Genomic DNA, 288,358 nt, shown 5'->3' on the forward strand with positions numbered 1-288,358 from the left:
GGGACCTAAAGAAAAATCCGCACAGCGCTTACCTGAATCCCCGCGCTCCGGTGACTTCTTACTTACCGGCTGAAGATGGCCGCCGGGATCTTCTCCCTCGGTGGACCGCAGGGCTTCTGTGCGGTCCATTGCCGATTCCAGCCTCCTGATTGGCTGGAATCGGCACATGATGGGGCGGAGCTACACGGAGCCGGCATCCTGCACGAGCGGCCCCATTGAGAAAAGAAGAAGACCCGGACTGCGCAAGCACGTCTAATTTGGCCATTAGACGCCGAAAATTAGGCGGGCTCCATGGAAACGAGGACGCTAGCAACGGAGCAGGTAAGTGAATAACTTCTTATAACTTCTGTATGGCTCATAATTAATGCACAATGTACATTACAAAGTGCATTAATATGGCCATACAGAAGTGTATAGACCCACTTGCTGCTGCGGGACAACCCCTTTAAATGTTAACATAAGAGAAGAAAAGTAGGAGCGCTGCTTGATGAAGGAACCAAGACACCAGCAGATGGTTGACACTTTTAATTAGACAGGCAATGCATTTCGGTACAGGACTTCCACCTTCTTTGGACCATTAAAGACTGAACAACTTGTCGGTAATGTAATGGCCCGAAGAAGGTGCAAGTCCTGTTCCAAAATGCGTTGTCTATGCAATTAATAGTGATAACCATCTGCCGGTGTCTTGGTGACTCTCTCAAGCAGTGCCATGAATATGCTGCTTTTCTCGTCTTGTGTTGGATCTACTACGGAGGCTTTCTGCTCGCCCCCCTGGGAAGGTTGCAGGATCTGATAGGACCTTATATGTGTTGTGCCCTTTGCACCATGATCCAGGTCCTAATATTCTTATTTTCTATAGCCGCCTGCAGACAGCCAAGTCGGATCCTGCTGTGAGAATGCGGCTCACCTGCTACCGGTTTCCCCCCTCCCTGCTATGTGCCGGCTGTCGGCCAGCCGGCGCATGCGCAGAGCGGAGCCGGCGCGTCACTAGTGACATTTCTGTGCGGGCCTCTGCGACCCAGCACAGAAATAGCACATACCGTGATTTGTTTTCCGCGCGTGTTTTCACTCGGACAAATCGAGGCTGTGTGCATAGGATTGCATTATCTAATGCAATCCTATAGCAATGGGCACGGGCGGAAATTCTGCTGGAAATCCCGCCGCGGAATTTCCGCCCAGCTGCAGGAGGCCTATCGCTGAATTTAACTATCCCTCTATACCATGGAGCGCAGTGATTTGCTTTTTTTATAGTGTTAAAAATTAAAATGGTACAAGTGGTCCCACAAGAAGCAAGAACTCATACAGATGCTTCAAATTCAATAATTTAACTTAGGGCTTAATTGCACTAGTGCAAATATGCAGCATATTATGCATGTAATATGAGGTGAATAGAGCCCATTGAAATTCGTTTACAGCTGGATATTTTTCATGTGACTTTCAGTCACGTGATAAAAAAACGCGGCATGTCTGATCTTGGTGCATATTACACACCACAGAAGCCCAATGAAAACAATGTGTATACGTGAATACACAGGAAACCTGCATATGCGCTGCGTATTTATGCACAGAATCAGTGGAATGTTGTTCGTTTTTTTTACATGTGTAAATATGCTGTGTATTTACATGAATAAGGGCTCTTTCACATGAGCGTATGCATATATGCGCTTGCCCGTATGCAGCATATATTCGCATGAAATGATTTTTAACAAGTGCGACTCCCGATTGTGATTGTCATTTTTAGGCCTCCTTCACACGATTCATATGCGCTTTTACATTTGCCCGTATGCAGCATATATACGCATGGATGATTTTTTGACAAGATCAGGTCCCAATCTTAATTTGCGTATTTAAAGCCATTCACACGGGGCCGCTGCTGCGTGAATGTTAAAAAACGATGGCAACCAACGATCGGCAGAAATCCTCAGAATGGCATTAACATGCCTAATAAGGGCAAGCTGTCTTCTTTTTCCAGCATTGTACGCAGGGTAACTTCCCCCCTCCCTTTTTCCAGCTGCCATAGAAGTCTATGGGAGCTTGCTGCATATCACATCGTAAGATAGGTCAAGATCTAACCTTTCATCTTCCATATAAAATATACAGTCAAAAATGATCACGTATGTCTTATTTTTCACGCATATATATTTATTGCGGAAAGAAAACGTTTGTGTGAATGAAGCCATTGAAATCTAATGCTACTCATGGTTGCATTTTAGATGCATTTTTTTTAACGCACCGAAATACCTTGTGTGAATACGGTTGTGTGAATAAGCCCTTAAAGTCATTCAAACCGGGAGCTGCAGCGCAAATGTAAAAAGACACGCTGAAGCGCCGGCAAGCAACGATCGGAATTAGGGCTAGCTATCTTCTTTTCCCATCGTTGTACGCAGGGTAACTCCCTCCCCCTCATTTTTTTCCACTGCCACAGAAGTCTATGCGAGCTCTCTGCGTAACATGGCGAAAGATAGGTCAAAACTAGAGATGAGCGAGCATACTCGCTAAGGGCAATTACTCGAGCGAGCATAGCCCTTAGCGAGTACCTGCCCGCTTGGAAGAAAAGATTCAGCTGCCGACGCGGGGGAGCGGTGAGTTGCGGGAGTGAGCAGGAGGGAGCGGGAGGGGGGTTTGAGATAGGGAGACAGAGATCCCTTCCGTTCCCTCCTGCTCTCCCCCGCCGCTCCCCGCCCCCCGCCGGCAGCCAAATCTTTTCTTCCGAGCGGGCAGATACTCCCTAAGGGCAATGCTTGCTCGAGTAATTGCCCTTAGCGAATATGCTCGCTCATCTCTAGTCAAGACCTATCTTTTCACATGCCGTATAAAAGATACGATCGAGAAAGATAGAGCAGGTCCTCTTTTTTTTCTCACGCAAATATTTTGCACAGAAAAAATGCGTTCGTCTGAATAATCCAACTGATACAATTCAATGCATCACATGGTCACATTATATATGCGACTTTAACGTGTACAAATTACGGTCATCCGAATAAGCCCTAAGGGTGACTTCACACAAGCCTCAGTGCAAAAATGCACGTGAAAGCACAGATTTTTGCGCAGTGAAAGCCGCGCTACGGAGTGTGTATCTAAGCATTTTACTGTACTTTCTGCACTGCTGGGGACCATTTACATCGACGCGGGACACACCTGCGCCATAATTTCAAAGGCTGTGCAGTGTAGTGTGCAAGTGAGTGGGTAACGGATACACACTATTCCTATACTCCTGTAGTGCTTTGGTGCGCAAATGCGCGCTAAAATAGAGCATGACGCTTTTTTTTTTCTTTGCATGCAAATACGATTGTGTGAAACTGCCCTAAAAAAATGCTGATAGGCAGAAAAACACAGGGTAACAGAGTATTAGAGCATGTGAATACACTGCGTATTCATGGACCGAAATATACATACCCCTCTGTGAATGCACGCTTACATTCATTTTCAGGATGGCAAGATGAAAAAAATCGTCAAAAAATGGCTTAGTCCTTTAGAAGGGAGCATCCATACAGTTGTGCATATTTCGGTCTGTGAATGCGCAGTGTATTCATGAACCGAAATACCCCATCGCCTTGCGGTTTTCTGCCTATTGGCAGTCTTTTTTACACGCATTAGTATTAAACGTATTTGTACACGTAAAAAAACGCAAGAAATTCCATTGATTTTGTGTGTAAATACGCAGCAAATATGCAAGCTCCTTGTGTATTTACGCTTGTTGATAGATTTCAATGGGCTATTACGCCCCCTTCACATGAGCTTATGCGTATTTGTGCGTGCATTGTTGTATTTTACTGTACTTTTTGCGCCTGCAAGGCATGTCCATTTGCATACAGCAAGAAAATATGCACTGACTGAAATGGCTAATTAGTCTAATGAGTTCCAGATTTCTTCTTTTTCCTGTGCAATTACGCAGTATTTCTCACATCTCCTACCATATTTTGTGTGCAGTTGCACATCTCCATTAACTTCTATGGGTACTTTTGGTGTGCAAATGCGCAGGAAAGAAACCATGCTGCGCTCTTTTTTTTTTTGCACAACCGAAATACGCAGGAAAAATCAATGGCTTCTATACTCTGCGTATTGTGCGCACAAATACGCTTAAGTGATGACGGCCTAACGGTGCATAATACACACCAAGAGAGGAAATGTTGCGTTTTCTTTTTTTCATGCAACCGGAAATCACGTGAAAATTATGCAGCTGTGAATGAATCCATTGAAATCAATGGTTTCTATTCACTGCATATTTTACGCCCGTAAAAAAAATACATGCGCAATAGTCTGCGTATTTCCTCTAGTGTGAATGAGCCTGAAGATATCATAGTGATAAAAATATCATTGCTTTGTGTTTTGGGCCGACAACAATTTTATCATTATTAATCCTGCTTCAATATATCAGCCCCCTATGTGGTGGGTGAGACAATGTAGGGGAGCACACAGATGTGGGGTGTCAGGTGCTCCAGTAGAGATGAGCGGCGGCTTTAGGACCGCAGCGCTGCAGAGCTGTCAGGGTGGATGCAGAAGAAAGGAGGAGGAGAGCCTGTGACCCGGGAGGAGGATAGGGCGAGGAGAGAGCAATGCTAAATCAAGGGTACAGTTAGAGGCACACAGACACCTAAGGAAGGGGATTGGGAGGAGGAGGTGTGTGCCTATAAGACTCTCAGGAAGGCTCAGGCTCCCTCTCCTCCAGGTGGCATCCAGCAATGAACATGTCAGTGTTGATTTTGCAGGAATATGAATTCGAGAAGCAGTTTAACGAGAATGAGGCGATCCAGTGGATGCAGGAGAACTGGTAGGTGCCCCCTCATGTGGGCATTATGGGGGCGATCACCCACGCACGTTCATGTACAGGAGTGAGATGCTATTGTGTCCCTGGCCGCACTTTGCCCACTGTTGTCACATGCCCGATGTGGGTGCATATAGTGGGGTACTGGCAGGCCTGCCTGGCATCTCAGGGGTGCAGGGTGCATGCTGATGTGCCAGGGCCCTGCTGCATATATACAATGAATGGGGAGCGCTGTAGGGCTTCTATGGCTGCAGCTGCTGCCGGTGCCTGTTGGATGCACAGCCGGGCTTTATACTGTGGGAGAGGGCCTAAGCTGTAATAGGATAGTGGTCATTAACCCCTCCATTGCCACCGCAGCATCACTACACATCGGATGCACATTAATATGGTGTAGTGCAAGGGGTTAAATGGTCCTGGAGTGTGTGTTTCCCACATAGATTGTCAGCCTTGTGGGACTAATGTGAGTGCATTCTGTGAATATGTTGCTGTTCTCCGCACTTTCAACCTTTCCTCGTTGAATAGAATTGGGATGGATACATTTGTGTCATGTAACCTCATGCCGGCTACTTTGTATTTAGATTTGTAAGTATTTGTATCATTTTGTTTGGTTACAAACAATGTTTTTCATTCCACTTGTGATAGTAAAGAAGAGCTCTTGATTGTGAGCTCCTGCTCATTTGCAGGCTGTGATGCACTCTAGTCATTGACCCGTCCTTCCTCTTGCTGTGCTCAGACATATGTAGCACGTGTTACTGCTCATCTAATGGCTCTTGGATGGAAGAATAAGATGCTCAGATTTGAACAGTGGCTGAGGGTAAAACACTCATCATAGCAGGATGTTTTGGCTGTTTGTGGACACATTAATTCACTGTCTTTTTTTTTTTTTTAAACAAGCTTGTCCTGAACTTTTGATAGAGTAGGTGAGAATTTAGCAAAAAGGAAAGTTTGGGATGTCTTAAATGCTGATTAACAAAAAGAATGAGTCATGCATAGGGCAAGTATGTAGACATAGTATGCTGCATGGGCAGAACGTGGGCTGGGGTACTGAGAGTTGGTCCTTTGTGTAAAGTACCAGTTCATCAATTTGCAAAAGTTGGGCAAGCAACATAGATGGATGGATGGATGGAGTTAATATCTATCTATCTATCTATCTATCTATCTATGTCATATCTATCTATCTATCTCATATCTATCTATCTATCTATCTCATATCTATCTATCTCATATCTATCTCATATCTATCTATCTCATATCTATCTATCTCATATCTATCTATCTATCTCATATCTATCTATCTCATATCTATCTCATATCTATCTATCTATCTCATATCTATCTATCTTTCTATCTATCTCATATCTATCTATCTCATATCTATCTATCTATCTATCTATCTATCTATCTATCTATCTATCTCATATCTATCTATCTATCTATCTATCTATCTCATATCTATCTATCTATCTATCTATCTATCTATCTATCTATCTATCTATCTCATATCTATCTATCTCATATCTATCTATCTATCTATCTATCTATCTATCTATCTATCTATCTATCTATCTATCTCATATCTAGCTATCTATCTCATATCTATCTATCTATCTATCTATCTCATATCTATCTATCTATCTCATATCTATCTATCTCATATCTATCTATCTATCTCATACCTATCTATCTATCTATCTATCTATCTATCTATCTCATATCTATCTATCTCATATCTATCTATCTATCTATCTATCTATCTATCTATCTATCTATCTATCTATCTATCTATCTATCTATCTATCTATCTCATATCTATCTCATATCTATCTATCTATCTATCTATCTATCTATCTATCTCATATCTATCTATCTATCTCATATCTATCTATCTTTTGCGTAAAAGTTTTAGGCAGTTGTGGAAAAAATGCTGAAAAGTAAGAATGCATTTAAAACTAGAAGTGTTAATAGTTTATTATTGTCAATTGGCGTAGTGAATTAACAAAAGAGAAATCTACATCAAATCAATATTTGGTGTGGCCACCCTTTGCCTTCAAAAATGTATCAATACTTCTAGTACACTTACAAACAGTATTTAGGAACGCAACAGGGTGGTTGTTTCAAACAACTTGGAGAACTAACTACATATCTGCTGTGCTCAAGTCTCTTCATGCAATAAAATCCCAGACAGACTCCATGATGATGAGATCAGGGCTCTGTGGGGACCATAGCATCACTTTCATGACTCTTTGTTCTTCTTCACACTTGTTATAGTTCTTAATGACATTGGCTGTAGGTTTGGGGTCGAGGTCCTGCTGCAGAATAAATTTGGAGTCAAACACCTATTTTTAAAGAAAAAAAAACTCCACAGTATTTTTTCACACCAGACTAAAACTTTTACACAGTGCTGGATGTATGCGTATATATATATATTTGCGTATGGGCTGCAGGTATCCGCATCATTGCTAATAGATGGCACGGGAAATATATATATGTGTACTGTGCATGACCGCCTCCGTGAGTATGTAGTCATGCGCAGTATAATTTAGCCGCCATACATGTCCGTATGCAGGTTCATATCATAGCTCACAGCTGGAATCTGCTGCTGGTCTCTGCAAGCGGATTCCGCTTACAGCCATGTGAGCCTGGCCTTAAGAGTTCGTGCACATTGCAAAGCTACGTGCATGGACCTGGTATAGCAGCATACAAAGTAGCTACAGATTCAGATTTTGTGCGGTCATATAGTTTGTCTGTTAATCAGTGAGTAAAATATCTCAGTGTACAATATGGATCTGAAATAGAGCAGTGAATTCCCATAAGGATGCACTCACATGGGCGATTTGCGGGCGAGTGTGATGTATTATGCGAGAAAACTACATCGCATTTGTATTTCATGTTGTTCCAATAGTAAAATAATCAAAATTGCATCACACTCATATGGCATGTGACTGTGATGCAATTTTTTTTTTTTTAGAGGTCCATAGGGAATAATGGATGATAACGCCCAAAAATAGGACATACTGTATTTTTTTTCTCTCGCAGCATGTTAATGGACCCATTGAAAATAATAGGTTCTTTCCCCGTGCGATTTCAGTGCATCTCACAATGCACAGAAATCATGCGGGGAAAATCGTGTCTGTAAATGTACCCCAATGGTTATCTGATAGACCCATATAATTTTATTACCATGATGTCTGTAGCTTCATCTTCTGACAAACTGAGCGTCCGTGTCAGAAGGGGCAGTCAAGACGTGAAGCTCTTGTATATAAGTCTCTTTAAGAATTCATATGAGCGACATGGCATCAGTTGCTAGTGAATACTTCTGCTGTGATGGTTCAGTTTTTAAGAGTAATTTTGGTAGAGCGACTTATTCTTGTCCTCAAAAATAACGAAAAGAGCAACTGAAACCCTGAACAATTCTGAATGACATCAGAGCCTTAGAAATAACAGGTAATTGGTTTAAAGGAAATCTTTCAGCTACTTTTAGTCCCGTAAGTTTAGCTTATGGGCTGAAAGTAGGTGACCCATGGAGTCCAGGGATGTAAACTTTATGCTTACCTTCCCTGCCATTCCCCTGATGTCAGCGCTGGAAGCCGCTGCTGAATGCATTGAGCGTCACTGCTAAGTAGTCCTCCTGTTCTAAAAGTAGAACAGGTGGACTACTTAGCAGCAATACCCAATTCATTCAGTGGCGGCTTCCAGCGCTGACAACTGGGGAACCATGGGAAAGGTAAGTATAAAGTTCACATACCCAGACTCCATGGGTCACCTACTTTCAGCTTGTAAGCTTAGCTTATAAGGATAAAGTAGGTGACAGATTCCCTTTAATGACACATTGACTTTACATCATGGATGCTGTCTGTGTACCTGCAGCATTCACCTATAATTTTAGAGGGGTTGTCTCATGAAATCACCCTATTATAATATATGAGTATCATAGAGGGAGGGCTCTACACTCTGGACACTCTCTAAGAACCACAACAAAGGGCCACTCTGTACGAACAGTTCCTATTGTGCTGAACTCTAACCATCCTGGTATTACATAGATGACCATTCATTCGAATGCCCACCCTATAATACTACATTTCCCCTGGCTAAGCACAACCTCCAGAATCAGCTGTTTGCCAGGACCAGGACTCAAAGGTGATTAGCTGATTGTCCCAGTGGACACATTTTGAAACACTTGTCTCTGAGAGAAACTCTTTAAAGTTTATGACTAATGATCAAATGACAAACCATCTTTGTCTCTCGCAATGCGTATTGAGACAAGCATGTCCAATTTTGGTCTGTGAATACCAGGCTGATTCTGATCCATGTGTATGTTGATGTTGCATCCATATGTGTTTCGTGTGTCCATTTTTTATGTCCATGTGTCATCCATTTTTTCTTGCACACACCAAAAAATGTAAGGTCGGCCATTTATTTTTTTTAACATTGTCTAGCAATGATCAATTAAAAATTGAGTACAAACAGATGTCCCCCGTGTGCACTCCGTTTTTTTTTTCTTTCTTGCATACCCATTGGCTTGAATGCATGACTGTCGTCTGAGAAGTTGTTCCAGAATAGGACATGGTGCTTGTCTGTATAGCCCCATTTACTATGCTGGGTCAGTGTACTGCCCATGCGAAGTCAATGGAAATACATAGACGTGAAAATCATTAGTGTAAATAAGCCCTTAAAGGTTTTTGTGAACTTTGGACAAGGAATTAAAGTGGTTCTCCAGGACTGAACTTTTGATGACCTATTTTTAGGATAGGTCATTAATACTTGATCGGCAAGGTCTCCTACCCCAGGACCCAATATGATCGCTGGGCCACTGAGCTAATGTACAGAGACGATGTGCTGCCAAAATAGCTTAAGTTGTGTTTTCTTTCCATCAACACATCGGCAGATTTTCCTCAACGGCAAATTTCTCTGCGCGTTGCAGAACAATTCTATTCTGGTGAAAGTCCCATAAGGGACCCAAAGGGTTCTTTCATGCAGGCGCTGTTTTCTGCATTCTGCTGTGCAAGTTGCAGTAAATTCCACACTGGTCCATGCAGATATTGATGCGAAATGACAATGGCTTACATCAGTCTGCAATTCTGCATCAAAATCCGCAGTTAAGGGCAGATCCAGATGAACATACTTTCATCCCTTCATACAATATATCCCCTTATGTATAATCACAGTCGTATAACGGGACAAAACAAAACTACTGATCTCTGGGATTTTGGTGGTTTCGTTTTCACTAGCTCTTTTCCCGGCTGCGATTTGTTCGGACAGGAAAAGATAGGAGCTGCCCTATCTTCCCCGCACGTTCCAAACACCACATGCTGGAGAGATTGGGCAGCACCTGTCTTCCTGACTCTTTTTTCAGTCTCCTGCGCTCTGGCGCGGAGTTTGAACTGCCATCGAGGGAGAATAAATCCCTCTAATCCAGGCACAGCTACGCTCCATGTTCCCGAACGTAGTTGCGCCTACAGCACTGTGAATAAGCCCTTACCCTGAGGACTTTTATGCAAATTCCTCAGCTGCAAATGTCACTGCATCCTGGTGGAAATATTCCACCTGTGTGAACGAGCCTTTGGGGACCATTTACACAGATGCGAGTTTTTCAGCAGGATGCAGAGGAATTTGTCGCCAAAAAATTTGCACCAAAAATTTTTCCTGCACAATTACGCTGTGTTCCACGCATCTGCTAGCATGTATTTGTGTATCCCCGACTTTAAAATACGCACATGAGAACAAACCCATTGAAACCAGTGTGAGGCAGGCCTTATAGCTTTAACAGACTAATGTGTTTGCGGAGGTTTTTTGCCAGCGGGAAAATCTCGCCTGCAAAACGCTATGAAGCAAAGCCATTGGTTTTAGTGATGAGCGAGCATACTTGCTAAGGGCAGTTGCTCGATCAAGCATTGTCCTTAACGAGTACCTGCCCGCTCGGGAGCAAAGATTCGGCTGCCGGCGGCGGGCGGGGGAGAGCGGGGAGGAACGGAGGGGAGATCTCTCTCTCCCTCTCTCCCCCCTGCTCACTGCCACAACTCACCTGTCACCCGCGCCGGCAGCCGAACCTTCTCTGCCGAGCGGGGAGATACTCGCTAAGGACAATGCTCGATCGAGTAATTGGCCTTAGCGAGTATGCTCGCTCATCTCTAATTGGTTTCAATAGGTTTGTTCTCACGAGCATGTTTCTTATGCACAATTCCTGCGCACGATAAAAGATAGGACTTGCCATATGTTGCACGTATTTTTTTTATAAGTGTGTGATAATATAGGTACTGACCTATCCTTCTACTGGGTTTGAATAGTAAAAAATACAAAAACTCATAACTTGTTCATGCACCAATGCACTCCGCTGTGGTTAGCGTATTTGCGCATACATTCAGCAGTTTAAGCCCTACAGGTAATTCCACACTGCATTGGTCTTGCAGCGGAAAAAATACAGCAGCAAAAATGACACCAAAAGGTGCGGGGTTTATTGTGGATTTCATTGGGTAAGGCTTACTACACACGGCTGAGCGCGCTTGTGAATGAGCAATATCTTCATGGATACAAAGCATTTTTTTGTCAGAAACACTTCCCAGCACTTCTGTGGGGTTGTTGTGATCCTTCTTAGCACGTGACCCATGTGATGATCACTTTTCTCACTGTTAGGGCTTATTCACACGAGCGTATATCGGCTGCCATTTTCACGTCCGGCCGATATATGCTACCATCTGAGCTGTCTTCCACCTCCCCTCCAAGTGTTTGCAATGGGAGGGGGTGGGATGAGGGCGGAGCTAACCTCCTGCCCCCTCCCCGCCCCCTCCCATTGCAAACAGCCGAAGGGGATGAGAGAGGCAGAGAGCCGGGGAGGGAAAAGGGAAGACAGTTCAGATGGTAGCGTATATCGACAGGCCAACTATTGGAAGGCAAAGCTGTAACGATTCTATTAGAACTGAGGAAGTGGCGATTCGTTGGCAGTGATGCCCTCGAAAATGCTGTTGGTGATAGGGTCGGAAGATATTTGCTTTCTTCTGTAATGCATTGCTTTACTTTTTGTGTCTTAAGCTTCTGTGAAACTCGGCCCGACATCGCGCTCATGAACGTGTGGCGTCCCCGTGGACACAGGATGTTTTTCTGTCAAAAACACCTCCAATTACCTCTGTGATGTTACAATCCTCCAGTGCAGCTTTCAGCCACTTTAGAGGATTGACAAGTGTTTCCCATTGTTTTAATGAGAAACCTCGCATCACAATTGCATGAATCTTGCACCTTTCCGTGTGATGTGTTTTCCTGTCCCATTGAGAACAATGGGTGATGTGATGGGGCGGAGCTAAGTTTCAGGATGTAGCTCCGCCCCCGCCCCCCCAGTACAAATAGTGGCGAGGGGCGGAGAGGGGGCGGGAGCTCAGTGCACTGCTCCCAGCTCTTCCAGCCTCCTCCCCCTGCAGAGAGGGACGCTGTATATCCTGGGCATGAAAACCCAGCCGATATACGGTCGTCTGAATGCACCCTTAGGGCGCCCACCCACTGGCGATTTTTTTCCCTGCGAAATTCGCAGCATTTTTTTCTCTGCAGGGGTCTATGGGACTTGTAATGTTAAAATCGCGATTGCACAAAATCGCGATTAGACGGTAAATTGCGATTTTGCGCGATCGCGATTTTAACATTACAAGCCCCATAGACCCCTGCAGAGAAAAAAATGCTGTGAATTTCGCAGGGAAAAAAATCGCCAGTGGGTGGGCGCCCTTAAACTGAACAATTATCATTCTGTTTTGCTTGTTTGAATGATTTTCTGACCAAATCGTTCTGTTTAAGAACAGCATAAGGCTCCGTTCACACGGCCGTAGGCGTTTTTATGTGCGCCCATCGTCGCTGTAAAAGCACGTGAGCGAGCGCACAAATCTAACATTTGCGCGCCCGTTTAGACAGCATGGGCCTGGCGCATATACGCCGAGGCCGCCATGCCGTTGCCCGTCCCTCCCCTCCCCCTTGCCGGCTCACCTCCTCTTTCCTCCCCTTCGTCTGTTTGCTATAGGAGGGGGCAAAAAGTAAACGTGCTACAAGCTGCATTTTTTGTGGCATTTTTTGGTGTTCTTTTGCAATCACAGGAATTTGACTATTTTCTTGGGGGGTTTACAATGCATAATAAGGGCTTATTTAGATGACCGTATATCGGCTCGGTTTTCACGCCGAGCCGATATACGGCATCCTTGTCTGCAGGGGGGGTGGAGGATGGAAGAGCCAGGAGCAGGAACTGAGCTCCCACCCCTTCCCCGACCCTTGCCACTATTTGCAATGGGAGGAGCGGGACGGGGGCAGAGCTAAGCGCCGGTACTTAGTTCCTGCTCCTGGCTCTTCCATCCTCCTCCCCCTGCACACAAGGACACCATATATCGGCTCGGCGTGAAAACCAAGCCCATATACGATCGTCTGAAATAGCCCTAAAAGTGTGATTTAAAGAAACAAAATGCTTTCAAAAACTGTATGTATGTATTTAAAAAGGAAACTGCAAGAAGTAATAGGCTAGTTTCACACTGACAATCGTGATATCGCTGCGAGAAAATTGCAGCAAAATCACATCTTTTTTCCCGTGATTTTTGAGCATCAGCGCTGCTTTTTCTCACAAAAACATCACTGCCACTTGCGATTTTTCTCACGCTTTTTTTGTGTGAAGGTCAATAGGACTTTCTAATGTTAAAACGCATCACATAACACGAAAATCGCAAGTTCGTGCTTTGCGATAAAAATGAGGCTCCATAGGGAAACATGGGAGCTAAAAAATGCAAAATGCAGAAATATAGGACATGCCGCAATTTTTTTTTTGTCGCAGCATCACATGACTGAAAACATTGCAAATGTGAGGCAAACCATTGAAAATCATTGGTTTCATAATTCTGCAATTTTACTCACTCTGGCATCGTGCAATTTCATCGCCCGAGTGAAACTAGCCTAACTTGATAATCCATCTTTATTTCTGTCCAGTTGAATTCAGATTTTATCTGTGAGGTGCTCTTCACATCAAATTAACGGCCTCTGTTTAATGTATATACCCGGACACCTATGCTGAACAGGTACCTATAGTGGAGGAATTTTAGAAGCCTATGAATAGGGAAGGAGGAGGGAGTATCTGGAAATGGGCAGAGATTGATCAATCCAGCACAGATGTGAATATGGTCTAAGTCTTTTACGTTTAGAGGAAAGCAGGTTTCATCACCAACTTAGAAAGGGGTTCTTTACTGTAAGAGCAGTTAAACTGTGGAACTCTGCCTGAGGAAGTGGGGATGGCAAAATCCATAGAGGAGTTTAAAGGGGGACTTGATGTCTTTCTGGAGAGGAAGGATATTACAGGATATAAATCTTAGGTTAATTGTTAATCCAGGTATACAGGCAGGTAGGAACTATTAGGGGTTGATCCAGGGAACAGTCTGATTGCCATCAGGGAGTCGGGAAGGAATTTTTTCACCAAAAGGGCTAATTGGCTTCTGCTCTTGTTTTTTTTTTGCCTTCCTCTGGTTCAACGACACAGGAGGATAGACAGGCTGGACTAGATGGACATTGTCTTCATTCGGCCTTACGAACTATGTATGGTACTATGTTTTACTACCTCAGTGCTGGATTCAGTTACAGTGCTCAGCATTGCTGTACAATGTCCTCCGTGCTGCTGCTGCTGCTTCTGACTTTGTGGGATATGGAGATAAAGCAGCAGAATCTCCTCTTCTTTTGTGTGTGTTGTGTATGAGAGAGCATGGCAGATAGCCTCAGTCCACTTAGGAGCTGAGTTCAGGGAAAACTGACAATCTTAGCAGGAGCCTGCAAAGGGAGAAAAGCTGCTGATAAATGGATAAGGCTGGGCTCATGCAGGGCAGAAATCCCACTGAAATCTTGCGGAATGTCCGCAGTGTGACCGCACGAAAATCCCGCACGTTTTCTGCAGCTTGAAGTCCCACGGGATTTTCACAGGCTTTCAAGGGGCTTATTTCACTGTGGCTAGCTCTTCCCCATTGAGAGGGGAGATGGCCGCAGCGGAAACGGCGATAAAATTGACATGTCACGGCTTTGAATTCCGCAAAGCATGTCAATTTCACCAGCGTGTAAATGAGATATTCGCAAATCTCGTCCACTTTGCTGCTTTAGCCCAGGATAAAAATTGCAGGCGGAATTTCCGTGCAGAGAGCCCGCACAGAATTTCCGCTGCAATTCCGCCCTGTGTGAACCCAGCCTAATACATGCCATATACTGGTCAAAACAGTATTACTTCTTGTGTACACACAGGACAGCTTATTCTGAAAAGCCATCTAAAATGACATTCACTATCAAAATCAGTATTTTAATAGATCGGACTTTTGCAGACATGGCAATACCAATTATGTCTCATCTTGTTTTGATTTTTTTCCCCTTACATGAAAGTTGAGAAAGAGGGAGTTTAAGCTTCTATGTTTTTTTTTTTTAAATAATAATTAAACAACCTGTCGTACACTTATTTTTCTTCCTTATTGGGATTTGAACTTACAATCATGTGATTGCTTGTATAATGTACTGCAATATCTCAGTATTGCATTATATTGTACATTTAACAGCACGCTATTAAGTCATGCCACAGGCAGAACTTAATAGGCTGAAGTCCATGGCAGCTTGGAAGCCTTAACTAGCCCAGGCTGGCATGGCAACTAAATAGCATACTGCAATCTTGTTGTGGGGGCCATAAGAAGACAGAGGGAATGAATGATGTAAGTTGCTTTATTTTTCATATCAGATGCATTAGAAAAATTAAGGAAATTGGTTGTGGACCTCCCCTTTGAATTGAAGTCCATTATTAACAATAATACAAACATTTTGCTGCAACTGGTTATGCAGAATGAAAGGTTACTTTCTCATTATAGGACATGCTGCGATTTTTTTTCCCATGGTCTATCGGTCGATGTGAAAAACGCTCATCTAAATAACCTGATTGGCTATATTGGATCTTCGAGCTGCCTGTGAAATACATAGGCAGCACACAGACAGGATATACTCCCATGTGGATGGGCCCTTAGGGATGTATTGCATGCAAATAAGCAATGCAAATATTTCGCTTAGGTCTGCCAAATCTTTTCTGTACACCTTCATGAGGCATGAACATGTGCACGACCCAAAAAATAATAATTAAGTAAATTAAACTTCCAATTAGATTTTTATCTAGTATTGCACAATTGTCTAGAATTTTTCTGTTAGGCCTCCTGCACACGAACGGATTTGCATTGCGAAATCCAAGGTGGGATTCCTCTTCCGGATTTCACAGCAAATCCAGCCCATAGCATGCTAAAACGCGCTTTCCTGCCCACGAGCAGAAATCGATTGCTGCGATTTGCAGCGGGCTACGCACCGCCGGCTTGCATGGAAGTTAATGGAAGCCGTTCGTGCCGTGGCCATTGCACAATCATTATTACGGAATAACCACAGGAGGCTATAGCGATGATGCGGCGTCCACTTAACATGCGCCGAGTGGCACATTCGCAGCAGAGGAGGCCATGTCATCACTATAACAACAGCGCGGCGTCCCCTGTGCTGTGCATGTGCCGCCCCGCACATAGGCAGCACAAGAGAAGATGCCAGACAGGTAAGCAGGCCTGGCACCGGGTCGAACTCTGCTGCGGGAATCCCACAGAAAATGCATAGCATTTAGGGTGGTTTCACACGGGTGAGAAAATCGCGCGATTTTCGCTTGCTGAGATAATCAGTAAAAAAGCTGAATATAAAACCAATGATTTACAATGGCTTCATTCTCATCTGCGATGTTTTCACTGATGAGATGTTGAGAGGATAAAAAATCATGGCGTGCTCTATCTTTCTGCGATGTTCGATTTTTTTTTTTTTTTTTTTATCTTCCATGTATTCCTATAGAGGCTTCTCTTTATCGCATGGCAGCGCTATAAATGCACCTTGTGATGCGATTTTAGCATTACAAGGTCTCATTGACTTTTGCAATAAAAAGCACGTGATTTTATTGTGGGCGGCAGCGTTGCAAATTATTCTCCAAAAAAGCATTGCTGACGCTCACAAAGTGCAGTGAATAAAGCTGCTATTTTGCTGCAATTTTCTCACGGCAAAATCGCGACCGCCTGTGTGGAATTAGCCTTAGGCTGCCTGTCCATGGGCGCTTTTGCATTGCGTTCCCCGCGGCGATATTCCAGCCGCGGGGACCGCAATGCACACTTTCCATAGCGCTGCTATCGAAAGCACAGCATCCCCTGTCCACAAGCGGAAAATCATACGATTCTCCACTCGCGGCCGGCAAATCGCAGCATGCTGCGAATTGCCGCAATTTTCCACGGTCAGCCTATCCGTCAGATAGGCTGACAACGAAGATCCGTCTGCAGGCTCCTGCTCCTGGGCGGCGGCTCTTGCGGCGGAGATCCACCGCAGGATACCGCATCGCCCATGGACAGGCACACTTACAGTACAAACCATCTGGTTGAAATTTTTACAAATCCCATCCACATGGTGAGGAATCTGCAATGGACATGTTGGGGCAGATATCAGATCACAGTATGTCAATTTAGGTTGCAGACTTTGAGAGTATATATATATATACCCTGAGCAGTCTGGGCATGTACATATGATGAATATGCGTTATCTGGACTATAAACTCGAGATATATCTGGTTTATTGCTTGTCAATCAGGCACAGCAGAATTATGAGGAATATGCATTCATTCTATTATAACCTACACATATATTCTGTTCTTTCCCTGTTTACGGTCTTAAGCACATGGGCGTGTTTTTCCCCCATTATTATCACTGCCACATAACGAAACAAAACCATTGATTTCAATGGTTCCATTTTCATATTGAATGGCTGTGAATGGTAAACCCAGCGCCGGCTTTCATTGGCTGACGCGGCTCTGGATTAACCAATCAGAGCATTAGCTTGCTGGAGGCGGGGTATTCAAGCCCCGCTTCCAGGAAGAAATGCTCTGTCGGCGTGGAGGAGGACGCGGCAGCCTTCAGCAGCGCCGAAGACCATCGTGAGGACTGGAACGCTGGCGGTAGGTGAGTATTAGACCCCCTGAGCCTCAGCTTTGTGAGCTTCTTGACTTGCGATCAGGCTCGTAACCTGCGTTTTTGCTCTTAAATCAGAGCAAAAATTCGGGAGAGACTCTGCTCGCAAGTCAAGAAGCTCACAAGCGGAGGCACTCGTAAGCCAAGCTACCACTGTGTATATATATATATACACACACGTACATACAGGGTTAAAAAAAGAGCAGATTTGGGAATTTAGATACAAATTACAAAAGACAGGTACAAAATCCGCATATCACTGAAAAGAGGCAGGTTCACAGATTTTTAGTAAGTTGTATTTTATGCCACATTGCAGCGCTGTTTACGGTTTTATGGTCCCTGAGGCGCGTATGCATATGCAACCAGGTTCAACAAATTTACAGTGCCACTCCTAAATTTGGTTGTGATGAGGTGGATCTTTCTTGAATAAACGCCGGAATTCACATTTATCAAACTCAAGCACACAAAACGATTTGTCCCGTGGTGTCGCCATTTTACCATAAATTGTAAACAACAAAAAACAGCGCTGCAGCATGGGGGAAAATGAAACTTACTGATATGTCCTAAAAACTTTGACCCTACCTCTCTTCAGTGATGGGCAGATTGTGTGCCTGTCCTTTGTGGTTTGCTTGTAATTAAATTCCCAAATCTACTCCTTGAATAACCCCGTACACTTTTTTATTGGCTTGTACAGAACAAACGTTTATTCCACTTGTATCACTATTTTGTGCAAACAGTCCATCGGTTTAATACCATACATTATGTCTTATTCTGTGTATGTTCACTCTGATTTGTAAAGCGCTGTGGAATATGTTGGCCCTGTATAAAGATGTTTAGATTAATATCATCCACTTAGATAGAAAATGTTTTCATTCCACTCTAAACTATACATCTGTGCTGTTCATTCCGTGTATCAGGCACAGGAAACTTATTGGGCATCTATTCAAATTACCTGTAACTTACACTACTGAATCTACATGTATCCTAATCATTCCACATGTATCAGGAACAAGAAAAGTATAATACACGCAGTATATATGTGTGTGTGTAAAACATTCATTCCACATGAGCAGGGCACTGGAAAAGTAATAGGTATCTACATATGTGGAATATGCATATTCCACATATAATATCGCCTATTCATTCCTCGAATCTATCCAACATACGTTCATTCCATTATAAGGTATATCTTGCACAGCAAAATTATTGGGCCTCTACCTACAAGGAGTTCATTGCACTGCAAACATGCGGTGTGTATATATATATATATATATATATATATATATATATATATGCATTAATTCCACTGTAAACTATGCATATATCCTACTCATTCCATATATATTTTACACAGGACATTTTTTAGACCTTTCTGTAGATTTTTTGTGTGGCATATATGCCACATCAGGGTATTTACTGTAGGTCTATAGGAAAGTATATAAAAAGTCCTGCAGCCATTACATTTTGTTTTACAGCTTTTTTTGCCTCCTTTGCTGTTTTTTTGGATCCATGGTATTTTCCCAAAATCGCATCATGCTCCGAGTCTGGCATTTTTTCTGGAGCTTTCCCATAAGCTCCTCTGTATGACCGAAAAATTGCAGTTTGACCAAAAAGTGGCTTTATAAAACACAGACATCATTTGTTTATTAACACAAAAAAAGACAGAAAAAACACACCAGGCACATTTATTACACGTTAGAGTTCTGATGTATATGTGGCACGTTTTGATGCACAAAGACTTGTGTGTGAAAACGTGACTTTGTTATTTTTCAACAGTTCCAACACTTTAGTCGGAGGGGCTTAGAGTTAGGGAATGGGGCCACTTGCCACACATCAGATTTGCTATAATTCATGCCAGAAGCTGATGTAAATGATAGCTGAAATCTATGCCTGGTCTTATCTGACGTGGATTTCATATTTGTCGCACACATCTCCTATAGAGAAGTCTATAGGAAAAAGCCTGAAGGACAACCACTCCAAGAGCATGCTGGGATTTGAAAAAAAGCATCATCAACCCAAAAAATGTCAAAAAATCTGCACTTCGTATTGATCTCCATATTAATCAGCTAATGGCTGCCTGCGGAGTTTTAGGCTTTCTCTTTTGTTTGTAAAAGAACAGATTCCCTGGTTAAAAAGAAACAAAAATGTACATTTTACCGGTTCTTATTTTTGAACATAAAGCCAGTTTTCGACAAACGTATTACGGCTGCATTTACGTCTACATAATATGGACAAGTGGCCTGACCGCGGGTCTGCTGATCTGAACACCAACGGTCAAGCTTGGACGCTTTTCCACATTATGGCCGCATAAGGGCTTATGTCCACCACCGTGCTTTCGACGTGCGTTATGCGTGCGTCGCACAGATGCGTGAATGTCAATGCACTCATAAATGGTAGAAAAGTCTGCCATAAAATCTGCCGCAGATCTGCACCGAAGGTGACTTCAGGCGTGGCAGAATTGTCACATTCTACGTGCGAAGTTTGCACCGTAAATTTGCCACAATTTTACGGTACGGAAGATGTGAGTGGGGTTCTTACAGAGCAGCGTTCATTGCATGTGGATTACTGGCGGATGTTGCTGCGGATTTCACTCTATGCAATGATGAAACTTGCAATATATGGATTTACTGCCGACTTAAAATCTGCAAATTTCCACTTGGATTTTTTTCCGCAGCATGTCGATGAGATTTGCTAAACTCTCATTCACATTGCTGCTACTGTTACACGCTGCAGAGGCCTCTAAGACGAGCCAATATTGGTTGTATGAGTGACGTCGCCGCTAGCTGGTTCGCTCCCATGCAGCCTTTTTAGACAGGCAGATACATCATTGGCCCGTTCGAAAGAGAAATTGTTCGGAACCGTTCAGTCTCTCGCGTTCGCTGTATAAGCGAATGAGAAAGACTGAACAAGCGCTGTTTCAATCGAGCATTAAGTGAACGAGCCAACGATGATCTCTAGTCCTGCATGAAATGAACGATGAACGAAAAGTGAATGAATATCATTCGACGCTAGCTGCGTTTAGGGCTCATTCATACGACCGTCCTTTTGGCGTGTAGTACGGCCGCGATGCACAGCCGCTTGACGTGGTGAACAGAGTCAACAAAAGTAAATGGATACAGAGTGTATTCCCTGAAGTGTGCGGTCAGCGCCAGCTCACACGGGTCGGTAAAACGCAGCGTTTTATGGATACGGTCGTGCGAATGAGGCCTTAAGGCTCCAGTCCATGGGTTTTCCTGCAGCGGTTTACCGATCTGTGAGCACCAGGTCTACCGGCAGAAACCGTGTATGACTGCGAGTGCACTGCATATGGCCGCCTATCATACGCACACAGATATGTGCAGTGTGACTCTTTTTTTAAAAAATTCCCCGCTCTATTTCAAAGCGAGTTGCGTATGAAAACGGCGCTCATATGCAATTGTGTATGGACAGTGTTTAATATGCAGCCTATACAAATGTATAGTGCTCACGCTGCGTGGTACACAGAGAAATAGAGCATGCTGCGATCTATTTCTTGTGTGTATCTACATGAAGTATCTACATGTGCATGGATCAATAAAAGTCCATTGACTTTCATTGACTCCAGTCACCACGTATCACATGGCCGTGCTACGTACGCGGTGAAAACATGGTCGTGGACAGGAGCCCTCAGACTGAACTGTTATAATCTGAACTGTACACTCGTCTCAAGGCTCCTTTACTTGCAGGAGCGCTCTGGCGCTGATGGCGCTCAATGCCAGGTGACGCTGCTCAAAGTCTTGTTGGGATGAGGAGAAGGTGAATGAATGTCTGATCTAACCTAACTGGAAGCTCCCGGCCCCCCTGACTTATTCACATGGTGTGGTGTCACCACCTTCCGAGGGTCACCCTCTAGCTAAGCACTCCTTCACACGAGCGTATTTGTGCGCGCAAAATTTTTTAAAAACTTTTAACTCATATTTCTTAGCAACATGCGTAAAACACGCTGTAGTATTACGCTTACGTGAGCCTGGCCTTAGGCGTATCGCAAGCTTTTTTCATCTTTTTGCATCTTCTGACTTGGAGTGACTGTAATAGGCAATGACATACATGCTCACCATAGACTGCACTCTCCTCACATGAACCTACAAATGGCAGACAACCTGCTGCCTTCTTCCTGTCACTGCAGGAGACCCCTGAGCTGTCGTCTGTCAGAAACTCCTCCCTGTATAATGTGCTATACCTGCTCCAGCCCTCCCTGTATAATGTGCTATATGCCTGCTCCAGCACTCCCTGCATAATGTGCTATATACCTGCTCCAGTCCTCCCTGTATAATGTACCCCTTCAGGGCTCAGTGGCCATTTACACTGAATAACCCACTGCCCTTTGAGGAGCAGAGCTTTCCAGCAGTGTAAGGGTTACAGTCTGTCATGAGAGGAGTTCTCTCAGAGGGGAGCTCTCCAGCAGTGTAAGGGTTACAGCCTGTCATGACAGAGGTCCTCTCAGAGGGGAGCTCTCCAGCAGTGTAAGGGTTACAGCCTGTCATGACAGAGGTCCTCTCAGCGGGGAGCTCTCCAGCAGTGTAAGGGTTACAGCCTGTCATGACAGAGGTCCTCTCAGAGGGGAGCTCTCCAGCAGTGTAAGGGTTACAGCCTGTCATGACAGAGGTCCTCTCAGAGGGGAGCTCTCCAGCAGTGTAAGGGTTACAGCCTGTCATGACAGAGGTCCTCTCAGAGGTGAGCTCTCCAGCAGTGTAAGGGTTACAGCCTGTCATGACAGAGGTTCTCTCAGAGGGGAGCTCTCCAGCAGTGTAAGGGTTACAGCCTGTCATGACAGAGGTCCTCTCAGAGGTGAGCTCTCCAGCAGTGTAAGGGTTACAGCCTGTCATGACAGGATTCCTCTCAGCGGGGAGCTCTCCAGCAGGGTTACAGCCTGTCATGACAGGAGTCCTCCCAGAGGTGAGCTCTCCAGCAGTGTAAGGGTTACAGCCTGTCATGGCAGGAGTCCTCTCAGAGGTGAGCTCTCCAGCAGTGTAAGGGTTACAGCCTGTCATGACAGGAGTCCTCTCAGAGGTGAGCTCTCCAGCAGTGTAAGGGTTACAGCCTGTCATGACAGAGGTCCTCTCAGAGGTGAGCTCTCCAGCAGTGTAAGGGTTACAGCCTGTCATGACAGGATTCCTCTCAGAGGGGAGCTCTCCAGCAGGGTTACAGCCTGTCATGACAGGAGTCCTCCCAGAGGGGAGCTCTCTAGCAGTGTAAGGGTTACAGCCTGTCATGACAGGATTCCTCCCAGAGGTGAGCTCTCCAGCAGTAAGGGTTGCAGCCTGTCATGACAGGATTCCTCTCAGAGGTGAGCTCTCCAGCAGTGTAAGGGTTACAGCCTGTCATGACAGAGGTCCTCTCAGAGGTGAGCTCTCCAGCAGTGTAAGGGTTACAGCCTGTCATGACAGGAGTCCTCCCAGAGGTGAGCTCTCTAGCAGTGTAAGGGTTACAGCCTGTCATGACAGGATTCCTCCCAGAGGTGAGCTCTCCAGCAGTAAGGGTTGCAGCCTGTCATGACAGGATTCCTCTCAGAGGTGAGCTCTCCAGCAGGGTTACAGCCTGCCATGGCAGGATTCCTCCCAGAGGTGAGCTCTCCAGCAGTGTAAGGGTTACAGCCTGTCATGACAGGAGTCCTCTCAGAGGGGAGCTCTCCAGCAGTGTAAGGGTTACAGCCTGTCATGACAGAGGTCCTCTCAGAGGTGAGCTCTCCAGCAGTGTAAGGGTTACAGCCTGTCATGACAGGATTCCTCTCAGAGGGGAGCTCTCCAGCAGGGTTACAGCCTGTCATGACAGGAGTCCTCTCAGAGGTGAGCTCTCCAGCAGTGTAAGGGTTACAGCCTGTCATGACAGGAGTCCTCCCAGAGGTGAGCTCTCTAGCAGTGTAAGGGTTACAGCCTGTCATGACAGGATTCCTCCCAGAGGTGAGCTCTCCAGCAGTAAGGGTTGCAGCCTGTCATGACAGGATTCCTCTCAGAGGTGAGCTCTCCAGCAGGGTTACAGCCTGTCATGGCAGGATTCCTCCCAGAGGTGAGCTCTCCAGCAGTGTAAGGGTTACAGCCTGTCATGACAGAGGTCCTCTCAGCGGGGAGCTCTCCAGCAGTGTAAGGGTTACAGCCTGTCATGACAGAGGTCCTCTCAGAGGGGAGCTCTCCAGCAGTGTAAGGGTTACAGCCTGTCATGACAGAGGTTCTCTCAGCGGGGAGCTCTCCAGCAGTGTAAGGGTTACAGCCTGTCATGACAGAGGTCCTCTCAGAGGTGAGCTCTCCAGCAGTGTAAGGGTTACAGCCTGTCATGACAGAGGTTCTCTCAGAGGGGAGCTCTCCAGCAGTGTAAGGGTTACAGCCTGTCATGACAGAGGTCCTCTCAGAGGTGAGCTCTCCAGCAGTGTAATGGTTACAGCCTGTCATGACAGGATTCCTCTCAGAGGGGAGCTCTCCAGCAGGGTTACAGCCTGTCATGACAGGAGTCCTCCCAGAGGTGAGCTCTCCAGCAGTGTAAGGGTTACAGCCTGTCATGGCAGGAGTCCTCTCAGACGTGAGCTCTCCAGCAGTGTAAGGGTTACAGCCTGTCATGACAGGAGTCCTCTCAGAGGTGAGCTCTCCAGCAGTGTAAGGGTTACAGCCTGTCATGACAGAGGTCCTCTCAGAGGTGAGCTCTCCAGCAGTGTAAGGGTTACAGCCTGTCATGACAGGATTCCTCTCAGAGGGGAGCTCTCCAGCAGGGTTACAGCCTGTCATGACAGGAGTCCTCCCAGAGGTGAGCTCTCTAGCAGTGTAAGGGTTACAGCCTGTCATGACAGGATTCCTCCCAGAGGTGAGCTCTCCAGCAGTAAGGGTTGCAGCCTGTCATGACAGGATTCCTCTCAGAGGTGAGCTGTCCAGCAGGGTTACAGCCTGTCATGGCAGGATTCCTCCCAGAGGTGAGCTCTCCAGCAGTGTAAGGATTACAGCCTGTCATGGCAGGAGTCCTCTCAGAGGTGAGCTCTCCAGCAGTGTAAGGGTTACAGCCTGTCATGACAGGAGTCCTCTCAGAGGTGAGCTCTCCAGCAGTGTAAGGGTTACAGCCTGTCATGACAGAGGTCCTCTCAGAGGTGAGCTCTCCAGCAGTGTAAGGGTTACAGCCTGTCATGACAGGAGTCCTCCCAGAGGTGAGCTCTCTAGCAGTGTAAGGGTTACAGCCTGTCATGACAGGATTCCTCCCAGAGGTGAGCTCTCCAGCAGTAAGGGTTACAGCCTGTCATGACAGGAGTCCTCTCAGAGGGGAGCTCTCCAGCAGTGTAAGGGTTACAGCCTGTCATGACAGGAGTTCTCCCAGAGGTGAGCTCTCTAGCAGTGTAAGGGTTACAGCCTGTCATGACAGGATTCCTCCCAGAGGTGAGCTCTCCAGCAGTAAGGGTTACAGCCTGTCATGACAGGAGTCCTCTCAGAGGTGAGCTCTCCAGCAGTGTAAGGGTTACAGCCTGTCATGACAGGAGTCCTCCCAGAGGTGAGCTCTCTAGCAGTGTAAGGGTTACAGCCTGTCATGACAGGATTCCTCCCAGAGGTGAGCTCTCCAGCAGTAAGGGTTGCAGCCTGTCATGACAGGATTCCTCTCAGAGGTGAGCTCTCCAGCAGGGTTACAGCCTGTCATGGCAGGATTCCTCCCAGAGGTGAGCTCTCCAGCAGTGTAAGGGTTACAGCCTGTCATGACAGGAGTCCTCTCAGAGGTGAGCTCTCCAGCAGTGTAAGGGTTACAGCCTGTCATGACAGAGGTCCTCTCAGAGGTGAGCTCTCCAGCAGTGTAAGGGTTACAGCCTGTCATGACAGGATTCCTCTCAGAGGGGAGCTCTCCAGCAGGGTTACAGCCTGTCATGGCAGGATTCCTCCCAGAGGTGAGCTCTCCAGCAGTGTAAGGGTTACAGCCTGTCATGACAGGAGTCCTCTCAGAGGTGAGCTCTCCAGCAGTGTAAGGGTTACAGCCTGTCATGACAGAGGTCCTCTCAGAGGTGAGCTCTCCAGCAGTGTAAGGGTTACAGCCTGTCATGACAGGAGTCCTCTCAGAGGTGAGCTCTCCAGCAGTGAAAGGGTTGCAGCCTGTCATGACAGGAGTCCTCTCAGAGGTGAGCTCTCCAGCAGTGTAAGGGTTACAGCCTGTCATGACAGGAGTCCTCTCAGAGGTGAGCTCTCCAGCAGTGTAAGGGTTACAGCCTGTCATGACAGGAGTCCTCCCAGAGGTGAGCTCTCCAGCAGTGTAAGGGTTACAGCCTGTCATGACAGGAGTCCTCCCAGAGGTGAGCTCTCCAGCAGTGTAAGGGTTACAGCCTGTCATGACAGGAGTCCTCCCAGAGGTGAGCTCTCCAGCAGTGTAAGGGTTACAGCCTGTCATGACAGGAGTCCTCTCAGCGGGCAGCTGACCCTTCCCCACCAGGTGTGTGGAGCTGTGTGGTACCCGCTGACATGGGGCTGGGTGACATTACTCTGGTGCTGACTAGATTGCTGCCTGTCACTGTCTCCACTCCTTGCTGGGCTGCGGACAGACGCATTATTAACCGCGTAGAGGGAACACAGGAATTTGAATGGGAGTTTTCACCTCACAGCACAGCGGCCGCTCACAGCCCTGGAGGGCCGACCAATCAGCATCATCTTGTGATGTCTGCTGACAGCCGGCGCACCAATTGTAAGGCGAGCTGTCTGTGCTGACCGCAGGAGTAGAGCCGTGCACAATGACGCCATGGGGCGGGGCGGCCGGGGAGGCTCAGGTGCAGGGGCTGAATGAATAGGGGCTGAGCGCCGTGTATACTGGACGGAGAGTACAAGCCTGTAGTGTGCAGAGTATATACTGTGAAGGGAGAGCTGTGTACGCTGTATATAGTGTGAGGGGAGAGCTGTGTACGCTGTATATAGTGTGAGGGGAGAGCTGTGTACGCTGTATATAGTGTGAGGGGAGAGCTGTGTACGCTGTATATAGTGAGGGGAGAGCTGTGTACACTGTATATAGTGTGAGGGGAGGGCTGTGTACGCTGTATATAGTGTGTGGGGAGGGCTGTGTACGCTGTATATAGTGTGAGGGGGCAGCTGTGTACGCTGTATATAGTGTGAGGGGAGAGCTGTGTACGCTGTATATAGTGTGAGGGGAGGGCTGTGTACACTGTATATAGTGTGAGGGGAGGGCTGTGTACGCTGTATATAGTGTGAGGGGAGAGCTGTGTACACTGTATATAGTGTGAGGGGAGAGCTGTGTACTCTGTATATACTGTGAGGGGAGAGCTGTGTACGCCGTATATAGTGTGAGGAGAGCTGTGTACGCTGTATATAGTGTGAGGGGAGAGCTGTGTACGCTGTATATAGTGTGAGGGGAGAGCTGTGTACGCTGTATATAGTGTGAGGGGAGAGCTGCGTACGCTGTATATAGTGTGAGGGGAGAGCCGCGCGCGCCGCATACAGTGTGAGGGGAGAGCCGCGCGCGCCGCATACAGTGTGAGGGGAGAGCCGCGCGCGCCGCATACAGTGTGAGGGGAGAGCCGCGCGCGCCGCATACAGTGTGAGGGGAGAGCCGCGCGCGCCGCATACAGTGTGAGGGGAGAGCCGCGCGCGCCGCATACAGTGTGAGGGGAGAGCCGCGCGCGCCGCATACAGTGTGAGGGGAGAGCCGCGCGCGCCGCATACAGTGTGAGGGGAGAGCCGCGCGCGCCGCATACAGTGTGAGGGGAGGGCCGCGCGCGCCGCATACAGTGTGAGGGGAGGGCCGCGCGCGCCGTATCTAGAGTGAGGGCCGCGCGCGCCGTATCTAGAGTGAGGGGAGGGCCGCGCGCGCGCCGTATCTAGAGTGAGGGGAGGGCCGCGCGCGCGCCGTATCTAGAGTGAGGGGAGGGCCGCGCTGCGCGCCGTATCTAGAGTGAGGGGAGGGCCGCGCGCGCGCCGTATCTAGAGTGAGGGGAGGGCCGCGCGCGCGCCGTATCTAGAGTGAGGGGAGGGCCGCGCGCGCGCCGTATCTAGAGTGAGGGGAGGGCCGCGCGCGCGCCGTATCTAGAGTGAGGGGAGGGCCGCGCGCAGCGCGCGCCGTATCTAGAGTGAGGGGAGGGCCGCGCGCGCGCCGTATCTAGAGTGAGGGGAGGGCCGCGCGCGCGCGCGCCGTATCTAGAGTGAGGGGAGGGCCGCGCGCGCGCGCCGTATCTAGAGTGAGGGGAGGGGCGCGCGCGCCGTATCTAGAGTGAGGGGAGGGCCGCGCGCGCGCCGTATCTAGAGTGAGGGGAGGGCCGCGCGCGCGCCGTATCTAGAGTGAGGGGAGGGCCGCGCGCGCCGTATCTAGAGTGAGGGGAGGGCCGCGCGCGCGCCGTATCTAGAGTGAGGGGAGGGCCGCGCGCGCGCGCCGTATCTAGAGTGAGGGGAGGGCCGCGCGCGGCGCGCCGTATCTAGAGTGAGGGGAGGGCCGCGCGCGCGCGCCGTATCTAGAGTGAGGGGAGGGCCGCGCGCGCGCGCGCGCCGTATCTAGAGTGAGGGGAGGGCCGCGCGCGCGCGCGCCGTATCTAGAGTGAGGGGAGGGCCGCGCGCTGCGCGCCGTATCTAGAGTGAGGGGAGGGCCGCGCGCTGCGCGCCGTATCTAGAGTGAGGGGAGGGCCGCGCGCGCGCGCCGTATCTAGAGTGAGGGAGGGCCGCGCGCGCGCGCGCCGTATCTAGAGTGAGGGGAGGGCCGCGCGCGCGCGCCGTATCTAGAGTGAGGGGAGGGCCGCGCGCCGTATCTAGAGTGAGGGGGAGGGCCGCGCGCGCGCGCCGTATCTAGAGTGAGGGGAGGGCCCGCGCGCGCGCCGTATCTAGAGTGAGGGGAGGGCCGCGCGCGCGCGCCGTATCTAGAGTGAGGGGAGGGCCCGCGCAGCGCGCGCCGTATCTAGAGTGAGGGGAGGGCCGCGCGCTCGCGCCGTATCTAGAGTGAGGGGAGGGCCGCGCGCGCGCGCGCCGTATCTAGAGTGAGGGGAGGGCCGCGCGCCGCGCGCCGTATCTAGAGTGAGGGGAGGGCCGCGCGCGCGCGCCGTATCTAGAGTGAGGGGAGGGGCCGCGCGCGCGCGCCGTATCTAGAGTGAGGGGAGGGCCGCGCGCGCGCGCCGTATCTAGAGTGAGGGGAGGGCCGCGCGCGCCGTATCTAGAGTGAGGGGAGGGCCGCTGCGCGCGCGCCGTATCTAGAGTGAGGGGAGGGCCCGCGCGCTCGCGCCGTATCTAGAGTGAGGGGAGGGCCGCGCGCTCGCGTCGTATCTAGAGTGAGGGGAGGGCCGCGCGCTCGCGCCGTATCTAGAGTGAGGGGAGGGCCGCGCGCGCGCGCGCGCCGTATCTAGAGTGAGGGGAGGGCCGCGCGCGCGCGCCGTATCTAGAGTGAGGGGAGGGGCGCGCGCGCGCGCGCCGTATCTAGAGTGAGGGGAGGGCCGCGCGCAGCGCGCCGTATCTAGAGTGAGGGGAGGGCCGCGCTGCGCGCGCCGTATCTAGAGTGAGGGGAGGGCCGCGCGCTGCGCGCCGTATCTAGAGTGAGGGGAGGGCCCGCGCTGCGCGCCGTATCTAGAGTGAGGGGAGGGCCGCGCGCGCGCGCGCGCCGTATCTAGAGTGAGGGGAGGGCCGCGCGCTGCGCGCATGCGCCGTATCTAGAGTGAGGGGAGGGCCGCGCGCGCCGTATCTAGAGTGAGGGGAGGGCCGCGCGCCGTATCTAGAGTGAGGGGAGGGCCGCGCGCGCCGTATCTAGAGTGAGGGGAGGGCCGCGCGCGCGCCGTATCTAGAGTGAGGGGAGGGCCGCAGCGCTCGCGCCGTATCTAGAGTGAGGGGAGGGCCCGCGCGCTCGCGCCGTATCTAGAGTGAGGGGAGGGCCGCGCGCGCCGTATCTAGAGTGAGGGGAGGGGCCGCGCGCGCCGTATCTAGAGTGAGGGGAGGGCCGCGCCGCGCGCGCCGTATCTAGAGTGAGGGGAGGGGCCCGCGCGCCGTATCTAGAGTGAGGGGAGGGCCCGCGCGCGCGCTGCGCCGTATCTAGAGTGAGGGGAGGGCCGCGCGCGCGCGCGCCGTATCTAGAGTGAGGGGAGGGCCGCGCGCGCCGTATCTAGAGTGAGGGGAGGGCCGCGCGCGCAGCGCGCCGTATCTAGAGTGAGGGGAGGGCCGCGCGCGCGCGCCGTATCTAGAGTGAGGGGAGGGCCGCGCGCGCGCGCCGTATCTAGAGTGAGGGGAGGGCCCGCGCTGCGCGCGCCGTATCTAGAGTGAGGGGAGGGCCGCGCGCGCGCGCCGTATCTAGAGTGAGGGGAGGGCCCGCGCGCGCGCGCGCCGTATCTAGAGTGAGGGGAGGGCCGCGCGCTGCGCGCCGTATCTAGAGTGAGGGGAGGGCCGCGCGCCGCGCGCCGTATCTAGAGTGAGGGAGGGCCGCGCGCGCGCGCCGTATCTAGAGTGAGGGGAGGGCCGCGCGCGCGCCGTATCTAGAGTGAGGGGAGGGCCGCGCGCGCCGTATCTAGAGCGAGGGGAGGGCCGCGCGCGCGCGCCGTATCTAGAGCGAGGGGAGGGCCGCCGCGCGCGCGCCGTATCTAGAGCGAGGGGAGGGCCGCGCGCAGCGCCGTATCTAGAGCGAGGGGAGGGCCGCGCGCGCGCGCCGTATCTAGAGCGAGGGGAGGGCCGCGCGCGCCGTATCTAGAGCGAGGGGAGGGCCGCCGCGCGCGCCGTATCTAGAGCGAGGGAAGGGCCCGCGCGCGCGCCGTATCTAGGGCGAGGGGAGGGCCGCGCGCGCGCCGTATCTAGGGCGAGGGGAGGGCCGCGCGCGCCGTATCTAGGGCGAGGGAGGGCCGCGCGCGCAGCGCGCCGTATCTAGGGCGAGGGGAGGGCCGCGCGCGCGCGCGCGCCGTATCTAGGGCGAGGGGAGGGCCCGCGCGCGCCGTATCTAGAGCGAGGGGAGGGCCGCGCGCGCCGTATCTAGAGCGAGGGGAGGGCCGCGCGCGCCGAATCTAGAGCGAGGGGAGGGCGGCGCGCCGCCGAATCTAGAGCGAGGGGAGGGCACGCCGCGCGCGCGCCGTATCTAGAGCGAGGGGAGGGCCCGCGCGCTGCGCGCCGTATCTAGAGCGAGGGGAGGGCCGCGCGCCGTATCTAGTGTGAGGGGAGGGCCGCGCGCGCGCCGTATCTAGTGTGAGGGGAGGGCCGCCGCGCGCGCGCCGTATCTAGTGTGAGGGGAGGGCCGCGCGCGCCGTATCTAGTGTGAGGGGAGGGCCGCGCGCGCCGTATCTAGTGTGAGGGGAGGGCCGCGCGCATGCAGCGCGCCGTATCTAGTGTGAGGGGAGGGCCGCGCGCGCGCGCCGTATCTAGTGTGAGAGGAGGGCCGCTAGCGCGCGCGCCGTATATAGTGTGAGGGGAGAACCTGCGCGCGCCGTATATAGTGTGAGGGGAGAGCCGCGCGCGCCGTATATAGTGTGAGGGGAGAACCGGCGCGCGCCGTATATAGTGTGAGGGGACACACTGCGCGCGCCGTATATAGTGTGAGGGGACACCTGCGCGCGCGCCGTATATAGTGTGAGGGGACACCTGCGCGCGCCGTATATAGTGTGAGGGGACACCTGCGCGCGCGCCGTATCTAGTGTGAGGGGACGGCCGCGCAGCGCGCGGCGTATATAGTGTGAGGGGACACCTGCGCGCGCCGTATATAGTGTGAGGGGACACCTGCGCGCGCCGTATATAGTGTGAGGGGACACCTGCGCGCTCCGTATCTAGTGTGAGGGGACGGCCGCTGCGCGCGCGCCGTATCTAGTGTGAGGGGAGAGCCGCGCGCGCGCGCGCCGTATCTAGTGTGAGGGGAGGGCCGCGCGCGCCGTATCTAGTGTGAGGGGGAGGGCCGCGCGCGCCGTATCTAGTGTGAGGGGAGGGCCGCGCGCGCCGTATCTAGTGTGAGGGGATGGCCGCGCGCGCGCCGTATCTAGTGTGAGGGGAGGGCCGCGGCGCGTGCCGTATCTAGTGTGAGGGGAGGGCCGCCGCTGCGCGCGCGCCGAATCTAGAGCGAGGGGAGGGCCGCGCGCGCGCGCGCCGAATCTAGAGCGAGGGGAGGGCCGCGCGCGCCGAATCTAGAGCGAGGGGAGGGCCGCGCGCGCCGTATCTAGAGCGAGGGGAGGGCCGCGCGCGCACGCCGTATCTAGAGCGAGGGGAGGGCCGCGCGCGCATCTAGTGTGAGGGGAGGGCCGCGCGCGCGCCGTATCTAGTGTGAGGGGAGGGCCGCGCGCGCGGCCGTATCTAGTGTGAGGGGAGGGCCGCGCGCGCCGTATCTAGTGTGAGGGGAGGGCCGCGCGCGCCGTATCTAGTGTGAGGGGAGGGCCGCGCGCGCCGTATCTAGTGTGAGGGGAGGGCCGCGCGCGCGCCGTATCTAGTGTGAGGGGAGGGTCCCGCGCGCGCGCCGTATCTAGTGTGAGGGGAGGGCCGCGCGCGCGCGCCGTATATAGTGTGAGGGGAGAACCGCGCGCGCCGTATATAGTGTGAGGGGAGAGCCGCGCGCGCCGTATATAGTGTGAGGGGAGAGCCGCGCGCGCCCGTATATAGTGTGAGGGGGACACCTGCGCGCGCCGTATATAGTGTGAGGGGACACCTGCGCGCGCCGTATATAGTGTGAGAGGACACCTGCGCGCGCCGTATATAGTGTGAGGGGACACCTGCGCGCGCCGTATCTAGTGTGAGGGGACGGCCGCGCGCGCGGCGTATATAGTGTGAGGGGAGAGCCCTGCGCCGCGCGCCGTATATAGTGTGAGGGGAGAGCCGCGCGCGCCGTATATAGTGTGAGGGGAGAGCCGCGCGCGCCGTATATAGTGTGAGGGGAGAGCCGCGCGCGCCGTATATAGTGTGAGGGGAGAGCCGCGCGCGCCGTATATAGTGTGAGGGGACACCTGCGCGCGCCGTATATAGTGTGAGGGGACACCTGCGCGCGCCGTATATAGTGTGAGGGGACACCTGCGCGCTCCGTATCTAGTGTGAGGGGACGGCCGCTGCGCGCGCCGTACATAGTGTGAGGGGAGAGCCGCGCGCTGCGCGCCGTATGTAGTGTGAGGGGAGAGCCGCGCGCGCCGTATATAGTGTGAGGGGACACCTGCGCGCGCCGTATCTAGTGTGAGGGGACACCTGCGCGCGCCGTATCTAGTGTGAGGGGAGGGCCGCGCGCGCGCCGTATATAGTGTGAGGGGAGAACCGCGCGCGCCGTATATAGTGTGAGGGGAGAGCCGCGCGCGCCGTATATAGTGTGAGGGGAGAGCCGCGCGCGCGCCGTATATAGTGTGAGGGGACACCTGCGCGCGCCGTATATAGTGTGAGGGGACACCTGCGCGCGCCGTATATAGTGTGAGAAGACACCTGCGCGCGCCGTATATAGTGTGAGGGGACACCTGCGCGCGCCGTATCTAGTGTGAGGGGACGGCCGCAGCGCGCGGCGTATATAGTGTGAGGGGAGAGCCCTGCGCGCGCGCGCCGTATATAGTGTGAGGGGAGAGCCGCGCGCGCGCCGTATATAGTGTGAGGGGGAGAGCCGCGCGCGCCGTATATAGTGTGAGGGGAGAGCCGCGCGCGCCGTATATAGTGTGAGGGGAGAGCCGCGCGCGCCGTATATAGTGTGAGGGGACACCTCTGCGCGCGCCGTATATAGTGTGAGGGACACCTGCGCGCGCCGTATATAGTGTGAGAGGACACCTGCGCGCGCCGTATATAGTGTGAGGGGACACCTGCGCGCGCCGTATCTAGTGTGAGGGGACGGCCGCCTGCGCGCGGCGTATATAGTGTGAGGGGAGAGCCCTGCGCGCGCGCCGTATATAGTGTGAGGGGAGAGCCGCGCGCGCCGTATATAGTGTGAGGGGAGAGCCGCGCGCGCCGTATATAGTGTGAGGGGAGAGCCGCGCGCGCAGCCGTATATAGTGTGAGGGGAGAGCCGCGCGCGCCGTATATAGTGTGAGGGGACACCTGCGCGCGCCGTATATAGTGTGAGGGGACACCTGCGCGCGCCGTATATAGTGTGAGGGGACACCTGCGCGCTCCGTATCTAGTGTGAGGGGACGGCCGCCTGCGCGCGCCGTACATAGTGTGAGGGGAGAGCCGCGCGCGCGCGCGCCGTATGTAGTGTGAGGGGAGAGCCGCGCGCGCCGTATATAGTGTGAGGGGACACCTGCGCGCGCCGTATCTAGTGTGAGGGGACACCTGCGCGCGCCGTATCTAGTGTGAGGGGAGGGCCGCGCGCGCGCCGTATATAGTGTGAGGGGAGAACCGCGCGCGCCGTATATAGTGTGAGGGGAGAGCCGCGCGCGCCGTATATAGTGTGAGGGGAGAGCCGCGCGCGCCGTATATAGTGTGAGGGGACACCTGCGCGCGCCGTATATAGTGTGAGGGGACACCTGCGCGCGCCGTATATAGTGTGAGAGGACACCTGCGCGCGCCGTATATAGTGTGAGGGGACACCTGCGCGCGCCGTATCTAGTGTGAGGGGACGGCCGCGCGCGCGGCGTATATAGTGTGAGGGGAGAGCCCTGCGCGCGCGCCGTATATAGTGTGAGGGGAGAGCCGCGCGCGCCGTATATAGTGTGAGGGGAGAGCCGCGCGCGCCGTATATAGTGTGAGGGGAGAGCCGCGCGCGCCGTATATAGTGTGAGGGGAGAGCCGCGCGCGCCGTATATAGTGTGAGGGGACACCTGCGCGCGCCGTATATAGTGTGAGGGGACACCTGCGCGCGCCGTATATAGTGTGAGGGGACACCTGCGCGCTCCGTATCTAGTGTGAGGGGACGGCCGCGCGCGCGCCGTACATAGTGTGAGGGGAGAGCCGCGCGCGCGCGCCGTATGTAGTGTGAGGGGAGAGCCGCGCGCGCCGTATATAGTGTGAGGGGACACCTGCGCGCGCCGTATCTAGTGTGAGGGGACACCTGCGCGCGCCGTATCTAGTGTGAGGGGACGGCCGCGCGCGCCGTATCTAGTGTGAGGGGACGGCCGCGCGCGCCGTATCTAGTGTGAGGGGACGGCCGCGCGCGACGTATCTAGTGTGAGGGGACGGCCGCGCGCGCCGTATCTAGTGTGAGGGGACGGCCGCGCGCGCCGTATCTAGTGTGAGGGGACGGCCGCGCGCGCCGTATCTAGTGTGAGGGGACGGCCGCGCGCGCGCCGTATATAGTGTGAGGGGAGAGCCGCGCGCGCCGTATATAGTGTGAGGGGACACCTGCGCGCGCCGTATATAGTGTGAGGGGACACCTGCGCGCGCCGTATATAGTGTGAGGGGACACCTGCGCGCGCCGTATCTAGTGTGAGGGGACGGCCGCGCTCGCCGTATCTAGTGTGAGGGGACGGCCGCGCTCGCCGTATCTAGTGTGAGGGGACGGCCGCGCGCGCCGTATCTAGTGTGAGGGGACGGCCGCGCGCGCCGTATCTCGTGTGAGGGGACGGCCGCGCGCGCCGTGTATGGCGTGGAGGGGGACGGCTTCATTGTTCTCTATGTGTATACCACCCTCTCTTGTCCTCTGACTGGCGTCGTTGTCTCTTCCCCTCTGCAGACTTCCGATTGTTCCTGCAGTCTCGGTTCAGCCTCCATGATTATTCTGCACTCTCTCCTTATTACTTACAGTTTGGGGTTGGACCATCTCCACATTCACATGTTCACGCACCGTAGTGACAGACTGCAGGGTAGGCGCTTAGCTTCTCCATTCACTGACGGCAAGCAGACATACTACATTTTCAGTCCCTGCACATTTACAATAATGTTTTAATCACATTGTAGATAGACAGACCTTCATTTTGGGCTTCAACAGACCAGTGTATACCGCAATACGCTTCTTCTTGTGCAACTTTTTTGCGCAGTGAACACGTGTTTTGGTTGAGTGAGCTGTGCAGATACTGAGCATATTTGCACAGGCACCACTCATACACAGGGGCGGGGGATTAACCCAATCCTAATCTCATTGGCTACTTAGCCTAACGCAATGCCGGTGATCGCAGGTATGTGCAGCGTTCAGTGCACACCCATGTGGGCAGATGTGCGTGAACTTGTATGGGGCTCTTTGATGTGAATACATGCACAATATAATATAGAGCCGCTCCTATTATCTGTGCCTGCAAAAACAACGGGTGCAAAAATAAAAGTGAGAATGAACCCATTAAAATCAATAAGTTCTTTTCTCCGTGTTTTGTGGATGGGATTATCCTGCGTGCAAAATCTCAGTAAAACACACTCGCCCTGTTTCAGCCCTTACACCTATTTCCTTCCTGTAGATGTAGATCTCTTGTAATCTTTATCATTCATTGTGGTAAAAGATATTGGTTGTCCAGAAAAAAGAAAAATTCAGGTTAGCGATACTAGATGAAGCAGCAGTGTATGACAGGTGGGAATTGGTGCACGACAGGTGGGGTCTGCACGACAGGTGAGGTCTGCACGACAGGTTGGGTCTGTATGACAGGTGGGGTCTGTATGACAGGTGGGGTCTGCATGACAGGTGGGGTCTGTATGACAGGTGGGGTCTGTATGACGGGTGGGGTCTGTATGACGGGTGGGGGTCAGCGTATGATTGCTGGATCACTGTGGCCTCTTCCTTGCCACACAGCAATGCCCACATAAGTGTAGTTGTGCCCAGTACCGGTGCTCAGCCTATTCAAGTGAACTAGGCACAGCCACACACCAGTGAGCATTGCTGATCCATTGGAATTGAAGGGACCCCAACAGTGAGACATTGCTTGCAGTTAATGTAACAACCTGGAAGACCATGGTGAAGGTGCCTGTACACATTGTAACTGAGCAGCTAATTGCTGTTCTTTACCGGACCTGCTGTGATGTGCTAGGTCCATACGTTATTGGTAACCCAGATACTGTGCCTTGGCTGCAGTGTGTATGAAGGCAGCCTTACTGTACCGCTTCACAGTGGGCCCTGAAAGCAGATTTTCATGCGTTTCTATTCTGTTATATATATGAAAGATTTCTTATTACATGAGTATGATATGAGCGGTAACGGTAGTTTCACACTTGCGCAGGGTGTTCCACTTTTCACGGTGCAGGAAAGGGAAATCCCTGTGGCTCAACAGCTTTGTCTCAGGACAGAACCGAACAGCACTGAACGGACTTCGTGAACTATAATGGGGTCCGTTCGGTTTCTGCTCAGCTGTTTGGCTTTTTCTTCTGGTAGTTTGAACTGGATCTGCAGTTGAGCCTCCAACCGGAGGTCCCAACACAGATGTGAAACCGGCCTAAGGCAATATCTGTTCACCCATGCAGCGTCAGCCAGATTCATCAACAAGAACACATGCCTTCTAAATGACAGGGTGAAAAATACCAGGTCCACCAGTCGAAAAGTGGCAGAAAATGTTAATAAAGAAGTTGTGCTTGACATGACTCTAAATAAAGGGGGTCTCACAAGAACTGATTCCATTTGCGGCATTGGCGTTTGCACAGAGCAACCGCTGTAAAATGCGGGCATTGAAAGGCACGAACTTTCGCTTTTTCCTTCACATTCGCCGATACGAATATATTTTATATTTTTTTTTTCTTCACGAGCAGAAGAAAAATCACAGCATGCTCTATCTTGCCACGGACTTCACGCAAACAGCAATGGAGGCGTCCGTCCCGCAGCCCATACAGCATTGTGTATGGGGCTAAGGGTACAAGCAATGAAAAAAAAAAAGTAATGTGCATGACTCCCGGCAAGTTGCCGCAGTCATCCACAATACATAGAAATGTAAGGGGTGGAAAGGATACACAGTGTGACCGGCCAGGTTCACAGCGAGAATCTGCTGCAGGCCACCCACATGCCGAATGCTACCCGGTCGTGTGAGCCCGGCCTAAGGCATTGAGCTTGAACATAAATTTTCCATGTGTTTGTTGCAAAATCAGTTGAAAGGGGTTTTCTGTAAGGGCTCCCACCCACTTGCCTTTTTTTCAAGCGATTGTCAATGGGACTTTCTAATGTTAAAAATGCTTTGCAAGTTGGTGCGTTTTTAACATTAGAAAGTCCCATTGACAATCGCGTGAAAAAAAAGCAGCGATATAGCTTGAAAAAAAGGCAAGCTATAAGGCGTGAAAAAAACGCAAGTGTGCAGGAGCCCTAAAAGAGAGAAAAAGTCATGGCTCAACAAAAAAGACACAAATGTGCCGCTGCTCCAGTCACTGAAGCTCCTGCCATTCATTGTTCATGTGACCTCTGCACCAGTCGCTGACCTAAGTGGACATGTGTGGAAGTGGTTTTAGGTAGTAGTGCGACACAGGATGACAAACGGAGACCGCGCTTTCTTTTTCTATAAAAATACGAGTTTGGATGGCACATAATTATGCAGAGGGGAGGGGGGACACCCCTCTTGATCTAGGTACCAAACGTTTTTTTCATAGAGGCCTTAGTGTAACAGTACTTCTCATCTCGCCGACATAGACATCTGATTGTGTTCCTCTATAGTGCTTCCTGGCAGCAGCAAGGCACATGGTGTTCCTCATATTTTACAAACATAATTTGACATTTCATTACTGCATGTAACCATCGTCGCATTATCACCATTCTAGCTGTTTCTCTCCCATGTTACATTACTCAATTCTGTATACACTCTCTTGTATATCAGTCTGCTTGAGGCCAGGCTCACATGACCGTACCGTAATGGTGTGTAAAAATTGCAGCGGTTTACCAGCGCAGGAAACTGCGTATCCTTGCGTATTGTCATGTTTCTGCCTTCGGATGAACAGCGTACTGTCATGCACTGGCTTCCTGCTTTCTTTTTTTTCTGCCTGCCGCAGATTTCGCTGCAATAGCCGTTCATAGACATGGTGTACTTAAAGGGGTTGTCCCGCGGCAGCAAGTGGGTCTATACACTTCTGTATGGCCATATTAATGCACTTTGTAATGTACATTGTGCATTAATTATGAGCCATACAGAAGTTATCAGAAGTTTTTCACTTACCTGTTCCGTTGCTAGCGTCCTCGTTTCCATGGTGCCATCTAATTTTCAGCGTCTAATCGCCGGATTAGCCGCGCTTGCGCAGTCCGGTCTTCTTGTTTTCTGAATGGGGCCGCTCGTGCCGGAGACCGGCTCCTGGTAGCTCCGCCCCGTCACGTGCCAATTCCAGCCAATCAGGAGGCTGGAATCGGCAATGGACCGCACAGAAGCCCTGCGGTCCACCGAGGGAGAAGATCCCGGCGGCCATCTTCAGCAGGTAAGTAAGAAGTCACCGGAGCGCGGGGATTCAGGTAAGCGCTGTGCTGTGTTCTTTTTTAACCCCTGCATCGGGGTTGTCTCGCGCCGAACGGGGGGGTGGGTGGGGGGGTTGATATTAAAAAAAAGCCCGTTTCGGCGCGGGACAACCCCTTTAATGATTCTCCTGTGTCCACAAGCGGAAATCAGCTGCGATTTTCTGCTCACGGGGAGAATCGCAGCATGTTCTATTTTGCGCAAAAAAACATGCAGAGAGCTTCTATTGCAGTCAATGGAAGCTGTCTGTCTGCTGATACTTAGCGGAAGTATCGCGGGAATACTCGTCACCACCCTGCGCCGGCGCGTCATACACTGCACTGCGCATGCTTGCCTGGTCGCTGAACTGGACTCTTGCGCTGGATCCGGAGAGGTGAGTATGGGGTCTCTGTGGGGCTTCAGTGTCGGATTCCGCTGCGATATTCCACTGGCGAAATCTGACGCGGCCGTGGGCAGCAAATATTTGTAGGCCTCTTTCAGTGAAGCGAATTTATCCTCCATGTTGGGACGTGTTTTGTGAACCTAATGTAAAGCTATGTATCTACAGTATTTACAGGGCTGTATTTTTCATGGATGCGTTTTAAAAACACAGGATGCGCTACGTTTGTCCGTTTTTGCCTCCTTATTTGCATATGGATTCCTATTTGCGGAGTAGAAAATGAAATGAATGCAAATACTTAGGACAATGCAAATGAAATCCAGGTCCATATGACATACCCGTATAACAGTACACTCGTGTGCAGCTCGTCTTCGAGATCTGAATGAGTTCTTTCTGGTGCTTGGTGGTGCCGTAGCTTGTGGGCCCAAATATCTGCTGACGTGCTGGCACTTTATAAAGTGTGCATAATGAGAAATGCTGCTTCCTACTGTTCTTGCGGAAGTATTTTAGTCCCATACTTTCTGAGATTATATTCTTCACAGTTCAGTGTCCCAGCAATTAATTTCTCACCGTTCATTACACTTTTCTGTCACCACCGAACCTGTGTGAAATGACACCTTTCTCTCTTTCTAAATGCCTTTTTCTTACTGGGGAAGAATGTGATGCTCGCTCATTAAAAGTTGGCCTTTAGTCTAAAATGTAAATTTCACTATATATTGCTACATTGGTTTCGTTCTGCTCCCTCATTGCCTTTATCACAAAGTGGCCACTGCTGTTCCCTATATAGAGCGTTGTTAGAAACTCCTGAGACAGCTTCCCGCCAATCCCAGTTGGACCAGCAGCGGTGTCATAGGTACGACATTCTACTGGACTTCGACTGATGTCCTTAGGGACTTTTCACATGGGACACGAAATAGGCCATATAGCGAGCCGCGGTAAGTTACGCACCAAAATCCGCAGTGAGTATGGATTATGGTGCGTCATTTTGAGACTGCATATTTTGCAAGGCTGTTGAGGGATATTTCTGCAAGACACGTCTAAGGACACAGATTTTTCACCAAAATCTGCATGTACAGATGTGTGTTACTGAGAATAAATCTGCAGTAATCGATTTAAGGTGCGTCTTGCAGATAAGCGCATGCGTAGATATGTTAGCAATAGCATGATAAGAGCGCCATCACACGTGAATCTGCACGTTCTACTGTACCAGGACATCCCCGCGCCATGATTGAACCAGCTGCGCAGCCTAATTAATCCCCCGTGCTATTAAGACCACTTTCACACAGGTGTTTGTACAGAGTTTAACGCTGCGCTAAACACTGTAAAATGCCTTAATTGATTTCAATGGGGCTTCTCTGACGATGCCACAATTTTGGAACACTGTTTGCTTTATTTTAGTGTGTTTTAGCAATTTGTAGCACACCTCATAACCCATTACACTGATGGGGTGCATCTAAAAACACTGTCAAATGTGTTTGATAACGCACATGTGAATGAAACCTTTGAAATCAATGTATTCTATTTTCTGCATATTGCACTTGCAAAATTTTCATGAACAAACACTTCCCTGTGACACGGGCCTTAGGCTGATCACAAATGATTGATTGTACGACCACTTATTCCTAATTATTGCCCTGTGTATGTTTTGCAGCATACATTACAAAGTGGGCAAAGTGAAGAATCCCCCCACCCCCATGATGTGAGAGCTTTGTATAGTGTCCCGGATTACCAGGACGACACAAAGTAACCAGGCAGTTGCTGATCATAGTACAGTGGATACAAAGTGTCATTTTGATGCTAGTTTGTCCAATCTCTTCATACAACCCTAGTGCCTCACATGTATGCTGCATCCAAACTTTTAGGAATATTTCTCCCAGCTCTTCCAAAAACCAAAATAACTAAAGCGTGTCTGTATAGTGTTGACAGAATGGGACAATTGAAGTATAATATATTTACTGGTGCTTTTATTTTGGGGCAAAGTTATGTTTGTCATGAAGAAATATTCAAGGATACAAACGATTTCTTGGTCCGTTTCTTTCCTTGGTGAAGCCTCCTGTAAGTTTGACACTGCGCTTCTCAACTTATAAAGACTCCCATTTTTTCCAGTTTAGCAGTAAATGCGAATGATTAATCAAAGGCGTAGATGCTACATATTGTACTATCCGGCCTGCAGTGGACAGAATCTATCTACGGCAGCAGAATTCCAGCATGGTGTTAATCACCAGCTCTTGCCACAGCGTCTCTACCATCTGTTTGCCTTTCTAGACTGCAGACGTTATTTTCTTGGTAAGTAGATATCCGCTGCATGCCTTTCCAGGGAGATCAGTGATGGACTAAAGAAATATTACTGGACTTTACATATCACAGTTATTCTGCTTGACCTTTCATCATAATGAAAAGTTCCCATACAGTACGCTGTGGTTCTAGTCTTAAAAGCCACACCGAAATCTGCAGTGAAATGTGTTAGCCTCGAATTGCACACTTTGGATTACATAGGCTATATTCACATGCCGTATTTTGGCGTATATCCTGCTTATACATGTCACATTAATTTGTAATGGGAAACCCGTGTCACTGTCTTGACGATGCGGTTTTCCCTGAGGCATATTTCAAATATATGTCAGGAAATAAAAAGATGACCTGTCACTTCTCTTTTCATTTTTCCACATCGGACTTCAGCTTCAGAATACATTTCACCAACTTTGGACGTGAATTTCGATGTATATCCACTCCTAAAAACCAAGAGTTTATAGGGGACTATTTTGACATGGATTTTTTCCGTCTCGTCAGTTACGCTGTGTGAACATAGCCATAGGGTGAAATAGGTGGCGGAAAACAATAAGTAGAATCTATGTAGGCAAAACTAGCGTTTAAAAGGAGAAAAATTTGGCTCACGTGCTTGCGTGCTTACAAATTTCGTGACTTTTTTCACTCTGTATCAACCCATGCCACTTCTTTAAAAAAGTGCCATCAGGCCTTGCTGAGAGAGATGCAAATTTCCCAGAGGAGCATGAAGCGATGCGAGAGGGAGTGATAACGCATGATTATGAAACCAATGATTTTCAATGGTTTCATTCTGATTTACGATGTTTTCACTTTTGCGATGCTGCGGGGGGAAAAAAAATCGCAGCACGTCCTTCCGTTTTGCGATATCGCCCAATGTTTTCAATGGGGCTGGCAATAGCCCACTAGGGCTGTGGGAGATAAATAGTTTTACCCCTCCAAATATAAACTGACATTCATGGCTAGAGGTTGCCCTGCCGAATTTCATAAGATACGGGACCGGTGGATTCAATGCTGCATCAAAGCATGTATCAAATATATCTGAGTCCTCTAAGGAAAGTTAAGGTTTTATGTTTTTTTTTTTTTCCTTTTCTTCGTGACTTTTTAAGGTGATTCTTGTAAAAACGCAGTGTTTTTTAATGCAGCATGTACTGCGTTTTCAGCTGTGTTGACATTCTTTTTTGACTGCGTTTTCAGCATAGTTATAAACACAGCCAAGCAAGCTGATAATGCCAGAACTGAAAAAACGCAGTCAAGCGCTGACAATGCACCCCATTCATTTCAATGGGCAAAATATTGTGTGTAAAAGTGCAGAAACGCATGAATATAGAACAGACAGCACTTGAAAAATGCAGTGTTGAAAACTCTGTTTTAGCGCATGTCTGAGAAGCCCCATTGAAAGCAATGGTACGTTTGACAGTGCTCCAGGATGTGCAGCTGCGCCTGTAATTACAAGTGCCAGCCACTACACAGCTCTGCTCCGACCCCGGCGTATTCCGGCGGGTTGCTGTCTGGAAAACTCATTTAATGTCAGCTGAGTGATTCCCAGCCTGGGAGCCGTAGTACCTCTGGTGGGTTCACGTGGCACACCGGTTCGGAATCACGGTCTTAGACTAATGATGCACACTAATACACAGTGTACATCCGGTAGAGAAATAGCGGGGTCTTATATGGATATGACACGGCTGTGGAGTAAGTGGCTAACTCTGGTTGCCATCACTATTACACCATACACTAGATACATAAAATCCAATATACATGGAACCCAGCTGCAACAATTTTAATATCATAAATAACTGGACTGCTTTTCTGTGCTGATTGCTTGCGGTCCATAGTGAAAGCACGGAGTGCTGCGGGTGAGACTTGTACTGGATTCAATATATCTGGTTACAGCAGATGTACACGAAGGAAACGCTGCAAATTTGTTCATCAAGATGCTCCTTTACATTATTGATTGGACATTTTCATTTTCAACTGAGCAAAAACAAAGTACAACAACATGAATACGACTTGGCAGGGCTGATCCTGTATCTTATTACCCTGCTGTAGTCTTTTTCAAAAGGAATATCTAATTAAAGTTTTGGGAACCTTTGTAATGTGTACTAAAATGGAATTTTAATTGCTGTAGTGATATAAAAGAGATTACTCTACCCTCCTAAATCTAACAGACAGACGGAAGTGCATTTATGCGTTATGCTGCAAGTATACCACACTCTGATCTCATGTAATCTGTGTCTCATAGTCATTGGCCACCAGACACTACAATGTGGCTTTTTTCAGGGGTTGGCCTAGCTATCTTTACCTGTTTCCATTAGACTATGTGAAGGAGAACTGTCAGCATGGGCAATGCTATCAACAAGTAACATAGTATGTAAGGCTGAAAAAATACATATTTCCATCCAGTTCAGACTGGAATTCCCCCTCCCCCCCCCCCCCCCCCCGCAATGTTGATTGAGAGGAAAGCAAAAAAAAAAAGAATGAAGTAGAAGAAGTAGAAGCCAATTTTCTCCAATCTGGCAATCAATCAGAATAATCCCCAGATCACCAACCCTTCTGAAGTCCTAAGTGATTTTAACATATGCAACATGCCAGACCGTGGAGGGTTAGATGGAGGTGGTAGCATTGGTGGTGGTCACGGTGGCTCTGCTACTGTCCCTTTACGACCGGATGGCAGTATGCAGTTGTAAAAATAACAATTTAGTTCTTGGCTCTTTAAACTATCTGTGAAGTCAGAGTACGATGGTAAATTTGACAAGTTTGTGATGCCAGTATGTATACAGGCTGAGACCTGTGCCGGGAAAATAATAATAAAAATGGGAAAAATAAAATACAATAGAATTTGTCCTTTCCCTTTGAGTGTAGTGTGGTACCTCAGTGCAGATGTTGCAGTGGCGAGAAGGGACTCCAGTAGGCAAGACCTAAACTATTGAACAGTTTATTTTCAATACACGACATACATTTAGCATAAAATTCTCCTCTTTCGTCAATTACTGTTACTTTAGCTGATCCTTTCTTCTTCCAGCCTTACATAAACTGGTTGCTGTCTTTCATAATACAATACTTTGTACTCACACTTTCCTCCTTCTCACCGCACTGTCTCTCCTGGAAACTCCTCTAACACTCCTTCACTCTTCAGTTAGCCTCCAACTCTCCTTAAGACTCCTTCTGCCACTCCCCTCTCTCCCTTTATGTAATTTCTTCTAAACAACCCATGTGCGAGACTTATTCCCCCAATCCAGGACAGCTCTCTCCTAGCTATGTAAACCACCAATAAGGCCAGAATGGGGTTTCTAGCATGAAATGAATGATAAAACAACCAAACTTTAACTTCTTAAAGTTAAACATACATTTAAGGCCTCGGTTAGACAACCGTTTTTTGCAGCGATTAGCGGATCGCATGACGGATGCGCATCCGCAAATCGCGTGACCGGGCTGACGATTTGCCGAAAAATCTGCAGCTAGCAGCTTTTTCGGCGAAACGGGCCTGATCAAAGGAGCGCTGTCCAACCCATTGAAATTCAATGGAGCCGGCAATACAGCTGGCTCCATTGAAAGCGATGGGCTGCCGGCGAGCGCGGCATGAATTTTCGGGAAGGGCTTAAAAATATAAGCGCTTCCCTGAAAATCATCCTAAAATGTTTAAAAATAAAAAAAAAATGTATACTCACCTTTTCCCAGCAGCCGGAGTTCAGCCGCGGCCGGCAGTTCTCCTGAACTGCTGGCTGTCCGCGGCTGAACTCCGGCTGCTGGGTAGTATTCAGCAGCCGCGGATTTAAAATCCCCGCCTGCTGAATGAGCTGCCTCTGATTGGTCACAGCCCTCACCAATCAGAGGCAGCTCTCACTCACCCATTCATGAATTCATGAATGGGTGAGTGAGTGCTGCCTCTGATTGGCTGAGCGCAGGGACCAATCAGAGGCAGCTCTCAGCTGTCATTCAATAGCTGAGAGCTGCCTCTGATTGGTCCCTGCACTCATCCAATCAGAGGAAGCACTCACTCACCCATTCATGAATTCATGAATGGGTAAGTGAGAGCTGCCTCTGATTGGTGAGGGCTGTGACCAATCAGAGGCAGCCCATTCAGCAGGCGGGGATTTTAAATCCCCGGCTGCTGAATACTACACAGAGCAGTTCAGGAGAACTGCCGGCCGGCCGCAGCTGAACTCCGGCCGCAGGGACAAGGTGAGTATATATATTTTTTTAATTTTTACACATTTTAGGATGATTTTCAGGGAAGGGCTTATATTTTTAAGCCCTTCCCGAAAATTCATGCCGCGCTCGCCGGCAGCCCATTGCTTTCAATGGAGCCGGCTGTATTGCCGGCTCCATTGAATTCAATGGGCGAACATCGTTCTTCTCTGCCACAGCTGTGGCAGAGGAGAACAATCTTTATAGTATATGTTCTCAATGGGGTTGGCGCTGCTGCCGCCGGCCCCATTGAGCACATGTATAGAACACAAGGAATCGCAGAACGCAGATAGGCGCGATCTGCGATTCCTCGTGTCCTATAATTTATCAGACATCCGCATAAAAAGCGGCCATGTGACCGATGGTTCTATATATGCGCAGAACGCATGCGCATCCGCAAATCGCGGCAAAAAACGGTTGTCTGACTGAGGCCTAAGGCAGTAACAACGCTGTTTTATGGCGTGTACAAGTCTGCTCCACTACACATATAAAATTGAATTGCTCAAGGAAGGTGTCCAGGTCCCTCTTGAACTCTTTTAAAGAATTCGTCATCACCACATCCTCAGGCAGAGAGTCCCATAGTCTCACTGCTCTTACAGTAAAGAACCCCCTTCTATGTTGGTGTAGAAACCTTCTTTCCTCTAGAAGTAGAGGACGCCTCCTTGTTACAGTCAGTCCTCGGTATAAACAGATCATGGGAGAGACCTCTGTATTGCCCCCTGATATATTTACACGTAGTCATTAAGTCGCCCCTCAGCCAAACTAAATAACCCAAATTTTGTTAAATTCTATGGGTATTATAGTTTACTCATTCCATGTATTACTTTAGTTGCCCATCTTTGTACCCACTCAAGTTCTGCTATATCCTTCTTGAATACCGGTGCTAAAAACTATACAATATTCCATGTGTGGTCTGACCAGTGACTTGTAAAGAGGATGAACTATGTTCTCATCATCTGCCCCTATACCTCTTTTGATGCATCCCGTGATCCTATTTGTCTTGGCAGCAGCTGCCTGACACTGGTTAACTAAAATCCCCAAGACCTTATCTAGGAGTTGACTAGCTCAAGGGTCTTGGCTCTCCTAAAAGGGGTAGGAGGCATGTAGCACTAAGGGGAATTCCTTATTTGGAATTCTTCTCTAGTCACTGTATTTGGGCTAAAAGTGTATAGAAATGATAGTTTCTGAGTGGGCCGTTGCTTACTATGCAATTGTTTGAGTGGGCTGTGAAATGTAGTGTTGCCTATAAAAGTGTAAGTAAAAAGCCTCCTCTTCACACTTATGGCAACACTAGCAAAACAATAGCAGCAGAAGAAAAAACTTGTGCTGTGCTTGCATGAACAGGAATGCAGGGGCATTGTATTCTTCAACTGGTTTGTTTAAGCTGGCTGAATATACAGCCACAAGAATTGTCTCATTACAGTGCTGAGATCTCTATGCCTACCAGTAGGTGACCCAGAGGCTGCCTCTGACATTATTAGAGCATGATGTACTTTTCAAAAGATGGAAAGTCAGCATTTATTTTTGTCATTTCTGGCGCACAAGGGCACATAACGTTATTTGCTAAAAGTAATGCTAATTGTAGCGCCCCTCACTCAAAGGGCACATATGTACTAGTTATTAAAACTGAAATATAAGAACACCTTAGAAAAAAAGCTACCACTAGATAGTAAAACGAGCTTCTTAAGGCCCATTTAGACACAACGATTATCGCTCAGAAGCCGTCTTTTGAGCGATAATCGTGTCTAAATGTGCCCATCTTTCACTGTTCAGCCGAAAGACGGTTTTCAATTCTGCTTGAAAACCGTTGTTGAGCAGAACAGCTGATGAGCAGGACAGCATGCTGGGTCTGCTTTCCATGGTGCTGAATTCTTCATGGGGAGCCTGTGGCTGAACAATAGTGCTAATTACAGAGCTCAGACCTCCTGCTGAATTCTGTAACAGCTCCAAGATGCATGCAAATGAAGCTAATAAAGTACTAATAGTAATTAGTGCCTATTAGTACTTTATGAAAAACGATTGCTGATATTTCAATCTTTTGAAAGGTATCTGTGTGTGTAAATGGGCCTTTGAGTCCATTTACATGGGACGACTGTCGAGCAAATGATGCTCCCTGTGTGTCCGCACTCCTGTGCTGTCACACGGTAGCTAGTAGTGCTGGCTCACTCATGGAGTGGCCAGCAGGGGGGCGGGGCAGTGCAGGAGAATTTTCTCATCTCGCTCACCCGCCCCTCTCCATTGAGATAACACAGCGGACATTCATTACTGAACGGCGCTATTTAAACTGAACTATAAGCGATGAGCTCATCACTGATCTTTTAAGCTGCATGCAGCTAGCTCCCATACAGGAGCGAGTAAACACAGGGACAAGTGTCGGGTATCATTTGCCTGACATTCGTCCCGCGTAAATGGACCTTTACCCTACGTTTTATTTTTTTGAAAGAATAGTTTCTAATGATACTCTAAGACAGTTGTATGCAGCCATGATGCTATGGGCACATAATGTTCTTTCATACAGAGGCTCATCACCCCCCTGTCAATATTTGGCGGCCACAGGACTTCCTAGTGGCGTCAAGATACACTAATACCTGTATGATCATTGGGGGTCTCACTGCTGGAACCTCAGCAATAACGAGAATGGCACAGTCTGGAATGGAGCAATAATGTGCTTGCATGCCCAGAGCTCCTTTCATTTCGTGGTACTATGTGAGATAACCAAGCATGTAACCCAGCTATGTCCACAGACGGGGAACAGATTTATGGTCATGCATGCGCACAGCTACTCTGTCCACTACAATAATTGGGGTGCAATGCTTTTGTAATCACTGGGTCCCAGTGGTTGGATTCCCAGCAGTCACATATTTATGAGCTATGATGTGGATAGATACTAAATGTTTTTGGTGGTAGAATACCTCTAAATGGATACAAGCAAAGCCATCTTCCCTGAGATGCTGCAACAGCAATTCCAGAGATTTGCATTAAAGCAGGCATCTGGACATAATGCTCTGAAAATGGGAGAGGCGAGCCGTGACCATCAAATGTTGTCAATGATTAATCCTATGTATCTGCATCCAGCTCTATAGTAAAGGCGTTAACCTACTTTGTAATTGATCTCTACAGAACAGAAAGAGTCGGCCTACAGAGATATGGATTTAAATAATAATAATCACCTTTATTTATATCACACAGTGCTTTACATCACTTGGTATTATGGGTCCTGTCCCCATTGGGGCTTACAATTTTAAATCTACCTAGTAGTTATTATGTTTGTATAGGGTACAACTAAGATACTTCTAGGGAAATCATCAAAACGTCAGACAAAGATATGGTAATGTCTGCAATAGACCAACATCTAGCCTGTTCGTGAATTTTACACAGGCCAAAAATAAAATAAAATCTTGTTATCTGTATAGCGCCAACTTATTCTGCAGCGCTTTCAAGTAATTTATTTATTACCCCCCTGCAAGCTGGGGACTCATTTCACTGACCACGGAAGGATGGAAGGCTGAGTCAACTTTGAGCCGGCTACCTGAACCATGCAGAGATTGAACTCGCAACCTTCATGAGCGAGAGCTTAGGACTGCATTTCTGCTGCCTTAGCACTCTACGTCGCACAAGGCTCTAAATCTTACGATTATCACTTGCCCAAGTGAATGAGCTGCTGACATCACCGACTCATCCGCGCTCAGGCAGCCAGTATTAGGGCTCATGCCCACAGCTGGGTCGGATTCCGCCTGTGAAATATCGCAGCGGAATCAGACACGGCGCCCCCCAAAGACCCAATACGCACATCTCTGGATTCACCATGAGTATCTCGTCTGGCACGCATGCACAGTGCAGCACGTGATGCGCCGGAGCTGGGCGGTGACGCGGATTCACACGATACTTCTGCTGTGCCCACAGTGGAAGTATTGGGGAACGGACAGCTTTCATTGACTGCAATGGAAGCCGTCCGTGCGTTTTCTGCACAGAATAGAACATGCTACAATTCTTCCCTGCGAGCGGAAAATCTCTGTTGATTTCCGCTCGTGGGTAGGTGATCGTTTAACACAGCATGTCTATGGACGGACATTGCTGCGGGATTCACGGCGGGTGTCTGGCTACGATTTCCGCAGCGATAACATCCGTGGGCATTAGCCCTTACACTGCAGATTCTCATTGAGAATCATGCCATTCTGTGTTTCCCATTCCTGTGTGAACTATGGAACGATCAGTATTTAAGGTGCACAATGAGCTAGTGCTTACTTTTATGATTGACCTTCGTTCGTCGTTCAGTCATTCACTGCATTTAATCTGTGCCACTCACAGGATGTGCACGAAATACGCATCCAAAAAAAATTGCGGTATGCTCTAGCTTGGCGCATATTACATGGTCATACATGCCAAGATAGTGTGTGTGGGGATTGCTGGATATTGCATGCTATCTGCATGCACACATGAGAGAGATATACCTGTGGCCTGCTGGCAAACACGGTCGTGTAATCTTAGCCTAAAACAGTTGGGGTGCTAGTGTAGTATGTCTCCCTCGGAAGACATGGGTTGGCCTGGCTGAACTACAGATAATGCCCAGGTCATGCCCACAGCTGCCAATTGGCTCCTGCACACACACCTTTGCCGATTTCCTACGCCCACATCTAAGTGAGCTCCAAGCTGAGCATCTTCCCCCAGAACCTGTGTGATCTGCAGAGCATCCCCCATTGACAGAACATCTGTGGGAAGAGGAGACTACAGCCCGGCGAGGGGGAAAGCGCGGCATGGACAGTGAGAGCGGGGCTGATGGGGGACGGGAGCAAAGATGTGTGAGCTGTCAGGGAATGACCGGTCCATGTGTGTATGGGGAGACGTATATGAGATGTACGGACGTGGGCATCTGTGAAGGTGTACTTGCGAGAGCCAATCGGTAGCTGGTGGCGTGACCTGGGCGTTACCTGTAGCTCAGCCCAGCCAACCCATGTCTTCCGGTGGAGACATACTACACTAGTACCAACAATTGGAGCTATTACAGTAATGTTGTCCGGTAACAAAAACACCCTTTAAACGTTACATTACTATTCATTGATATTATAGAGATTTTCTACTATGTGTAATGTAGCATTTGACAAGAGGTATATTCCACCATAAACAAGTGCTTACAAACAGATATCTGACATTTATTTTCCGGATAGCTGTGCCCTTTTTAAAACTCTGCAAGTAAAACTTTTTTTATTCCCCTTTTGATTCACTAATTAGTCCCTATGGACACTGCTGTAATTCAAGCCCAGGTATGATGAATAGGTGTTCTTGTTGTATGCTGCTGTGCTGAGGATGTGAACCACTATAAGAATGGACATGCTGTTAGAGGATGCCGGTGCCCGAGCAATTTAAAAACTGCAGTGCAGCTGAAAAGAGAACAAGTAAATTGCTGCCTCACACGGCGCTGCTGATCTGTTCCTTTTTCTTTTCTAACTTTTAATATTTTGATGACCCTACATGCCGATTTCTTTGGATCTGTAGCTTTGTATGCCGAACTGGCATACCCTTACAAAAAGTATATTTTAATGTAACTTTCCAAAAGACTTATTAGTAATGACAATGTCTAATGTGGGAATGGCACTTATAGAGATGTAGCATCCCCTGGCTCGGAGCACTGTCCCACACAACATTAGTTTACCATCAAGTGGGCAGTCTCTGCTGCCGGTGTCTATGGATGACGTGCCGTTTGTTAGATTGCCCACAGTAGACTAGTGTCTGGCTCGGAAAGTTTACCAGAGCAATTGCGGAGGGAGGGAGTGGAATAAAAGAAAAAACACCAGAGAAATCAGCAGGCACACGGCTGTAGAGGTATGCAGCTGGTTACGCTGGCCAAAGGACATGATGGGTCCTCTATAAGGTGGATTTTTATGCAAAAACTTTAGTTGGTCATATATTAGTAAATCAGAAGTTAGAGTAGTAGTTAAAGTTTTGTAATAGGGTTTTATTTTTTTTTTTCGTCTTCTTGCAGAAAGTTTGGCTGCTATAATCAGAATGAAAAGTGACAACAGGCAATGCAATCATATTGGTTGTCACTTTTTTAAATGATGAGTCAATATCCAACCTTTTGACAGTCCTTTTTTAACCTCTTCATGCCATGTAAGTTTACGTCCCGGCAGGCTGGTAGTTAACAGGAAGTAAACTTACGTTCAATGGATGGTATTGGCTCAGAAATGGGAGTCGGCTGTGACTGACAGTCGGCCTCCCGCTGCAACAGAGGTGCAAAATGGTAGTCGGATACCAGACATTGGTGTGCTGGCCTGCCCTAGCCTGCAAGCACTATTGCGAGTGATAATCGATTATAACAGCTTTTCTGGTTCAAATCCCCCACAGGGACATAAAAAGTGTAACTAAAAAATTAAATAGTGTTAAAAACAATAACAAAAAAAACCCCTTTTTTGCACACATTCCCCTCTTTGTATAAAAAAGGAAAATTAAATACCCACATACTTGGTATCATATCCATAACGACCTGTACAATAAATTGACACACTATTTTTATTCTGCGCAGAAAAAAAACATTAAAAAGGAGGCAAAATATTGATTTTGTTTATTTTGTCACCCCAAAAAATGCAATAAAAGTGATCAAAAAAGCTGAATGTACCCCAAAATGGTACAAATGAAAGCTACAGCTTGTCACACAAAGACAAGCCGTCACATGTCCAAATGAAAATGGAGTTTTATTGTTCAAAAGTGGAAAAACCTTAAAAAAAATAATTTGGCTATTGTAATCATACCAACCCACAGAAAAAATGTATGATGTGATTAAGGGTGCATGCAGACGACCGTATATAGGTTGGGTTTTTAAGCCCGGCCGATATATGGCGTCCCTCTCTGCCGGGGAAGGAGGATGGAAGAGTCAGGAGCAGTGCACTGAGCTCCCGCCCCCTCTCCACTATTTGCAATGGGAGGGGCGGGATGGGGCGGAGCTAAGTTTTTGGGGTGTAGCTCCTCCCCATCCCGCCCCTCCCATTGCAAATGGTGGCAAGGGGCAGAGAGGGGGCAGGAGCTCAGTGCACTGCTCCCGGCTCTTCCAGCCTCTCCCCCTGGAGAGAGGGACGCCGTATATCGGCCGGGTGTGAAAACCCTACCAATGTACGGTCGTCTGAATGTGCCCTTATGCTGTATGATTAAGCCCACTCTCACACAGGTGTTCTTCACAGTGTTTAGAAGGGCGCTTCAATTGCCGTGCTTAATGCTGTAAAAAACCTGCAGTGATTTTACCCCTCAGTGACGAAGCTTTTTTGTTTTTTTCTATTTTCGTTTTTTCCTCCTGCCTTTTAAAAAAATCGTAACTCCTGTAGCCCTAGCTGTCTGAGGGCTTGTTTTTTGCAGGATGAGTTGTATTTTTCAATGATACTATTTAATGTACCATATAATGTACTGAAAAACTTTAAAAAAATTCTAAATGGAGGTAAATGGGGAAAAAACGACATTCCTCCATCTTTCGGTGCATCCTGTTTCTACGGTGCACAAACTGCAACAAAAATGACATGATAACTTTATTCTATGGGTCAGTGCGATTATTGCGATACCAAAATTGTATAGTTTTTATTTTGTTGTACTACTTGTATTTTTTTCTTTTAAAGATATTTAATTTTTTTAAATTATTTTCTGTCTCCATTTTTTGCACACAATACCTTTTTTATCTTTCTGTTAATGTAAATATTTGAGGGCTCATTTTGTGCGGTACGTCCTGTCATTTCTGTTGGTACTATTTTGGAATACATACCACTTTTTGATCGCTTTTTATTACATTTTTTCTTGGAGGTAGGGTGACCAAAAAAACGCATTTCTGGCATTCTTTTTTTTTTTTCGGCCGCTGTTTACCGTGTGCAGTAAATATTGCACCGGACCTTTACAAATGTAGTGATATCAAATACGTATTTTTGCTTTATTATTTAGATTTTTTATTGTAAATATGGCAAAAGGTTTTTTTTATAAATTAGTAAAACTTTATTGTTTTTATTTTTACATTTTCTTTTAGTCCCCAGAGGGGACCACAACTTGCAATGCTGATAGTTGCCCAAGCAATCGCTCAAATAAGCGATTATGGGTGATGGTCGTCCTGTCTACTCAGCCCCTGACAGGGCACAGAGCAAGAAGTCACTCAGTAATCGCTGATCGTTCCGTGGTCAGCTCACTGAGTGACTGCTTGTTTGTAGTGAATGGAGGTGGGCGGCCGGAAGAGATCTTTGGCCCGCTCCGCCTCCATTATCGGACAGGTTATCGCTGTGAGGAGCAATAGCTATCGGGCGTACATTTATGGTATAATTTCTGCCAGCTTCTCTAACAGTTTGTCCACATGGGTGGTATTTTCCACTGCCTATAATGCACAGCAAAATTGACAACTTATATGTGGATTTTGCAGCATTTTCGGTGGATTCAGCCCACTCACTCGAAGGACTAGGCTGTATTTACATGTCTGATGCGATATGGACGGAACTTGTAGGAGGAGTAAAGAAGGCATTCACTTGGATGAGTTCATGGGCACAAGCGAGTTTGATAAATAAATCACAGGATGTCCTGTTTTGTGCATAGCGCTCACACGGGATGTTTGCGTGCTGTAAGGTGCGAGTTTTGCCCTAGGATCTCGGCGCAACCCGCATTACCCATATAAATACAGCCTTAAAGGGAAACTATCATCAGATTTTACTAATGCAAGCCAAGACCAGTGCTGCAGTACTGATACTTTCTACACTTATTTTAATTTGCCAGTAGATAAAAGCATACCTTAATAATCTCAATTCAAAATTTTCCCACGCCGTATGTAAATGAGGCCGGCTGCCCACAAATGATGACCCCGCATAACTGGCCGGTGACCCCGCATAACTGGCATTTTCTTCTTTCCTCTGTACTACGGATTGTCCGGCGAGCCGTTGGACATACGCAGTACATATTTTCCTGCGCCATCGCTAGGCAATGACGTGGATGTTACTTGTGGAAGGGCCACGGGTCGGATAGCTTCAATTGACTTCAATTAAAGTCGTCCGAGCGGAATCCACTCAAAAATAGAGCATGCTGCGATTTTTTTTTTTCCCCCGCAAGCGGAAAATCGCAATTGATTTCCGCTCATGTGCAGGGGAAAAAAAATCGCATTTCCCATTGCATGCAATGGGCGGTATTTGCTGAAGAACCCGGAAGCGAACACCTGCCTCGGATTTTACAATGCAAATTTGCCCATGTGAAGGCAGCTTAAAGGGGTTGTCTCGCGGCGAAAGCGCTTTTTTTTAAAAAATGGAACCCTGCATTCTGCCCTGTGAAAAAGAAAGCATGTGTTAGTTTTTAAAAAGCACATTGCACTTACCTGCATCAGCGTTCTGCAGCTTCTTCATTTCTTCTTTTAAAGATGGCGCCGCTGGTCTTCTCCCACGGTGCACTGCGGGTCTTCCCATGGTGCACTGTGGAGTTTCTTCTTCTGTCTTCCACGTTCCACTGCCGATACAGCCACCTCATTGGCTGATCGGCACCACGTGACGGAGGCCGAGCTACGATGACGACGCGGTGACCAGCTCTCCGGCACGAGCGGCCCCATTCACCAGGCAGAAGACCGCACAGCGCAAGCGCATCTAAAAACGCCAGAAGACAGCGAATTTAGACGGATCCATGGCGACGGGGACGCTAGTAACGGAGCAGGTAAGTGAATAACTTCTGTATGGCTCATATTTAATGCACGATGTATATTACAAAGTGCATTAATATGGCCATACAGAAGTGTATAACCCCACTTGCTGCCGCGAGACAACCCCTTTAAGGCAGATCTGTTAGATGAGCGTGCCAGAATGTCTCTCCTAGCAGCCTGTTCGGCCCAAAAGTCCAGCCCTATCACCTCCTCTGACTTGGATGACACAGTAACAATCATCCACATAGCACTTCCTAGTTTTGTGAGGTCTTCAGCCAGCGGATGTGCAAATCAGCAATGCAATTCTATGAAAAAACGGAATAGATCATCTGCGCATGTACCAGTTGACTACCGTAGCGGTGCAGACATGAGACTCAGCAGTGTCATCCATGTCAGATAAGGCGAGGGGAATGGACTTTGGAGCCGAACAGACTGCTAGCAGAGACGGTCCAGCAACCCACCGGACCCCTCTACCTCATTTGTATAAGATACAGGAGACTTATAAAGGGGTTTTCTGAGAACCCCAACATTGGAGGCAGTGGGGAGATGGAGTATGTAATAAAATAAAAAAACTTACATACTCAGCTTCAACTGTGCGTTGCTCCCCCATCAACGCTGGTCGCTGTTTCTACCTACATTGGCTGCAGTGGTGATATGAGTTGTTACTAGAGATGAGCGAACGTGCTCGTATAGAGCAATTACTTGATTGAGCATCGCTTTTTTCGAGTAACAGCCTAATCGGGCGAAAAGATTCGGGGGACGCCGGGGGTGATCGGGGGGAAGAGAGAGCTTCCCCCTGTTCCCCCCTGCTCCACCCCGCCCCCCCCCCCCGAATCTTTTCGCCCCAATAGGCGATGCTCATTTGAGCAATTGCCCTAAACAAGTACGTTTGCTCATCTCTAGTTGTTACCCATGTGACTGCTGCAGCCAATAGGAGGCCAGAAGAGATGTCCTCAGTGACGTCCCATAAACCTGCCATGGGGCCTCTACATTAGAAGCCCATGTGATAGGTTTATGATACGTCTTCTGGCCAGATGAAGTCACTTGTCAGATGCTGGTCCAGTGCCACGATGAGTATATTACATTTATATACTTTTGGGTGGAAAGACCCCAAAACTATATTAAAGTAATGATTCAGAAAACCCGTTTAAGATATGTTTTTCTCAACTGGCAAACTAAAAAAAAGTGTGAAAAACAGAGGACTATCTATATTATAACACTGGACTCAGCTTGCATTAGTAAAATCTGATAGCAGGTTCCCTTTAAGAATTTACTGAATAAATTGACATGCTGCAGATGCAAAATCCTCACTGCTGATCACTTTGCGCTGCAGATTTTTTTCCGCAGCCTGTGGATGAGATTTCTTTAAATCTCACCCCAATTTGTGGCAGAATACATACATTGTATACACTACATGTGAACATGCCCTCCCTAGTATTTCCCTACTTCAGACACATTGTATGGATAACACTTTCTGTGGATGCTAATATTTTGCAGCGTCTTGACATTTCAACTGACAAGGCTAATTTGCTGTGCATGACTGCGTGGAAGTGAAATCTTCTTTCATGTGTTTACAAGCAAGACAGACTATAAAATCACACATTTGTAATGCAACTCTATTATGAGCATTTGGATACAGCAAAGCCATAGCCATGTGCTCTTTGTTTTCCCAGACCCACTTTTTCTTTTGATTTTGCAAGTTTAGGATAAACGTAAACCATTGTGAAGAATACAATGTTGCAGGACAGACAACTATGACTTACATGACTGTGCTGCAAATGTAAGTACTGGCTCTCATCACTGCAATCTAGACTAGATGAGAGATTTGCCAGCTTTCCAGTTCTTAATGTCAAAGGAAACTTGTAATGTCTCTAGAGACATGGTTATACAAACCTTCTAAGGCCTCCCTCACACGGGTAGATATTTGCTGCAGAATCCACAGTCAGTGTCCGCACCACGAATCCGCAGCACATACCACCCGTTACTTCCTATGAAGATCACATGCTTCCTACACATGAGCGGAAATCAATGGTGAGTTATGTTCGCGGAGAAAAATCGCAGCGTGATCGTTTTTCATGCAGGGTCTGCATGGACGGCTTCCATTGAAGTCAATGGCAGCCACCCGACCCGTGGCCTATCTGCAATGAACATTGCGGACATGTAGTGGATTCTGCGTCATCGCCTAGGGACAGCGCAGGGAAAAAAATTTTGAAAAAAAATCTGTGCTGCGCATGGGCAATGGGCGAACCACCGGGTCCGTCCGCAGCACAGAAAAGGCAGTGACAGAGCAGGTACGCATGGACGCCGCTGCAGCCAGTGCTGGATTCCGCATGTGAAATCCGGCTCTGCCATGTGCAGGGGGCCTAAATGGCATATGACCGATACCATTATAGATAGACTTTACAGATTTTAGGGTATGTGTACATGTAGCAGAAAATGTTGCAGATTGTCCGCAGCAGACATTCAGCACCAGATTGTGCTTTAAAACTGTGGCAGAAAACACAACACAATCCAGGCCATTGGTGCAGAATTTGACGAGATTTTAATGCGAATCCGTGGCAGATTTCACCCTTTCAATGTAATCTGTTTTGGATCCACATAAAAGGCATCAAAATCCACACCAATGGCGCAGATTTAATGTGTTTTCGGTAGTAGTTTTGATGCAGAATTTGGTGTAGTTTGTCTGCTGCGGACAACCGGCATCACTTTACGATACACTTACCGGAATAGAATAGACACTTACTGTTGTGTACATGCTGTGAAAGCTCCGGACACGTATCCATACAGGAGTGTAGCTAAAGGCTCATGGGCCCGGGTGCAAAAGGTTATCTTGGGGCCCCCAACTTCTCTTGACGCAGGATGTAACTTGAAGCTTCTGGGCCCCAATGCAAAACCTGTAACAAGACCCCCAACTATAATGCTTTATTCATGGTACTGGGCACCGTATACGGAGAAGAGAGGCCTTATGGGCCCCCTAAGGCTCCTGGGCCCGGGTGCAACTGCATCCCCTATAGGTACGACAGTGTATCCATAGACTCCTACGAATTTGAGGCACACCAGAGCAGTGTCTGTTAGTCATCCATCAGGCTTGTGTACTTTTGTTTGCTTTAATGTCAGTCATAACATCCCTTGGCTGTTGATCCTCAAGGCTTAACCCCTTAGTGACCAAGCTTTTTTCAATTTTTCCATTTTCGTTTTTCCTCCCCCCCCCCTTTTAAAAAATCTTAACTCCTTTATTTATCCATCGCCGTTGCTGTATGAGGGCTTGTTTTTTGCGTGACGAGTTGTATTTCAAAATCGTGCTATTTAATGTACCATATAATGTACTAAAAAAATTTTAAAAAATTCTAAGTGGAGAGAAGTGGAAAAAACATGAAATCCCGCCATCTTTCCGCGCACAAACTGCAACAACAATGACATGATAACTTTATTCTATGGGTCAGTATGAATACTACGATACCAAATGTATATCATTTTTTATTTTATTTTTTTGCTGTACTACTCGTATTTTTTTATAAGATATTTAATAGAGATGAGTGAACGTACTCCGAGCTTGATACTCGTTCGAGTATTAGCGTGTTCGAGATGCTCGTTATTCGTAACGAGTACCACGCGATGTTCGAGTTACTTTCACTTTCATCTCTGAGACGTTAGCGCGCTTTTCTGGCCAATAGAAAGACAGGGAAGGCATTACAACTTCCCCCTGCGACGTTCAAGCCCTATACCACCCCCCTGCAGTGAGTGGCTGGCGAGATCAGGTGTCACCCGAGTATATAAATCGGCCCCTCCCGCGGCTCGCCACAGATGCGTTCTGACAGAGATCAGGGAAAGTGCTGTCTTGCTGGAGTTGCTATAGGGAGAGTGTTAGGAGTATTTTAGGCTTCAAGAACCCCAACGGTCCTTCTTAGGGCCACATCTAACCGTGTGCAGTAGTGTGGAGTCTGCTTTTTGCAGTGTTGCACTTTTTTTTTTTTTTGTATATCGGCCGTGCAGAGCATTGCGCCCTGCAGTAATTATACATAGTCCAGGGCCAGTAGTGGTGAGGCAGGGACAGAAGACATATTTATTGAATATAGGCAGTGGGCCTTTCCAAAAACATTTGGGGAAAAAAATCTATTTGGGCTGCCTGTGACCGTCCTCAGTGTACTGGGTCTGTGCTGGGGGTAGTTGTCCTAATTCATACGCAGCCAGCTAAGTGTTACAGCAGGCTTGCGCAAAATTATTTCCTGGCTCTGCTGTGCGTTCCGTAAGCGAAGTCAGCCTCCAACCACAGGCCAATAAGCGGCACATTTAATTACAGCGTTCTGTTTCTGCACTACTGGTAATACACCATGCTGAGGGGTACGGGTAGGCCTAGAGGACGTGGGCGAGGACGCGGAGGCCCAAGTCAGGGTGTGGGCACAGGCCGAGCTCCTGATCCAGGTGCATCGCAGCCGACTGCTGCGGGATTAGGAGAGAGGCACGTTTCTAGCGTCCCCACATTCATCTCACAATTAATAGGTCCACGCGGTAGACCTTTATTAGAAAATGAGCAGTGTGAGCAGATCCTGTCGTGGATGGCAGAAAGTGCATCCAGCAATCTATCGAACACCCAGAGTTCTGCGCCGTCCACTACTGCAACTCTGAATCCTCTGGCTGCTGCTCCTCCTTCCTCCCAGCCTCCTCACTCCATTACAATGACACATTCTGAGGAGCAGGCAGACTCCCAGGAACTGTTCCCAGGCCCCTGCCCATAATGGGCAGCAAGGGTTCTGAATCCTCTCCCACTGGAGGAGTTTGTCGTGACCGATGCCCAACCTTTTGAAAGTTCCCGGGGTCCAGGGGATGAGGCTGGGGACTTCCGGCAACTGTCTCAAGACCTTTCAGTGGGTGAGGAGGACGATGAGACACAGTTGTCTTGCAGTGAGGTAGTAGTAAGGGCAGTAAGTCCGAGGGAGGAGCGCACAGAGGATTCGGAGAAAGAGCAGCAGGACGATGAGGTGACTGACCCCACCTGGTTTGCTACGCCTACTGAGGACAGGTCTTCAGAGGGGGAGGCAAGGGCAGCAGCAGGGCAGGTTGCAAGAGGCAGTGCGGTGTCCAGGGGTAGAAGCAGGGCCAGACCGAATAATCCACCAACTGTTTCCCAAAGCGCCCCCTCGCGCCATGCCACCCTGCAGAGGCCGAGGTGCTCAAAGGTCTGGCAGTTTTTCACTGAGAGTGCCGACGACCGATGAACAGTGGTGTGCAACCTGTGTCACGCCAAGATCAGCCGGGGAGCCACCACCACCAGCCTCACCACCACCAGCATGCGCAGATATATGATGGCCAAGCACCCCACAAGGTGGGACGAAGGCCGTTCACCGCCTCCGGTTTGCACCGCTGCCTCTCCCCCTGTGCCCCAACCTGCCACTGAGATCCAACCCCCCTCTCAGGACACAGGCACTACCGTCTCCTGGCCTGCACCCACACCCTCACCTCCGCTGTCCTCGGCCCCATCCACCAATGTCTGTCAGCACAGCGTCCAGCCGTCGCTAGCGCAAGTATTGGAGCGCAAGCGCAAGTACGCCGCCACGCACCTGCACGCTCAAGCATTAAACGTGCACATAGCCAAATTTATCAGCCTGGAGATGCTGCCGTATAGGGTTGTGGAAACGGAGGCTTTCAAAAGTATGATGGCGGCGGCGGCCCCGCGCTACTCAGTTCCCAGTCGCCACCATTTTTCCCGATGTGCCGTCCCAGCCCTGCACGACCACGTCTCCCGCAACATTGTACGCGCCCTCACCAACACGGTTACTGCCAAGGTCCACTTAACAACAGACACGTGGACAAGCACAGGCGGGCAGGGCCACTATATCTCCCTGACGGCACATTGGGTGAATTTAGTGGAGGCTGGGACAGAGTCAGAGCCTGGGACCGCTCACGTCCTACCCACCCCTAGAATTGCGGGCCCCAGCTCGGTGGTGGTATCTGCGGCGGTGTATGCTTCCTCCTCCTCCTCCGCAACCTCTGTCTCGCAATCAAGATGTGTCAGCAGCAGCACGTTGGCAGCAGTCGGTGTCGCGCGGCGTGGCAGCACAGCGGTGGGCAAGCGTCAGCAGGCCGTGCTGAAACTACTCAGCTTAGGAGATAAGAGGCACACGGCCCATGAACTGCTGCAGGGTCTGACAGAGCAGACCGACCGCTGGCTTGCGCCGCTGAGCCTCCAACCGGGCATGGTCGTGTGTGACAACGGCCGTAACCTGGTGGTGGCTCTGCAGCTCGGCAGCCTCACGCACGTGCCATGCCTGGCCCACGTCTTTAATTTGGTGGTTCAGCGCTTTCTGAAAAGCTACCCACGCTTGTCAGACCTGCTCGGAAAGGTGCGCCGGCTCTGCGCACATTTCCGCAAGTCCCACACGGACGCTGCCACCCTGCGCACCCTGCAACATCGGTTTCATCTGCCAGTGCACCGACTGCTGTGCGACGTGCCCACACGGTGGAACTCTACGCTCCACATGTTGGCCAGGCTCTATGAGCAGCGTAGAGCTATAGTGGAATACCAACTCCAACATGGGCGGCGCAGTGGGAGTCAGCCTCCTCAATTCTTTACAGAAGAGTGGGCCTGGTTGGCAGACATCTGCCAGGTCCTTGGAAACTTTGAGCAGTCTACCCAGATGGTGAGCGGCGATGCTGCAATCATTAGCGTCACCATTCCTCTGCTATGCCTCTTGAGAAGTTCCCTGCAAAGCATAAAGGCAGACGCTTTACGCTCGGAAACAGAGCCGGGGGAAGACAGTATGTCGCTGGATAGTCAGAGCACCCTCCTGTCTATATCTCAGCGCGTTGAGGAGGAGGAGGAGCATGAGGAGGATGAGGAGGAGGGGGAAGAGACAGCTTGGCCCACTGCTGAGGGTACCCATGCTGCTTGCCTGTCATCCTTTCAGCGTGTATGGCCTGAGGAGGAGGAGGAGGATCCTGAAAGTGATCTTCCTAGTGAGGACAGCCATGTGTTGCGTACAGGTACTCTGGCACACATGGCGGACTTCATGTTAGGATGCCTTTCTCGTGACCCTCGCGTTACACGCATTCTGGCCACTACGGATTACTGGGTGTACACATTTCTCGACCCACGCTATAAGGAGAACTTTTCCACTCTGATACCCGAAGAGGAAAGGGGTTCGAGACTGATACTATACCACAGGACCCTGGCGGACAAGTTGATGGTAAAATTCCCATCCGACAGCGCTAGTGGCAGAAGGCGCAGTTCCGAGGGCCAGGTAGCAGGGGAGGCGCGGAGATCAGGCAGCATGTACAGCACAGGCAGGGGAACACTCTCTAAGGCCTTTGACAGCTTTCTGGCTCACCAACAAGACTGTGTCACCACTCCCCAGTCAAGGCTGAGTCGGCGGGAGCACTGTAAAAGGATGGTGAGGGAGTACGTAGCCGATCGCACGACCGTCCTCCGTGACGCCTCTGCCCCCTACAACTACTGGGTGTCGAAGCTGGACACGTGGCCTGAACTCGCGCTGTATGCCCTGGAGGTGCTTGCTTGTCCTGCGGCTAGCGTCTTGTCAGAGAGGGTGTTTAGTGCGGCTGGGGGAATCATCACAGATAAGCGTACGCGCCTGTCAGCCGACAGACTTACACTCATCAAGATGAACAAAGCCTGGATTTCCCCAGACTTCTCTTCTCCACCAGCGGACAGCAGCGATGCCTAAGCAATACGTAGGCTGCACCCGCGGATGGAAGCATCGTTCTCTATCACCATCAAAAACGGGGACATTTTTGCTTCATCAATCTGTGTATAATATTCCTCCTCCTCCTCCTGCTCCTCCTCCTGAAACCTCACGTAATCACGCCGAACGGGCTATTTTTCTTAGGCCCACAAGGCTCAGTCATATAATTTTTCTAAACAATTTTTATACGTTTCAATGCTCATTAAAGCGTTGAAACTTGCACCTGAACCAATTTTTATTTTAACTGGGCTGCCTCCAGGCCTAGTTACCAATTAAGCCACATTAACCAAAGCGATTAATGGGTTTCACCTGCCCTCTTGGTTGGGCATGGGCAATTTTTCTGAGGTACATTAGTACTGTTGGTACACCAATTTTTTGGGGCCCTCGCCTACAGTGTAATCCAATTAATTTTTTGCCCACCTGCATTACAGCTGACGTTACATCAGCTGTGCTGGGCACTGCAATGGGATATATTTATGTACCGCCGGTGGGTTCCAGGGAGCCACCCATGCTGTCGGTCCACACGGAGTTGTAACTATATGTGTCCACTTCTAAAGAACCCCAATCTGACTGGGGCATGCAGTGTGGGCCGAAGCCCACCTGCATTAAACATGACATTACCTCAGCTGTGATGGGCAATGCTATGGGATATATTTATGTGCCGCCGGTGGCTTCCTGGCACCCACCCATGCTGTCGGTCCACAGGGACTTCACAATAGGGAGTTGTACCTGCCTGTGTCTATGAATTAAAAAGCCCGGTCAGGTTGGGGCATGCAGTGTGGGCCGAAGCCCACCTGCATTTAATCTGACGTTAGCTCTGCTGTCCAGGGCACTGCAATGGGATACATTTATGTACAGCCGGTGGGTTCCAGTGTGTGCCTGCGGTTCCTCCTCATGGCAGACGCACTTATAAATAGACATGAGGGTAGTGTGGCATGAGGCCAGCGTGTGGCATGAGGGCAGCTGAAGGCTGCGCAGGGACAATTTGGTGTGCGCTGTGGACACTGGGTCGTGCGGGGGGGGGGGGGGCAGTATGTAACCCAGGAGAAGTGGCAGCGGAGTGTCATGCAGGCAGTGATTGTGCTTTGTTGGAGGTAGTGTGGTGCTTAGCTAAGGTATGCATTGATAATGAGGGCTTTTCAGAAGTAAAAATTGTTGGGAGGGGGGGAGGCCCACTCTTGCCGCTATTGTGGCTTAATAGTGGGACCTGGGAACTTGAGATGCAGCCCAACATGTAGCCCCTCGCCTGCCCTATCACTTTCTTGAATTGCCCAGATTTTCACAAATGGAAACCTTAGCGAGCATTGGCGATATACAAAAATGCTCGGGTCGCCCATTGACTTCAATGGGGTTCGTTATTCGAAACGAACCCTCGAGCATCGCGAAATTTTCGTCCCGAGTAACGAGCACCCGAGCATTTTGGTGCTCGCTCATCTCTAATATTTAATTTTTTTTAAATTATTTTCTGCCACCATCTTCTGCGCGCAATGGCTTCTTTGTAAACTTTGAATGGCCTAGTATGCGGGTCAGCTAATGGACAAGAGCCATACTGGATATTGTGTCACCCATTGACATAGCTGCAAACCATTTAATTTACGAAACAGAAAAGCAGATCTTTTTGGATGTCTGCGGAGGTGAAGGGAAACGGAGGAAGTTTCAGGTGTAGGGTTTCATCATTCAGAATGCATCAGAGCAGCCAAATCTTTATACTGGTCTTCTGTGGGAAAGTAAATGAATCGGAGCAGCGGGCACACTAGCTTATTATAATGTACTTTGGACCACATATCAAAAATACTGGGTGAAATTGTGCCCTTCTTGTCCATACTTACCTTGGCTAGCCTTCCTTTTCTGCAGTACACTAATGTGGACTCTTTCCAGGGGCACTTTTTTCCCGAAACTTTAGTACGAGATCCTCTGTGCTTCTAATATAGCTGCCAAAATCTGAACTTGGAAACATGACTACATGGGCCCTGACTTAGATAAGCCGTACTTCTTAGTATGTTGGGATGGTATACAGTGCATTAAAACTATATATTTATCTTGTCTCATGATTGAGAATCATCACATATTAAAACTCCACCCAGAATTAAAATTTATATTATATATATATATTTAGATATCTATATAGATATATGTATATATAATGTAGAGTGTTATTACGTACCTCAACTCTGACATGAGTTTTACTTGTTAACGTCTTGTTAACTACCACAGTGGACAAAGCTACTGCTGTTGCTTTATCGGATTTTACAGGAACTTAATGTTTTAGGAAGTGTTCTTCCTTGAAATCTATTATTAATGATTGGAAAGGATATCTGTTGGAGATGCTCATTGAGAATTGCTGGTGAAGTTACAGTGCATGCTCTCAGCATCATTCTGTTATTTATATCAGTACATTGTAACTGACTTTACTTCAGCCGTAACATTTATTGGAGACTTTTACAATAAATTGGAGACTTTTACAATAAATAGACTTTTAAGGGTCATGAAGAAGAATAGGATGTGTGTAGTTCCATATAACTTTTTGATATTGCAATAGAGATGTATAAAATAACCATTCATGTCCAAATGACATGGACAGCTGATTACGAGCTGCGGCAGTGATGCACAAGCTATAATACAAGAGGTGGCGGGGGAGTGTGGGACTAGCAGCACAGGATTGGTATCACATTATCCCTATTCATAAACTGTCTTAAGGTGCCCATACACTTTCAACAACTGTTGGATGAATGGTCTGTCATCTGATGGCTGTTTCTAACAGCTCCCAAATACACATGAACTTTCAGCTTGGTCAAATGTTTGTGTGTTTAGGGAGGTAAGCCGCAACCAAACAGCTATGGTGTCAGCTTATCTCTCAGGGAACAAAAGAAAGAGGTATTAAAATTCTTTGCCCAAACTTCTGTCAGGGAAAAGTTGAGCCACCCCTATACACATAACAGTTATCTGGTTCTGCCGTCGGTGGCAAGCTCGGCCAACTCAAGTCTAATGTGTATGGGGGGCTTTAGGCTCTGCTCACATGTCTGAGATATACTTTTGGTGGATACAACAATGTGGCCATCAACATAAATATGCAGAGAGTGTACTTTTGGCATATATTTGTCCAGTATACATCATCTTACTTTTTTTCTGTAAAGCTGTATTGAAAAGCATAGTAGACTACACTTTTAAAAATTAGGTGATCTAGCATGAAAAACATGCACATTTTTTTTTGTTTTGTTTTTAACAATGGACGTTAGGCCATAACCATAGCAAGTACAAGTTTCTGTTCCCACTGTTGTGCATGCAGTTACAAGTATTGAAATGTTGGTCATCCAGATAGAGAGTAATGGAAGTAATTGAACGAATCTGTTAAATAGATTTTATAGGAATACACATTTCTGGCCAGGGGCATGCATAGAACTCATAGGTGCCCAGTAGCACAAATTCAGAATTGCCCCTCTGCCCAAACAAATAAAAATAAAAAAATATTGTTACGAAGGCTGGGTTCACACGGGACGGATTTCCAGCGGTAGTCTTGTGGATTGGCCGAACCAAAAATCCGTGAGAAATACGCTGGAAAACCGCAGCTTCACCGCCTGCATTTCCGCTGCGGCCATCTCTCCCCATAGAGAGGCCGCTGTGGGAAAAAAAAAGAATTGACATGCTGCGTCTTAAATATCTGTGCCGTATAGCTGTTCCCACAGGGTTTGTCATTTGCTGGCTAATCCCGGGTTTAGGAGCCGCGTGCGGAATTTCTGTGTGGACAATCCGCACGGAAATTCCGCAGCAAATCCATCCCGTGTGAACCCAGCCTAAGTGATGTGGTCACCATATAATAGTCTGACACTGACTCTACACAGTAATTATGGCACAATTAGCTCTAGTGATCAGAGGTGGCACCTTTTTGGATTGGTGACATCTGTTTTCGATCTTTATCTGGGCCTAGACCACCGTGAAGATTTGTTCCAGCCATGACTTGTTTCTGCACACTCTTCCCATCCTGCTGCTAGAGCCAATGACCCTTTCAGTACCTACTTATAATCCTGGTGTCCTCTCTCTGGCCTTACAAAGTGCTAGTGTGCCCTCTCTGTGGCCCTCAAAGTGCTGGTTTTCCGTCTCTGTGTTTCTCCTTTCCCTGAGTGTGCGTCAAGCAGCGCAAGTCTCACTTAAAGGAGATGTCCCGCGCCGAAACGGGTTTTTTTTTTTTTAACCCCCCCCCCCGTTCGGCGCGAGACAACCCCGATGCAGGGGTTAAAAAAACCACCCGCACAGCGCTTACCTGAATCCCGGCGGTCCGGTGACTTCAATACTTACCGCTGAAGATGGCCGCCGGGATCTTCTACCTTCGTGGACCGCAGCTCTTCTGTGCGGTCCACTGCCGATTCCAGCCTCCTGATTGGCTGGAATCGGCACGTGACGGGGCGGAGCTACACGGAGCCCCTCTCTGGCACGAGCGGCTCCATAGAAGAAAGCTGAAGACCCGGACTGCGCAAGCGCGGCTAATTTGGCCATCGGAGGCCAAAAATTAGTCGGCTCCATGGAGACGAGGACGCCAGCAACGGAGCAGGTAAGTAAAAAACTTTTTATAACTTCTGTATGGCTCATAATTAATGCACAATGTACATTACAAAGTGCATTATTATGGCCATACAGAAGTGTATAGACCCACTTGCTGCCTCGGGACATCTCCTTTAAAGTGTTGCTGGTCCAGACGCTGCTGTCTCAGTCAGTGCAGATTGCCTCTCCCTCTCTCTCCGGCAGTACCTACAGTGAGGCCAAGAAGGAGGCAGTCTGCACTTACTGAGGCAGCAGCATCCAGATCAGTTGGAATGTGAGACTTGTGCTGCTGGCTTGGAATTCAGGGAAATGGGAAAGCGAGTCAGCAGGAGGATAGGGGGCGGAGCCTTTCCACAGGCCTGGTACCAATCTGGTGGTCTACATTGGTAGCGCGCCACTCTTTCTGATTTATCCTTAGAATGGGACATGAATGTGAAAACTGTGTGGATTCGCAGATCAACAAAATGATCACCTCAGAAAAACTAAAGGGACTGCAGCACTGCAGCTCCTTTACTGCTCATCCGTTATCTATTGTTAAAAGAAAAAGTAGGCCCATCTTGACCGTGGAAGGTGCAGAAATGCAAATGTAAATTCACTATTGAAGAATAGTATTCTAACAGTATAATGTGAGGAGAGGAAGTTCCCATTGATAAGAATGGGTGAAAAATATCCCTGACATGAAATGCTGAACAGGTAGATTGAGTCAAGCATGGGAGACACCCAAAAAAGATCAGATCAGTAAATTAAAAGCGTTGGTAGATGTGGACTATGATATAAACAAGGCCTAGGAACATGCAGCTGTAATATAACAGATAAGGCACTCATGAATTATGTAACAATGGATGGGAAATAAAGTACCGAGATTTAATAATATCAAGATTGCCATATAGAAACGGCTTCAGCTTGCAGCATTAAAATTCATAAGTCACATTTGAAGTTAAAGTTTGAATGGAAAGTTAATAATGTTACAAAACACATTGAGAACTTTGTTTTCTTGTTACCAACGTGCTAAAGACAGACTGTAAAGCGATGAAAGCTGTGAAATAACGCCAATATAACAATTCTTGACACCTCGATAAGCAGGCTCCCGTATGTTTAATAATTCTTCAAACTGCAGCCTAATTTATCAACCCAGGGATAGAGTTTAACCCTCTCACCGCTAACCACATTATGTCCTGCAATGGCTGGACTACAGTTCTGGTAATTTACCGCCCTATGCTGTGTATTGGGTGATGCTACCATCTGGCGAGTTGAAAACTGAGTTTCTTTCTGCACTTTAATTTAGATCTCTACTACAGTTTTTCTCCCTTTGTTTTCCTTTCCCCATTACTTCTTCCCACTAATCCCATATTAAAGTTTTATTGTGCATGTATATACTCCGATCAGCTATAATGTTAGAAGTCACCTGCCTTATATCATGTAGGTCTCCCTTCTGCTACCAAAACTGCTCCGACCCATTAAGGCATAGACTCCACAAGACCCCTGATTGTATATATCCTGTTGCATCTAGCACCAGTACATTAGCAGCCGATCTTTTAAGCCCTGTAAGTTGTGAGATGGAGCCTCCATGAATTGGGCTTGTTTTTCACTGAGATCTAGACAATTTGGAGGCTATCAATGAAGCTGTGAGTCCAGCTTTACTGACGGATCTAGTTTAGTCTGCAGCTACTGTATACAGTGATATATAGAAGCTGCAGAAGCCAAACAGTGTAAAAGTTTTTCAAACCCTATTGCAAAAATTTTTAAATATGCCCAACGGTTCCTTTATCAAGCTGCTTTATGTGTCCAATAAAATGAAGTTCAAGTCCAGACGTTGTAAGCGTGGACTCTGTCTACAACATCTGTGATAATTTCAAGGCACATCCGGAATTTCTGGGGGGTTCTTGGACATTGAACCACCCCCTCCCTCCCCCAAAACATATGTGACAGTCCCTTTTTTTTTGGGGGGGGGGGGGTCACTGTACATAAATTGATTGCTTTACACTATACCCTTGGAGCACAGGAACTTTTTTACCTTCTGATCGACTTTTTCTCTTTGTTTGTCCAGAGTTTATTTCCACCTGCGGAAATTCCATAGATGCTCTCCACCTCGTGGATATCCAGTAAGGACGGGGGACCTATGGCAATAGCTTAAAACTTGAGTCTTAAACTAAACCTGGATGATAGGTGTGACAGCTGACCCTGTTGGGACGTGGCTGCTCACACCAGGTAAAATCTTTCTTGTGTTTTAAAATACCATTTGGAGCGCTGCCCTTGTTTTAATTGCCTGTTTCCATGGGCCAACTGTCATCAGGTTTTTAGGTCTGCATAAAATGAATGATGATGAACAATAAGCAAATGAATTATCGCTTCATCATTGCATGTTTACAATGAGCAATTATCCTTCAGGTTTGCACAATCCAACAATTAACTGAATGATAATTGCTTTGTGTATGCTTTATGCAGACCTGTAGTAGCCCCTAAAAACAAACTAATCTCATCCTGCAGGCATATTTTAATTCACTCCATAAGCATCGGGTAGAAGAGGAAGTGGAGTTACACAAGTGCGGAAGTACTCCGCAGAGCGTGTTAGTAGCTTGTAAACAAGAAGCCACCTATATGGCTGCACAGGAGCAGAAGACCAAAAGTAGGATATTTTCAACACATTAACTTTCATGTGAGTTGCATTTAGCTCACGCTAGTTTTGATCTTGGGGCTTCATGAAGCATATATAACTCGCCTGTCTCTTTAGGTTGCAAGCCGCGTGGTAAGTGACATTGCTGCACCTACTTAGGGGGTATGATTCAGAGGTCGTCATACAGGAACAGCTAAGGTCCACTTCAGACACAACTTGTGGAATGAAAATAGACTCGGTTCTCCAAAACAAATTCAATAGGTACAGTATGTCGTGAGTCACAGACAGCTCACATGGCGTGCAGTCTAACAATTGATTCTAGCGCCACGTCAGTTACATTTAACAGAAAAAAAAGACATTTTTTTAATTAAATTAGAAACTATTTTATTGTTTACAAAATTTTTCTTTACATTTTTGCAATTAAATACCATGGCCCCAACGAGTTTTTATTCCCTACTAGTGTGGCAGTTAATGTGTTAATCAGGAATAGATGCAAAGTTACAACAAAGTAAAAAATGATTTAAAAAAAGTACCAATGTTTAGTATAAGCTTTCTATTCCTTTTAAATACTGCTCTCTACCGGCCGGAGTTACGGCATATTATGTATGAAGATTGTCACCTTAATCAATTGTTGTGAATAATTAAAGCCTGTAATAGACACAAAGGTTAGTTTTCTAAGAATACGTCAGAGAGGTAATCTTTTTTTTTTTGCTTTTAATTCCTAGTCTGCGGTTCTTGAATTCATTCCATTACTCAGATCAGCATGTCAATGACATCGATCATCCAAATGCTGTGGGGATTTTTGCAGTTGTCCTGTTTTTGAATACTAACTTTGATAAAATGCTTAGAGACACTAATTTTAATCAGATAATCAAATTTGGTATCTTCTCACCCAAGTAAGGGCTCCCTCAGATGAGCGTTTTTTTCTGGGCGCCATGGGTGTATCTCCCACGTGGGGAGCACACTTGCTGCGTGCCACAATCCTCCATACACTATGTTCTGTATGCGTATGCATGAGTAACATATGTAGGATAGTGCATGGTGCGATCTTTTTTGCACGTTCACTTCGCGAGTGGTGAGGCACTGTTGAGAGTAATGTTAAGTTTGCTACCGTGTATTACGCACGGTAAAAAACACTTGTGTGAGAGAGCCCTAAACTAACCTAATGCAGATGCAGGTTCTGGGTATTAATTTACAGCAACTTTATCTTTTGAAACGTTTGTTAATGTTGTGGTTAGATGATCAAATAAGTTTAATATTGCGTCATTTTTTTAAGGACCAAATTAGGAAAGGCAAAATTGACGCAAAATATGATGGTGGTATCTTCTGCCAGCTATGGCAATTGGGACAACCCCATATGCACAAGATAGTTGGACAAGCCTACTAAAATGTGTATGGGTAATGGTTAATATTGCTTCACACAGAGTGGTTAATGACATTTACTGCTAACTGTAGCTCTCTGTTCGGTGGTGATGAGGCTCCACCGCGTAAAAGCCAGGATCTTTTTAGGGCAAGTGCTAAATTGTTTCTAAACCTTTTAAATTTGTGTTTTTACTGAATAAGGGTGTTTTCTTGAAAATACTGTTGACTCTGGAAAAGATGCCTTATTATGTTCTTTGTAGTTATACAGTAATATAGAACTGTTGTATGCATGTAAAAGACTTTTATAACCCTTCAATCTGATTCCAGTGATGTTTTAAAAGTAAGCGAAGTGAAGTCCAACTTGTAGGATCACCACCAGAACTTCCTGTTAAGATAAATGGTAGCGTTAGAAATGGTCAAATGTTTCAATTAAGCTGTTTCTGACCCCCTTTTCATCTTTATGGAGAGGGACTTGTTTGGCCTGTTGTCCAGCCAAGAATGAGGGATCGGGACTTCTTGATTTCCCACATGTTTGTGTTTAAAAAAAGTTTGCCAGACTTGCACCAAGGATTACGTTAACCAGGACTGTGGAGCCGGTACGCCAAACCTCTGACTCCTTAATTTTCCTAGACTCAACCCGGACTCTCGACTTCAACTCCTTCATATATGACTTATGTGTTTAAAGTGATAAATTTAAATGGCATGGTTTATTAATGGGTTTTGATCAATAGAGGCTTAGATAAATAGAACATATATTAGGACATTTCAAAAAACTTTCCAGAATTCATATTGGATTCTGCATTGAATTAACTATAGAATATTTAGAAAATATGTTTTTTTTATAAGGCAGAGCTGGATTCGGTACATTTCTATCAAATCCGACTCCACAGTCCTGACCTGAACCTGATACAAAAAAACTGCAATACTACATGAAGGTTTAAAAGTACAATTGTATTCTACCTGATTACGTATTAACTCTGTGCCAGTATTGCTCACACATCCTGTGGTCTTGCATAGCATTGGGGCTCTTTCACATGGGCGCAGTGATTTTCGTCCGTCCAAAATGGTGAAATCAGCTGCATCTCCCATTTTTTCACTCAATCAGATGGCCGGGTGCGGCATGTATACGCCACAGAATACCATCGGCTGTGGGAGAGAGTTTAGCTCTGCTACGGTACCTCCCCCTTCCCTCCTCTTCCCCGCCCCTTGCCGGTTGCCGGCAAAGGGAGCGGGAGGGAGCTTAGCAGAGCTAGTGTGCTAAACTACCTTCCCCTCTTCACCCCTTGCCGGCAAGGAGAGGGGGCAGACGAGGCGGAAGCAAGTCATGCTAAACTCTCTCCCCAGTCAATGGGAGCTGCTGGCAAGGGAAGGAACTTTAGCAGTGCAAGCCACTGCTAAACTCCCTCCCCTTTTTCTTTTTTTAATGGTTCTCATAGGTTCCCATAGGGGTGTGTGGGAACGACTGGCATATTCTGGCAAAAGATAGGACAAGACCTATCTTTTCCGGACTCCATATGTGCTATCTTTTCCAGCCGGACGATTTTAGGTACCGGAAAGTCGCCCATCTGAACAAATGCATTGGAATCCATTGTTTCAGTAGGTCACGTTTTTGGCCCGGCGTTCTATTGTAACTAAATCGCTGTGATAAAACGCCCGTGTGAATAAAGTCTGCAGTTGTGTATTGTCCAACTTGAAAGAGCTAGCATCCAGTTGAATGGAAAGTTCATATAGTTCACTATTTCAATGGGATAGTTCCCATGATGGTGTGCAGGAGAGAGATGTGGAACTACTAGGTACAGCAGATCACTACTGGAAAATATACGCAGGGTATTTATATAATTGCTTATTGATCTTCACTTAACATTGATATTTTGTTTCGCACTGGGAAATGTTGCCCTATTACCAAGCCAGACAACACATAATGCCCTCCTCTTGCATTATGTGTTGCCTGGCTTAGTAGCTCTATTTCCACTTTTATTAATGAACCAAGAGCACAGCTGTTATCAGTTCAACAAACACCATTATTGGCACTGTACTTGGCTCACTGTTATTGCCAAGTGTCTAATCGGCTGCATAAGGAGAACTGCCAAGAAACTGACACTGCGAATATTTAGTAAGGAGGCTTAAACTTCACATCTTGACATGTGGGTCATTTCGGCTTCCTTCCAATGGCCTATGCTGCATCTCAGAGTTTTCCTTGCTCATATTATTCTTCAAAATCTATAGGCTAGCTATACGATTATTTTGTTTTGTCTTTATATGTCGGATCCCTGTTATCTACTTATGTTTACTTATTGTATGAGATTACTATTTCAGATTGTGTCAGCCAGTCATGGGTAGAAACAATTTTCACCCAACTACATAACAATTACACTCTGTGTTTCTTTTATGACTTCATTAACTAATTTACATTACTAATTACATATGAAACCCTCAAATATTTTTAGGTGCTAGTATATAACACTATCTGTTATGTGCATAAGAGAAGTGCTCATACAGTTGGTCTAATTAATTATTGTCAGTTTCTTCATAGAAAATCTATATAAAATGATACATAATGATGTACTTTGTGTGTGAATGCTACTTGACAAATTGATGTTGAATTAATTGGGAGATTTTTCAAAAACATTTTATGATGAATTATTGCTTATAGGAAACATCACACGGGATAATATAGCTGGTGCAATCTGCTAGGGATGTTTTTTCTATCCGAATGCCATATATTTGCAAAAATCTTTTGTGGCAAAACATTATATATTTTTGTGGATTTTGGTGCAACGTTTTTTACGCCCCCTTTGCACCACCATATATTCATGGCAATTGCTGGGATTACAGACAGCTCTAATCCCAGCCATTTAACCCTTGTGATAGCAGTTGTGGGCATCATAAGGGAGGAGGGTCATGTCTCCTTATTAGCTGATTGTCACACCCTGCAATAGAGATTGCCATGGCTGATTGTCTAAGGAACTATCTGAGTCTACAATAGGTCCTCAGGGCTGTTCTGTGGGATCCCCTGTTTGGGATCGTCCAAGTTAAGGCCCATTTACATGCAAAGCTAATCTTTCAAACGACTGAAAGATTTTGCGATCAATTTGCATAAAGTGTTAATGGCCATTAATGGCCATTAACACTTTATCATCTTTATTTGCATGTACAAGGGCCTCCAATGTAACGGTTATCGCTCATTTTTGAACGTTTGAGTGAATTTTGAGCGATAATCGTTACGTGTAAATGGGCCTTTACTCTATAAACTTTTTTTACATGTTTATATATGTGAATTTATTTGTTTGTTGATTTATTTTTCAACTTTGGTATCCGGTGATATGTGACTAATGAGATAAACACAACCACATTTTATGCTTTTGTTTTCTGTTTCAGGAAGAAGTCCTTTTTATTTTCAGCATTGTATGCTGCCTTTATATTTGGTGGCCGGCACCTCATGAAACAACGAGAAAAGTTTGAGCTAAGGAAACCCCTTGTATTGTGGTCCCTCAGCCTTGCAGTTTTTAGGTAGGACACTTACATTAAATATTGGCTCCAGTTTCTAAAAATTGAGGAGTAGTAAAATGTGCTGACAATGTATAAAGTTATTCCATCTGTTGTTATTAAAGTGGCTGTCCAGGAATGCCACAAAATAGCTGCTGTTCATGCAGCCCGTAGTCTGTTAGGAGAATGCATATGCAGAACGGAATGAGAATAGGCATGGTTAGAGCCTAACACTACACAGTTCTGAGCAGTGTAGCCTTAGGCTCCACCCACTACCCCGCTCCTTTTCTCCTGTGCTCTGCACATGTATTCTCCCAGGCATTGGCGTAACACTATTACTAGCACTATTGCAGGGGACCCAATTGCCGCAGGCTGTATCAGGATGACGTTCAGGGATGGGAGGGACTGTTACCTGGGGCAGCCTGCGGCCATTTCCATGCTGAAGACTCCTCTGGCGGGGTCCTCCTACTACTCAGAGACTGCAGTTATGATTCATCATGCCTGCAGTCCATCAGTGCACTGCTGGCCGTTTGATTGGTCAGGCCGGTGGTAGCTGATAGTGAGGAGGTGAGCGGACCATGTGGTGTAACCAGGTATGTACTGCATATAATAATATATGTATAACTAATGCCAGCTGTACAGATATAATTATATACAGGAGATATCCAGGTTACAGCAGCATGCTCCATATCACTATATACAGGGAAATATACATCGCCCTGTAAATAATGATATGGAGCATGCTGCTGTAACCTGGATATCTCCTGCATATAATTATATGCACAGCTGGTATATGTTATATATCTCCTGTATATAGTGATATGGAGTATGCTGGTATAACCTGGGTACCTCCTGTATATAATTATATATGTACAGCTGGTATAAGTTATACTTCTCCCTGTATATAGTGATATGGACCATGCTGGTATAACCTGGGTATCTCCGGTATATGATTATATATGTACAGCTGGTACAAGTTATACATCTCCTGTATATAGTGATATGGACAATTGTGGTATAACCTGGGCATCTTCTGTATATGATTATATATGTGCAGCTAGTATAAGTTATACATCCTGTTTATAGTAATATAGACTATGCAGGCATAACTTGGATATCTCCTGTATATAATTATCTATGTACAGCTGGTATAAGTTATACATCTCCCTGTATATAGTGATACGGACCATGCTGGTATAACCTGTGCATCTTCTGTATATGATTATATATGTACAGCTAGTATAAGTTATACATCCTGTTTATAGTGATATAGACTATGCAGGTATAACTTGGGTATCTCCTGTATATAATTAAATATGTACAGCTGGTATAAGTTATACATCTCTTGTGGACCATGCTGATATAACCTGTGTATTTCCTGTATATGATTGCACACTTTATACACAATTAAAAAAACACATCAAAAACCTACAATTGGTTTTAAAAAATGCATGTATGATTAAAATCCACGTGTGGTTTTTAATAGTGTATGCATTTTCTTAGAAACGCGCATAGTTTTTGAATACCTCATGCAGATTTTTTTTTTTTTTTTTTAATTATTTGTGGCTAAAACTACAACAAAAAACATGAACACAGCCTAAGGGGCTACAAACAGATTTTCACGTACTCCAGGAAATGAGTCAAGTTTGGAAAGCTTGTGCCATGGGGCTAGATCATGTATGTAAATTCATTTTGCAGCTGTATGCTGCACGGTTTAGGTATGGTGATGTTCCCAAGCTAAACTCTTGCACCCTGGCCCCTAAGTCTTTAGCTACATCCCTAATCCCAGGATTGCAACAGGCCGCACGGATGGCAGCCATTTTGTAGCATTCTTGGACAACCCTTTAAAAAGGGTTTTCCCAACATGTAAAACCTTGCCACAGGATAAGTGATAAATGTGTGTTCTCTGGAATCCCAATATTCCTCCTTATGTGTACCACCTTGGTTAGGAAAAGTTTGAATGTAGCGATGGTGGAGCAGGTTTGCTTCTTGTCCGTTTAAACTAAGGGACCCGACAGTGAGGCTTCCAGCAGTTGCACATTTACCACCTATGTTGCGCAGAGTCCAGAAAAATCACAGAACTCCCAATGCAGTTCAAAAAGTGGTTCTTTATTCACCCATGCATGTAACAATGCGACATTTCAACTCACTCTATGGAGTTTTACTCAAACAATCTGGTGCATACACAATGCACTATGCACATAGGGACTATTACCTCATTACACATAGCTAAGGCCTTATTAAAGTGTTAATAACACAAGTCTATTTTCAATATGTCCAAAATGCAATATAATGACTACAAGGTGCTGTGCATAAACTAGAAATATTACAAATAGGAATAGTTCATCAATTGGATAAGAGGAATATTTTGTGCATACATAATACATGACTATGGTGGTATTATTGTACCTTGACGCCACCGGAAGCTAGGAGTTTGACAGGAGGAACGACCCTCTCACACCCCTAGCTTCTGATAGGCGTAAGGCAGGAAGGTCCTACTACCGTGTTGATACATTTCTGCCGGCCATGGAGGGGTAGCCTGAGGGTTACAGTTCTTCTTAGGCTTACATTATTACCAGTAAAGGCTGCCATATTACTGCTGTAACGTGGCAGCATTTACATGTAATAATTTAAGCCTAAGAAGAACTGTAACCCTCAGGCTATCCTTCCATATCCGGCAGAAATGTATGTAGACAGTGCAGAGTCTCTGCTCAGTGCTGGCCGGCATTTCAGCCATGCGTTCCATCCAGCTGCCTCAGCCGTCCATCCCGGCCACAGCCTCAGCCCTCCGTCCAGCCTGCCGGCTGTCAGCTCTGTGCCAGTGGCCGCGTGTGTGCTCCGTGACGCCCACTCCCCCACTCACAACTGGCAATCACCTACACTGTGGCCTCCCTGATCCCGAGTCCGCGCAGCGCTTCTACACTGAGCGGGATTCGGCTTCCTGGTCCACCGCAGGGAAAGGTCCTTGCAGCTGTGGGTGTGCGGCAGCAGCCCCTTGGCCACTGTATCCCTCTTCAATAAATCTTTAGAGCCCTTCCCAGACCTGCTGCCGAAGAAGCTGTGCAGCCAATCGGGTACAGTGGGTGTCACCCCCCTGTCAATCTTGGCTCCAGCAGGAATTCCTGGTGGCATCAAGATACAGTAATACTGACTATGGTGAGGAAACATCTTTTAGGGCTCAATCAGATGGGCGTTTTTTTGTGCAAATTGTTTTGCGCAAAATGAATGTGTAAACCAAAGCGTGCGTCCCACTGAAAAAAACACACAGTGCGGCATGTTCTAAAGAACATAATACCAAGCAATGACAAGTCCTGCATTTTTAAGAAAATTCTTTGTGAACGCAGAACGCAGATAGCCGCGTTTTAAAATATGGTGTCCCATAATTTGTGAAATTTTTTGCGCATGTAAAAGTCGGACATGTGACCGTTGCCATTGAAAAGCATTGGGACTAAATAGATGTGAATCGCAAAAGCAGAAAACATGCGCAGCAAACAAATACCCGTCTGACTGAGCCCTTAAAGGGAATGTGTCATCAGAAAATGACCTACTGTTTAAATCAAGTTTTTAAATTAAACATTTTCCTTTAATTTTCCATGTCACTATCTATATTTAAAAATATCCTAATATCTTGCAGTTTTCACACCGACTACTAAGTTTAATAATGGTCTGACACTTCCTGTTCTCTAGGGATTACATCTCAGCAGTCATCTCATTATCATCACAGGCAGGACTACAATGAAAGATAACACATATATGTAGGTAATACAGGATTCACTATTCACAATAGGTGATGGTAGCAGCTCAGCTTCTGCCCTCTCCCTACACACTGATCTCTGCTCAGGTCACAGAGCATGCCTACATGTCCCATAGAAGTCACCTCCAATCTGTTGTTTCGTATGGTTCATGTGGCTGCTGTATGGAACATGAAGTGTCTGATTATTGCATCAGGTTTAGTAACAATAATAAAAACTGAAGGATACTAGTATTTTTAAAATATGCATAGTGAAATGGAAAATGTAACTTTTTTTTTTTTTTTTTTAGAAAATAAGCTTAACCTTGTGATGTGGGTACGACTGCAAGGGGTTAACTCAATCTTGCACTTACCTTCTGCTCAGGTTGCAAAAAAGCAGAGATAACACTCCAACACAGTCCATACATCCCCTGATTTTTACTGCCATTACTCCTGGACTATGGAGCCAGAAGTCCCACAAATACACTCACACACTATTCTCCAGCAGTCATAGAGTTAACACTATTGAAGGCTGAAAGATTCAGAGCAACAAGGGACCGGGCTTATTAAAGTTTTAAGCTTTAAAGAAAATGCAGTGCTTACATCTTTTGTACTTCCTTCCCCAAAGCTGATGATGGGTGCAGCATCCGAGAAGCGGGCCATGGTCTAGGAGACAGCGGGATACAGTTTGGCCTTGTCACGGTGGCTCTATCGTCTCCCACCTGGAGGGTAACTGGTGACATGTCCAAGGGCCGAGGGCAGGTTAATAAATGGGAACCCACTTGGGGATTACCTGAGCCTTTTTAGTCACTCGTGACGCCACCGCTTCTTTTGCCGATGGGTGACTGGTCGTTTTACTCAACTTTAGCAGCAAATACAGTTCAGCAGTTTCCTGGACAGGCGGTGTGACAGGGAGAAGTCACGGGACGTCAGGAGAAACCACAGCCATAGTTTTCTGTAGTTCCTGGCCTAGTACCACACTTTCTTCTCTCTTCTAATCTTTACCAGTCCACACTTATGGTCAGGTTCACGCTGCCGAATTCCTGTGGGTAGTAGTCCACGACAGTCATTGGGCCATTCTCTCTGCCTATTCCATTCTGAACCACATGGGTTGAAGATACCTGTGTGGAACTCCTGAAGACCTCTCTGCTGCAGGTCCAGAACACACTCAGAACTCAGAACAGAAGCTCCTTGCACATGCCTTGCAAGCACATATATCCTACAAGGTCACATGAAAAACAAACGGATACATTTTCCAGACAGTTAACTCTTTCAGTGCTGCAGCTAGGCAAAACACACCATCCTTGCAAGACAGAAGACACTGACTAGAAAAATGCATGCATACAGTTATAGAGGGGCCCCGTTGTACTGGGCCACTACAAGGGGACTGCTTTATTTAAATGGTCCAGTTTGCATTTAGCTTATTTTTGAAAGTATCCAGTTGGCCAGACTGAAGTGACAAAAGGCACACTGCTCCTCGAGGATAGGAGAAGGAGCCTCAGCTGAGTTCCTTCCTGCAATGAAAGACTCCTCCAATTCAAAGAGCAAACCTAATTGACTCTGGGTACACCAAATATATACACATATACTGTATACAGTCATGTTATTTTTTAATCACGCACTCCCCTTTTTAGATTGCATAAATATGAAATTGGCAAACGCCATTTTAAATGTTCGCAATTCTGTAGCCGTTACCAGATGATAAACTAAAAGTCAGTACCATGGAATCCATTTATACATAACTTAATTAAGCAATGTCATCATCTGATGACACATTCCCTTTAATGCAAACCATAAGGGTGTGTGATCTCCTCATCTATGCAACATTACAGTTCTATCAGTCAGCTAATCCCATCTACACACACATCAGGAGCTTATGGTGCCTGTAAATGCATCAGATGTGTTGATTGTGTATTACGTGTTAGCAATGTACAGGCTGAGGGCATTGATAACACGTAGAGGTACTTTCTGGTTTGTTTTATTTCACAGCAGCAAGTGGATTGTAAATGTTATTCAATAAGTAAAAGGGGTTCTCTGGGCTTTAAAAATGATGTGTAAACAGTTTATATGCAATAAGATTTGTCACTTACTAATATAGTGTTTGTATAAGGTGACCATATGTCCCGATTTAGGCAGAAGAGTCCCGCTTTGGGACCCTGTCTGCCACTTTCCCCAGGGTCCCAGACAGGACAGTCATTTGTCCCGCTTTTGTTGCACTTTCGGGACGCAGGGTCACCATTAAATTAATTAACAGCCGGGGTACTATGTAATTCCAGTTGGTAATCACTCACTTCTGCTGTGGCTGGAAACACACACTGATGGCAGTATGTGCATTCGGGATCTTCCTCCCCTTCCTCCCTGACCTCTCCTCCTTGGTTCTGCAGGAGGAGATGACAAGGGAGGAGGTGCTGCTGCGGGCGCTCACACTTCTGTCCTTAGCAGCGCTGAGAAGACAAGGAAATAAGTAAATCAGTCTCAGAGGGGCTACTGTGGGGGTCACTATTAATACTGGGGCCAATATAGGGGACACTATTAATATTGGGGCCAATATAGGGGCCACTATTACCACTGGGGCCACTTTGGGGGTCCCTTTTACTATTGAGGTTGATATAGGGGTCACTATTACCACTGGGGCTGATATAGGGCACAGTATTACTACTGGGGGCAATATAGGGGTCATTGTTACTACTGAGACCACTGTGGGGTCACTATTACTACCGAGGCCAACATAGGGTACACTATTACAACTGAGGCCGATATAAGGGCACTCTGTATGCGGCAGCGTACCTCAAGCTAACTTAGGGTATGTTTTCATGTCGCGGAAATGCTGTGGAATGACTGCAGCGGAAATTTCTGTGGCAAATTCCATATTATTTCCACATCCAAAAGCCATTTTGACTGGAAATCAAGTCATACATCACATGCCTCACCTCTCCATTTCTCCCGGGCTCCCCTGTTCCTTCCATGTCCCTGGAGAGATTGTGTTTCCCATGCTGGGCAGCAGAGACTGTAAGCAACAGAATAGTACAGAGCAGACAGGAAGTAGTTACAGTACCATCTTTCAAATTGTAATAGAGGGCCATGCAAACAGCTGTAAATAGAGAAGAATCTTGGGAATGGTTGTCTTTCACATGGGTAATCCCACTCACAACAAACTCTGGTAGCATCATAACGATGTTGCAGCACAGAGCTGTTCAAGATTCTGAATTCGAGAAGTGACTACTTTTGAGCTATAGTATCGTCTGGTGAACACTCAAGACACATAGGTATTTTTTCTAAAGCTCAGAAACCCCCTTTAAATTTCTTGAAACTTTAGGCACAGTTTACTGTTAAGTGGCCAACTTGTAAAAGTAGTCTTCATCCCACCAGGCTTGCCTAAGAAATGTTATGATGCCTTAGGGATCTTCTACGAAGTCTTCCATTTTACATTGCCTTACAGTTGCCTAGACAACCAGATTATGTTTTGAGTAGTCTAAATAATAACTAAATGTAAATAATCCACAAAAACCTTGCTGACTTGATTTTATGCTGTACTCGGGAGTCACATGTCTAATTTGCATACAGGAAAGCACCAATCATGAAAGAGCAAGCATCCCTAGTAAAGTGACCATTCTACATCCGCATTCTAGTAGCAGCTATACTGCTGTAAGCATAGTTTGACGGAAAGGCGTTCAACTTTAAAGGAAACCAATCAGAAGAAAATTATAAATGACTCTTAAAACTGTTTTGAGATTGTGAAAACTTTTTCTACTTCAATGCTGACACATAATTTATTACATTTATAGATCCGTACTTTGAAATGCTGATATCTCAGCAAAAACATAAGATCTTGATAAAGGGAAAAAAATCAACTTTTTAATTTTCTGGTTTGGTAAACTTCTTTTAGATATCTAAAAATCTTCATCTAGATTTACTAAATCATTACTTTAACAGAGTAGAGTGACTAAGTTTTACCCCCAGGTATCATGTAGTTTCACATAATAAAGCTACATATCATTTCATGACTATTTGTCAACTGTGTGCTGAACATGTTGAAAGACAACATCTTTTCTTATGAGCAGGCTGTATTGCAAGTCTTGGTATGAATGTGGATGTTAACCAAAGTAAAGTGGTAAGTAAAATGTGTTTTATATAAGGGTCGCCAACCACAGGTCCACGGACCAGGACCGGGCCGTTGAGGTTTTTTCCAGTCCGCGGCGCCGTCGGACGCTCACCACATTAGTAGGAAATACCGCAGCCCCCCTGCTGATATTCACTAAGCAGGGCTACTACCGTAGCAGCGCTGATCCCAGCGCACACTGTGATGTCAGTGTGCAGCCGGGATCGTCCTCCCCCCTCCTCTGACGTCTCCTGCTTGGTTCCGCGAGAGCAGGGGGAGGAGGCGTCCAGCAGCACACTGACGTCACAGTGTGAACTGGGATCAGCGCCGCTAGCAGTGCCGAGCAGAGGAGCAGAGGCGCTTCCACGTGGAGGAGGGGGTAACTATATGGGTCTCAGGGGGGGCGCTATTACTACTAGGGCTGATATAGGGGATACTATTAGTAATAATGTACCCTATATTGGCCCCAGCAGTAATAGCATTACTACTTAAGCCACTGAAACCCCACCCCCATACGACCAAAGCCCCGCCCATGCCCCACTCCGCCCTGCCGGGCCATGGAAAAGTGCTGGTCCCTGGTGCAAAAAAAGTTGGGGACCACTGTTTTAGATCATGCACTGATTGGAAGGCTGAAAATATGACTTATGCTACTGTTACATATTTTAAAATATTCCATTGACAAAAGTCAGAACCCAACGGAATACGTGCGAGGTATTTCACATTTGTTTGCTTTTCTTCTTGTTATGTAGTCGCCTCCTAATTCCACATCCTGTAAGTTCTTAAAGATTTCCGATTCCAAGGCGTTCATGCTCCAGAAGTGTTGTAGGATGGCTTTTGTGTATTTGCATTGTTGAATTAATACAAAGTAGTACATATATTCACTGTAATCTAACCTACGCATCCCTTCTTTCTCCTCAGTATATTTGGTGCTGTCCGGACAGGTGCTTACATGGTATACATTTTGATGACCAAAGGACTTAAGCAGTCAGTTTGTGACCAGAGTTTCTATTATGGGCCAGTCAGCAAATTCTGGGCCTATGCATTTGTACTCAGCAAAGCTCCAGAGTTGGGTAAGAAACTCTTCTCCTTTTCGTCTTGACATAAGACCATGAAATATCAGTTGGTTCGCTCCCGAGGGAGGCTTCCATGGAACATTTTTAGGGTCCCCTTGTTCGTTATTGCTTGCTTTCTGAGAAAAAGTTAGGCTAATTTATTCACGTCTGTGGGCAGAACCTCTGTAGGGGTTTCCGCTACTTTTCACAGCTGGAATACTGCAACATTTAGTATTGTTCTTGCTGGCAAAATATTCAAACCTTATTAGGGCGCCTACCCACTTGCGTTGCCGATTTTCGCGCATTTTTTGCGCGTTTTCCGCGGCGTTTTTTGCAGCCCTCCATTGACAATCATGGGTGCATTAAGAGAAAAATAAGGAGACATATGCAACTGACAGTTCCCATGTGAAAAAAACCCACGAAACGGAAAAAAAACCCAGATGGACAAGAACACATTCTATACTAATTGCTCTTGAGAAAAAACGCAAAACATCACAGGAAAAAAAATCGCAAGTGGGTAGGCACCCTTAGACTGCGTTCCCATGTGGTGTTTTTTGTTGTGGTTTTCAACTGCAATTAAAAAGTGCTAAAAAATAACCCGATATGCGCATGGTTTTTAAAACCATGTGTTTTTTTTTGTTTTTTTTTTAAAACTGCATGTTTTGGTAACCCCTTTCCAATTCAACTTGTATCCTGGTTTTCCTAGGGGGCTTACTCTTTTTCTGCCATTATACAACGGCGCTAACTGCATGAGGTGACAAGTTGGATAGGGTCCGACAGCAGAGAGGCTGGCAATATACAGTAAGAGAACCCTGACGGATGTCTTCCAACATCGGAGCTGTGCAGCCTTAAATCATAATGTCTTCAGAGGTCAGACAGTGGATTGGAAAGGGTTAAAAACCACATACATTTTTAGACAAAACTTGTGGTTTAAAAAAAAAAAATGCGGTTTTTGAATCAGTTTTGAAAACATCAACCAAAAACGTCAAATGTGAACTCTGCAAATAATAAGTCAATGGGGCCCATTGTTCATGGGTTAGAATTGTTAATATGTCGGATCCATGACAGCTTCATAGCTTCCATCATTATAAATCTTTTTAACAAAAATGTAAAATAAGATGAATAAACTTCCACAATTCATGGAAAGCAGCAGGTTTTAAGGCTACATTACATATAAGTATAATGTTGGGTATATAACAGGGCGGATTAGTGAGGTGCTCATCTACCTTATTGCTCAGGGATTTGCTTCCCCAAGCTTGGCGTCCATTGGTTTAGTAAACAAGTCTTTAGTGCAATAAATTTTTAATCTGCAGCATGTCAATTTCTGCTATGGGTTTTCACCGCAAATTTCACCCCCTAGGCCTTTTTCAGACGAGCATATGTTTTTGCGCACCTATGTGTACGAAAAAACCTGCTGCTCACATGAGTGGAAAACGCATGAACTGGTAAAGTTTGCCCATGAAACTTTGTCCGTTCACTGGAGCAGCTGCTCCACAAAGGTCCCCTCATCACTGAACACTGTGATAGTGCTGTCACAGTGTTCAGTGATGATGGGACTCCCCGTGGGGATGAAAGAATCCCCTGCCACAGTTGTGGCAGAGGACTGCAAAGCTATCCTATTGCTTTCGATGGGGCTAGAACTACTGCCGCCCCATTGAAAGCTATGGGGTGAAGGCAAACTCTGCAGGGATTTTTAGGGAAGGGCTTGAAATATACGCCCTATCCTGAAAATAAACCCTAGTTGCTGAAAATGTAAAAAAAAAATCTTAACACACCTAGTAGCACTGTCGGGGCTCCGGTGCATCTTCTTCCCAGCATTGTTCCACATCATTTTCTTCTGGCCTGGGATTTAAAAATCCCTGCCTTCTGGAAGCACTGCCTCTGATTGGCTGAGCGCAGGGACCAATCACAGCCATTCAACTATTGAATGGCTGTGATTGGTCTCTTCGCTCAGCCAATCAGAGGCAGCCCTCAGCTGTCATTCAATGACTGGCTGAGTGCTGCCTCTGATTGGTCACAGCGCTCAGCCAATCAGAGCCACCGCTTTCAGGAGGCAGGGATTTTTCAAACCCCGGCCACCAGGAAGAAGAATACTTACAGGGACTGGGGAAAAGAGCTGAACAGCGCTTGTAGGTGAGTTACGTTTTTTTTTCACAGCTAGGGATGATTTTTGGGGTAGGGCTTATATATTTCAAGCCTCACCCCCACCCCCAAAATCATTGCTCCACGGGTTGCATATATATCCCACTGCTTTCAATGGGGCAGAAGCAGAGCTGTCCCCATTGAAAGCAATGAGTTAGAACTGCGCTCCTCTGCCACAGCTGATTCTTTCATCTCTGTGGGGAGTTCCATCATCACTGAACACTGTGACAGTGCTGTCACAGTGTTCAGCGATGAGGGGGATTCCCCGCGGGGAGTAACAGAGTTGCCATTAACTCCTGCTCCCATAGGAATCAATGAAAACTCTGGCAAACTGCGCACTTAAGATAGGCGATGTCCTATCTTTTTTAGGTGCGCGCTGTTTTGTGCTTCAGATTTTGCACATAGGAACGCTTCTATAGGAACCCAATGGTTCTTTTAGAAGTGCGCATTATGCGCACGCAAAACACACGCTCGTCGGACTGAGGCCTTGCAATGTAAAAAGGTGAAATTTACTGCAAATTTGCATGTGTCATGTGCATTTGCATAACATTTTTCCACCCCAGCGAAAATATCCTTGTGTGAGATGTATATCCGCCTCACAGCTAGGTCACAATTTCTTTAGCGTCCAGTTAAGTCAGTGAAATGCTGAACGTATTGCTTGCACTATATGTCTTGTCAGTAAATTGGAATACATAAGCCCTTTAGTAATTGGCAGCCTAATCTGCTGACTGTATTGCTGCATGATCAGGTCCACTAGGTCCAATATCCCGTGGCTATGAGTAATATCTATATACGTCCAAGCACCTTTCAGGAAATGTAATTAGCAGTACACGCATGTCCTGTAACGGTGTCTCATCTTCCAGTAACCAGACTATTAGGTGTATAATACAATTGGACATGAAAAGTCCTCCTGATCTTTAAAAATGCGCTCCTGCATTTAAGTGCCGCAGCTTATGTACAATGTAACGCAATGCTCTTCCTAATGTACTTTCTGCTGATTAATTCCCTTTTGATTCTTTCTGACGTTCTATAAATACATTTCATACGCCATTTAGGTTGTGCCAGGCACAAGAGCTGCCATAGACCGCCGCAAGAACACTTAGAGGTTGTATTATGGCCGTCATAATGCTGACAAATCATAGTATTAACTTAATCACTGCTTAAACCTTCAACTCACTTGTTTCTACCTTGGATTAGTTCATAGAGAACAATGTCATATGTAAACGTGCTGCCGCAGATTGAGTGTGTTCTGGTTTTTATAGCTTTGCCATTTGATGCAGCAGAGTTGGATTTGTCACTTTGTACACCGCCTCCCTACAAGAGTCACGGAATCATGGCTAGCAACAGTTGTAGCTTGTCAGACCGACGCATTTACTTTTAGCACATGTATTTCAGTATGTAGCCACTGTGGATAGAAGTTGTATGTTAGAAAAAACAAACATATTTACTTACTTATTATTATCTCTATTTTGTTTTTATGCAAGTTTTGAGATAATAGAAAAAAAGTGTTTAAAAGGCAAAAGCAGAAAGAAGTCCAATGCCATAGTGAAAGGCCGGCTGCACACGACCGGGTCTGATTCCGGATGCGGGGTCCCGCAGCAGAATCCTATCCTGTGCCCAGCCGGGGACCTCCTGTGGATTTCTTCTTTATCTGTGCTGCCTATGGTCCAGACAGCTCGCCGTCGGACATGCACAGTACAGATTTTCCTGCGCCGTCGTTAGGCAATGACGCAGAATCCGTGACCTGTCCAAAATGTTAACAATGGATTGGCTGTGGCTCAGACGGCTTCCATTGACTTCAATGGAAGGCGACCGTGCGGACACCTCACTAAAATAGGGCATGCTGCGATTTTTTTCCTCCGCGAGCGGAAAATCGCAATTGTTTTCTGCTCGCGTGCAGGAAAAAGCGCTTTTCCATAGCAATGCACATCTGGTTGTGTGCAGCCGGCCTAAAGCTGCGCACCCAAGGGTGCCTCCTGACTGGTTATGTTGTCTTAGGGTCAGTTTCACGTGAATGTAAGTGTATTTGCGCACAAGTGAGAACTGCATTTTTGCGGAGTTAACACTTTTCTTTGCGTTCACATAGGCGTATTTTACTGTACCTTTTGCCCTCGCAAGATGTGTTCCTTTGCACACGACAAGTAAACCCACCCATTGAAATGGCTATTTGTTCCAGATGTGTTCTTTTTCCAGCGCAATTACGCAGCTTTTTATGCATCTCCTTGGGTATTGCGCTCGCATTTTCGCACCCACCATTGGCTGCTATGGGGATCTATAAACAATCACAGAAAAATGGCCGTACTTACTGAGTGAGGAGTGCATATAGATGCATCCTCCTCTCACCATGCTGGTAGCTGACTACCAAATGGAGGAGCCAATAACACCTGTGAGGGCACCGATAACACACCCACTCACACTGCCTCCTGATAATGAGGGGGTGGCTGCTTGGCGTACAGTCCCACACATAGTGGATACAGGGTGCCAGACCATTCTGATATATGTAGTTCACCATGCAGACCAGCAACCTATTAATGACGCCATGATAATTCGGCACGTTGCCCTGCATATCCATTAGTGAACCACATTGGTACTGCCACCCTGGGCTCCCCCTGGAGTCTTAATGCCACAGTGCATGTGAATGATAGATAATAAATGCAAGGCATTGGTTGGATGTTGGCCAAGATACATCAGCCCACTAACCACTTCACGGTTCCTTGTGTTGTAGTGGGTCCCTACACTAATATAAATGCATCACAGAAGGGGAAATCAAGAATTAAAAACAATCACAGAAAATGGCCGTTACTTACTGACTGAGGAGGGGATCTATTGTGCGAAGATATGTGGAAAAATAGAACATGTTTTTTTTTTTTACAAGACTGAAAAAGATACGGAAATGTTAACAAACCCATTGAAATCAATGGCTTCTGCTCTCTGCGTATTGTGCGCGCAAATACACCAGTGTGAAGCCGGCCTTCGAGTTGTCGTTTTCTGACACATATGGCACTGCACCTTAAGCACTAGTTACCACATCCTTGTGTTTGACTACCAACTAAAAATGTAGCAAAGCATTGCGATATGGGTAAAATAAATATATTGAAATAGAGATGATACCCAAAGCAAGTTAGCCTAAGGCCGCCTTCACACGGGCACTAAAATCATGCGGGATTTGTGCTCTGTGAGACACACAACTTTCCCACAACTATGAACCCCAGTCTTTTGAATGATGTCACACCGTGAGTATCGCTTTACTGCATGGCACCACAATGCGAGAAACAAATCACAGCATGTTCTATCTGGCTGCGAACTCTTGCATTGCACTGCCCATAGTTTTCAGCTGGACTGGCGGCAGCATCACACCACGTGCCACGTGTACATTATGCGAGGTCTCCCATTGAAAACAATGGGAGAAACTCTGCAAACCTGCTGTCAGCCACAGCAGAGGTCCTCTGCATCCCCGAAGTGACGCGAGGCCGTGTGAAGTTAGCCTTAGGCCGGATTCACACAAGTGTATGCATATTTGAGCAATTTTTGCGCTGCGTTTTTGCGGTATAAAGGTTGTGTGTTTACACATACAACTGCGTTCTTTTACTGTATTTTCTTGTACGCGCAAGTCATAAAAAATACGTACCAATGCTCCCAGCCATTGAAATTGCCAAATTCTTTAACCCCTAAGGCTGCTCTCACATGAGTGTTTTTTACAGTGTTGAGCACGGCATTTGATACATCCACTAAAAACGCTGTAAAACACCTCCGTTGATTTCAATGGGGCCCCTCAGACAAGTGTTTGATGCTGCCTTCCAAGCGGTGGCGCTGCAGAGGTATTATTCCATCTTCCTTATTTGCATGTTTCCTAGAGGACCATGGATGGCCTTATAAGTCTCCTCACACACCTTCTAGGTGCTCTCCTTAAGGAGAAACAATATGCTTCCCGTCTAATGTGAATGGATCCTTAGACATCTAGAGTTCATTTACAGGAACTATAAAAGGGTATGTTTATATTGCAACATAATCCTCAATGAACTATTCTCATGAATACATATGTCAATAATTATATTTAACACGATTGATGTTACAGCTATTTAAATGAAATCTATATGACTGGTGCTCCATGATATGGGAACACGTCACTAATAAAGAACATGTTCTACATGGATACAAGAACTACAATGTGGAAGAAGTTACTCTACACTGCAGTATCTGGCAGAACACCAGTTATTATTTACTGTCCTTTATGATAACCAAATGAATCTCTTCTAGTAAGGATTTTGTACCCTTAGGGCAGGTGTGTCAAACTAATTTTCCCCAAGGGCCACATCAGCCTTATGGTTGCCTTCAAAGGGCCAATTGTAATTGTAAGACTGTATAGTAATAGCAAACCCCATAGTGGCCTGAGTGGTAATAGGGTCTCCATAGTAGCCCAGTAGTTATAAGGTCCCCATAGTGACCCCAGTGGTAACGGGGACACCCATAGTGGCCCCAGTGGTAAAAGGGTCACCCATAGTGTCCCCAGTAGTAAGTAACCCCCATAGGGACCCATAATGGCCCCAGTAGTCATAGTGCTTCTATAGTGGTCCCAGTAGTAACAGTGGCCCCCATAATGGCCTCTCTAGTCATAGTGTAACTATAGTGGCCCCAGTAGTAATAGTAACCCTCATAATGGCCCTAGAAGTCATAGTTGTACCATAGTGGCCCCAGTAGTAATAGGGTCCCCCATTGTGGCCCCAGTAGTAATAGGGTCCCCATTTTGGCCCCAGTAGTAATAGTGCCCCCTTGTGGCACCAGCAGTAATAGGATCCCCCATGGTGGCCAATATATTGGCCATAGTAGTAAAAAGCGACCCCCCCCCACACACACACACACATATATATATATATATATATATATATATACACACTATTATACATATATAAATACACGCACAGGTGCACACGATTATACATATATATATAAATGCACAGGTGCACACTTATACATAAATATATATGCATGCACAGATGAGCATGATTTTATTTATATATATATATATATGTATGTATGTATGTGTATATATATATATATATATATATATATATATACACACACACACATGATTGTATACACGCACACATACATATATACACACACACACTTTTATACATTATACCGTGTTTCCCCAGAAATAGGATGTACCCTGATAGTGAGACCTATCGAGTTTTCGGGAGAGGCTTGAAATATAAGGCCTCCCCTGAAAATAGGACCTAGCTCAGATGCCCCACAGAAAAAAACAAAACACAATACTCACTTGCCCCATGGCGTCCCGATGGCCTTCAGCGGCACTGCGGTAAGCTGCATCCTCCGCATCTCACAGTGTCTTATTTTCAGGGAAACACGGTATATATTTACATACATACACACACAGACACTTTAGCATTTTTCTACACAATGCAAATGCATATGTTTATATAACAGACAGAACAATCTGTATACTTACCTGCATCCAATGTGGTCCAAACCCAATGGCAGGTATACTGGCTGCTATCCTTCTGCATACCTGGGCCCCTGATGTCTCCCCAGATTTGCTGCCATGAACCAAGGGAGGGCCGGTGAGAGCTCTCATCCTGCAGCTGCTCCTCCTCCTTCTCAGTCCTGCTTTCCTTGCCCCAGGGATTATGTAATCTTCAGGCTTCTTCCCTCCTCTGTGGCCGTTGTCAGTGTGCTATCGGCACTCATCTGTTTTTGTCTGCTCTACTAGACAGAACAAGCCGATAGATGATCTGATACTGACAGCAGCAGGGAGGGTGAGGGAACTTGCTGCACAGCCGGCAGGCCACAGAAAATGAGGCGGCGGTCCGGATTCAGCCCGCGGGCCTTGTGTTTGCCATGTATGCCTTAGGGTTTACTGCAGATTTCCTTATAGTACTTGAATTGTTCTTCGAGGTGTTTTATTATCTATGGTTGGGAAAGGGGTGTAAAATGGTGACTTACAATCCTAATGTTTATACGCTAACACTCCACTTCTTGCATTTCTATTTTTTTTTTTCCAGGAGATACAATTTTCATTATTCTTAGAAAACAGAAGCTCATCTTTCTTCACTGGTATCACCATATAACAGTATTACTCTATTCATGGTACTCGTACAAGGACATGGTAGCCGGTGGAGGTTGGTTTATGACCATGAACTACGGAGTGCACGCAGTAATGTATTCCTACTATGCCTTGCGTGCAGCTGGCTTTAGGGTATCCCGAAAATTCGCCATGTTGATCACGTTATCCCAGATCACTCAAATGCTCGTCGGCTGTGTGGTGAATTATCTGGTCTTCTCATGGATGCAGCAAGGACAGTGTCCATCCCACGTACAAAACATTGTGTGGTCCTCCATCATGTACCTCAGCTACTTTGTGCTCTTCTGTCACTTCTTCTTTGAAGCATATATCACCAAAACCAGGAAAGCTGCCAAGGCTGACTAAACGTGGAACCTAAATGCCAAGTCATACCTCAGGGTCATCAAAAATTAAAGGAAAAAAACAAACAAACAAACAAAAACAGAATTGGGAGTAAGCAAATAACATAAAAGGCACAAAGAAAACCACGTCTCAAGCACTTAGATCCTAGAGACAAAAAATGTGTTCAACATATATTTAATAATTGTCTTAAAATGAAGCTGATCTGTGCATTCTGCACTCCAGGTATTCCAAGGAACCATGGGAAATAAACTGGTCTGCGTTATTCAGGCCAGTCATAGGAGAGAAATACTATTGTTTTTCCTTTAGAACCTCTGTTTTTACTACTGCCCAAAACAAGTTTATCCACATAAAGTGTTATTTATTCTTGCAAGGATATGTGAGGGTGAGCAAAAAAAAGGCTGCGTAAAAGTAGAATAGAACATGTATTTTCGGTTAAGGATAATCTATTGGTTTTAAATGTTATAAAGTGGACGAGTTAGAAGAAAACGGACGTAAGAGAGTTTAAACGGAACATGCTTGCCCAATGTTGTGTATCATGTGCAGCCGCAGTTCTTATTAATATGCAAAAAAAACCACTTGGTTGCTCCAGTATTAATACTAGACTTTTCTTGTTGTACATATCCGCTAGATCTTGTATCTAGCACAATTGCCATCAGACTTGTACAGCTGCTTTGTATTGACAGCTGGCATGGAGAGTACACATATCAAAAGCCTCATCCGTCTCCCCGGAACTACCTGTGGACTAAGTAACAAAAGTCTGCAAAAGAAGGGGGGGAAGAGAAAATCTACTTATTAAAGTTAATGGAATGTTTCACACTGCGTGACATGGTCAAAGCCTGTTTATATAGAAGTATATCTAAAGCCTAAAATCAGTGATGTTTCTATTTTTCTGAACCGTCAGACGACTACTGCAGGGCTGTGTGCGTGAGTTCGGTAACACTGTGCTTTTGTATTTGCTTAGGAAGCAGTACAGAAATGATTAAAGTGCCCTCTTCTGGTACACATCGAGAATACAACACACAATATCTTTGCTACAATTAATTACAATGTTTCTTTTTTTTTTTTTTTAATTCAACCTTCAAAGGGAAATAGCAGTTCCTCTAACAATCTCAAATCAATCCAAGGGACTTGTCTTACCTTCTAGTCTCCTGTATTTTTCTATGTCCGAGTGTGTTGAAAGCAGGCCAACCTGTCACAAGAGGGTACCATATACCTAGGTAAGAAATGGAGAGCTCGTGTCGTTGTAAAGCCATATTCTTCAGATCATAAAGTGTTCTGTCTGTTCTAACGAAGTCCAGAGAAGCCAAATATGTGTACAATTTCCTAGTATTTCAAGGAAGCACTTAACGTAACTCGATGTTAAATGTTTTAATGTAGTCTTAATTGTATTAGATAGTTTAATATATTAGCAAATTTAGAAGAGAAGGGTTTAGAGGCTGCAGTCATGCATCACAGTACAGTACGTTATACTGTCATTGCAAACCCGTAGGAAACATGCAGTCATCATTGTACTACCCTGTGGTATATAGAAGCACATTTCCTAGCTACTTCAAAAGAGGTTTTAAGTTCCAAAAAAAAAAAAAAAAAAAAAGTGCAACACAAGGGATTTTTCTTTTTTCTATTTTTTAAATTTTTTTTTTATTTAGCTTTAATGGTGCTGCCATCCATGCTGCTTTTTTTTCCCTTTTTTTTAATAGTTTCCTGGTAGAAATGGCAGGGGCAATATAGTGTCTCATTTAGGAGAGATAAATGAAAAAAAAAAAGATGTAATGTTTTGATGCATTTTTGTCCGAATGGTTTTTCAGAATGAAGAGAACTTGCATTTCACTATTGTAAGAAACAATAAAGTTTACATTTATGTTAAAGCATTTGGAAGTGTTTTCTTTTTCTCTAAGGACTCCTAAATGATTCTTCTTAGTTTACTCTTTCATTTATCTAATATATATGTGTACACATTTGAAACCATTTTATTACTCAAGTACATTAAAAAGGAAAGAAGTAACTTTGCCAAGTTTTTAATAAAAAAAATCTTTTACTGTGCCACGTGTTTCTATGGTTACAGAATATAAGCAAAATCCCTATGAAGTCTTATCCTGCAGTTTTACTTTGTTAAAAACACATGCAGTATTGAAATATTACAAATGCAAACGGGGTTGTTGATCCGGGTCTTGGAGTCAGGTAGGAAATTTCAAACGTTGAATGGAAGCCATGCGGCCCGTGGACCTTCCACAATCATCATTGCGGAAAGGTTGCGGGATCCGTGTCATCGCCTAGTGACAGCGCAGCATAATCTGTGCTGCGCATGTGCAACGGCCGGCACATCCGCAGTACAGGATAAGAAGAATCCGGACAGGTACGCGGGGTCAGCAGCCGGGCACAGGGTCAGATACCGCTGCAGAATCTCACATGCGGAATCTAACCCAGTTGTGTGTAGGCGACCTTACTCTAGCAAGCAACGAGCTGCATTAGGCCTGCGGCCTGCTAGAGCTTTGGGCACACCGAAGACACCAGGCAGCGGGATAATACAATTGTGCCATTTGTGCTGGGTCTTGGACTGCCTGAAGAAATAAACCTGGCGCTTATCATGGGAGTGAGAGAGTTGGGGTCTGCGTCATTATAAAGAGAGCCTGGAGTAGCACAAAGGGTGCATTATTATTATAAAGGTCTAGGTCAGTACAGAGGGGGCACTATAAGTACCGTATTAAAGTGGCCTAGGGTGGCATAAAGGGGGCATCATTATTATAAAGGACTAGCTTAGCACAGAGCGGGCACTATTAGTATTATAGGGGCCTGCCGCAGCATAAAGAGTGTCATTATTCTTTATGGGACCTTGGGGTCAGCACAAAGGGAACAATACAATGTAAGGAGTCCAGCACAAGAAGGTCATTACTATAGTGAGGGGGCACTTTTACTGTGGAGGATACCCTGCGGAGACGTGAGTCATTATTACTATTTGGGGCAGGAAACAGTGTTTGACTAGAGGTGGAAGCAGCTAGAGAAGTGCTGGAAGAGTGAGGAGCCACAGATATCTGTGCATTAAAGGGGTTGTCCCGCAAAATAAAGTAAAGTTAAACACTTCTGTATGACCTGTGCGGCGCAAGCACGCTGGAGTGGCCCCTTCAACGGGACAGAAGAGGCAGACTGCGCAAGCGCGTCTAATTGAGCCAGGAGAAGGATTCGGTCGGCGCCAGGGAGACGAGGACGCCAACACAAGGGGGGGCACCCCCTGTAGGTAAGTAATATAACTTCTGTATGGCCAATATTTAATGCACGATGTATATTACAAAGTGCATTAATATGGCCATACAGAAGTGTTTAAAGGAGATGACTCGAGGAAGCAGTTAATTTTTTTTTTGCCCAGTCCCCCCCATTAAACATACATTACAAAGCCCCCCTGTAAATGACATTTCTAGCTGGTTCGTACTTACCGTTCCAGCGTTTCAGCAACTTATAAAAGTTTCCTCAAGATGGCCGCCGGCTCTTTCCCCGTCGCTCGCTGCAGCCCGACGTGCGCGCTCCCGAGACGCCGCCAGCTGTGTCTCCATGGCAACCGGACGCATCGCAGCCGCCGACCAGACGCCCCGCAGCCGCCGACCAGACAGCAGGTAACCGGCGCTAGCCCCCGGCTCCCCAGCCCCCCCCCATCGCAGCGACAGCCCCCCCGGCCTAGCGCTAGCTCCCCCGGCCTAGCGCTAGCTCCCCCGGCCTAGCGACAGCCCCCCCGGCCTAGCGACAGCCCCCCCGGCCCACCGCTAGCTCCCCCATCGCAGCGACAGCCCCCCCCATCGCAGCGACAGCCCCCCCGGCCTAGCGCTAGCTCCCCCGGCGCAGCGACAGCCCCCCCGGCCTAGCGCTAGCTCCCCCGGCCTAGCGACAGCCCCCCCGGCCCACCGCTAGCTCCCCCATCGCAGCGACAGCCCCCCCCATCGCAGCGACAGCCCCCCCGGCCTAGCGCTAGCTCCCCCGGCGCAGCGGCAGCCCCCCCGCCCGGCGCAGCCCGGCGCAGCGGCAGCCCCCCCCCCCCCGACCCATCACTTACCTGGGAGGCTTCTCGGGGCGGCTGGGCTGGGCTGGGCTTCTCCGCTGGGCAGCTCCAGTTTCTGCACCTTCCTCTAACAGAGGATGGTGCAGAATGGCCGCTCCAGCGCGCTCCCGAGCAGTGACAGCTCGTCTGCGCATGCGCAGAAGAGCTGTAGCGGGGAGCACACTGAAGCGGCTCGTGCTGAATGGAGAAGACCGGACTGCGCAAGCGCGTCTAAAAAAGCAAGCTGCCAGCGAATTTAGACGGAACCATGGAGACGAGGACGCTAGCAACGGAGCAGGTAAGTGGAATAACTTCTGTATGGCTCATATTTAATGCACAATGTACATTACAAAGTGCATTAATATGGCCATACGGAAGTGTATACCCCCACTTGGTTTCGCGAGACCACCCCTTTAACTTTACTTTATTTTGCGGGACAACCCCTTTAAATTCTGCAGAGGCTGGAAGAAATCAGCACGGCAGTCTGGACAAATGGAGAATACTGAATGTAAGTGACTCCAATCAGAGAGGACGTCACCTGTGATCACTGGAGGTAAGTGCACGGTCATCACTACCATTGTGTGAAAGTAGTATCTACTCCTCTTTAGTCACTGTATGGCAGTAATATTGGTCTTAGTATAGGCTTCCTTTTTCTTCAGTAATAGGGAAGTAATTACTTAGTGATTATGTAATGATGATGTTAGTAGTCATGGTGCGATGGTATTAATTGTTATTCATATAGTTGTATTTTGTGTAGGGTTTTTACTTAGTATGATATTATTTAGACACTTTGTGGCTGTAATGGTAGTTATGGTGCGACAGTATTAGTTGTAGGTATATTATGATATATAGAAAATTGCCATATATCTTTGATATCGTATATATATAATGTGTATTATTTACTTAATGGAAGGGCATATAATTCTATAAATCCTAGCAACGCCACAGGGTCCTGCACAAATCTAAGCAACATACTGGTGGTGGGAGGATGGGAGAGCTCAAGTCCAAAGTGCTCACTGTGTTGCAGAAATAATAGTGACATACATAACTCATAGTAACATGTATAACATAGTAACATAGTATGTTAGGCTGAAGGGAGACAACGTCCATCCAGTTCATCCTGTTTTCACCCCATCCCCCCTTGTTCATCCAGAGGAAGGCAAAAACAAACAAACAATGAAACAGAAGTCAATTAGCCCTTTTGGGGGAAAAAATTCCTTCCTGACACTCCTGGCCTAGCTTCCTGGTGTACGGTGGGGCCATGATGCAAGGAGTTTGGGACAGTGATGCTGCATTCTCTGATCAGCCGCAGCAGTCACCTGACTTCTGCCGGGCTGTACACCAAGACGCCAGGGTCATAGGAGCCACTGAGCTGTATCCATGGGGGCTGAGGAGCTGGGTATGCTTTTTTTAAATTTATTTTTTCCCACTGGGCTCAGCTGCTGGCAGAATCTTTATTGTAGTGATAAGTAGACATGTCATCTATCGGAAACTGAATCTTTCAAAAATCAAACTTCTTGTGTTTCTACCATCTAACCTACTTAATTCTAATATTTCCATCTCAGTGTGTTGCTACCATAACTCTTATGCCGCATGCCTGCTGTCTTGGGGTCATATTTGACTCTGATCTTTCTTTCACTTCTCATATTCAATCACTTGGACACTCATGTCACCTGGATCTCAAAAATACCTCCAGAATCTGTACTTTTCTTACTGTTGAAAAATTGAAAACTTATTGTTGCTTTGATCCATTTTTGGTTTGATTACTGCAACTCACTAAACTCTCCTCTCTCTAATCCAACCTGAATGCAGCAGCCAGGCTTTTCTTTTTGTCCAACCTCTAGACTGATGTCTCTATTCTCTGCCGGTCACTACACTGGTTGCCCGTTCCACTATAGAACACAATTTAAATATCACTCTCATCCATAAAACTCTCCACGGTGCTGCAGTACTCTATATCCCTGTCCATCATCATACCTGCACTCTCTGATCAGCTAATGATCTCAGACGTAGGCCCAATGTCCATTGGCGGGTTCCATTTGTGGACGGGCCGCAGATTCCGCAGGAAAGCAGGAGTTAAAGAAAAAAAGTACTGCGCATTCTCGCACGCTTCCGCAAACCAGGAATTATAACACCAGGAAAGCATGCAGAAAACCCGGACAGGTAGCGCAGTGTTCTTTGCTACGGACAGGGTCGGATTCTGCTTCAGGCTCCTGCAAGCGGAATCAGATCTGCCTGTGGACATGAGACCCAAGTTCCACCGCACTCCGAACCTCACATATCCATCTCCGAGACTTTTCCCAAGCTGCATCAGTTTTCTGGAATGTGTTACTCCACGCAATCAGGTTATTCCCCAACACCCACAGCTTCAAGTGTGCTCTAAAAACACAATTCAAAGGAAGTGTAGTGTCCTGAGAAAGGGCACTACATAGCGCTGTTTAGCTGTGGGGACCGGTAATATAATAAGCGGCCCCAGGAGTTTAATCTCAGTCAATTTTGCACAAGAGATGCAGGTAACCTAGCAACCAGTCAGGACGTTTTTATTCAGCTGCACAAGATAGAAAAACACGTCTAGAGACTCAGATGATGCAGGTAGCCTAGCAACCAAATAGGTTGTGATTGGCTGCAGACAGACTGGTCAGGTGACAGAGGCGATAAATAGCCGGGAACATGTCAGTCGCATCAGAGCGAGAGAAGCCAGTGAGAAGCTAGGGAGAAGGAGGAGAAGGAAAGAGAGAGGCTGAAGAGCGCAAGAGAAGTAAAGACAGAAGCAGGAGAGAAAGAGAAAAATAGGAGAAGAATCAGAGAAACCGTGAGAAGAAGAAGGAGAGTCAGCTGTGACAGTGAGTAGAGGAGAGATAAGAGAGAGAGCTGAGAGGAAGAGAGGGGGACAAAGAGATGTAAATATGAAGAGGGATGGAGAAAAGAAATTCAGAGTAAGTTCCCAATATATAAATGTGTTAGACACAAGTACCTTCATTGTTGCAAATTGTAAATCATTTGTTACTCACTGTGAGTGTTGAAGGGAATGACCTCATCTCCCTGCTTTATTTAATAACACCGTGTTTACAACAAGTTAAGCAAAATATCTGACTCCGTGTGTTATTCAGCTCCTCACTACTACAAATCGTGCCCAAGGACCCTGGCATCCGAACTAAAAAAGAAAACAAATCATAATTACTCACTAATAAGCCCACCATAGAAGCATATCATATCCCCTAATCTAACTCTCCTCCATTTATCCCATTTCTACATTCTCCATCCGAACCTGATCACAGTATCCCCCACACCCTATAAATCCTAATGCACATATGTACATATGTAGATATTGGCTGGTGACTAGCTCACACAGCTTCATGTATAGTACCCAATTTATATAAGATGGCTGGACCATAGTACAAAACAAACACTTGTACCTCCTGTGTCACCCCATATTCCTTACAGATTGTGAAGGCCTATTTACACGTAACGATTATCACTAAATGAGCGATAATTGTTACATGTAAACATAGGCATCATGCACTTTCGTTTGAAGAATGATTTTAAGGTGAACTTAAAATCCATTGTTCAGACACTGAGAGATAAAGTGTCTCTCAGTAGACTGTATGCTGTGTTCTCCACGGGAGCCAGCAGATAACATTGTAATTTGCCTGCAACCTCGAGCAGAACAATGCAGCTGTTTGCACAGCTGGGTTTGTGATTAACCACTCGCTGGGCTCTGTAAATAGCTCCTGAAGGCCCCTTTACTTGCAAATGAAGATGATAACGTGTTAATGACCATTGATGGCCATTAACACATTATGCAAATAGATCGCAAAATCTTTCAATCTTTCAGTCGTTTGAAAGATTATCTTTGCATGCAAATGTGCCTTAGCTCTTACACGCAGGACCCTCACCCCTATTGTTAATTGGGCTATTAGTTTTGTACTGTAAGTGATGCCTGATTTTTTTCCCTTCATGCACCATCTGATTTGTAAAGTGTTGCGGAATATGTTGGCGCTATATAAACACTTATGATTAGTCTTTAGTCAGCTTGTCTTGCCACTTCACTTGACATGGGCCACCTGCTGCTGCTTCCTCAACATGCGTAGAATTAATTGACAGGTATGACCTCACACTGCAGAAGGGTATGCAAGAGGCTGCATTGTGGGGCACAAAGTCTACAGAGCTGCACAGGCAGCAAATGGTGCTCCATGTGCTGTCACTTGTCAAATATATTGTCCTCTACAACCAGCGCTTTTGTAGCTCAGTAGTACAACAAGTGAAGGACACACCATGATTTTTTTCTTGATTTATATATATGATAGAAAAAACACTGCATAAAATGTGAGGCATGTAGTAAGGCCCCATTGAAGTCTATGACTGCCCTTGTTGAGTTCAAAGTACTGTAAGCAGGCAATTATAATGCAGGCAAATTAATAAGAATATAGCAACTATGCTATTATATAGTCAACAAGCAATAGCTAAGGTATTGTTTCATTGTAGAACATACCTGTAGGTGTAAACCTAGCTTAAAACTCATGGAAAAGCGAAGAAACTAAGGCAAATCAATAAAAATCACATGTAACCACTGTATAAGAAACAGCCTGTATGCTATCAAGGTATCATTTACTAAGTGTAAAAGTAATATTCCAGAACATATTTCTCTATCCTGAGGTAGGGAGGATTAATTTCTGTTAAACAGTGCGGTCTACTGCATATGAGCCTTTACCAACACTGCCCTCTACTGTCTGACCAGGAACTGAGCCGCTATTGCACATCACTTACAGTACAGGCTTTTCTATACAGGAACAATCATATACTGTTTGAATAGTCGTAGCTTATTTTTCTTTTCAATCAGATGATCATCTTATTTTTCTGCTCGCTTTTTGTCACATTTTTTCTTGCAGACAGGGTGACCAAAAAAACATAAATCTGTTGTTTAGTTTTTTCGGACGATGTTCATCATGCGGAGTAAATAATGCCTTACTTTGATAGATCGTTCTTTTATGGATGCGGCGATACCAAATATGTTTTGAGATTTTTTTAATTATAAATATGGAAAAAAAGGGCAGGAGGTGTTAAAACTTTTATTACCTTTTATTATTTTTTAATGATTCATAAAACATTTAAAACTGATTTTTAAATGTGCTTTTAGTCCCTATAGGGAACAAGAACTTGGGATAGTTTGAACGCTCCTGCAGTATGATGTAATGCCATAGTATTGCATTATACCGCAATCTAACAGGCAGTCTATCCAGCCACACCACAGCCATGGCTTGATAGGCAATCTGCAATGGCAGCTTTGTGGGCTTTCAGAAGGCAGGGGGAATGTTCAGGACCCGAGAATATCCATCGGGGCATTTACAGCTGCGACCAGTGGACCAGTGCAGATCAGAGCTGTTTCAGGCGGAGGTGGCTCTAAGAAACAGCCGATACCCACATTTTATGCAGCAGGATCAGCTCCTAATCCCCTTCCATACATACTCCGAACCTCCATTACATAAATGTACGTCCTGGAGCGTTAGGGGGATACATTTCTACTCTAATAAATTTTGCTTTTAGCACTCATCTATAAAATTAATTGTGCAGGTATATAAGAGGAAGAGAAGTTACAGTAAAAACCTGAGAATTCCATAAACAGGGAAACAAATTGCTAATTGTTACTTCTAGGCAAACATTTAGGCCCAATGTCCAGGGAAATAATAGATTTATGAAATCCGCTTGGGTCTCCCGAACACGTGATCCGCACCCATAGGGAATCATTGGGCACCCGCATGTAATTAAATACCTGTGGATGTCATTATTCCCCGGTGTGTGGACCACACGCACGGGAAAACAACTGCAGCATGCTCCATTTTTGTGTGGTTCTCCCACATGGACGGGTCCCGCGGTTTCTATTAAAGTCAATGGAAGCCGTCCGGATCTGCGGCACAGACACAGCTGTCACTGCATCTGCGCTACGGACCACGGGAAAGCAGGAGTTTTTTTTAAAAAAAAGACAGCACGGTGAATGCGTGCAACACGCCACCAGTGTCCCGAGAGCATCCACCATGCAGAAGGAAGAAGATCCGGCCTGCACGGAGGAGGGCCCATGCCTTATCCAGACATTGAATATCCTCTGGAAGGATGACGACAATTAACAAGATTAACATTCAACTCAGCAACCAAGAACAATTTAGCGTAAACTCTTAGCATACTATGAGAGTTGCTCCTGGAGTGAGAGGACCTAAAGCCACATTTACACACAATGATCGTCGTTTGAACGAACAAAGTCCCAACTTTTTTGCATGCAAATGCTGAGCATTTACACTTAAAGATGATCCTTTGAAATCCTCTCCATTTCTCTCATTAGCTATGTAAACACTGTGTATGCTGTTTGCTCAGGTAGCCATCTGTTTATGTGAGAAATCTCTGGCCTGCAGGGTTTTAATTAGTATGAAGAAAAGCCATTGCCTTCTCCCTGCATGAGTAAACAAGTAGTCATTGTGTTTAGCTGGACAAACAATCACTCCTCCCCTCAAGTTGTTTGAAAGACTAAACAACTGAACAAATGTCATTTAAACCAAACGAAAAGCGAACAAACAAACAACCATTTTTATGCAGGCTGAAACTCAGAGATAAACGACAAGTGAGCAAATAATGCACGATGGCCGTGCGCTTACACATAACGATTATCATGCAAATTCATTTTTTGAGCATAAAAGTTGTATGAACCCGTAAACAAAGGCTATAAAGTCCAATCTTTAATTATAATGTCTGTAATATATGCCTTTTAATCACTTATAAGTATATACAGAACTCCAAATTCTCTGCATAGACATAGGCTTAACACTAGGATTACTGATGTTGTCAATTTTACCCAACACACTATTTACACTTTTTCTATTGCTCTTACAAGTTTGAGAATTTTATGTTTTTTATTGATTCCTTCTTATAATGGAAAAATTAAAGGTGTTTTGTATGACTAAACTATTGATAACCTACCCTTGTAATAGGTCAACGATAGTTAATCCAAGAGGGTCTGCTGCTCACGACCCCCGCTAATTAGCTGTCTGAGAAGCCGCAGCGCTCACATGAGTTCCATAGCCTCTTCTCCGGCATGTGACATTAGATTCATCAGTCACATGGCCTGAGAGGAGCTCGGTCCTATTCAAGTGGTTAAGCTCCTAGGATAGGTCATCAATAGTTATGTCCCAGAAAATCCCTTTAAATTATTTAACTGTAAAGCAAAAGGGGCTGAAAACCAAAGGGGTCAAAGTAGTAGGCTGTAACCAGTAATTCTAGAGTTAAAAGGTAGCATGCTGACCACCTGCACCTGACATTAAAGACAGCATATTAGCATACTACATACTGAAATAGACCGATCTCTTTGGGGCACATATATAAGACTGGTGCATGTGTCGTAAGAAATTAGGCACATCTCTGGCCACCGTATGCCTGAAATCAATGCCAGCTATGATCTGGTCTAGATTCCCGTTATAATTTACACCAATTTCTGGTGTAACATAGTAAATCTGATAGACTGTGATAGACCACACCCCTCAAGTAACCCTGCCTCTTTTCTTACCACATTTGCAAATTGACAAGAAAAGGTAGAAGTTGCAAATTTTGGTTCAAATATTTTATGCAGCAAAATTTGTAACTTTTATACTCCGGTAAACTGGGGTAAATGCTTTGTTTTACCCCCCCCCCCCACGCCCCCCATCCTTGAGTTTAAATGAAAACAGTGTGCATTTAACTCCTGAATACCCTGTAGTTGTGAATGTGGCTAGTCAGTATGTTATCTCTTAAATCTATGTATTTGTCAGGGATTTTGAATTCAGTATCAGAAAAATGCAACAACTGTCACAAACATATATTGAGAAATGTATCAGCACTAGAGATGAGCAAGCGTACTCGCCAAGGACAAATACTCGAGCGATCATGACTTTCAGACATCAGGGAACAGATTCCACAAGGAAGCAGACATCCTCCATAGTGAACTCAACCCTTGCTCATTGCAGCGGCTCCATCAGTTGGTGAACATTTTGTGGATAAGTGGAAACAGATCTCACAACCCTTTCCAGCATATCCCAAACATGTTCAAAGGGTTTACAGTCCCGTGGGTTTGGGGGCCAAGGCAGTGTGGAGAATCCATTGTCGTGTTCCTCCAACCATGATCAGAATTTGATGACACGAAGCATCATCCTGTTGAAAGATGCCACTGTGCTCAAGGAAGATCTTCTGTTAGATGTCTGTACATGGATGAAGCAGTCTTGGTACACTCTGCTCTTGATACCGTGGTTAGGGAAGATTCAACAAGTGCATCTGTTTCAGAAATGTTAGCACCACACCACTGAGCACCAACAATTTGCCTGCGGTCCAAGTCACTTAAGACACCATGTTTACCCATGACTGTTAGACACTTCACCATCTGTTCTCCAATATATGCTATCATGTGGTACTGAGTTGCTGATCATAAGAAGTCAAGTGCCAGCTGTTCCTAATGCGGTGATCATTCAATATGTAAAATAAGTATAGGATAGTGGAGATATTGACAACTAACTAAAGTCATAGTGTTCAGACGTTCTGCACTGTTTGCTTCTCTTTTGAAGTCACTCTTCTTTACCATACAAGTCTTCTCCCTGTACAGCCCAACTTCTTTGATCCTGCAGATTGACCTGTGATAGGGTGTACACATTATTGAATCCCATCCATTAGCATTTTCATCCATTGGTTCCCTCAAACGACATGAGTCTTATTAACTAGAATTCATTTGTCATACAGTTGGGTACCAGTATGGAATCCATATCTCTTCACGCTCAATATAATATTGGATGACCATATAGTACCTCTAGAGCTTTGTTGATCCCCTTTATTTCTGCATTAAATCAAACCAAAGATCTTCCTGCCCCATCAACCTAGTACCTCTCATCGAGCCTTTGCACCATATTGGATAAATAATTTGTAATTGTATACAGAACTGTAGAATATATTGGCACTATACGCAGCCGGTAATAAAATGCATAGAAGCTCAGCAGATGTGCAGTCTTTCTAAACATTAGTGGTTTCAGTCTGTTGAATATGATGGTACCCTAAAATATTAGAGATAATTAAGCTAGACAATACACATTCCAAGCAATTGGGGTCACACATATAGGACTACGAAGAAAATTAACTAATAGGGTTTCTAAATGTAGTAAGTGTGGCTGGGCCTGCAGAGCTGAGGCAGACCGGGTATGCCCGGTGTCCAGTAGGAAATGTGGATGTGATATATTATATAGAATTATGACTTCTGCTGTCTTATTAACAGACAACAGCAAATCTATGCTCTGCTGAAATTCTATACTGTGCGTTGAGTAGATATTTTAATTTGATGATTAAATCCTAGTTTATGTGGGGATCTGTAGGGGATTCTTTCATGTCCCAGACTGCAGAAGAGAAGGCATGACATGGATGCTGGGGATATTATACATCAATATTGGCCTGTGTGTTATTTTAACTCGGACTCATATGTCAAGGAGGGAAATCTAAACCTACTATAGAGCTGTGAGTCCAAGGTGTGATCAGCAGATTACCTACATCTCAGGAGGGGAAGACAATGGGAATCATTTACATTGTACAGTCCTGATTACTGGCCAGATTTTGCTCTTGTCAGATATAAACTTTAATCTGGTTGGGAGTAAACATTGTCATGTAAACTCCGAGATAAATCACTCCAATGTCGGCTCTTATTAAACACAATGAGTTCTTAGAATCCCAGTTGTACTATGAACTGTGTACAGTAAAATTTGGTATTTGCAAATGAATGGTGTGAAGTAATATAATACCATACCATTGGTCACAATTAGGCCTTAGTCAGACGGGCGTTTTTTCGCGCGATTTGCGCATGCGCATGCGATTCGCGCATATATAGAACCAATAGTTCGCTATGGTATCAGTCACATGTCCGCTTTTTATGCGGATATGCGATAAATTATAGGACACGACGATTCGCAGATCGCGCCTATCTGCGTTCGGCGTTTTATGTGCGCACCAAAATAATTTACTGCAGCTAGCTGCGTTTTTTTCGCCGGCCAGTCTAAGTTTCATGTGCATTTTGATGCGCACGGCGATTTTTCTCCGGTCAGACGGGCGTTTTGCTGCGACGATTAACGTGGCTAGGTGCAGATTTTTCCCGCGATTTTTCGCCCCCGGTCACGCGATTTGCGCATGCGCATCCGTCATGCGATCCGCAAATCGCGCGAAAAAATGCCCGTCTGACTAAGGCCTTAGGCTGAATGATACAATGCTCTATACCTAAACCTTAATTATTTGATCATTTCTAAAAACGAGAGAATATATATAATACTTAAAGGGGTTTTCCGGGGAAATACTATTAATGACCTATTAATCTGGATAGGTCATCAATAGTTGATTGGCCGGGTCCGTTGCTCAGGATCCCGACCGATCAGCTAAGCGGGCGCATACTGTCAGCACCGCAAATACACAGAGGTTGGAGCGGAAGCCTCCGCACCGACCTCTGTGTAGTCTCCGATGCTTGTAACTGCAGGCACAGCTCCCATTGATTTCAGTGAGAGCTGTGCCTGCAGTTGCAAGAACCGGCCACTATTCAGAGATCGGTGCTGAGGCTTCTGCTCCAACCTCTATGTATTTGGAGCGGATGTCTCGGAGCCGACCTCCCATGCAGTAGCTGGCATCAATGGGAGTTGTGCCTGTAGTTACAAGTGCCGGCCACTTCATAGAGGTCAGCACAGAGGCTTCCGCTCTGACCCCTGTGTATTTGCAGAGCTAACAGCATGCCCCCGCTCAGCTGATCGGTCGGGGTCCCGAGCTACAGACCCCAGCCAATCAACTATTGACGAGCTATCCTAAATATAGGTCATCTATAGTAATTCTCCAGAAAACCCCTTTAAGTATTCTATATTGTCTCTGTTTTTAGAAATTATCAAAAAAATGTTAAAGGGGTTGTCCCGCGCCGAAACGGGTTTTTTTTTTTTTTTCAAAATCCCCCCCGTTCGGAGCGAGACAAACCCGATGCAGGGGTTTAAAAAAAAAAACGGATAGTACTTACCTGAATCCCCGCGCTTCGGTGACTTCTTACTTACCTTGCGAAGATGGCCGCCGGGATCTTCACCCTCGGTGGACCGCAGGTCTTCTGTGCAGTCCATTGCCGATTCCAGCCTCCTGATTGGCTGGAATCGGCACACGTGACGGGGCGGAGCTACGAGGAGCAGCTCTCTGGCACGAGCGGCCCCATTTAGAAGGGAGAAGACCGGACTGCGCAAGTGCGTCTAATCGGGCGATTAGACGCTGAAAATTAGACGGCACCATGGAGACGAGGACGCTAGCAACGGAACAGGTAAGTGAATAACTTCTGTATGGCTCATAATTAATGCACAATGTACATTACAAAGTGCATTAATATGGCCATACAGAAGTGCTTACCCCAACTTTGTTTCGCAGGACAACCCCTTTAAGTTTAGCTATATTATTTCCATGGAAAACCCCTACGGAAGTGACTGTCCCCCACCACCTCTATCCTAAAACCAGAACAATTGAACTTCACAGGAAGGGGTGAGCAGTTTGGAGGGCAAGTACTATCACTGCCTTAAATAATTAGGGGTCCCTGGGTTAAGGTATAGAGGCAATGGTATTAATTTGATTGATTCTACATCAATCAAAAATCATTTAGAAAGGATTTGTACCTCAGAGGATCTCATGTATGGCTGCCTGCAGACGGCCGGGTCGGATCCGGCTGCGAGAATTCTCGCAGCGGGACCCGACCCGAGTGTATGCAGAGAGCAGCGCGGGCACTCACCTGCTCCCGGGGCCCCGGCTCTTTCATGTGCGAGCTTTTTTCTATTTTCGGTTTTTCCTCCCCCCTTTTAAAAAATCGTAACTCCTTTATTTATCCATCGACGTACCTATGTGAGGGCTTGTTTTTTGCAGGACGAGTTGTATTTTTTAATGGTGCTATTTATCATACCATATAATGTACTGAAAAACTTTTAAAAAATTACAAGTGGAGAGAAATTGAAAAAAAAATGACATTCCGCCATCTTTCGGTGCATCCTGTTTCTACGGCGCACAAACTGCAACAAAAATGACCTGATAACTTTATTCTATGGGCCAGTATGATTACTACGATACCAAACATGTATAGGGGTTTTTTTTTTGCTGTACTACTTGTATTTTTTTTTAAGATATTTAATTTTTTTCAATTATTTTTTGTCTCTATATTCTGCGCACAATAGCTTTTTTATTTTTTTGGCCACATAGTTGTGTGTGGGCTCATTTAGTGCGGTATGTCCTGATGTTTCCGTTGGTACCATTTTTGTATACAAATGACTTTTTGTTCGCTTTCTATTTAACTTTTCGTGGAGACAGGGTGACCAAAAAAAGCGCATTTCTGGCGTTCTTTATTTTTTTTTCGGACAACGTTCACCATGCAGGGTAAATAATGCATTATTTTACTAGATCAGACTTTTACGGATGCTGCAATACCAAAAACATATTTTTGCTTTATTATTTAGATTCTTTTATTGCTTTTTTTTTCTTTAATAATTAGTATAGCTGTAGCATTACGTCATACTGCTTTTTGACAGGCAGTCACGGGGATGGCTGGATAGGCAGTCTCCTAGGGCAGCCCTGGGGCCTTTCAGAAGGCCCCTGGCTGCCATGACACCTGACAGCGTCGCTATCTGCCTCCATACACGTCCTGCAATGGCAGGACGTAAAAACACTATTGAGCCGTCACTGCTGCGAATTGAGCCGTCACTATTGAGCAGCATGCTGCGAATTGACGGCCGTGAGCCGAGAATCACTATGATTCTCTGCTCGTGGACAGGGGGGGCGCTTTCTATTGCAATGCTATGGAAAGCATTCGCTGCATTCCCCGGGCCTGATTATCGTCGCGGTGAGCGCAATGCAAAAACGCCTTAACCAAAAACAAATATCAGATGACAATGACTATATAGTCAGTAGATACATCATTACACCATTATTTTATTTCGTTCTGTGTGAATTCCGTAAAATTTTACATGAATTATGACAACCTTTGTCAAGGCATCAATATAAACATCTAATGCTTAAAGCGGTTTTCCAGCCAGCACCCACCATCATAGCCAGGATACACCGGGGTCAAAGCAGAAGCCACTGCTCCGACCCGTGTGTAGTGGCCAGTGCTCGTAATTGCCGGCGCAGTTCTCACTGAAATCAATGGGAGCTGCACTTGTGATTGCAGGCTGGGGCCCCATTGATTTCAATGACAGCTGCATCTGCAATTACAGGCATCAGCTGCAACACACGGGTCGGAGCAGTGGCTTCTTCTCAGACCCTGTTATATCCCAGCTGTGACAGCGGACGCTACCTGGAAAACCCCTTTAAACCTTTCATAATATTGAAATGAAGGTGCGAAAACTGCACCAAAGTCTGATTTGGTGCAAATGTCCTGCTGGGGCATTTTCATTGCCGAAAATCCACCACAAATCTGCAACGTGTGAACATACCCTAAATAGGCAAACCAAAACACTCTTTACCTCTCATGGATTCAGCGGGCCTCTTCCTTACATTTCAATTCTTTTGTATCCAGGAATAGAGAAGATTCAATATCGGGTCTGAGACTACATACGGGCACACATCATCATCAAAGACAGAAGTGCAGAGAAATATCATTAGTAACAATTGTATGTGTAAGCAACATGTTTCAATACTAATAACTGCTTTAATGCAGACACACTATAGAGTTTAATACAATGATAATTATAAGAATGGGGTTTAATTCTCATGTTATAGATCTTATCAGAGCTTCAAATCAAGACCAATCTAAAACATTAGGGCCGTGTTCACACATGAGCTTTTGTCTATATTCCTTTCCAACACAGATTCCTGGATGGAGATCCTTAATGATTAACCTTGCAGTAATTAGTAAAGCACACAGTAACCCTCGTAACATGATGTGTATATACATTAACAGTAAGGCCTCAAGCCCACGGCCTTGACGGACTCCGCCAGCGCAATATCACAGCGGAGTCCATCAGGGCACCCCCAAAGACTCCATACTCACCTCTCCAGATCCGCTGTGCGCATCCCACCTACAAACCCGCGCACATGTGCATTATAGCGCGTGACGTGCCGGCAGTGCGGGATGATGCATCCGGGGTTGGGTGGGGATGCGTAATCACGCGATACTTCCACTGTGCTACAGCGGAAGTATAGCATGACGGCCAGCTTCCATTGACTACAATGAAATCCAGCCGCGCATATTCCCGTAGCAATTAGAGCATGCCGCGATTTCTTGAACACAGCATCCTTTCATACGATTGACTTCTGCATGAATCCATCACAGCAGAGGTTCTAGAAAGAGGAAAACTATAATTGGTAGTATTAATAATATTTTGCTCCCAAAACCATTTTTTTTCTACCCGGAAGCCTAACTTCATTTTTGGGGTAGAAACTTGTATATAACTTTGACTGCAATTTTGAAGTATTTCCCAACCATAAGCACTGTGTATCTGCATGTCAAATTTTTGTCAAATGAGGCAAATTGGTTCCTGAAATTAAAAATTGAATCATGTTATACAAGATAAACAATTTCTATGTGCCTCGTGATAAGGGCAATGCATTCAGAATTAAAAGATAATATATAAGAAACTATGTTATAATAAGTTGCTCTACACTATGCTACTTTCCTGTTCATAGATGAACACCATATTGATAAACCCAGAACCTTGAATTAGTAAATGGAATGGAAATGCCTCCTCCTCTTAGTGGCCCCGGGTCTTTGTCTCTTCTCTGTTTTGTCACCTCTGGCAATAAAGAACATATACTTTAGTTAGTAAAAGCTTGACCGGCCTTAATTTCCTTACAGGAGTCTGGTGTAGCCTAGTGTTTCCATGTAACAGGGATTAGGTTTGCCATATGTGTTAATACCTCTAAACTACATTATAGTCTTTTAGTCCATTTTGGCAGCTTGGACATACATAATGTCCTCTTGGGTCAAAAGGCAGAAAGATTGTGGTATGACCTTAAGGATAATCACAAAGCCTTTGAGTGGCCAGCTAATACCTTCTCTAGACCTTCATCTGTGAGGTTTGTGCAGAGGGAACTCTTACTTAAGACCAAATGCTGCTGTCTGAAAGCAATGAGGGGAAGACTCCGCACTCCTCACCAATCCCATTGCTCTGCTTTTCTCTTTCGACGGATTAACCTTTATCCCTATATCTTTATTTTAATTCCCAGCACCTGAACCAGAATGAGACCGCGTTCCCTTGTATCTAATAGTGTTACATTTGGTTGGGATGAACTACCACAAATTGTAAGTCTGTCCCATACATATGGAAGAACTTTAACCTTTTCTAATCACCTAGACGAACTCCCTAGTGAGCTTCGCTTTAGTTTTTATTGGTACACATTTCCTTTTTGACTTAACCCCTTCCCAGTCACCAGCTTAATAACTGTTATGGTTGGGGTCAGGATTAACCAATAACCATGGCAAACTTTAGCTTGTTAAATGTATTATATCTGAGATTAATGTCTTATTACCTTTTTTCAGCATGGCATGTGAGTGATGATATTTTACATGTGGTCATTTGTTCTAAGCTGCTAATGCTGATAAGATGCTTAAGCTTCTTTAACTTAATTAAGGATTATGTTCAGCATCTCTCAGAGACTTCAAAAAATGGTTGAATTTTCTACATTCTCTTTATTTACACAATTTTAACATATCTTTAATTTTTTTATTTCACAGTCCAGACCATTGAATATAATCTATTTACATATATTCGGGGCAACAGGTAAAAATCAAGAATAAGTGATCTGCATCTGTTTTGCTCAAAATATATTAGTGAAGAACCAGGAAATCAGACTAAATCTATGGAAAGTAGTATGGTTATATGTGGAGTGCTGTACATCACATAGTACTGCATAGTGTAGGTCAGGGGGAGCCAGACATTTGTAGCATGTTAGGCTTCAGTTAATGCAGTTAAGGCTTTGTACATCCCATATATAGCCTACTGGAGATATACAGTAGGAGTCTGTTTGCGCCTAACGATTTATCGTTTGAAGGAGCAAACAAGCAAACCATGTCAGAGTTCACTAATTCATTCGTGCGGTCTAATTAGACAGATACATTGTTGGCTCATTCAAACAAGAAATCGCTCAGCTGTATCAATTGGTATTTAAACCGGGCGATTAGTGAACGATCCAACGATGATTTTTATGCCTGCATAAAATGAACGATGAACAAAAAGTGAACGACTTATCATATGTAGTTCGATTATTGGCTGTGTTTACACTGAGCAATTATCATTCATTGTGTTCATTTGAACAATCTTTTGAACGATAATCATTTCGTGTAAAAGGGCCAGAAGAAGACTACTACATATCCTTATGTGTAGGTATATAGTGGGATACATCACTAATAGTTGTAAACATATACCAAAAGCACTCTTGGTGTATACGTCAGGAGTTTTCTTCTTACCCATATAAACGTAAGATTTAGTTAGCTTACCTCCGCCCTCATCCCGCCCTCTCCCATTGCAAACAGCCGTAGGGGAGGAGAGGGGATGAGCGAAGAGGGAGGGAGATTAGCAGTCACGCTGCTAAACTCCCTCCCACCTCCCTTCTCCCGCCACTGTCATTGGCTCCCATAGGAGCCCATGCAGCGGCCGACATATTCCGACCGGAAAGATAGTTCCAGGACTATCTTTTCAGCCCGGCGTGAAAGTGCCCATCGCTAGATTGGCCTGGCTGGGCGCTTTTATGCCGCGGGAATATGGCCATGTGATCTGATGCATTGGAATCCAATGCATCAGATCGTAGTGTATATCAGCCGGCCGTGAAAACGGTGGCCGATATACACTTGTGTGAAAGAGCCCTAAGCCAGTGATGAGCAAGGAGTTAGTGGACCCAGTTTACAGAGTATGGGCCCATTTACATCAAACTATATATCATGTGAACAAGCAAATGATGTCATCGATCGCTCGTGCATCCCGTTTATACAGGCAGATACATCGTTGGCTCATTCAAACAAAAAAATCGTTCAGTCTTTCACATTTGCTGTACAAGTGACTGAGAAGGACTGAATGACCAATATTTAAGCCGAACGATTAGTGAACGAGCCAACGATGATTTTTAATGCTTGCATAAAATGAGCAGTGAACGATTTATCGTGCGTCATTCGGTCGTTGGCTGCGTTTACACTGAAGATTATCGTTGAATCTGCGTATTTGTTCTGTGTTGTTTTAAAACAATCCATAATCTAAACAACAATTATTATATTGCATAATTGTAATTAATCACTTAGGAAATTATAGCCTTTTGTGAGTTTCATGTTTTTTTTGACCCAATGTAATATTTATGGCCGGTAACGATAGGTGTTGTGATTGATGAAAGCCCTTCATCCCCTTCTGAGTTTTTCAGCAGAGCATTAGCACAACAGTAATTCAGCTACAAATGTAAGGAATTGACCTAGGGATCAGGAAGGTCATGAAGCACATGGCAAAGAGAGAAGTAGTCTGGTGGAGGCCGAAACCCCCATCATGTGCACGTGTCTTAGGTCTTGCAGGGCTTGTTCTCTAAAGACCCAAATAAAGTGTATGAGAAATCCCCATTGCATAGAACTTTCACTTCTGAGTTACCGTAAAGATTATATTAGGTAATTGTGTTTCCAGCAATTCCTCAGTATAATAATATTAACCCTTTCCAATCCACTGTCTGACGTCTGAAGACATTCTGATTGAAGGCTGCACAGTTCCCATGTCGGAAGACATCCGGCAGGGTATTCTTACTGTATATTACTGGACGCTCTGTTGTCGGAGGGCCTCTCTGGCATGTCCCGTACTGCAGTACTGGCTCTAGCCAGCAGGTGGCACCATTGTATAATGGCAGAAAGAGAAAGCCTCCTAGGAACCCCTGGATCCAAAATTGGATTGCAAAGGGTTAATTCCTTTACAGGAATATGGAGGGACTCAGGACCCAATTCTTTCATACCTGTCTGTATTAAGATTGTCCATTTCCTTTGATAGCTCTGTCGTTGGTTGTAAGTTACCAGCATACAGGCGCTGCCTCCTTTCTATATTGACAATAAGCTTAGGGCTCACATTAGAAATAGATTTGTACTTTTTCATATTGCCTAGAAGGTCTGCATGGAAAACCACCATGTTTGTTGTGATGCAATGGCAAAGGGTCAGTCCTTTTTAAATTAAAATTCAAATATATCTGGGAGACTGCTGTGTTCTACCCCATGATACGTCTTCTGTGCTATATTTTGTGCATCACTCTCAAATAACAAAGTTCATGACCCAGGTATTAGAGAAAACATATCATAGTAGAATACCAGATGTCTAGGAGCTCTGCTCAGGAAATGATCATATGCAATGAATGTACATACTACAACTCAGCAATACTGTCTATTGCATTGTAGTGAAACACTGGTTGTTCTCAGCATTAACCAAATCGTTATTCTTTATTATTAAAGGGCCACTCTGGTGAAAAAACATTTTTCCATCCCTGCGCTTTTTACCTGATTGCCTGTCACACTGTGGACGCCTCCTGTGTATATTGCAGTCATTTCCCTGCAGTGCAGTCTCCTGTCTGGTGCTTATCGGGCACCATCTTCATGTTGCTTTAACTTAAACTATTTTTACTATCAATCCCATGGTGCATCAGAACAGCATTACCTAGCAGCTGTACCATCTCTTCCTGCTGGATGACAATTTAATTATCATTACCTTATCGGAACATAAGTATATGGTAGGGAGGATGAACTTTAATCTCCTCTATTATAACTGTGTGACAGGAGCCTCTAATAATCAGCAGTAACTGTGGTAGGAGTGTCTTCATCCCCCTTTGAGCAGCATGTATAGTGCACTCCATATAATAGCATCACACAGGAGTTATGCTGAATGAGAAACTGATTAGTTCGCAAACACATGAACCCAAGTATATCTGAGTGGGTCAGAATTGAGATCACATGATCATCTGAGGAGAAAGAGGCCAGAAGTTTCAGATAGAAAGGAAGAACTAGCTGACTGATTTACACATTCTGGGGGAATAGTTACATAATGAATGAGATTTTTTTTTTGTATTGATCTTTAACCTTATAATATTGCATTTTAATTGACACATATATAAAAATGTTTTTCCACAAATTTGTGATAAAATTTGTAACAAAAATTTGAAACTGCTGTCATAAAGGTTTCCACACATTAACTCCTAATCAGCAGATGCAGTATATAAGTATAGAGTATATAATATTTTTTATTTTTTACACATTTTATGGATGATTTTCAGGGAAGGGCTTATATTTAAAGTCCTTCCCCGAAAATCACTGCAGGGCTTGCCAGCAGCCCATTGCTTTCAATGGAGCTGGCTGTGAATTCAATGGGAGAACATCGCTCTCCTCTGCCACAGCTGTGACAGCTGTGGCAGAGGATTTCTTCATCTCTGCGGGGAGTCCCTTTGTCACTGAACACTGTGACATGCTGTCACAGTGTTCAGTGACAAGGGGACTCCCCGCTCAAATGAAGAAATCCTCTGCCAAAGCTATAGCAGAGGATCGCGATCTTCTCTTTATGTCAATGGGGCCGCCGCTGCTGTCGTCGGCCCCATTGACAAAAGATGAAACCCCTGGATGTGACAACATCCAGGGGTTTCACATCCAAGGAATCTCTTGCTGCAGCAGTCACAGCCGCAGCAGAGAATAGCGGGCACCACATTTTATGTCCGGAAAAACGCAGCCAAGTGCGTTTTTTTCTGCATGATAACCACTTTGGCGCTTGCGTTTTGCGCACAAAAGTTCGCACTTAAAATGTCTGTGTGACTGAGCCCTTAAGGGTATAAATGTATTATAATGAATGCTCGAAATAGGTTAATCTTATTTCAGTTTAGGATCCATTGCTTCGCTTTACATTATTAACAGTTTCATTACCTACTGGTAAGAATTTTACAAAAAACAAACAAACCACACTTCTTTGTATCTTTTTAATTAACAAAATTTTGAGAATTTTAGGTATCTGATAGAGACATCACCCAAAATTTTCTATTAGCCATGTACAATGTCCTTTACCGCATGAAGCATGTGTGGAAGACTGTAACAGTAGATTACGCTGAGTTTAGATCACAGCTGCTTGAAGTTTGGGTATTTACCTTGCAACTCAATCCGCGACATCCACTTCAGCTAGACCTACCACGTTTGCATGCTTTGCGTTCCATTTTAAAACAGCTGTAATCTAAATAAACAAGTAGAATTCAATAAGAGCGGAGAGGAAGGGGCCGCATATAACTCGCTGTACATCTGCCTGCATGCCGTTCATGACTCCATTGAACCAAAGCTGCTTAGCTGAGAACACAATATTGTGTCAACCGCTTCATATGTTATCATCTCCTACATTTCTTAGCATTATTAGTACTCCACTACAAGAGATGTTGTAGCATTGCATACAATGCAGCTTCACTCCCTCATATGTTCCTAAAGAGTTTAAAACTAAAACTCAGGTCTCATAAGAAGCCAGATTAGTTCTTAAAGTTACCTCACCAGTGTACCGAAACGTAACGAAATAACATGTAGCATTCCAAATAATCGGTCAAATGTTGGTACCTAAAAAGACATTTAGATACTGTATTTCTAACATTAGTTAAGGTGGTTTCACATCTGCACTCGGGGTTCTAATTCCTGCTCCATTCGGCGAACAGCTCAGTCTCAGGATGGAACCAAACAGTGCCAAATGGACCTCATTGACCCCCAATTCCACTCAGCGCTCTTACTTCCGGTATTTTGACCTGGATCTGCAATGGTACCTTTGATTGTAGGTTCCAAAGCAGATGTGAGGCCACCCTTAGCCTAAAGCAAGTCTGACTGTTGAACCCCATTCAGATGTATGGACCGGATTTTTAAGTTGCATTGAATCTACTATTTTTGAATATACCCATAGATAGGTATCTGCCTCCACCAATACACCCATTGGACATGTTAGGGACCCCAGCCACATTAGACTGTTTATGGATTCTGCCTAAGGGCTCAGTCACACGGGCGTTTTTTTGCGCGATTTTTTGTACGCAAAACTGATGCGCACAAAAAATCGTGTGACCGAAGCCAGCGTCACTGTCATTCAATAGCTGAGAGCTGCCTCTTATTGGTCACAGTGCTTAGCCAATCCGAGGCAGCACTCACTCACCCATTCATGAATTCATGAATGGGTGAGTAAGAGCTGCCTCTGATTGGCTGAGGGCTGGGACCAATCAGAGCAGCCCATTCAGCAGGTGGGGATTTTAAATCCCCGTCTGCTGAATACTACAGAAAGCAGTTCAGGAAAAGAGCCGGCTGGACGCGGCTGATCTCTGGCAGCTGCAAAAAGGTGGGTATATATATATTTTTTATTTTTACACTTTTTTTGGATGCTTTTCAGGGAAGGGTTTACATTTGAAGCCCTTTACCGAAAATTAATACAGCGCTTGCCGGCAGCCCATTGCTTTTAATGGAGCCGACTGTATTGCTGGCTCCACTGAATTCAATGGGAGAACATCGTTGTGACAGCTGTGGCAGAGGAGAACGATCTTTAGTATATGTTCTCAATGGGGCCAGCGCTGCTGCCGCCGGCCCCATTGGGCACATATACAAGAACAACGATTTGCGCAGAATGCAGCTACATGTGTTCTGCGAATCGCTGTGACATATAATTTTCGGTCCATCCGCATAAAAACGGACATCTGACCGCTCCCATTGCAAAGCATTGGGTATATATAGATGCGGATCGCAAGCGCACCTGCAAATCGGGCTTACAAACGCCCGTGTGACTAATCAGTGGGATCCATAATCAATTACCTAAAGTGTTGTCAATACCTTGGTGCATTACTATACCTTGTGTCCTAGGGGTGTGATTTAGCATAACCAAAATAGGTTAAAAAAACTGAACTATGAAACAGACATCTCAGAAATTCAACCACACATGTAACTTGAAATATTTTTATTTAATCGGAAAATAAGTGATATGCTGAAGGATACTTCTCTTCATTGAAGGAGCACTGAACCTGCAGCCTATCTATACATGTGCTGTGCAGTACTGTTAGGGCCCTCTCACATGGGATGATTGTACAGAAGCCCCTGGCAGTGGTCTCAACAATAATCACAGCGGTGCTTTTACACAGGAGGATCGTCGCTCAGTGAACGAAGGTGGAACGGGCTGGAGATCTCTTCCAGCCGCCCGCCTCCATTTACAGTAATCAGGCAGTCCTTCATAGGTGTTCACACAGGCCGATTTTCGTTCAGTTTTTATGCCTACTGAAACTGAGCGACAAACGATAAGCGAATAAATTATCATTCGTCGTTCAGTGGCTACGAGTGAAGATTCCTGCGATCCAGTGAGAATCTGAACGATTAATGTTCTGTGTATAAATTAGATCAAGGCCGGACTATGAACGACGGCATGTTTACTGTGAATGGAGGCCGGAACAATCTTGGGCGTACTCTCCCTCCATTCAAAGAACAACAATCACTTCTATGTAAGGCCTCGTTCACATGAGTGCTGTTTTGGCGCAGTATAGGCACATGAAAAGATCGTGGCTATACTGCAAGAAAAATAACGTGAATTCCAGCTATTTGAATTAGCCCGTTCACACGATCAGTGGTGCGTGTGATCCAGATCCCATAGGAGTCTATGGAAACTCCCGCGCAGATGCTATATCTTCTCGCAGCACGAACCTTAGATGTGGGCATTGTATTCACATGTCCTGTCTTTGATTGATGCGAAGATTTAGCACATCTAAAATTCCTTCATGTGAACGTTTCTATAGGAAACCATTGGTTCTTATAGAAGCTTTCTTTTCACGCGTCTCTAATGCGCTAAAACAGCGTTCGTGTGATCGAGGCCTAAAGCACAGGGGTGATACTCGGTGGGACGGTCATCCTGTGTAAAGTTACCTTTACTTTTTAGCTTGACTCTGATGTGATATTACGGTGTGCCGTGTTATCAGGGTAGTTTATTTACACGTTCAATTGCTTTAGAATGGGTTTTGTTGTGTTAATATAAGAGAAAAATAGATTTTCAATAGGATAAGATAAGATAACTTTCTGCCCCATGCTTTCACAAGCTAAGGTTTCTTTCACGTGAGCGCACATCAACCATCCATTTTCACAGCCGTCTGACATACGCTACGTTGGAACTGAAAAATCTGTTGAACAGGCGCACAAATCAAATGTTCGAGCGCCCGTTCATATGGCCTGGTGAGGCCAACGCAAATGTGCCGAGCTCACCAGGCCATCGCCCATTTCCCCTCCCTCCCCATCGCAGGCTCACCTCTCGTTCCTCCCTGCTCATTCTGTGCAATGGGAGGGAAGCGGGGAGCGGAACTAAGCTCCGGTCTGCCCTGCCTCTTCCCATTGTTAGCTATGGACAAGGGGCGGGGAGAGGGTGGGTGATTAGCTCCACCCACGTCCCTGCCCCTTGTCTATAGCCATCAATGAGAGGAGATGGGCGCAGGCCGGAGCTTAGCTCCCCCCGTCCCACCCCCTCCCATTGCACAGAACGAGCAGGGAGGAACAGGAGGTGATCCTGCATGGGGGGGGGGGGGGGGAGGAGAACAGACCTACGGCTACTGCAGTGGGCTCCCATGGAAGCCCATGAAGCGGCCAACATATTCCGGCCCAAAAGATAGCTCCAGATCTATCTTTTGGGCCCGACATAAAAACGCCCGGCAGTATATTGGCTTGGCTGGGCGTTTTTACCTCTAAGAAATATGCCCATGTGATCTGATGCATTGTAATCCAATGTATCAGATCACAGCACATATCAGCTGGCCGATATGCGCTCATGTGAAAGAAGCCTAAGGGTGCTTTTAGATGGAATGATTATTGTTCAAAAAATCATTCAAACGAGAGAAAGTGAACGATAATCTTCAGTCTAAACGCGAGCCAATGACGTTTTCGGTCAACGTTCAGTTGATGCAGGCAAAAAAAATCATCGCCTACCCGTTCAGTTTAAGCACTGATCGTTCAGTGTTTCACATTCGCTAATGTGAAACATTGAAGGATTCCCATTGACCAAGTCAACGATGTATCTACCTGTCTAAACAGGCTGCACGAGAGCGAACCAATTAGCGATGACGTCACCAGCTCATTCGCTCATGCAAATGAGAAACGTTTAGTCTAAGAGGAGCTTTAAATTTGGCCCATCTGTATATTGTGATTGATATATTCTAACTTTGGCATTTAGGTTTAGTGCTCCTCCGCTCGGTGTAATACATCTGTATGGGTTGTTCATCTTATGACCAATGTCCTTTACAGATGTTCTTATATCTGTGATAGGGGACTATATTAACAGCAGCTCTAGACACAGTAGAGAGAGTTTAATGATTTCACAGTGGACATGTGCAGCACATTTGTTCCTGTGTCCATTTCAGTAGTAATAGACAATATGTACATTAATGGAAACATGAACATCTAGCTTCATTACGAGTACATCATACATTGGTACTAGTTATGTTTCAGGGGGTGCTACTTCTAATACAGATGGGCTTTAAAAAAAACTTTCACCATGTTCAAGATTTGTCGGGATCACAATGTCACAATAATCCAGGGAACTGAGGATATTTGACAAACTAGCCCTCTTGGCAATAGAACAGTCTTCATCCACTCTTCCCCTCGTTTCCTGATATTTCGATGGGTGAGTCTCAGCAGTACAAAAAAACAAGTAGTGAAGGGAGGATCTGTTCTGGTCCGGATTGTGGAATCCTTTGTGGTTTATTCAGATTTACAATAAACTGGATCCTTGTCCTGGCTGGGGCAATTCACTATTAGTTAATACATGACAGAGTGCTTGGGCCACGCTCCATAGACCAATAACTTGTCCATTCTCCAATTTCTCAGCCTCACTGGACACTGCACAAAAGAAAGAATGCTGATAAGTCAACAGCATGCACATATAATATTAGTAGAATCCCAGTTATGCAGAAACATCTTTGCAGTCGTTATAAGGGGGATGAAGCAGACGTGACTTGACAACGTGTGATTACAAGCAGGAAGGACTCCATAAACGTATTACTAACAAAGAAATACAGTTCACAATAGAAAACTGTAAGGGAAATTCAGTGAAAGTGGAATTTTGAAAGGAATGGCCGCCCCCAATATAATTACATAGATAGTAGAATTTGTATTGTATCAAACAATTTGGAATGCTTGAGTATTTTAAGTATATATTGAGAGGTACTCTTAGGCCCCCTGTCCACGGGCGTGATTCCGCCGGTGATAAATCGCCGGCGAATCACGATGTCTGAAGCTTTCCAAAGCGTTGCTATGGAAAGCGCAGCCGCAGCGTCCACGGTTCTCCGCTCGCGGGATTCAAATCACAGCATGCTGCGATTTGCCGCGATTCTCCGCGGTGAGCCTATCTGTCAGATAGGCTCAGTGTGGAGAACCGTCAGCTGTCTCCTGCTCCCCAGCGGTGGCTCCGGCGGTGAAGATCTGTCGCGGGATATCACTTCGCCCGTGGACAGGCAGCCTTAGTATTTATTTCCTGTTGCTCACATAGTGCCAACAAATTCTACAGCGCTGTACACAGTCTGTCATCATTCACATCCGTCTCTGTGCAAAATGCAGCTCCCAATCTAATTTATCCATCCCACGCACCCACCAGGGCCAATATTATAATAAGCCAGTTAACTTTCATTAGGACTTATTCACATGACGGTATGCACAAAAATGCTCACCGCAGTACAATGTATTTGTGCATGAACAAGTTTTTTCAGGTAGATTTGTGCACGTCTGTGCATACTACTGTGTTTTTTGCGCAGGCATGGCCAGTTCACACGTGTGCCTGACACACTTTCAGTGGATTAAAAGAATAATTAGTCTGATGATGTTCATGTTTTGTGCAGTGCTTCACGCTTCCCCTTGCGTATTGGTGCACCAGCATAGACTTCTATGGGAGCCTTTGCTGCACAAAACACAGAAATATAGAGCAGGTGCTACTGTTTTCCACAACTGCAAAACACAGTCATGAGAATGAATGTATTGAAATCAATGGGTTCTATTCTTGCAATAAACAGCAGCCATTCAGTACTGAATGGCCGCTGCTATAGTGAATGGAAAGGGGCGGGGGAGCGAGAGGAGAGAAAAGAGGAAAGCAGTGGTTTCTGACAAGCCCTGCAGAATGATTATCGGAGGAGGGCTTGAAATATAAGCCCTTCCCCGATAATCATAAAAAAGTGGTTAAAAAAATAATTAAAAAGTTACTCACCTCTCCTGCTGTCAGCCACGTCCTCCGGCTGGCTCCCCGACACTGTTGTCCAGCACTTTCAGCAGACGGGGATTTAAAAATCCCCGCCTCCTGAAAGGGCTGTGCAGATTGGCTGAGGGCTCAGCCAATAGCAGCTACTGCTTAGCTATTGGCTGAGCGCTCAGCCAATGACAGATAGCTCTTAGCTATTCATTCATGAATAGCTTAGATATTGCTATTCATGAATGAATAGCTAAGAGCTATCTGCCATTGGCTGAGCGCTCAGCCAATAGCTAAGCAGTAGCTGCTATTGGCTAAGCCCTCAGCCAATCTGCACAGCCCTTTCAGGAGGCGGGGATTTTTAAATCCCCGTCTGCTAAAAGAGCTCAGTAGCAGTGCCGGGGAGCCAGCAGAAGTCCGTGGCATTCTTCATATCTTTTTAATGGTGCTAGCGCTGCTGCCGCTGGCCCCATTGAAAAGACTGTCACAGCGGTATTGCAGCGATTTTTTCACACTGCTCTGCGAGAGTTTTCACTTACTCTCGCAGCGCAGTGGAGAAAAAAACGCCAGTGGGTGGGAGCCCTTAGGGTAAAGTCCCCTGGTGCTAGCACCAAGTCACGACTGACTCCTAGGGACGTTTTCTGGGCTGACTGTGTTTTTTGCGGGGTGGTTTGCCATTGCCTTTCCCCAGTCACAAAGCTAAAAGACTCCAATTGCTGCACCAAATATATTACAAACTAAAACAATTTTTTGGTGTAAAATACTTCCATATGTACAGTGATGAGGTGGCGGACTGAACTGATTTGTGTTTGATAAGAATTGCAACAAATGTAGTATAGTAAACTAGGCACAGTTAACAGATAAATGTTTCCCTTTTTGTGAAATGACATCCATATGAGTTACATTAAAGAGGTTTTCCAGGCCTATCATGAGGACAGGTTGTCAATAGTTAATCATTGGGGATCTGGAGTGGAAGTACCCCAGATGTCATTGCATACTTTCTGCGAGATATGCAGCAAAATACGCTGGTGTGAGAGAGCCCTAAGGTCCTTGGCTCCAAATGGATTGAACCAAAATAAAATCATATTTTTAATTATTTTCTACCTTTTTTTTATTCCCTTTAGGTTAAAATATGTGCCCCATCTCTTTTTGCGTCAGGGCAGAGGCTTAGAAAAAGGAATGGCAAACTGATGTCTTTTGGATAGAGATGAGCGAGCATACTCGCTAAGGGCAATTACTCGATCGAGCATTGCCCTTAGCGAGTACCTGCCCGCTAGGAAGAAAAGGTTCGGCTGCCAGCGGCGGGGAGGAATGGAGGGGAGATCTCTCTCTCCCTCTCCCCCCCCCCCCCCCCCCCCCGCCGCTCTCCCCTGCTCACTGCCGCAACTCACCTTTCACCCGCGCCGGCAGCCGGACCTTTTCTTCCTAGCGGGCAGATACTTGCTAAGGGTAATGCTCGATTGAGTAATTGTCCTTAGCGAGTATGCTCGCTCATCTCTACTTTTGGATCAATTGTCTAACTTGTTAAAGGGGTTTTCCAAGTAGTTTTTTTTTTGTTGCCAGAACTGTTCCCCATGCATCTAACAGTCTAAGGCCTTATTCACACGAGCGTTTTTACGCTGCTATTTAGGCGCGATAAAACATTGGCTACCATGTGAAGCATTGGATTCCAATGTATCCGTTCACATTGGTGATTTTCAGGCATGCGAAAAAATCATGCCGTCAAAACGTCAAATCACCAACCGATTTCGGTCACAGTTTTTTAAAGTTCCATCAAAAGATAGGCCTTGACCTATCTTTTGACGAAAAACACAGGAAGCTCCCATAGACTCCTATTGGAGCTGAAAAATAAAGGGAGGGGGAGAGAGTTTACCTGCGTCCAGCGCTCAGAAAAGAACACAGCTGTCTCTATTTAAGCTAATAGAAGACATTCTGCGGACCGACGGAATTCTGCTCTGCAGCTTATTTTTCACGCAATATGCTGAATGTGAATGGATGAGAAAATGCTAAATTAATTTTGGGACTCAATTGCAGATATTCTTCAAGCATGCGATTTTTCGGCGTGTGCGGCCAGCATGACAACGCACACGCTCATGTGAATGAGGCCTTATACTCACCTCTTTCCCCCACACTGCTGCTCCCCTCTGATGTCACATTGACAGGCTGCCTATGAAGTCCCATGAACCAGGCAGGACTGACTATAAACAAGCACCTGAGTGGAATACACAGCAGCGTTGTGGGGCAAAGCAGGAAGAGGTGGGTTATGACTGTGTTATTTTACTGACTGGGGAACGGAATTTTACAAAAAAAAGTACTCGGACAACCCCTTTAAAAAAAGTCAACTCCCCTAAAAAAATACCAATGTGAATGATAGCTTTAGATGGCAAATACAGTATTTTTTGCAATGTGTATTTTTTTTCCCTCCATGACTTTGTACCATTATATACTGTCTCTATGTAAGAGATGAAGTGAGCAAAAAAACATCGTCTGCAGCAACAGAAGCCGACACAGAAAACTAGAGCTTAGTAACATAGCCATAGACGCAATAAGAAAACTGACCTCAGACACAAAAAGACATTTCATGGCTCTCCTTCCCTAAATGTCGCTGTGATTCATACGCCTTTTGTGTCCAATTTTTATTAATAGTAAGAAAACATACATGTGGCAGTAAATCCTCTGGAGGAAAATGCAAATTATCAAGGTATAGTAAATAAACTTTGGAACAGATAGAAGCGGCGGAGCGCTGAATATACACTGCTCTACTGTGCTGCAGCCCTTTCCCCACATCGGCTCTAGCTGACATTTCCATTCCTGCCACCTATAGTTTATATAGAGACATTCTGCAGTGAAATGTGTATCTTGTGGCGGCTGCATGACAGCACAGTTATATATAAGCTGGTGTTATTAATGTATACATTATGGGACATATTACTCAAATAAATAGAGTGATAAATGACTCTCCTCCCAGTTATCATATAGTGTTATGCAGTCTCATTAGCCCTGTGTTTGGAGAAGGCAGGCATATCCATCATGTACACAGCTTCAATAATAATAATTCTCCATAGATGAGGCCCACAGGGAGCTCTGGATACACATACATTGTTTGATAACAAATTACGCAATAGATTTCACGTCGATTTCCCCCAAAAAAGAGCTTATGTACAAAGAACTGTACTTTTATTCCTAGAAGAAAAGGAGGTTTAAGGTACAATGGTGAGTATGGAAAATCCGTGGGTGTCATTATGTCAAATGTGTGCTATGTAAAGTAGGAAATATCACTTTCTAGAGCGTGGGCTCGTTAATATCTACTGTATGTATGAACAGGAATTATGGCTACAAATGGATCACATGTCTGTTTGTGCACTGAAAAACTTAAAGGGGTTGTTCATGCCGCTCTGGCTCCAAAAACATTACTGTGCTATTCCTAAAACAGCCCCAGTGCTGCCCATGATATTGCAGCTTAGCCCAATTCACTTTAACCCTTTCCAATCCAATTTGTATCCTGGTTTTTCTAGGGGGCTTAATCTTTTTCTGCCGTTATACAACGGCGCTATCTGCTGGCTAAAGCCAGTACTGCATGAGGTGCCATGTTGGATAGGCTCCAACAGCAGAGAGGCTGGCAATATACAGTAAGAGAACCCCGACACGTCTTCCAATATCGGAGCTGTACAGCCTTAAATCATAATGTCTTCAGAGGTCAGACAGTGGATTGGAAAGGGAAGGGAAGAAAGCAGACAAATTCTTCTATTCCTTGACAACTCCACTAGGACTCTTTTACACGGGTCGATTATTGGCTGAACGCTCATTCCTGATTATTTTCCTATGCAAACATTCCAAAAATCAGCTAAGACACTTTTCTGCAGACATTAACATTTCCCAGATGGCGCACAGAACTGTTGCTGATGTGTTGCATAATATGTTTGTGTTATATGTATCTTTTACTTGCAGTGTATTGCATAACATGGTTCATTACCAATGTGAATTATGCTTTATGTGTCTTTCCTTCCAATCCTGGTTTGATGTGGAGAACAGTAATTGTAGTTTAATCTTATATGCTTTATGTCTATAATATGCTACATTGGTGGTAGCAGAATTGCTATTGGCTTGCCCATTTCAAGGGAGAACACACCAGGCAGGAGGATGCAGAGTTCCTTATTTGGGCATGATGGGCAAATGTATTAAAAGTGTCAGAGTTCCCATCAAACAGGTTGTTGTTGATTGTGTTGTTGTTAGGTAGTGTGTAGAGCATGAGCCTATGTACTAGCAATGTTTGTGTGTCAAGTTGGGGAGCAGTAAGTTTGGCGCAGAATTGTAATGGTGCATTGAGCGTTTCGGGAACCTCCTCACAAGAGTTGAGTATTGTGAGTTGGGCTTGCCTGGGTCTCCCTGCAAAGGGTCTGTGCAGTAGGTTGAGCATGAATGGGACATTCTTGCTATGGAGAAGGAGCAGCAAGTGTGCGAACCATGAGCAAGACCCTGTACTACTCTATGGGGCAGTCGGAATAAAGGCTGTGCGAGAGAGTAATTAGTGCTCTTGTATCAGAGAGGAATACGAGTTGCATATACCAAGGAGAATCACCATTAACTTACAGCACAAGTGTACTGTAACTTAGGCCTCCCTCACACAGGCGTTGTGGTAAGCGCCGCGATTCAACTTGACCCATTACTTGGTAATGGGCATTACAATGCCGTTAAGAGTGGCCGCTCACATGTACAGGATAGATGGAGGCTAGGCACTCACAATAATTTCCTTTGGTGACCAAAGGAACTTCAGTTTGAGACTTGACTGCTGCAAACAATATCAGGCTAGGCACAGACTTGCATAAAAAAAAGTCCACATTAACATCAACAAAAAACTGAAGTTTTTCCATCCATGTGCAGCTGTGTGGCCTCCATCTTCAGTCCATGCATCAGTTTTTTTTCTCTGTATGTATGTGTTTTTCACATCTGCAAAAAAAATACTGAAGCAAGCCCAATTCTTTTTTCTGCATATTTTTAAACCCTGAATGACTAGGCCAGTGATGGCGAACCTTTTAGAGACCGAATGCCCAAACTGCAACTTAAAACCCACTTATTTATCACAAAGTGCCAACACATCAGGTGGCGGGGCTTATCACAACATATGATTTTTATCTCCGTTGTTATAAAAAAAACAGGGCCACTTCAAAATAGACAGTGCAGATTTTGACTGCTTTTTGGATGAATTTCCGCTGAAGACATTCTGCTTTTCGCCACGTGTAAACATACCCAAGTGGTAATAGTGACCCCCCCACAGCGGCCCCAGTGGTAACAGTGACCCCCCACAGTGGCCCCAGCACTAACAGTGACCCCCCACAGTGGCCGCAGCGGTAACAGTGACCCCCACAGCGGCCCCAGCAGTAACAGAGACCCCCCCACAGGGGCCCCAGCGGTAACACTGACCCCCTACAGCGGCCCTAGTGGTAACACTGACCCCCCACAGCGGCCCTAGTGGTAACACTGACCACCCACAGCGGCCCCAGCGGTAACACTGACCCCCCCATAGCAGCCTAAGCGGTAACAGTGTCCCCCCTCAGCGGCCCCAGCAGTAACAGTGACCCCCACAGCGGCCCCAGTGGTAACAGTGACCCCCCCACAGCAGCCCCAGCGGTAACAGTGACATCCCACAGTGGCCCCAGCAGTAATAGTGACATCCCACAGCGGCCCCAGCAGTAGTAGTGACATCCCACAGCGGCCCCAACAGTAATAGTGACAGCACACAGTGGACCCCAGCAGTAATAGTGACATCCCACAGCGGCCCCAGCAGTAATAGTGACATCCCACAGCGGCCCCAGCAGTAATAGTGACATCCCACAGCAGCTCCGAGTAGTAATAGTGACACCCCACAGTGGCCCCAGTAGTAATAGTGACATCCCAAAGCAGCCCCCAGTAGTAATAGCGCCCCCTGAGACCCGTATACTTACCCCCTCCTCCTAGTTGAAGTATCGCTGCTCCTCTGCTAGCAACGCTGATCCCAGGTGCACACTGTGACATCAATGTGCTGCCATATGCCTCCTCCCCCTGCTCTCGCAGGACATAAGAAGAGACATCAGGAGAGGAGGATCCCGGCTGCATACTGACATCACAGTGTTCGCCGGAATCAGCGCTGCTGAGCCATAGGTTCGCCACCACTGGACTGGGCTGTTTTGTAACTTAAGGACCAGATGCTTTTTAGGGATTTTACCCATGTGGCAGTTTTACTGCCCTATTTTTTTTTCTTTAGCTACCAAAATTATTTTTGATGTTTTTTTCCATGACATATAGGGCTTTTTTAAAATATCTTTGTTCACTATTCTTTTTTCCATTTTTGAGTTTTATTGGGGGTAAAAAGCTAACAAAAAGATTCTTATATATTATTAAAATTATAGCTGTTTTTTTTATTAGTATATTTATGCTAAAATTGGGTATGGGACTGAGTTCTCGTTTTGTTTCGGAAGTTTTGATATATAATATGTATGGTTTTGGTTCATGTAGATCTGCTATCAGGCGGGATTAAAGCCCAGGGCCAAGCGCCATAAATTTACAGCTCTTGGTCCTTAAGGGGTTAAAAAAAAATCAGACAGCACAGACACTGCACACAGATGACATCCATGTGCTGCCTGTTTTTTTCTCTCCTCATTGACTTGAATGGATGAGTCTCGTCCATAAGACGGAGCAGAATAATGCATGCGATGAGGTTTTTTTACGCACTCTGTGTCTGCATGAAAAAAACTTGGTACTATGTGCTGCCTCATTCAATAAGACGGGTCTGTATGCTGTTTGCGTGTCATCCGTTTGTTTTTTTAAGGCCTTAAAGAAGCTGTCCAAAACCCTTTTCATGTCGTATTAATTAGACCATTATAGCAGAAGCCCACAAATGTCAGATCACTGAAATCAAGAGTTATTGAAAGCCCTGAGTGGAGAATGACCGCACTTGTTACTGCATCGCCATTAATGGTCAGCAGCGGATAATTTTTAAGGATGGTAGAACTTCCAATGCCCAGACACCCAGGTGTTACTGATCTAGTCAATATGTTGGAAATGTCATTTTTCAGTCAACTGAACCTTAACATTTTTCTGAATTGTAAAAAATTGTAATCCAAAAATCTATGCACTGAACTATATAGTCCCATATAGTACAGGAGAAGGGAATACAGAGCGGAGCAGGCTTAGGAATGTCTAATTTCCTATGGCAATCGTCTACTGAACATAAACATATAGGGGGAGATTTACCATATGTGACTTTTATGTGTGACTTTTGGTCTAATCTATTATAAGACAAAGTCATCAAAAAGTAGCACACTGGATGTCAGAGAAAGAAGGATCTTGCTCCTAATTTGTGGTGTGAAAGTTGGTGCTGGAAATACATCTCCTCAGCACTGGACTCCAGAAAAGCCGCACTTTATAAATCAGGTGTGAACCATGGCACCACCTTAATCATGCCCACCAATTTAGGCTAAATGTAAAATGCTGTGACCAGGCATAAATAATTAAAAACAGTCTCACAGCTTTCATAAATCTGGTACATGTCACTCAGACTGAAAAAAGTCGCATTAGGCCGCTTCCACATGGGATACAAAATCACACGATTTTGTAGCAATGCGACAGTGCTACAAAATGCATATTTGTGAACCCCATGCTTTCCAATGGGTTCCTTCACACGAGCGATGTTTTGTACCCTGCAACATTGCGAGAATATAAAATTGTGGCATGCTCTATACAGCCGCAATTTGCTATGGTTTGTAGCCCATATTTCCCTATGGAGCCTTTCTTTCTGTTGCATTGCATCGTATGAAACAGTGGTCTCGTGTGGTGCGATGCAACTTTTACAGTAGGAAATCCAACTGTAAAAGCCCTAAAATAAGCCCTAGCTGCAATTAGTGCAGATACGTCACCTAACAGCTGCTGCCCCACTTCTCTGCACTTCATTGAATGGCTGCGATTGGTTCATCGAGCGCTGGCTCTGACTACTGAGCCGAGGTGCTTGAGAACCAATCAGAGACTGCGCTTCTTGGAGGCGGGATTTTTCAAACCCCAGACCAGGAAGAATTGCCTGAAGACAAGTGCTGGGGAGCTGCGGAGAAGTGTGGCAGCGGCTGTTTGGTGATGCATCTGTTTTTTTGTGTGTTTTTATTGCAGCCAGGGCTTATATTCAGGGTAGGGCTTATATTACAAGCCCTCCTGAAAATCCCGGCAAAAGAACGCTTAAAAGTCGTACGACTTTTTAGCAACCAAAAAAAATCGCAATATCGCCCCAAGAAAATGCAGCGATATTGCACAGAACACAGATGCGATATCACTGAGATATCACGTTGCCTGTGTGGAAGTGGCCCTATAAACCAAAATCTAAGCGCATGAGCTTTTATAAATCTCCCAATATTTCTCCATACTGTATGTCCCATGTGTAACTAAGGCCGGGGTCACATGGACATATTTACACATGCAAAATGTATGCATGCAATACACAGAAGAGAGAAAGCATTGATTTCAATGGGTTCGCTCACATTTCCATATTTTGAGCGTGCAATCTGGTTGCGCAAAAAAACGCAGCATGCTCCATTTTTGTGCACCAAAGGTCCTTATGGAAGTCAATGGACGGTGCGCAAATGCGTGCGCACTGAAATGTCTAGTGGAACTCATTAGACAAATTAGCCATTTCAATCGATGCCTCTTTGTTTGCCACGTGAAAATGAACATGCCCTCCCGGCAGAAAAAGTCCAGTAAGATACACCAATACAAGCGCAAAAAGACTCATTCAGTGTGCAAAAAAGTTGTACCGGGGCGCATACAAATACGCATACGCTCGTGTAACGCCGACCTGTCCATGTACATAGCCACAAATATACTAATCTCTTCTATCTGATCTATTAGCCACTTATACATGTGTGTATTGCTAAAACCGCTGCAGCCCTCCGAAGCACAAGGGTCTCCTCTAATTTGCCGGTGACTCTCACTGATACGCCATGTCATCACTTTGTCATTTCCTTAATTTAGATTCAGCCCTCCAACTGTTCTGTGCCACGGCTAACAATAACAGCGGCTCATAGCTGCTCTATATCCAGGCAGCTGGGAACTTGGAGGGATAACAATGAATTAAGATGAACTGAAGTTCAGGGCAAAGCACTAGATGAATCTGGCAGCTACTTAATGTATAGAAGATGTGAATTATTTCATGGATAATCTCAAGTGGATCCCTCCTGCCCTTTGATCCTTCCCTGTGACTTATTATTAATAAAGAGTTACTGTACCGTAGGCCGACTTCCACTCGCTGCTAATGCTGCTCAACGTGGGGCCTGTCAGCGGTTCTGCTTTTCTTGAGCTGATGCCTTGTAATAAAAACAAAAATAGATGGATGTCCAAATCAGACGAGGCATAGAAGCTTTTCCAAAGTTCATTGCTAATAGTGTTGCATTGTATGGACATGATTGTGCAGCCAACCACACGCTCAACCAGCTGCTTGTAAAATATGGTAGGTAACAACATTGCAACCCATACCCTAAGAGATTCACCATACAGAAATTAAGATTAAAGTGATCTTGGAGACCCGATTTTTGCAAACACCAAAAATGTATTAATGCAGTGTTTCCCCATCGCCAGTCCTCGCGACTCCAATAAGCCATGATTTGAAAATACCTTGTAGAGAGAACACTTGTGGCAATATCTGAAGAACTGAAAATAAGTACCTGTGCAATATATTGGAAATCTTGAAAACCAGGCTTGTTGGTGAAGGCTAGAGTTTGGGAAACAATCGATTAAGGAAAAGAGACATGATGGCATCTTCTTCTCATCATGATAACACAACGTATAGGTCTAGATGGCTTCTACAGCATTGGGGTTGTCAGGGAAAGGGTAATAACAGACCATCAGCATGGAACAGAAGAGGGTTCCCAAAGAAAAGCGTTTTGCAAAGGTTATTGTTTTACTCATTCTTAGCAGATCCAAGAGCGCCCTTTTAAAAATATGTTTTAGTCTAATTGCTTAGACATTGGACTCAATTTTATTGGCTTTGACTACGTTTGCAACCAGTACTTCCATCCCCAGTATTTTGTATGCAAAAAAAGGTTTTTTTTTCTAAGCAACACTGAACCTAGAAATAGATGAGAACAGTAAAGAAGAAATACAGTTGCCCCAATTGTTTGTCAGTTTGTATGATTTCATACACAATGCTGAAAAAAAGCAGTCTTGTAGAAATGCTGCAGAGAAGACGGGGTTAATCTCTTGTTGATCTGTTCCATTTTTGACTGGTGGCAGCTGGATGGGGTGGAGCTTAGCCAAGGGGGAGTTAACAATCTTTTTGTCCTACTGTAGGCAGGGCAGAGGGGAGAGGCTCCTGCTGCAACCAGTTTACTTATAGCCCTCCATAGGATTGTGAGGAGGACATGGCTGAGCTCCGGGGGCACAGAGAGAAGATTCTATAAGACGTTACTCAGTTTTAATTGTCCTTTGAGGCAAAATAGTATCAGGAAGAGATTTAGGATGGAAGTGCTAGAATAAGTTTCATTTAGTATTTTTTGTTTGTTTACTTTTGACTGCACAGTATTCGTCCGGTTTCACATTTCTGGTCTGCCTCAAAAAAACAGAAGAAAAAGAGGTGCACGCAGCGCTTTTTCTTCTGTCCAAAAGCTAGGCATTTGAGCGGAAACCGAACAGACCCCATTATAGTCAATGGGATTCATTGGGCGCTGTTCGGTTCCATCCTTAGACGGAGTTGTTTGGCCATGGGGATTCCCCTTGCCTGCTCCCCGAACAGAACAGGAAAGCGGAACGCTGAGTGCAGGTGTGAAACCACCCTTTAAAATAGCAAGAAGAAGATCAGCAGGAAATCCCACACCCATCAGTATGGCTTAGAAGACCTATTCACAAACATGCTGCTAGATAAGGGGTCCTCCTCCAGAATATAGCTGTGCAGGAGACATACCTGTTCATTACATGGGCAGCCCATTGATTTCAGTAAGAACTGTGTAATGCTTTATTTTCCCTGTAGAGGAAATATATTGTATTTCCCAATATAGTGGTGCTACATTGCTAACAGGCTCCCCCTGCTCTGATCAGCTTGTTGTTGGGAGTCCTTCTAACCCCTTTAACCCTACTTAATTTTCAGATACCTCAGAAATATTTGTAGTATTTTCAAAACAAATAAATATATACTGTGTTTCCCTGAAAATAAGACAGTGTCTTATAATAATTCTTGTTCAAAAAGGTTTAACTTTTTTACATGTATAGCTGCCTGGACACTATTTATATTGACTTGTTAAATTAACTGTTAGCAGGGCTTAATTTCGGAGTAGGGCTTATATTTCAAGCATCCTCAAAAAGCCTGAAAAATAATTTTGCATCCTCAAAAATTCTGGAAAATCATGCTATGTCTTATTTTCAGTGTATGACTTATTTTCAGGGAAACAGGGTACATGTATAAAATAATAGAATAAGACACAAAAAGTAAAGCAATGCATTACCGGAGAAAACAAATATTGGATCTTCCATCACCAATGGCATTTTTAAGGGCATCGGTGCCAACGATTTGCCATTTCCCCAGTTCTACTGGAATCGTTAAAGCTCTGCCTTCCAATTGTTACCAAACATAGCAGTAGCAGTGAGAAAAGTGATCATCACACGGGTCGTTGGGGCAACTTTTTGCTAAGAAGTAACATCTGTGAGGTTCTTCCCTGGATCAGTAGCGATGGCCACACATGTGCTTGGTTAACTTATGTAAGACCGAGATATAACGTTCAGTCTTATTCTCTGTGCACCACACATGTTTTCTGGCATGGTTACATTTATTATGTCATCAAGTGAACCCACATGTCAGCTAGGATGGGTATCCTAATACCACAATGAGCGAGGCTATATACCACATGTCTTCACAGCAAATAGAGAACTAATGTTTCCAGGGTTCCGTGAAAACGCTCAGCAGCAAATATAGTCATCCAACTCAAGATAGCGAAGATAACTCTGACGAGATGGCCAAACCAGGAACAGATGGAGGAAGTGAGGGATTATTAAGATGTTATATTGCTGAATTTCAATCAAAACATGCCAGTTCTCAGCAGGAATCATTAGTCATTTGCTTTCAATACTAGCTGCTCATTTTGGTAGACTTCACATGTGTTTGAGCAAGGCTGTAATTCTAAATGTGATTTCTATTAAATCAAATAGCCCACTATTATTAATAGGGTTAAATGTAAATAATATAATATAGGGAGTTTGTTTGTGACAAAAACACCTTAATTAAAGGGGTTGTCTCTTTTCGACAACCCCTGTCTGTTAGAAGAGTCCTCCAATGATAAGTCCTGTTGAGACCACCAGCAATCAGCTGTGCTTTATGGGGGTATCTAAAAGCAAGTATTTAGTTTCCCTACAGCGCCACCAAAGGGAAAATGATAAATTACACCGTTCTCATTGAAATCAATAGGCAGGGCGTCTAATTTATAGAAGTCCTTTTAAGGGAGACAAACAGCTGCTCTTTGTAGCACTCAGGCTAATAAATGAGGGTCCTGAATAATGCTTTAGGCTTCCTTTAGTAGGGGAAAGCACCACAAAGGTGTAAGGAGTCTTCTATAGGCATTGTGGGGGATTATTCCATCACTCATTAGTATTGCTTCCTTTAGCGACTTTTCGCACGGGACGGAATATTTCCCAACAGCATTGCAGAATGCACGCTACTGTGGAAAATTCAGCACCAAAAAGTGCAGATTAAGGTGCGGAATTGAAAAATAAATAAATCTTGGTATTTGTATAGCACCAACTTATTCCGCAGAGCTTTCTGGTAATTATTACTTATTACCCCCCACCAAGCTGGGCTCTCATTTTACCGACCTTGGAAGGATGGAAGGCTGAGTCAACCTTGAGCCGGCTACCTGACCCATGCAGGGATCAAACTTGCAACCTTCAGGTTGGAGGTGAGAGCTTACACTCTGCACCACACGAGGTTCATAAACATCAGTGTCCTGCCAGCAATTACATATGAAAATCCGCAGTAAGCAGTTTGGATTTTGGTACGGAATTCAGGGACCGCATATTCCAAAACACTATAGCAGAATATTCCATCCCGTCTGAAATGTCCCTTAAACAGACTTTTTTGCTATTAAAAAAAAAGCATCAGAAGAATTGCATGCAATTTTTTGGTTCATGGTATCTTCTCTTTTTTTACAGCCATTTTTATCGTGTTTTTTTGCCTTTTTTTTCTCCTTACATACTTTTTTTCTATAGAATAGAGATGAGCGAACATACTCGGATAGGCACTACTCGTCCGAGTAATGTGCCTTATCCGAGTACCGCTGTACTCGTGCTCAAAGATTCAGGGCGCTCCGCTGCTGACAGGTGAGTCGGAGCGGGGAGCGGGGCAGAGCGGCCGGGAGAGAAGGAGAGAAAGATCTCCCCTCCGTTCCTCCCCACTCTCCCCTGCAGCTCCCCGCTCCGCAGCGCGTCCCGAATCTTTGAGCACGAGCACAGCGGTACTCGGATAAGGCACATTACTCGGACGAGTAGTGCCTATCCGAGTACGTTCACTCATCTCTACTATAGAAATAGCACTGGGAAAAATGCCAGAAATAAAACCAGACCCAGAGCATACTGTGCCTCAGTAAAGTGCCATGGACCAAAAAAAACACAGTGAGGAAGAAAGACACAAAAAACGTAATGTTTGTACTACAAGCGGCGTTTTTTTGCCACATGAAGCCTGACAAGAACATCTGCGGCAAAAATGTAAATAACTTGATGTTTTTGCAAAAAAGACTGTAACACCAGCTTTATAGGTCATTTTACAAGAGTTTTACCAAACTCCTTAAACCAACATTCATATGTATAAATTAGACATCACTCTTTCTAGACGTCTTCAGAGGACTTACATACTATTCGGCTAAGCAGAGGATACAGTCACACTAGTGTTAGACTACTACTAGGTATGTAATGCTGGTGAATGGCACAACTGATGCACAATGATTTAACAAAGGGTTCACTGAGAGCAGGCATATCACACCAGCATATAGAACATGGCCTCTGGCACTTCATATGGACTTTGCAGCTGGTTTAGCTGTGCAGGAAAGCTTACAGGGGTCTACTGACAGGTTTACTTTATCATAATAGCTTTATAGAACACACAGGAAACTCTTTGTCAAAAATTTCTAGCACCTAGAAGAAGTTGTAGTTTTGCTGCAAAACTCAGCATGTGGTTACATCTCATGCACAATGATGAAAGTTGTGGTGTGATTAGATGAACAGTCTTGCCGTCTAAGGGCGAGCACCCACTGGCGTTTTTTTACCTGCGTTTTGCGTTTTGCGTTTTTCCTGCACAGGCATAGAGATAACATGTGTTCCTGTCCACTGGCGTTTTTTTTGCATTGCGTTTGCGTTTTTAACATAGGAACTGTCAGTTGCATATGTGTCCTTATTTTTCTCCATGGAAATTAATGGCAAAGCCGCGAAAACGCCGCGAAAACGTCGCGAAAAACGCAGCGGAAAACGCGCGGAAAAACCGCGGGACACGCGGCGAAAACGCTGCGGTTTTTTCCCGCGGGAAACGCAAACGCCAGTGGGTGCTCGCCCTAAGGCCCTAAAAGTGGTTCCCCTCTTGGCCTATAAAAAGGCTCTCAGAGGCTCCTTGTGTGTGGTGGACCTGTCCTTCCACTTGTGTAGAGCTTGTTGACCACTAAGTGTACTGTCCTATTATGTGTACTGTCTTTGGCACCCACCTTCGCCTCTATTTGCAGAGGTGTCATGAACGATGAAACTGGACGCTACGGAGTGGAACAAGGTTGTCTTCAACAACGAATTCAGGTTCAGTTTGGTACAGACGACAGCCATGTTCTTCTCTGGAGACCTCAGCACTTCAATCCTGCCTTTGCTGTGGAGCGACACACTGCCCCCACTACTAGTGTGATAGTCTGGGGGGCCATGGCATAGAACAGTCAGTCCCCCCTAGTAGTGGTATGAGGGACAATGACAGCTCAGTGATACAGTATGTTCAGAACATCCTGCAGCCACATGTGTTCCTCTCATGGCGGCTTTCAAGAGGCATTTTCCAGCAGGATAATGCTCGGCCGCACACACAAGGGGGTCACAGGAATGTCTCCACAACATTGTCACACTTATGTGGCTGCACGGTTACCAGATTTATCACCAATAGAACATCTATGGGACCTTCTGGGACACCAACTTCAACAACCTACGAGTTTGCATGATCTATAAGCTCAGTTACAGCAAATGTGGAGCAATATGTAGGGTACTAGAGCCTCCATGTCCACTTGTATCACATCTTGTATCCAAGCTAGAGGCAGTCCAACAGGGTTCTAGAGCCTCCATGTCCACTTGTATCACATCTTGTATCCAAGCTAGAGGCGGTACAACAGGATACTAGAGCCTCCATGCCTGCTTGTATCCAAGCTAGAGGCAGTACAACAGGGAACTAGAGCCTCCATGCCCAAACCGTGTCACATCTTGTATCCAAGCTAGAAGTGGTACAACAGGGTACTAGAGCCTCCATGCCCCCCATATCACATATTGTATCCAAGCTAGAGGCAGTCCAACAGGGTACTAGAGCCTCCATGCCTGCTTGTATCCAAGCTAGAGGCGGTACAACAGGGAACTAGAGCCTCCATGCCCAAATCGTGTCACATCTTGTATCCAAGCTAGAGGCGGTACAAGAGGGGACTAGAGCCTCCCTACAAGTGTTCAGTTTTATGCAGTAAATTCTCCTTTTGCTCTGATATTGTAATCACCTTTTTTTTATCAGCATTACAATCACACAGAGAAAGTTTCATTCCATTCTGACAACTTCTAGGTGCTTGATTTGTTTTTTGACTATGAGTGTATGTAATGTCAAACATTTCTAACAGAAATCATATCTACAATGAATATAAAGTGTATTCACCTGTAATAATATACCGCAAAAAAGACAATTCCCAGAACAAGGAGGACAGCAAGCAATGAAACACTAATGGTGACATTGCGAATCTTCATCTGTGTAGTATGTCTCTCCCACCAGTTCAGGTCATCAGCCTGACATCGCTCTCCAAAGTACCCTGGAACACAGCTGAAATACAGTACAAACATTAAACACCCATATGGTATGTAACCTGCAGAAGGACAATATTATTTTTCAGATTTGGATCTTTCAAACGTGTACTTGAGTCATACTCAGGGAGCAAAATCGAGCAGTATACATTATGTATGATTTTTTTTTTAGCCATTTTTAGACAACAACATGGATGAGAAATCATCACCAATGTAATGATAAGATACTCGTAGGTCCACGAGTTTTTTCGAAATTGGATCCATGTGAAATAATCTTCATATCCATTCAGATCTAAATCAAATACCATATGCAGTCCTCTCAACAAGCACAAGGTATTCTGATTATTAGGCCAATAGTGCCACCTACTGGTCACACTGAACATTCAGAATAAAAATAATCAGTATGAAATCTTACAAGATGAAGTGCTTAATATAAAGATGATCACGCTAAATACTTTGAGGTACAAAAACAGATATGAAATTTGTAGTTGGATACTTTTTATTTTAATCAAAAACTGTATTCTGCTAATTTTATGTCATCACTAGAGATGAGCGAACGTACTCGGATAAGCACTACTCGTCCGAGTAATGTGCTTTATCCGAGTACCTCCCCGCTCGTCCTGAAAGATTCGGGACGCGCTGCGGAGCGGGGAGCTGCAGGGGAGAGCGGGGAGGAACGGAGGGGAGATCTTTCTCTCCTTCTCTCCTACCCGCTCTGCCCCGCTCCCCGCTGCGACTCACCTGTCAGCAGCGGAGCGCCCCGAATCTTTCAGCACGAGTACAGCGGTACTCGGATAAGGCACATTACTCGGACGAGTAGTGCTTATCCGAGTACGTTCGCTCATCTCTAGAAACTTTTCTCACGTAGAATCAGGATCCAAAGACTACGGGAACACAGTGTTAGAAATCTATTCATTCCAGCTCTCACAGGGGTCACTTTGGTTTTGTGGATAATGAATGGTGAGTTGGTCTAGTTATGCACCAATAGGAGGCTGTAAGGGGATGTTAAGATGGCAGAATCTGACACGGAATTTCCGTGTAGATTTTGCCTCTAGAACCACAGCCATGCTGTTGTGTATTTTGCCACAGATTCGCATGCAGATTTAGCTCGGTCAATGGGCAAAATCCGTGTGCGGAATTTCCGAAGGGTTTCCCGGTGGATCTACATGAAGAAATGACATCACTTCTTCACACGGATCCTTGTAGAAACATGTTGGATGTTCTGCAAGCGAATTTTGCTCATTGACAGGGCTATATGTGCGCAAATCCACAGCAAAATACACAACAGAAACACACCGCTTAGCCACGGATTTCTTCTATGGTTTTACGGCAGAACCCGCGTGGAACATTCTGCATCGGTTACCGCTGTGTTAACATACCCTAAGGCTCCCTGTCCACGGGCGTCGCGGTATCCAGCAGCGGATCTCTACCGCAGGAGCCGCAGACGGTTCTCCGCAGGTCAGCCTAATCTGATAGATAGGATGATCGTGGAGAATCAGGGCAATTCGCAGTATGCTGCGAATTGCCGGCCCCGAGCGGGGAATCGCAATGATTCACCGCTCATGAACAGGGGGCCGGCGCTTTCCATAGCAACGCTATGGAAAGCTTCAGACGCTGTGATTCAACGGCGGTTTACCGCCGGCGAAATCACGCCCGTGGACAGGCACCCTAACACTGCAGATCTAGGCAGATTTCCTCTTTAGGAATCCGGTAGACCGCCTCTGCGAAAGTTGTGAAGACAGTTTAGAGTGGTCTCACACCTGCTCCTCTTCGGGAAACAGGAAAGGGGAATCCCCATGGCTGAATGGCTCAGTCTCTGGACAGAACCGAACAATCCGCTGTTGGGGTCTGTCCGCCTGCCGCCCAGTTACCCGGCTTTTGGAATCTTTAGCTGGATCTGCAATGCAGATGTGAAACCGGCCTAAGACACACATAAATAAATCATTTTCTGGTGTTCTTTTATTTTTGGTGAAAACTAATCTTTCAGTGCAGAACTGCAGGATATTTGTCATCTTACGGCTATGTTTTTATTTTAGGTCTAGTCATCATCCTCGTACAATATACCATATGCTGAGAACTTACACACAGCCATAATCATCCACATCCGGGAAGTATCTGCACGTGCCATGGAAACAGAAGTGATCATGGGAAGCAGGACATTCCTGTGTGTGACTCCTTCTAGATGTGTCATTTACTGTCACATTAACAGTGCTGATAGTGGTGGACGACTCTGCAAAATGATTCATATGCATGTGGGTTATACAACATTACTAAGGAGCGCCTCATTATAGTACAGGCATTATGTTTCTATAAGAGGCTAATCAAGCTTACAATGTATCTACATGAAATCACAACATACAGATGTAGCAGAATGTTCTGTTTACCTTCTTGTTATTGTTTCTTCATTATCAGAAGTCCAATAAGACAAATAACATCATGGATGGGTCTATACAGGGGCTCTGTGGCGAGAATTGGGGACTTTATTGCTAAGGGAATAAACTGACCCCAGATCTAGCGTCAATTGAACATTCACTGTTGAACATATGGGCCGTTTTAGAACTAGTGATTTTTGTTTACAGAGACCACTTCCAATAGGCGGAAGTCAGATATTTTGTATTGACAACTTTAGAATGCGATAGCTAAATCGGGTTAACTAAGGGTGGTTTCAGTTGGGGGTTCCAGTTTCCTGCTCTATTCAGGGAGTAGGAAACAGGTATCCCCTGGCCAAATGGCTCCATCTTATGATGGAACTGAACAGCGCCCAAAGACCCATTGATTATAATGGGGTCCATTCGCTTTCACCCATTTCGCTCAGCTGTCTGGCTTTTAGTGCCCGATCTCTGACGGAACCTTTGACCGGAAGTTCTAATGCAGATGTGAAACCACCCTAAATCTTTCTTTAGTGTCTAGGTGCCAGTTGATTTCCCTAGAATGTTTGTTTTTTATAGACTAATAATAATGAACTCAATTTAGTTTTATACACAAAATCAACTATCTCATCGTGTCATTATCAAAGAATGAGAATAGGATCAGATATAGTCATCTACACTCTATATACAATAGTATAAACACAATCGCATCTCATCCTCTTCCTAAAATGTGTTACTAGGCACCCCAATACACATAAAACACATACGTAATTACTACCAATAAGACTGTACTTAGTATACAGAAGACACTCTGAGCTGGAGGTAAGCTAAGTGCATGTAATTAGTTAGATTACATAAATAGATAAACCGTAACCAAAATGAGAAACTAATAATATGATTATTGACTAAAAATATAGATAATAAAATAATATTATACTCAATCATGCTGTGAAATGATATCACTTAATGAAATCACCATATCCATTTATGCCATTTTAAATGGAATCATAATTGGTCCAACTTCTGTAACCTCCAGCAATCAGCTGTTATCGGGGGAGGAGAAGCCATGTCTGGAAAGCAATGGATGTCTATGTAGTGCAGAGACAGGCTGGATCCTCCAGAGTGGCTCTTCCTCCTGGTTTATAGAGGGAACCCCTCTATAATGTCCATATACCCTAATAGGGCATATGGATATGGTTTGTTTTTTAGAACACAACCCCTGTGGCCTGATTATATTTTGGGCTAAGCTGGAAAAGTCAGGCAGATGTACAGTTGCAAGAAAAAGTATGTGAACCCTTTGGAATTACCTAGATTGCTGCACTGATTACTAATGACATGTGGTCTGATTGTTATCTAATTCTCAACTATAGACAAACACAACTAAACTAAACTAATAACACACAAACATTTGTACAGTTTATGTCTCCTAGGCCTTTTTCACACAAGCGACAAAGCCGCACGATTTCTCGTGATGCGACAGTGCTACAAAAAACAAGTATGTGAGGCCCAGGCTTCACATTGGCATTGTTTTGTAGGCTGCTACATTACGAATAAAAAAAAATGCGGGTTGCTAAATATTGCTGCGATTTGCGAGGTTTTGTAGCCCATGTTTCCCTATTGAGCCTTCCTATGTGTCACATCGCATGAAAATATGAAAATGCGGTTTTTGTGCAGTGCGATGCAACTTTTACAGTAGGAAATCCTACTGTAAAAGCCCTAAAATAAGGCCTATCTGCATAAAAAAAACATTACCTAAGAGGCACTGTTCGGTTCCGCCGCACGTCTCCTCAGGTCCCCGGCAGACTTGCTTGTAGTTTTCCTTCAGCGCTTCCTGTTCAGGAGTTTGACAAACTCCGCCTCCAGAAAGCACTGGCTGTGATTGGTCCTCGAGTGCCGCGGCTCAGCCAATCAGAGCCAGCATTCGATAAACCAATCACAGGCATTCATTTCTCTCCTTGGTGTGGATTCCATGTGGAAACCATAGTGGGAAGCCAGAAACAGATTAAAACCCATTGATGAGGCTAATCTATGTGTGGATTCAGCAGCGTCTTAGACTAAAAATCCACAGTAAAAGAATTTGAAGGATCGGCCTCAGATTCCCACCGCAGATTCAATGTTGCTTTTTTCCAATAGAAAATCTCTCATGTGAACATGGTTTTGGCCCGACATGCCTAGTGACAGTCCCAATTTATAGTCCCAGTATGTAATTACATGATTGAAATGTACTGTAAGTGGAAAAAGAGAAGAGTGCAGTAGGAGACGTGAAAAGATTATTAAATATGTAACAGTGTGGTGGCTCCAGAGTAAGACTTTGCTGGCTAACCAACATCCCTATTTGCACTTAGACTTTTCTGAAACATCCATGCAGTTTGCTGAAGTTCCAGGAACTGATCTGGTGTGTGCGTTTACTGCTTCCTGGCAGACAGTGACTTAGAAGTAATACATTAGTGTATCTAGGATGACAGCAGAGATTACACCGCAAGAGGGGGGGAAGTCATGTATGTAATAGTAAGCAAAGAAATCCTAAGGCCCCCTTCACGTATGAGTATTTGCGAAATGAACAGTGCTTTATTTGCGTGTGCATCGGTATATTTTACTATAGTTTTTCCATGCGCAAAGCATGTGCATTTGCGTGCTAAAAAGCCTCACGGATTGAAATGGCTACTTAGTCTGGTGAGTTTCAGGTGTGTTCTTTTTCCTGCACACTTACGCAGTGTTTCACGCATCTTTTAGTGTATTTTGCACTCATTTGCGTGCATGTGAATGAACCCATAGAAATCAATGGGTTCTATTCTCTGCGTATTGCGCGCACAAATACACCCATGTGATTCGACCTTAGCAACAACCCATCGGTTCTCCTGACGTGCCTGTCCTAGTGATAACTTGTATTCCCCACAAAATCATTCTGGTGCATTGTTACTTGTGCTGATCCTGTAAGCCCGAATGCAAATGAATGATTGCATTGACAAATGGATTTTACCATTCCTCTTATCAATGGGTTGTGTCCCTGCACAGTCTGACACGATCAGCCTTGACTGTACAATGTTGTCAGTATGTAGGGACATGAACCATTTACAAGGTGAATGGTAACACCCAGTTGTCAATTTACTATTACATTTCTAGAAGAGACAACACAGGAGCAGCACAACTCAAAGTTCCGAGAAAAGGTTCCCCCAGAATTGTTATTATATGAGGAATACAATAAAGTACTAATATGGGCTTGTAGAAAGCTGACAGTTTCTCTTTTAAGTAAACCTCCAAATTTGTACAACTTTACCCATTCAGTGCCACAAAGCTAAGAAAAAAATAAGCAGTACATTCTCCTTAGAAACTTTCTTGGGCTTGTTGGACATACCAAGACCTACAGCTACAAGTCAACAGAAGAAGCTCTTGCAGGGCAAAGTGGGATATCTAGTGCATGCATGTACAAGTGCAGTAAGTTCAAATCTATATCCTGCTCGGTGGTCACTATGGGGAAAATTTACTAAGACCAGCGTTTCAAACATCGATCTTAATATAACTTTAGTTGGCGCACAACTCTTCATATATTAGTGGCTTCTCGGCTCCTCCATGCACTGACACAAAAATCTACACCAGCTAGGAGCTAGAGTAGATTTCTGGTATAATGTACACCAGTTTTTAGCATAAATCATACATAAGTAAGTTAGTCTAGTTGGCCATGTTCCTCTCCTGACAAGCCAAGGGCAGTGTAGGAGCAATAGAAGTCACAATAGAAGTGTGGGTTGCAACTTGCAACAAAATGTGCAACTTTTTAACACCACTATGTTTTTTTCTTTTGCAGTGCAGATAAAGTGGCTGCACCTTATCATAGAGCTCTGGGAAGACAATTCCAACCGCAGTTTCCAGTGTTCATAACTCATAGGAGATATAGTCAATTTATAGTATATAGCTTCACTATTGTGGAGCATCTAGTTAACTATTCTCAAGGGTAGCAATGCAAATAAGTCATGAGGACTGTATCAGATCCTAGCCAATCGGGCAGACACTGCACAAAGGTGAGGTTACCCATACATATTAGATATACAAGGGGGTGCTGATAAGTCTTTGGCTTTGTGTTCTTTTTTTGTTTCTATGGCAACGAATGTTACATCATATGAAAGCCTTATGTGTCTAATATATGTTTTCAAAATGTTGTGTTTGTAGCTTATGGCAACAGTGATCTAGGCACGTGGGAAAACAAAATGGCGGAGTCTAAAGCGATATTCACAACAAATGAGAACAGAGGAGCGATAAAATTCTTGTTTCTGCATGGAAAGTCCACAAAGGATATTCATGGTGATATGTCGCAGACATTGGGGGATCAATGCCCTTCATATTCTACAGTTAAGAACTGGGTTGCCAAATTTAAAATGGGCCACTTCAGCACCAATGATGAGGAACGTCCTGGACGACCGAGAGAGGTTGTTGTTCCAGGGATTGTCGATGCTGTGCACACCCTCATACTGGAGAATCGGCCAATTTCAGCTAAAGGAATAGCAGACATCATGGGAATTTCTCGTGAACGTGTTTGTGTCATTATCCATGAACATCTGAACATGAAGAAGCTATCTGCAAAGTGGGTCCCCAAATGTTTGACAACAGATCAGAAAAGCATGCGAGTGAAAACTTCCTGGTCCATTTGTCAGCGTTTCCGGACTGATAAGAACTTCCTGGATCGACTGGTCACTATGGATGAGACCTAGATTTATTTGTATGACCCTGAAACCAAGGAGCAGTCAAAAGAGTGGAGGCACAGTGGTTCTCCTCACCCAAAGAAGTTCAGGGTGCAAAAATCAGCCACTAAGGTGATGGCGTCTGTGTTCTGGGATAAGGAGGGCGTGCTGCTAGTGGACTACCTTCAAAATGGTTCCACCATCAATGCAAGGTATTACATTGAACTTTTGGACCAATTGAAGGCAGCTCTGAAGGCCAAAAGGCACGGTAAGCTGTCCAAAGGAATCTTGTTCCTGCAAGACAACGCCTCCGCTCACACTGCACAAGCGACCACAGCAAAGCTGGTGGAGCTAGGCTTCCAGCTGGTGGACCACCCACCTTATTCACCAGATCTAGCTCCCTCCGGCTATCATCTGTTTCCAAACCTGAAGAGACACCTCAAGGGTACCAAATTTCACACCAATTCTGATGCCATGGCTGCTACGGATGACTGGTTTGAGGCACAATGGAAATCCTTCTTTTTGCTTACGGAACTTGGAATACCGATGTAAGAAGTGTGCCGACATCAGTAGAGAGTATGTGGAATAAATGTAAAGTTTCATCTTCCAATCTCATTTCTTTCTGGGTAAAGCCAAAGACTTATCAGCAGCCCCTCGTATATAATCCAAACCGAATGATCTTGGCAGGACCAGCCAATCTTATGTGTATGGGTACCTCCCAACTTTATCCCGAGGGAAGCTACCAGGAGAGAAAAGCATTGGGATGTTCAATTTCAATATGCCTTTATCTTTTGTTCTCTGGGAGATAAGCCACAGCCAGCAGTGTCTGGCAGTTGCTTATCCCACTATCTCTATTGAAAACACATGCATGCTCAGCAGATCCTCGCTTGCATGTGTATGGGAGGTTATCAGCAGCAATAGCTGTTGGCCGAATTACTGGTTGGCTGACGGTTATCTAATGTATATGTCTAGCCTGAGATATTGAGGCATGCTACATGTATGGCACATGTAATGGGGCAAATATGTCCATCATTAATACAGTTTCACACTGAATAGAGCCTGTTTCTTTTTCACTGTAGCAAGGATGATCTTATGTTGTAATTCGTGAGAAAAGTTTTGGAAGAAATTCTAGATTTACAGACAATAAAAATAAATTTTTAGGAAACAGATCCACACAGTTTTAGTTCGTGTTTAGTTAAGCTGCAGATTATGCATCAACGTCATATAATATACTGTAGCTAAAAGTCTTCTTTTCATGACCCTCTTAACTATTAATTAGAACCAGCTATCTGATGAATTTAACAACTGGGTCACTGTTGATATGAGCTTTGTATTCATAATATTGATTTCCAATAAATCTATGGACTTGTTCCATTTGTGTCCTTTTCTTGTACAGCTGGCATAGAAAAGTGAGAAATGCCGATATAAACATTGAAGATTTTCTACTTTAGCCATTGATCTGAGAGCAGGGACAGCAATTGTGATATCCTATGAGATTACAGCCATTTTCTAGAGGCTGTGGATGCATGCACTTAACATTAAAAAATAACTAATTTGCATACCAGTAAAAGACATACGAGTTACCACAAATATAGGAAAATTCAATTATTTGGCAATTAAGGCAAGACATGTCACCGTGAATATAGTCATACCAGTAAAGTAATATGGAGGTATGAATGAGTAGGCAACATCATAGACCACTGAGCTGAGGCCCTTTTACACGCAACGATTATCGCTTAAAATTCATCCAAACGGCCAAAAATGAGTGATAATTGTTACATGTAAACGCGGGCATCAAGCAACTTTTCGTTTAAACGATGCATTTTGGCTCACTTAAAATCCATTGTTCAGCCGTTACGTAATAGACTGAGCAAATATGTTCCATTTGAATGTATTTTTCTCATCTTTCAAAAGACTGCAGAAGATTCTCCAGCAGCATGTTTACACCAGCCAGGAGGAGAACAATGCAATCTGCCAGCAGCTGTTTACACAGCTGGGCTTGTATTTAAACACAAGCTGGGCTCTGCAAACGACTCCTGCAACTCCTTTTTCATGCAATGAAGATGATAAAGTGTTAATTGCAATTAATGGCCATTAACACTTTATGCAAATAGATCACTAAATCTTTCAATCTTATCATTCATTTGAAGGATTATCTTTGCATTTAAAGGGCCCCTAATCATGTTTTTAAATAAGTAAACCACTATCTCAAAAAATTTAAAAAAGACCAGCCAGATGAGGCCACTCACTGGAGTCTTCTCTGTATCTTTCAATATCTTTGGGAAGTTCAAGGAGGGATGTTGCATACACTTGCATTTCTGCAAATAGTGTATAATGTATTGGAGCTCCAGTGTCATCACACAGTAAGAAGGAACGGAGGGGAGATCTCTCTCTCCCTCTCCCCCCCCCCCCCCCCCCCGCAACTCACCTGTCACCCGCGCCGCCCCCCCCCCCCCGAATCTTTAGAGACAAGCGGGGAGATACTCGGCTAAGGCACTACTCGCTCGAGTAATGTGCCTTAGCGAGTATACTCTCTCATCTCTACTTTTAATTCTTGTATATGTTGCTATTAGAATTATTTTACAAAATTTTGAGCACAATGCAGAATCCCAAAATTCCCACGCTTCTGTAATCTCAGGAAATTCTGATAAATATTCTTCTGCCGAATGCTAATTTAGCATATGTAGCAGAGCGAGAGATCAGCTGGCAAACGCCATAAAATGCCTTTCTGAATAAAATGTGTTAAATAAGGGGCTGAACCCTCCCATGGCAATCGGGTGTTGAACGAAGTTGATTAAATAGACCTCCAATATTTTACCAATTAAACTGTAGAGGAAACAGGTATAACTAGTGCATCAAAGCAGAGGCAGGATTGCTACAGGGGCAACTCAGGACATTGGTAAATTCAGAAAAACAAATGTTGCAGTACTTTATAAGCTTAACCCATGTTAACCAGTGGATTCTTATAAAGACAGTCAAACAACACAACAAAATGCACTTGTGCCGTTTTGTAAATGACTTGTCCTCACTTACCAATGCACTCAAGACCATTTCCCACAAGTCCTTCCTTACATTTGCAGATATAACCGCCCTCCATATTAATGCATTCTGCTCCTTGTGGGTCACAAGCCACAATTTGTAAAAGGCATTCATCAATATCTGAAGGAAGAACAAATGACATTGCATAAACATTACATATACACTCAAGTGTTCCGTAGTATGACGCAAAATAAAGCATCATTTTCCCTCTCCACCATCATTTAAAAATACCCATCAAAATCCTGAAGCGTCTCCTCTAACAGCAAATGCCATACAATGTCCTTTCATAAAAGTAGAAAATCAAGAGGTGAAGTCTAGAATGTGGTCACAACTTTTTACCCTCTAGTTTCTAGCTTACTGCTAGCAATGTTGGGATTTGTGTGCCAGATGTTTTTTATCAGGACGGAGTTCAAGAAAGAAGGTTTATGTACAAATTCCTAATACATGGCACAGTTCACGATAAGTATGGAACAACTAGAGTTACTGTGCTTCTATACTACATACAGTATACTTCATTAACAGGAGATCTGGGCTGTATTTGGAAAGAAATGTCAAATTGTGGAATGTTACCATTTTTATTGTATTTAGCAGTTTTATAAATTCTGCCATAGATATTTCTAATAGACCCAATCAGTCTACTTATCATGGTATCAAAGATTAGCATTGACCTCTTATGAGAAGCCTTTTTCTTAATGCTTTTATTTAAGGCTAAGGGAACATAGTGAATAGAAGGCAACATTTGTCACAATTTCTGCTCTTTATGGACAGCATACAGCACAGACCATAAAAGTAATAAGCTGCAATATCCTATGCAACACTCCTAACAGGTCCCCTTTAAAACAGCCATGTAAGTAACATCGAGAACCTATTTAAATGGAATCTATCATTAAAAAATAACATTGTTTGGTATAAATTGTTTGGTATAAACTCTTAAAAAAAACATTTCTGTGGCTATTCATATAAAAAATGTTGACTATTCCCATTCACCATTACAATAGAGTACACACAATAAGTCAGTATTTCCTATTAGTTGCTTCGCACTTGTCAGCTTTACTATGTAGACTATGACAGGATCAGCAGAGGCTGGTAATTTAATGACAGCTCTATTGTTCTGCTACAGGCATAGATAAGCTAGGATAGCAACTTTGCATGCATTTCTCCTCTAACTTCATGGTCTTTGGTGGAGGGGGCTGTATTCTTTCATTTCCTGCAGAGTGTAATAGTGTATGATATTTCTCTGTCAATTAATTCCTAGTCATTGCAGTTGGCATAAAGCAGACATACTCTGCTATATTGCCTATAGAATCAACACACGAAGGAACTACAGTATATGTTTCAAAAATGGCTACTATAAAAAGGATCTACATGACAAAAGAACTCATTATTTTATTCCTACACACACTCCATATAGGATATTTAAAAGCATGCATTGTGTCGCTAAAACTATAGTTAATTGAAAAATAAACATTAATTTAAAATCATCGTATTTTAATGGAGATTATAACAAAAACATGGGAATTTATCCGTCATACATATAAGAAAGTTTAGTGAGATTAATTGCTTTTTTCAGAAAATACATTCTTAAAATGTAATTAGTATATGCACAGTATTTATATAAAAATATTAGTCTCAGGGTTCAATATGTTTATATTTTTGGAGCCTTTTACACCACACTCTTTTTTATCTCCACTTATGTAAGAGTTGAGCTTGAACCTATTCAAGGACTTTAAGAGCATTCATTGTATTCCAATGGAGGACTGACTCTCCATTTTCTCAAATTTCTGATGCACTAACAAATCCTCAACCAGTAACAAGGGGCTTTTCACATGCAACGAAGTGTTCTGCAACAGTGTTGTGAAATATGTTATACCAGAATTCCACCCCAAAATCCGCACGTCTAAGTGTGGATTTTGATGCAGAATTGCCAGCAGAATTCTGCCATTTCGGTGCTGAGCATATCGTATTCTACAAGGGTGTTGCGGAATATTCTATCCTGTGTGAAAACACCCTACAGGGAAGATCGCCGTGTCTTGGTGTGCCCATTATTGTGTGAGGGATGAAGATGGTAATGACATATGTTATAATCTATAACTAGAGTCTTTCCAGGGTTGCCCTCCCTATCCCAGATCCTTGTCTTTCCTTTACTTCCTCTCCACCCCCCTTATTTTCTTTATATACATTTGTTAACTATTAGAACAATTATTAGAGTTTTTGGACACTTTTATATTTTCTTTGAAATAACGGATTTATAGGGAATGATACAATATCCTACTATTTGTACAGATTTGAAGCTAGAGTATGAAGTTTTACAGCAAGCTTAATTTATTTGACTTGGCTCAACATAACAAAATACTCTAAAGGTAGGTATGGATGAAATAAATGTAAATGTTTTATATATTGTGTCAATGTCAACCTGTTCTTTCCCACAGATTCCCGGAGTGAGCCACGTAATGTGATTGTGATTTGGTGACGCACAATGCATTTCTGGGAGCTCGGGGAGACGTTTATTGCTTGGAGCTAACAAAATGCTCTACATACCTTTAGGTCACCTACTATTAAAGAAAAAGTCATAAAGAAGGATTTGCCAAATGTCATTACCATTACAGGTCCTGCCATTCCCAGTATAGCCTTCCAAGCACTGGCATCTTGGTCCATCGTCTGATGGCACACAGCGTGCATTGATATCGCACTGACTGTGCATACAGAAACTCTCATCTGTTTAGAGACCAAAGTATACAGGCTTACAAATCTGCCAAAGGAAGAATTACACACCGAACAGGTGCAACTACTATGTGACCTTTTAAAATCACTTTTTAGGGTCAATATGGATTATTCTTAAAATACATATCATGGTAACTAGTTATTAGAGTATATAGCTGTCTATACTTTCCGACAAGGGAAAATTTGTCCAGATTAGCAGTGTGAATCCCTAGCTAAGGAATATACTGCAAATACAATGACAGACTGTACAGTTTCTACATGTGTAAATAGGCGTCTCATTACTGTTACCAATCACTAGGAAAACTAATGATATACTGAAGAAAAATCAAGCTTTTGAAGCCTCTCCAGTCACCAATATATATATAAGGCATAGAGCATTAGATACAATTACAAAACAGCGTGCTTGTATATTCATATAAACGTATAGGAAGAAATAGGAACAGGCATGAAGATGTAAAATGTAACATAATACTTTATACAAACAGATACAATACACAAACAGATACAATATACAAACAGATACAATACACAAACAGATACAATATACAAACAGATACAGTATTATAATGTGCATAGGTGAGACATATAATCCCATTTATATTTCTTATGTGCGCTGATTATTCATTATTAACCCTTTCAGAGGAGATTGCATACACACATAAACTCATTAATCTCTGGTTAACATTTAATAAGAAAATATCTTAAATTAGGGTTCACACAATGTGCTTTCATGTCTCTTAGTGGAAGTTCATCAACCGAAACAAAAAATGCATATTAAAAAAGCAACAAAAAGGCAGTGTTTGAACTCTTGGGTTGGGTATATCTGTACAATTAAAGCGCTTTGTTTACTCAAGCTATAAAAGGTCACTAACGTGCTTTCTTTCTAAAAAGTATTATTTAAACCTCAGAACACCATGAAAAAAAAGATGAATATTTCCAATGCGTCATAAAAGTCACACAATTATAAAGTCCTCTCTGAGAATTCTTTCAACACTCCGTAAAAATAATCAGATGTATTATACTTGCTACTTTTCTTAATATGTTTCAGGTTAAATACTGTAGTACATGCCAAATATCACTACATCAAAATGCAAGGAAAATCCATGAAATCATTAACAAAACTGTAAAATATAGAACTATATCTATAAAATATAAGCATCCGTTTTCATGTTATTATAGGTTAACTAATAAATTATTGAAAAAAACTATAACAGAAGACCCCACAAGATAATATTGGGCATTTATAAAAGGTGTCTCCCTGTTAGAAGGATCAAACTCTACATCGGAAATATGTTGGACATGAAACTAACTTTTACAGCCATTTGCTATTGTAGGTTTTCTGATGGTTTTTGTGATTGAAAATGTTGTAAAATGTTTTAATTATATGCCCAACTTATCTTTTTTGCCTTTTTTTCAGAAAAGAAAACATTTTATATGTGAACCCTAGATAGATAGATAGATAGATAGGAGATGGATGGATAGATAGAGAGAGAGAGATAGATAGATAGATAATAAATAGATAGATAGATAATAGATAGGTAGATAGGAGATAGATAGATAATAAATAGATAGATAGATAATAGATAGATAGATAGATAGATAGATAGATAGATAGATAGATAGATAGATAGATAGATAGATAGATAGATAGGAGATAGATAGATAGGAGATAGATGGATAGATATGAGATAGATGGATAAATAGATAGATATGAGATAGGTGGATAGATATGAGATAGATAGATAGATAGATAGATAGATAGATAGATAGATAGATAGATAGATAGATATGAGATAGATGCATATGAGATAGATAGATAGATAGATAGGAGATAGATGGATAGATATGAGATAGATGGATAAATAGATAGATATGAGATAGGTGGATAGATATGAGATAGATAGATAGATAGATAGATAGATAGATGGCAGATACTAATATGAAGAGAATTGCCTATTACTCAACTGTAAAATAGGAAAATAATCCTTAATTCAATTTACAACAAATTAATTAATTTGCCATAGAAAATAAAAGAACTCTTGAAAAATGTCACTAAATGTGTCTAAGACAGCAAAGGAAGTCCATAGCATATGCCTTTTGATTAGGAAGTATCTTACCTGACACCAATATTTCTGCAACCAGCTCATTACTGGCATGAGAATCATTATCTATCCCATAAAAGATGGTAGTCAGCGGGCCATGAAGGAAGGAATCATCATGAGTTGTCTCGTTGCCTACAGTTATGTCTTTTCTGGGTTCGGGTATGTTGTCAGTAATGGCTGCAACACAGAAAACCGTCAAACTTCATCTTAAACTAATTACACCTTCATTATATCACACAGCTTTCTTATTATTGCTAGTATTATAAGGGGCATTATGAGTATAATAGGATCAGTAGATAAATATAGACAGCTAGAAGTAGAATTATGTTTTATTATAGTCAGGTGCCTGGTGGACGGTCTCATAATTTGGTGCATGTTTTGTTATAAGCAGAGACTAAGTTTAAACTGAAGGCTGAATAAAAGTGTTACACTTCTAACAAGCTAATGCGTTTCACTTTGAACATGAGCCAGGGCTTAAGCCTCAGGCCTTTAAAGAAGATGAACGAGGACACTCCCTCAGAACACAGTGGGTGCCAAGCCAGGATATCTGGACACATCACAAGTATTCTCAGATTAGATAGTCAGCACAGTAAAGCTTCCATTATGCTACATCAAGGCATCTAAAGCAGTTCTCTTCCCCTTTTCCATTCTTTATGCTGCAGCCAGAAATACAATTCAATCCATGAAGGGTATCAAAACAAAGTGGATCTTCTAATTCCATTCTCCTAACACTATAAAAGATTATGATTGCAATGTAGTTATGAGCGCGTAGAAAAACAATGACTCACATGTGCTTTATTGTCTATTTAGGGAGAACGTGCAGAGGACCCACAGTTTAATGACATGATAAGCTCGCAAAACAAAACTCTTATAAATGATATACCTGAGTGCACCCTCGAAAGAAAGACATATTTGGGAGGAGATTACTGTAATCCCAGGCTACCTGCTGTTGTTTCAGGGGCATTAACAGTTTTTCCATGGCTCTATGTCATAAAACCTTGCGGTCTGCTGTCATACCTCACTACTCTGATACCTTTTTATGAATGGTTCTTCCATAATGAACTCATCATATTGTAATGTTACAGGTAGACCAAGGAAAGGCTCATCCATGCTGCTGCCTGGTTCTACTTCTGTATTGCACTGATCATGCATAGCTGTAACCAAATGTAACTTGACTGTGATAACTTTCAGTTAAAGAGAGTATGTCATCTACTTTTAGCCCTGTAAGCTAAGCTTATGGACTGAAAGTAGGTGACCCATGGAGTCCGGGGATGTAAGTGCTACACTTACCTTCCCCACCTTTTCCCCAGAGTCAGCTCTGGAAGTCGTCGCTTAGTGCATTGAGTGGCGCTGCTAAGTAGCTCGCTCATTATAAAATTGGAACAGGCGGATTACTAAGCACACCAATCAATCCATTGAGTGGTAGCTTTCAGAGGTGACACCAGGGGAACGATGGGGAAGGTAAGCATAGCACTTACATCCCCTGACTCAGTGGGTCACCTACTTTCAGCCAATAAGCTTATAGGGCTTAAAGTAGATGATAGATTCCCTTCTCTTAAACCATTGAAAAGCTATTGAGAAGGCAAAAAAACTACCTCAGAAAACTATCAACTTGTTAAGAGTCATGTTAAACTTGGCCACACTTGTACTCCAGCTTTCAATTTTATATAGGTGTAAAAGGTTTGTATAGCAGATTTTAATTTTGGTAGTTTGCTTATAGTACATACATATTCATTATCATCACTTACACTGGGCTCTGTCCCTATAGGGGCTCACAATCTATATTAAGTTATTAGTATATTTTTGAGTGTGACAGGAAACCCACACAACATACAAATTCCATGTAGATATATCCCGTGGGCAGATTTGAACCCAGGACCCCAGCACTGCAAGACAACAGTGCTAACCACTGAGCCACCATGCTGCTCATATATAGTTTTATAGGCAAAAAATTGGCATGATCTGTAGATTTTAATTCATTCTGAGTCTAAGAGTAGGAGTCCAGCAGGCGGTTCCTCTTCTGATTGCCAGCTAGCTTTCTGTGCACACTTGTCAATCACTAATAGGACCGCCCACTGGACTCCCTAGCTCAGAATAAGCAGGCATTAAAATGGAAAAATACAAATTATACACAATCTATTCCCACAAAACTGTATCTCAGTCTGCCCAGCTCCTCCTGCTCTATAACCTCCCGTCCACAGATCAGACTGCGCGGTCAATGTGACAGGTTCCCACATCACTCCTCAGCAGATTACACGCATATCTGTATGTTCTAAATGCAATAAGGTTGTTAGTTCTCAGTACGACGAGGGAAGGACAATTTGCTGCAGCTCTGCAGCTTATTTTCAGACTGCTCCGGCTTATAAATAGAATGCCTCTAATTATAAAATTATATTAGTGAAGATTATATGATGCCAACAGAAATGTAAGCTGTATCTTAATATGATGGGATATAATGGTAGCAGTTCTTTGCCAAAATAGAAGACACTAGAATACATGCATGAACTGAATCAACAGTAGTAGCTGTGCAGTAATACAGTAGCCTGAACCTGTATCATTGGACAATCGATGATTTTTCAATTTATAATCCATTGACCTCAATCTCAAACTTAATTTTTTTTTTTAGGATAAAGGCTCACGTATTCACACCGTACCCCCAAATTGTTCATAATATGGCACCTATAGAATACTATGGAGCCATGTCTCTTGAAGAGAATAACCCTGTGTCTTCCATTGAGTTAAAAGTTAAAAAAAGTACAACAAAAATACATGTCCCTTCAAAAAGTAGTTGCTCTTGCATACAAATTTCTTTAAACATTAAAGTCAAATGGAGAGGGGGCTGAGCAGCCAATCAAATCAATTATTTATGCAAACTCTTCAGCACAGAAATACTGCACATATAGCCCAAAAACTCCCAAGTTTGGAAGCACTTTTTTCTTTATTACATTGTTGTCAAAATTGAATGTGTTACACAATTGGTACAAACAACAAATATATCAGGGGGCTGGTGTCTTCTGCACATTAAAACATTAAGATGGTATAAACTAGGACAAAGCCTTTAACTTTCTAAAGGCTCTTCCACATGAGCATATTTGCGTTTTTGCATGCTTAAAATGTACGCGCTTAATACGCAGATAATAGAACCTGTTGATTTCAATGGGTTTATTCACATTTCCTTTTTTGCGAGTGCATTTCTCGCATGCAAAAAAATAGGACCTGCTCTATTTTTGTGTGCACCATAGGCCCTCATAAAAGTCTATGGGAGGTGTGCAAATATACACACAATGCCCGCACAGATACACAATACGCTGCGCAATTCAGTGAAAAAAAAAAACACATTTGGAACTCATTAGGCTAACTAGCCTATTAAATTGAGACATGTTCATCTGCAAATGAACAAGCCCTGCATGTTCAAAAAGTAAAGTAAAATACGCCGATATGCATGCAAAGACGTCTCGTACATAGTCAAATACGTTGCACTGAGGCATCCGCAGAAATGCATGCGCCCGTGCGAAGGAGCTCTGAGACCCATTCCCGAAACAGATTTTACATTGTGTGAACTCAACACCCATTCATTCTTATGCTGCTTTTTAGAAAAAAAAATTGCCCTTCTGTACCTGTAATATCTTCCAGAAATCACTAATACATGAGAAGGTCAGCTGAAAGTTGTTTTCCCAATTGAAAAATGTTTACTTTTTGGGGGGCGAAAATATGATAATTAATGTAGTGGAAATGTTTCATATCTGTACTGCAATATTTCACCTCCACCATTGTGTCCTGCCTGCTCATTCCAGTGATCAGTAGGTTTGTTTCTCTTCATAGCCTCAACCCTCACTGGATTCCGGATCCTACAAAGGTAGAGCAGGGGAGAAGGTGGCATGCGCAGATCGCTATGCACATACATAAAGGAGTTGGCAGTGAATAGCTGTACATCCAGCCTAGGCAATGAGCGTTACATCACTAGTGGCATACATTGCCCTGGCCAGAACTGAATAGGGATGCGAATGGGTCGTAACAGGAAGTCCTGAAAATATGAAAGCTGAGTCATGTGACCACATCTTGGATCACCAGATCTACACAGGAGCGGATAGGAGTTAATGTTACAAACTTATTCAACCTGTCCCAGTTAGCAAAAAGTACTAAGGTTGAGGGAAGTAGGAAAACAACTTTATTCACACACAACTAAACCTGAAAAATATGAATTTGATGAAATCTTTTGTGTGAAGTTTTCACCAACTTTGACAACTTTTCAAATACAATATTTTCCTACAGTAAACAGAAGAAAGGTATCATTTGCCAAAAGCTTCAGGAATAAGGACTTGCTGGTTGCTCAGGTCATATTTCACAATGGCACACAAGAGCTTTGTACACAGTGTCCTGATACTGACTCTATGACATGAAAATAGACACTGGACTGGTGGTTGCATTTAGCAATACAGTACTGGGGTTTGTCAGTGTTGTCATATTTATGAGTGCTGTAGTCTCTTATTAGCTAACGACTATTTAAGACAATATGGTGTCATGACATGACCCTCCTAACGTAATTATATTGTCATGTTTATGGGGTCAGCATGTTTTCCAAAGAGCCTCTTAAAAGTTTGTGGCCATTGGTAATAATGCCTTCTGTCTTTGTTATCACTCTTGCCTCTAGTTACTTCTTAAATAGGGAACATGAATGACATGATGACAATGAGGATTACTGGGGCTTCTGCCATCCCATCCTTCCCCCCAGCTGTTGTTAGAGTCTGCCTGTAATTCCACTGTTAGTAATAGGGCAACAGCCTGAAGTTGAGGACAGCAGTCTGGAATGTAGAAACCTGAGAACTTGTCATAGTTATCTGTTCGGACTGAGAAATCTACTAAAGAATACTGTCATTTGCTGGATTATTCGCATTGAGAAGGAGCGATAATATTCTCAGCAGGATATGGTTCTGCAGTTTAGCCTTCAGTTTCTTCTGATGCATTTTCTGTCAATCCATGCACACATATTCAGATACTTAACAGATGGTAATATGGTGAGAATGGCCTATTATTTGACTATGAAAATAAAAGAATCCCAAATTCAAGAGATTTAGTTTGCCATAGACAATAAAATTCAAAAGAAAGACTTTCAAAAGAAACCTTGAGAAATTCAACCAAATGTTCCTAAGACAGCAAAACGAGAAAGAGGTCCATTACATATAAAACATACAAGGTTGCAATGTGGGCGCCAGCACCGAGTTCAGGCTACCCATGGTTCAGACAACATGAATCTGTTAACAGGTCTCCTTTAATAGTTCTCAGGGCGCTTCTTACTTTTATTTTACTCTATGGATAGAGGAGCAAGGTCTGCCAGCAATTGCCCTTCTACACCGTAATGGTAGAATTAGGAAGAATTTATTGGGCATCCAGCAAAAGACATTGACTGGGAGCCCCACTGATCATGAGAAAGAAGGTCTTGTTAGGGCTGGGACATCAACACAAAAATATCGATAGTCGATGGTATCGACTATCGCTGAACAAACTATCGATTATTGTAAAATATCGGTGGAAAACTATCAATATTTTGATATATCGACTTTTTTAAATGCTGTATAAAAAGAAAAGGTCTAGGCTTAATAAAGCAACACAATCAACAAAAGAATTTAAAACTTTAAACTGTTAAGTCTAACTATTAATAACATCATGGAAATATATTAAAGTTACAAATGAAAATAAAAAATTACAGATGAAAAATATAATTAAAATTAGGTGTATGAAATTAAGTTTTTTATCATTGGCCCCAATAATCGTTATCTAATGAGCCAACAAACACACTGAAACAAGGTCCTGCCAGCTACAAGGAAGCCAGAAGATGGATGCTGGACCTGACGGGATGTGAGCATGATCTCTGTGTGTTTGTGGGGCTGCGGGCCCTGCATTTTTTCAAGTTGCCGCTGAGGGACCGACTGTCTCCATGGCAACTTGTAAACAATGCAGGGCCTGGTAACGCGAACGCAGCGCACCGAATGCAATTGTAATTGTGTTAGATGGCTCTCCTATCTTTTCTATGGGCACTGCGTCCCGTTAGACGCCGAACCCATGACATGTCGCGTCTCCTTTTCTGGACGCGACCTTCAGGTGTTCAGCGCAGCCCTCCATCTGCATGTGGAAATGCTTTCATTTAGAAAGCATTGCCCACAGCCATCGCGTTAGGTGCAAGTGTTCAGAGCATGGGTCTAACATAATCAACAAACGCATGTGGAGACGGGGCCGAAGACCCCACTGTTTCTGAGAGCCGTTTTGCTTGGAGTAAACCTTATTGGTGACAAAGAGTCACCTCACACTTTCCAAAAGTTTCTAGAACTTGTTTATAAGTTCATTAGTGCCTCGAGCAAAACTACATCCTGTCCCAACACAAAGGAAAGGGCAGAATGTAAAGAAAGAAAATCTGGTCACCGGACCACAAGACACGTTTCTTCTGTACAAAAATCCATACTATATTGCCTTAAACTATCGATGTTACCGATATATCGGACATAACAATATCTATGAAAAGTATCGCCAAAGCATTAGTGATATTTCGATATATTGGTTTTCGATGTCCCAACCTTAGGTCTTGTGTCCCCTGTTGTTGGCATGAAGCCAGACCAAAATGAGGAGCTATGGACAATAGACTTATATAGTAGAAATTGCGAAACTCTTTATAGACCCCTATGGAAGCTATGTGCCATAGACATTTCGGCCATCCCTTCCCACTTTGGTCCATCTTCAGGACAGTAATGACTGATATGGGAATTCTGTACTCCAGATGAGTAATGGTCCCATGGTTGGACATCTGCCAATCCTATAAATATTCCACAAATATCTTTAGCAGGAATATTCTTTTACAGGGAACCTGTCAGGGTCCTAATCATCCATAGAGTGTGGGCACTACGGTATAATGACAGATACGCTGATTTAATTGCTGTTCATGCAGAGATCTACCCATCAGGGGCAGGGGGCACAGGAGAGCGGGAGAGAGCAATTAATATATGAATATCAGTTAGCCACACCGGACTCTTCTTGGCTCACGATGCATACTTTCAAAGGTAAGTTTTCCAAAACACCAGAACCAATCAGTGTAAATGACAGACTACCGACTACGCTGTTGTAATATTATTCAATCACTCTGTAGTGGCAATAATAGAGGTCATAATGTAGCACATTATTTGAACTGTGTATATTGGTCTTTGTATAGTGATTAGCCATAGTGTATTGTATGTGACAATGTTGTAGGTACAATAGTTCAGCATTTGGGGTCCAACTTTTAATTTTGTCCAGGGTCACACTTTGTCTGAAACCAGCCCTGCTTAAATGCCGATTAATTATTATTCATTCATTTTACATTCTAGTTTTCCAGAATTACATCTCGTGACTCTATTTATCTATATTCTTTTCAAGTTGACATGTAACATCCCTTATTGGCACTGTTATGACTTTCAGAAGGTGTCATGTTTCTAAATCCATTGTATGTTAGGCCGAGATCACCCATAAATGTGAAAACCAGACTAATCAATAACCTATATTTCCATATGATTCTTTCTTTTTAATTCTCATTCATATCTACAGTATATGAACAAAAGTAAGTTGTAAGAAAAGAACATATTCACGAGGAAAGCAAATATTCGAATAGCTATAAGATTACCTAGCTTGGCCAAAGGGTGAACAACCACAAGAGCTGAAGGCCTCTTCATATCACCCTGTACACGTACCCAGCTGTTTGCCTTCCTCTTGTTCATTCTTCTTATAGATGGTTGCAGCCAGTCAGACAACCATATATAATCTTCAAATACTGCTATTCCGAAAGGATGGCCTGTAAAATATATGTATTTACCATAATTTACAGGTAAGTAACCTACCATGTACTGTTAATATACAGATGTTCAATAAAATGTTGATACAATATAGCAATGACCATATGATTAACATTTTTCTGGAGGCCACATCATTGTCCATTCACTATAATAAGCTAGCCATGCAGCCACTTCATTCAAGCGGTTGGAGAGGACCATAGCAATTAATCAATCTGACATTTATGGCATATCTTTGTGATATGCAATCAATGTTTGTGCTTAGACAACACCTTTAAATAACGACATTCAAAGAGAACCTACACAAATTAGAGAATTGCAGAATTAGCAGTTGTCTAATGTGTAACAATGAATTATGCAGACTAGTATAAAAGAATACTGTGCTATGGAATATTGCTGCCATAGGATGAACCCAGGTTGTCTATATTTGTTCTTTCCAGCTTGAGACTATGCCATGACATGACTATAGTGGGTACAGAAGGTGGGGTTGCACAAGGAGCACTAAGGGAGCCCACAAGGTCTCTCTTCCCCATATGAGAGAAGTACTGTAAATAAAGCCTTATAGTTGTGGGCCTTGTTACACATTTTCCATTGGAGCACAGCAGCTTCATGTTACACCTCTGAGATTGAGTGTAGGTTCACAAAACCAGATCCGCTACTGATGACTTCCAAATGATTCATTCCAATAAAGGCTGCCCATTGCCACTAGACATACACTGTGTCTACTCTCCAACTGATGGGAAATCCACTGGGAAGTGAAACTCCTCATATCTTCCCGGTTGTATAGTATCATAGTATGCTAGGCTGAAAGTAGACAATGTTCATCTAGTTTAGCCTGTTTCCTCCCCCCGTTGTTGATCCAGAGGAAGGCAAAAAAAAAATCCCAATGAGGCAGAAGCCAATTTAGCCCATTTTGGGGGAAAAAAATTCCTTCCCGACTCCATAATGGCAGTCAGAATAATCCCTGGATCAACATTCGAAAGTTCCTACTTGACTCCAAGATCCAAATCAACAACCCCGCTGGTTATCATAAAGACATAATTTGTTCTAAAGTCAGCAATTAGATAATAAAGGCAACTGATATCTATCCTATTTTGTAGTGTATTGTGTCTGTGTAGGTCCAACAAAACTAAAAAATGTATTTGGAAGAAAGTATATTACCCCAAAACCTCACCTACATCATTCTGGGAAAGGACGAGTCGGTTTGATCCATCCAAATCAGAAGATTCAACAACAGATCTCTTAGTATCACACCAATAAAGCTTGTTTGTGAGGATGTCCACAGTAATCCCACTAGGCCATACTAAGTTAGTGGTGATCAGAACCGTCCTTTCATGACCATCTAGACTGGAGCTTTCTATATGGGGATTGGGTCCAATGTCTGTCCAAAATAATCTCCTTAAAAGTAAGAAATCATAAATCAGAGCAGTCTTGTAAAGCAATATGTGAAATCCCAACAATAACAGCAAGAGGCGATGTATCTCATGTATTTGTAATGGTCCTTTAGGTGTGTTTAGGGTAAGCATAATGCATGAGGCAAAGCTGCATGAAATCAGAGGGATATAGATTTCAGTAACATTGAATCATAGTACAGCCATGTGCATAAGACCTTAAGGCAGTGTTTCTCAACTCCAATCCTCAGGACCCGCCAACAGGTCATGTTTTTAGGATATCCTATAGTAAGAACACTTGTGGCAATGTCTGAGACACTGACAGTAATTTCATCACCTGTTGGGGGTCCCTGAAGACTGAAGTTGAGAAACACTGCCTTAAGGTGACCGATTTACCCAGAAGGGGTATAAATACTGCGAAAATCTTCCTACTGATCAAGACATATGAATTATTTGACATAACATAACTAGATATATCAGGACCGGATGAAAGAAAACCTTCAGAGAGACAAGTTCAAATATGTCTCTAAGACTTCAAGCACACGACCATATGAAAAATACTGCACTAAATGGAACTCTGTACAGATATCCAAACTGCACCACTGAATATCCAGTTAAAGAGTTATTCCTGTCATAGACATTGATGGAATATCAATAGAATATGCCATAAATGCATGACAGCTACAAAATGGGATGGAATTCACACCTATCTCCAAAATGCGTGTCACCCAACTCCCATCCCACCTAAGGTCCAGAGGTTCATAAAGAATGAAGTGGCAGTGAAACTCCCCATTAATTTCTATAGGTGTTCTGAGAACATCTGAGCAAGAGTATTATCACCCCACTCAGTCCCCACCATGTGGGATGTCGGCAGCATGTTATGTTACAAAACTTTAATATACTAGATGAAAGAACTCACATAAAAATATAAAAACATGAAACTCAGGAGATACACTGCTTGTATAATGTCAAAGAAATGTGAGCTATTAAATGAAGTATCCCATATCATGTTAATGGTAAAGTTACACTTTGTAACTGGAACCAAAAATCGGATTCAAAGATTGCAGTGGAACTTTTTGGAGCATCCCCTGTTTGGTAAGCTTCAAGAGAATGTTCTACCTTCTAAGAAGAAACATTACATATTCTTCCATATTTCTGTACAAGTCCTGCAGATTGGCTATGGACTATATTTTCAGTGGAATGTTGAGAGTTTTACAGCTAAGTTCTGCAAGTGTAAATGAATGTATATACAACTGAATGGAAGGTCCCAATCTGTACTGTATAATAGCCCCAAACTGTATAATTATCCCAAACTGTATAATAGCCCCAAACTGTATAATAGTCCCAAACTGTATAATAGCCCCCAAACTGTATAATAGTCCCAAAATGTGTAATAGTCCCATACTGAATAATAGCCCCAAACTATATAATAGTCCCAAACGGTATCATAGTCCCAAACTGTATAATAGTCTCATACTAAATAATAGCCCCAACTTATATAATAGTCCCAAACGGTATAATAGACCCAAACTGTATAATAGTCCCATACTGAATAATAGCCCCAAACTATGTAATAGTCCTATACTGAATAATAGCCCCAAACTATATAATAACCCCAAGCGGTATAATAGTCCCAAACTGTATAATAGTCCTATACTGAATAATAGCCCCAAACTATATAATAACCCCAAGCGGTATAATAGTCCCAAACGGTATACTAGTCCCATACTGAATAATAGTCCCAAACTATATAATAGCCCCATACTGTATAATAGCCCCATACTGTACTGTATAACGCATCCAAAGAAAATATGATAGCATTATGTTGTGGTATTTGTTCTCCATTGTATGATGGTTTCTTACCCAGCACTTGGATGAACACAAATCCCTCTTGGCTGATGTATATTTGTATCCACAATTATTTTCCTGTTTCGTCCATTTAAATCACTGATTTCTATGCAAGATTTTCTAATTGTTTAAAACAGAAGAGAAAACTTCAGAAAGCTGAATACAGTTCACAGGTTTGTAAACAACATTTGTGCATAAAGTTACTAATCTACTCACACTATACTATAGCAAATAGATATATTGCCCTACAGCCCTAATTCCTAATATTGGATATTAAAAAAGCAATTAAAGCGACTAAACAAATATGTTATCCATTTTCATATGAACCTATGAAAAAGTTAAGTTAAAAGTTCCTTATTTAATCACAGGTGGAAAGTGTGTGTGTTTGATTGGGCACATCTATTCCTGGAGGTTTTCTACAGTTTTAAGGTGTTATAACACTAGCGCCATTAATGCTCATTTAATATAGTGCTGCAGGTGCATTTGCAGGTGTAGCCCAGCAATTGACGGAAAGACTTGAGTGCTAGCATCAGCCACTAGCATTCATCTAATAGCAGTCTAGATCTTCTAAACTATTGTGGCTTGTAATAATTGTGCACAAAATTAACAGGATGGGTTTACATGTAGTGGATTTGCTGCAAATTTTCCACTGCAGAAAAAATCTGCAGTAAATGCACATAAAAAATGCATTAAAAAATCTGCACCATTTGGTCACAAATCTTAGTTCAGATCCGCAGCAAATTTTACCCATTCAATTTAAATTCAATTGAAGGGGTCAAATCAACAGAAAAAACGCATCAAAACTAGAGATGAGCGAGCATACTCGTCCGAGCTTGATGCTCGTTCGAGTATTAGGGTGCTTCGAGATGCTCGTTACTCGAGACGAGCACCACGCGGTACTCGTCTCGATTAAACGAGCACTGACCATTGAATTCAATGGAGCCGGCAATACAGCCGGCTCCATTGAAAGCAATGGGCTGCCGGCGATCGCGGGATGAATTATCGGGAAGGGCTTAAATATATAAGCCCTTCCCTGCAATTCATCCAGAAATGTGTAAAAATAAAAAAAAAATATACTCACCTGGTCCCGGCAGACGGAGTTCAGCGCGGCCAGCGGCAGTCCTCCTGAACTGCTCTGAACAGCTGTGAGTAGTATTCAGCAGCCGGGGATTTAAAATCCCCGCCTGCTGAATGAGCTGCCTCTGATTGGTCACAGCCTGACCAATCAGAGGCAGATCTCACTCACACACCCATTCATGAATTCTCATTGCCTCTCATTGGCTCAGCGCAGGGACCAATCTGATTGCTCCCGCTGAGCCAAAAAACTTGAGATGCAGCCCAACATGTAGCCCCTCGCCTGCCCTATCCGTTTCTGTGTCGTTCCCATCACTTTCTTGAATTTCCCAGGTTTTCACAAATGAAAACCTTAGCGAGCATCGGCAATATACAAAAATGCTCGAGTCGCCCATTGACTTCAATGGGGTTCGTTACTCGAAACGAACTCTCGAGCATCACTGAAAGTTCGACTCGAGTAACGAGCACTCGAGCATTTTGGTGCTCGCTCATCTCTAATCAAAACCCATGACAAAATCCACAGCAAATAGTTCAGATTGTGACATGGATATTGGTGAGGATTTGCTGCAAATTTTTTCCGCTACCGAAAATTCGCAGTAAATCCGCTATGTGTGAAATCACCCTTAGGCCTCGTTCAGATGAGCGTGTTTTTAGCACAGAATAGGTGCGCAAAAAGATTGCTTCTATAAGAACCAATGCTTTCCTATAGAAGCGTTCACATGAATGATTTTTAGATGCGCCAAATACTCGTACCTGCCAAAGATAGGACATGCGAGTGTAATGCCCATCCAAAGCTCCGTGTTGCGTGAAACGATAGGACCTGACCTATCTTTGCTGCGTGTTTTCCATAGACTCCTATGGGAGCTGGAAAACACGCACCTCAGATCGTGTGAACGGGCTACTTCATGGAGCTTGAATTCATGCAATCTTTAGAGCAACATAGAAGCGATCTTTTATGCGCGCCTAATCTGCGTAAAAAGCATGTTCGTCTGAACGAAGCCTTTAATGAATAAAGCATTAGCATAAAAACTAGAGATGAGCGAGCATACTCGGCCACGCCCTTTTTTCGCCCGAGCGCCGCGATTTTCGAGTACTTCCGTACTCGGGCGAAAAGATTCGGGGGGCGCCGTAGGTGAGTGGGGGGTTGCAGCGGGGAGTGGGGGGGGGGAGGAAGAGAGAAAGGGCTCCACCCTGTTCCCTGCTGCTACCCCCCGCTCCGCCATGCCTCCCCCAACCCCCCGGCACCCCTGAATCTTTTCACCCGAGTACGGAAGTACTCGAAAATTGCGGTGCTCGATCGAGTAATTACTCGAAATGAGTAGGTTCGCTCATCTCTAATAAAAACCCTTGATTTTTATTACAAGCTTTTTGGTGACTTTAATAGTTTTTTTTTCATGTGGTTTAAAAATAAAAAAATAAAAACTACTGTGCTCCTCTCAAAAATTTGTAAAAATTACAGTGGTGTAGGGATCACTTGTAGCACAGGGGTGTCAATGAAAACAAAAGAAGGTCCATATAGAGTCTCCTAGATGAAAAATTAGGCCAAGGGAGTCAGCAGGCGCGTTACTTGTTTTAAAAGGATTGTCACCAATTTTGCAAAGGACGAATTCTACCAGTTGAACAGAACACCCAAACATGGTGTTATACAATTGAGCACTCCGAGCGGAGGATGCAGAAGACAAGCGCAGTGGCCCCACTTGTCTTCCAATTGTTCTCTGCTCAGAGCACCTGGCTGTTATACAGCTGAGCGCTCCAAGCAGGGGATGAAGAACACAGCTGGACAGCTATGTTCTTCATACCCCGCCTGGTTTCAGGGAGCGGGATACAGCTGAAACAATAGTATCAGCTGTATCCCGCTGTGAATTCCTGATCACTGAAGAAAGCACTTATCTACTCTCCGTCTCCCTGCTACATACAGGACCTCTGGCACATCCAAAAACCTTTGGAATTGTGTCACCCCCCAGGCATCCTGCCATGTTTAATCCAGCCAAACTGACGAAGGGGCTCGTCCCCGAAACGCGTTTTCATTGCTGTTCTTTTTATTTTGTTAAATAAAAAAGAAATGCGTTCACTATTGCATATTGGTCCATAATCTTCTAGTAGCTTAGAGTGTTGCCCCTTCACACCAGTGTTTCTCCACACTCTTTTCGCTACTTCTATTTTTGTCCATACTCCCCTGTGATTTTGTAATTTACTGCCTTTTTTAGTGATTTTTTTATATACATATTAGTTTACATAAGCCTAAATCTCAGGGTGCTATTATGGTTTTTGAGCGACAAGCTTTAGATGCAGAGCAAGCGTATATACATCCTTCCACTAATCAGGCAGAAATTAAATTGGAAAAAGGCAGTGTCTCACCTTGCAGATCGTGTGAGAGGTATTGTAAAAAGTCTTTTTCTGAAGATTTTTGAGGAGAGAGAAGCAGGTGGTCCCTTTTTGGCCATTATGATTAAAGCATAATTTTAAAATTGTGGTATCTTACAAGCCCAAAGACTTTACTTCTGCCAACTTACTTCAATTGATATGAAAGTTTGAAGATAAGATAAAGCTTTTGAATTGCTTCTCTTTGTAACTGCATTCTCGTGCGAGCAGGGTCGGGGGGGGGGGCAGCGGGGAGAATGAGAGAGATCTGTCTCTCTCCCCCTAGCTGCACACCACTCACTTCCGCCGCCGCCCCCGAGCCTGCTCGGACGAGAATGCAGTTACTCGAGAAGAGCGAGGCTCGCTCAAGTAACTGCCTTATCCGAGCGTGCTCGCTCATCTCTATGCTTTATATATTTCAAAATTCTTAGATTTGAATTCACAATACTTTTTTAGAGTTCATGATGTTAGGAATTTATTGTTAAGAAATCCGCTAGAATTAAATTGAAGACCCATCAAAGGAATAAGTAATCTGATGAGTTGGAAAGTCCAAAATGTTTGGTTATATTGTTTGGTGTCTCAATTGCAATAGTTGAAGGGGTGGGAGAAAGAAATAAGGTGGGGTTAAATTGTAGATTAGTTTCTAAAATGACACGTTCTAGCCCTCTTCTAACAGTATGAAAGGAGGAAAAAAAGGGACTATATCCGACAATCACTTAAATGATTAAAGTATGGAACAAATTTAAGAAGATTTTCCATCTAGATGGATTTACTATATACACCCCTACCCCTTTGGAGAAAACCTAAATTGCCAGTTTTTTAAGTTGAAGGGATTTTCACCATGGGAGAAGAGAGTGGTAATCTTTTTGGAACAGATACATTCTGGGGGTATTTTCTTTTTTAGGTTTGAACAATTTAGAGTGCTCTATGATGTTCCCGTAGTTGTTTCTTCCAGTTCCTTCACTACAACATGCGTTTGTGGCTCAGACCCAGTTGATATCTGTGCTTACAGTCCAACACCCTTTGGTGAATTTTCTTGGGTGTTGGACTGTTATGAAGGGTGTAACATTTTATTAAGGGCTTATTCACACAAGCGATATTCTTGTGTGAGTTTTGTGTGATGTGATTCTAACAAAACACGCACGAATATGAAATCCATTCTTTTGAATGGACTTATTCACATGAGCGATTTTTCCCTCACAGCATCACTGCGAGGAATAAAATTGTGGCACATTCTAGAAATGATATGGTATTGCATTAAAATGATAACTTCAATAAAAATGATCTGATTCAAAAAAAGGGCGATGACCAAAATTCCTTGGGGTCAGGCCTACACATGTCCACGGAGAATAGCTGGAGTTAGTTATAGACAGAAGGAATGTTGAAAAGCCCCCTCCCCTGCCCCTGGACCTATATTATGCCCCTCTTCTTTCTCCTCCTCCATACTTCTGCCATGGGTGGAGTAACATATAGAAGACACCTCCCTTACTTGCCTAAAGCCACCCCTGCGGTATTAAGAAATGGCAGACTGGCCAAACAGTCGGAAGACTGATATCCCTTCCTTCTCCTCCTGTAACAACACATCATTGTCCCTGAGGCCCTGTAGTGTCTGTTCCAGTAGGCAGACAACATACTGATTAGTGTCTCATGACTGACCATTTTGGTCACTTCCTCAAAGCAGGCTAAAACGGCACAAACATCTTTAATCTGCAGCCACTCCACAGAGCAACCGCCATACAGCGTCTGCTAATGGCATACACCATCTGGTACTTTGTGATCGCTTCCTGCTGCTGACTTAGTCTCTGCTAAATATGCAATGTGGGATTCCACAGTCTAGGCACGTGACAGATGAGATGGTTGGGTGGTAGCCTGAGCTGTCGCTGCACCTCTGCCAGATGAGGGCAGCTGGGTGTGAACCCCGAAAGTGTGAGCACAGCTTCCTGGCCTTTTCCAGCAGTGGATGTAAACCTTAATAATTGTTTAGGAAGTGCTGCACTACCAGGTTCTTCACATGGGCCAGGCAAGGTACGTGTGTGTGAGATTTCCAAGGTGAAGAGCGGCCAGCAGGTTGGCCGCATTGTCACACACAACCTTGCCTGACTTAAAATTGTGCTGGGCTGGCTATGTGAAAACCTGGGCATGCAGGGCCATCAACAGCTCTTTGGCCATGTGGCTGCACTCTCCTATACATATGAGTTTTAGGACAGAATATTGACATTTACCACATGCACCGCCAATGTGCAGGGTGTTGAAAGGCGGTACGAATAGGTAGAGGAAGAGGAGGCAGGGCTTGAGGAGGGCGTTATCTTGCCACTGACAGCTTTCAATGCCAGGGACATGTTATCACTCACATGGCGGTGCAGGGCAGGGACAGCTTTTTGGGTAAAGAAATAGTCACTTGGCATCTGGTAATGTGGGTTAGCATGGAGAATCACAGTGCTGAAGGAGTCTGTGTCCACTAGTGTGAAGGGCAAACATATGCAATGCTTACGTTCATGCTCTGTGCTCAGGAACAGTTGGACTGGTGGGGTTTATTATGTTCGAACATAACTACTAAAACATGATATTTTTCCCCAAAAATACAGTACTATGTAAAAGCTTTAGTCAGGTGTGCAAAAATGCTGCAAAGTAAGAATATATTTTTCAAAAATAGAAAGGCATCTGATTGACTCCAAATTTATTCTGCAGCAGGACAACAACCCTAAACATACAGCCAATGTCATTAAGAACTATCTTCACTATAAAGAAGAACGAGGAGTCCTGGAAGTGATGATATGACCCCCACAGAGCCTTGATTTCATTATCATCCACTCTACCTCGGTTTACATGAAGAGAAAGAAGGATTCGAGCAGGCCTACATCCAAAGCTTGCTTAGTTCTCCAAGATGTCTTGGATAACCTCCCACCGAATTCCTTCAAAAACTGTGTACAAGTATACCTAGAGGAACTGATGCTGATTTTAAGTCAAAGAGAGGTCACACCAAATATTGATTTGATTTACACTTCTATTTTATTCATTCACTTTGTTAATTGACAAAAAAACTATGAACACTTCTATTTTTGAAAGTATTCTTACTTTGTAGCATTTTTTCCACAACTGCCCAAAACTTTTACAAATTACTGAATATGTGAAACGACCCTCAGATTTCTCAGTGCACCCAATAGCAGCTAGGACAGGTATGACCATGGGAGGGCACTCCTGCTGACTGATGGGTACAAGTGAACATTAGGATGTAATCAGTGGAAGACTGGGAGATAGTTATTGACAGACTGATATGACTGGCAAAAAAAAAATGAAATTTCGTTCACTTACTTATTTTAGATGGAAGTTATTCTATATGTATAGTATAGCTCTATAGTAAGGACTGCAGCACAGAAGCTCTTCACAAATAAAACATACGTACCCTCTGTCTGTCCAGTATAGTCTTCTGTTAATGGCATCAATGGTAAGACCCTCTGGTGTGTCCACAGCTTCTAAGATCACCTTTTCACGACCGCTCCCATCCATTTTTGCACTCTCTATGCACTTCAGGGCTGTGTGTGCAAAGTACATCTGAGAACAAAATTGTGTAGATATGTAATATATATTCATTACATGATGGAGATTCATTGTACACAGCTGATTGCATAAATGGGATTAGTAGAACTGTATACACTAGTGTCCTGAATTACTACATTAGTAAGCAGATACACAGGCTAATGGACAGGTATACAAATGTAATGGTAGTGCATAGGCTAATGTACAGGCATGTGGATATAGAAGAGTATAGTTAACATACAGATGATGCATGTAAACATAAAAATAGTTTTTACAATAAATACAGCTTATTAAATATATGTCCCTATACACAGTATTGATAATTTATATATTTAAAAAAAATGAAAATGAGGGACAAAAAATTAGGAGGAATCCACTATAAAATAGTATCATGTTTCCCTGAAAATAAGACATACCCCGACAATAAGACCTAGCATGATATTTTCAGGATTTTTGAGAATGCAGAATGATTTTTCAGGCTTTTTGAGTATGCTTGAAATATAAGCCCTGCTCCAAAATTAAGCCCTAGTTATAGTTAATAAAAACAGGAAATTTAAAAAGTGTCCAGGCAGCTATACATGTAAAAAAGTGAAATCTTTTGGAGCAAAAATTTATATAAGACACTGTCTTATTTTCGGGGAAACTGGGTATAATGCTCTCCAAAGCTGGTGGCTCGGTTGAGACTCGTCAGCAATGATGTCAAGACCATACAGTTATAGCCAATGGATGCCTGGCACTGACAGAGGCAGAGGGCAGTTTTGGCAGCCATGGCATTTTTAGCAATAATTAAATATTTAAAGAGACTCTGTCACCTATTTTTAGCCCTATAAGCTTATGGGGCTTAAAGTAGGTGACCCGCTGAGACTGGAGATGTGTTATACTTACCTTCCTCGTCGTTCCCCGGTGTCAGTGCTGGAAGTGCATTAGGCAGCGCTGCTAAGTGATCAGTCCATCATAACATTAGATTGGGCTTTCAGCAGTGACACCGGGGGAACGATGCGGAAGGTAAGTATAACACATCTACGGACTCAGCGGGTCACCTACTTTAAGCCCCATAAGCTTATAGGGCTAAAAGGGTGTGAGTGAGAGCTGCCTCTGATTGGCTCAGTGCTGAGCCAATCAGGGGCAGCTCTCACTCACACCCACTCACACCCACTGCAGGCCGGCCGCGCTGAACTCCGTCTGCCGGGACAAGGTGAGTATATATTTTTTTTAAATTTTTACACATTTCTGGATGAATTGCAGGGCTTTTATATTTAAGCCCTTCCCGACAATTCATCCCGCGATCGCCAGCAGCCCATTGCTTTCAATGGAGCCGGCTGTATTGCCGGCTCCATTGAATTCAATGGGCAAACATCGTTCTTCTCTGCCACAGCTGTTACAGCTGTGGCAGAGAAGAATGATTTGTCTTCTATATGTTCTCAATGGGGTCGGCGCTGCTGCTGCCGGCCCCATAGAGCGCATATAGAGAAGAGAACAGGAATCGCAGATAGGTGCGATCATGTGTCCGATACCATTGCAAAGCAATGGTTTTTAAAAATCGCCGGACGCATGCGCATGCGCAAATCGCGCAAAAAAACGCCCGTCTGACTAAGGCCTCACACTCCCCAGAGAGAAACGTCACAAGGTGTAAGGTCCGGGGAACATGAAGGCCAAGGAAGAAGTTCACCATCAACATGACCTGAACAGCCAATCCATCTGTTTGGTGGTTGCCTATTGAGCTCACTACTGACTGCATTGTGATAATAAAGAAAGGGGCATCCTGTTGGAAGATGAAATCTAGGATATCCAGTACTAGCTGCGTCAGAGGCCATATCTGTACATGTCCAGATACTAAATCCCCAGATTGTTTCCTTATAGAAGGGGCCGTACACTTTCCTGTAGGTTGTAGTGCAGAACACATTCACCGTGGGGGAGTTGCGCATACGCTCCATATAGACAGGTGGGGTTTCCGGCCCCCTGATTCTGATATTACGTTTGTTAACTGTCCGAAAGGTGGAGGGCGGCTTCATCACTAAACATTACAGATTCCATGAAACCATTACTTTCCACTAGAGTTTGCAGCAAGAACGTTGCCGCGCTTTGTCATCCGGCTTCAGTGCCGGTAACAATTGGAATCAGTAGGGATAACATCTCAAACGTTTGCGCAGAATATCCCACGCAGTCGCCTGCAGGACGTCCAGTGCTCTGACTACTGAGGACTTCGTGTGACGCTTGCACGGACACACTCCGCTGGTTCCACGCTTTCTGGTAGATGGATGGATGATTTTCGCTTCCAGATAAAACCGTTTTCCTTAAAGTTCGGGAATTATGTGCCACTGGGTGGATCTTCACCAAACTTTGTTTAAAAATGACACTGAACACTAATAACAGATCGGTAGATGTGAAAATCAAGGACACAAAACACCCATTTGTCTTCGTTGGCAGCCATTTTGTCTCATATTTCGCTAGCGACGACTATGGAAAAATAAAATTGAGACTTATTTTGTAAAACTGTCTAGTAAGATGTTCTTGTTGCCCTTAGCAACCGATCACAGCGCAGCTTTCATTTTACCTCTGCAGCTTGAGAAATTAAAGCTGCGCTGTGATTGGTGGCTATAGGCAACAACAGTCTTAAGCCTGTGTCACGCGAGCGTATTTGCGCGCGCATTTGTGCTGCATTTTTGTTCACTGATGTGCGTTTTTTACTGTACTTCTGCACTTGCAAAAAGACGTGTAACCATGCTCCTAGTCATTGAAATGGCCAATTAGCGTAATGAGTTCACAGGAAAATAGAGCACGCTGGTATTTTTTCATGTGATGCAGCAGGACTATAAGATCCCAGGGACATTCACATGTTCCACGTCTGATGTTGTGTACGTGTTCCTGTGCTGTAAATGTCCTGCTGGGGGGCTTTATGTTGGAGAAACAAGACAAAAACTTAAAGCGAGGATGAGATCTCACTGTCACACGGTTAAACAGAGAAAGACACAATTCCCTGTGGCCGAGCACTTTTCTAGTCACGGACACGACATAGAAGATATGAAAGTTATGATACTAAAAGGCAATTTCAAGTCACAAAGCCATAGAAAAATTTGGGAATATAAATTTATAACAACTTTTGACACTTTTAATAGAGTATTAAATTATTCACGAGGATTTATGCGTGAGTGGGAGGTATAAGACATCTATAACACAGATAACAATGCTGGCCTGGTGACCCCCAACAGTAATTCAAGGACCATAAAACGTTCACTCCCTTATCAGTGTCTAGTTAAAAATGTTTGCAATATTCCTTCAAGTGCAAACCAATCACATCCATGTCTGTGCCTTGTCATAAGTATGTGTGTATAAATATGCATGCCTCTTTGGATCTATTTCAATTACGCCTGAAGAAGAACCCTGCGTTGGTTCAGAAGCTCGCTATTATTACATCATGTATTTTTGTTAGCCATTAAAACGTATCATATCTACAAGATTACTTGGTTTCTCTTGCTGGGAACAATCACATTTTGCAATTGCATTGTACACAAACCAATTAAAATTAATGGGTTCTATTTTCTGAATATTGCGTTCGCAAATACGCCCATGTGACACAGGCTTTACTGTTAAAGAGTTTTGCTAAATGAAACTTTTTGAGTTTCTCTTTCCATTGATATCAAATTTCTGTATCTGAGTGTCATTCGACAGACATTATGAGGGGTGTCATTTATAATAACCCTGTATAACATGAAACTACATGACATTGTCTACAACCAACTATATTTCACACAAGTGGATGTAAATATGATAGCATAGTCACCAATCCTGTCTATCCGGTTAGATCTCAGACAAGCACTTTATATCCCAGGAAAATGCTGAACACGGTGAGAAGTGGATATTTAGGACTAAACATAACAGACTGCCCACCAGAGCTGTATAGAGTATATACTTATAACCCTGGCTGTTCTAAGCAAGACATTTAATAAACGTTCCATAAACATATCTTTTTTTTTTTCCGTATTCCATTTAATATAGTTAATATACGTATAAGCAAAGTGATTTAAAGATTTCCAGCAGTGAAAATGCAGAGAGTCTTTAGAATGGGACACGAGGGAGCCCTAGAATGCTGGCATACAGTATCCACTATATACTATTATAACTCCTTTAATCAAGGCTGGATTAATTTAAAGTTCTAGTGATCAAATAGATAATTGTTGAAATGCTTGCCTAATTTGTAATTAATCACAGCACAAATAGGTTTGCGCTTACTGTCGCCACTATGACTGGTGCGGGAAACCAAAATGTACAATTAGATAAGAGTACCATCTAGTGGTGCCTCATAATATTACAGTCTGATAAGCTAGAGAATCAGTTTGTATGAGTATGTGTCCACTCTGTATATGAAGTGATGCAGGTTTCAAATCTGAGTTGGATCTTCCATGCAACGCTTTTTCTTCCATACAATAGCAAGATAGCTGGGCAGAAAGCGAACGTACCCCATTATAGTCAATGGGGTCCGTCCAGCGCTGTTCGGTTCCGTCCAAAGACAGAGCCATTCAGCTGCGGGGATTCCTCTTTCCTGCTCCCTGAATGGAGCAGGAAAGCCTAATCTCAAGCACAGATGCAAACAAATATTATTAACACTATTGGTCCACAATATATATATGGATATATGGACCTGTCATTTAACCCTTTCCAATCCACTATCTGACGTCTTCAGACATTCTTATTGAAAGCTGTACAGCTCTGATGTCGGAAGACATCCAGCAGGGTATACTTACTGTATATTACTGACCGCTCTGTTGTCGGGGGCCTCTCTAGCATGTCCCATGCCGCAGTACTGGCTCTAGCCAGCAGATGGCGCCATTGTATAATGGCAGAAAGAGAAAGCCCCCTAGGAAACCCTGAATCCAAAATTGGATTGCAAAGGGTTAAGCCTCTTAGCAAGGTTGATCCTGATCAATCTGTGCAAACATCACAGACAGCCAACAACTTTTATGGCCAAATTGGAAAACCATAATGGACATTAGACTATGTTCACATCACGTTATGTGAACACATTTGACATATGTGCTGGGAAAGCTCCCAACACATACACAAAATGTAATACTGGCTGGTATATTGTTTTAATATACGTAGCCAATGGCCAATGTATACTAGAGGTATACATCAGGTAAACTCCTAACCTTTACATCAGATGTACTCCCCTGATGTGATAAGAATAGAGCATTATAATCACAATGATCTGCAGAAACTACTCCAGCATAAAAAATAATATTGGAGTCATCAGTTTTTTTCTACACTCACTGAAATCAAAATTTTAACCAAATCAAGCTTTACTCCAGGCATAATTTTAAGGGTTACAATCAAAAAGCACTAATTTGATGTCCATGGACCTAGTGAAACAACTGTAGCACCACCATTCTCCCAAGATATCAGGGCCAATGTCTTAGAGTTACACTTGACACTGATTTATTCTTTCTTCCTCACATTCAATCCATTGGTCTTCATCTGAGAAACATCTCTTGTATCAGTCCCTGCTTCACTATTGAATCTGCTAAAACACTAATCCAGCCCTCATCATTTCTCACCTAGATTACTGTAACTTCTCACTGTTTTGTGTTCCAATAAACTGACTCTCAAATTCAGTCCATCATTAACACAGTAGCATCTGCTCATCCGCTCATTAAACTGGTTACCCATTTCTTGCAGAATTGAATTCAGAACTCCCCTACCACAAAGCTTTCCCCGATGCTGCACAATCATACTTCTCAGTTATTATCACCGGCTACCAACCTATTTTTGTTCTTTGCCCAGCCAACAACTTATAACTCTCACCATCCCTTATTACATCTTCTCACTCATGTCTTCAGGACTTTTCACACCTGAAAGGGGCGCCTCAGTGGAGATCGAGCCCTCTGGCAGGTTTGAGCTTTCGTTCTGCATGCGTGCAGAAGCCTAGAAAAGCTGTGTCCAAAAAAAGCTTCTATTCTAACGACTCCATGCCTGTAACCCCGCTAGAGTGATCGATCGAGGCTCTGCCGTGACATGTGGTCATAGCGTGCTCAAAGTAGTCGATCCATGACAAAACAACAACAGAGGCGGGATCAGTCAGGGTCCTCCCCTCTCTCTCCCTGACATCCATATTTATATTCCCTATTCCAACACAAGGCATTAGTCCCAGGAATACTTTTAGCACCATGTACCAATTGTGTTACTCCTCCCATTCTATGTACAGTGTATGCTTTTATTAGTAGAGACCTCTTTTATTTTGTCTCTTTTTTTTTGTTCATTTGTTTTGACTATTTGTCACTTTACTTATTAGTTACTTTTGTTACTTTCCTAATTGGGAAGCTACAGGACTTGTTGGCGCTATATAAAGGTTATTATTATTGCTACAATACAATATCATTCAATGCTGCATTTATTTTGTGCTTCTCTCCTATAGCAAGCAAAGTGCTGCTCATCACATGAAACTAGTAAAGATGACATAGTTTGGACGCAAGTCCTAAACTTATACTGTATATGATGATGATATGCTATATATAGTATATTTACACATTATGTAATATATTTCAGTCTTTAGCGAGTCAGCTCCCCCTAGCATGATTACATTATTGTGTGTTTAGAAGAAAAGATGAAACCACCTACTGCACCACATTTGCAACACCTTATAAATCTTGGCTGAGTGAACTTTTGTCCCCCATGTTTTTGCAGCCAAACTAGTGTCATTACCATTTAGTATCAGAATTACAGTATCCAAATCTTTGATATGCTGAGTGTTGAGTGCAAAATGAATGAAGTGGATAGAATACACTATTAGAACAGCAGTATTTTAATGGTCTTACCCTATTTTCCACAGGGTCATAATCCAATGCCAAGACTCTCCCCATCTGTGAGGACATAAGAATTTCATACTGTGTCCCATCAAAGTTAATTTTCTGTATGTCATGCACATTTGCAAACATTAGGAATGGCCGAGGACCTGTACTTGAGGCATGAAAACATTTTCAAAGTTAAGTATTATACATAAGATACAGACACAGAGATATATCAGTCTACCAATTTATATGTGGGCAAGCCTGTGGATACACAGAAAATCCACTAAAGTTTTACTGACCTGAAGCAAGACAACTTTTCTTGTCCTTCTGAAGAATATAACCTGGAAAACAGCTACATTCCCATCTGTCATCTCTGGATCTTCTGCATACTTGACTACATCCTCCATTGTCTGAAGAGGAACAACCTGGGAAAACATTGGTATATATATATATATATATATATACATACACATTGTATATCACACAGAACTCAAAATGTTGGAGCATATATATGGTTTAGAGTATATGTACTAGAGCACAAGTGTCAAACACAAGGCCCGCTGCCTTATTTTATGTAGCCCGCCTGCCGTGCAACAACCTTTGGGCTCTTTCACATGGGTGCAGCGATTTTCGGTTGGCCGTATCACGGCCACAGCATGACCGTCCATGTGACCATTCAGATTGCCCGGTCTGGCAAGTATACTCTCTGCCACTTGTAGGCTGCCAGCAATGAGATTGGGTGAGAGCTTAGCACACTAGCTCCCGCCCGTCCCACCCCCTCCTATTGCAAACAGCCAGCATGGGGAGGAGAGGAAGAGGGAGGGGGTGGGAGTTTAGTGGGAGTTTAGCAGACATGCTGCTAAACTCCCACTCCCTTTCTCTGGCAGCTCCCATAGTCTATGGGAGCTGCTGCGGTATTCCGGCGGCGGGTCACTGTTACCACTAGGGCCACTATGGGGGTCACTATCACTACTGGGCCCACTAAGGGGGTCATTGTTATTACTGGGGCCACTCTTATTACTGGAGACACTTACTACTGAGCTTACTATAGGAGTCACTGTTATTACTGGGGTCACTATGGTGGTCACTACTGGGGCTACTATCGGGGACACTATTACTACTGGGGCCAATATGGGTGACCCTATTACTATTGGGGCCACTATGGGGGCCACTCTAATTACTATGGTTACTTACTACTGGGGCTACTATGGGGGACACTATTATTACTGGGGTCACTATGGGGGGGCACTATTACTACTGGAGCCACTATGGAAACCACTCTTAATATTGGAGCCACTCTGATTACTGTGGTCACTAACTACTGGGGTCCCAATTGTTACTGGGGTCACTTACTATGGGGGTCACTCTTATTACTGGTGTCCCTTACTACTGGGGTCACTGTTACTACTGTGGTCACTATGGCATTATGATCACTGCTGGGGCCACTATGGGGGTCCCTATCACTTCTGGGGTCACTTACTACTGGGGCCACTATGGGGACCCTATTACTACTGCAGCCACTATGTGAGTCACTATTACTATACTGTCTTACAATTACAATCGGCCCTTTGAAGACACCCATAAGGCTGATGTGGCCCTTAGTGAAAATGAGTTTGACGCCCCTGTACTAGAGCATACTCTCTTCATACTGTACCTCTGCATGTTTTTCCATCACTTCCAAGAACAGAACCTTCAGGGCAGAAACAGACAGGTCCTCCAGCTGTCTTTATGCAGCCATGACTGCAGTTCCTGTTGTCCTGTAAGCACGGTGCCTCATCTGGTAGATTCAAACACATATATCTGATATGTATGTGATACTTGATTTATAGTAGAAAAGCTTTGTAGTGTTTTTGTATTGAAAATTTCAGGTCGGAAAATAAAACACACAGGTACACAATCCCATGCTCATACATGTCAGCAGACAAGTCTACGGGGCAGCAGGTATGCAATCACTTTCAACCTCTGAAGGGAGAGGAAATGTGAGTCAAAAGAGCAGCATGGTTCTGTTCAATGGAAATAAGATATTATACTATACTGGTATAATCCTGATCAGAGGCGTAACTTGAAGCTTCTGGGCCTTAATGCAAAATCGGTAACAGGGCCCCCAAATATATTGCTTTATTCATAGTACTAGGTTCTCAATATGGAGAAGAGAAGCGTTATGGGCCCCCTAAGGCTCCTGGGCCCGGATGCAGCCGCATCCCCTGCATCCTCTATAGTTACGCCCCTGATCCTGATCCATATTGCTTCTTTCTTCAGAACATGATCTGTTCCAGTGCTTATTCAGTAATTATTCTGTATTTTAATAAGGAGGCATAATTATCTAGACATACTTGATGCAGTTCAGCCTAAAAAAACTTATGTAGAATAGTAGATGGCCATAAAAATGACCACAGAAAAAAGGCCCATAAAACAAGATCATGGTCATGAATGAGCACATAGAAAGTTGTCCACACAGAAAATTGCCCACGTTGAAAATTGCCTACATGGAAAATTAATTGCCCACATGGCCAAAATAACAGTTTATTAAAGAGGTCTAATAACAACAATAACTCCAGCTTATTCAACAATCAGCCAATCTCCTTAAAGGAGATGTCCCGCGCCGAAACGGGTTTTTTTTTTTTTTAACCCCCCCCCCGTTCGGCGCGAGACAACCCCGATGCAGGGGTTAAAAAAACCACCCGCACAGCGCTTACCTGAATCCCGGCGGTCCGGCGTCTTCATACTCACCTGCTGAAGATGGCCGCCGGGATCTTCTACCTTCGTGGACCGCAGCTCTTCTGTGCGGTCCACTGCCGATTCCAGCCTCCTGATTGGCTGGAATCGGCACGTGACGGGGCGGAGCTACACGGAGCCGCTCTCTGGCACGAGCGGCTCCATAGAAGACTGCTGAAGACCCGGACTGCGCAAGCGCGGCTAATTTGGCCATCGGAGGCCAAAAATTAGTCGGCTCCATGGAGACGAGGACGCCAGCAACGGAGCAGGTAAGTAAAAAACTTTTTATAACTTCTGTATGGCTCATAATTAATGCACAATGTACATTACAAAGTGCATTATTATGGCCATACAGAAGTGTATAGACCCACTTGCTGCCTCGGGACATCTCCTTTAAGTACTTATCTTTCACTTGCTGATATATTACATGTGTGAAGAAAGAAATGCGTCATATTGTATTTGGATGCGTAATACATACCATTATAGGCTATGGGGATTTAACATACGCAGCAAATAAGCATGTACATGCGCATTTGCTGTGTACTGCATATTTTACACACATGAAAAATATGCGCTCTATATGTGGGATTAATACTTTCTGGCAAACCCGAGCACAGAAAACATCCAGATACAGCAAGTACATATTGTCAGCGCCCTACTTACCGTGACATGACTTGTTATCTGGGAGAAGAACATAGCCTCTGGGACAGCTACAATAATAGGAGCCTGGGATATTTTCACAGCCAAGAGTGCAGCCGTGGCTCCATAAGGCACATTCATTAATATCTAATGACAGAGAAAATTAAACTTGAGCAGCGTTAATTATATATCTGTACTTCAGTCCATGAAAGATAAAGATAACAATCTGTCTTGTCTGTTTTCCTTCCATTAGGTTCACCTGAATGTGAATGTCTACAAGACCACCTTTAACCCCCTCCAGTAAACATTTAGAGATGAACAGCTGGGACTGGTCCCCTCCGTAGTAATATTACACATAACTCATCTGTTCTAGAAGGCTGCAAGGAAAGGTCCCAACATACAGTAAACTACAGCAACCAACCAGGGACGTACTATCTTAGATGAAGTGCACTACAGAAGAGAACTACGTACTTTGTAGAACACCACAAGGGGCTTATGTAGTATCTCAGAGTGGGTAGCACTGCTACAGACAGTTTCTGAAATTGTATATAACTTTAATTATGTAAAATGTGTATGTGTCACTTTAAATGTGTTAATTAGATGTGCCTATGCAAGCAAACCCCCCATGATTTGCAAAATTCACCCTAACCTGCTCTCACACCTATCAATCATCCCTAGCTAGCTCAGGGATGGGATAGTTAGCTTTTTCCTAGGCTAGAATAGGCTGACTAGTAGAGTATAAAAGGTGGAGCATGAGCGGGGTTAGTCAGTCTAGTCCAGGCCTGGGGAGAGTCTAGTCCAGGGGAGCCTGAGATAGAGACTGGAGAAGAACAAGGAGAACATCAACAGCCAGTATGGTGGGAATCTAGAACATCTAATTGTGAGTACTCAAACTGCAAGAAATGTTTAGCAGAGAGAGGAGAAAGAGAAACAGAACAGAAAAGGAAAGAAAGGAAATCAAGTCAGCAATAATGTAATAAGTCAAAGCCAGGGAGCAGAACTGAAAGTTAATGTCAGTCCCCTTAGAAAAGTTCGGAGATAATCAATGTCTGAAAGTGTAATTCAAAGGAATCAATATCTGGAATTTTTATTCATCATCTACGTCAAGTAATTGTAATTTAAATTGGTTACTGCTGCAAGTTCAACAGTTCCCTTTCTCCCTGCAAATAAAGAGTTAAATTGTCTTCACCATCTAAGTCTGCTTCATGGAGTGCTTCCCACCAACTACAACATCGGCACTGAGGTACCACATGACACTACAGGAGAGCAAGGACTACTACCCTTTTATGTTTTATTTTTTGTTTGGAATGGGTCCCTACCCATATACAGACTGGCGTCACGACAAACCAACACCTTCCCCTACCCAACTCCGCTAGTAGCAGGCATTAATATCTGCCTATATTTTTACCGCTGTAGTAGTTTGTTCACATCTACATTGGTGGTTTAGTTACCTCTGCTGGGGCAGATCCATAACAAAATCCCAGACAAAATTATGAAGAGTCATCTGGCGCCATTTGTTTCTCATAATAGCACGGATCTGGCTTTCTGTTTTCCTGCTCCCATGACAGAGCAGGAAACCCAATTGCAAAGCTAATAATTAGACAGTGCAAATTTAGACTAAAAAGTCTTGAAATGTGCCAGATTTTTTACAGTCTCATGCTGGATGGTAAATCTAGTGTATCTTTAGATTAGTCTATACCATCTATTAACAACAACTTTTGGTGCAACGTTTAGCACATAGTGTCATATATAATAGGAGCCTTGCCCCTTTGTCTGACAAGTTGTAAAAGGTGTCCAAAATTGTTCATAAACGCTCGATAAATGCGATGCAAACCATGCAATCTGCGGCAGACAACTCAAACATTCAATAGGAAGTCTACCCCACTGTCTGTATATGAGGTGGACATGGTGTACTGGCTGGTATGCAAACTGAGTTTCTTCTGTTCAGTCCCATTTTAAAGCTTAGCATTCAATCTGAATTAAAACAAATCATTCGTTCCATATTTTAATATCAACATGGTACATCTTACCTTCACAGTTCTTGCCATCATAAGAAAGCTGAAAACCTTCCTTACATCTGCACTGCTGGCTCACTCCGCTGACTTGGCATTTCTCTGTACAATGGTCATTCACCAAGGTGCACACCTCCGACCCTGGAATGATAGAGTGAATCAACATAGTTCAATGTACATGCTTCTGTCTCTCGAGGAATGTAATAATTATCTGTAGTTCAATATAATTGTCTCTGACCCGTAAAGAACTTGTCCCACCAAATTAAGGTATCCTCTATGCACAGTATAGGGGATAACTAGTTGATTAGTGTGGTCCGACTGCTGGGTCCCCCACTGATCATTAGAATAGGGAGTCTTGAAGATCCGCACATGAATGGCGCAGTAGTCAAGAATGTGCACTGCCCCCGCAATGGGACTGTCGGAGATAGCCAAGTTATATAGACACAGTATGCCTTTTAGCATATTGGGGCTGGCTTTTCCATACTGTAAGAGTGAATGGCAAGGAGAGCTGGAACAACACTTTATTAGACAGGGTTTGGGAGGACAGACTATTTTGTCAGGAGCTTGGAGGATGGAGATAAAAGTGCAAAGATGCATCAGAAAGAAATCAGTATTGCCTTGGATAGCAGCGGGTTCACATTGCCCACCGAGGCTGGCAGCCAGTGCTTTAATAATGGGTAGCTGGAAGTCTGTTGCTGGTAGATCCTGCTATAAGAATTATCTTGTCCTTCATCTCCTCCCCTTTCCTGTCTATAAACTTGATATATTTGTTTGCTATATTTATATAGCTCATACTTATTCTACAGCTCTGTCCATCACTTGATGTTCCCATTAGGGCTCACAGTCTAAATTTACCTATCAGCATGTTTTTCAAGTGGGGGGGGGGGGGGGGGGGGGGTAGGATGGTCCAGGGTGCAGAGAGGCATAAGCCCCCCAGGCTGGTCCCCCTGTAAATGTTCAGGGCTGACTGTCCCCTCCCAGCACAAGTAGTGCATATCACATATCTGTCATAAACAACATACCTTCCTTTCGCCCTCTGTCAGTAATGACAGCAGTGCGTGGAGGAGAGGAGGCCCACCGGCTCCGGGCCTCTGCAGAGAAGGCTTGTAGCTATAAGCACAGCTCTCTGCTTGCCCTGTGTGGATGCCAGGCACATTGAGGCTCTGCAGCTCCCTCGCTCTCCAGGCTGGAGCACTGCAGGGGTATGGTTATATGCCTATATAACACATGGTCTGTTGTTAATAGGGACAGATAGTCTACAGAGGTGGAAGATGATAAGGGCGTTACACCCTTAACAGAATATTGGGTCAATGTCCTGCAGGTGGGACATGAAGCTAAAAGTGATTGTCCATGTTTCATGGTACTCCCAAGAGTTGTGGGACATTATCCTTGTCTGTCCCCTCCTCCTCCTTCTTCCAAAATGAAAATTTTCTAAAGCACAAGAAAGAGTTTTCTGTTCACCTGGTAGACTTTGTCCTTTGCAAAATCTATGACATTGCTTTTAAAACAAGCAGCACACCTACTGACTCCCTTGGAGTAACTCTACTGCAAACACAGGGAGAACCATACAATCTCTATGCAGGTTTTGCCCTTGGTGGGATTTGAACCCAGGTCCACAGCTCTGCAAGGCAACATTGCTTACCACTGAGCCACCATGTTCACATTTTCCTCCTTCACTATAAATTAGGGATTAAATATGTCTCCCCATTGTGATTAGCTTTACAACCCATCAGTCTTTTTGCACACGCAGGGGCAGTTCACATGCACACGCACACAGCCATTTTGTGATTTAAAAGGGTATTTAGTCTAATGATAGTCAGATGTGTTCTCTTTTTTACAGAAATATGCAGCGTAGTGCATATTTGTGCGCACCTCCCATAAACTTCTATGGGACCTCTAGGGTACCTTCACACTGGTGATACAATTGCGCGATTTTAGCTCGACGCTCTGCTAGACCGCTAGCTGCCATAGCAACCCATCAGCACCTTGTTAGCACATCACAGGGGTACAACGGGGTGACAGAGAGCGCCTTCTCGTTCTGTCTAACCACTTAGATGCCATGATTTCTATGGACTGTTGCATGAATGGGCTAAATAGCCAGGACCAGAGCTAACTATAATCCTGACCACTGCAGCAAGGTGTCAGCTAAATGTCAGGAGATAAGCCTCTGTAATGCGGGCACCATACCTGTATGTGTGAATGCATTTTTAATTGTTTTCACTGACATGTTTGGAGGGCCAGATATTACTTTATCTGCTTTTTCTCTCGGAACTTTTCCATTTTTTTATTTTTGCTTTTGCATACATTCAAAATGTAGTAAAAAGTAGAATGAAAAAAGCAAATCCAATCATTTTTGGAGGGGTTTTGTTTTTTATGGTGTGGTAAACATGACATTTCTCCATTCTCTGGGTCACTATGATTACAGATAGAGATGAGCGAACACCAAAATGTTCGGGTGTTCGTTATTCGGAACGAACTTCCCGGGATGCTCGAGGGTTCGTTTCGAACAACGAACCCCATTGAAGTCAATGGGCGACCAGAGCATTTTTGTATTTCGCCGATGCTCGCTAAGGTTTTCATGTGTGAAAATCTGGGCAATTCAACAAAGTGATGGGAACGACACAGAAACGGATAGGGCAGGCGAGGGGCTACATGTTGGGCTGCATCTCAAGTTCCCAGGTCCCACTATTAAGCCACAATAGCGGCAAGAGTGCCCCCCCCCCTCCCAACAACTTTTACTTCTGAAAAGCCCTCATTAGCATGGCATACCTTTGCTAAGCACCACACTACCTCCAACAAAGCACAATCACTGCCTGCATGACACTCCACTGACACTTCTCCTGGGTTACATGCTGCCCAACCGCACCCCCTCCCCCCCCACAGCGCACACCAAAGTGTCCCTGGGCAGCCTTCAGCTGCCCTCATGCCACACCACGCTCATGTCTATTTAGAATTGCGTCTGCCATGACGAGGGACCGCAGGCACACACTGCAGAGGTTGGCACGGCTAGGCAGCGACCCTCTTTAAAAGTGGCGGAGCGATAGCCCACAATGCTGTACAGAAGCAATGAGAAATAGAATCCTGTGCCACCGCCATCAGGAGCTGCACACGTGGGCATAGCAATGGGGAACCTATGTGCCACACACTATTCATTCTGTCAAGGTGTCTGCATGCCCCAGTCAGACCGGGCTTTTTAATTCATAGACACAGGCAGGTACAACTCCCTATTGTGAAGTCCCTGTCGACCCACAGCATGGGTGGCTCCCTGGAACCCACCGGCGGTACACAGAAATATCCCATTGCATTGCCCAACACAGCTGAGGTAGTAATGTCGTGCTTAATGCAGCTGGGCTTCGGCCCACACTGCATGCCCCAGTCAGACTGGGGTTCTTTACAAGTGGAAACAGATGCATTTATAATTCCCTGTGGACCCACAGCATGGGTGGGTGCCAGGAAGCCACCGGCGGTACATAGAAATATCCCATTGCATTGCCCATCACAGCTGAGGTAATGTCATGTTTAATGCAAGTGGGCTTCGGCCCACACTGCATGCCCCAGTCTGACTGGGGTTCTTTATAAGTGTACAGATGTAGTAAAAACTCCGTGTGCACCTACAGCATGGGTGGGTGCCAGGAAGCCACCGGCGGTACATAGAAATATCCCATTGCATTGCCCAACACAGCTGAGGTAGTAATGTTGTGCTTAACCCTTTCCAATCCAATTTGTATATGGTTTTCCTAGGGGGCTTACTCTTTTTCTGCTGTTATACAACGGCGCTATATGCTGGCTAAAGCCAGTACTGCATGAGCTGACACGTAGGATAGGCTCCGACAGCAGAGAGGCTGGCAATATACAGTAAGAGAACCCCGACGGACGTCTACCAACAACGGAGCTGTACAGCCTTAAACCCTAATGTCTTTACAGGTCACACAGTGGACTGGAAAGGGTTAATGCAGGTGGGTTTCGGCCCACACTGCATGCCCCAGTCAGACTGGGGTTCTTTACAAGTGGACACATGTAGGTTAAACTCCCTGTGGACCCACTGCCTGGGTGGGTGCCAGGAAGCCACCGGCGGTACATAGAAATATCCCATTGCATTGCCCAACACAGCTGAGGTAGTAATGTCGTGCGTAATACAGGTGGGCTTCGGCCCACACTGCATGCCCCAGTCAGACGGGTTCTTTAGAAGTGTACAGATGTATTAAAAACTCAGTGTGCACCTACAGCATGGGTGGCTCCCTGGAACCCACCGGCGGTACATAAAAATATCCCATTGCATTGCCCAACACAGCTGAGGTAGTAATGTCGTGCTTAATGCAGGTGGGCTTCGGCCCACACTGCATGCCCCAGTCAGACTGGGGTTCTTTACAAGTGGACACATGTAGGTTAAACTCCCTGTGGACCCACTGCCTGGGTGGGTGCCAGGAAGCCACCGGCGGTACATAGAAATATCCCATTGCATTGCCCAACACAGCTGAGGTAGTAATGTCGTGCGTAATACAGGTGGGCTTCGGCCCACACTGCATGCCCCAGTCAGACGGGTTCTTTAGAAGTGTACAGATGTATTAAAAACTCAGTGTGCACCTACAGCATGGGTGGCTCCCTGGAACCCACCGGCGGTACATAAAAATATCCCATTGCATTGCCCAACACAGCTGAGGTAACGTCAGCTGTAATGCAGGTGGGCTAAAAATTAATTTGATTACACTGTAGGCGAGGGCCCACAAAAATTGCTGTATCAACAGTACTAATGTACATCCCAAAAATTGGCCATGGCCAGCCAAGAGGGCAGGTGAAACCCATTAATCGCTTTGGTTAATGTGGCTTAAGTGGTAACTAGGCCTGGAGGCAGCCCAGTGTAACGAAAAATTGGTTCAAGTTAAAGTTCCAATGCTTTTAAGCGCATTGAAACTTATAAAAATTGTTCAGAAAAATTATTTGAGTGAGCCTTGTGGCCCTAAGAAAAATTGCCCGTTCAGCGTGATTACGTGAGGTTTCAGGAGGAGGAGCAGGAGGAGGAGGAGGAATATTAGACACAGATTGATGAAGCAGAAATGTCCCCGTTTTGGATGGTGAGAGAGAACGTAGCTTCCATCCGCGGGTGCAGCCTACGTATTGCTTACGCATCGCTGCTGTCCGCTGGTGGAGAACAGAAGTCTGGGGAAATCCAGCCTTTGTTCATCTTGATGAGTGTTAGCCTGTCGGCACTGTCGGTTGACAAGCGGCTACGCTTATCTGTGATGATTCCCCCAGCCGCACTAAACACCCTCTCCGACAAGACGCTAGCCGCAGGACAAGCAAGCACCTCCAGGGCATACAGCGCTAGTTCAGGCCACATGTCCAGCTTCGACACCCAGTAGTTGTAGGGGGCAGAGGCGTCACCAAGGATGGTCGTGCGATCCGCTACGTACTCCCTCACCATCCTTTTACAGTGCTCCCGCCGACTCAGCCGTGACTGGGGAGCGGTGACACAGTCTTGGTGGGGAGCCATAAAGCTGGCCAGGCCCTTAAAGACTGTTGCACTGCCTGGGATGTACATGCTGCTCGATCTACGCACATCCCCTGCTACCTTGCCCTCGGTACTGCGCCTTCTGCCACTAGCGCTGTTGGCTGGGAATTTTACCATCAGCTTGTCCGCAAGGGTCCTGTGGTATAGCAACACTCTCGAACCCCTTTCCTCTTCGGGAATCAGAGTGGGCAGGTTCTCCTTATACCGTGGATCGAGCAGTGTGTACACCCAGTAATCCGTCGTGGCCAGAATGCGTGCAACGCGAGGGTCACGAGAAAGGCATCCTAACATGAAGTCAGCCATGTGTGCCAGGGTACCTGTACGCAACACATGGCTGTCTTCACTAGGAAGATCACTATCAGGATCCTCCTCCTCCTCCTCCTCCTCCTCAGGCCATACACGCTGAAAGGATGACAGGCAATCAGCCGGTGTACCGTCAGCAGCGGGCCAAGCTGTCTCTTCCCCCTCCTCCTCATCCTCCTCATGCTCCTCCTCCTGTACGCGCTGAGAAATAGACAGGAGGGTGCCCTGACTATCCAGCGGCATACTGTCTTCCCCCGCCCCCGTTTCCGAGCGCAAAGCAGCTGCCTTCATGGTTTGCAGGGAATTTCTCAAGATGCATAGCAGAGGAATGGTGACGCTAATGATTGTACCATCGCCGCTCACCACCTGGGTAGACTCCTCAAAATTACCAAGGACATGGCAGATGTCTGCCAACCAGGCCCACTCTTCTGAAAGGAATTGAGGAGGCTGACTCCCACTGCGCCGCCCATGTTGGAGTTGGTATTCGACTATAGCTCTACGTTTTTCATAGAGCCTGGCCAACATGTGGAGCGTAGAGTTCCACCGTGTGGGCACGTCGCACAGCAGTCGGTGCACTGGCAGCTTAAAGTGATGTTGCAGGGTGCGCAGGGTGGCAGCGTCCGTGTGGGACTTGCGGAAATGTGCGCAGAGCCGGCGCGCCTTTACGAGCAGGTCTGACAAGCGTGGGTAGCTTTTCAGAAAGCGCTGAACCACCAAATTAAAGACGTGGGCCAGGCATGGCACGTGCGTGAGGCTGCCGAGCTGCAGAGCCGCCACCAGGTTACGCCCGTTGTCACACACGACCATGCCCGGTTGGAGGCTCAGCGGCGCAAGCCAGCGGTCGGTCTGCTCTGTCAGACCCTGCAGCAGTTCGTGGGCCGTGTGCCTCTTATCGCCTAAGCTGAGTAGTTTCAGCACGGCCTGCTGACGCTTGCCCACCGCTGTGCTGCCACACCGCGCGACACCGACTGCTGGCGACATGCTGCTGCTAACACATCTTGATTGCGAGACAGAGGAGGAGGAGGAGGAGGAGGGTGCTTTAGTGGAGGAAGCATACACCTCCGCAGATACCAGCACCGAGCTGGGGCCCGCAATTCTGGGGGTGGGTAGGACGTGAGCGGTCCCAGGCTCTGACTCTGTCCCAGCCTCCACTAAATTCACCCAATGTGCCGTCAGGGAGATGTAGTGGCCCTGCCCGCCTGTGCTTGTCCACGTGTCCGTAGTTAAGTGGACCGTGGCAGTAACCGCGTTGGTGAGGGCGCGCACAATGTTGCGGGAGACGTGGTCGTGCAGGGCTGGGACGGCACATCGGGAAAAGTAGTGGCGACTGGGAACTGAGTAGCGCGGGGCCGCCGCCTCCATGATACTTTTGAAGGACTCAGTTTCCACAACCCTATACGGCAGCATCTCAAGGCTGATGAATTTTGCTATGCGGACGGTTAACGTTTGAGCGTGCGGGTGCGTGGCGGCGTACTTGCGCTTGCGCTCGAACACTTGCGCAAGCGACGGCTGAACGGTGCGCTGAACTACACTGCTGGATGGGGCCAAGGACAGCGGAGATGAGGGTGTGGGTGCAGGCCATGAGGCGGTAGTGCCTGTGTCCTGAGAGGGGGGTTGCATCTCAGTGGCAGGTTGGGGCACAGGGGGAGAGGCAGGGGTGCAAACCGGAGGCGGTGAACGGCCTTCGTCCCACCTTGTGGGGTGCTTGGCCATCATATGTCTGCGCATGGTGGTGGTGGTGAGGCTGTTGGTGTTGGCTCCCCGGCTGAGCTTTGCACAACAAAGGTTGCACACCACTGTTCGTCGGTCGTCAGGCGTCTCTGTGAAAAACTGCCAGACCTTAGAGCACCTCGGCCTCTGCAGGGTGGCATGGCGCGAGGGGGCGCTTTGGGAAACACTTGGTGGATTATTCGGTCTGGCCCTGCCTCTACCCCTGGCCACCGCACTGCCTCTTGCAACCTGCCCTGCTGATGCCCTTGACTCCCCCTCTGAAGACCTGTCCTCCTGAGTAAGCGTTGCACACCAGGTGGGGTCAGTCACCTCATCGTCCTGCTGCTCTTCCTCCGAATCCTCTGTGCGCTCCTCCCTCGGACTTACTGCCCTTACTACTACCTCACTGCAAGACAACTGTGTCTGATCGTCATCGTCCTCCTCACCCACAGAAAGTTGTTGAGACAGTTGGCGGAAGTCCCCAGCCTCTTCCCCCGGACCCCGGGAACTTTCGAATGGTTGGGCATCAGTGACGATAAACTCCTCTGGTGGGAGAGGAACCGCTGCTGCCCAATCTAAGCAGGGGCCCGAGAACAGTTCCTGGGAGTGTTCCCGCTCCTGAGCAGGTGTTATTGTAGTGGAGTGAGGAGGCTGGGAGGAAGGAGGAGCAGCAGACAGAGGATTCGGATTGGCAGCAGTGGACGGCGCAGAACTGCGGGTAGACGATAGGTTGCTCGAAGCACTTTCTGCCATCCAGGATAGGACCTGCTCACACTGCTCATTTTCTAATAACCGTCTCCCGCGTGGACCCATTAATTGGGCGATGAATGTGGGGACGCCAGAAACGTGCCTCTCTCCTAATCGCGCAGCAGTCGGCTGCGACACACCGGGATCAGGAGCTCGGGCTGTGCCCACACCCTGACTTGGCCCTCCGCGTCCTCGGCCGCGTCCACGTCCTCTAGGCCTACCCCTATCCCTCAGCATGCTGTATTACCAGTGATTTGATTTCACAGGCAGGAAATAAATTGGCGCAAGACTGCAGGCCAAATATAATTTTTGCCCTTTTTGGAAAACGAAAGGCCCCACTGCCTCTAGTGAATGAATTATCTAAGTTTAATAACTGTGCTGTGTCCCTGCTAATGTGTCCCAGAACGTGAAGGTAGCAGAGTTATTATAACTCTTGGAGAGCAGGTATTTTTTTCCCAATTAAGGAAAGCAAATGGCGAAGCCAGCAGTAAAGCGTAGCTGGGTGCGTCTGATTTAGCAATGTTGTTCACGCAGCTCACACGTGTCCACAGCCCTTAGGACGGACAGAGGCTGGACAAATAGATTTGTTTTCAGTTTTTTTCCACCAAAAGGCAGCACTGCGTATATTCAATGAACATGAGAAGTTTAATAACTGTGCTGTGTCCCTGCTTATGTGTCACAGAACGTGAGGGTAGCAGAGTTATTATAACTCTTGGAGAGCAGGTATTTTTTTCCCAATTAAGGAAAGCAAATGGCGAAGCCAGCAGTAAAGCGTAGCTGGGTGCGTCTGATTTAGCAATGTTGTTCACGCAGCTCACACGTGTCCACCGCCCTTAGGACGGACAGAGGCTGGACAAATAGATTTGTTTTCAGTTTTTTTCCACCAAAAGGCAGCACTGCGTATATTCAATGAACATGAGAAGTTTAATAACTGTGCTGTGTCCCTGCTTATGTGTCACAGAACGTGAGGGTAGCAGAGTTATTATAACTCTTGGAGAGCAGGTATTTTTTTCCCAATTAAGGAAAGCAAATGGCGAAGCCAGCAGTAAAGCGTAGCTGGGTGCGTCTGATTTAGCAATGTTGTTCACGCAGCTCACACGTGTCCACCGCCCTTAGGACGGACAGAGGCTGGACAAATAGATTTGTTTTCAGTTTTTTTCCACCATAAGGCAGCACTGCGTATATTCAATGAACATGAGAAGTTTAATAACTGTGCTGTGTCCCTGCTTATGTGTCACAGAACGTGAGGGTAGCAGAGTTATTATAACTCTTGGAGAGCAGGTATTTTTTTCCCAATTAAGGAAAGCAAATGGCGAAGCCAGCAGTAAAGCGTAGCTGGGTGCGTCTGATTTAGCAATGTTGTTCACGCAGCTCACACGTGTCCACCGCCCTTAGGACGGACAGAGGCTGGACAAATAGATTTGTTTTCAGTTTTTTTCCACCAAAAGGCAGCACTGCGTATATTCAATGAACATGAGAAGTTTAATAACTGTGCTGTGTCCCTGCTTATGTGTCACAGAACGTGAGGGTAGCAGAGTTATTATAACTCTTGGAGAGCAGGTATTTTTTTTCCCAATTAAGGAAAGCAAATGGCGAAGCCAGCAGTAAAGCGTAGCTGGGTGCGTCTGATTTAGCAATGTTGTTCACGCAGCTCACACGTGTCCACAGCCCTTAGGACGGACAGAGGCTGGACAAATAGATTTGTTTTCAGTTTTTTGGCACCAAAAGGCAGCACTGCGTATATTCAATGAATAACAACTGTGTTGTCGCCCTGCCTATACAATTCTTTCCCTGCAGTATCAATGGAGGGTGCAATGGTCTGCAGAGGCGATTTTGAGAAGCAAAAAAAAATGCAGCACAGCTAACAGCAGCCTGGACAGTACTGCACACGGATAAATATGGCCCTAGAAAGGACCGTTGAGGTTCTTGAAGGCTACACTCACTCCTAACACTCTCCCTGCCTATGCAGCACTTCTGTCCCTAATGCCGGGTGCAACGGTCTGCAGAGGCGATTTTGAGAAAAAAAAATTTGCCACTGCTAACAGCAGCCAACACACAGCTATCAGTGGCCCTAATAAGGACCTTTGGGGGGTCTTGAAGCCTACACTAACTACCAATTCTTTCCCTACAGCAGCTCCGGTACAAACAGCACTGTCCCTCATCTAACTCACCAGGCATCTGAGCCGAACCGCGGGAGGGGCCGACTTTTATGTTCGGGTGACACCTGATCTTCCCAGCCACTCACAGCAGGGGGGTGGTATAGGGCTTGAACGTCACAGGGGGAAGTTGTAATGCCTTCCCTGTCTTTCAATTGGCCAGAAAAGCGCGCTAACGTCTCAGGGAAGGAAGTGAAAATAACCAGAACACCGCATGGTGTTCGTTACGAATAACGAGCATCCCGAACACCCTAATATTCGCACGAATATCAAACTCGGAAGAACACGTTCGCTCATCTCTAATTACAGAGTTATCAAAGTTATGTAGATTTTTTTTATCTTGTACTCATTAAAAAAACAAAATACTTTTTGTTTAAAAAAAACTAAAACAAATTCCTTTCTCTCCCCATCTTCTGACCCCTATAAGTTTTTTTATTTTTCCATCAACGGAATGGTATGAGGGCTTGATTTATGCAGAGCGAACTGTAGTGTCTATTGATGCAATTTTGGGGTACATGTGACTCTGTTCACTTTTTTATTAATTGTTTCTTGGAAACGGCCTGACCAAAAAGCGTAATTCTGGCATTATGGATTTCATTTCTGATGATGTTCACCATGCTGAATAAATAATCGGATATTTTGGGGGTGACTCGCCTATTAGGACCGCCATCTATCACTCAGGATGGGTGAGCGCCACACGCATAAAGGCTGCAGGAGACTTGCCAAGCCCCCTCCATACATAGAAACCAAACATCCACCATACATGTACAAGGCAAGGGGTTAAAGTCTACAGTACAGTATGAAATGCAAGGTGCTTTGGCTTTTGCTGGGGTTTTGCAGAATACTGCCATTTTTTTTCCATTGACTTCTTTATATGGTCATTAAAAACTTTTGAAGTATTTCCCATTGTTTATAAACATTTGAAAATGCTGGAAGAATATGTGCCCTGCTACTTAGTGGAGAGTTTAGCTAGAAGCCCTTTCAAAGTCTTGACAGCAGTATGTTAACTTACCGGACTTGTAAGAATAGTTGGATGTCAGCTGAGGGATTACTTTTATATCCGTGATATTTGTCGTGGATGGTTTTAAAGTCATTATTACAGTTTCTTTTCCTGTATATTTATTCAGAGTCCGAAAGGAAGAGGATTTTCTCTCTGTATAGTAGATATGTTCCGCGAAAATTGAAAGGCCCCAACTGCTTTGCTTCGAAGAACTATAAAGTAAAAGAATAACAATAATTTATACATACATCATTCCTAAATGAAATCACCTGATTAGCAAGAAGTTAAAAATTTACTTAAGGGGATTCTCTGAAATGGGTAAAAATTTCAATAAATGTTAGAAATGGTATAAAATAATAAAATAACCTATACCAATCTGATAATTCCATTGCTACACCACAGTCACTCAACTCCAGCAGACCACGCTGGTCTTTGTTTTGCTTTACTTCTGTGATAACATGCCCATACACCCACGTAACCACTGCATCTAATCATTGGCTTCAGCAGGCTCACGCATTTCACTGCTGAGGCCAATGACACAGAAAACAGATGACTACAGCCATGGTGCTGGAGTGACTGCAGATGTATACATGGAATACAGGTTATTTTATAGCATTTCCTCTATTTTAGTCACTGTTCTTTACATCTCAGAAAACCCCTTTAAAAAAGTCCTGCCACCAATTTTACCCCTACGAAATAAATATGGCAGTGACTTTCCTGTAAACACTCAGATTTACTTCTCTTCATTTACACATTTATGGAGGGTTGAGATTGGAGACCCCAAATCATCCCTGCTGCCAACCTAATTTACACTTCTTCCGGGCAGCAAGGGACAGCACTCTTCTTGCCATGTGCAGAACTTTCCTAATTTGCTTTGGTAACATGAAATAAAATGTCTGCGATCAAGTTACATTTATTAAACCACACACAAGGGGTCGGCAGAAATGGCTAATTGATCATGTGTAAGAAAAGTAAGCAAACCCAAGCGGCACATCATAGAATTGCTTGCTTGCTTCTCCAGCCAATCCTTGACCATGTGCCAATATCTCTGGATCGTAGCCCACTATTGGTTAAAGACCACAAAAAACTTTAACACTACTGTACTGTTCATGAAATCTAGTAGAATATAGGAAATAATAGTATTTTCCTCTTCTTTTACTGATGGGCCCCTTTGCCTACAGTGTTCCTAAGCAGCTGCATCAAGCAGTGCTTTATCAGTGCTTCAGCAAGAAAATGGCTCTAGAGTAGAGTGAACTGATCCGCTAGACATCTCCCAAGTGTCCCACTTCTAGCTGTTATGCTGCAGGAAGCAGACAGCTCCATAAATTGCACAGTGGCCCAGTTTGGTATTGCAGGCTGAATAGTATTCAGTTCAATGGGACTCTGCCTGCAGTGCCAACACAGGCCACTGCACATTGTATGGAGCTCTCTACTTCCTGCAACAAAACAGCATGAATCCGGACAACCCCTTTAAATCCATCTTTGCTTGTAAAGGTCTTTTTTTTTCTTTACTTGATGCATAGATATTTACTAAATTGCTTCAGACATATTTTTTATGATTCCTAGCTGTTCATTACACTCCAACCATGGCTGACCTTAGATATGTGCAAGCTGGCCACCAGCTGGCGGGTGGAGCGACTATGGCCCGGATACAGAGAGTGCCCAAGAACACTGCCTGCTGATCCAGTGGGCTGCCTGGCTGCCAGCCCCTCTGATAACACTGTGCTAATACGTCGAATTCTCCTACTGGACGCAAAACCAGCAACTTACTCTGCTTTTCTGGACAGTCCTAATGCTGGGCTGTGCCTACGTCACGACATTCTGTGCGGTGAAGCTAGCTAGTGCTGTTTCTGCTCCTGTTGATAGCTCCTCTACTGCCCGGGCCTGCTACTGTTCTTGCAGTCTTGGCCACCAGCCACCGCCATTCTTCCAGTCCCCTAGTTTTCGTCCTGAGCCAAATCTCAACTGGAAGTGCAGATCTACAGAATATTGTGTGCACTGGCCCTGCAAACACACTCATGTTGGCCCCACCAACCTCTTGTGCCTCTATTTTTGATGTCCTCAGCCATGGCAGGGGCAGAATGGATCAGGAGGCAGTTTCAGGAGGCAAAGTTATGTTAGCCAAACATGTTCCTGCCAGAAGCGTAGAGCAGCTGCCCAGAGGGAACATGTGAGGAGCTGCAACAGGGACTTCTGCAGCAACCAGGCCTGGCTAGAAAAAGCCATACTGGCATCTTTAGGTGACAGCACATAAATGTAAGGGGACAAGGGGCGTATTAGAATTAATTTCACAGGGTATGGTGCACATTCTGATTAATTTCTGATGGTACAGAATAATTATCATTTCAGGAGACATTGCAAATAGCACTATTTTCAGATGATACAGTGTGAGGTGCTATTACTTTCAGAGGAGCCAAAAATGTCAGGAACGCAAACTGCAGAGCAGGAATTAGCTAGAAGAAGTCATGAGGGTCTGGATCAGATGAAGAAGAAAAGGAAAGAGTTCAGAGGTCGTCACCTGTAAATCACTCAGTGTTGATGTGTAGTCTGCCTCTGACTGTGTCACATCAGTGTTGTGATCACTTGTAAGGTCTGCAGCATTCCAGTTTGTCAAACTACAACTCCCAGCATACTCCTACAGATAATACTTGGAGCTATAGTTTCACATGGTTAAAACTTTGAGCTGCTGAAGAGAGATCCTATGCTGCATCTTGGGATTTGTTTGGTGTTGCTGGGGAGACATTTTGTGCCGCACCGTGGCTTTTGGTTCTGCCGAGGAGGTATGCTGTGCTATTAAGGGAGAATGGTGTACTACACGGTGGTATATTGCTGGCACTGTGGGATGGTTTGCAAGTGAGACCCTGGCATTACCATGGATTGGCTGGAGAGATGCTAGCAGAAAAATGTTGAGAAGTCCTGATCTATTAGATTTACCCAGCAGATAACACCCAACCATACTTAACCTCACTCCTGGGCGGCTCTTCATCTCCAACAGTAAAGTAAAATTGTCGAAGTGTGCATCCTGTGCCATTATCTTTCTGCAGTGTGTGTGGGGGAAGTGGCGATATTGTATATGGGGTTTGTGTGCCACAGTTTTTTTTTAATCGCAGTCTGGCCATGACTGTTATTGTAGGGGGGAAGCATTGGAGCACTGTTATTGCATGGGGACAGCATGAGACCACTGTTATTGCATGGGAGCAGCATGTGGGCCACTGTTACTATATGGGGACCAGTATTTGCACCTTTTTCACTATATTATTACTTTAGTATATACTATAATAATGGTCAACTGAAGCACCAAATGCCAATATTACATAACAATGACAAATGGAGTGGGGGCTGCAAAAGAGCAATTTCGCACAGGGCGCCATGCAGCCTAAGGCTGGCCCTGACACAAACTTGCATGTTATTTCATGATGTGATGCAGTTTGGCCCTTTAAAAGGTCTATGAAGAGGATTCTGTGATAATGGGTACACAAAAAATATTCAAAGATTTGGTGTACCTGAAACATTTATTTTTCATACAATAAACCTTTAGGCTGGGGTCACACAGGGCGGAATTGCCACGGAATGTCCATGCGGACTTTCTGCACAGAAATTCCGCAAGCGACTGTAATCCCCGGAGTAGCCAGCAAAGCGGACGAAATTTGCAAAAATCTTGTGCACGCTGCGGCCGATCCGTTGTGGCCAAACCACACTCAAATTGACATGCAGCGGGGAATTCAAATCCGTGAAAGGATGCGGGTTTTGAAGTTGCATTTCTCCGGCGGAAATCTCGCGGAATGACCGCACAAGATTTCGGTCCCGTGTGACCCCAGCCTTAGTGTCCCTGTTTTAACATCTAAAAAGGGTGTTCTGCATTTACCAAATACAACTGCTATTAATACACATTTCATGATATATTTCTATGCTTAACTTACTGGCCTAGCTTCTTGATCACTGTTACTGAATCCCCATGGTAAGTGCACGTGCCAATATTTGATTCTGCACCTTCAGATACGATCCAGTAGATTGTCTTAGCAGCTGTGTCCACTGCCAGGGCTACAATGTCCCCTCTCACTACAGTAACAGATGTTATGGTGGTCGCATTCACATTACATTTTTGAATCATTGACCTCGAACCACCAGAAGTCCAGAAGAGTAACCTGCAAAACAGAAGCGTGCTTTATGCAAACCTTACAGTGGTGTATTTCATGTATCTAAGAGTATTCTAAGGGTATATTGATAGGTAGCAGAAATGCTGCAGAATTTCTGTAGCAGATCTTTCCACAGCATTTCCATATCACTGGACAAGTGGCCACAGCACTTAGAGGGCTTCTCCATGCGCTGCAGTGAGGGGTTGCTGATTGCGAGGTCAGTGGTGCCGTAGGCCGAAATCAGGTGTGAATTGGCAGCTGATTTTGAGTCAAAATCCGCCCCAGTGGTGCAGAATTCCACTTTTGCCACAGAATTGTTCCCTGTGGGATATCTGCAGCATTTATGCTATATGTGAAGATACCCTAACAGATTTAAGAATGTCTTGCATGCTGTAAATGACATCTTCTAGGACAGACATGTCACATCCCCTAATCTAACTCCTCTCCTCTTCTGCATTAGTCCTCAGAACCCCATCCCTCCATCCAACACACTGTATACACTAAAAATGTACTTTGTACCTGTACATATGTGTATACACAGATACTGTGTGGTGAGCGGCCCATGCAGCTTTATGTATACTACCCTACTTACTATAAAAGATGGCGGGAGCACTTGGCAGAACAAGCACTGCTACCTTATGTGTCACCCCTGCTTTCATATAAATTGTGAGCTCTTCTGAGCGTGGCTCCCGTGCCTCTTGTCAGAAGTGTTGATTAGTTTGTTACACTGTAATGTCTGATTTTGTATAATACGTTCTCCTTTGTTGCATTATACATTATGCACACTAGTGGGCAGTAGAAACACAATTTGGAGAGTATAAACATTTTATACTTCTAAAGAAAAGAAAAACGTATGAACAGAATGGAAAAAGTGCCAGAAACATAAAACCTTCAGTATTATAGTGAGGCAATGCATTTATAAAGTTACACACAATAGAGTTTAATGGTGATTGTTGCTTTTTCTCCTTCCAGTGAACCTTTCATAGTATTATCCATGCACAGAGGATATGAATGGGCTATCTAGAGGACTAATATTTTGTCCCACAAAACCAATTAGTTTTGCTCATCATCCATTGTTCTATTTATTACATTTAATATTCCAGATGTAATCATAGGTTGAACCCCATCGCAACATCTGAGATATATTGCGCTTGGGACTATATGAAACAAGCTCAGGAGTTGAGCATGTGCTATATGTGGCAGGTGCTGGTTGTCAAACACAGCTGACACGCTGCTTCAGCAGCTGGTATTAGGGATATCACTAATCCCAGCCAATTAGCCCTTTAGATGCCATAGCATCTAAATGGTTGGACAGCAGGAAAGGACTTCCTTTGTCCCTCGATTGGCTTCTCGGTGACTAAATTTGCGGGAGTTAATCAGTTATCATGGGAGTGAGAGACGTAGTGAAAGATTCGAGAACTGCCATGTGATCACATCCTTCCTGTAGGGTATAAAAGAATGACAAGGTAGGGACCAATAAACTGCAATACAGAAATATTGCAGTGTATTGTACGAAGACATTCTGATTGAAGGTTGTACAGCTCCGACGTTGGAAGACGTCCGGCAGGGTGTTCTTACTGTATATTACTTGCTGCTCTGTTGTCGGGGCCTCTCCAGCATGTCCCATACCGCCGTACTGGCTCTAGCCAGTAGATGGCGCCATTGTATAATGGCAGAAAAAGAAAGCCCCCTAGGAAACCCTGAATCCAAAATTGGATTGCAAAGGGTTAAAATGATTAACATAATTCGTATAGCTACTTAAAAAGAAAAAAGTCTGGTCTAGGAAAACACTATTTATCGTGCACGATCAATGGTATAAGGGAAAAAAATATACAATGCCAGAACAAATTTTAAATTTTTTTCAACACATCATAGGGTACATTAAATGATTCCATTGAAACCATACAACGCATGCCCCATTTGTATGGCAATGTTGATGAAAAAATACTAGAGGAAGGCATTGATGTTAGACAAAATATATGAGGTCAGTAAAAACGCATTTAACAATTTGGAAATTTTACACCAATCGCGATGGCAATATCACTCTGACAATGGAATAGCTAACATGCTAAGTTGAAGAGGTTTTCTGACCATATACAAAATATATATTACAACCTAACCATACTATGGCTGATAAATTATTGAGCACTGGAACCCCTACTGATCACATCACTAGAATGGAGGTACCGAGTACATTTATCCTCCTTAACTGCCATGTGGAGTAGGTGAATGGCGCACATGTGCTGCCCCGCCATCCAAACGCTACGTGACTGATGTAAACAGTCAAGGTGAATTGTTTTTAATAAAAACTAAACACTTTTTAATACACAATATTTAAAGTTAAGTTCTAAAGTTGCATATACCCCTCCACTGGATCAACAGAAATGAAGGTGGGATGAACTAAACCTCTCAAAAGAGTTCTAGCTTTCTTTCCACTCATGTCGGTCCACTCTATGGTTCCCTTTTGCTGATTAGACCAAAAAATGTTCTTGTTTTTCCAATCCACTGTGAATCGTGTTGCCCCTTGTATTACGGCACGCATTCTCTGAAATGCAAAAACATCTGTGTTACCAGTAAGTCAAATATTTGGAATACAAGACCTTCCACCACCTCATGAATAAGATTATTTTGGTGTGCATGTATCGTAGCTGATCAGAAAAATGAATCTATTTTTTAACTGGTAGTCATATTACCTATTTTTTAGGTTATAGCTAGAGATGAGCGAGTATACTCGCTAAAGCACTTTGCTCGAGCGAGGAGTGCCTTAGCCGAGTATCTCCCCGCTCATCTCTAAAGATTCGGGGGCCGGCGGGGGGCGGGGGAGAGTGGGTAGGAACGGAGGGGAGATCTCTCTCTCCCTCTCTCCCCCCACTCCCCGCCGCAACTCACCTATCACCCGCGCCAGCCCCCGAATCTTTAGAGATGAGCGGGAGGATACTCGGCTAAGGCACTACTCACTCGAGTTATGTGCCTTAGCGAGTATACTCGCTCATCTCTAGTTATAGCATGTCAGCTTTAAAATGTTATCCAAGCTACAGGCAACATGCTAAAGAGCAGGAGGAGCTGAGCAGAATGATATATAGATTTATGGGGAAAGATGCAGTATAACGTCTATTTTATTCATTTATATCCCTGCTCATTCTTAACCCAGAGGTCCAGTGGGCGGTCCTATCAGTGATTGACTGCTATCTGTGTGTGACTGCAGCTGTCAATCACTGATAGGACCGCCCACTGGACCTCTGGGGTAAGAATGAGCAGGGATATAAATGAATACAATACAAGTTATACTGAATCTTTCCCCATAAAACTATATATCAATCTGCTCAGCTCCTCCAGCTCTATAACATCATGCTTGCAAGTTTAAGCTGACAGGCTCTCTTTAATCCAAGTATTATGTTGCACTTTGGCAATGTATAGCATTATTTGTCTGGAAATGATACTATGGGTTTTTACTCATCCTATTTTAACATAACCACATAATTACAGAAGATGCTTGTATTGTGGGGCAGAAGCAATCACAGTATGCAGTTAACCAAAGCTTACTCTGAGCACAGCAATAATGTCACCACAATCATAGGAAAGTCTGCAATTAAGTGGCTCATTCACTCATAAGGGAGCAAAGAGTTGAAACACTAGCCAGCAGCACCAGCTAAAGGAGGAGAAAGTGCCTCTCGGAGAAGAGGTAAGGTCATCCACTGTCATAACCAACCTTGTTGTAGCCTCACCAATGATGGTTCAGACTAGCTCCAACATAGCCGTATGAATACACTGTTAGCATTAACTATGTGGCACACAAGACATTTTTGTATGATTTCAATGGATCAAACTATGGACGACAGGAAAATTTCGAGTCCAAGAGGGAAGAAGGTCATTCCAACCCAACAATAAGAATAAAGCAATTAATTTTCCTTGTAGACGTCACAGTGTAGGCTCTCCTACTCCATACACTAGCAGACATGCATGTAGTAACACAAAGTTTCATGTAGTTAGCCTACAGGTTGAGTCCGAGGAAAGGAGATGAGTATCAAGTCCCCAAATCCCCAGGGTTTATGACAGAGACTAAGTGGGACAATTGAAAAAAACAAAACACCACGTACATACCAAATGCTGAGATGCAAAACCACTTGAAAATAGGGTCTGTGCCAATAAAAATCTCTAGACATTGGGGACTGAGCCACAAAACCACTGTTACTGAGGAGCAAATGTTCTGAGGGCAGACGTTGGTACACATAGCCACTAGACATTGAGGTTTGAGACACAGGTTAATTCACTGCACCAGGTACTGGAGCATCAAAATGCCATACACAGGCTTCAAACCATTGAAAACTATATTATTGGTTCCCAAGGGCCAGGACAGTAAGGAAACACAAGGGACTGAGGCATAAAATAGGAAAGGCTAAGTCAGTTACATCAGGGTCTGAGACAGCAATTCAAAGAGAACCAGGACTACAACACTAACTCACCTTCAGCCACCATATCAAACCAACTGGAAACAAAACACTACATGCCGGGTTGTGGGGCACAAAACCACTTGACATGTGGGAAAAGACCCAAAAACAACTAGACTGCAGTGAAACATTAGACAGTAGAGGATGGGACACCTAACCACTAAACACCAAGGATGGAGACATGAATTTACTGCACCACAGGAAATTAGACTTCAAGCCACCGAAAGCTACTCTAAACCATTGAACCCAATTAGGCACCAAAGAACACAATGGACCAAACTACTACATATCCTGAACCAGGATTTGAAATGGACTCATCAAATATATGGATGTGTTGGGTGCATTCTGGTATGTTTGCATTAACCCTTTCAAATCCACTGTCTGACGTCTGAAGACATTCTGATTGAAGACTTTACAGCTTTGATGTTGGAAGACATCTGGCAGGGTATTCTTACTGTAGATTGCTGGCCGCTCTGTTGTCGGGGGCCTCTCCAGCATGTCCCATACCGCAGTACTGGCTATAGCCAGCAGACGGAGCCATTGTATAATGGCAGAAAGAGAAAGACCCCTAGGAAACCCTGACTCTAAAATTGGATTGCAAAGGGTTAAGCAATAACAGACCATATGTTGCTTTAGACTTAACATACACTTACAGTGAAACATAATTATTCTATATGAATTAATTGCTTTATATCATCTTATTTTAGAAATTCTGCAAATCATGTATCCAAGCACTTCAGTCCATTTCTTGTCTTTTGCAAATGTAGAATAGGATTAAAGCTACTATAAAAGAGATACGTAGCAGATATTCATGCATAGCAACAACCTTTTTGCATAGCTTTATCCTGATCTCTTCCAGGAAAACCATCCAGCCATCATTATCATCTGCATGACAAGTGCAACAATCTCACACATGCCAAAAAGGCTGGGAGGAATGTGCAGTTATGTAACACATGGAAGTGCCAGAATTCAATGACTGTTCATCTACAACTACTTTTACATGATTAGTGAAAAAATAGTAAAAGGGAACACCTATATTAGTCTTGCTGATGTCTTTTAATCTGCATGATGCAAATAATGGTTAATGGTGAATGATGAATAGTTATTATTGCTTATTCTAAAGCACCATTAATTCCAGTACATATAAAAACTGGAGTCTAAGAACATTACATAAGATGAAAACTAGTACAATAAATATAATCTCCTGCACTTAGAGTACTCATGGTATGCAAAGAGCAGCGCGGTGCCAGCCTGTAGTACAGTGTGAGTGAAGAACTGCTTCTATTGCTGGTAGCCACAGTTTTGGGAGTAGGGGCACTATTGCCAAGAGGGGCCACATAAGGTGACACCAAGAGGGGTCAAAAAATGGGACCCTATTACCAAAATAGGCCACAGAAGGGGCACTATTATGAAGAGTAGCCACAAAAGGGGTGGGCACTATTACAAAAAGAAGCTACAAAAGGAGCGCTATTACTAAAAGAGGCCACAGAGGAGGCACTATTACTAAGAGGGGTCCTGTTAATAGAGGGGGCCACAGAAGGAGTTGTAAAACTAAGAAGGGCCAAAGAGGGACACTATTAGTCAAAAAGCGCCACAGACGGTGCACTGTTACTAAGAGGGGCCACAGAGGGAGCACTGTTACTAAGAGGGGTCACAGAGGGAGAATTATTATTAGGAGGCACTACAGAAGGGACACTATTACCAAGAGGGGCTGCAGAAAAGGCACTAAGTAATTAATGCCCCAAAGGGGGCACTGTAGCTAAGTGTGGACAGAGAGGGGGCATTATAACTAAATTGGGCCATTGGGTGGGGCATTATTATTAAGTGGGGCCACAGAAAGAGCGCAATTATTAAGTGGGGCCAGAGAGGGGGCACTAGTACTTAATGGGGCCACAGAGTGGGGTATTAGCACCATGGCGAGGCACTGAGAGGAGGGGATAACCGGCAGAATGAGCAGAATGTGCAGAGACAGTCTTAACCCTTAGGCCTTAGTCAGATGGGCGTTTTGTTGCGCGATTTGCGCATGCGCATGCGTCCGGCGATTTTTTAAAACCATTGCTTTGCAATGGTATCGGACACATGAGCGCTTTTTATGCGCTCGTCCGATAAATTATAGAACAGAAATCGCAGATCGCACCTATCTGCGATCTGCGATTCCTGTTCTCTTCTCTATATGCGCTCAATGGGGCCGGTGGCAGCAGCGCCAACCCCATTGAGAACATATAGAAGACAAATCATTCTTCTCTGCCACAGCTGTTACAGAAGAACGATGTTTGCCCATTGAATTCAATGGAGCCGGCAATACAGCCGACTCCATTGAAAGCAATGGGCTGCCGGCGCGCGCAGGATGAATTGTCGGGAAGAGCTTAAATATATAAGCCCTTCCCTGCAATTCATCCAGAAAAGTGTTAAAATAAAAAGTATATATATACTCACCTGCTCCCGCGCGGCCGGCCTGCAGTGGGTGTGAAGGGGGTGTGAGTCAGACCTGCCCCATGATTAGCTCAGCGCTGAGCCAATCAGGGGGCAGGTCTGACTCACACCCCCTTCACACCCACTGCAGGCCGGCTGCGCGGAACTCCGGCTGCCAGGAGCAGGTGAGTATGTATATATTTTTTATTTTAACACTTTTCTGGATGAATTGCAGGGAAGGGCTTATATATTTAAGCCCTTCCCGACAATTCATCCCACACTCGCCCGCAGCGCATTGCTTTCAATGGAGTCGGCTGTATTGCCGGCTCCATTGAATGCAATGTGCTGGACAGCTCCAGCCCGTTTGTAATGAAACGCGGCTAGGAGCAGATTTTCGGGCGATTTTCGGGCACCGGTCACGCGATTTGCGGATGCGCATCCGTCATGCGATCCGCAAAGCGCGCGAAAAAACGCCCGTCTGACTAAGGCCTTATAGAGAAGAGAAAACAAACAGCGTCACTAATCAGAGAAGGCATCACCTGTGATCACTGGATGTACCTGCACTGCAATGACTATATCTGTTTAGAGTATCCGTTATGTGGTGACTGCATGATTTAGAGGTATACTAGAGCTGAGCCGCTATATCTAAGCCAACTGTGTTATAAATGTTGTATTATTAAATATATGAATTCTATATATACCCATGGCCCTGGGGGTTGATAGAGCAAGCAATATCCAAACAAACAATTGCTTTAGAGTTCTGTCTCATATTTTATATCTATTTTCATATCCATTCTGAGCTATATCTTATTATGAGCTATAACAAAACAGTTGCTAAGATGATAATGAACATTATTATCTATGCATACTAGCAATTAAAACCACAGAAATGTATATTTTTATATAGGCCAGAGATTACTGCGCATGTCCGAAGGATCATGTATCTCACTACCACCTGTGTGTAATGTGTTGCTTCCCCAAGCTGCTCGTATATACATAATACACTTAATAATATGCAGCTGTAAGATATACCTTAGCACACTTCTGGGCTCTAACAGGGTGGAGGACAAAACATGCAGCATCAGATCAAAAGTTGGCTTGACCTGGAAAATACTAATTCTGTAGAAATGAAAGATAGGCCCTCTGAATAATTTCCTCTGGTGGGCCCAAAGTAACCAAGTATGGCACTTTGTATGGTTTTAAGGACAGGGTAGAAGAAAAAATTTTCTATGACCCAGCGGACTTGTGAGACTGGAGAGAATGTGGAGCCATTGACTGTGATTGATAGATCTGGTGTGGGGGTTGTTTGAGGTGAGGAAAAGATAAGTTTAGTTTTCTCCATGTTGAGTTCTACGAGCAGGAAAAGAAGAAAGTGGCTAGCTGATAGACAGAGACTCTGAATAGCAGAGAGGTAACATCTGGGCCAAAGAGGTCGATTTGAATGTCATCAGCATGGAGGTGGTACTGAAACCTATGAGATTGTATGAGCTGTCATGGGCCAAAGGTGTAGAAGGAAAAGAGTAGGGATGCAAGGACAGAGCTTTGAAATGCACCAACAGAGAGAGTGAGACGAGGAGGTGGTATGTGGGTAGGAGACAGTACATGTGAGTCCGTGAGATATGAGGAGATCCAGGAGAGGGCCAAGGGATAATGCCAAGAGAAAAGACAGTTTGCAACAGGAGGCAGTGGTCAACTATGTCAAAGCAGAGGACAAGGGCAAGTTATGCTTGGAGCTTTTGAAGTTGGTAGATCATTAGTGACTTAGGTTAAGGCAGTTTCCATAGAGTGGTGAGGTCAGAAGTAAAGTTGTAGCTGTTCAAACAGTCAGTTGAATGTGACGTGGAAGAATAGCTGAATGTGGACATGCAGGTCTAGGAGTTTTGGGGTAAATGGGAGTAATAAATTGGTGATACCTGGACAAAAAGGACGGGTCAAGGGATGGCGTCTTGGGGATTAGTGTGATGGTTGTGTGTTTAAGGGGTTGCATAGAAGCAAGCCTAAGTACGGGTGCCGACCTTAGAACATTTACTGAGATGGACCATACAGAGAAAGGCTCTTCAATAGAAACAGCAAGTGGTGGTAGTCTAACATTAGTCCTGGAATATCTGGAGATAGAAACATGTTTTTTAATAAGTGTAAATACAAAAAAAATCTATAATTATGGGCTTCATGTTGTTATAAACAACGCCTTTAAATGACAAAGGAAAGATACCAGTGGGCAGTGAAAGGGTTTAAAAGATGGGTTATGGCCAAGATGAAAACAGTGTAAAGTTGGGGATGAGGTGAGACCGGATTGAGTCAAAAGCGGTGAGGCATGATTTGGAGAGTAAAGTGGCAAGCTCTCTTACATTCTTATACGCTCTCATTATTTTTGTTCTTAGGTTAATGACATGGTGAATGACAATTTACCTCACGTTTAGTTTTATTTAAAAATATCCTCTGTATAAAACCTCTATTAGGATCAAGCCAGTAAAGTCTCTGTTCCTGATGGTCAAAATCCAACAAAACTGACAATCCTGCGCTACCCACTATTGTCTTGAGGTTAGTACCATCAGTGTCAATGCTGAGAATGTCGTTTCCACGGCTGAACAACAGGAAAGGTGCAGGACCTGAAAAATATAGATGGACAAAAAAAATAAATTACAAATTAATTTTAAAAATATGTGCCGAAAACATCTCCATGGGTTTAGTAATGAGCATGTAAGGTCACATCTAGAGATGAGCGAGCATACTCGCTAAGGACAATTGCTCGATCGAGCATTGTCCTTAGTGAGTATCTCCCCGCTCGGGAGAAAAGGTTCCGACGCGGGTGACAGGTGAGTTGCGGCAGTGAGCAGGGGGAGTGGGGGGGGGGAGAGGGAGAGAGAGATCTCCCCTCTGTTCCTCAACGCTCTCCCATGCAGCTCCCCGCCCGCCGACGGCACCCGAATCTTTTCTTCCGAGCGGGCAGGTACTCGCTAAGGGCAATGCTCGATCGAGCAATTGCCCTTAGCGAGTATACTCGCTCATCTCTTGTCACATCCTTTATTTTATTTTAGCATTCATAATAGATATGTACTTTATTCAGTCTTTCCAAAAGAGCCCCACTTTGAGAAGACCACCCCTTTATCTAGATCAGATTTTCTCTTTCAATGGATTTTCAATAGCATCATATAATATATATACATTTGCCATGTTCTTCATTTTGGGTGGTCGTCTCAAAGAGGTTTTACTGTATACTGTATTATATAGGGGCAAGATAATACTTTAGACCCAGTTATAGGTATCTTCCCATCTTATCATGCTAAAGCATACTACTAGAATATGCCATCACTTTATGATCCATGGAAGTCTGACTTCTGGAATACCCACTGATTTTGAAAATGAAGGGACCACATCGCTAATTTAGCATTCTCTCTACAGCGGCGCCTCAACCACCTACTTTGCAGGGAACTGTAGCACTGCTCTATTCAAGGGAATGGGGTCATATTGCAGTTCTTTGCACAGTTGGGAGTGCGCTAATGTACTGGGAAAGCTTAAAGGAAGTCTGTCATGTGCAATTAACCCTACTAATTCTTAGCGGTGTCAGTTCAGTGCTCGGATGTGGTGGGGCATCATACCATGATTTCTTCTGGCAGAGCTTCCATCATGGAGAAATCGTTATTCTAAACCCTTACACACTGTATGCAAATACGCCTGAAGGGAGCTGTCAAATTAAGCAAGGGAGGGGCTAAGGAAGACCAAAAGCAGAAGCACAGAACGAATCTGAGCCAAGCAGCCCACCCATTGGACGGTTTCAGGCTTGTTTGCATACAGGTAGAAGAATAAATTTTTCTCCGTGATGGAAGCCCTGCCAGAAGAAATCATGGTATGAAGCCCCGTCACATCAGAGTCCTGATCTGACAGTGCTAAGAGTTAGTAGGGTTAATTTCACATGACAGACTCTCTTTAAAAGGTGATATCATGCTTCATTCTCTGCATCACTTGGGTCCCACAGGTTGAACCACCCAACAGGGTCGTAATTATAGGGGATGCGGAGGATTCGGTTGCACCCAGGCCCAGGAGCCTTAAGTTGCCTTTAAGGCCTCTTTTCTCCATGTAGGAAGCATATTACTATGAATAAAGCATTATATTTCGGGACACTGTTACAGATTTTGCATAGGGGCCCGGGAGCTTCAAGTTACGCCTCTTCCCCCCCATATAGCCTAGCAATGTACCATTACTTTATAAGATGAGAATAACCCTTTAATGGTGAAACAAATGCCAAGAGAGTATTCTTTTGGTTATTCCATTAATTAATTAGATGGGAATAACTCTATAAAGTCTATAGGCATGTTGGTGTACACAGTACGGCAAGACATTTTCCTGGTGTATATGTTGACTAAGATATGCTGTAATATTCTGATGGGGAAGGGGAGGGTCTAAACTCTGAGACCACGTCATCAGAAGAATGACTAAATTGCCTTGGCTTACTATGTATCTACATATCAGCGCCTGCAGCCACCTGCATTACAGGGAGCTGGAATTGAAAAGCAAAGTCTACTGCACTTAAGAAAAAAACAGTGTTTAATGCTAAAAAGGCTAAACAACCAGCAATGGCCAGTTTTCACGGAACAAGTATTGCAGCTGTCGGTGGAGCAACTCCCTACTTTAAAGGCTTCTGTGTTGCAGATTGTGTACACTGAACAACGTAGTGTGAGAATATGCTAAAAATGTAGACATTGCTTACGTAAATTGCAAATATATGCTGAACCAGTCCATTCCTTCTGGGGAAGACCAGATCTAGAACCACAGTATCCATAGGCTTAACTGCACTGCTAACATTAAATGCCAAGGCAGACGGTAACTCATACGAGGCATTCTCTGCATTGATGTATTCTGTCTCTGCATTCCATGTATATATTTTTTCTTACCATTGTAAGCATACTCAGGCACATGCAAGTGTCAGTGCCAGTCACCATCTATTCTGTATATTCTGCAGGTGGTCAGTACTATTGTAGTGATATGGGATTAACATACTGCCCATATTCAATCCTGAAAATATACTTTGCATCAGCTAGACAATTCATTGCTTGGTCCTATTGTAGTGAATAATCGTTATCAAACAACACAGATTTTAGGTGTTTTTACAACTCTATGTAGCTAGTTTTGGAATATGTACATTTTGCTACACTGTACTTTATATACTTTGTTGTTTTTTTTTTTTTTTAATTCCACCTTTTATAGTATCAAAGGAGTATTAGGATAGGTGATAAATGTCTGATTGGTGGTGTCTCACTGCTGAGACCCCCATCGATCCCAAGATTGGGAGTCCTGTGTCCCCTCTAATCCTCACTGCGGACTCACAGAACCCCCAGTAGTGGCATGAAGACGGAATGGAGCGGTGTCTAAGCATGCGCGGTGCGCCTCCAATCTTTTCAATGAAGTTGATGGAAATAGCCAAGTGCAAGCGCTCGACTATCTCTGGCAGCGCCATTGAAGATGAATGGAGTGCTCCTATCCTATGGATAAGTGATAAAGGTAAATGTTGGGTTAACCCTTTTACGTATATCACATGTTCATCTCACCCATGACCCTGGTCTTTATACGTTGTCTGCACATGAAAAGATGACTATGAGAAAACAGTGTGCACAGAGCTCAAATTTATGGATGAAGTGCCCACATCATCACAAGAAAATGACATCATAAGGACTGTCTTCACCCATAATGTATATTTTATATATGGCATGGGTTTGTTGCTACAGGCAACAGGGACACAAATAAGTCACAATCAAGATCAGTCGATTCACTCACATTTTTAATTTTTGTCATTTTATCAAATTTGAATACAATTGTAAAATCCTCAGACCCTCATAACTCATAATATAAAAAAATAAGGCTGCTTTCACACCGGTGTATTTGTGTGCATAAATTTGCGCCCAATTCGCAGAGAATAGAACCCATTGATTTCAGAGCGTTCCTCACATTTCCATATTTTGCTCATTTTGATAATGCAAAAAAAAATAGATAATGCTCTATTTGTGCACCAAGGGTCCCCATAGAAGTCAATGGGGGGATACGCAAATGCATGCACAATATGTAATTGTGTTGGAAAAGCAACCACCTGTAACTAATTAACCATTTTAATTGGTGCGTTTGTTTGTCGTGTGCAAATGAACATGCCTTGTAGGGGCAAAAAGTACAGTAAAAAACGCTTATGCGTGAACAACAAGCATAGTTTATTCTGCTGAAACGCAGTGCTTAGGAGCGCACAATTGCATATATGTGAAGCTGGCCTAAAATTCTCGCTGTCTAAAGGCACCTAGGGGGTCACTACAGTCGTATTCGTACAACTACTATGGAATTCAACGGTAACTGTTAAAATATGAGAGCACCCTTGAGTGGTGGGTAAAGGCCAATGCTATGATGTTGTGATAGGAAGTCGGAGTAGGAGTTTTGCAATGGACGCCTCTTCACACCGGCGGTGTAGCAATCATGTGGTCTTCCTGTATGGCCACCACTGCAGTTGAGTATCTAGATACATTTCTTTGTCCATTTTCCTTGATGTTGTTTTCTGCAACAAATTACTTCTTTCTATAAGCTGCATTAGAGAAAGATCATTTAAAATCGGGGACCCCAAGAGCCATCTGTCAGCAGAAACCTGAAAATCGGAGCAATCAACACTGATCAAGTTTCTGCAGTAGGGCTTCTTCACATGGGCATGATTTAGTCCCATTATGTGGCCGTGATAACCACAACCGCTTAACGGGATGAAACTAAACCCCTGATTTCAATGGTTTCATTTTCATTAGCGGTATTCTCGTCGATTAAACCCTTTCCAATCCAATTTTGGATTCAGGGTTTCCTAGAAGGCTTTCTCTTTTTGCTGTTATACAACGGTGCCACCTGCTGGTTAAAGCCAATGTGTGTGGGCCAGAGAGGCTCTGACAGCGGAGTGGCTGGCAATAGATGGTAAGAATACCCTTCTCGGACGTCTCCTGACATTGGAGCTGTACAAGCTTCAATCAGAATGTAGGAAGACGTCAGACTGTGGATTGGAAGGGGTTAATAGTATGGGTGTGAAAAGATAGGACTTTGCTAGGACGTTAATACTACATGTGGGAAGTATAGGGCAGGACCCTGTCTTCCCGCTGTCTTTTTCAAAGTTGTATGCTATGGTGCAAAGTTTGAACCTCCCAGATAAAAAAAAACCCCGTTCACGCACAATTACGCTCCGTAGCGGCAAGCATAGTTGTGCATACACCCATGTGGGGCTCACATGGCCATAAGTAGTTGCACGCGCACATGCAGCATTAATGCAATGACATGCATACTTGCTGCAAGACACCAATGCCCGTACACTAACTTGGCACTTATGTGTGCATTATACGCGCCAATATAGGACATGCCATGATTTTTTCGCATGAGTAATACGCATGTAAAAAAAACGCAGGTGTGAGCGGCCCAATAGAAATCAATGGGCTGTCGGCATCACGTGTTGGACATGTGACATGCAATAACAATATGCCTGTGTGAGACCGGTCTTAGGCCTAAGTCACACGGGCGTTTTTTCCCGCGATTTGCAGATCGCATAACGGATGCGCATCCGCAAATCGCGTGACCAGGGCCGACGATTCGCTGAAAAATCTGCACCTAGCAGCGTTTTCAGCTAAACGGCCCGGCGCTGCCCGCTATCCTCTGCAACAGCTGTGCCACAGCTGGGGCAGAGAAGAACGATGTTCGCCCATTGAATTCAATGGAGGCGGCAATACAGCCGGCTCCATTGAAAGCAATGGGCTGCCGGCAAGCGCTGGATGAATTTTCGGGGAAGGGCTTAAATATAAGCCCTTCCCTGAAAACCATCCTGAAAATGTGTAAAAAAAAAAAAGTATACTCACCTTTTCCCTGCAGCCGGAGTTCAGCCGCGGCCGGCCGGCAGTTCTTTTGAACTGCTCTCTGTAGTATTCAGCAGGCGGGGATTTAAAATCCCCGCCTGCTGAATGGGCTGCCTCTGATTGGTCACAGCCCTCACCAATCAGAGGCAGCTCTCACTCACCCATTCATGAATTCATTGGTCCCTGCTGAGCGCAGGGACCAATCAGAGGCAGCTCTCAGCTGTCATTCAATAGCTGAGAGCTGAACTCCGGCTGCAGGAAAAAGGTGAGCATACTGTTTTTTTTTTATTTTTACACATTTTCAGGATGGTTTTCAGGGAAGGGCTTATATTTTAAGCCCTTCCCCGAAAATTCATCCAGCGCTTGCCGGCAGCCCATTGCTTTCAATGGAGCTGGCTGTATTGCCGGCTCCATTGAATTCAATGGGCGAACATCATTCTTCTCTGCCACAGCTGTTACAGCTGTGGCAGAGGAGAACGATCTTTAGTATATGTTCTCAATGGGGTCGGCGCTGCTGCCGCCGGCCCCATTGAGCGCATATATAGAATACAACGATTCGCAGAACGCAGATAGGCGCATTCTGCGAATCGTTGTGTCCTATAATTTATCGCACATCTGCATAAAAAACGGACATGTGCCTGCTCCCATTGGGATGCATTGGGTCTATAGATCTGCAGATCGCAAGCGCGTCTGCAGATCAGACCAAAAAACGCCCGTGTGACCGAGCCCTTATACTGCATCATAAACACAAGAAGCCAAGAATGCAACATCAGTCTCATTGACATTTCTTTAAACTATACCCCAATGCAGTAACCACCTGCATGTAATGTCATCGTTTCACATGGGCTAACACTATTTCTTGGTACACATATATATCTAGCTAAACTCTGGAATATTTCCAACCCGACTTACGTTCCTGTTTTTGCAGTAATGAATCATTTGTATAACATCAAAATATGAAGACTGGATACTACAGTCATAATGCTCAAGAATCTCCATAAATTCGGCATAGTTTTCAATTAAGCATGACGCACCATGACATTTTAGTGCCCCTGGTATCCCAGCAACTGTGGTATTATAGAGGCCGTGTCCTGAAAAAAAAAGTAGCTTAACAAAATACAAAGGCACTCTGCAGCATCGCGTCAGGCGGCTGTGAATAGAAGAATGAACTGCCCGAAACAGGAATGAAAAGCCCCTTTATGTTACCTTAACGCATAATGCGTTAGAGGAACAAGTGAGAATAATGAACAATCTCCAAGCCTTGGCAGCTCTCAATGGCGCTGTAGACAAACACACATTTTACACTTATCTGAAGGCATGAGAAAGACCCTGATGAGACAGAGCAGGGCATTAGTATGCCGAGCAGGAAGAGACCAGGGGACATGAATGTTAAGCCGGAGCTTCAGGACATACTAATACAGAAAATATGTCCAAGTACAAACAATGTGTTTCGTACTCAGTTATATTACCACAACAGGGACCGGTATCTTACGCACTAATCATGTCACTCAGTACAGTCTGAGGGATTAGAACCCGCAGAAAATAACATAAGGACCTTAAATGTCCATGATATGGAACAATGATGTTTACAACATGTTGATAATGAAGCAATGGCCAACCCCTAGATCAGAGGTCCCCAACCTTTCATACCGTGCGAGTCACAGTCAACTTCGACTGATCGCTGGCAGCCAAATTAAATGTAGAGAAATACAAAAACATGAAATTGCAATTTGCAGATAAATATATCAGTTATTCATTACTGAAAATGTCATTGTTGTGGGATAAGATACGTCTGCGTGGACGTCATATTATAACAAGTGAATATATAGTACGTCCGGAAAGTCTTCAGACTTTTTCCCTTTTTTTTTTTACATTTTGTTATGTTGCGGTCTTGTGCAAATTGTAAAACAAATTCAAGTTTTTTTCCCCATCACTTTGCATTCAACACCCCATAATGATAAAGCAAAAACAGAATGCTAGAAATCTTTTTGTGAGTTTTTGAAAAAGGAAAAACTCACATTTTGCATTGACCTAAACAGGGGTGTAGCTAAAGGCTCATGGGCCCCGGGTAAAAAAAAAGTTCAGCTTGGCTACTCCCTTCCAACTCCCTCCACTTCACGACTGCTTCTTGTACATCACTTTTAGCTACATGACTGTTTTTTTAAATGACCCTTCAGGCCAATTTCATACGATTTCATCTAAATCGCGCGATTTTCTGGCAAAGCGCGAGAAAATGCATCTTTGTAAAACCTATACTTTTCAATGGTTTCCTTCACATCAGCTATGTTTTCACTGATGCTATCTTGCGAGGAAAAAAATCGTGGCATGCTCTATATTTCTGCGATGTGCTATTTTTTATCTCCTATGTTTCCCTATGGAGCCTTACTGTTTGTCGCATGGCATTGCATGAACTTGCGATTTTCGTGCGATGCAATGTGTTTTTAGCATTAGAAAGTTTAATTGACGATAAAAAGAATTCGAGATTTTATTGCAGGCGGCAACGATGTGATGCAAGAGTGTTCTCAAGAAAAGGCATCACTGACGCTGAAAAATCGTGGGAGCAAAGGTGCAATTTTGTGGCGGCAAAATCATAATCGTCTTTTGGCGCGGGTTTTGAAGCAGCTTTTCAGCCTCTTTTCGATTGCGGAAATCTCTCTCCATAGAGAGAAAAGAGTCCACAACTCCAAAATTAACATGTCGTGGATTTGAATTCCACGCCACGTGTCAGTTTCCGTGCGGCATATCTGCGGCATCAGAATGAGATTTTTCGTCTACTCTGCTGCTCCGTCTCAGTTTTAAAAATGCACGCAGGATTTATGTGTGGAGGGTCCGCACAGACATTCCGCTGCAATTCCACCCCGTTTGAACCCAACCTAAAAGATCCAGAAGACAAGCCTCAAGACATTTTTAGTTCCCCCTCTCAAAAAAAATAAAATAAATATATATATATATATATATATATATATATATACACATACACACATACATTGGAGACAGCATAATAACAGTATATACAATAGAGACAACTTAAGCTGACTTTTATAACATGTTAGAGTGCATGTTTTCACCACGTATTATGCGTGTGTTGCACACACACACGTGATACGCGGTAAATAGAGTCAATGAAAGTCAATAGAATGCGTGTAGATACGCAAGAGCAATACATTGCAGGAAGCTCTATTTCTCTGCATAGATATGCAGTGTGAGCTCTATACACTTGTATGGGCTGTGTATGATACACTATCCATAGGCAATACATTGTGTACGGGCAGCGTTTCCATATGCATCGCTAATCTAAACAGAGCAGGGAATTAACTCTTTCCAATCCACTGTCTGACATCTGAAGACATTCTGATTGAAGGCTGTACAGCTTTGATGTTGGAAGACATCCGGCAGGGTATTCTTACTGTATATTACTGACTACTCTGTTGTCGGGGGCCTTTCCAGCATGTCCCATATGGCAGTACTGGCTCTAGCCAGCAGATGACGCCATTGTATAATGATAGAAAGAGAAAGCCCCCTAGGAAACCCTAAATCCAAAATTGGATTGCAAAAGATTAAAGAAAACCCAAAACACACTGCACATACGCAGTTGAACACGATCTCTGCCACACAAGGTAGGGCTACAATGACAGCAATGCTGTAAGACTCACAGCGCTGTACTCAAACACCCATATGGATGAGCCCTAAGGGCTAATGTCCATGGGCGTTTTTTCACTGTGTATTACGCATGTGTGATACCTGGTGAATGGAAGCAATGAAAGTCAACTAACTTTCATTCTTCCATGCACAACAGCATGTGTAGATAGTGTGTACATACGTCCACTTTGCAAAATGTGCAATGGCTGTGATTGGTTCATCGAGCGATGCAGTGATTGGCTGAGCCGCGGTGCTTGAGAACCAATTAGAGCAATCGCTTGCTGGAGGCGGGGTTTACAAGCCCCATACTTATTATTAAGTTCAGGTTTTCACCCCACACACTGCAAACAGATGCATAAAATCTTGCACACAGCTATGTAATCTACATAAATCAGTATTGGTAGTCGTATGGGTCATACTGAAGAGCTCAGTGACTTTAAATTTGCCATGGTCTTAGGATGACACTTTAGCTGCAAGACAGTTTATAAAATGTCTAATCTTCTAGATCTGTCCTAGTCAACTGCAAGTGCTATTACTATGAAGTGGAAGTACCTACCATAGGAAAAACAACAGCACCACCACAAAGTGACAAACACAAGTTCATAGATGAGGCCACTAAGTGCTGAAACTTGTAAAACCCACCCATCCTGTTACATCTCTCATTACAGAGTCCTAAACGGCCTCAGGAAGTAACATCGGCACACGTGCTGCGCAACAAGACCTTTAGGAAATAAATTTCCATGATCGAGCAGCTAAACACAAGCCTAAGATCACCATGTAAGGGGTTAAACCTTAAACGTACATAATTCATCTCAGGGAGAGCTGCCCTTCACATCAACTGATATGCTAGAAGACTGCTTCCTCAAGCGGATCCTCGGCGCTCCCTTTCCGCTATGGTAAGACTTTTCCAAACCCTTTTTGCTGGCAGCCTTGAAATTTGACATAAGTGCTAATGTTAATTCCTACCAATAGCACCATTAACACCTGCGGGATCCCAGATTAAGGACGTAGTACACATCAGGCTTCAGGACCTCACAGAGCGATGCATTAGTAGAGCCACTCAAGAAGTGAAACGTTGTCCTCTATCCTCTACGTTTTATGATTGTACCAAATATACCTCATTGTGAATGTAGGTGAGGAAAAAGGAAGACAAGGAGGAGGGTGGAGCAAAACCCGTACGGTCGTGTTTGATGGAAAGATGATTCTATGTGACGCAGTAGTAAAAATGGAAAGAAGATTCCTGTGGTAGAGGTGCCGTCTGACCAGATGACGTACCACCTAAGTGGGCGTAGATGAACAAGAGAAAAGACTAAAAAGGCTGGCATTGGTGGCGCAACTCTCTAAGCAGGACAATATTGAAATTGACTGAAGGTGTTAAAAATAAGTCTTCTTTTATTAAATAAATGGGGCCAGCATGTAAAAACGCGTTTCGGGGATAAACTCCTTTGTTAGTTCAGCTGGTGATTATACAAACTATTGGTGAGTCCCAAAGGGTTAAAACTAGAGATGAGCGAGTATACTCGCTAAGGCACATTACTCGAGCGAGTAGTGCCTTAGCCGAGTATCTCCCCGCTCGTCTCTAAAGATTCGGGGGCGGGCGGGGAGCGGCGGGGGAGAGCGGGGAGGAACGGAGGGGAGATCTCTCTCTCCCTCTCTTCCCCCCCGCTTCCCCCTGCTCCCCACTGCAATTCACCTGTCACCTGTGCCGGCCCCCGAATCTTTAGAGACGAGCGGGGAGATACTCGGCTAAGGCACTACCCGCTCAAGTAATGTGCCTTAGCGAGTATACTCGCTCATCTCTAGAAACTAAGGGGATCCGTTTTGTCACCACCACCAGCCTTTTAAGTCTTTTCTCTCATTTTGACTGTAGCTTTCTCCCTCCTTTGTGGACCTCAGACAACTTACACTATTTTGTGGCATTACTTTACAAGTTCCATTTTTTGCACACTGATGAGGGGCAAAAGCCCCGAAACAGCTGTCTGTGTATGAATTCTGGTTTGGTTTTCAATTCCCAATCATTGCTCTACAGACCTGCATAAAGGGTCGGACATTGATTTGCAGGAATATTGCCATCCAATAGGTGGCACTGCAGAAGTATTGTTCTATATTCCCTATTTGCATATATGTCCCAGAGGAGCATGGTTGGCCCTATAAGTCTCCTCCCTCACTTCCTTAAGGAGAGATGATGCCCCTCTTGCTCTGGCAGAAAGCGACTGAGGGACTAGTGACATAGGCATTCTTCTCATGTTCAACACCCCTTTTCAGACTAAGTTTTAAAATCACAGGACTGGGTCTCATTTTACCAATCATAATGCACTGCTAACATTGCCTACAGTTGCTGTAACATACTCCACACTCCGTTTAGCAGTATTATGTTTTTATTGCTTGAGGGCTTAAACAGACAAGAGCATGTGGTAATGTGCTCAGCGCTATGGAGCGTATTAGCGCACATGAACCAGTGTTTGGGTTTTTTTGACTATTTTTTTGACTAGTTAAAAAAGCGGGGAGTTAGGTCCTACCCTATCGTTCTTGCACATAGAAAAACTATGTGTGAAAAAGATAGGGCAAGTCCTATCTTTTCCCGCATGTAGTATTAACACGCGTGAATCTCGATAGTGAAAACAAGGGAAAAGACAAAGGGCAAATCAGGAGGTCAGTGCCCTGAGAATATGACATATAAATCAGCACCAAAGATTCAGGAAGGACTCATCTGGTGTGGACAGCTAGCTCGGGGAAAAGGGGAGCTGCCCCACCTGTAGTCCTGGTAAGCCAGAAATATTGCAACACTTCTTATGTCCAAAGAGCATCCATAGAACCAGAGAGCATCAAGGAAAGTCCAAACTCCAACGATGCAATTTCAGAAAAATAGAAAATAGTGTAATAAGTAAAAAAGAGCCGCACTGATAAGATAGTAAGTACTTTTACAACATCAAATTGCACTGAGGAGAGGGGCATCTGATGATGAAAAAGAAACCCCTATGATGGTACATCAAATGGCAGAAGTGGATAGGTTTAATAGATCGGAACAAACAGGACATCCAATAGAGTGCAACGCATTTCAGACTGTAGCGGTTTCAGGCACTGGGTTGGAGCCTCAGTTGTAGCAGCCACAGGTCTGGAGATTAGTCAGTGAAGAGCCAGGGGTCAGCAACGGGAGGTCTCGTGTCACGGTAAAAATGGAGGAGGCGGGTAGCGTTGTCAGAAGGGAAGTCAAAGGTCAGTATTAGGCTAATTTCACATGGGCAAGGGCGATTTTGGGCCGTGATTCGCAGCCCAATATCGCTCTTTCCACTATGTAAAAGCCCCGTTGATACAAAGTGTTTTCATGTGAAAATAGCTGATCATAGGGGGAAATCCCTTCGTCCCATTGCTTTTAGTGGGGTGACAGCAGTGGCGGCCCAATTAAAATCAATGGGAGAATGCTGCGATCCTCTGTGAGATCAGCGGCAGGGGATTCCTTCATCCTCACTGGGAATCGTTTCACCCCCGCCGTGACTGAAGGGATTACCTGAGGGGATGCAGAAATCGCTTGCAGCTTCTGTCACAGAGGATTGCAGAGTTCTCCCATTGCTTTCAATAAGCCGCTGCTTGAAAACAATGGTCGACCTCGCAGAAAAACAGAATATACTGCAATGTGTTTCTCGCAGTGCCATATGGGAAAACATTGCTCATGTGTATGACCCCAATTCAAATGATTGAGGTTCATATTTGTGCATGATTTGTGCATCTCACAACCTGATTTTATCACCCGTGTGAAACCAGCCTTAGGAGCTCTCGTGTTGCGGTACAAACGGAGAAGATGGGCAGCATTGCCAGAAACAAAGCCAGAAGTCGGTATTAGGAAGTCTCAGTTTGATAGCAGAGGAGCAGGTAAAAATGAAGCTTGATCAAGGCTTGGAGCACAATAATCACAGGCTAGATCTGAGGCAGGTTCAGGCATTATAAGAAGTCCCAATTAGTGGCAGGGCGAGGCCAGGACAGTAGGCAGGAACTAGACACACATAGGGGAACTGTCCAAGGCTGGATGGCTCAATAAGGAGAGCCACTGACTAAAGCGCAGGAGGTCCCAGGTTTGATCCCCTACACAGACATACCTTTAGTGCAGGATCTATCTTCCTGCTTTTGTTTTTTTCAAGACAGGGAGACAGGTAAAAAAAAATATTTTTTTTTACACTGTTTATGCGCAACTATGCTCCATAGCAGCAAGCTAAGTTGCACTTATGCCCGTGTGAAAAAGCCCTTAAGGTGTAACTACATTGCAAGAAACTTCCATCAATATGGCATCCAGAAAGCCTTATGATCCAGCACTTGTTTACAGCAAAGTACACATTTTTTTATAATTTTCCATGTCAGATATGAAATATGTGATATCCTGGCATTTATTAGGTATGATGTTGGATTACAGAAATGTTATTGTATATACTCAACACAATTTTTTTTTTAATTTGGCTAGATGCACCTGACTATATTTTGTGGCTTTCAGTATGTACTAACTGTATACACCAATTACCCTAATTTGAAAATCTAGTAATATGATTTATTTAGAAGGCACATTCCAGTATATGTATACTAAATAGTGCATTATCGAGGGAGCTGTATTACTTTCTTCTGAGCTCACTGCTGTATGTCATTCACCTAAGGAGCTGATCAGCCTGATAACAAATGAGCTATTCCAACCAAGGACTGCCATAATCCTCACTCAGGGCTACTACACATGGGCGTATTTGTGCACGTTAAATTTACACGCTCAATCCCCAGAGAATAGAACCCATTGATTTCTGCGCATTTGTGGAGAAAAGGCCCCCATCGAAGCCAATGTTGGGTACGCATATGCACGCAATACGCAAGGAGGTACATGATACGCTGCGTAATTCCGCGGTGAGATGAACACATCTGGAACTCATTAGACTCAATTAGCTATTTCAAGCGGTGCATCTTGTTTGCTGCACGCAAATGAACATGTCTTACAGGCGGAAAAAGTACAGTAAAATATGCCAATACACACATAAAAGTACTTCATTCAGTGTGCAAAAAGGTTGCGCTGAGGCGCGCGCAAATGCACGTTTACTCGTGTGAAGGAGCCATAAGAACAGGTTCATGCAGTGCATTCATGTGTTACTCTGGTGCATTCAATTACTTTTATACAGCTCCTATACAAATATTCAATCCCTGAACTTTTTCATGTTTTTGTTTTTACTGGATGGAGTAGCGTGTCATATATGAGGCCTTTATACAGTACCGTATTACATAGATATTAATATGGCATCCAATGAAACAAGGCTTGATGGTTTTTCATACTTAATTCGATATGAAATCAGATACATATGGAGGTACAGTGTGGCCCATTAGGCTTCTAAGGGTGCCGTATTAGGACCCTTTCTTATATAATATGTATGCCCTCAATCATAGTAGACTTAAAGGCATTATCTAAGCTTATAATAGTGATGAGTGACCTATCTTCAGGATACATCATCGACAGTGGCAGATTACAATGTAGGCACAGGCTCATGGCTGCCTAGACTGCCCACCAACTTTACAGACTGAACCCCACTTCAAGGCAGTAGCTGCCCAAGGGGACATGAGTGAATGGCAACTATAGGCTGTTATTTATGGATCCATCTTTTTTTTAATTGTTGTTTTACAATAGTAGTGGATATAGGCAAATAACCTCTTAAAGGGGTTTTGTCATTAGAAAAAAATATCAATAATTACCTATTCCTCCCCAGGCAGTCTTCTTAGCGCATCTTCTCCTCGACAATCTTCTCCTGGCTCCTGCAGTTCCCCCGGTCACCTCACCTCCAGCCAGCCGGATCCTCTTCCTCCTGTTTTGGAGCGTCCATTCTTGGCAGTCTCCTTCCGGCAGGTCAATGTATGTTACATCACTGGTGATGTAGCATTCACTGCCTAGCAGGGAATGATGGGCTATTGCCAAGACTGCACATGCGTGCTGTCTCGCCGCGAGTGTTTATATATTGTTGCGAAACAGTGCACATGTGCAGCCTCAGCAATAGCCCGACATAGGAGTCGGCATTCCCTGCTAGGCAGTGAATGCTACATCACTAGTGACATAGCATACATTGCCCTGCAGGAAAACGACTGCCGAGAATGGACGCTTCGTCACAGGAAGAAGAAGAAATGGCCATCTGGAAGTGACATGACCCGGGCGACTGCAGGAGCCAGGAGAAGATCAGTGAGGAGAAGATGTGGTAAAAATACTGATAGGGCAGGAATAGGTAAGTATTGATTTTTTTTTTATGACAGAACCCCTTTAAGTAGTCTAGTAAAGTAGCTGCTATTAGGATATTCTGGATGACTAGGGTGGTTTAGGGTTTAATTAGCAAACTTGTAAAGTTCTAGGGTAGTATAAGTAGTTCTCCAGTTTAGAAAATCCATAATCATACACCCCATCAGTGACAGTGCTGTACACCTGACTTGGGTTGGTATTGTAGTCACTGTTCTCACTGAATTCAATGGGAGCGCTGTCTGCAATACCAATCTGGGCCGCTACAGTTTGTATGGAGCTGCAAGCTTCCAGCTCTGTAGACGCTGACTGCAGCCCAGTTAAACAGCTGGTTGCCAAAGGTCCCGAGTAGCAGTCCCCTATCATGAGGATAGGTCATCAATAGTTAGGACACAGACAACCCCTTTGAATTCACTTACTGTTGATTTTCCAACAATTTCTCTGCTGGAGGTTTGCTCCTAACATCCACTAGTCTTTCAGTAAAATAATATTTGCTGACATTGCTTCTGATCTTCTTGCCATACTAATTAGAGCAAGTCTTCCTTTTGGCCTGCTCTTGTCTCCATAATGAACCACAAATGGGTGGTCTGTGTCACAGAAAGGGTTCCTGGATCTGATTTATCATGATGGTTCAGGTAGCTGGCTCAAGGTTGACTCAGCCTTCCGAGGTCGGTAAAAGGAGTACCCAGCTTGCTGGGGGGTAAAAGATGACTGGGAAAGACAATGGCAAACCACCCCACAAAAACGGTCTGCCAAGAAAACATCACAATGTGACAGTCACCCTAGGAGTCGGTCACGACTTGGTGCTTGCACCAGGGGACTTTACTTTACCAATGGGTTGCCACATGCTTGATCAACAGATGCTCTTTCTCTTTCCATACCACAAGCCAGTCTTTCAAGACAATCATTCATCTTAGCATGTATTTTTGATGTAGTAGCTGGTATGTTCCTCATGCAAGATCATTTCCCTGCTTGAACTGAGCTTAGCTTTTCTGTGTACAGAATCTCTTTTAGACATGATGTGCTTCACAATGTTAATTTAGATGAGATGGCCTAATTGTTCATATACAGCTCCATAGAATAATATCTGGCATGAGAACTGGGCCCTGGTGAAATAGCTGGAACAATTTAGGGTATGTGTCATTTCATGTCAAGAATGTGCCCTCTCTTCCTACCAATGTGAACTCATACATGTAAGGACCATAAACAAATATGGAGTGTTTACTGTCGGAGTTTTCAGAGTAGCAGGCATCTGGTGGGAGCTTAGGTTTTGTGATGTATTCTCCGATGGAAGATAAAACATTAGGCTGGTTTCACATCTTCGTTGGTTCCACTGCAGATCCGGCTGAAAATACTGGAAAAAAACCCATTGCATGCTGCACTTTTTCTTCCGGCTAAAAGTCGGACAGCTGAGCAGCAACTGAACGGATCCCAGCATAGTCAATGGTGTGCGTTCCATGCTGTTTGCTTCCACCCTGAGACGGAGCCGTTCAGCCATGAGGATTCCCCTCTCCTGCTTCCCGATCGGAGCAGGAAAGTGGAAAACCAAGTGCAGCTATGAAACCACCCTTAGATACTCTTTGTATTGGCTCATTGAAATTCTTTCAGACATATTACTAAACAAGCAATGAAGAAAGGCTCGATGTGGGGCATATTTACATAGACCAATATTTTATATGCTGGTCTAAGGAAACTATGTCAGTGTAAGGCCTCCCTCACTCAGGCGTTTGCAGAAACATAGTGTTTTTCAGCATTTCATGCAATGCTGAAAAAAAAATCAATACTCACCTAGCTGCCGCTGTCTGGTCCCTGCCGCTGCTCTTCGGAGCTCCGTCACTTGTCAAGCAATCAGAAGATGTTTTGCTAGTGATGGGGATTGAAATCCCCTGCCTCCAGCAAAAGATTGCTCTGATTGGCTGAGTACCGCTGAGTGTCAGCTGGCTCCGCCGATCACAGCCAGCACTGGATGTACCAATCACAGCTATGCATCCAGCATTGACAGAGCCAGCTCACACTCAATCTCTCTGATCAGTACTTTGCCTGGCACATGTCTACAATATATATATATATATATATATATATATATATATATATATATATATATAATATATATATATATATATATATATATATATATATATATATATATATATATATATATATATATATATGTGTGTGTGTATATATCTTAGCCTGATGTGGTGTGGTTAGTTATCAAAACAAATCTGCCTCATGTGGAAGCATTATGTAACTACTTGCTACTCACACTCACTCATCATCACCATGGCATCTACAGGGTGAGCCACAGAAAAGTAGTCCAGCACACCACTCTTATGAAATATGTCTAAAAGAAAATATGTCTGTGTTGCTCATAACTAAAGGCTCAGGGGCCTGGGTGCAAAAGTTCAGCTCGGTGATCAATCAATCACTGAGCTCTGTTATTGGCTGCAGTTCTTATGATGTCCCATTAACTGGGCGGATCTCCTACTGTAAACACAAAGTGGAGCAGAGGACCGAGCACCTGCACAGGACATAGCAGATAGCAGTAGCAGGAAGAGGTAAGTACAGTTAGGGCCAGAAATATTTGGTCAGTGACACAAGTTTTGTTATTTTAGCTGTTTACAAAAACATGTTCAGAAATACAATTTTATATATAATATGGGCTGAAAGTGCACACTCCCAGCTGCAATATGAGAGTTTCCACATCCAAATCGGAGAAAGGGTTTAGGAATCATACCTCTGTAATGCATAGCCTCCTCTTTTTCAAGGGACCAAAAGTAATTGGACAATGGAATCTAAGGGCTGCAATTAACTCAGAAGGCGTCTCCCTCGTTAACCTGTAATCAATGAAGTAGTTAAAAGGTCTGGGGTTGATTCCAGGTGTGTGGGTTTGCATTTGGAAGCTGTTGCTGTGACCAGACAACATGCGGTCAAAGGAACTCTCAATTGAGGTGAAGCAGAACATCCTGAGGCTGAAAAAAAAGAAAAAATCCATCAGAGAGATAGCAGACATGCTTGGAGTAGCAAAATCAACAGTCGGGTACATTCTGAGAAAAAAGGAATTCACTGGTGAGCTTGGGAACTCAAAAAGGCCTGGGCGTCCACGGAAGACAACGGTGGTGGATGATCGCCGCATACTTTCTTTGGTGAAGAAGAACCCGTTCACAACATCAACTGAAGTCCAGAACACTCTCAGGGAAGTAGGTGTATCTGTCTCTAAGTCAGCAGTAAAGAGAAGACTCCATGAAAGTAAATACAAAGGGTTCACATCTAGATGCAAACCATTCATCAATTCCAAAAATAGACAGGCCAGAGTTAAATTTGCCGAAAAACACCTCAAGAAGCCAGCCCAGTTCTGGAAAAGTATTCTATGGACAGATGAGACAAAGATCAACCTGTACCAGAATGATGGGAAGAAAAAAGTTTGGAGAAGAAAGGGAACGGCACATGATCCAAGGCACACCACATCCTCTGTAAAACATGGTGGAGGCAACGTGATGGCATGGGCATGCATGGCTTTCAATGGCACTGGGTCACTTGTGTTTATTGATGACATAACAGCAGACAAGAGTAGCCGGATGAATTCTGAAGTGTACCGGGATATACTTTCAGCCCAGATTCAGCCAAATGCTGCAAAGTTGATCGGACGACGCTTCACAGTACAGATGGACAATGACCCCAGGCATACAGCCAAAGCTACCCAGGAGTTCATGAGTGCAAAAAAGTGGAACATTCTGCAATGGCCAAGTCAATCACCAGATCTTAACCCAATTGAGCATGCATTTCACTTGCTCAAATCTAGACTTCAGACGGAAAGACCCACAAACAAGCAAGACCTGAAGGCTGCGGCTGTAAAGGCCTGGCAAAGCATTAAGAAGGAGGAAACCCAGCGTTTGGTGATGTCCATGGGTTCCAGACTTAAGGCAGTGATTGCCTCCAAAGGATTCGCAACAAAATATTGAACCAAAAAATATTTTGTTTGGGTTATGTTTATTTGTCCAATTACTTTTGAGCTCCTAAAATGTGGAGTGTTTGTAAAGAAATGTGTACAATTCCTACATTTTCTATCAAATATTTTTGCTCAACCCTTTAAATTAAACGTTACAATCTGCACTTGAATTCTGTTGTAGAGGCTTCATTTCAAATCCAATGCGGTGGCATGCAGAGCCCAACTCGCGAAAATTGTGTTACTGTCCAAATATTTCTGGCCCTAACTGTATATCACTATTTGTTATGTTAGCGCACGAGGAAGGGGTTGTCCTGAGATGTTGCAACTTTTTACTAATTAAAACCAGATAATGAAACATTTTAAATTTGTTCTAGTCTGTTTTTAATATATGATTGCAGAATTTTTGATTCTGTTGTCTATACATTACTATGCCCTCTTGCCTGAGCTGCATTTAACAGAATGTAAAGCATTTGGAGAAATTCTTTATGGCAGCCTTATGGGCCATTCACATAATGGACAGAATAGGACACATTGACTTCAATGAAAACTGTTCTATTGTGCAGGGAGGGGGAGTGGATAAAGGCTCATTTAGACACAACAATTATCGCTCAAAATTCGCTCTAAAGCCGTCTTTTCAGCGATAATCGTTGGGTTTAAATGTGCCCGTCTTTCAGTTTTCTGCCGAACAGTTTACAGTTCTGCTTGAAAACCATCCTTCAGCAAAACAGCTGATAAGCAGGATGGCATGCTGTGTTCTGCCAGGGGAGCGCTGATTACAGATCAAAGTGAAAGTATTCAGGGAACAGCGGGAGGTCTGTTTCCTGATTACAAGGCCCCATGGTTCACACACTGCTACTTGGTACTAATAGGCATTTGTGGCAAGTAGTAGTTTATGCAAAATGATCGCTCAAAAGCCATCTTTTGAGCCATCATCTTTGCAGTGTAAATGCACCTTCAGCTGTTACCATAACCTATTGTGGATGGTGGATCCTGTGTTGTTTATATAGAGGTGTTATCTTTTATTGTAAGTCTACCTGTGAGGATAATAATATGACTGCTGAAAAGTTTTCTTCACAGACCAGGAAGTGCCAGATTTAGGCTCAGTGTTCACTATGAAAAATGCTGAATCTTTGAAAATTGTTCTCCCCTAAAGGGATTACATATGCTGCATGAAGCATTAGATGTACAGATTCAGGCAAATGTAAGTGAACACTTAGGAATTACAGAGATTTCTGCATTACTTACTAATAAAATGTGGTCTGACAGTTATATAAGTCATAAATATATAGGCAAATGCAAGCTAAGTAAACTAATTACACACAAGCTGTTGCACCATTCATGTCTTTTATTGAGCACATTGAGTAAATATCCACAATGCAGGGAGAAAAAGCAAGTAAAAAAAGTTACCTTTGTTTTACTGAGTTCTCAAAGAGCTAATGTAATTGGCAAAAGCTATTTAAATTAAGTAGATAAGATTGGAATTGTGGGTTTCCCAGATGATTCGCCCTTTAAATAAAGGCATATAAAGACTGGTTACTGACAAATCTGGTCTTTAGAAGAGAGATTGGTTAGTGTGAATCATACCTCAATGCAAACAGCTTGCAGAAGACGTTTTTATAGAGATATTATAGAAATATATGAAGCCGGAAAGGGCTACAAAAATATTGCCGCAGATATTGGTGCACATCAATCCACGTTTACTCAAATCGTCTACAAATGGAGAAAATTTAGGTCTGCTGCTGCTCTCCCTAGGAGTGGGCCTTCTATTACGATAACAAGCTCAGGTTTGCCCAAGACTACCAGAATGCTTCTGGGAAAATCAAAGTGCTAACGACTACTTCTCTGTTAGTCTGTGTGGGATGCGTGAGTTACATGCAGAGCCTGACAGAACCTGTAATGTCAGTTACCATCTATTAGCCCCGCCCCCTGATCACATGATGGTGAAGACATCACAGGTCCTTTATCCTCCTTGTGCACTGAATGAGGAATTATGGGCGGACTACATCCCCCATAAACCCCTGCGGCCTCAGTTGCTATAGATACAGCAGTACTTAATCTAGAAGTTTGTATCTGGTTGTGAGTCTGCTGCATACCTGTGTGGAGACTCCAATAAACGACACCTCACAAATTTATACATACATAGCTCGTGTGGTGACAGGACCTGTAATGATCAGTCACATGGTCTCTGAGCTGAATGAGGGATTATGGACTACATCCCCCAAAACCCCCCGTGGCCTCGGTCGCTATGGATAGAGCAATACTCAGTCTGGCAGTTTGTAGCTTGTTGTGAGACAGCTGGACACCTGTGTGGAGACTCCAATAAATCACACGTCACAAATGTCCACATGCATAGCTGGCAGTGCATATTGACCAACAACATTGAAGCTTAGTCCTTCACCGCTATCTTCACATCTCCTGAATGTTATATTATGTCATCTCAAGTGCTAATGCCGCCAACACCAGTCCAGCCTTCATCTAATCGTCAACCGTTGTCCAGTGTTGAAACAAGCCGTCGCTGTCGTGCAAACATGTTACCACAGAGGATTCAACACCGCTGTGAAGCTAATGCAGCTTATATGATACAGTGACAAGCCACGATTTCACCTCAGCCACCAGCTAAAGTTTGTAAATCTCGTGCAGCTCATATGCGAAAGCTACGATCGAACATGTCTCCTCAGCGAGCAGCTGAAGTTCGTAATTCACGTGGAGCTCATATGTGAAAGCAATGTAGCAAAGCTGTGTGTGTGTGACATGCATGTAGGAGAGCTGTGTGGCGCATTGCATCACCAGAAATACTGGTACTATAATTTCCTAATAATTACTAGTGTTGTATGGACAGATGAGATAAAAAGTGGAACTTCTAGCACAAATGCACAACATTATGTTTGGAGGAAAAAAAAATACTGTAAGCCAACACCAAAATCTCATCCCTGCTGTGAATCGTGATGCAGGGAGCTTTGCTGCCTCATCATCTGAAGGTCTTGCAATCATTGAGAAAACAATGAATTTTAAGTTGAGTCAAAACATTTTAAAAGAGAAAGTAAGGGCTGAAGAGATGTAGGGTAATGCAAAAAGAGAAGGATCCAAAGTGCCCAAGTAAATCAACTAATGCATGGTTGAAAAAGAAAATTTGAGTTTTCATATGACCATGTCAGAATTCTATCCATAACCCTATTTAGATGCTGGGGCATGATGTGAAGAGGGCTGTGCATGCAAAGCATCCCAGAAATACTAATGAACTGAAGCAGGGTGGAATAGTTCCAAATTCCCTCAGTGTTGTGCAAATTTTATATGCAGCTACAGGAAACATTTGATGAGGTGATTGCTGTTAAAAAGAGGATCTATAGGTTATTATAATCAAGGGTTCACTTACTTTTTCTCCCTGCACTATTTATTCAATATGCTCAATAAGACTGGGTTCCCACAGGGCAGAATCCTGCCGGAAATCTTGCGGTTTGGCCGCAGCGAAAAGACGTGAGATTTCACCCAGGAAAGCGCTGCTTCAAAACCTGCGGTTTTGGAGTAGCTTGGCCACATGCTTTTCTGTTGTGGCCGGCGCTCCCACGGAGAAGAGCGCGGCCGCAACGGAAAAAAAATTTGACATGCTGCGGCCGGGGATTCCGCGCCACAGCGCAGGCTTCTGCCAGCTTTGCAGCGACAGATTGTCCGCCCTGTGTGGACGAGATTTCTGACAAATCTCTTTCACATGGCTGGCTAATCCCGGGGTTAGAAGGCGCTGGCGGATTTGCTGCAGCAAAATTCCGGACGGAATTTCCACGGCAAATCCGCCCTGTGTGAACCCAGCCTTAAAGACATGAATGGTAAAACTCTTTGTGTGTTATTAATTTAGTAAGATTGTGTTTTGCATCATTGTAACGTAGATGATAATCAGACCACATTTTATTAGTAATCAATGCAGAAACAGGGTATCTTGCAAGGTGTCCTATTAATTATCACTTTTCATGGTGACAAATTACACAAAATTGACAAATAACAACATGCACAATGACAAACTGTACATGTTGTAATTCAGTTTAATCCTGGAAGTGCTAAACTCTGATACACAACAGTCACATGTGTATTAGAAAATATGGTAGTGCAATAGTTAACTGCAACTGTAGTGCGATCCTTATACAAACCCTGATTTCAGCAACATGTGATCTTAGGGAACTTGCATAGTGTAACCTGCTGAGCTGAGGCAACACTACATTAAGTAATTGATAATTACTAACTCTTATATTAATACAGTACATGCTCATAGCATAGCCAATCATTTTCCAATCACTTTCCATTTGACTTAATAACAATACTAATTAACTACATTTGGTACATTTTGCCCTATGCCTAAATGAAGATTGTGGGGCCAAATCTGTAACACAAGCTGGATTCTTCAGTTCTGAGTGTAGCTATTAGAACCGCTAGAGCAGTGGTTCCCAAACTTTTTCAGCTATGGATCCCTTTTTGAAGCAAACGTTTCTCATGGAGCCCCAAGGTGTGGTCAGGGGAGGGGTTAGGGGCATGGCTTATCACGACATATAATTTTTACCTCTGTCATTAGTAAAAGGACAGGGCCGTTTAAAAAAATTAATATAAAAAACTGAATAATGTTGGAGCACTGGATGGAAAATTGATATACATTATATTTAAATTAACATACTGCGGAATTAAATTCCGCACTACATGTCAGTATCCGCACGGGTTTTGTGCAGATTTTTTCCACAGCGTATGGATGAAACTTTCAAAATCTCATCCACTTTGCTGCACTCCACAGCAAATCCGCCCCGGGTAGTAATAGTGATCACCTGTATTGGTGACCCCAGTAGTAATAGCTATCTCCACAGGGACCCCAGTAGTGTTAGCATCCCTCATATTGGCCTCAGTAGTAATAGTGTCCCTCACAGTGGCCCCAGTAGTAATAGTGACCCCACAGTGGCCCCAGTAGTAATAGTGACCCAACAGTGGCCCCAGTAGTAATAGCGACCCCCACAGTGGCCCCAGTAGGAATAGTGTCCCCCACAGTGGCCCCAGTAGTAATAGTGACCCCTATTGCGGCCTCAGTAGTAATAGTGACTCCCACAGTGGACCAAATAGTAATAGAGACCCCAAAGTGGCCCCAGTAGTAATAGTGACCCCCACAGTGGCCCCAGTAGTAATAACGACCCCCACAGTGGCCCCAGTAGTAATAGCGACCCCCACAGTGGCCCCAGTAGTAATAGTAACCCCCACAGTGGCCTCAGCAGCAATAGTGACCCCCTCGGTGTTCTCAGTAGTAATAGTGAACCCCACAGTGGCCTCATAATATTAACCCCACAGTAGCCACAGTAATAATATTAACCCCTCAGTAATATTAACCCCACAGTAATAATATTAACCCCCTCAGTAATATTAACCCAACAGTAGCCACAGTAATATTAACCCCCTCAGTAATATTACCCCACGGAAGCCAAACTAATATTAACCCCCTCAGTAATATTAACCCCACAGTAGCCACATTCATATTAGCCCCCTCAGTAATATTAACCCCACAGTAGCCCCAGTAATAATAGCCCCCCAACCCATATACTTACCTCCTCCTTTCAGTCAGCGCTGCTCTTCCTCTGCCTAGCGCTGATCCCCGGTACACACTGACAGCAGTGTGTGCGGCCGGAACGCTTCCTCCCTGAGTCCTCTCCTGAGGAACTGAGGAGGAAAGGAGGATCCCAGGTGCACACTGACGTCAGAGTGTGTACCAGGATCAGTGTCGTTGGCTGCTCACCTTGGAGACCCTTGGTCGGAGACCCTGACTGTCGCTCGCAGAGCCCCAAGGGCTCTGCGGAGCACAGTTTGGAAATTGCTGTGCTAGAGGATGAACAATGATATGTGATTACACTGTGGGCCATAGCTGTCCAAATAACAGAAAGCCACGTTTCACATCAGATTTTGTTTATTTAAAAGAAAAAGAAATAGAAATGTGTAAGATAAGATATACAGAATGATAAAAAGCAGTTACTTCCATAATATCTTCCTCTCCTTTGATCTTAGATTGTACCTGCCTCAAAGGAGCCCTGGAGAGCCATCTATTCCTTCTAACCCTTGTCATGCCCAATGATCTGCAATAAGAAAGCAGGACAACTTCAATGGAAGCCGTCCGCGCGAACACCGCAGGAAAATAGAGCATGCTGCGATTTTTATATCCGTGAGCGGAAACCGCAATTGGTCTCTGCTTGTGTGCATGAAGTTTCACTTTACCATAGCATGCTATGGAGGGTATTTGCTGCGGAACCCGGAGGGTATTTGCTGTGGACCCCGGAGGCGGACACCCACTCGGGATTCCGCAATTCGGATCCGCCCATGTGGAGGCAGCCTTGAGCATGCTTAACACCTGAACGACGATCATTCAGTGTAAACAGCAGCCATTCAGTACTAAATGGCCGCTGCCCACAGTGAATGGAGAGAGGAGAGCGGGGAGAGAACTCTCCTCCAGCCGCCCATTCTGACTGCACTGTGAGCGATCAAGCGATACTCGCTCCTGTGTAACAGCACGGGGGCGAGGGTACACGGGAATGAGTGTTGGGCATTGTTTGCCCGACAATTGTTACGTGTAAAAGGGCCTCAAGCGACAACATATGGCTATGTCCCAGCCCTTCAACTGTCTGTCAAACATGAAAGAGGCAGTCCCCTCTGACTGAACCAAGCTGCGGGCAGCGAAAATATGTAGCGTTGCAGCCGGAGGAGTCGAGCAACAAGTAGCATGTGAATGTGTATGAACCAGATGCTACTGCGCACTAATTATTTGGCCGGAGGGCAAAGGGGAGACATTAAAGGCTGTTTTTTGAAGGGGGGGTAAGGACACAGGGGGGTTCTGTTACACTGTAGAGTCACGGGGGCTCTATTTATAGGGGAGCAGCGGGCTCTATTACCTTAAAGGGGAAAATGGGGGCCTCTAGCATTAAAGTGGTACAGATGGGTTCTATTACTCTAAAGGGGCACAAGGCATATTCCAGGACTTTTTTACTTTTGCTATTGATGACTGACAGCAGGACCATGAATTAACTGATTGGCAGGGACCTGAGCAGCAAAAAGTGCAGACCACAGTGCAGCGGCCCGGGTTGGTATTGCGCCTGAAATACCAATAGGGGCCGCTGCACTACGGTCAGTGCTTTCTACTTCCTGACTGCAGTGACAGCAGCCCATGGAATCAGATGACTGATGGGGATCCAAGGGGCGAGCATCCAACAATCATCTACTGATGACCAATAGGTCATCAATGAAATAGATAAGAGTCCAGGAGTACCTTTTTAAAGGGGCATAGGGAGCCTTTATTACGTTAAATGGACACAGGGGGTATTACGTCTTTAAAGGGGTTCTCAAAGTTAAATTTTAAAAAAAATCTTGACTCCCATGTATAAAAATAATAAACAGTCACATACGCGACTACAGTGCCGCATACTCAGGCCACAACTATGATGCTGTATTGACAGCCTGCAGTCAGCCTGTGTACAGGACATCACAGGCTGCTACAGCCAATCATAGACCTCCTAGTATTCAAGTGCTGACATCTGTGATTGGCTGCAACAGCCTGTGACATCCCATTAAAAGGCTAACTGTAGCCTATCAATACAGGCTTTGCGGAGAGATTGGAGTTTCTGTGGGCCGCTGGGAGAGGTGACTATACAATTGTTTATTATTTTTATACATGCGGAGCAGAAATTTAAAAAAAAAAACTTGTAAATCCCCTTGAAGGGGCACAGAGAGACCCCTATTACTCTGTGAGTACGGGGGGTATTATTACTGTAGCACAAAATGGGTAATATAACTGGAAGGAACACAGAAAATAATTATTTCTATGTGGGGCATAAAGAAGTGTTATTAGTGTGAGGGTATAAAGCAGGCATTATTTCTTGTGGTGGTCAATATGGGTTAATTATTACTATGTGCGAGCATCATTATTTTATGGGGCACAAAAGGGGTCACTTTTACTGTGGGAGACACTGTGAGTGGCATTAAGGGTAGTGGCAGGATGGAAAGTGTGCGCAGATGAGTCATAGATATAGGAAATCATCATGGCTGTCTGGACCGAATAGAGAAGAAAAGAGAAAGTGGATGACACCAATCAGAGATGATGTCACGTTTGATCACTGGAGGTAACTGCACTGTAATTACTATCACTGTGTAGAACTGATATTTGACTATTATATGGTGGCTGCACTGTTTAGAGGTTACTAGAGCTGAGCCTTTGCTATCTTTATATATGTATATATATTAATCGTATTTTTTGGGCTGGGCGACGGGCAAAGTACCTGTTGATGTAATCACTTAATTTAGGTGATGTTCAAAGGGTGTCGTAGCCTTATTAATCAGGTATAACAAATTCCTAGCCTTATGTAAGTTTACAACTAGCATTTTTGGTGCATTATGGATGCTGCAGTCCTTTACCTGATGTTACACTGAAGTAATCAGGAATCTTACTAGAATCTTGTTCACACTTCTGCAGTTATAGGATGCTGCATTGGTTTTTAACACGGCAGCTGCTGTACTCCTCACAGTTTTGTTTTTTCTTTCTCAATTGCAGTCTCTCTGTATTAAAATGTAGGGCAGTTAAGTGGAAACTAAATGGACCCAATTATCGTCAATGGGGTCCGTTCAGAGCTGTTGGGTTCCATCATAAGACGGATCAATTCGGCCAGGAGATAACTGAGCAGGAAAACGGAACCCCTGCTGGAGATGTGAAAACAGTAACCTTATTGACATGGTTATTGTGTACATTGCTTTATTAGCCATTTTTATAACGTCATTTCCTTTTCCTAGCATTGCACCTGTAATGCAAACTCTGATTTCAGCAACGTGATCTAATGGAACTTACATGCTGTAACCTGCAACACCAGAAGTAATACATTATGGCTAATATCAATACAGTACATGCTCATAGCATAGCCAATCATTTTAAACCAATTCTCCCTTTTTCGTAATACCAATATTGATAAACTACATTTGGTAATGACATACTCACCGTTACAAGTAGGCGGGTTGTTACTTGGGTAATAGCTTTCCTGGCAGTCCCATTGTTCTATTCCTTTGGTATAATGTAAGCCAGTAAATAAAAATAATGTCCAGTAAAGAGTTACTATAAGGAACATAATCTCCTCTTCTTGTGGTTCCTGTTCATAGGCTACATGTCACTTGTCTTTTATCCTGTGTAACTCTGTGTCGGATGGGCGCTCGGGCTCCTGGATGCAGGCTATCAGATCCAACACCATTTTTGCAGCAATCCCAGATCTTTGTTTTTTCTCCTTTTTTCCTTACTCTGACAATACCATGACTTCTCTCACGATCCAACTTTTCTAATTAGTTGCCAGTCTTGATTTTTTTTTTTTCGAAGTCAAGTATGAAATGCCTGGCACCTTAGTGATAAAAGTAGCACTTTCTGCAAGTCTCTTCAACAGTGTCAGAGCAAATTGCTTTGTGATAACCTTGCCTTGGTGGTGAACACTATGCCAGGGTCTGTCTTCCCCAAATACTGCCTCCTTTAAAATGCTTCCTTGCCACACCTCCCAGCTCCTTAGTGCCAGCGGAGTGGAGCCTGTCTTAGGGCTTTTCCATGCTAGGAATGAGAGAATGCAGACTGAGAACAAACACACATGCACTTGTAATTCTTTTCATGCACAGTGGATGGTATGTACAGACAGTTTTATGTGTCTTTATACTCTTTCATGAGTAGGACACTAGTATCCAGGGACATTTTTGGTAAATTAAATACTTGAAATCTACTTTAGTGTCTTTTGATAAAGAACCAGGAAAGCGACAGGTGACCTCTTGCAAAACAAAGTTGTCTGACTTGTCCTGTCCTGGAATGATTTTGAAGATTGATTTTAAGAAAGTTATTCTTTACTCATACAGCCCAGACGTCTGCAACTCTGTGGAGAACGGACACAAAATTATGATTCAACTCATTTACATTAGGATCAAAGCAAACTTTAGTATTCCACTGTAGATGATTCATGTTACTCTAAGTAATGTCAATTTTATTCGGGAATTCCAGTTACAACTGATATTGAATTTGACTTTAAAAATGGAAAAAAAAATAGCATTTCTTAAGGAGTCTATAGAATCTGGATAACCCTTCCTCAGATCAATTAGTCAGATCTTTGTTGGGTTTCGCTGCTTGAACCCCCAGGTGTTATTGGGAAGAGGAAGCTAATATTTTCTCAGCAACATAACTGCCATGACTATGATAAGCTCGAAGGTGTTAACCTCTCAAAACAAGCCCAGTCCTAAAGTCCTACTAGGACCAATGAACATTATAGAAAAGTGTCTTCCACTGAAAGTTCTCTGGAGGACTTGGTACAGCCGTATCATACAAGGTCAAGGATCCTGCCTCATTAAAGGGGGTTGTCTTTACAAAGCACCATTTTATAGTAACATAAGGCAATTAAAATCTATTGGTCATATGGAAGATTAGTTTATGCCTTAGCTCTGCTGGACTAAAGCTAATTTGTATAAACTAACTAAATACATGTAACTAACTAAAACTATGTAAACCCCAATTTACAGGTGAGTAATTCAGCCAAGGAATCATGGAGGTGAGATTTTGCCCTATGTCTAAATGAACATTGAGGGGCCAAATCTGTAACTCAAACTGGCTTCTTCAGTTCTGGGTGAAGCTAACAGAACAGTCACGGGATAAGCATTGATTTGTGACTATACTGTGGGCCATCAATGTTGAAATAAGAGAAAGTCAACTTTAACATCAGATTTTGCTTATTTAAAAAAAAAAGAAATGTGAAAGATAAGATATATAGAATTATCAAAAAGGCAGTTACTTCCATAATATCTTCCTCTCCTTTGATCTTAGATCGTACCTTCTTCAAAAGTGTCCTAGAGAGCCGTCTATTCCTCCTAACCCTTGGCATGCCCAATGATCTGCAATAAGAAAGCAGGACAACTAAGCCCCAACATATGGCTATGTCCCAGCTCTTCAACTGTCTGGCTGTCCAACATGAAAGGGGCCGCCCCCTCATGGGATGATTCACATAGTGAAGATGTCGTGCCTGACATGTCAAGGCTACGGACTCACCTGCCACAAAACATTAGATCCATACAACTTGCTGTCTCTGTAAAGAAAGCTTGCAGGTGTGATGGTCACTCGGTGGTGTGTAGGAAGCGAGTTATGTCTCGCAGGCTGTGGCACACACTTCTGACAGATTTGGCTATCATCTTTGGAAATTTTGGTTACTGGTATTGTAAAAGGGATCCTTTGGCAGGTGATGGTAATTGGGGTCCTGTGATTGATGCTGTAATGGAGGTTCTTTCTTTTACATTATTTCTGGGTTCATATTTATTGGAACTCCAGCATTTCAGAAAGTTTTTCAAAAGAGATAATCAGCTATTTTGGGTATAGTGTACCAAAAAGGTTTTCCACCCATTGTATTAGTGTACCTCCATTAACAACATGGAGATGCATGACACTATATTGTTACAATTGTGGGAGCACATCATATTGTGTGGACAAAGGCTGTAGTATATGATACCACTGATGCGAATCAACACTACTATGGTATATGGGTATTCACAGCAATTTCTGTCAGTGATCTGGTGAAACTTCAGTGGACTGTTGGTGATCATTAAGCTGATAGATACGTATCTTCCTCAATTCAAAATAAACACAACCATATGGCTTGGGTAAATGGGCATGGTATTCCTATGTAGGGAGATAAGTGGCCAGCAGACATCTGTGTTGTCACATGTTCTCCTAATAGGAGATGTTGAAGGACAGTAAGGTCATCTTCAAAGCTATCAGATTTTCTGCATATCTTGACAAAATCTTGTACCTATGGCCAACTATAGGAAGGGAAAAAAGAGTGAAAGAATGAGTGCACTTTACGGATTAGCCCACACCCTCTGCCTCTAATTTCAACAGCTTACTGGAGTTTCTTAACGCAACTGTCCATCCTGGAGAAACAAAGATGGTCGTACAAGTTCTCTGACTACCAGATGCACACTGTGTATTAGTATGCATTATTAGTCAGATCAGTCAGATCAGCTGTCATATAGACCACCAAAGCATACCAATACACAGTGTCCATCAGGTAGTTAGAAAAGCTGGTACCGACATCTTTGTTTGTCCAGGCACGGAGGGTCACTTTACCTATGTCTCTCTCCCCCCCCCCCCCCCCCCCCATCTTCCTCAGGAAAAGGTGGGAAAAGTGATCACCACTCATCTGAGTACACAATTTGTCTTCATAAGCTGGAAAGAGTGACATAAAAGCAATTAGAAGAGCAGGAGATGGAACACAATTGTGCAGAATGTAAAGCTTACTGATAACTTTTAAGATTGCTAGAAGTAGTGCTTGCTCCCTGCCCAGTGCCTATTGGAAGTGGCAATGTGCCATGTGCAGAGAGAATGCTGCTGATCCTTTTTTTCTGGGGATTAGTGAGTTTCGCAACAATCATGTCTCCACCGATCAGTAAGTTATGGCATATTCCAGCCATATGTCATAAGATAGTCATTAAAGATAGTCATTAATTTGTTTGTTTTATAAGAAGAAAACTCCAAGTCCACTAACTGTATTCATATTCCACAAGCTAAAATGCTTAGTTTGATCATTCTGTAATAGAAGAACGTCAACGAGAAGGTGAGAATCTAACACATACAGCTTCACACGGCTGTATGCTAAGTTACCCAGGCAATGACATTGATATCTGCTTCAACTGTCAAGGCCTTTGCTGTGTTGCATGACCAAATGTAAAAAGTTGCAAGGATCACAGGCTGTAAATCACTCCCTCTGAACAATCCTGCAAATGTTATCAGCTGTAGTTCTGTGCATAGTCATTACAGTCAGTGCGCTAATTAAACCTATCAAATTCTCAATACACACAGTGCTATGCACAGCACTTGGGTCATGAAGTGCTAACTGTAAGAATTCCTTCTGATCAGCCGTTTATGCCCTGAACCATACGGACCAAGGAATTTGCATAGAGAAGAGGAGACTGTTTTGAATTTTGCTACTGGTTGACTAATATATTTCAGGATATATATATATATATATATATATATATATATATATATATATATATATATAAATATGAGGGAGCAGAGGCATTATTCTAGAGCAGGGAATTGAGGGGAAACTGATCAAGTTTGCGGACAACACAAAGTTAGGAGGGATAGCTAACACTAGGGAAGAGAGAGAGTATTCAAAAAGATCTGAGCAAACTTGAACAAGGCGGCGACTAACAGAATGGTATTTCACACGGAGAAATGCAAAGTCCTACTTCTGGGCAAAAATAAAGAAAAGGGCACATACAAAATGGGAGGAATTGAGCTAAACATCAGCATGTGAAAAAGACAGGTATACTAATAGATCACAGACTGAACATGAGTCAACAGTGTGATGCAATAACAAAAAAGGCAAACACAATTCTGGGATGTATTAAGCAGCAACACTACAAAATAGGCTAAATATAGGTAAGGATTTTAAAGCCCATTGTTGTTTCAGCATATAGGACATTAACATTGACTATATTTATGCATTCTTTGCCAAACATTACTTTTGAAAGCATTGGAAAAAAAAGACACATTGATGAACATCACATCTTTCATTTAGTATAATCAGACAGCGGATATATTAGCTTAGTTAGAACGTCACTCAACTTCGTGAGTTGTACTTGGCACAACTTCATAGTAAATATCTGGTATATGACAGCAGGTCTGTGGTCTGATTTTCATAATGTATCACACACAGAATACAACACACACTTCTCTTTTGAGCGCTGTCACTCATCATATGAAAATCCAAACAGGTTATAGTATAAAAACATGCTTTGATCACAAACTGAAGTCATCATCAGGCTAATTTCTAACTAATGAATAACTTTGTTTGTGGTTGAAACACATACAGTAGCACGTGTGGACAATTCTGCATGGTTTTAGCAATAAAACAACAGCTTCTACAGTCATTGGGGCACATATACTAATACTTTCTAAAGACCCTTTTACATGGGATGGCCTATCTGGTGCAGATTCCCGACAGACCGTCCCAGCAATGATCGTTCCTGTGCTTTTACACAACAATGATCATTGCTTAGTGAATGGAGGCGGAGCAAGCCAGGGATTGTTCCCGCCCACCTCCATTCACAGTAAATTGGCAGTCAGTTTTAGATGAACGACTGCCTGTTTACATGGGCCAATTGTTGTTCAGTTTTTATGCCTGCATAAACTGAACAACAAACGATAAGAGAACGAATTATCATTCATCGTTCAGTCTCTGCATGCATTTAGACTGAACAACGATTGTGCAGATTCTCGCTGTATGCAGGAATCTGAACGATTTATCAGTAATTTTAAAGGCCCCTAAGAGACAGTGCAAACTAACACAGACAGTCTTAAAATGCGCCAGATGCATCAAAGCAATTCATGCTGGATTGGTAAATATGTTGAATTTTGAGGCTGCCAAGTTTATATCACCTATTAGTTGGTTTAGCTTATGCCAAAAATTGTGCCAAAAGTTTTGCCGTACTTTTTGGCACAATTTAGGCCACAACCCTTTTCTGGAGGAGTCAGAAAAACTGTCCAAAAGTGCCTAAAAACACATTGTAAATATGGTACAAGACTTGTTGAACAGTTTTTGTCGCAAGAAAATTTTTTTATAACCTGTTTAGAATTTCATCTAAGGCTCTGTTCACATCTGCATCGGAAGATTAATTCAGGGCCCTCAAAGGAGATCCCTCCCAAAATTATTGTGCTATTTCGCCCAGGAAAATGCCTAGGGGCATAATTAAAACCACGTAGACCCAATTATAGTCAATAAGGTCCGTCCTGGACGGTTCGGTTCCATCACAGTATGGATCTGCTCTCTATCTATTGACTGCAATCCCTGCTAGTCATCATAAACCGCTCCTGCAGTCATACCGATTCTGCCGTCACACGTCTAAATGTCTGACCATTGTCTGTGTATAGCATCCCTCACTCTCCACCTCACCATACCGTGAACATCTCCAGCCCCTTTACCTTCTGTATCACCCCATTACTTGTAGTATGTAAGCTCGTTGGAGCAGGACCCTCACCCCTATTGTTTCCATCAACTGATTACTATGTAACCGTGGTTCTGTAATTTTTGTACTTTTGTCTTTCTGTATTCCCCCTGTCTATGTAAGCGCTGCAGAATATGTTGGCGCTATACAAATAAAGTTTTTTATTATTATTATTAAAAGGATTTAGTTTTACTGCTTCCATGATGGAGCAGGACAATGGAAACTCAAATGCAAATGTGAAGAGAGCTGTAGGAATGGCATCGCTGAAGAGTATCTGAGAAGTTAGTTTTGAACAGATGTATTATGCATGGATGACGGTAGTACTACAAACACTTTGGATTCATGTCTATTGCCTGCTGGCCAACTATGTCTTTTTTTTTTTTATACAAATATTTTTAAGGTGAAATTCCTCTATGGGCATGTTTACACATAGCGGATATGCTACAGAATTTCCGCAGCGGAAATTTCCGCAGCGGAAATCTCCGCAACATTTCCACATCCAAAACAGAGTCAAGATATGCGTCATCGGTGTGTTTTTTTTTACTTAAAATCAGCTGGGTTTCTGCAGTTGATTTCAGAAGATACTGTGCTTCCCTTCACCTCTGAAGTCTTTGCACTCTTGTGCTTCCTTTACCAGGCATCTGGTGTGCTCTCATGAGTGCAGCGCCGCTGCACAGGCGATGCAAAAGTAGCAAGCAGCGCTGTGCTCACAACAGGTCGCAGGGCACCCGGTGAAGGAAGCGTAGAGAGCAAAAAGACTTGAATAGGAGCACGGTATCTTCTGAAATCAGCTGCGGAGGAATGGCTGATTTCAAAGCAAAATCTGCAGCGGTAGTGCAGACTTGGACTCTGTGTCTTTTGCAGCATTTCCACTACCTGTAAACATATCCTAATGCCCCAATTGGTAATCCAGAATTTCGAATAATCCAACAACTGTTTCCGACACAGATGTGCAATAAAACAGTGAGTTTCACAAGACCAGAAGATTGAATAGAGAGAACTAATTAGGAATTTCACTAAATTCAAAAAATAGCATCCCATTTTGTGTTATTTACACTATTTTCATAAAGGTTCTCTTACAATTGCAAGAATGATTTCATATATTTTTCTATAAATATCCAATAATTTAGACTATTTGATAATCTGGCACCAATCGCGTCAGATAAAAGATTTGATTGCATATGCATTCGAGTGGAAATTGAAACAAGGCGTTCCAATTTTGCTTAGAAGGCACGCATTGCAATGGACAGGACATGTGACTGTAATTGAACCCTTATGAAATGCCTGTATTATATTACTACTAACATTCAACAGAGATATAATGTTTAGCTTACCTATGCTATATGCAGCCATAAAAACAGTAGTCTAGCATGAAAGGCATAGTAGGCCATCTGGGCAAGGAATCACACTCAAGGGCGTGATTGCAGTTCTCAGCTAGTTGACATGCTTAAATAATGACACCAAGGAGAGAATACATCTCAGTCGCCAACATCTAAATGGCAGAATCTACCGACTACATATGCTTTGGGGAATTATTCTCTTTATTCTGACTTCAGGGGTTTTTCTTTCTAATAAAAGGTGAGCAGGCGTGAAAGCTAGGCATGATTTTCAAGAATGACTCTTTCAACATGGATCACATTGCCTTGACTCCTTAAGAAGTATAGAACACACACGACCAGCTGCTTGTGGAGTAAGCCGAAGACCTGGTCAATGGCCCAAATGTCAGTGTGGGAAGTAACAGACATCCTAGAGCTTGGCATTCGGGCTTAGCTACCAAACACACCCTTCTGAGGGGGCACAGCTGCAGATTCTGCTGCTCGAAAAGGAAAGAAAGGACAAGGAAAGGTTATGTACAATGTGAACTTCCCTTCTCCGCTCTACAACTGTGCTCAATGAACAGCTATGAAGTTGCAAGAATGTATTTGATCATGTGTACACTGTCACACACATTCTTGAGAGCACATAAAAAGAACTAAAATGTCCCTGACTCAGGCACATCGTGGCACAGCGGGGACATTGTACAGCAGAACAATGCAAGCATGGATGTGCTTCATTGATTCATTACATTCTCATCCAATAAATAACCGCTGACTATTTCTAATGACGCACAATACTAATTACTAGAGTTCATTTATTCTTTCTTGAAGATTTAGCCGTGCTATGTATGAACTAGAAGACGGGCAGCAAGCATGGTGGCTTAGTAGTAGGCGCTGTTGTCTTGCAATTACAAGGGGCATTGACTGATGACCGAATCTATGAAGGGTGACAAGTTCTGTAGAACATTGCAAAATATGTAGCAGCTATATAATGGGAAAAGCTTCCAGAAATTCAACAGTGGCATGACTTGGAAATTTGGATTACAACGGCAGATAGAGATATAAGAAATTCTGGGCAGTGCGTGGAGGGGTCAGGAAGAATAGCTTTCTTCCAATAGCTATCTAAGGCTGGCTCCACATGGACATATTGGCGCTTAAAAATTTAGTTCGCAGTATGCTGAGAAAAGAACCCATTGACTTCAATGGGTTTGTTCTTATATTCCTTTTTTTCGTGCAAGTCAAAAAAATAGGACCTGCTCTGTTTGCGCACCAAAGGGTCCCAATAGACATCTATGGGAGGTGCGCAGATGCAAGGGGGTGTGTGAAATACTGCACAATACCATGCAAAAAAAAAAAACATCTGGAACTCAGACTAAATAGTTATTTAAATCAGGGGGTCTGCGGAAAAAAACATGACCTGCGTGTGCAAAAAAAAAAAGGGTGCAAAAAAGCCTGCAAATTCATTGCGCTGAGGCACGCACAATTACGCATACGCCCGTGTGAAGCCGCCCTAAGATATATGGCAACTTCAAAATGAGTCACTGTTTAAATAAAGATTAAGAATATTGTTTGCAGTGCAGCAATTGTAATCAATCTTAGGGTTCTTGTACACCAAATGATTATTGTTTATACAGGCAGATACATTGTTGCTCGCTCACACGAGAAATCATTCAGTCTTTCACATTCGCTGTATAAGTGAATGAGAAAAACTGAATAAGCGCTGTTTAAACTGAATGATAAGTGAACGAACCATCACTGATTTCTATGACTGCATAAAATGGACGAATGAAAAGTGAACGACAATTATAATCATTCGTCAGTCAGTCAGTCAGTCGTCGGCACATGTTAAGACTGAATGATTATCGTTTACTTTCGCTCATTTGAACAATTTTTTGAACAATAGTCGTTCCATCTAAAAGGACCTTTATACTGTATGTGTGCAGGACCTTTAGGACCATGGTCATGAATAGAATACCAGAACTCAATGAAAACTGACCCAAGCAGATAAGACAGTAGGACAGAGGTGGAATATCACTCTGCGTAATGATGCCTTCACATGCCATATAGTTGCTTTGGAAAGCTAGATTAAGGTTCTTTTACATGGAGCGAGTAATCATTAGAAAGAGCGAAGAGTCGTTTGCTTTAAAATGCCATTGGTTTACTTGCGCAGGTAAACATTAAAACCTTTTCACTGTTCGCTCGATCGTTGGTCTTTCAGAGAGAGTAAAGGAGCTACCAATGGCATCACTCGCTCATTCATATCGTAATCGCCTCGTCTTAGAGGACCCTTACTCAGGATTTGCTTCCCATTAATAACCCATCATGGACCCCACCACACAAATCATAATGAAGCATCATACATGCAGTATCACATAAGCTGACTTACCTGCATCACTTGCTTTGTCACTGCCATTTCCAAGCATCAATGAGTGGCCCAGTAATTGAATCCCATTACCCTTCCCCTCCAGGAAAGAAGTCTTTCTGTGTGGTTTCTTCCTAACCTCCTCTGTATTACATGCTGTAAGTGGCTGTTAGCTGTACTGATGCCTGCTAGCTAGTCTATGATGAACAGGGGAATAACAGTCTACCTCTGACTAATGTTTGTCCCACATTTATAGAATCACTTTGAAGTCTGTCATGCACTATGTTAGTAGGACTTATTCTCAGATTCTACCCTCACTCCCAGCTGTCCACATTCATAGTTTTATATAATAAAACACTTACTTAGATGAAAAGAGATCCATGTCCGTCAGGTTCATCTTCCCATAGACTCTACTGTTGATCCAGAAAAAAGGCAAAATAAACCCTGTAAAGAAATTTTGCCTAAACATTTCGGAGGAATTATAAGCAGAGAGACCGCAACATGCTTGGCAATAATTTATTAGTCATGTAATAAATTGTATAATGTGAGAGATTTTGAACATTTGTCTGAAGAGAAAAAATATCCAGGTTGTAAACTCAAAAACTGCACCCCAAACAAAAATACTCAAAAGTAAAACGTGTATGAAAAATTACTGCCAGCCCAAAACATGTTTCTTTTTATTTTACCAATATTTCGCATTGTATGGTCTTTTCAGCACCGTTGTATACAGCTCTATGACCAGATACTGATTCAAGATGCTCTCTCTTCAGTTCTGTCCTGATATCGCGCTTGCCAATGTGCGATTTTGATGGTGATGCAAAGCGTTTTTTGATTAAAAATCGCTTCTGTTTAATTGCGATCCTCACACAAGTGTTTCACACGCATGAAAGGATTTTGAGTGTTTCCCATTGACTTCAATTGGAAACATCGCATCGCACAGCATGCAAGTGCTATGTGATGTCTTTCAAGGTCCTATTGAAAATGGGCCAGGCGTTGTAAGGGAATGCCCAAAGATAGGACATGCTGCAAATTTTTATGTCCCAACGATTTTGCAAGGAAGAAAAATCGCCCATGTGAATGGATCCATGCAAAAGAATGGATTTTCTATTCGTGCGAGTTTTGTGCGTTCGTGTGACTGTACCCTTATCTTAATACTAAACATAGCCTTAAGAATTTTTGAAGATGTTTTAAAACTTGCCAAGGGGCAAATCACTAGCACTGTACAGAAACTAAGCACTTGCTGTTGGGTTACTGTTGAATTGCACGCAAGAATCTCGGGCACAACTCGCATTGGACAGCGCACGGATATCGAGAGAACATTGCCATATTTGGAGAAATACAGACAAGAATAGGTCACGCAGCAACTTTTTTCACAACGACCACCCGTCCATGTGAAGAGTCAATCGTGTGTATCGCTTCATAGGCTGTATTTCCAGTATGCTACTTATAATTACCCCTCCTGTTCTTGCTTCTATATGTTCACTCCAACAAAGTTGAATGGAGAAAGGTCGATGCAAATTGCAAAGCAGCAAAAAATTAGTAGATTTATAAAACCCAACATTTATTATATACCCAGGCTTGGACTGACCCACAGGGCAACAGGTAAATCTCCCGGTGGTCCCCCTGCCCTCACCACCAGTACAGGATTTGCACATATTGGGTGAATGAGAGTCTACCAATTCCTGCCTAATGTATTCCCCATATACTTCAGTAGAAGAATGTCTACATGCAAATGTAGCCACCTTTCTATTGAAGTGTATGAAGAATGCAATGGTGAGGAATTTGTGAACAGGTGTCAGGTTATATTTTCATTTAGCTGTACAGGGAGCTCCTAGAATTTATTTTATTGGTGGGCCCTGGGGACCCCAGTCTGCCATGGTATATGCCTCAAAATCCACATCAGTGGTGAAAACCAAATTTAAGTGAAATTTGTAAGTAGAAATAAGTAGAACAGTCTTACCAAACTTCAATGAGCAAGAAAATAGGATATACAGCTACTTTTTTCACAATGTCTATTGGTCCATGTGAAGAATCACTCATGTGTATAGCCATATAAGCTATAATGGGTCAATGTGCTATCTGTGTATTACACAGAAAATATGCCTGCGTGAATAACCCTAATTAAGAGGAAAGGAAAGGAGAGGAGGGGAGAGGAGAGGAGAGGAGAGGGGAGGGGAGGGGAGGGGAGGGGAGGAGAGGAGAGGAAAGGAAAACCTGTATAAACTGTAACTCTCCAACTACTAGGTGACTATGTAAGTAACCTTTGGCCGTATGTCTGACAAGGTGACTATTAAAGGGGTTGTCCCGCGCCGAAACGGGTTTTTTTTTTTTTCAACCCCCCCCCCGTTCGGCGCGAGACAACCCCGATGCAGGGAGGTAAAGAAAGCTCACCGGAGCGCTTACCTGAATCCCCGCGCTCCGGTGACTTCTCTACTCACCGCTGAAGATGGCCTCTTCCTCCGTGGACCGCAGCTCTTCTGTGCGGTCCACTGCCGATTCCAGCCTCCTGATTGGCTGGAATCGGCACGTGACGGGGCGGAGCTACACGGAGCTACACGGAGCCCCATAGAAGACTGCAGAAGACCCGGACTGCGCAAGCGCGGCTAATTTGGCCATCGGAGGGCGAAAATTAGTCGGCACCATGGAGACGAGGACGCCAGCAACGGAACAGGTAAGTATAAAACTTTTTATAACTTCTGCATGGCTCATAATTAATGCACAATGTACATTACAAAGTGCATTATTATGGCCATGCAGAAGTGTACAGACCCACTTGCTGCCTCGGGACAACCCCTTTAAGTGTTGCACATTAAAAAAAAGGTTATGTGAATGAACATACTAAAAAAACCTTTTTTATTTTATTTATTGAAATCAAAAATAAAAATAGACCAAATGTAAAACGAAAGAAAAGAAAACCCGCTTAGACCATAATAGAAGTATTAGCAGTAGTATTCAGGCCTGGAGCCTTCACTTTTATAAGTCACCTGTGAGTCCATACTTGACCTGGAGCACAAAAGAAGTCTCTCGGATTCAGTTGTATCTCTGCGTGTCCATAGCTCACCTCCATTGCTTACTGGCCGTGGTCTAAGGGATAGTGTCTCAAATTTGACATAAGTCTCTTTTAAGAGGTCTTCTTCACCAGGAGTCTGGGGCTTACGTTGCAGTTTTATAACTTTATAAAGTAAGAAGATGATGATAGGCAACACAACAATGCAGCCAACGCTGCTGGCTATTACTAAGACAGACACCTGGGAGTCACCCTCCACAGTTTTAAGTAGAACGTCTGTAGAGAACACAATGCATTGGTCTTTCTTTGGTTGAGTCGATTTCGGGCAGACACAGGCCATGTACTTTGTGCTAGGCTGCAAGCCGTCAATGGTTACTTTATTCTTACTTGGATCCGTGCTCAAGCGTAGCATCTCATCCTCACCATACTTTGAGTAGAGTACAGTGAGAGAGGAGCTATCTGTGGTGTTTGGTGTCTTCCATGTTAGCGTCACCCGATCCTCTGTTTCAGTAATAACTTTCAGATTACGGACAACAGAATTTGTTTCTATGTTTGTAGCCACGTTTTTAAGTGCATCTCCTTCTTTATTGCCTTGAGAAAGTTGTGTTTTCTTGCCGCCAGCCAACTGTGTTTGACCTTTGGGGATTTTCTGTGTTTTCTTCTCTAGGAGCCGAATTGTTGTCGATGTGGCACTAGTAGGCACTACAGTTGGTTGCACTGTGGTTTGGGCTGTTGATAATGTAGATATTTCTGTGGCCAGTGGAAATAAAAATGGGCTTGCTTTGATTGTCTCTTCCTTCTCCTTCTCCTTCTCCTCTGTTAGCAGACTGATTGTCTGGTCAGCCCCTGGTCTCCATCCTAGCCGTGATGGTGATCCCGTTGTAGTGACCACACCGACTACTAAGACAGTTATTAATGCTTCTGATATGCCTGCCAAATTTTTAGCTTTGCATCGGTATTCTCCTGCATCTTTGTAGGAAATACCATTCATACTTAGAATTGACCATCTGACACCATCAGATGGAGACTCTTGGATAACTGTAAGAAAATACATTTAGATATAAATTAATTTACTAACATTGATCTGAGTCTCAATTCTAATATATATTTATTATAGACATATCTTAAAGAAGAACAATTTTTTTTTGGCCAATAGTAACCAATCACAGTAGAGCTTTCACTTCATATTCAGCTCCTAAAAAACAAAAGCTGTGCTGTGATTGGTCGCCATCTGCAACAAAGTCAGTTTTTCTTTCAATTTTAATGAACATGGGGGAAATTTATCATGTGCATTTTTTAAGTCAGTTTTGCTGGAGGCCACATAAGGATTACTTGTCAAATGTCGCTCAATGATAATAAACTAGTTGCATATGTCTAGAAATGTGAGTCACTTTTTATGCCACGCAGTTACTTGAGTATGAGTGAAACTAATTTTGTGACTTTTTAAAAAGTAGCATTTTTAAATCCATCTTAAAAGTTCACTACACTCAATCTTCGCACTCTTTTCTCTCCACTTTGGAAAAGTGGAGTGAGAGGTTTATAACCGAAAAAAAGTCACAACATTTTTGAGTAAAACCCTACTTGTACAAAAATTTGCAAATTGTTTGATGACAGAAAAGTACCACAGAGCCCTTGGCATATTTCCTTCATAGTTTCAAAAGGATCTGGGCACAAGGAGACGTGTCCTTAGGACAGCTCCCCTCCAGCTTCTCCCAGGGAAGCTCAGCTTGATTGACAGGCTTCTCCCTATATGCAAATAGGGACAGAGTCGTCAAGAATACTGAACAAGGCAAATAATATAATGTGGCAGGGGATTTCTCAGATGTTTACTCATTTAGTTTTCAAACAGTAACACCCAATCAAAGTAATTGTCAATACTTATGCTTCACTTTTCTTTTTCACAAATAGAGAACAATACCAAAACCGCACTCTCAACCTTTATTACAGGAATTTGTGTTAAGGACGTTGGATTTGGGTAGCATGCACTTGGGTGGATTCTGATTTTTAAAATTCTCCTTGGAATTTCAGAGGATTTCCTGTATTTCCAATATGCTATGTATAATTAATTACCCCTCCTGTTCTTTCTTCTAGATGCTCGCTCTGACAAAGATCTTGTTTATAGAAGTTGGATGGAGGAAGGAAGATGCAAATTGCATTGCTGGACTTTCAAAGGCTAAAGTAGCAATAAATGAGTAGATTTATAAAACACAACATTTATTATATACCCAGACCTGGACTGGCCCACAAGGGAACATGTGAATCTCTTGATGGTCCCTGAGTCAGCATGGGCCCCCTGCCCCTCAGCACCAGCACAAGGTTTGTCCATAGGCGTAAATCTACACAGAAAACTGCACGCATATGCTACCATTCACAATTAGTTTTGCGATCATTCGTAGGTCTTCTGCTGCTTATATCTGCATCAGGAATGCAAACTGCTCATGTGAGCGCAGCCTTACCTAACTCAGATGAGGAAGTATAAATTAAGGAGCAGTGCTGTTTGTGGCAATGGTGATAGAGAATCCCAGTCATGGAGATTTCTTTATGACACATAGTCCGATAGCTGATGTCTGACCCTAGTACTCTCTATGCTTGGCCCCCTACTCAAACCCTAATACAAGGCCACAGAGCATCTGCCTTGAAAAGGGTGACCCCTGCCAAGATCCGTCCCCTCAAAATAAATAAGTGCCCCCTTTAATAGCCATGTACCTATGTGTTTGATTCCTTTGTAGAAAAGTACTCAGCAGGGGACATACCATGTTACATGGCTAGATTAACCAGCATTGACAGAATTTCACTCACAAAATGTCACACTCAGGTACAGACTGATATCAGACACCACCACTGAAGTGTCAGCTGACAAGTGTCAAATGTTATTATGTCCAAAGTGTCAGGCAGAAATACTGGTAGCTTTATGTAAACAGCACCTTTGCTACAAAAGGATCAAACATGTAAGAACAGGGCTGCTAAATAGTGCATTTGGTTATTTTGAGAGACAGGATCCTGACGAGGTTGCCCTGCTCAGGATAGTTGCTCTGGGAGGTTAGTCTTGTATTAGGGTTACAGTAGGAGACTTGGAGGTGTCGCTAGGCACTTAGACATGGAGCCTGTGCACTGAATCATAAGTGCATTGCCATGAATCTCTCTCCCATCTGTCCAGTGCTGCTTTCATTTCTAGCAGCACCTGGGATGTGCAGAAGACTAAGCGTTATGTTTTTTGCTGCTGCCATGTGCCCCATTTGTGGCTTATTTGTGTGGCCCAGTACAAGCTTTCCTGGCCCCTCCATAATACCATACATATAATGTCTTGTGTTGATGCAAAATGTCTTGTCATTCTGTTATGTGAATTGCACAGCTGCAGTGTGTGATGGGTTAATGTCTACAAAATATGAGCTGTCTGTCTGTAATGTATCAATTCTATGCGGTCACGTGGTATGAGAGAAGGTATAAATGTGGATGCTTGAGAGCGGGAAAAGGGTCTTCCATCTGGGTCTTCAATCTGTCTTCTACCTAACACAGAGGCACATGGGGTACCTTCAGCCCTCATGTGTTGAAGACGGAAGAAGAGAAGAGGATTCCCGAATGCAAGAATCTGCATGGATTGTAAATGAGCCCCAAAGAAAGAGAGTGAGCAGAGAGCCAGTTCAGTCTGTCAAGGCCTAGTGCCGAGGTATGCAATTGTTTGTTTTACACACCCGCGCATCCTGAAGCCTGGGTGACCGAGAGTCTGTGGAGTACTCCTACCCCTATCCTCCTCTGGAGTGTTCCCCATCCAGGAGCAGTACCTGACAGATAACGTGGACTGCAGGACCGGTATCATCCTGAGTTTCCTGACTTTAAATCTTCTGTCTTATATGCACTAATGTGTCTTTTGAATTCGTGCCTTGTATTGCTGAAGTTATTTCCAGGCCCTGACCGTTCCCAGGGACCTGAGGTTCTTAAACTGTCTTTGGCTCATTTATTTTTCCCCTCCGATGTTCATGCCGGTGGGTATCAGAATGGTGGTGTCACCCGTGACAAATTCCTCTACACCTGTTACCCTGTTTATTGGACATCCCCATGCTGGGGGTGTCCAGAAGAGACCCAGCACTGCCATGGCTTTGGCTACGTGTGTCCCTCCGGTAAGGAGCGTGGTAAGTGCCACTGTGACAAGCCAAAACTTTACTCTCCCAACTCCTCAGCGTATGCTATGTGTCTGGGGTTACCCTACGGAACACTGCATTCATTGAATGACAGCTGAGTGCTGCCTGTGATTGGTCACAGCGCTCAGCCAATCACAGGCAGCGCTTGGCCATTCATTGAATTTAATGAATGGCCAAGCACTGCTTGTGATTGGCTGAGCGCTCAGCTAATCAGATACAGCCCTTTCAGCAGGTGGCGATTTTAAATCCCTACCTGCTGAAAGAGATTCAGAGCAGTGCAGGGAGAAGACAGGCTGGACGCGCCTGAGCCGCGGCAGCTGCGGAGAGGTGATCATATATATTTTTTATTTTTAACACATTCTAGGGATGATTTGCAGGAAAGGGCTTATATTTAAAGCCCTTCCCTGAAAATCCCTGCAGGGCTTGCCGGCAGCCCATTGCTTTCAATGGGGCTGCGGAAGCATTGGCAGCCATTTGCTTTCAATGGGAGAACATTGCGATCCTCTGCCACAGCTGTGACAGCTGTGGCAGGGGAATTCTTCAGCCTCAAGGGGAGTCCCCTTGTCACTGAACACTGTGACAGTGCTGTGACAGTGTTCAGTGACAAGGTGATGTCAGAACCGGCAACTCTCGGGGCCGCCGGGCCCGCACCACCGGTCCGGCCACCCGGGGTACAGGAGCACGGCGCAGAGGTACCCCGGTTCTTGTGATCTCCCCGGGCCGCTGTAAGACTGGTCGCCGCCGGGTTGTTAGGGAGGCAGCTGGTGCTTCTAGTCGCTTGACTACCAGGCTGGCTTCCCTGGTAACTGTCTGTGCAGTGAGACTGGGGGCGTGCCCCCAGCACCGCCCTGATTAGCCCTGCTGCTGTCAGGCTCCCCGCCCCAATCAGCTTCTGGGGCGGGAGCGCTGACAGCATTTAAATAGGTGTGTTTTCCTCTCAGGCCTTGCCAGTGTTAGTTTGGTTCTCCAGCTGCACCCGCGTTTATCCTGACTGCTCTTGTGACCTCGGCTTTTCTGACACCTGCTTTTGGACTTGACTACGTTTTTGCCTGACCCCTCCGTACTGCGTACCCTCTTGTTGCCTACCCGGATTGTCTGACCATTCTACCGTTGCTTGTCTCAGTGTCTGTTTGTCTCCCGTGTCCCGCTTCCCTAGTGAGGGTAGGGACCGTCGCCCAGTTGTCGCCCTGGGGGGTAGCCCAGGGGGGCAAGTAGGCAGGGACAGGGGTTGCGGGATATCTCAGGGACCCCCATATCCCGGACACTGTCCTGACAGTAACACTGGCCGAACTAAGGTCAGACCCTTGCATCCGCCCGGCAACTTTGAGCCCCTCGATGGAGGCCGTGGCGGCTGTAGCGAACCAGGTCCAGGTCCTTACGACCCTTGCCCAGGACCTAACAGCCCGCTTGCAGCCACGGGAACAAGTGGCAGCTGCAGGCCCCATGCAGCCCTCGTCCGCTCCAGGAACGATGTCAGAACCTCGAGCCACGCTTCCGGATTGCTTCTCCGGAGAGAGAGATCAGTTTTTTGCATTTAGAGAGAGCTGCAAGCTCTACTTTGATCTCCGCCCCCACTCCTCTGGTACTGAATACCAGAAAGTGGGAATCGTAATTACCCGCCTGAGGGGAGAGCCCCAGAATTGGGCTTTCTCGCTACCAGCTGGCTCTCCAGCCCGACTATCCCTTGACGCCTTTTTTTTCGCCCTGGGTCAAATTTATGACGAACCCGACCGGGCGGGCTACGCAGTCTCCAAACTTCTGGCCCTGCGCCAGGGTTGTAAGATGGCGGAGGACTACTGTTCCCAATTCCGTCAACATTGTACGGAATCCCGGTGGAACGATGCCGCCCTAAAAGACTTATTTTTGACCGGTCTGTCTGAGGGTCTCAAGGACCTACTTGTGGCCCACCCAGAGCCTAAAACCCTGGAGCAAGCCATGTCGCTGGCTATTCGAGCCGACCGACGTTTGAGGGCCAGACACGCCGCTCGGACCACCCCACTCCCCACGTCTACTTCTTCGACTGACCCGACCTTTTACCCTCCCACCACCGAGGCCATGGAGCTGGGAGCCGTGAACCCCGAGCAACGACGGGAACACCGCCTGAAGAAGAACCTCTGCTTCTACTGTGGGGAGCCGGGTCACCGCATTGCTACCTGCGCTAAGAAGCCACGGCAGGAAGAACTCCCGCTCCTAGGCAGTTATCGGGGGGACTGTCTAGGAGCCAAGGTACTCCCTGTGTTGTCCAAAATGTTAGTGCCTTGCACCCTAGAATTTCATGCTTTCCACCGTACTGGGCAAGCCTTTGTTGATTCGGGGGCTGCGGCTAATTTCGTTAACTTTAATTTCGTTGCTCAACTGTCCGGGGTTTTGTTACGTTTAGAAACTCCGATTCTGGTTTCAGGAGTGGACTCCACTCCTTTGCAAGCAGGGGTGGTTAATCTGGTGACCCCTGAAGTAAGGTTTACTATAGGAGCCTTACACGTGGAAACCTGCACCTTTCTAGTGATGAGAGATTTGTCTGTGGACGTCGTCCTAGGCCTCCCCTGGCTCCGGGAGCACAACCCGGTAGTAAATTGGGACACGTTGGAACTGGTAAAGTGGGGTCCCCGCTGTGCCAACCACCTTTGTGCGGTGAAGGTGGGAATCTCCACCTGCGAGGGGAGCCCCCTACCAGAATACCTCTCCGAGTTTTCTGACGTGTTCTCCAAACAATTATCTGAAGCTCTGCCCCCTCATAGGGAATGGGACTGTAAAATAGACTTGATTCCTGGGGCCAAACTTCCTAAGGGCCGCATTTATAACGTTACGGTTCCAGAGAGAGAATCCATGAGGGACTACATCCAGGACAGCCTGGCCAAGGGGCACATCCGGCCCTCAGAATCCCCGGTGGGTGCCGGGTTTTTCTTCGTTGAGAAGAAGGATGGGGGTCTCCGGCCCTGTATTGACTATAGAGAGCTAAATAAAATCACAGTCCGAAACCAGTATGCTCTTCCACTCATTCCTGACCTCCTCAACCAGGTCGCTGGTGCCCGATGGTTTTCTAAACTTGATCTCAGGGGAGCATACAACCTCATCCGCATTCGGGAGGGGGATGAGTGGAAAACCGCCTTCAATACGCCCCTCGGGCATTTTGAATACCTAGTTATGCCTTTTGGATTGTGTAACGCCCCCGCCATTTTTCAGGGGTACATGAACTCAGTGTTTCAGGATATCATGGGGGTGTTCGTGGTTGTATATCTAGACGACATTTTGATTTTTTCCTCCGACTTGCCGAGTCACCATACTCACGTTCAGACTGTGCTAGCTCGACTCAGACATAACAAGCTGTTTGCTAAACTCGAGAAATGTGTTTTCGGGGTACAAAAGATATCATTTTTGGGGTATATCATCACGCCATGCGACTTCCAGATGGATCCTGAAAAGGTGAAGGCCATCACGGAGTGGGCCCAGCCAGGGTCGTTGAAAGCCCTTCAACGCTTCCTCGGCTTCGCCAACTACTATCGCAAATTCATTAAAGACTTCTCCGTGGTGGCTAAACCTCTAACGGACCTCACCAGAAAGGGGGCAGATGTGAGGACCTGGTCTTCTGAGGCTCTGAGGGCCTTCAATACCCTAAAGGCGGCGTTCTCGTCTGCACCTGTCCTAGTACAACCGGATCTGTCCAGTCCTTTTGTGGTGGAGGTAGATGCCTCTGAGTTTGGTGTGGGAGCGGTACTGTCCCAAGGTCCCTCCACTCTCACCAACCTTAGACCGTGTGCCTATTTTTCTAGGAAGTTTTCGTCCACCGAACGGAACTATGATATAGGCAACCGGGAATTGCTGGCGATTAAGTGGGCTTTCGAAGAGTGGAGGCATTTTTTGGAAGGAGCCCATCACCAGATTACGGTACTCACTGACCATAAAAACCTCACTTATCTAGATTCCGCTAAGAGGTTAAATGCTCGGCAAGCCCGCTGGGCCTTGTTTTTCTCTCGGTTCAATTTTGTTGTTACCTATAGACCCGGTTCTAAGAATGTCAAGGCTGATGCCCTGTCTAGGAGTTTTGGTTCTCCGGAACCTTCCGAGCCGGAGCCTGAGAGCATTCTCTCCCCTGGGGTGGTCCTCGCTGCTGTCTCCTCCGACCTTTCACCTCTCATTCACGCCGCTCAACAATCTGCTCCTGAAGCCCTTCCGGAAGGCAAATTATTTGTCCCGTTGTCACTGAGATTGAAAGTGTTAGAGGAGACACATGTTTCAGTCCTAGCTGGACACCCCGGTATCAGGGGTACTCTGGAGTTAGCGGCCAGACTCTATTGGTGGCCGCACATGGCCAAGGATGTACGGGTATTTGTGTCCGCGTGCCCGGTTTGCGCAAGGGGGAAGAACCTCAGGAGACGTCCTGAGGGGCCTCTTCTGCCCTTGCCCATTCCGTCCAGGCCATGGTCCCATTTGTCCATGGATTTTATTACTGATCTGCCATCCTCGCTGGGGAATACGGTCATTTGGGTAATAGTTGACCGTTTCTCCAAAATGTCTCATTTTGTTCCACTTGGCAAGTTGCCTAACGCCAAACTTTTGTCTGAGATGTTCATCAAGGAGATTGTTCGGTTACATGGGATCCCCGAGGATATTGTGTCTGATAGAGGGGTTCAGTTCGTCGCTCGCTTCTGGCGAGCCTTCTGTAAAAATCTAAACGTTAATTTGTCCTTTTCCTCCGCTTTCCATCCCGAGAGTAACGGACAAACGGAACGGATGAACCAAGAACTTATCCAGTATCTGCGACTGTTTGTCTCTGATAACCAGCATCAGTGGGCCAACTACTTACCTCTCGCCGAATTTGCTATTAACAACCATGGTAACTCGTCGACCCAACTGTCACCTTTTTTTTGTAACTATGGGTTCCATCCCCGGTTCTCGCTTTCTACTCCTTTGGTCTCGAACAATCCGGCCGCCGACATATCCGCCAAAGAACTGTGCACAGTTTGGGCCCAGGTTCGTAAGAACCTTCAGGGTTCCCAAGAGAAACTGCGTAAATACGCAAATAAAAGACGTACTATCTCTGCACCTTTTGTGGTCGGGGAGCAGGTTTTATTATCATCTAAGAATCTGAGACTTAAGGTTCCCTCCCTGAAACTTGCTCCTCGGTTCATTGGCCCATTTACGGTTTCTCAGGTTATCAACCCGGTGTCATATAAGTTGGCACTTCCTGACCCCTGGAAGGTCCACAAGGTTTTTCACAAGAACTTGCTTAAGAAGTATGGGACTCCAGTTCTCCCCACCCAGAACCCGCCTCCTCCCTCTCTGGTACAGGGGGAACTGGAGTATGAAGTAGAAAGGCTTGTGGATGCCCGACGGGTTAGAGGTGGGCTGCAGTACCTGGTCCACTGGAGAGGATTTGGCCCTGAGGATAGGACGTGGGTCCCTGCCAGGGACGTGCATGCGCCACGCCTAGTCCAGGCATTCCACAGGGCTTTCCCGCTTAAGCCCGCACCTGGCCATGGGGGTCCGGTGTCCCCCCGTAGAAGGGGGGGTACTGTCAGAACCGGCAACTCTCGGGGCCGCCGGGCCCGCACCACCGGTCCGGCCACCCGGGGTACAGGAGCACGGCGCAGAGGTACCCCGGTTCTTGTGATCTCCCCGGGCCGCTGTAAGACTGGTCGCCGCCGGGTTGTTAGGGAGGCAGCTGGTGCTTCTAGTCGCTTGACTACCAGGCTGGCTTCCCTGGTAACTGTCTGTGCAGTGAGACTGGGGGCGTGCCCCCAGCACCGCCCTGATTAGCCCTGCTGCTGTCAGGCTCCCCGCCCCAATCAGCTTCTGGGGCGGGAGCGCTGACAGCATTTAAATAGGTGTGTTTTCCTCTCAGGCCTTGCCAGTGTTAGTTTGGTTCTCCAGCTGCACCCGCGTTTATCCTGACTGCTCTTGTGACCTCGGCTTTTCTGACACCTGCTTTTGGACTTGACTACGTTTTTGCCTGACCCCTCCGTACTGCGTACCCTCTTGTTGCCTACCCGGATTGTCTGACCATTCTACCGTTGCTTGTCTCAGTGTCTGTTTGTCTCCCGTGTCCCGCTTCCCTAGTGAGGGTAGGGACCGTCGCCCAGTTGTCGCCCTGGGGGGTAGCCCAGGGGGGCAAGTAGGCAGGGACAGGGGTTGCGGGATATCTCAGGGACCCCCATATCCCGGACACTGTCCTGACAGGTGACTCCCCGCGGAGATGAGTAAATCCTCTGCCACAGCTGTGGCAGAGGATCGCGAAAGTTCTCCCATAGAAAGCAATGGAGCAATGGGCTGCCAGCGCTTCTGCAGCCCCATTGAAAGCAATGGGCTGCCGGCAAGCCCTTTCGGGGAAGGGCCATTGAAACAGCGTCAGAGAGGTGAGTATGTGTATATATACATTTTTTTTTACACAAACCAGGGATAATTTTCAGGGAAGGGCTTATATTTCAAGCCCTTCCCTGAAAATCACTGCAGGGGTTGCTGGCAACCCATTGCTTTCACTGCTGGCCCTGTTCACATTGGGTTTACACCCGTGCCATGTTTGAACAGGCGGGGTAGTCCAATTAGTGTAATTAACACTGCAAAATCACACAGTTACGAGTGCGATTTAGTGCACACTGGCACGCATTTGCTCAGGTGTGCACTAAAATAGAGCATGTCGCCGGCAGCGAAAATGTGCGCACAAAATCAACCAATATGAGTGAAGCCATTGAAACCTATGGGTTTAAATGGTTGTGGTTCCTGCTAACGAATTTATGCACACAAAATTGCCTGTGCGGAGGATCCCTTACGACAGCTTCAAAAGACCGTAAGCACAAAAATGCACTTAATTATGCAACTTTTTGCACTGTGAAGGCTGCAGTATGGTGAGTTGCAGCACATTTTACTGTACTTTCTGCGTTGCTGGAGATAGTTCACATCATGATTAAAAAGGCTGTGCAGCCTAATTAGTCCCCGGTGTTGTCGCTTTGCCACCGAAATGACGCAGTTTACTGCGCAATTTCACAGGGCCCGAGCACACATGCACAGCCCCGTAGACTCCCATGGTACCTTAGGTGCGTAAATGTGCACAAAAATAGAGTATGTTGTGGGTTTTTTGCGTACGCAAAATGCGGGTTAAAAAGTGAAATATTAGGTTCTATTCTCTGCACAATGTACACACAAGTACGGTCGTCTGAAGCCGCACTTAATATTGATTAACTTTTTTGGGTTGGGAGAAAAGTTTTAAAAAATTGTTTTATTTTATGCCATCCGCTGTGCGGTCTTACAATTCCCTGAAAATAAGACACTGTCTTATATTAATTCTTGCCCCAAAAGAGGCACGGTGTCTTATTTTCAGAGGGTGCTTTATACTCATCTGGCCCGCGGCGTCCGAGTCCCTCGCGCTGGCCTCCGACGCTGCCACAGCCTTCCATGACCTCAGCATTGACACAGCACTCTCTTTCTGGTGACGGGGCTTTGAATACCCCGCCTCCAGCCAGCAAGTGCTGTGATTTGATCACAAGTGCCACTGACTCAGCCAATCAGAGGGGGTGCTCGATGAACCAATCACAGCCATTCAGTGATGTCCTTCACTGAATGGCTGTGAATGATCAGGGTAGGGCTTATTATGGGGATAGAGCTTATTTTCAGTGTAAGGCTTATTATTGGGGTAGGGCTTATTTTGGAGGAAAGACGGTAGTACGGTAATTACTTTATTACTGTATACTGCGTGTGTTGGTATTACTTTTACAGAGTAGAACCACTTTTATGGAAAAATAGTTTTTACTTTTGCTGTATACTATTGTGTAGTCAATGGGGTCTGTTTGGTGCTGTTTCATTCCATCCTGAGACGGACCATGAAAGTGGATCCCCGGGTGCAGGTGTGCTACCACCCTTACTACTACTTTGCTCTGCTACGACTTTCAAAAACCTAGTAATTTCTTCCACCGGTAGCGGGCTGGAGTATGTGGGAGAGGACTACAAACAGAAATGAATGTTTCAGGACATCTGCAAAGTCTGCACAGGAAAAATACTATCTTTGGGTTCTGTATTATGCTGTACTAATGCAATTTTCTGAAATGTGAAACATGATAGAACCACATCTGGAGGGCTCTACAATCTACGGGCATGTGCTATTACTGATATGACATTCCACATTACCTGTGTAATTAGCAGCAGAGTTGTTAGTCCGACTCCAGATTAATTGTGGGGTGGGAGAACCAGTAGCGTCACATCGCAAGAGAACATTACTGCCCAGTGGGGATGTAATTTTGGTGGCCGATGTCATCACAGAGGGTTTGAGACATTGTTCTAGTTCAGCTTTTTGGAAAAGAATGCCAGTAAGAGATTCAGGGCCGCTGCAGACCACCAACGGGTCCAGGAATATCACCTGTGGATCCACGATCTTTGAAAGTTCTATCAGCTTGGAAATGCGGCAGTCACAAAACCAAGGGTTGTCTTGTAGACCTTGAGATGGAAAACAATTAGAAAGTCTTTAACTAACTGGAATAAAATACTGCCCCCAATATTAACAACTGTAAAGTATTAGAACATTGTTATAGCAATACATGTGGACATATACAAGGTTCGCCGCACCACTAGATGTCACTGCTTTCTTGTGGACGCTTTTGGAGGAAACTTGATATACAAATACACTACAATGCTATACACAAAGCAAATATCTGAATATCTATATATATAAAGCTGAAAGCCCTCACTGACTCACTGACTGACTCGCCAAAAGTTCTCCAACTTCCCGATGTCGTAGAAACATGAATTTTGGCAGAAGCATAGATTATCTCCAAAATAGGAAAAGTAATTGGGTCCCAACTCGATTGTTCAATTCTAGCGCAAAAGAATTAGCGTCGAAATTTTACGTACGTAATCTAAATCTCTCACTTCCCAATGTCATAGAAACTTAAAATTTGGCACGGGCATTAAATATGTCATAAATAGGAAAAGTTAATGGGTCCAAACTCGATTATTCAATTCTGTGCGCAAAAGAATTAGCGTCCAAATTGTAAGTACGGAATCTAATTCTCTCACTTCCTGGTGTCATAGAAACTCGAAATTCGGCAGGAGCATTGATTATGTCATAAATAGGAAAAGCTAATGGGTCCCAACTCCATTATTCAATTCTATGTGCAAAAGAATTAGCGTCCAAATTTTACGTACGGAATGTAATTTTCTCACATAGAAACTTAAAATTTGGCACGGGCATTGATTATGTCATAAATAGGAAAAGTTAATGGGTCCCAACTCGATTATTTAATTCTAAACGCAAAAGAATTAGTGTCCAAATTTTACGTATGGAATGTATTTTTCTCACTTTCCGGTGTCATAGAAACGTGAAATTTGGCACAAGCATTGATTATGTCATAAATAGGAAAAGCTAATGGGTCCCAACTCGATTATTCAATTCTATGCGCAAAAGAATTAGCGTCCAAATTTTACCTACGGAATGTAATTTTCTCACATAGAAACTTAAAATTTGGCACGGGCATTGAATATGTCATAAATAGGAAACGCTAATGGGTCCCAACTCCATTATTTAATTCTAAGTGCAAAAGAATTAGCGTCCAAATGTTACGTATGGAATGTATTTTTCTCACTTTCCGGTGTCATAGAAACGTGAAATTTAGCACGAGCATTGATTATGTCATAAATAGGAAAAGCTAATGGGTCCCAACTTGATTATTCAATTCTATGCACAAAAGAATTAGCGTCCAAATTTTACGTCTGGAATGTAACTTTCTCACTTTCCGGTGTCATAAAAATGTGAAATTTGGCACGGGCATTGATTATGTCATAAATAGGAAACGCTAATGGGTCCCAACTCCATTATTTAATTCTAAGTGCAAAAGAATTAGCGTCCAAATGTTACGTATGGAATGTATTTTTCTCACTTTCCGGTGTCATAGAAACGTGAAATTTAGCACGAGCATTGATTATGTCATAAATAGGAAAAGCTAATGGGTCCCAACTCCATTATTCAATTCTATGCGCAAAAGAATTAGCGTCCACATTTTACGTACGGAATATTATTTTCTCATTTTCCGGTGTCATAGAAACGTGAAATTTGGCAGGAGCATTGATTATGTCATAAATAGGAAAAGCTAATGGGTCCCAACTCCATTATTCAATTCTATGCGCAAAAGAATTAGCATCCAAATTTTACGTATGGAATCTAATTCTCTCACTTCTTGGTGTCATAGAAACATGAAATTTCGAACGGGCATTCATTATGTCATAAATAGGAAAAGTTAATGGGTCTCACCTCGATTGTTGAATTCTATGTGCAAAAGAATTAGCGTCCACATTTTACGTACGAAATCTAATTCTCTCACTTCCCAGTGTAATAGAAACTTGAAATTTGGCACTGGCATTGATTATGTCATAAATAGGAAAAGTTAATGGGTCCCAACTCGATTATTCAACTCTAAGTGCAAAAGAATTAGCGTCAAAATTTTACGTATGGATTCTAATTCTCTCACTTCCTGATGTCATTTTGTACAAAGGAAACGTCGCATGGTTACCTCCCCGTGGTGGTTCCTGGGTAACGCAGAGAACTATGCAAAATGGTGAACATATGTTTTTCCGGTATCTCTAAAGTAATCACAACTTCAGAAGATTTTCCGTGTGAACACCAGATAAACACCAGTACCAAATTAACTCGGGCGAAGCCGGGTATATCAGCTAGTATTCTATATAGTTAGAGGGCCTTAAAGGGAACCTGTCAGCTTGAACATACTGTCTGATCTGTAGGCATCATGTTATAGAATAGAATGATATATAGTTTTATGGGAAAAGATTTTGTATAACTTGTATTTTATTTATTTATACCTCTGTTCATTCTGGGCTTAGAGGTCCAGTGGGCGGCCCTATCAATGATTGACAGCTATCTGTGTAAGCCTGTACATACAGAATTTGCTGTCAATCACTTGGGAGCCCCATAATTAGCTGTTTTGAAGTAGTCACAGCGCCCAGATGAGCTCGGTGGCCATTTCTGTGCTTCCCTCACACAATGCCATACATTGTATAGTGGCTGTGCCTTGTATAGTTGTTCAATCGCATTCACTTGTATAGGACTGAGCAGCTCTTAGGCGACATGACCAATGAACGTGACATCACGTGCCTAAGAGGATGTCAGAGCGTTCATGTGGGCACAGGAGTGTCTTCAAACAGCTGATTATCACTATCACAGTGATTGTCACTATGAAAGAGGGGGAAACCTGAAACCCAAACATTAAAGGTGTTACCCAGGATAATGCTATTGATGACCTAGTCTCAAGATAGGTCATCAATAGTTGATCAGTGTGGTACGCCACTCAGGCTGATCGGGCGCCTACTGTCTGCGCTGCAATACAGAAGGCTCAGAGCTACTGCTCTAACCATGGTGTGGAGGCCGGCTCTTGTAACTGCAGGTGCAGTTAAAGGGATCCTGTCATCTTGTTGCGACTCAACTGTGTTCTAGGCAGCAGCTCAACCTGTTGAGCTATCCAGCCTGTTGGACAGCTCCCCTGCTAAACTTTGTCCCTGTTCCTTGATTCCTGATCTAGTTTCCTGTTTGGCTCTACCTGTTCTCCCAGATTGGACGTCCTATAAAAGCCTGGCCCTGCCACTTCCTCCCTGCATGATTATTGAACTCCCAACCGGTAGTCAACCTGCCTGTTCCTCCACACCGCGAACTGATACTTACCTGTTACCAATCTCTGGCCTCCTCTGACTATGCTACCTGCCTCCTCCTTTGCACTCCTGGCTTTACTGACCACACTGTCTGTTCACTTGGGTTACAACAAAAGGCTCAACCCTGCACCAGATCGTTATAAATCTGCCTATAGCACTATAAGCTAACTTATGGTATCCTTAGGGCAGGTGACAGGTAGGTGGGTGCTATATTTTTCATACCCACTTCCAAGTCTGCACAACAGCAGAAAATCTGACTATTTTCAGAGTCGCATGCTTGCACTCTCCTATAGAAATCTATAAAAAAAAAGAGCACCAACGGGACTCTAAAAAGCGTCAGATTTTCCGCTGGCACATGTAGTTTACAGGCAGACACTACAGGAAGCAAGAAGCTGGTAAAAAATACAGCGTCCACCTACCTGTCACCTGCCCTAACAGTACCATAAGTAAGTTTATGATGCTTTAGGCCGCCTGCAGATGAGCGGGTCGGATCCGGCAGCGAAGATTCTCGCCGCGGGACCCGACCCGAGCGCCTACAGGGACGAGCACGTACTCACCCACGTCCGGCGTCCCCGGCTATTTCATGTGCCGGCTGCCGGGCAGCCGGCGCATGCGCAGGCCGGAGCCGGCGGCCGGGTGAGTGACGATTTATGTGCGGGGCTCTACGAGCCCCACACAGAAATAGGACATGACGCGGTTTGTTTGCCGCGCGATATTTCGCGCGGCAAAACCGCGGCCGTCTGCATAGGATTGTGTTTGTTAACGCAATCTATGCAGGCTTTGAGCGGTGGAAATTCCACGGGAAATCCCGCCACGGGATTTCCGCCCGTGTGCAGGCGGCCTTAGGCAGGTGACCGCTTCTCTTTAATGAGAACTGCGCCAGCTGCTATACAGGGGTCGGAGCAGCAGCTTCCGCTCCGCCCCCTGTTTATTGAGGCGCTAACAGCGGGCACCCAATCAGCTGGAAAACCCCTACAATACGGGTCACAATATAGTATTATTAAATATTAAAAACCTCCACGGTCTCCAGCTGACGAGGTGCTATAATCTTCATCTATTTAGTTCATACTTTAGAGTTCCTTTCAGGGCAGCTTTTGTATGACATCTAGATGATGACAATGACCATGTACACAACACTGAAGTGAACGGAATTGTAATGTGAATAAGATGGCACGGTGTGGGGGCGAATGTTGGTTTTGTGCTGGGTGCACACGGCACGGATTTGCTGTGGAAATTCCGTCCAGTATTTCGCGGCCGCTAATCCTGAGATTCGCCAGCTATGTGGACGAGATTTCTCAGAAATCTCGTCCACATGGGTCGGCGAATCCACTGCGGCAAAGCTGGCAGAAGCCAGCGCTGCGGCGCTGATTTGCTGGCCGCAGAATGTTCTTTTTTTTTCTTCTTCCACTGCGGCCGCGCTCTCCTCTATGGGAGCGCCGGCCGCAGCGGAAGAGCGAGCGGCCAGGCCGCTTCAAAACCCACGGCTAAGTGCCGCGGGTTTTGAAGCAGCGCTTCTCCCGGCGGAAATCTTGCGGTTTTGCGCTGCGGCCAAACCGCGAGATTTCCGCCAGGAATCCGCCCCGTGTGAACCCAGCCTTGGAGTGCCAGGAAATAAGCCGCTGCTGCCAGAAATGTCCAGCAGTCTTTTGTCTCCCTCTGACTCCTGAAGCAAACATACACACTCTGGAGAAGTGGGAAAATAGTGGTCGCCGACAGCTATCCTACGTATATGGCTGGTTGTTGGAACAGGCATAAATACAAGACACATTGCTTCCCTACGTGCGGGGAAGATCAGGCGTGTCCTATTTTTTCTCAAACCGTAGTATTCACGGCCAAGAAATACACATACTGAATACGAAACCATTGAAATCCTATAGAACTAATCAAAATAGAAAATACCGCGATTTTTTTTTTGTTGCTAATATTTTGCGCAGCTTTTGAGAACGGCACCATTGAAAGTCAATGGAAAGATTGGTACTGCACATTCCGTGCAGAAAAACTCTTTGTGTAATACGCGGTAACATACGTACATGTGACACAGCCCTTAGGGCTCCTTTAGACGGACGTATTTGCATGCGTTTTTGCGCACATAATAGGCAGAGAATAGAATCCATTGATTTCAATAATTTGGTTCTCATTTTCTCTTTTTTACACACGCATTTCTAGCGCACGCAAAAAAAAACAACCTACTTTATTTTCCTGCGTATTTGCACACCAAAGGGTCCCTATTGAAGTCTATAGGAGGTGCACAAATGCGCACATAATACGCAACGGGATGCGCAATACACTGGGCAAGTCCACCGGGAAAAGCACACAATAGCACAGAAATAGCCTTTTAAATCCAGGTGGGGAGCAATGGTCCAATGTAAATCAATGGGCTTTTAGGGCTGAGTAATACTCATGTGATAAATACACATGTAATAGACAGCCCCCATCCGCCCATGTGAGCCTTTACAGCCTGCATTACAGCTCAGAGCTGCTGTCACAATTCTCTTAATCCTTTGAGGTTCCCCGTCGGAACAGCTTGCTCCAGTGGCTTGTATTCAGGGAAGTGTAACCTTTACGCCCGCACAGCATATGAAGCAGTTGTAGCAGTACATTGTAGGATCTCTGTTGAGAGGTACAGCTGACGCCCTTCTGACAAGTGTTATGTTATATATTGTCATTACGATGTTTATTGGCAAATATGAAAATATATATTTTGTGATAAGTATCCAACCCTCGGTCCCCACGTATTTCTCTCCTGTGGAGGACTAACGGAGCAGGTTTCTACTGGCCAAAATACATTGAGGCAGATTTACTAATTCTGCCTAATATTTGGACAGTGTAAATCTAGACCATGCGGTCTAAACATGTGCAAATTTGTCACAGTGGCTTATGCTGGATGATAGTTTTGGTGTATCTTTAGAGACTTATTCACTAATACTGACAGTCTTAGGCCCAATGTCCACGGGCAAAATGGAATTTGTAACTTTGCGCGGGTGTCCCGCACGCGTGATCAACGCTCATAGGGAATCATTGGACACCAGCAGGTAATTAAATACCTGCGGATGTCATTTTTCCTTGGCACGCGGGAAAGCACCCGCAGCATGCTCCATTTTGTGCGGGTCTCCTGCGGCTTCCATTGAAGCCTATGGGAGCCGTCTGGTCCCGCAGCATACCTGCATCTGTATTTGTGCTGCGGGACCGCAGGAAAGCAGAAGTTCCCGTTGAGTGCCAAGCACATCCGTTGGGCCAAAGAAAGAATATCCGGCTGTGACGGAGGGGAGAGCTGAAGCGTCCGGAATGTTAATTATAATAGATTTTCCTGCTTCATGTCTGCAGGAAAGGATGGACCCGCTGTGGGATTCTGCATGGAGAATCCTCACAGTAGCTTTGCTAAATTATACATCTGTCAAATTTTAAGACTGTCCAGTCTAAAGTTAGACCACGTATTAGTTGACTTAGTTTACACAAAAAATTGCACCAAAATGTGGGTGAATTCCTGGCAATTTGGTGCAATTTAGGCTGCGACCACTTCTTTGGACAAGTTAGAAAAACTGTCAAAAAGTGTATAAAAACACTTGCCTTGCGCCACATTTACTATATAGCAAAGTTTTGTGGTCCAATATCCACCAGAAAACTGTTGTATTTACGATAGCAAATCTTCTTCAGTCTTGTCTAAATTTCCACCATATATTTGATTCAAAATCATGCTATTTAAGAAGTATCTACAATACTTAAAAAATGTGATGCAACATGTATTTCAGAATTCTAATGTACTTTCGGCTGCCTGTCTATGGGTGGATCGGAAGAACATTAAAAGTCATTGCGATTTATCGCAAGACTGACTTCAATGGAAGCTTCAACACGTAGATTCAAGCAAATCGTAGCATGCTCCGATTTTTATTACGCGAGTGTAAAATCGCAATGGATTTCCACTCGTGGACAGCGGGCTGCATTTTCTATATGCATTCTATGGAAAACATTTCATGCGTGATTTGCGTGCGGATTATCACTGCGGATCACACAATGTAAAATCGCCCGTTGACAGGCGGCCTTCATCAGTCAATCTTCCCCAGTGTTTTAGAAATGTACACGTTAATTTGACTCTCCTCCAGACAGATTATATACTATTCTGGTCACATTTAACAGTTTCTTAGAGTTACACTTTCTTGAATGTTTTTTGTATACTTTATCCAAAAAAATCAAACCCCTAGAAGGTGTTGTCATTTTGCTGCAAAACTTGGCATGCGGTTACATCTCAGGGCTCCTAAGGGAGATAGAAAAAAAACCTCCACAGTGCCACCTATTGGAAGGCAGCATTCCTTCAAGCCAAAGTCAGACTCTTTATACAAGCCTCGTAACAATGACTGGGAATTAAAAGCAAAGCCAGACTCCATGTACAGAGTCTGGCTATGCTAGTGAGAGGCCTGGGATGGGGGTCAGAAACGCTATCTATCTCAGGGCTCCCATACACTTGCGTTCTTTTAATGCTGGGTTAATGCTGCGTTTTTTTAACGCGAATGTCAATGGGCCTTTTTAATGTTAAAACGCATCGCAAGTTTGTGCTTTGCTATTTTTGTGTGATGCGTCTTTAATAGTGATGAGCAAGTATACTCACTATGGCACATTACTCGAGCGAGTAGTGCCTTAGTCGAGTATCTCCCCGCTCGTCTCTAAAGATTCGGGGGCCGGCGGGGGGCGGGGAGCGGCGGGGGAGAGCGGGGAGGAACGGAGGGGAGATCTCTCTCTCCCTCTCTCCCCCCCGCTCCCCGCCGCAACTCACCTGTCACCTGACATTTGCTTTAAAAAAACGCAGCGTTAACACAGCGTTAAAAAAACGCTAGTGTGTGGGAGATATACAAATATAAGAGTTGTGGTGAGATTAGATAAATGATCTTGTTACCTGAGGCTATAAAACTGGTTCCAACCTTGGCCTATAGAAAGGCTCTCAGAGGCTCCTTGTGTGTAGTGACCTCTTGTTTCCGCTTGTGTAGAGCTTGTTGACCACTAGATGCCTCTGTGACGCAATTGAAGAGATTTAACCCAGTTAAAAGTTTAAGATGGGTGCATTATTGGAATACGAGATTCTGGATGGACACAACGATGAATTGCCTGCCACCTGGGCCATTCTGACCAGACTATTGGGAGCTGTTGGGGCTAGTGGATGTGTGAGGGCATGCTACAAGGCAACTGGGCTCAGGACACCCTCGACAGACCACCAGTAGAGAAGATTTGTCTAATTGTCCGACAAGTACAAGCAGCTCCAACTTTTTCATTGTTCGTCATCCAGAGACAGGTGGCACCATCACTACAGGACCCTGTGTCTGTCGGAAGCATTTCCAGGCCTTTTTGCTGAAGTACATTCGGTGTCATGGAGCCCATTATGCCGTTGCCTCCATTTGCAGTAGTTTCATGAACGATGAAACTCGACTTTTACAGAGTCTTCACCGACGAATTCAGGTTTAGTTTAGGCACTGATAACGGCAATGTTACTGTCTGGAGACCTAGGGGTGAGCTCTTCAATCCTGCCTTTGCTGTGGAGCAGCACACTGCCCCCACTGCTGGTGTGATGGTCTGGGGGGGCCATCGCATATGACAGTCAGTCACCCCTAATAGTGGTATGAGGGACAATAAGAGCTCAGTGATATGTTCAGGACATCCTGCAGCCACATGTGTTCCTCTCATGGAAGAGCTTCCAAGAAGCATTTTCCAGCATGACAATACTCAGTAGCACACTGCAAGGATGTCACAGGAATGCCTCCACAACATTGCCACACTTCCGTGGCTGCCCTGTCACCAGAATTATCACCAATAGAACATCTATGGGACTATCTGGGACACCAATTTTGACAGTCTGCGAGTTTGCATGATCTAGAGGCTCAGCTACAGCAAATGTGGACTGATATGCCGCAGGATACAATACAGAACCTGCATGCCTCCATGCCCGCCCGTATCACATCTTGCATCCAATCTAGAAGCAGCCCAACAGCGTACTAGAGCCTCTATGCCTGACCGTACCACATCTTCCATCCAAGCTAGAGGCAGTGCAACAGGGTATTAGAGTCCCCATACCCACCCGTAGCACATCTTGCATCCGAGTTAGAGGCGGTACAACACGGTACTAGAGCCTTCCTTCAAGTGTTCAGTTTTCCGCAATAAATTCTCCTTTTGGCCTGATTTTGTAATCACTTACTTATATCAAAGTTACAATCACACGGAGAAAGTTTAATTCTATTCCGACAACTTCTTCCAGGGGATGAATTTTTTTGACAATGAGTATAAAAACAAGCAAAAATCTAATTGCATATAATGTCATGGACTGACCACACTGCACCCAAAGAGATGATCAGTTACTCTACAACTATTCAACAATCTTGTGATGCAGAGTTGCTTTCCAAGTTTATTTATGCCTCAAGCACCTTTATTGTACATGGGTCATCTGCATTTGAATGATTTTGTGACTTCTAAAGCCAATCCCTTTCTCCATAGATTTAATATTGTGCCAGCTTCCTGGCACAAATTATTTTGCCAGAAACCTGTCCTATTTTCTTTCTGCCACATTTATGATGTTTTTAGACACTCTTTTGTAGCCATGTCCGTACAAGGAGCATGGCTTCACACGTTGAGGGGCAGTGCTTCATTGGAAACGGGCATGGCCTAAATGGTAGTATCCGGAACACTATGGAGGGAACAACATGGGAATAGGTGCATCCCTTGTCAGTCCTGTCAGAGATTCCGGCTGGAGTTTTTCTGGCCATTTGTGGTGCATCTCCGGGCATACTTTTTTACTGCCTGGAGATAGACAATGATTGGTCTAGATACAGTCCTATGGTAGCTTGTTTTCGGGAGAAAGCTTCCCTGCCCTTCGGCAACAGTAGCTTTAAGTTTGAACCCATCATGTGACCGGAAAACAGCATAAAAGATGAGAAGTGGGGCTGGGTGGCTGTTTGCTCACCCATTCCTAAAAGTTTCAGAGCAGCCCCCCCCCCCCCCCATTCCCCTCTTAGGGTAAAGTTGTTTAGTATTTTGAATGCACTTCTCTATCTAATTCCGGATGCCGGGTGGAGTTTGAGCCTAATGGGTATATTTTGAGTTGCGAGTTCTGGTTTAATAAATTGGACATTTCTTTAAACTTAGCTTTAATAAAGAAAGGCCATGGCCAAGTTTTTTAACCACTATTCTCGTGTTGCGTTCATTCGTTTGTTCGTTAATTAACTTATTTTAATCATTCAGTTAATTAATTAACTAGAACTGGCTATATGTATGCGCTATACTCCCATGATTTAATTGTTGGACAATAAAACATGGGAAAGTCCATGAGGGGGGTGTAAATACTTTTTTGTCTGCTGTAATAGACTACAGGACGGGTTTGGCTTAATAAGCAGGTCACGTTTCCTCAGTAATGGATTGGTTTGTCTTATGCACTCGGTGTACGATTGTGGAATGGTTGATTTGGGACAATTCATTAATTAAAAGATTTAAAAGCAGGTGAAATAAGGATGAAGATTTAGGATGTGTGTTGTTTGAAGTCATGACTATCTGCCTTAAACACATGACTGAGATTAAATGATTTCTGGAGTACAAGGCTGCTAATTGGGAAATCCCTGCTAATCCTGCCTCTCATAGCACAGTTAACTCTGTACAACACGGGCGTGCAGGCTATTAACGAGTGCACGTGTCATGTACCTAAACTAATAGAAGGTTTTCATGGGCAAATTAACAGAAATATTCATGAAGCAATGTACTACGGATCTGAAAGCCTAGTACATCCCAGAACATTTCCCTACATAGTAGTAGGCCCTTCCCATGTGCAAACCTTCAGTATTTTACTAAGTCGATACCTTGTTCTTTCTATGTTCTGCAATCACAGAGACAAAAGTATCTTTCCAATAGAGCTGCCCTACCCACTTATTTTCACTATTAGGACACTTAATGGATGATCTCTACCATTATGTCAATTATGCAACTTTGCAATGGGTTCTGCAAAGTGAGGATACAAAGGTTGGTGTTAGTTCACATATTTAGATCCTTCCAGTTGTTTTACATCCCAACTATCCTTCCCAACTCGCTCCCCTCTTACTCTAAACTAGAAACTCCATGCAAATTGGCTTTTTAAGTGGGGTAGGCCACCCTTTAACGCTTTACATGCTCGAAACACCTCCAATTTTCTTTGAGTCCAAAAGGCGTTAGCAAGCCCCAATATAACTCGGGCCTGCACACCACCCTTCTCCTACTACAATTGCTGGCATGGAAAAAAATTACTGCCTTCTTCTACAGCTGTGACGACTTCCAAGACGTCTGTATCACATCTTCCACAACTCTGCAATGAATCTTCCCGTGTCCCTCTCCAACTGATGCTTTCTTCAGCTTCTTCTTCCTCTCTGCTGTTTCTGCCCCTTCCTACTGCTATACTCAACCTCTTCCACTATGGGTTGCTGCCCCTTCTAACCTAACCGTGCCCCCCAGTTCATGGCATTACTCATTCTGCTGCCCTGTAATCTGATAACAAAAGTGAACTCATGTTTTCTTATGGGGATGTACACAGTGTGACCCTTTCCAGATTTGCTCTGTGCATGCGCTCTCATTCATCTCTATGGGATAGTGCGCACACATAGCAGTCTGAAAAGAGTCAATCTGTATGTGTCCCCATAAGAAAACATAAATTGAGTGCACCATGTTCACGGAGATACCACGCAAAAATAAGGAATCAGCTGAGTATTAAAATACCACATTCCCTGACCTTTGAGTACCATAATGTGGTTTATGGTAATCAAAGGTTTTTGAAAGACTCACTTTAAAGGAGTTTTCTGGGCTATTTTCATTGGTAACTTATCTCCAGAATAGGTCAACAATAGATGATCAGCTCGGGTCTGACAATCCTACTGATTTTAATGCAAGCTGTGCCTGCAATTGCCAGTGCCAGCCACTACACAGTGGTTGGAGCATTCTGCTTCTGCTCCGTACCCTGTGTGTCTTCCCAGTGACAGTGGGCTTCCCAACACCTGATCGGTCAGGGTCCAGAGAGGTGGACCGCAACCAACTAACTAACTATTGATGACCTAGCCTGAGAATAGGTCATCAGTAAAAATTGTCTGGATAACCCCTTTAAATGGGTTGTTTCAGGTCAGGGAAATATGGTTGCTTTCTTCTGGAGCATTGCCACAACATTGGTGTCTGGGTTGTGGCAGTTCTGAGCACATTGTTTTGTTGTATTAACTCTTTTAAACTAAATTGTATTGTGTTTAGACAAGAATATATAATTTATCATTTCTACGGTAATTATAGTGAATTTTCATCTGTTAAGGATTGCACATGTAAATCATGCTGCCTTGTGCCATAGTTTTTAAAGAAAGCCCTATCTGGGATGAAAGAAATGCCACTGTCGCCTGATAGCTGGCCACGGATTGCCTCCCGACTATTGCTCATGTGCTTACACAAGAGTGATAGTCGTTCAAGTGAATGGAGGCAGAGTGGGCCGGGATTGTTCTGGCCGTCCGCCTCGCAGTTGCTCACATACTGTGTGCCTCCTGTACACTGGGCCCCATAGTTGCCAGGTTTTTAGTTTTGCTAAAAACCAAGTGACTCTAGCAAGTGACCGATTTCTTGCTCAGTGCCCTGTCGTCAGCCACGTGTACAGGAGACGGGTATTGCCCAAATTCACTGCATGCAGTGAGAATTTGGGTAATAATTGCCCTGGTGTAAAGTACCTTTAACCTTTTTTTTTTAACATCCAGTGAACTTTACACAACAATGTAACTTTTTCACTGTATAAGGCTGGCTTCACACGGGCGTATTTGCAGAGAATAGAACCCATTGACTTCAATGGGTTCATTCATATTTCCGTATTTTGTGTTGGCATTTCAGTCATACAGAAAAAAAAAATAGAATGCGCTCTATTTTTTTTGCGTATTTGTGTACAAAGGTCCCTATCGAAGTCAATGAGGGGAGCACAAATGTGTGTGCAATACGCAAGGAGATGTGTGAAACACTGCGTAATTGCGCTGGAAAAAGAACACATCTGGAACTAATTAACCATTTGAATCAACGCATCTTTGTTTGTCAGGCGCAAATGAACACACCTTGCAGGGGTAAAAAGTAAAGTAAAATACACCGATGAGTGTGCAAAAAAGTATAGTTCATTCCGCAAAAACACATTGCTCTAGCAGAGGCGTAACTTGAAGCTTCTGGGCTCCAATGAAAAACCTGTAACAGGCCCCCAACTATAATGCTTTATTCATAGTACTGGACTCCCTATATGGGGAAGAGAGGCCTTATGGGTCCGCTATGGCTTCTGGGCCCGGGTGCAACCGCATCCCCTATACTTACGCCCCTGCGCTCAAGCAAATGTGCTCATATGGATAATGTCTAAGGGTGCATTCACACGGGTCACAGCTAAATCTGCCGCTGCGGAATTACACACCAAAACTCACAGGTCTAAATGCGGATTTTGATGCAAAATGGCCGGCACAATTAAGCCATTTTCAATTTCCCATCAAAATCCATACAGAGGCAACGGAATTTGGTGTAGAATTTTCCACGTGTTGTGGCCAAGCTCCACCCATGTGAAAGCACCCTTAGACTTTGTCCAGTTGTGCTGCAGTTGCTCAAGTTGAAAACATGAATCGCCTAGACATTCTTTTTGTGGCCCTGTGAAGCGGTATTGCAGTGTTTGGCCAGAACAAGTCCAACAATTTAGTATTTAAAGGTCGACAAGAAACATTTCAGTTAGAACAAAATATCTAATCCATGAAGTGCATTTTTAGACTCTACCTACCTAGTACGATCCTTTGGTAAAGTTGTTCTGTACCCTTTAGTGCTGGGTCAGAAAATGGAGGCCAAATGTCCAAGAGGTCAGAAGGCAGAGTGGTGAGCTTGTTGCTGGATATGTCAAGGTACGTAATGTTCCTCAGGTAGCGAGCGGCCTCGGCTGGGATAGTAGTTATCTTATTATTATGTAGATCCAGAGTTCGCAATCGAGGCATCTCTAATAAAGATTCCCATGGAAAAACGGATATCAAATTTCCATCCAGACGTAATTCATGCAGCTGCTTGAGATTGTAGAAGCTGCTTGAGTCTATGCTAGTGATACTGTTGTAGGTGATCCAGAGATACTTCAGATCAACCAGGTAATAGAAGGCTTCAGTAGAAATTCTACGGATGACTGTTTTCTCAACCCGAAGTTTAACAGTGTCAAGCGGAACATTGACAGGAATGTCAAACATGTCAGGATCGTTGCACAATACAGACCTGGGACGGCAAAAAGGACATAGAGGTTAGGTGGATGATATGTCCACACATCTAAAAGTCAGGAGGAAGCTAAAGTGCACGTCATGCTAAATGCTTTGCTAATAATGAAACACCTTCGGAAAGAAAGGGATGTCTATCCAGATTCACACCGCCTATTAGGAGGGAGACGAGGATGCATGGAGAACTCTTCTTCCATTACATTATTCTCTATTATATTTTGGAACACATTAGTCTATCCAGAGGTGTATCTTGAAGCTTCTGGGCCCCAATGCAAAACCTTTAACGGGGCCCCCAATTATAATGCTTTATTCATAGTACTGGGCTCCCTATATGAGGAAGAAAGGCCTTATGGGCCCCCTAAGGCACTGGATCCCGGCAGCCACAGAGGAATAAGTATTGTTTACTCTATTATTTAATACAGGAGGCCCTATTGAAGTGGGGTTGGCCTATAACCGGACAACGCCTTAAATTACAATCTCTTTGCAACACCACTTGCCAGGCATCAAATTTCTGCACATAACAACCCAGCCATTTTTCTTAAGGCCAGCTGCACATCACCGGGCCGGAATCTGACCCTGTGCCCGGATGGCATCTGCGCGCACCTGTCTTTTCTTCTGTTCTGTACTGCGGATGGTCTGTACAGCTTGCCATCGGATATACGCAGTACAGTTTTTTTGTTTGTTTGTTTTTTTTAATCCCCGCTTTTCCCACACCGTCGCTAGGTGATGATGCTGGTACACGCAAACTTTCCGCAATGTCCTTGCGGAAGGCCTGTGGGTCACACGGCTTCCATTGAGTTCAATGGAAGCCGTCTGCACAGAATCCACTTAAAAATAGAGCATGCTGCGATTTTTCCTCTGCAAGTGGAAAATGGTAATAGATTTCCGCACGTGTGCACGAAAAAGCATTCTTCCATAGCATGAATGGAGCTATGCTGCAATAGCACTCACAATCAATGGACAGATGTGAAACGGTCAAGGAAAAAAAAACACCTAACTCTGTACAAACCCTTTAAGCAAATCTGTGTATTAACTCTAACCCCTTGATGACGCGGCTCATTTTTTTCCATTTTCGTTTTTTCCTCCCCCCTTTAAAAAAAATCGTAACTCCTTTATTTATCAATCAACGTCGCTGTATGAGGGCTTGTTTTTTGGGGGCGAGTTGTATTTTTCAATGGTGCTATTTTAAGTACCATATAATGTACTTAAAAACTTTTTAAAAAGTGCAGTAAAATGAAAAAAACGACATTCTGCCATCTTTTAGTGGGACTTGTTTCTATGGCGCACAAACTGCAACAAAAACGACATGATAACTTTATTCTATGGGTCAGTACGATTACTACAATACCAAACTTGCATAGTTTTTTTACTATACTATTATTATTTTTTTTTTTCAAAGACTTTAAATTTTTTTCAATTATTTTCTGCAGTTATTTTGTGCGCGCAATAACTTTTTTATTTTTTCGTCAACATAGTTGTGCAAGGGTTCATTTTTTGTGGGATGTGCTGTAGTTTCTGTTAGTACTAATTCAGAATACATATGACTTTTTGATCGCTTTTTATTGCGCTTTTTCTGGGAGACAGGGTGACGGAAAAAGTGCATTTCTGGCGTTCTCTTTTTTTTTTTTCGGACGACGTCCACCATGCAGGGTAAATAATGTGCTACTTTGATAGCCTGGACTTTTACGAACGCGGCGATACCAAATATGTATTTTTATTTTATTATTTAGATTTTTTAATTACAGATATGGCAAAAGGGGGGTGATTTAAACTTTTATTAATTTAATTAAAAAAACGTTACTGATTTTTTTTTACTTTACCTTTAAACCCCCCTGGGGCATTACAATATGCGATGCTTTGATCGCTCCTGCAGTATGACGTAATGCTATAGCATTACGTCATACTGCAATTTGACAGGCAGTCTATCAAGCCGCCCCACGGGGATGGTTTGATAGGCAGTCTCCTAAGGCAGCCCTGAAAGGCCCCCGGCTGCCATGATACCTGCACGGCTCCCCTGATCTCACTGCGGGGGGTTGGGGGAGGCGTACGGGACCCCCGAACATCAGGGGATTTAAATGCCGCTGTCAGAATTGACAGCGGCATTTAAAGGGCTAATAGTCGCGATCGGCCACACGGCCTATTGCAGCTGACGCCTGCGCTGTATGAAGAGCGGGAAGGGGTTAAAGGGGTTGTCCGAGTTCTAGGTTCTGTGTAAAATCTCATCCCCAAGCAGTAATATAGCGAATAGGCTTATACTTATCTTTCCCCGTTCCCGTATATAACTACTCCTGCATGTGAAAAAAGGAGGTAGTTCAGCATAAGAGAATTAGGGCGGCTTTACACGAGCGCACTTGTGCGCATTTTTACACAAAGTTTGCACGCACAATGCACCGAGAATAGATCCTATTGTTTTCAATGGCTTCATTCTCACTTTCAATTTAAATCAGCGCGAGCCGTACCTGCATTTGCAAGTGCCGGCCACTTCACAGAGATCGGTGCAGAGACTTCCGCTGCTTCCACTCCGACCTCTGTGTATTTGCAGCGCTGTCAGCGGGCGCATAGTCAGCTGATCGGACCCTAATCAGCCAATCGGACCCTAATAGTCAATTAACTATTGATGACCTAGCCTGAGAATAGGTCATCAATAGTATTTCCCTGGGTAACTCCTTTAAAGGCCTTGTCCATCTGTAAACTATTAAAGGGGTTTTCCAAGACCTAAAAAAATAAAAATTTTGAAATAGCTTAAAATTAACAAAAATTAAATACTCTCCTACCCCCACTACCCCCCTCCAGTGCTGCAGCTCCAGCTCGAACATGGAAGAAGTGTCAGGTAGTCATCTGCCATTCACTGTGCACAGCAGTACTCAGCCACTCACAGGCTTCAACACTGAAACCTGTGAGCGGCTGAGCGTTATGTGCACAATGAATGGCAGGTGACCATATGCCGCCTCTTTTGGGTTGCGTGCGGCAGGCATTGAGGCTGCAGTGCTGTGCAGGAAGCTGCCAGGATATGTGAGTATTCCATTTTTGTTAATTTTAAGCCTATTTAACTTTTATTTAGAGTTCGGAAAACTTCTCTAATGGCCTGTCAGCATAATAGGTCATCAATAGTAGATCAGCAGACTACGCTGTCCTTCCTGCAGTGGACAAGTTTGGTATTGCAGGCAAAGTTCTGATTGAAGTCAATGGGAACTTTGCCTGTAATATTAAGCCTGAATGGGAACGTTGCCTGTAATACCAAGCCTGGCCACTGCAATGAAAATGAAGCTGTCCGCTTCCTGCAGCAATCCACTCAGGGCATGAATGCACCAGCCCGCTAAACAGCTGATCTGCGGGGATCCCAAGCGGCAGACCCCTGGCAATCTTCAATAGATGGCCTACCCTAAACCTACACATCAATAGTTTACAAGTAGACAACCCCTTTAATAGAAAACAATAGTGAAATAGTCTTCATCATGCAAAGTACCCAGGGTCCGATACTATGATATACATGTAGGTATAAATCCAGAGGAGCAAATGCCTGTCTGTCTATCCATCCATCCAACCTATCAGTGCTATTCATAGATAGTATCTAGAATGTACTTACCTTGCTCCGGTCCCATCACTTCTCCCATGGAAAATACAAGTGCACTGTGATGGACAAAATGCCTCAAGTTTGGCAAACACTTGTACTGCAAAATAGATGAAAATATAGAAAATCATGGCTTCTGTGCAATCAGGAGGAAGTCAATCGATGTTGAGACTTCATTGTACGAGCCATGCAAGTGGCATTCTGAGAAATGAAGCTAGAATGCCATACACTCATTTAGTAATAGGAGATTACATGAGATTACCTGAGATCTAGAGTTACTTAACCTTGAAATGTGTTCTTCAAAGGATTGCAGGGTCACAGCCTGCACACAGATATATACCTAATGCAAAGTTTTATTTCATCAAGTACATCTTACACCGTAGAAGTGACGTATTGTAACTGTATCTAAGACACAAGATTTATTCAGTAGGTTTCATTGTAAATATTCTCTTCATCCAGGCAGCTATCTGCATGCTACTGGCACAACATCATGGGGAAATAAATCAACCTTCTCAGGACCATGGCTGGCTGCAGGTCTATGTGTAGTGAAAGATTCATAGTTATCCTTCTCTCTATCCCACCATAGGGATGACAGTTGTTGAGCATGTTTACCCAGATTGCAATTCTTAGTGGATCCTGGCATCTGCTGCAGTTTGCCCAGTGCTGATGCAAGCCCTATTCATCAATGTGTGTTGTTAGTTCTTCCAAGCAATGAATCTTTGTGACTATGCAGTCCAGATATTTTTTATACAAAGAAATAAATTCCGGGTTTTCAACAATTTTGAACTTTTTTCTTGTAGTCATAGAATCATAGAATGGTAGAGTTGGAAGGAACTTCTAGAGTCATCGGGTCCAACCCCCTGCTCAGTGCAGGATTCACTAAATCATCCCAGACAGATGTTTGTCCAGCCTTTGTTTGAACACTTCCATTGAAGGAGAACGCACTACCTCCTGTGGTAACCTGTTCCACTCATTGATCCCCCTCCCTATCAGAAAGTTTTTTTCTAATATCTATTATGTGTCTCCTGCCTTTCAGTTTCACCCCATTGCTTCTAGTCTTTCCTTGTGCAAATGAGAATAGGGCTGGTCCCTCTGCACTGTGACAGCCCTTCAGATATTTGTAGACGGCTATTAAGTCTCCTCTTAGGGCTCATGTCCACGGGCAAAATATGATTTAAGATCCGCAGCGGATCTCCCGCATGCGGATCCGCATCCCATAGGGATGCATTGACCACCCGCGGGTAGATAAATACCCGCGGATCGTCAATAAAAGGGATTTTAAAAAAAATGGAGCATGGAAAAATCTGGACCATGCTCCATTTTCGTGCGGGTCTCCCTAGGGAGACCTAAAATAGGAATTTAAAGTATTTACCATCCGTAGCGGACCGGGAAGGTCTCCTCTTCCTCACGGCCGCATCTTCCTTGCTTCGGCTCGGCGGATGTGCCCGGCGCATGCGCGCGGCACGTCGACGACGTGCCGGCGACGTGCCGCCGGCGTCAGGAATTCATCCGCCGGCCGAAAATGAAGATCCGGCCGTGAGGAACAGCTGACCTTCCCCGCCCGCGCCGGATAGGTAAATGCTTTTAAATTGTTATTTTCGGCGCTCATGTCCGCGGGGCAGGAGGGACCCGCTGCAGATTCTCCATTGAGAATCTGCAGCGGATCTGATTTTCCCCGTGGACATGAGGCCTTAGCCTTCTTTTTTGCAAGCTAAACATTCCCAGATCCTTTAACCATTCCTCATAGGAATGCTTGGCAGACCGCTTACCATCTTGGTAACTCTTCTAAAAGGGGGGGCCCAGAACTGGACACAGTATTCCAGATGAGGTCTGACTAAGGAAGAGAAGAGGGCTGATAGGGGTCAATCATTATTAATCAATAACCTAACATAAGAAAGATAAGGAAACAGTGTAATAAATGTGACATTAGTTATTTGGTTATATAATGTTATGTATTATATGTAAAACATTCTGGAAGTTGCTAGTAGAATTTGGATATAGAATCATATGTAAAAAGGTATATTCAAGCGTTTATTTGAATATTGATTTTAGAATACTAAATGTATGATTAATTAGATTTTATTCAGCTATCTTACTGAATACCAACTTACCAACTTTGTGCTGACTCCCAGTAGGTGGCTGGACCAGTTTTGTCTATGTGAAAACTAGAAACAATGTCCCCTCTTTTGATGTGCAAATTGTTGATGGACTTTGAAGATTACATTTCTAGTCAAACGAGAAATGTAATTAACAAAAGTACTCATCCAGTAGACAGCCAGGAATCAATCTTTATTATCACACTGTAACTGTTTCTATGTCTACTTCAAACAGTTTTGTTGATACCTTTTGTTTAGAAAAGCTTGTTGATTTACAGTCGCCAAAAGTACTTTGTAACCAGGCATCAGGTAACATATTGGAAACGCCTTCTTTACAACTTGCATATAAACTAGCAATGTACAACAATAAACAGAATTCATTCTGATCACTAGACGGTCTGTGTAGTGGTTATTATGGTTCTCTATGAGTACTCTATATAATATTTCCTCTTAATTTGGATACAGGCAACATTCGCATTTCGGTCTGCGTTCCAGACCCCCCACAGTTTATTTGGCGCCCAACGTGGGGCAGAAGCTAACTCCTTACCTGCAGCCGATACCTGACTACACTACCTGCCGACCAGCCGGACCAGAGGCCACGGGACCCCAGATCTACAAAACACCGGTGTACGGTAAGCTCTTGACTTGCCACTCAAGCTCTGGGCTCTCCTGACTTCATTCAGTCCTCGTGTCGACAGGGGGTGAGTTGCTGTATGTTATATAGGACGCTTCTGCCTGTTATTTACGGTGTTCTTAGTAACCGTGCTAGACGGAAGAACCCTTGTGTGTATATTGCCATGTTGCCTGTAGTAATTGTTGAAATCTGTACGTTGATAGTCTGTGTCATGTTAGCCATAATTTGCTTTTACTGAGTCTGTTATAATATCACCAGAAGTCCCCTAAACCCCCCCTTAAGGAGTCCGTAAAACTATTCCAGGACCAGGGACCAGGGGTCCTTAGTTTACTAGGTGATACCAGGTCCAATTTACTTAGTGATGAATAGTGGGAAATAAAATAAATAGTTATCCTGCCAGTTTCGGACTTGGCAGAAGGGACCGCCAGATTTATCTGAGGAAAGCCGTATGCATCCTCAATGCTGTGTAACAGTGGTAAATCAAGAGGTAAGTCCATAAGAGAAAGGGAAGGGGGAGACGTACGCAGACAAACGTATAAAATATAGAAAGATAGGACTTAGAAAAGCGGGAACCTTTAACTATGGGTTCTGGCAATAGTACGGGAAAAAGCATATGAAAGATATCAGAGACGCCGGTTTAGATAAAGGAACAGACAATATGGGAAACGTACAGGGCAAGTAGTATGCCTATATGGAAATCAGCTAGAGAAATAGTAAAAGACTGCACAGAAAATAGTGAAACACAATTGTTTTATGTGTGTGAAAGAATACAAAACAATAAGCCTCTTGGTGTACATAAGCCGCCAGCCCTTGTCCATACTGCTGGTAAAGAGGATAAGGTGTGAAAGATAGCTAAAGAAATTGGCAAATGAATATTGGTCCCCATCCCACTTATTAGGGTCCCAATCAACTACAGTATGAACCTTTTATAGTGTCTAACTCTCTTTAAAAGCGTAATTTGAACTAAGTCTTGCTCCTTGCAGCAATACATTAATAGCGCTGTGAACAGGATTACGCAGAGAGTAATACACTAGTTTGTTTTAAAGGAAAATTTTGATAAACTGATAGTTGAAGAATTTCTTGTGATAATCTTGCATAGTGTGAAAATGTCGCCGTTTAAGAAAATCCGAAATAATACGAAAATGTCGGTAGCTAAGAACAAAGACGTGTCCGATGAATTGTTAATTATGCCAGGGTGGAATAAAGCCCCCTATAATATATTGGCCACTGAATGGTCGCAGTGTGATGAATATCAGTATGTGGGTAGAAATGGGCATAAGTTGTATTGTGTTTGTCATTGGGTAGCCTATTCTGAGCTAATTGTGTAAAAACCGCGGTACTAAGAGTTTTTCTTATCTATACATAATTTGCTCATTATTGGAAGTCTGGTGTACAGTAAATACAATCCCAATTTCTACTTCACATATTATCAGTCCGTATAGGAATGAAAAAAAAACAAAAAAAAACCCTTAGTGAGTGTGAATTTGCAGTTTTGTAAGGTGGGGGCAAGTGTATTACATTCTGGGTTAATCTTAAATAGTCAGCCCAGGTTATTTACACACAATAGAAGATGGTCACAGGCAGTGGAACCTGTTATACAGCTTTGCTATCTGTCTGGAGAAGTTTCTCTGTAGACTAGAGGGCCTACTTGTCTTTGCAAAGAAATGTGAATTGAGAATTGGTTATATTTGGCTGCACAAGAAAAAGCCCCTATGTTGTATTATATTAAATATATATATACTTTGTTCAATATGGGAAGTTCTATGAACAGTAAATACAATCCCAGTTTCTACTTCACATGAGATACTTGTGTTATATGGTGTATACTGTCCGGTGGCTAGAAACTAAATGAGGCAAGAAAGACCAAATGCTGAGCCAGACCACAGGGGGTGGAGCTAGGTGATGTAAGGAGATGGGAGGGAAGAACAATAGGAAGAGGTCTTCCTCCACCCTCAACACAGACCAGCCTAGGAGAGAAGTATACGTCTTGTAATTACTAATAATTAATGCTGTTTAAAGTCTGAATGTTTTAGTTGCTTATTAATATCTTAGCTATTGTTCTGTTTCATAGAGATAAAATTCAGTGTCATAGAAAGGAAGACAGACACTGATGAAATAAGAAACTTGTAATGAATTATGTGAATTACACGGTCTTAAAAATAGAGAACATATAGGGATTTTTTTTTTAAGATATATTTTAGTTTTTTTGCTTTTTGTGTGAATGTCAGTTCTGTGATTGGTTGGACGTCTATATCACTGCTAAATGCTGTTAGTACTGCACTGTCTCTGAAAGAATGTTCTGTAGGAGAGACATGCAAACGACCAGCATCGAAGGAGTGGAGCTAGATAATGTAAAAGTAGGTAATGTTTCATCCTTCTTTTGTCTACAAAGGGAGGGGGTGAGGAGCTTGGGCAGTTAGGAAGTTTTTTTTTCCCTTCTCAAATTTGATGAGACATTGCAGGCAGGATCAGATTAATAATGAATTTGCTTAAAGAATATCATATTCCAATATGAATACATGTTTGTGGATTATTCTGCCTTGTTGTAATTCATGTCTGTTATTTGTACTAATATCTTACAAGCCTTATCTGCATCCATCAAATTTTCACCGGATGGATCGGTACGGGTTGAGACCTCAAGTGACAGTTCAGAGGAGGTTTGTAAACTAACTGCTCTCTTGGTAGATCCGGCTCATGTATTTGTCTTGATAGCTACTGCAGAAACTCAGCTTTCCGCAGGTCCTGACAAATAGTAAGCCACCTCCAAGACAAACTCCAATTCCTGAGTCATTGCTTAGCCCAAGGAACTGGACATCTGACATAGTTGATCCAGGTATTGCAGGTCAGCAATTTCAAAATTTTTAAATTTAATTTTTTTTTTTTTTTTTTTTGCAACAAGGTTCTGATCTATTTTAATAGAATACCAGCTTGATTATCTAGCAGTAATTGGTGCAAGGGGTTTCAGGAGTGCCGATTCAGCTGGCAGAAACTGAACCACTAGAGGTAATGTTTAAAGGGTCACGATGCCTCATGCGCTTCCTTGTGCTGGAAAGTCCTGAAAGCATATTGGGAACCGAAATGATGGGATCCTTGGGATCTTGTATCGAACTTCACCCGTCCGGTGAGGCTCGTATACACCCCAGGTCTGAAAGTCACCCGACCTTCGGTCGGATGGCAGCAGACCTAGCGACACCTCTACCTGTCTTCACTTTTACGCACGCAGAGAAACAAGTTCTTAGTGTCGTTCCTTTGAGCCTTTGGGCTACCAGTCAGACGGACCTCACAGACTGTCTGTATTTGTTTGTATTTAATTTCAGAGGAAAGCAGTACTGTTGGATAGTGCTGCCACAAGGGGCATAGAATAGCCCAAAACCAGTTCACCAGATTCATGAAGTTGGTATTAGACGCCTGGCCAATTCGCGAGGGCACCGCCCTCTTGTAATATGTTGATGATTTATTTTTATTTTCTTTTATGTACTGCTGACACAAATAGTTACCTCAATGCATCACTAAGCCTTTTGTGTTTCCTCCATCAGAGTAGAATGGCTGCAAAGCCAGCAAAGAGAAACTTCAGTTCTGCAAGTCTCACGTAGTGTTCCTGGGCCACTGCCTAGGTCCAGGTACTAAGCACCTGACGCCGGAACGCACGAAGGTGGTAAGTGACATGCAACTTCCCACCTCCCATGCCCAGTTGCGTACCTTCTTGGGACTGGTTTCATACTATTGGCAATGGACGCTCTGCCTCCATGACAATGCAGCCTCTGTACGACTGTTTGGGTTCACGGCCATTTGCCCTGACCCCGCAGGCCAAGTCAGCCTTCTATCAGCTGAAAGTACAGGTAACCGGGTGCACTGGGGCTGCCAGACTATGACAACCCTTTCCAAATGTACGTCACTGAGATGGAGGGACACGCCACCGCTGTACTGACACAAAAAGCGACCTGTAGCATACTACAGTGCCCATCTTGACGCGGTGGCTAGAGGGTCTCCATCCTGCGTCCGAGCGGTTCTAGCAGTTCAGGCACTAATGGACAAAAGTTCTGACGTTGTCCTAGATCACACCATGGTGATCTACACCCCACATGACGTACATGGAATTCTGACACAGGTAAGCCGTAGACATCTGTCCCTCGCTAGACAGGTCAAAATGGAACTTGCAGTATACTCTTCATCCAATGTCTCATTTCAACGTTGCACCACTTTGAATCCGGCCACCTTATTGCCATTAGGTGACACGGATTCAAATGGAGGAGTAAGTACAGAGGACCAGCTCTTTGCAAATTCTCTGACTGATGATGAAGAGGAGGCCTTTGACGCAGAACACCAGCATGATTGTGACAGCTGGGTTCGCACATGTCACTGACAAACCCCTCCTAAACCCCCACCTTGAAATGTTTGTGGATGGATCTAGATACCTGAATGACAAAGGAAGGTTTGTAACAGGTTTTGAAGTAGTCACACTGAATGAGATGCTTGTACAAAAGCCACTGCCGCCACACATGTCAGCGCAGGAACTGAGGCCTGTACGATTGAAAAAGCTACCACTGCTAATATCTACACTGATTCCAGGTACGCCTTTGGTACTGCACACGATTATGGACCCATCTGGCGGTCCAGGAGCTTTCTCACGGCACAAGGCAAGCCCATTAAGCTATCATGTTGCCAGGACAGGTGGCCATAATAAAGGTTAAAGCACACACACAGGGGCAGTCACCAGAGAGCAAGGGGATAGGGCAGCCAAGGCTGCAGCCCTCCTGGACAGTACGCAAGACCCCTTGTGCTGTAAGTTGGATCTTGGTCCCACCACTCTTGTTGATTTGGGATTTGGCGTCCTACGGGACGTAGATGATGTACCAGCGGCTGCCTACACCCACCTCGCCGTCCTAGCTCACGGGAAAGTGCATGCCTCTCGGAATGCCATGGTTTCTGTTATGGACAAGGTATGGTATGCTCCAGGGTTGGACAGGTTGGCGAAGGCATATGTGAAGGCATGTGAAGTGACCACTGTATCCTATTCAGAGATTACAAATCGATTACATCCAGCTCCCCAAATCAGGCAGGTATGAGTACGTCCTTGTGTGCGTGGACCTGTGCAAAGCCACCACACAATGTACAGTGGCTAAACTTGTGTCAGAACTTGTATGTAGATTTGGGGTACTAGAGACAATTGAGAGTGACAGAGGTACACAATTTACAGGTTAAGTGATGCGAGAGGTGATGTCAGCCTGGGAGTGGAACAAGTGTTTCACACTCCATATCACCCGCAGAGTTGAAAGAACTAAAACGGTACGCTTAAGTTAAAAGAAGTGTTTGGCTCTATGCCAAGATTAGGCCTGTACCATCCACAGGCCCTACAGCAGGGGTGTGATAAGGTTATTGAATATGTACAAGAATTATGTCGTAAACTGAAAATAA

General features: G+C 44.5%; 3 protein-coding genes across 4 annotated transcripts in view; 1 reads left to right on the top strand and 2 right to left on the bottom strand.

Moving 5' to 3' along the window:
- The first annotated feature begins 4,547 nt into the window (after positions 1-4,547).
- ELOVL6 (ELOVL fatty acid elongase 6) lies at positions 4,548-94,356 on the top strand. The gene is made up of 4 exons (XM_066573830.1): positions 4,548-4,771; positions 74,977-75,108; positions 83,832-83,983; positions 92,131-94,356. Exons 1-4 carry the CDS (start codon positions 4,683-4,685, stop codon positions 92,553-92,555), a joined length of 798 nt encoding a protein of 265 aa, XP_066429927.1. The 5' UTR covers positions 4,548-4,682; the 3' UTR covers positions 92,556-94,356.
- A 25,750-nt stretch (positions 94,357-120,106) lies between these two features.
- Positions 120,107-237,396, bottom strand: EGF (epidermal growth factor). Of its 2 annotated transcripts, XM_066573831.1 has the most exons (21): positions 236,925-237,396; positions 208,663-208,862; positions 201,757-201,938; positions 199,178-199,402; positions 195,270-195,469; positions 183,851-183,973; positions 181,845-181,967; positions 180,121-180,243; positions 178,766-178,891; positions 178,494-178,630; positions 171,551-171,699; positions 164,728-164,832; positions 162,648-162,871; positions 161,308-161,475; positions 153,678-153,839; positions 151,438-151,554; positions 148,834-148,959; positions 140,841-140,988; positions 138,616-138,777; positions 131,996-132,073; positions 120,107-121,414 (listed from the first exon to the last, which is right to left on the bottom strand). In XM_066573831.1, the coding sequence occupies exons 1-20, from the start codon at positions 237,049-237,051 to the stop codon at positions 132,019-132,021; spliced, it is 2,982 nt and encodes a 993-aa protein (XP_066429928.1). In that variant the 5' UTR covers positions 237,052-237,396; the 3' UTR covers positions 120,107-121,414; positions 131,996-132,018. The 2 variants fall into 2 exon arrangements, with proteins under 2 accessions (XP_066429928.1, XP_066429929.1); XM_066573832.1 differs by lacking the exons at positions 208,663-208,862; positions 236,925-237,396 and having other exon boundaries at positions 201,800-201,879.
- A 12,165-nt stretch (positions 237,397-249,561) lies between these two features.
- LRIT3 (leucine rich repeat, Ig-like and transmembrane domains 3) overlaps positions 249,562-288,358 on the bottom strand; it is a 49,893-nt gene continuing 11,096 nt past the window's right edge. Inside the window, exons 2-5 of the mRNA XM_066574822.1 lie at positions 280,229-280,313; positions 276,171-276,643; positions 261,887-262,192; positions 249,562-250,667 (exon numbers count right to left, since the gene is read on the bottom strand). Of these exons, the coding sequence (XP_066430919.1) occupies positions 249,562-250,667; positions 261,887-262,192; positions 276,171-276,643; positions 280,229-280,313 (1,970 nt within the window). The remainder of the gene's footprint in view (positions 250,668-261,886; positions 262,193-276,170; positions 276,644-280,228; positions 280,314-288,358) is intronic.

This window comes from Eleutherodactylus coqui, chromosome 7 (assembly GCF_035609145.1).
Source record: "Eleutherodactylus coqui strain aEleCoq1 chromosome 7, aEleCoq1.hap1, whole genome shotgun sequence".
NCBI lineage: Eukaryota > Metazoa > Chordata > Amphibia > Anura > Eleutherodactylidae > Eleutherodactylus > Eleutherodactylus coqui.

Bases quoted from the DNA above. Each gene is read 5' to 3' on its own strand.
- ELOVL6 (XM_066573830.1), top strand. From the start codon at position 4,683: ATGAACATGTCAGTGTTGATTTTGCAGGAATATGAATTCGAGAAGCAG. The intron at 4,772-74,976 runs GTAGGTGCCCCC...TTTCTGTTTCAG, and splicing joins CAGTGGATGCAGGAGAACTG to GAAGAAGTCCTTTTTATTTT. The intron at 83,984-92,130 runs GTAAGAAACTCT...TTTTTTTTCCAG, and splicing joins CAGCAAAGCTCCAGAGTTGG to GAGATACAATTTTCATTATT.
- EGF (XM_066573831.1), bottom strand. From the start codon at position 237,051: ATGTTCCTTATAGTAACTCTTTACTGGACATTATTTTTATTTACTGGC. The intron at 162,872-164,727 runs GTAAGAAACCAT...CTTACTTTTAAG, and splicing joins TGTGTTCATCCAAGTGCTGG to GAGATTATTTTGGACAGACA. The intron at 140,989-148,833 runs GTAAGTGAGGAC...ATCATTTTGCAG, and splicing joins AAATGGTCTTGAGTGCATTG to AGTCGTCCACCACTATCAGC.